General features: G+C 40.9%; 1 protein-coding gene across 1 annotated transcript; it reads left to right on the top strand.

Moving 5' to 3' along the window:
- Positions 46206-227671, top strand: MTA3 (metastasis associated 1 family member 3). Its single transcript, XM_021087577.1, is given in 18 exon segments — positions 46206-46279; positions 47913-47980; positions 57144-57237; positions 104621-104747; positions 132246-132309; positions 135274-135391; positions 149583-149685; positions 153757-153856; positions 172311-172499; positions 187176-187250; positions 189318-189376; positions 195118-195212; positions 195215-195241; positions 198719-198870; positions 199849-200071; positions 207945-208031; positions 211070-211216; positions 224327-227671. Coding segments are annotated over 18 exon segments (1782 nt in total). The 5' UTR covers positions 46206-46251; the 3' UTR covers positions 224353-227671.

The following is a 228129-nucleotide window of genomic DNA, read 5'->3' as shown; positions in this document are numbered from 1 at the left end:
TCTCACAAAGTAAAATCACTCTAGGTGGCTTTGCATGTATGTATTTATTGAAGTGTAATTGATTTACAATATTTCAAGTGTACAGCAAAGTGATTCATATATGAATTCATATATATATATTCACATATATATTCTTTTCCATTATTGGTTATTACAAGATACTGAATATAGTTCCCTGTGCTGTACAGTAGGTCCTTGTTGGATGACTTCTAAAAGAATGAAAATCTCTCTAAGTTGTTTATCCTTAGACTTGAATAATTTCTCTTAAAAGCACTTAATGTGATTAAAAACTCAAAATTTAAAAAAAAAAGGAGTTATTTACTTGCAAAATAGCTACTATACCAGGATAACATCCTAAAGTAAATGAGTTTCAAGACAGAATCCAAGAAGGTAATGGTCATAAACTGACAGAAAGAGCAGAGCAGTCCAAGTAGCAAAATCTCAGGTGTGAAGGATTGGTCTATAAAGAAAGCTAATGCATTTGCTTGGCTGCAAGGATGGGGATCTCCACACAGAATTTAGATTTCATCCAATAAGCCTGTGGGATCCCTGAAGGTTTTAATAATAGAACTGACTTTATTTCAGGAAGATCCTCTTGCCCTGTGGGTTATTCTAAGGAGAAGACCATGTCTGCAACCCGGGAATGAGAACCCCACTCCCAAATCTTTGTAGATGAGGGGGTCAATTCTGAAAAACACTGAGACAAAGGACGCAGCAGGGCTTGGAAATGGATTTGTTATAGCATGTGAGGATGCAGAAAAGTTTGCAGCTGCTAGCAGAGTGAAGAGCCTGGCTTCACACCAGCAAGAGCCAATTCCTCCAGGAATTGTTAAAAATACTTTCTAGAAGCATCACGGGCAAAAGAACACAGAACAACTCTTTCATCGATTATTTGTTTCAACATTACTATATTTCCTGTCTTCTCTAGCTGAACTCTCTTTAAAGTCTGTTGAGTGAACCAGTTGAGGAAATATCATATTTTAAATTAAATTTGAGCTTAGGAAACAAATTAATTTGATGACAATACAATTTGTGTCTCCTAGGTATATTTTCATAAAATATCTTAGATAGGTTTAAATAATTTCATTTGTTTCAAGAGTAATATTCTTATTTGATTTTAATATCATCAACCACTACTGCAGCAACAATACCCAAAGCTTTTTCTTAAAAAAAAGAAGACAATAAGATGCAGAAATGAGTGGCTTGTCTCAATATAATCTGGTTTAGAAAGTATTCTTAAAAACAATTTTATTCCTTTGTACTTTGAAAAGAAGATTATGTAGAGAATTATTACATCGAAATTCTTTTCTGGATTCTAGATGTATTTAGGGTCTTTGTATATAAATCTTTAGACTGCATTAAAATTTAAAGGCATCAGGCAGAATTTTAGAGTTTGAAAGCGATTTTCTAGTCTCAGTTGATAAGCTTGTTATTTGGGGAGGAGTAACAAGGCTTCAAAGATGTGGCTGTAACTTGCTTAAGGTTCTGCATCCAGCAGCATCACGGTAGAGGCAAGGCTGGAACCCGATTTTCTGATTCCAAACTAGTCACTCCATCTCCAGGGCCTGCACGGCTGGCAAAACCTTCTATCTGATCTCTGCCCTCCAGTTCTTTCTTCGATCTGTGAAACCTGTGCTATGCCACTAGACAGCTCTTGCTTCTCTTTATTTTCATCGTCATTTTCCAGTTTAAGAACCTAAAAGGACTAAGGGTCTACAATTATAAATTGTCCTTATTAATACAGTCTTCACTGGTTCTTAGGGCCCTCTCAAGATCAAATCCTGACTGCACAACTTATTTGCTAAGTGACCTGAAACATGTTCCTTAATCTCTTTGCGCCTCAGTTTTCTCATCCCTAGAATAGAGAGAGCCATGGCTCCATCAGAGGGGTGATGTGAGCATTAAATGAGATGATGCAAGGGTGGTATACACCTCAATGCATGACACTGGGAAAAAAATCTTGCCTCGGATATGCCACCAGCCCAAGCAAGCCATGCGCATTCTCACTCTTGGGTTGTAAATAAATACAAATTGGATAAATGAATTGATTCATCTAAAAATGTGACCAATCACAGATAAATAACCCAAAACATCAAAAATTCAGTGAAAAGTTGTGACCTGTATATTGCTCATCTGCGTTGAACGTGGATTCCTTCATCACTTTGTACTGTACAAGTAGATGTATTCAAAATCCTTGAGCAAGTCGAACCTCTTGAAACCTCATTTCCTCATCTGGAAAATGAGAGTAACAGAGGGGTTTGTGGAAAGCTGAGCTTGTGGGTGCCCCGTAGGAAGGGCTTCCAACACTTGACCCCAAAATTTTATAAATTGAAATGCCCTGTGGCCACTACTGGTCCTTGCAGTTTACTTATCGACTCTGCCTTGAAAAGCTCTTGCTCTGCTGTTCATTGCTATTTCCAGGTCTTTGTGTTTACACCAATTTATTTCTCAACATCTGCAGCATCAGTGGATGCTTTAAAGAATCTGCTTTTTGAATGGAAATGTAGTCTTCCAGTGTCGCTAATTTTATGTGAAGGAAAAATTCTAATGACTTTGCCTATTATACCCAATTACCTCTGGAGAAGGGAAAGCCACAGCTTTCAATAAACTGCCCTCAGAACCGCCCCACCACACCGAGCCCATTCTTAAAGGTGAGTAACCAGTGAGGGACATGTCACCCCCCTCCCAAACCAAAGCCCTGGCCTTTTTATCTGCTCCACAACAATTTATGCTGTCCTGCAAGCAAAAGGAACACTGTCTTTAAAGCTTCAGCCTTGAGAGAGTCACTATGTAGTCTTTACAGAGAAGGCAAAATTTTACCTCTACCCTCTTAGGGTTCTTGACTGAGTTTGAGAATTAGATTGATGCAAGACAGATAAACAAGAGAAAAACATGCAGGAAGTTCCCTTGTGATGCAGTGAGTTAAGAATCCCCAAGCTGTCACTGCAAGTGGCTCAGGTCATTGTTTCCATACCTGCCCTGGGAACTTCCACATACCATGGCTACAGCCAAAAAAAAAAAAAGAGTAGCACTTTCCTCCTTTTTTTTTTAATTTTTAAAATTTTTTTTTTACTTTCCTCCTTTTTAAGGAGGAAACTTTCATATGAGAGTTTTAGCTCCTTTTTTAGAAAGAAATAGGGGAGGGTTAGTGGAGGGGGGGTTGGCCACAGTGTACATCGGCTTGATAAAGGATCTCAGGTCCCAGACCAGAGACTGAACTCAGGTCACAGTGGTCAAAGCGCCACATCCTGACCACTAGACCACTAGGGAAGTTCCTAGAGCACCTTTCTTTCTTTTTTTCTTTTTCCTTTTTTTTTCTTTTTAAAAGTTTTGCTGAAGTGGAGTTCCCCATCGTGGTGCAGTGAAAACGAATCCGACTAGGAACCACAAGGTTGCAGATTCGATCCCTGGCCTTCTTCAGTGGGTTAAGGATCTGGCATTGCCGTGAGCTGCGTGTAGTGTAGGTCGCAGGCGCAGCTCGGATCTGATGTTGCTCTGGCTGTGGTGTAGGCCGGCAGCTGTAGCTCTGATTCCACCCCTAGCCTGGGAGCCTCCATATGCTGCAGGTGTGGGCGGCCCTAAAAAGCAAAAATAAAATAAAAATCCAAGTTTTACTGAAGTAAAGTTTGTACAACAGTGATTCGGTCCTACATGTACACACATTCATTCTTCTTCAGATTCTTTTCCCATATAGACCATCACAGAATATTGGGTAGAGTTCCCTGTGCTATACAGCAGATCCTCGCTGACCAGTCATTCCATATACCATATACCACTGTGTGCATAAGCCAGTCACAAACCGCCAGTCCATCCCTCCCCCCACCCCCTGTCCCCTTTGGTAATCATGCTTGCTTTCCAAGTCTGTGAGTCTGTTTCTGTTCTGTAACTAAGTTCATCTGTATCCTTTTTTTAAGATTCCACATATAAGAGATATCATGATGTTTGTCTTTCACCATCTACACTTAGTATGATAACCTCTAGGTCCGTCCATGTTGCCGCAAATGGCATTATTTCATTCTTCTTTATGGCTGAGTCATATTCCACTGTATATATATATACCACATCTTCTTTATCTGTTCCTCTGTCAGTGGACACTTAGAAGACTTCCATGTCTTGTCTATTGTACATAGCAGAGCAACTTATGTTTTTATAAGTGCCTTTAGCTCAAAATAATCCTTATGCCAAAGTAATGTATTTTGGGGTAGCATATTCTGCTACTCTTCTTCATTAACAGCAAAAACGTTTTTGGTGCCATCACAATGGCCCCTCTCCAGTTTCATCCTCACTCCCATCCTGCTGCTATGTTGCATTATGATGTGATGACCCTTCCCATCACCATTCAGGGTCCCTTGCTCCTTACAGTGACTAAGAGCCCTTTCTGTATGGCACCACAAGCTCAGCTTTCTATGAAAATGCTCTTATGATAATCCTCATTTTCCAGATGAGGAAATGAGGCTTCAAGAGGTTCAACTTGGGGAGTTCCCGTCGTGGTGCAGTGGTTAACGAATCCGACTAGGAACCATGAGGTTGCAAGTTCGGTCCCTGCCCTTGCTCAGTGGGTTAATGATCCGGCGTTGCCGTGAGCTGTGATGTATGTTGCAGACGCGGCTCGGATCCCGTGTTGCTGTGGCTCTGGCGTAGGCCGGTGGCTACAGCTCCGATTGGACCCCTAGCCTGGGAACCTCCATATGCCGTGGGAGCGGCCCAAGAGATAGCGATAGAAACAACAACAACAACAACATAAAGACAAAAGACAAAAAAAAAAAAAAAAAAAAAAAAAGAGGTTCAACTTGCTCAAAACCCACAGTTCCTAATGAGTACCAGACCCACTACTGAAACCAAGGTCTCTGCAGGCTCTCTTGCCTCCCAAGCTGGCCCCCCACCAACTGTACTCTCTACCCAGTATCAAAAACCTCCAGGAAGGAAGGGAAGAGTCAGGTGAGACCAGAGGAAGCAATCTGACAAATCCTGAATGTGGGTCATTCTACAAGATAACTAATCATCAATGTCACTTTCATGTCCTGAAATATTTTATCAGGAGATGATAAGATGTCTGATATTTGATTTAAAATGATCAAGGGCAGGAGTTCCCATCGTGGCTCAGTGGTTAACGAATCTGACTAGGAACCATGAGGTTACGGGTTTGATCCCTGGCCTCGTTCAGTGGGTTAGGGATCCGGCGTTGCCGTGAGCTGTGGTATAGGTCGCAGACGTGCCTCGGATCCTGTGTTGCTGTGGCTGTGGTGCAGGCTGGCAGCTGCAGCTCTGATTCGACTCCTAGCCTGGGAACTTCCATATACTGTGGGTGCTGCCCTAAAAAGACAAAAGAAAAAAAAAAGATATATGAATATGTATTTGGATGTAGATGTAGATACATGATAAGATTTGTGAAAGGATGTGTAAGATACGGTTATGGGTGGTGATTTCTTGGTGAGGGAGTGGAAAGGTCAGTGTAGAAAAGAGACCTACTTGTTATTGGTTATCATAAACACTTTGTCTTTTTTTTTTTTTTAACCCAATGCACAAATTATGTTTTCAGTGTTTTAAAAAATAGTATTTTTAAAAAGAAAGAAAAATCTCAGCACATGTCCTCCTACCAAATTCTCTTGGGCCCATTCTAGCTGTGTCCTGCTTCCACCTCTGCTCAGTTCATCTGGGGCCATGCACCCTACCACTCCTGCTGCCCAGAACATTCTCGTCCAGAGCATTACATGGCCTATGTCTTCTTGTCAGTCAGGTCTCAGTTCAAATGTCACTTCCTCACAGAAGCCTTCCCTGACCACCATTCTAGCATAGCATTTTTATTTCCTTATCACCATAAAAAAAAAATTCCTCTTGGAATTCTCTGGTGGCCTAATGGGTTGGGGATCCAACATTGTCACTGCTGTGGCTTGAGTTTGATCCCTGGCCCAGGAACTTCCATGTGCCACAGACACAGCCAAACAAACAAACAAATAAAACGTGCTCATCCTCCTGTTCCTTAGCTATCATCTGTCTCCCCACCAGACTCTGCTCACTCCTTTTTTTGCTTTTGTTTTTTTGGGTTTTTTGGCCACACCTGAAGCATGCAGAAGTTCCCAGACCAGGGATCGAACTTGTGCCACAGCAGCGACCCAAGCTACTGTGGGGACAATGCTGGATCCTTAACCCGCTACATCGCAAGAGAATTCCTGCTTATTCCTTTTGAGAGCAGAGATCCTGGGTCTAATTCACAATGTTGTCCACAACTCCTGGAATAGTGGACACCATTCTAGGTGTCCAGGCTTCTTCTAGCTCCAGTCTTCTTGTTTGAGCTCAGTAACTATTTGTTGAGTGAAGGAATAAATGACCATTACTGTTAATTAAAATGCATGTTCTCTGAGCGCTGAACTGGCAGTATCAGTGTATGCATATAGTAAGGCTGAAATTGACCAACTTGAGAAATCCAGGCTCTTTTTGAAAAAAACCACTTCAATTTTGCTAAATGGTTGGCATGCTGGCAGAGATTTTGGCACTATTTTCTGCCTTGTACTGCAGTGTATGCCAGCTTCCTGCAGAAGCCCTACTCATTTAGCCAGTCCCATCCCTGGGTCAGTGGATGACCCTATACTCCTTACCCAGCAGGTGCTTTAGTTAGAAAAATTCTTGGAATCAGTTCTAGTCGTGTCCAGTGATTCATCCATACCTATCCCTGACGGAAGGGAAGAGTGTGAAAGGAGCAGAGGGGCTGCAAGGAAAAAAGAACTGTCTGCCATTGAACTGAAAACTTCAAATGGACTAATTGAGAATTTGATCTCAATAAAATTGTTACCAAAAAATAAACTGTCCAGAAAGGACTGGATGTGGATCCAGGCAGTTCTGTGTGTCTTGGCTTACAAATTATAGGAAACAAAGAAATTTAAAAGACTGTTGCCCTGGGTGTTCCCTGGGTGGCTCAGCAGGTTAAGGGTCCAGCATTGTTTCTGCTGTAGCCTAAGTTCAATCTCTGCTTTTGTTTTTTTGGGTTTTTTGGCCACACCTGAAGCATGCAGAAGTTCCCAGACCAGGGATCAAACTTGTGCCACAGCAGCGACCCAAGCTACTGCGGGGACAATGCTGGATCCTTAACCCGCTACATCGCAAGAGAATTCCTGCTTATTCCTTTTGAGAGGAACTTCATGGTTCCTAGTCGGATTCATTAACCACTGTGCCATGACGGGAACTCTCCCAGGAAATTCTATATGCCATGGGCGCAGCCAAAAGAATAAAAAAATAAAATAAATAAAAGGATGTTGCCCTGGTAGTCAATGGACATCTCAGAGACCCAGCTGCCTGAACAGGTGCTCAAGATCGGGAGTGAAGCTTCCCAGCAAAGCAGGTCTTGAGCCCAGATGGCCAGGAAGTGGGAGCGCTAAGCAGAGAGGGATTCCCCGACTCTGCCCCTTATCACATCACAGGGCACCTTCAATCAGCCTGAGAGGAGTCTACTCACAAGAAAAATCAAAGACATTTTCAAAATGAATAGAAAGTTTCCTGCTGTGTTCTATCCATTCTGCAAAGAGAACTGCCTTTATCAACATTAGTGAACCAAAATTAACTGGTTTAGGAGTCAGCCTTCAAAAACACCTGCTGTTCTTATCCTTCTGTCCCCATAACAATCTGTTTCCCTGCCTCACAATCCCAGCCCTCCAACCCCCCATGCCCAGCGCTATTATTTCTGCCTCAGAGGAAATATTGGGGCTGGGGTTGACTGAAGCGAAGAGTACGACATTCCTGGAAATGATCTTCTCATTGTAAATGCAACCAAAATAGCATTGGCTCCACACTTAATAATTGATATACTCTTCAACTGCAATTGCATTTTTCTCCAAGGTACAGGATTTAAAATACAGACTATTTTCCTCCGCTTCTTAAATGGAGATAAAATAATCCAATTCTGGTGAGAGTGATCCCATTACCCTTCTATGGCAAAAAAAAAAAAAACTCCAGGCATTTGCCTCGGTTTTCCCTAAGATACATGTTCTCACACGTTAGCAAAAAAAAAAAAAAAAAGAGAGAGAGAGAGAAAGAAAAGGCTCTTAGTGGAAAGCTAAGAGGTACAGCAATCTGGAAGATTTGCAGTTTCAAAAGAAGGTTTGGAGCTGATGCAATTAGGTTGGTATAAGCCTGTCTCCGGCCTGGGTCAGAGAATAGAGCCAATGGCTCAGCAGAAAATGCAGAAATAAGTGTCGGCTTTACCTCCATGTGCCTGTTGCAGATGTGCAACCTCAGATCCTGTCCCCATAGGACCTTCCTCTGCCTGCAAGGAACCTTGCCCTCTGCTTAAGATTTGTTAGTACCTTAGGTCTTCCAAGTAGGATTTGTCCTTTTTAGAGGAAAGTAATCACAAATAAAAATCTTTGTGACAAAAGACACTGAGAAGCTTTTTATACTCTTTCACTAGCTTCTATTGTGATGGATGAAACTGCAAGAACAATGGCAGTAGAGCAAACTGTCCACGTAAATCTACAAAGAAAGAAGAAAATAGACTTACTAGGTTTCCTTTGATGATGACAAGGCATTCTTTTCTCTAGATACAGTGTGCCTTTAACTTAGAGGATGTGGAAGGTTTAGCAAACACGCAACGACTGTAGCAGTGGTCTATGGCAATAGTGACAGGTACTTAAGGAAAAGGGATAAATTGTGAAGACAACTTCCACTGAATCAAATTAATCAAGCCTTTTTTGTTGTGTTTTGTTTTGTCTTTTTGCCTTTTCTAGGGCCGCTCCCGCGGCATATGGAGGTTCCCAGGCTAGGGGTCGAGTCGGAGCTGTAGCCACCGGCCTACGCCAGAGCCACAACAACGCAGGATCCGAGCTGCATCTGCAACCTACACCACAGCTCACGACAAGGCCGGATCGTTAACCCACTGAGCAAGGCCAGGGATCGAACCTGCAACCTCATGGTTCCTAGTCGGATTCGTTAACCATTGCGCCACAACGGGAGCTCCAAGACTTTCAATTTATATAGCTCATTGTGATTTCACCCTAGTAACCAACTCAAGAGTGATAGTTATATTCTGTATAGATTAAATATTACTGAGCCATCCCCTTACTCCGAGGACCCTTAAGAAAACTCTAGTTTTGGAGTTCCTGACGTGGCTCGGTGGAAACAAATCTGACTAGCATCCATGAGGACTCAGGTTCCTTAACCACTTAACTCAGTGGGTTAAGGATCAATGCTCCCGGATTGAGAAAATGTTAAGCCTGCAAATAATTGTGCCACTTTACTTGATTCAGTCACCGTAAGATCCCCTAGGAGAATGTTTACTCTGGGAGTTCCAGTCATGACTCAGCTGTAACAAACCCAACTAGTATCCATGAGAACTTGGGTTCAATTCCTGGTCTCACTCAGTGGGTTAAGGATCCAGCGTTGCCGTGAGCTGTGGTATAGGTCATAGATGCCATTCGGATCCCAAGTTGCTGTGGCTGTGCTGCAGGCCAGCAGCTGTAGCTCTTATTCGGCACCTAGCCTGGGAACTTCCTATGCTGCTGGTGCAGCTCTAAAAAGACAAAAAAAAAAAAAAAAAAAAAAAAAAAAATTATTCTGCACTCACTTCTAACCTGCTAAATAATCAACTTGGCACACAGGAAAGGCTAGCACTTCCAGCTACACCTTCAGTGGACACCTCATTTCATCTCTACCTTAGCAAGCACCTTGTTAGACGTTTAAGGTATTTTTTGGATGTTAAACTGTAGTGATGTATATTTTAAAAGCTAACTGGGAAAAAAAAAAAAGCTAACTGGGATTGGCGAGATTATAAGGGATAAAGTAAGAACTGCTTTGAAGACTGGTCCCTATTCAGAATTTGACTGGGAGTTCCCTGGTGGCTCAGTGTGTTGAGGATCCAATGGGTTTGATCCCTGGCCCAGGAACTTCCATTTGCCTCATGAAGTCAAAAAAAAAAAAAAAAAAAAAAAAAAAAAAAGAATTTGGTGTCTCATTGTGGCACAGTATAACAATCCCTGAGGATGAGGGTTTGATCCCTGGCCTAGCTAAGTGGGTTGAGGATCTGGCGTTGCCTTGAGCTGTAGTGTGGGTCACAGATGCACTCAGATCCTCTGTTGCTGTGGTTGTGGTGTAGGCTGGCACCTACAGCTCCAATTCAACTCCTAGTCTACGAACTATGCCGTGGATACAGCCCTAAAAAGCAAAAAAAAAATTGACTGAGAAAGGATTTATAATCATTGAACTTGAGTAGGTCAATATTCTTGGTAAAACAATGATCATTAGAACTGAGCATTTCAGAGGCTAAAAGATGAACCTTCCTGAGAGGGCCACTAGGAGGCATAGGAAGGAAAGAGCAGTGACAGCATCCTGGAAAGGGGGTCGACTCCAAGTTAAGAAGGGAGTGGCCTCAGAGGTCACCCAGCCAATGATGACACTGAACCTAAAGATAGCCAGAGCCTTGGCTCCATGGAAGAGTCTAACCAGGCTTATGAGGACGCTGAGAAGCAGTCTATAGATAGCCATATAGGACAGAGAAAAGCAGAACCTCCAGGGCAGAGAAAGAGGGCTACCAGGAGGAACATCAGGAATATTAGACTATTAGGCCCTGCCGACTTGAAGCGCTGGAGTCAGTGGGCTGGGCACTAGGAGAAGCTGAGAGGGCCAGAGGAGTACCAAGAGAGCCAGGCAGCCCAGGCTGGTCCGAGGGGCAAATGGGGACTCATGCCCCGGAAGGCCCTGGAAGGATCTGACTGCCATCAGACCCAGCAGCGCTGCCCTCTTCCTCCACCTCAGGTTGAAAGGCAGAGTGAGAGCTTATGAAATCCCTGGTCGGCAATAATGACAATTGGGCATATCATAGTTATTTTAGAATAAGAAAGCTGCATTCCGTTAGCTCACTATTTCTTTTCTTTCTTTTTTTTTTTTTTTTTTTTGCTATTTTCAGGGCCACACCCTTGGCATATGGAGGTTCCCAGGCTAGGGGTTGCATCCGAGCTGTAGTCGCCAGCCTACACCACAACCACTAGCTCGCTATTTCTATATTATTTGTAAAAAAAATCTACACTTTTACATTTTCGTGTGTGTGCGCACATGTGTTTTAAAAACTCTTTCTGGAGTTCCCATCATGGCACAGCAGAAACGAATCCAACTAGGAACCATGAGGTTACGTGTTCGATCCCCGGCCTTGTTCAGTGGGCTAAGGATCTGGCATTGCTGTGAGCTGTGGTGTAGTCCGGTAGCTACAGCTCCAATTGGACCCCTAGCCTGGGAACCTCAACCTCCATATGCAGCAGGTGCAGCCCTAAAAATAAAAAAATAATTTTTTTAATTAAAAAAAATAAGAGCTCTCTCTGTAAAATCCGTCTGTGTTTGTTAAATTGAAGGGTGAGGGATACTTTGGCTATGCTTGGTTTTCAGGGTGGCAGCAGCAAAGATAAATTATTAAAAACGCCATAAATACTGCTCCCCTTTCCTTCAGTCCAGGTGTTTTATTATTATTATTACTACTATTAAGCACAGAAAATACACATATCTTCATGAAACTCAATCCTTTTCTGGTGTAGGGTCCCCACCCAACCCAGTGCTCTAGGTATACAGATGACTTCTTCTCTCCTTCCCCAACAAAGATTTTATACAATCCTAATTTTTACAGGCTTACAAACTCAAGGCAAATGTAATAGTTTTATTTTACAAATGACAATGCCCTTTTCTTAGGAAGGAAGAAAATGGCTGCAGGAGCTTATGTCTAGACTTGAAACAGTAAATGTGACTGAAAAATCTAGTGGGCATCAGTCCAGCCAAAGCCCATTTAAGCGGCTTTAAAATATAGAGAGGAAGGAAATGAGAGAATGGAGAGCAAAGTAGACAAAGAAATTAGAAGTCAAATGGAAACAAAATTCGGCCTACGCACATGTGTCGTACACTTTACCTTAGGTCAGGAAATAGTAAAGGAGGAAAATATTGTTGAACCCACCTGGTGCCCAGAACTTGGTTTCTAATATGATTCTCCAGTAAAAGGAACCAGGACTCCATGGAAAAATGACTGATTCTAGGGCTGGGACAGAAAATATACGCAATAAACCTAAAGTATCATATACTGCTACAAAGTAAGGAAGGACTAAAAAAAAACCAGAAACTATCACAATGATGGTGGTATCTCAAAGCAACAGAAAAGTCAACTGAAAGAGCTTTCAATGGCCCAAGCTGGAGTCAAAAAAATAAAGTAGTATTAGATTATAACCTCAAGAGTGAAATAAACATCCATGAGTCCATACTAATGTAAATAAATGATGGATTAAATAAATAAATAAGGAGAAAAGACAAATCTCCCGATAATTTGTGTAGGTGCCCCATTCCCAAAGGAGGTAGAACATAACTCCTCACTCCTTAACTGCAAGTTGTTCATGGTGACATCCTTGCAAAGGGTGTGGTATAGAAAGGTGGGAAAAAAGAGTAACTTTTGGAGTTCCCCTCATGGCTCAGTGGTAAACGAACCCGACTAGTAACCATGAGGTTGCAGGTTTGATCCCTGGCCTCTCTTGTGGGTTAAGGATCCGGCATTGCTGTAAGCTGTGGTGTAGGTCACAGACAAGGTTCAGATCCCAGGTTGCTGCGCCTGTGGCGTAGGCCGGTGGCTACAGCTCCGGTTAGACCCCTAGCCTGGGAACCTCCATGTGCCACGGGTGCGGCCCTAGAAAAGACAAAATAAATAAATAAAAAATTTGAAAAAGAAAAAGAAAAATAACTTTAGGTAGAAAAAACTGGCAAACTGCTCCAGCCAGATGATCAAGGTCAACATCACCAATGATACAAGGTACTGAGAATAGCGCTTCACCTCCCAAAACCCACAACCCCAATCTAATCATGAGAAAAATATCAGACAAATTCCAATAGAGGGACATTCTAAGAAGACCCTACAAGTATCCCTCAAAACTGTCAAGGTCACCAAAAACCAGGAAAGTCTGAGACATTGTCACAGCCAAGAGAGATTAAGGAGACATGACAACGAAATGCAATATGGTATCCTGGATGGGATCCAGGGACAGAAAAAAGGACATTAGGCTAAAAAACTAAGGAAATCTGAATAAGCTATGAACTTATAGTCAATAATAATGTATCATATTGGTTCATTAATTGTAACAAATGTACCAGGCAAGGCGTTAATAACAGGAGAAACTGATTGTGCAGTGTATGGGAAACTCTCTGTTCTTTCTCAAATTTTTCATAAGCCTAAAACTGTTCTAAAAATAAAGTTTATTCTTTAATCAGGGCACTGGAGGGAATTCCCTGGTGGTCTAGGAGGATAAAAATCCACCGTCATCACTGCTGTGGCTCAGGTCACTATGGTGGCATGGGTTCAGTCCCTGGCCCCGGATGTTTTGTGTGCTGTGGGTGCAGCAGCCAATAAATAAATAAATATGGTAGAGCTTCAAGAAAAATGCAAACACCGGTCAGGGTAGCGAGCTCATGACAGGTCTCAAAAAGGGAAGGTAAGGGTATTAGAGACACTTTTAGTAGCAGTTCCCTCCTGGGAATGTTGCAAAGCATAAAATGGCAAGCTGGAACTCTGCCAAGATTACCACTGTCTAGGCGTGTTCCAAACGTGTACACAATCTCAAAACTACTTCCAAGGCTCAGCTACTTTGAATAGCCCTGTCCTATTCTTTGGTTTTTGCACCTCCCCTGCTGGGCATCAGCACTTAAACGTAAGCTTGTAAAGCTTCCTGAACCAGGGTATGACCAGGTATTTGGATAGTAATTCCTGTGACAGTTTTCCCTTCTCTGGAAACAGGTTCAATATATGGGTGGCACCGAGGGGTCATTTCTGTGTCTCCTCCCTGCTCCTGGCTGGGGCGTGCTGATGAGGGTTGACAGCTGGTCCAGCCTGGGACAGTCACGTTCTCCTGCCTGTGAATCTGGAGCATTCAATGAATCAATATTAAGCCCGAGGGCTTGGGGAGCTGAATCCAGAGTACTGCCCTAGAGAAAGTGTCCGTGACCTCTGGCTGCCAAGGTCCCTGTAGCTATGCCAGAGCCTATTCTTTCTGAGATCTGATTACTTAGCTCCTTCATATCTAGAGAAGCTTTCCACTAAATTCTCAATTTTTTTCTTGCAATCAAAAGAACTTTAATTAACACAAACTTCAACATATATTTATCAGGTACTCTATGTAGTTACTGCGCTAGCCTCTGGGAATTTGGGGATGCAAAGATGAGTTTTTAATTACTCCTTACCCTAAAGGGATTCATAGTTGAATCTGTATTCCTTGAACCTGACTTCAAAATGCTAAATGTGCGCTGACCCAGGGTCTCCTCTTCCTCCTTGCTGCTGGAATCTAGACAAGACAAAGACCCCCATTTCAACCAGGGAGATAAGCCATAGGGGATGGAGGAACCACAAGAAGAAAGAACCTGACCCCTAAAAGACCATAACAAGCTGAGTTAGCTGCTGACCTAAACACTCATCTTTGATGTTATACAAGAGGGAAATCAGCTTCCTTGTTCTTTTAATTTTGTTTTGTTTTTTGGGTTTTATTGTTCTGGCCATGCCCACAGCATGTGGGATGGTGCTATGGTCTCTCTCTAAGAATCAGCAAGCACTAAAACCCTAAAGCTTTATATTTTGGTAATGGTGGAAGAGAAAAACAAATGAATAACTATATGGTCATTATTATTAAAAATAAAAAAGAAGAAGAAGAAGAAGTTCCCATTGTGGCTCAGCAGAAATGAATCTGACTAGTATCCAAGAGGATGCAAGTTTGATCCCTGGCCCCACTCAGTTGGTTCTGGCATTGCCATGAGCTGAGGCGTAGGTCGCAGACATGTCTTGACCTGGCATTGCTGTGGCTGTGGTGTAGACCAGCGGCTACAACTCTGACTCAACCCCTATCCTTAGAACCTCCAGCGGCTACAACTCTGATTTGACCCCTAGCCAAAGAACCTCCATATGCCACAGGTGTGCGCCTAAAAAGCAAAAAAACAAGAAAAGAAAAAAGAAAAAAAAAGAGGCAGCACCTGCACTAAGGCCACCTTCCAGGTCTAAAGGCTAACTTTCAACCTGAAGGCCCCTAACTCTATGACATACAATTGAATTACCAAAGCCTGAACCCTCTTGGGTCTCTTGAGAGTAAGGCATGGCAGCATGGCAGGTGCATGAAGTCCTATTAGTTCTACATTTCAATGTCAATCCCTCCTTTACCACAGAGAAAGAACTGCCATATCAATCCAGGTTTTCCCAGCCCGCCTGAGTTCCAGGACTCCAAATATCATCTAAAGAAGTCCACAACCAGATAAACCTACCCAGACCTAGAAACCATTGCCCAGAACCAATGATAACACGAATGTGATACCCAGGCGTTCTATCACCCAGAGAAAGACAGGTGCAAAGGTGACTGCCAACCTCCATAGTTGGTTGTTTGTCCTTTTGGGTGAGGCCAGGATTCGTGGCTCTGCCTGTGACCCACAATTCTCTGAAGGCCTCCAGGGTCCTGCCAAGGTGACTAACTCATTCCTTGGAATGTCTCTTGGCTCTGCCAACACTCAGCGTGCTCTGCCATGTGAACCCAGACAAAGGACAGGCACCCTGAGGACAGGCACATTCACCCTCATCTCTGGGTACACTGAAGGTTGGCCTGGGGAGTTCCCTGGTGACACAGCAGGTTAAGTATGCGGGTTTTGTCACTGCAGTGGCTCGAGTTGCTGCTGTGGCACAAGTTGGATCCTTGGTCTGGGAACTTCTGCATGCCACGAGTGTGGCCCCCAAAAAAGGAAGAAAGGAAAGAAAGATGGCCTGTGCAAGAATTTTTTTCCAAACCCACACTGTGTCTGGATCATGATTCATTTTATTCACTCCTTCATGTAACATTTATTGAGAAATTACTATGTGCTGGGCACTGTTCTGTTATCTGAAAGTACAATAAACAAAATGAAGTATATGTAGCTTGGGAGCTTTTGTTCTAGGGGAGAAAAGGAAATGATGTGTTCTTGCTGTGGCTTCAATCTTGTCTCCATGAAGATTTGGGTTAGATCCCTGGCCTTGCTCTTTGTTGCCACAAGCTGCAGTGTAAGTCACAGATATGGTTCAGCTTGGATCCCATGTTGCTGTGGCTGTGGCATAGGCCCCAGCTGTAGCTTCAATTTGGCCCCTAGCCCGGGAACCACAGTATGCTCTAGGTCTAGCCATATTTTTTAAAAAAAGTAATTATATAAAATCCTGCCAGTAGTCAAAACTGTGGAGTTTGCCTCTGGTGCAGTGGGTTAAGGATCTGGCACTGCTAGTGCAGAGGCTTGATTTGCTGCTGTGGCATGGGTTCGGTCCCTGACCTGGGAACTTCTGCATGCTGCCAGCATGGCCAAAAAAAAAAAAAATGTGAAATAAAATGTAATAATACTTTTCTTAAAATAAGTATATAGCATGTTAGACACTGATGAGGGCTATGAAGAAAAAGCAGGGTCAGTGTGCTGGCTTGCTCTTTTAGATAGAGTGGTCAAGGAAGGCTTCTGCATTCAGCAAAAACTTCAGTCAGAGTTCCCATTGTGGTGCGGTGGAAACGAATCCAACTAGGAACCATGAGGTTGAGGGTTCGATCCCTGACCCTGCTCCGTGGGTTAAGGATCCAGCGTTGCTTTGGCTGTAGTGTAGGCCAGCAGTTGTAGCTCCGATTAAACCCATAGCCTGGGAACCTCCATATGCTGCAGATGCAGCCCTAAAAAGCAAAACAAACAAAAAACTTCAGTGAAGGAGGGGTGCAAAGGCCCTGAGGCAGCGACATGCTTAGCGTGTCAGAGGAACGCAGAGAAGCCCTGCCTAATTTTGTCTCCTGTGAGTCATTCCATCTACTCCCTCCCTTCCTGCCTGCCTCCCTTCTTCTCTCTGTCCTTCCTTTTCTTCCTTCCTTCTCTTTACTGAAAACACATGTTTGAGTGTTTGGATTGGAAGGAGAACAGTTGGATGTGGTCCTGAGACTATGTTCACCTGCAGCTGTGAACGCTTTAAGGCGTAAGTCCTCTTGGCCTCCCAGGAGTTGTAGGTAGGCAGACAGATAATAGAGGCTTAAAGAGCCCAGAGAATGTATGTTAACTCAAAGTTCAGTCTTATCACATATTACAAACAATTTTTCTTTTTCATAAAAAAGTGCTGGGTTTTGGGGTTTTTTTTTCTTTTTATGGCCAAACCTGTGGCATATGGAAGTTCCCAGGCTAGGGGTTGAATCGGAGCTGTAGCTACAGGCCTACACCACAGCCACAACAGATCCCAGCCACATCTAACGCCAGATCCTCAACCCACTGAGCGAAGCCATGGATGGAACTTGCCTCTTCATGGACACTATGTCGAGTTCTTTTAACCCACTGAGCCACAAAGGAAGTCCAAAAGTGCCATTTCTTGATAAATAAAATATCAGAATTCTCTTGTGAAGTCCCAAGTCTTCCTCTCCTCTTTTTTTTTTTTTTTTTCTTTTTAAGCCCACACCCTTGGCATATGGAAGTTTCCAAGCTAAGGGTTAAATCAGAGCTGCAGTTGCCGGCCTACGCCACAGCTACAGCAATGTGGGATCCAAGCTGTCTATAACCTATACCACAGATTATAGCAACACTGGATCCTTAGCCCACTGAGTGAGGCCAGGGATCAAACCCACATCCCCATGGACACTAATTGGGTTCATAACCTCCTGAGCCACAATGGGAACTCCTGCTGTTTTTCATTTGTTTTTGTGTTGTTTTGTTTGGGGGTTATGCTCACGGCATACAGAAGTTTGTAGGCCAGGGATTGAACTGAACCCTTGCTACAGCAGCGACCAGGTGACCAGAGCTACTACAGTGACAATGTCTGATCCTTAACCTGCTAAGCCATCAGGGCACTCCTCCTCTACTAGTTAGTGAGTGCTTCATTCTCAGCAGGAGTGCATAACGCCTGAATACTATCACCATATGTTAAAAGATCCATCCTTCTGGAGTTCCCATCATGGCACAGTGGTTAACGAATCCGACTAGAAACCATGAGGTTGCGGGTTCGATCCCTGCCCTTGCTCAGTGGGTTAACGATCTGGCGTTGCCCTGAGCTGTGGTGTAGGCTGCAGACGTGGCTCGGATCCCGCGTTGCTGTGGCTCTGGTGTAGGCCGGCGGCTACAGCTCCGATTTGACCCCTAGCCTGGGAACCTCCATATGCCGCGGGAAGCGGCCCTAGAAAAAGCAAAAAGACAAAAAAAAAAAAAAAAAAAATCCATCCTTCCTTGAAATAGCATGAGCTTTCATTACTCTCTAGGCAGCAAATGTCTTTACAGCCAGCCAAAGAAATTGCCTATTTCTCTTGTAGAAGGATTAGCTTTAGGATATAGATCTGGCCATTTGAATCCTAGCTTTATCAATCATTAGCTATATGATCTTAGGAAAATCACCTACCTTCTCCGAGCATGTTTTTTCCATCTATTTTAGCTATTTTCAATCATTTTGTGTTTTTGGTTTGCTTTTTTTTTTTTTTCGCCACACCCATGCCATGGGGAAGTTCCTTGGCTAGAGCTCAAACCCGTGCCTCAGCAGTGACGACTCCAGATACTTGACCCACTGCGTCACCAGGCAACTCACTAGGTAGTGGAGCCATTTAAAAAATGAAAGGCTCAGGAGTTCCCGTCGTGGCGCAGTGGTTAACGAATCCGACTAGGAACCATGAGGTTGCGGGTTCGGTCCCTGCCCTTGCTCAGTGGGTTAAGGATCCGGCGTTGCCGTGAGCTGTGGTGTAGGTTGCAGACGCGGCTCGGATCCCACGTTGCTGTGGCCCTGGCGTAGGCCGGTGGCTACAGCCTGGGAACCTCCATATGCCGCAGGAGCGGCCCAAGAAATAGCAACAACAACAACAACAACAACAAAAGGAGTTCCCTTGTGGCATAGTAAGATAAGGCTCTGGCATTGTCATTGCAGCAGTTCAGGTCGCTGCTGTAGTGTGGGTTGGATCCCTGGCCTGGAGAATTTTACATGCTGAGGTATGGCCAAAAAAGAAGAAAAAGAAAGACAATATAAAACTTTAATGTTTAAATAGATAAAAGATGCCCTGTTCAGGTTGAAAAGAAGCTTGGAGTACTACCCTTTGCTCCCCCTGTATATTACTCCAGGCAGCCCTCAGAGGAGCTCCACAAACTGGAAACTTAATAGGACAGTTTGAAGGTTACTGCTCTACCCACAGGAATTATCACAACTTCATCAGCCTCATGCTTCAGGGCCTCATCTATCTTTAGGTGCCAAGGGCTGTGTAATAACCTCCTGCCCTTGGCCACTGCAGGCCAAGAGAGAAAAGGCCCTTCTGCCTTTACCTTGCCTGTAGCCCAGTTTTTATTTCTAATTTGAGGACTTGCCAGTTTCCCAAGTGATTGACATCAAGAATAAACTCACTCCTTGGGTGTTTCTACCTCCCACTCTGTTTCTTGTTCAAGATTTTAACTCTTATGGAGTTCTTTTGTAGTGCCGTAGGTTAAGGATCCAGCATTGTCACTGCAGTGGCTTGGGTTGCTGCTGTCGCATGGATTCAGTCCCTGGCCCAGGAACTTTCACATGCTGAGGGCTCGGCCAAAAGAAAAAAAAGATCTTAACTTTATCAATCATTAGCTATATGATCTTAGGAAAATCACCTAAGGGAAACCAGGGATCAAACCTGAGTCCTCATGTATATTAATCAGTTTCGTTACCGCTGAGCAACGACAGGAACTCCAAAAGATCTTAACTCTTAGCACCAGGTAACAGTCGTGAGAAACTGGCCATGTGAAGGATTGGCCAGGTATTTGGGAAGCATCTAGGGAACTTCACTCCTCTGAACTTCTCTTTCAAACAACTGGGCTCATTGAAACCAGGCAAAGAATGGATATGGGTTGGTCCATAACTACATGGACCATGAGGCAAAGGTCTAAAAGCTTTTAAAGCACTCCAAAAAATGCATCAATCCAAAGGATTCAGGCAAAGAGACAATAACCTCACAATGAGATTACAACCAGAGACAAGAATATGGAACTGGCTGGCTTAGGAGAGAATAGGCAGAGTTTGGACTTGTTCTATGCAATATGGCACTTACATAGCCATATGGGACTGCCGAATACTTAAAATGTGGCTAGCTCATACTGAGATGCACTGTAACTATAAAATACACACTGGATTTCAAAGACTTGGAACAAAAAAGGGAATGTAAACTATCTCAATTATTTTTACCTAGATTACATTTGGTACAGTATAATATTTAATAATTCTGTTTATGTCGATTGCATTGAAAATGATATACTTTGTATATCTGGGTTAAGTAAACCATATTATTAAAATTGACCTTAGGGAGTTCCCGTTGTGGCAGAGGGGAAACAAATCTGACTAGTATCCATTAAAAAGGCAGGTTCGATCCCTGGCCTCGCTCAGTAGTTAAGGATCTGGCATTGCCGTGAGCTGTGATGTACATCATGGATGGGGCTCGGATCTGGCATTGCTGTGGCTATGGTGTAGGCCAGCAGCTGTAGCTCCGATTTGACCCCTAGCCTGGGAACTTCCATAAGCTGCAGGTATGACCCTCAAAAGCAAAACAAAACAGAACAAAAAAATTGATTTTAACCTCTTTCTATTTTTGTTTATGCAGCTCCTAGAATTTTTTTTAATTTTTTCTTTTTTTCTTTTTTGGCCATGCTGGCACCATGTAGAAGATCCTGGGCCAAGGACTGAACTCACACCACAGCAGCTGCCCAAGCCGCTGCAGGGACAAGTAACAATGCTAGAATCTTAACCCACTGTGTCACAAGAGAACTCCTAGAAAAATTTTAATTGCATATGTGGCTCACATTATCGGGGAATGGTAGTCTAGACTAGACTCTAGGTGATCTCCTGAGATGGGGAAACAGAAGCAAGAGCCTTTTTTTTTTTTTTTTCTAAGGCAGGCAAAATTTCCTGGATCAAACTGGCACCACAGCTGTAACCAGAGCCACAGAAGTGACACCACCAGATCTTTAACCCACTAAGCCATGAGGGAACTCCAAAGCACGGGCCTTTTTATAGGAAACCTGAAGCCTTGCCCTCAATGAAATGTCAAAAGTTAAGAGGAACACCTCTTTCAGAGACAGCTCAGATGAAGTCTCTCTACTCAATTTGCTTGGTGGAAGGTCCTAGCAAGTTTGGGAGAATTCTGAAGGTGAGGAGCCAATTCCCATTTCCCAATTCCCATTCCCAATTTACTCCAGTCAGCCTAGAAATGGACCCATCACAGACTCTAACTAATACACTCCAGTGTCCCCAAGTTCTTTTTTTTGGTGGGGGCGGTGGCGGGGGGGAGTAGTACAGGCCAGAGGCATGTGGAAGTTCCCCAGCCAGGGATTGAACCTTGCACCATAGCAGCAACCAGAGCCACAGCAATGACAATACCAGATCCTTAACCCGCTGAGCCACCAGGGATTTCCCACCTTAGGTTACTTGATGAAGGATTAGGTCCAGTTGCATATAACACACAAAGTTCAAAATATCAGTAGCCCGGGGAGTTCCTTTGTGGTGCAGTGGGAAAAACCCAGTGTTGTCACTGTAGCAGCTCAGGCCACTGCTGTGGTGCAGGTTGGATCCCTGGCCCAAGCCGCGGGAGGGCAGCTAAATATATAATGTATACATATACTATTATATATATAATGTATACATATACTATATACAATGTATACATATACTATTTATATAATGTGTACATATACTATTATATATAATGTATACATATACTACATAATGTATACATATACTATCATATATAATGTATACATATACTATCATATATAATGTATACATATACTATCATATAATGTGTACATATACTATCATATATAATGTATACATACACTATCACATATAATGTATACATACACTATCACATATAATGTATACATACACTATCACATATAATATATACATATACTATTATATATATAATGTGTATAAAACAGTAACATAAACAGAACAGATTTATATCTATATGTGTGTGTGTGTATATATATAAATATAAAACAGTAGCACAAACAATCCTGCCTCAGTGGCAACCGAATGATTAGGAATATAGTGGGGAGTTCCCGTCGTGGCGCAGTGGTTAACGAATCCGACTAGGAACCATGAGGTTGCAGGTTCGGTCCCTGCCCTTGCTCAGTGGGTTAACGATCCGGCCTTGTCGTGAGCTGTGGTGTAGGTTGCGGCTCGGATCCCGCGTGCTGTGGCTCTGGCGTAGGCTGGTGGCTGCAGCTCCGACTCGACCCCTAGCCTGGGAACCTCCATATGCCGCGGGAGCAGCCCAAGAAATGGCAAAAAGACAAAAAAAAAAAAAAAGGAGTATATAGTGGTTCTTTAAGCCCCATGTTCGAGCACAGCACAAGTGTCCCAACCAGAGGCTTTATTAGCTCATGTAACCAAACTGAGAGAAGTACAAGGGCAGCTGGCCTCAGAGGTAACTCAGATGCCACTTTTTCTCTGCATTATCTGCATCTTTGCTACCTGCTGAAGTGTGGCGTCTTCTGCTCAGCTGAATTTTTGTCTGCCAAGTCAGATTCCAAGCCTCACATCTACCCCCAGAAAAGAGCTGTACCTTCCTCCCTCTCTCTAGCTAAAAATGTTTAAATTCCATGAGAGGAATATGATTGGTCTGGAGTGCCTCGCATGCCCTGTCCAGTCATCAGGGGGTGAGTCCAGAGAAGGAGGAAGGGGGCTCCAGATGTGGATGGACAAAACAATGCCCATGACAGCCAATATTAGGTGTTAGCTTTGTAGACCTTAGCTCAAATGAGAGGTAAAGATGTAGAAAAAGTTATGGTATATGTAGAAAAAGTTTTTACCCTTTGTTGTGAATTTTTGGCCCCAATTTGATGGTTGTCTTTTAGTTTTAGTTGTTCAATAAACACTGCAAACACTCATTTTGTACTAGACTCCTGTGTCCTTCAGTATCCTTTCTTTAGTCATGGTAACAGTTGATTAGGTTACAGCTTTCACTAAATCCATTTCAGTCCTAAGGATATATACTTCAGCCTTTTGATCGGATTTAAGTATTTCCCAAGTCTTCTCAGTAATAGCTATTCTAGCCACTTTTCCCATCGAGGCCCTTACCAGATGGCTACTGTCAATTAATGAGGGCTCCCTGCTTGTAAACAACAGAAGCCTGCTCAGGTCGGCTTAGCAAAAAGGAAGACAGAACTTAGGCATTTATAAAACTGGCCTTGGAGTTCCCACTGTGGTGCAGCAGGCTAAGGTCCTGGCATCTCTGTGGCAACTTGGGTTTAAAACCCAGGACAGCACAGTGGGTTAAGAATAATATAGTGTTGCTGCAGCTATATTTGGATTTGATCCCTGGCCCGGGAACTTCTATGCCGATGTTGTGGCCAAAAAACAACAACAAAGTAAACTATCCTTAGGAGTTCCCTGGTGCTCAGCTGGTTAAGGACCTGGTGTTGTCACTGCTGTGATATGAGTTCCATCCCTAGCTCTGGAACTTCCACAAAAAAATAAAAACCTGGCCTTAGGAGGGAATGAAAGTGGGGGGCTGTGAGGTACCAAGCCAGACACTTGGGGGGGGTTTTCAGTGTGTGTATCACTCTCTCTTTCTCTCGATGAGGCTACACTGATAGTTCCTGTTTTATTTTACTTTCTCTGCAGATGGAACTTTCTCTGCGTCCATGAGGAAGTTAGCTGCCCCGCACCCCGTCATTCCAAAATGTGTGTGTGCTTCTAGGTAAATTACACAGACTCCCAAGCACCCGTCCCACCCACAGATTCTTGAGTAACTGGCCCACTTGAATCAGGGACCTTCCCTTACTCCAGTCAACTATGGTCAGGGGAACAGAGTCCCAGATGATAAACATGGCCTTGGTCCCAGCTCTGTGTGGGGGCTGGGATTGTGGGTGGGTCCTCAGAGAATACAGATCTTGGGCTGACATCCTTAGAATCTTCCTGAAAACTTCCTGTTCCAGACCCAAGTGTGAAGAGAGTGGCACTCAACACCAAGACCTCTCTGTCCATTTCTTGCTTGACTACCTGTCAACAGCTGGGTTTTTGCTTTTGTTTTCTTTGGCTGTAATTGCCGCATGCAGAAATTCTTGGGCCAGAGATCAAACCCTCAGCAGTGACTTGAGCAGCTGCCAGTGATAACACCAAGTCCTTAACCTGTTGCACCACAAGGGAACTCCTGGCAACAGCTGGTATCTGACAACAGATATCTGACCTGGAAAGCCTCATTCTTTGAGCAGCAGAATGGTTTGTTTAGGTCTCACAAAGATTTGAAGTCTCTAGTATTCCAGGTCCAATGAGGACAGCAAAAGAAAACAGCCTGGTCATTTGACCAACAAGAATCAAGATTTTAATCCTAGGAGTTCTTGCTGTGGCACAACAGGATCAGCCACATTTCAGGAGCCCTGGGACGCAGGTTCGATCCCTGGCCCAGCACAGTGGATTGCAACCATGGCTCAGATCTGATCCCTGGCCTGGGAACTCCATATGCACAGGACAGCCAAAAAAAAAAAAAAAAAGACAGAAATTAAAATCCTAAAGAGCACCGTCTTGGGAGTTCCTATGTGGTACTGTGTGTAAAGAACTTGACTAGTATCCTTGAGGATCTGGGTTCGATCCCTGGCCTCGCTCAGTGGGTTAAGGATCCAGCACCAATGCAAGCTGCAGTACAGGTCACAGGTGCAGTTTGGACCTGGCGTTGCTGTGGCTGTGGCATAGGCAACAGCTGCATCTCCACTTCAACCCCTAGCCCAGGAACTTCCATATGCTTTAGGTGTGGCCATAAAAAGAAAAAACAAAAAACTAAAGAGCACTGTTATTAAAGTGAATTCTCATTTGTATTAACTAACATTACTTGATTTATGATATAACAAGAAGAGACATATGTGGGGAGTTCCCTAGTAGCCTAGTGGTTAAGGACTCAGCATTGTCACTGCTGCGACTTGGGTTCGATCCCTGGCCCAGGAACTTCCACAAGCTGTGGGCAGGACAAAAGAAAGAAAGAGAAGTATTCCATTGTGTATATATACCACATCTTCTGAATCTGTCGATGGACATTTGGGTTGTTTCCATGTCCTGGCTATTGTGAATAGTGCTGCAATGAACATGCGGGTGCATGTGTCTCTTTTAAGTAGAGTTTTGTCCAGATAGATGCCCAAGAGTGGGATTGCGGGGTCATGTGGTAGTTCTATGTATAGATTTCTAAGGTATCTCCAAACTGTTCTCCATGGAATACTACTCAGCCATAAAAAAGAATGACATAATGCCTTTTGCAGCAACATGGTTGGAACTAGAGAATCTCATCCTGAGTGAAATGAGCCAGAAAGACAAAGACAAATACCATATGGTATCACTTATAACTGGAATCTAATATCCAGCACAAATGAACATCTCCTCAGAAAAGAAAATCATGGACTTGGAGAAGAAACTTGTGGCTGCCTGATGGGAGGGGGAGGGAGTGGGAGGGATCGGGAGCTTGGGCTTATCAGACACAACTTAGAATAGATTTAGGGAGTTCCCGTCGTGGCGCAGTGGTTAACGAATCCGACTAGGAACCATGAGGTTGCGGGTTCGGTCCCTGCCCTTGCTCAGTGGGTTAACGATCCGGCGTTGCCGTGAGCTGTGGTGTAGGTTGCAGACGGGGCTCGGATCCCGCGTTGCTGTGGCTCTGGCGTAGGCCAGTGGCTACAGCTCCGATTCAACCCCTGGCCTGGGAACCTCCATATGCCGCGGGAGCGGCCCAAGAAATAGCAACAACAACAACAAAAGAGACAAAAAAAAAAAAAAAGAATAGATTTACAAGGAGATCCTGCTGAATAGCATTGAGAACTTTGTCTAGATACTCATGTTGCAACAGAAGAAAGGGTGGGGGGAAAAATGTAATTGTAATGTATACATGTATCCCCCTTGCTGTACAGTGGGAAAATAAAATAAAGAAAGAAAGAGAGAGAAGAAAGAAAGGAAGGAAGGAAGAAAGAGAAAGAAAGAAAAGAAAGAAGAGACATGTGAAAAAATGCTAGATTTTTATCTCACTCTACAATTTCCCCCTCAGTGAGCCTCTCCATTTGTGTGTGGTTTTAACTGTCATCTCCATAGAATCTATACCACTGCCCTCCCTTTTACATTCAGCTCTGGACATAATTTCTACTTGCACTGGATATTGCTATAAATATTCCAAATTTGTTATGACCAAAACAAAACTCTCTTTTTCCAGAAATTTGCTCTTACCACATTACCAAGCAAGCACTCAATGACATTTCCTTGTAACTACTGCCAAGCTGGGGCCTGGCTGTATCCTTTCCATCTGTCCTCTTTCTCCAAACCCAAAACTATCCCCTTTGGTTAAGTCCTCTTGTGTCTTATCTGGACAATTCCAATGGCCTCTTCACTCACTTCCCTACTTTCTCTCTCCATTCTCCAGTCCATTTTCCTTGCTAGAATCAGATTATTTCATTAAAAACCTAAAACCCAATGTTGGAGTTGCTGCTGTGGCTCAGTGAGTTAAGAACCCGACTAGTATCCATGAGGATGCAGGTTTGATCCCTGGCCTCGCTCACTGGGTTAAGGATCTGACATTGCCACAAGCTGCTATGTAGGTCGAAGATGCAGCTGGGATACTGAGTTGCTGTGGCTGTGGTGTAAGCTGGCAGCCGCCGCTCTGATTCGACCCCTAGCCTGGGAACTTCCATATGCCTCAAGTGTAGCTCTAAAAAAGGAAAGAAAAAAACAAAAACAAAAACTAAACCCAATGTTGTACCCTGCATAAAATACTGATCACCTACTGAGTGAAACCCAAAGCTTCTTAGCAATCAAGACTTTTTAGCTTTTGCTCATCCAGCCTCATCTCCCATCAGGTGCCAGGCATCATACCTCACCTCCTCCTTACACCCTATTAATGTCAATTTCTTATCTTTCCTGAAACAAGCATTCTCCAACCTAGATGTCAGATGTAGATTCCAGGGGAGTTAACAGAAATTACATTCTGTTCATGTGCCATAATGGAGCTTTGCATGAACTAAGGGACCCAGAATAGGAGCAACCACCAGCCTGCATGCTTGGGGAAGAGGAACTTCTAATCAGGTGAGGTCAAGAGGGAGAAGATCAGCAGAAGATATTAAGATGGAAGGAAGATATTAAGATATTAAGATGGAAGCAAGATATTAAGAAGCAAGGGGTTTGCTGAGCATCTCTGCAGAGTAGCAGAGGTTGGGGTGAGGAGGGGAGAGGGAAGCAAGGGAATGGATTGTTCCAGCCCAGCTAAACTGGGGAGAGGGCAGTGGAGCATATTAGGGGAGTGGCTTCAGACAATCTGCAGGACAAAGAGATCCCTCTGGGGAGCAGAAAAAAACCTAAGAAAATGCAAGGCTTTGTCTGTAATTCTGGAGAGAAATACTCTGGGTGAGATGAGAGCTAGGGCACTGAATGCCAAGCTCCTGGGATAGAGTGGGGAGCAGGGGTTCCCAGATAAAATTAATGCATTGGAGTTAATTAAAAAAAAATGGGGGGTATGAAGAAGGAGTTTGGCTTCCTGGATGCAAGATAAGAGTATAATAAAAAGCCTACCTCATTAGATAAAATGTGTCCAGCTTCCAGTTTTGTGCCTGGTGCTTGGCAGGTTTTCAAAAGGGTATAAAGTTGATAAATCATTTCCCAAAGACTGCATGATATGATTCTCAGAAGCGTAGGGTACAAGAGCAGTGAGCTTGCAGATGTGAAAATGGAGTCCCAGAGCTTCCAGTCCCCTCAAGTCAGTTCTGGGTGGGGTTGAGACTCCAGATCCAGATCCGGCCTTTGGCCTGAGGCCTCTATGCCTAGGGAAGTACTTTCAACTAGAAATTCTGGTTTTTGAAATTCTTTGAAGCAGGGAAATCTTGAACTTGCCTTCCCAGAAGGATTCCAAGATAGGAAAGGAAGGCTCGGGATGATGCTAATCACAATGACAATAGCACTACTTAAAGGAAGCCACCCCTGAAAGGGTGATTGGATGTTTGGGGAATTCATTCCGTCGATACCCTGTTGGGGGAGAGGGGGAGAGCTGGAGGGCGCCTTAGAGTCTTAATAAAAAACTCTTAACTTCAGCTAATAGCAATGACAATAGAGGCAAGTGGTGATAGCTTTGGGCACTTAAATGGAAATAGCAATGGGAAGGCCTCTTGGCCGTCTCCATTGTTATATGCTAATGAAGTGGCTTCACACAAACAAAGGCCACTGGGAGATTAGCAAAGGGTGTGGCCTGGTCCCTCACTGAGTCAGAAGTCTGAAGCAGTCCTTTGCTCAGATTTAGAAAGGCTTCCCCTTCCTCGTACAGCTTTGGGACCAGCAGCAAGGCCCTGAGCTTCCTGGACCACAGTGGGTTTGGTTTTTTTTTTTTTAGAAAATGTATATAATCAACTCTAGGGGAGGGGCAGCTGCCGCCTACAGTCCAGCCTGGCAACCAGATTGTTGATTATATATTTTTTCCCTAGTCAAACCAAAAAGACTTGAAAATAATTATTTGTAGTTTCTCACATGCATTGCACTCCAGAAGTTTTCCCTGCTTTTGTTCCTTATGCCTAAGTCTTCCTCAAGCACCCTCAAGCGTGGACTCTGTGGTCCCTGATGGGTTCCCTGCCATCGAAGGCTCGAGTTTGGATGGGAGGTAGGACATGTAGGAAGACAGGAGGCAGAATGTGATCAGGGAGGAACACATAGACAAGTTAAGTACACATTATGGCAGAATAGGACACATGTCACGTGGACCCCACAGCAAGAGCTGCACAGAAGTGGGAGTGAAGGGCTCCTGGAACCAGTGGGGTTCATCTGGGGAGGCTTTACAATGATGTCTCCTGTCACCAGAGAGTCTGTGTCATGGGCTTAAAGTCCTCAGTTTTGTCTGGCCAAATAAAACATAATTCTTATCTTTTGGGCTGTGCATTTTTTTTCAGTTGACAGTTTGTGGGTTTTTTTAATTATTTATTTTCTTTTTATTGCTGCACCTGAGGCATAAGGAAGTTCCCAGGCTAGGTGTCGAATCAGAACTGGAGCTGCCGGTCTACTCCACAGTCACAGCAACATGGGATCTGAGCCACATCTGTGAGCTACCTGCAGCAACACTGAACCCCCATCCTCACGGACACTGTGTTGGGTTCTTAACCCACTGAGCCACAATGGGAACTCATCAGTTGACAGTTTAATGAGCCACAGAGATCTCATCCCTTCTGGGTGATGACTACAGTCACTGGAGGACTTTAAAAAATACAGATTCTCGGAGTTCCTGTCGTGGCTCAGCAGAAACCAATCTGACTAGTATCCATGAGGACGCAGGTTCCATCCCTGTCCTTGCACAGTGGGTAAAGGATCCGACGTTGCCCTGAGCTGTGATGTAGGCTACAGATGTGACGCGGATCCCGAGTTGCTGTGACTGTGGTGTAGGCCAGAGGCTACAGCTCCAATTCGACCTCTAGCCTGGGAATTTCCATATGCTGTGGGTGCAGCCCTAAAAAAATTAAAAAAATAAAAATACAGATTCTCTGACCCCTCCCCCAGAGAATCAGATTTTGTAGTTCCAGGGTGGGTTCTGGAAGTCTAGTAAAAAACAGCAACACAACTATAATAAACCAAACTGCCTTGTGCTTTTTTTTTTTTTTTTTTTTTGGTCTTTTTGCTGTTTCTTGGGCCGCTCCCGCGGCATATGGAGGTTCCCAGGCTATGGGTCCAATCGGAGCTGTAGCCGCCAGCCTACGCCAGAGCCACGGCAACGCAGGATCCGAGCCGTGTCTGCAACCTACACCACAGCTCACGACAAGGCCGGATCCTTAACCCACTGAGCAAGGGCAGGGACCGAACCCGCAACCTCATGGTTCCTAGTCGGATTCGTTAACCACTGCACCACGACGGGAACTCCTGCCTTGTGCTTTGATGATCAGCCAGGGTTGGAGCCCATGGTGTGGTGGAAGGACGGGCCCAAATGTTGTAACAGAATGGTGTGATAGGGCTCTAAGGGGGTCTAGGGAGGAGCTTATGTTTAAACGAAGAAGTTCACGAGTTCCCGTTGTGGCTCAGTGGTTAACAAATCCGACTAGGAACCATGAGGTTGTGGGTTCAATCCCTGGCCTTGCTCAGTGGGTTAAGGATCCGGCGTTGCCATGAGCTGTGGTGTAGGTTGCAGATGCAGCTCAGATCCCGAGTTGCTGTGGCTCTGGCGCAGGCCGGTGACTACAGCTCCGATTAAACCCCTAGCCTGGGAACCTCCATATGCCGTGGGAGCGGCCTTAGAAAAGACAAAAAGACCAAAAAATAGTAATAATAATAATAATAATAAACTAAGAAGTTCACCTAGTGGAGCAGAAAGAAGGGAAGGCCAGGTCTTGGAAACATGAGGCCAAGGCAAGCTCCTGCCGTGTTTCAGGAGCGGAGGGTGGTCCAAGCTGGTGGAGTACATGGGGAGAAGCGAAGTTGGGGCCAGATTGTAAAGGGTTAGCCTCAAATATTGTGCTAAGGAATCTGGACTTGATTGTGGAGAGACTGGAAAAGTGGAGAAGGTTGCTTTTGTGCACACTTACATTTTGATAGGATAGTGTAAGTTCTGTAGCCATTGTAAAAATTCAATTATTCTTTCCTTCTCTCTTGGATAAATGAATGAATGATTCAGAATGCAAGTGAATCTAAGTCAATCAGTATGTTTAGGGCAGAAATATAAAGCTGGTCTTACAACCATCTCTCACTTGTTCTACTGAAAAAGCTTTTTGTAACTGGACTCCTTGCTTCAGTCTTGCCCATCTCAGATTGGTCCTCCTCTCTTGCTTCTAAGAGGTATCTCTCTAAAGTGCTTGTCTCATCCTGCTTAAAACTGTGGCCTCTACATTATAATAAAGTTTCATCTTAGCTCAGGGTACATAGGCACTCATGGACTGGTATCTTCTTACTTATAATAGTTAGGGTTTTTTGTTTGTTTGTTCTGGTTTATGTAAACTAATTTATGTTAATTTAAAAAAAAAAAAAGTTGACTTGGTGCAAGGAATACGGGTGCAGGCGGGACACCCAAGAGAAGTGACTGATCAACTTGACTTCAGAAAGTTGTGTTCCAGGGAGTTCGCTTCGTGACTCAGCAGTTAACAAATCTGACTAGGATCCATGAGGATGGGGGTTCAATCCCTGGCCTCGCTCAGTGGGTTAAGGATCTGGCATTGCCGTGAGCTGTGGTGTAGGTCGCAGACTTGGCTTGGATCCTGCGTTGCTATGGCTCTAGTGTAGCCGGCTCCTACAGCTCTGATTAGACCCCTAGCCTGGGAACCTCCATATGCTGAGGGAGCAGCCCTAGAAAAGGCAAAAAGACCCCCCCCCCAAAAAAAAGAAGAAAGTTCTATTCTATAACTTTGTGCCCATGTCTTTGGTTTTTAAGTTCTTCCTTAATTAAAAAATGTATTTAGGAATTCCCACTGTGGTGCAGTGGGTTAAGGATTCGGTGTTGCTACAGCTGTGCCACAGCTACTGCTCTGATTCAGTCCCTGACCTGGGAACTTCCATATGCCATGGGTGTGGCCCAAAAAAATGTATTGGATAAAATAGTAATACATTCGTATTGTGGAAAACTTCAAACAACATGTAAGTCCAGAGAAGAAAGTTGAGTTAATTTTCACATGCCCCCCACTTCCAGTCCCTAGAGGTAACTACAGTTGAGTGCAGCTCTTTCCTGCCTATCTTCTATACATCTATATATGTCTATATATTTACACTACAAATACCTAATTTTTGGTTTTTCCAAAATACAATTTTACCATATGTACTTTAATCCAGCTTGCTTTTATGTCACTTAATATTACATTTCTTAGGGGGTTTTTTTTGTAGGGGGATTGGGCATTTTTCTAAATTTCTTAGACATTTAAATTATTTTGGAAATGTCCAACTTCATCTCTGTGAGCAAATACATTTTTCTTTCTCTTTTTGGCTGCTCCTGAGCCACGTGGAAGTATCCCGGCCAGGAGTTGAACCAGAGCCAAAGCATCAACCCAAGCTGCTATAGTGATAGCACCAGATCCCAAACCCACTGCACCAACTAAAAAACTCCAAATAAATTTTAAAATGTATGTTTCCATACTTGATTTAGGAAAGATGATCAGGGCCCCTCTACCTGGAGGTATAGACTAATCTGTCTTTAGTGCCCAGAGAGAGATGGCAGAGAGAGCACAGGGCAATATCCTTGGGACTGTTATAAATTTTGGTCAATCCTTAGCTAGTATTTCTTAAGTTGCTTAATAGTTACCCTTTTTTTTTTTTTTAGAACCACACCTATAGCATATGGAGGTTCCCAGGCTAGGGGTCCAATTGGAGCTACAGCTGCCAGCCTACACCGCAGCCACAGCAACACAGGATCTGAGCGCCGTCTGCGACCTACAGCTCATGGCAACACCGGATCCTTAACCCACTGAGCAAGGCCAGGGATTGAACCCTCATCATCATGGATCCTAGTCGGGTTCCTTAACCACTGAACACGAATGGAACTCCATTAAGTTGCTTAATATTTACCTTTTAAAAAACTAGTTATCATCTGCCATCTGTTATCTCTTCAGTTAATTTTCCAAAGGCCTGGGCAAACTCAGTCCTCAGATTTTTCAAATTTGAATGATTTCTGGTGCCTAAACATATCCAAATTCTGGGACAAGCTGGATCATTAACCCACTGCGCCACAGCAGGAACTCCAGATCTCCACGTTCCTATCATCTGAAGTCTCACAGGCCTGAACCTCCCTCAAGTTCTTAAACATCAATAATCGCTTCTCGGGAGTTCCCGTCATGGCTCAGCAGAAACGAATCTGACTAGCATCCATGAGGACGTAGGTTCGATTGGCGGCTACAGCTCCGATTAGACCCCTGGGCTGGGAATCTCCATATACCTTGGGTGTGGCCCTAAAACGACAAAATAATGACAATAATAATAATCTTCTCTCTTAGGAGCCCCCAAACCTTTATCTGCTTCTCCCTGACAAGAATTCTCTAGGGCATGTGTGACCTCATCTTCCAGGACTCCTCAGACCTCAGACCTCTGGGATTTCTAACGTGGGAGCCAATACACACGAAGGGTCCTCAGGCATTCATGCCGATTCTCCTCCCATTTGGGTCATTTCTGCCTTTCCAAAGCTTCTTAAACAGGTTGTATTGCTCAAACTGAATACTATAGACTAGAAACTTATAAACAACTGAAATTTATTCTTCACAGGTCTGGAAGCTGGAAGCCCAAGATCAGGGTGCCAGTAGGATTAGGTCCTGGTAAGGACCCTCTTCTGGCCTGCAGATTTTTTTCCTTTTTTAGGGCTACACCTTCAACATTTGTAAGTTCCCAGGCTAGGGGTGGAATCAGAGCTGCAGCTCCCAGCCTACAACACAGCCACAGCAACGCCCGATCTTAGCTGCGTCTGCTACCTACGCCACAGCTCATGGCAGTGCCAGATCTTTAACCCAGTGAGTGAGGCCAGGAACTGAACCTGCATCCTCATGAATACTAGTCGGGTTTGTAACCCACTGAGCCATATCGGAAACTCGGGTTGCAGACTTCCTGGTGCAACTTCACATGGCACGAAGAGGGCTAGAGAGCTCTCTGTGGTCTTTTTATAATCCCATCATGAATGTTCCACTCTTGTGACCTAATTAACTGTCAAAGACCCCCAGCTTCTATCACCATCACATTGTGAGTTAGGATTACAACATATGAATTTTGTGGGAACAAAAACATTCAGTCTATAACACCAAGATAAAAGAGAATGGAACTTAATACAACGAATTCTAATTTACCCTTTGTCTTTTCATATATGTCTCTGTTGAATTTAAAGAGAAATCTTGTAGGCAGCATGGCTGCCCATGGTCTATTGTCAGCTCTACAGGTCCAGAAACTTCATATATTTATGCCAACCTAGCTTATAGGAGACTGCTACAAAAATTAAGACGCCAGTATATTTAATTATTTTTTATGGCCACACCTGTAGCATATGTAAGTTCCTGGGCCAGAGACTATCTGAACTACAGCTGTGACTTATGTAGCACCTGTGGCAACACTGGACCCTTTGTGCTGGGCTGAGGATCAAACCCATGCCTCCACTGCAACCTGAGCCACCACAGCGGGAACTCGTATCCTTCTTACTTAATACAAATATAGCCGCGTCAGTGCCCCATTGCCTCTATGCCCTATAGCTTTAGGTCAAACTCCTTAGCCTGGCATTTAAGGCCTTTACAATCTGGCTTTGAACCAAGTTTCCAGTTGGTTCTCATGTATCACGCATGTACCTCCTATATGCTGCTCTCGCTGTGTGAAATGTCCTTTTTGACTCTACCAGGCCAAGATTTTTTTCTTTCTTAATTGATAGTCCAGATCAAATATCACTTTCTCTCAAAGCCTTCTCTTACCAGCCCTGCTCCTACAGCAGATCATATTAATTGCTACCAATTCAGGGTGATTATGGCTTTTATCTTATTAGATTATAACTCATCATATACAAATTGCCTGCCTCTTCCATTGGATAGTGAAGTCCTTGAGGATCAGAAATCTATTTCATCTATCAAGGTAACCCAGAGTATAGCACGAGTTTAATTGATACTAAACTCAATAAATGTTGAACTGAATTGAACTTCTGCAGTTGTATTTTCTGCAGTTATTTCCTTTCCTAAGTTCTCATAAAAGTTAATTTTGAAAATGTCAGCCTGTCTCAGCTGTCTTTAGAGGAAAGGAGGAGAAGGGCGTTTGTTCAAGCAGAGTCTAGGGAAAAGCACATCCCTGGGGACCAGGAAATACTGCTGTGGAAATACAAGTGAGGGACCCCACCGAGAGGAAAAAAAGCAGCGAGAGAGGGGGCAGGCCAAATGACAACTCTGTCTTTTCACCAGGAAATTGCCTTTTGAGATGTCTTCTTTCCGCAAATCTGGAGATTTCTGGATGTTGTAAAGGGAGGGCCCTGCTCCTCTGTGTCCTCTCTGGGTAGAGTCACCTCTGTGTTTGTGTGCAGCAGGTGGAGGACGGTTTCCTAATTGGGACCTGTCTCAGGTGGGATAAGAAGATGCAATAGGGAGTTCCCGTCATGACTCAGAGGAAAGGAAACTGACTGGCATCCATGAGGACGCAGGTTCATTCCCCACCCTCACTCAGTGAGTTAGGGATCCGGCGTTTCCATGAGCTGTGGTGTAGGTCGCAGACACAGCTCAGATCCCGTGTTGCTGTGGCTGTGGCATAGGCTGGCAGCTGTAGCTCTGATTTGACCCCCTAGCCTGGGAAGCTCCATATGCCTGAAGGTGCGGCCCTAAAAAGACAAAAGACAAAAAAAAAAAAAAAAAATGCAATACAAGAGAGCTGGTTCATGATTGTCCAACATCCCAGCATCCCCCTTCCAGCTAATTAGAAGGTAAGTGAGATATTGTGGGCAGATGCGATGCAACAGATCCCGTAAAACAGGGAAGAACAGATCTTGTGAGACAGAGAAGTGACAAACGGCCACCAGAAGCATTCATCCAGCCGGAATTTGTTCTGGTGTTTCCTAATTTCATTCCCATGTGACTCTTAAACCTTTTCTTTGCTTGTCCAACACTCCTCTCCCCTCCTCCGAGTCTAAAGTCCCTGCAAACCCTTCAGATCTTCCCTGGAGAGGGAACTGGGAGCTGATGGTGGAGAAAAGCCGGGGGGCCCCCAGCTTTCCCTTAGAATCTGCGTGGTGTTTACCAAGGCCTCAGCCTTGAAGTTATTTGTGGCGCTCTCTGCTTTACTGAAGAAAAATGGATTTTGCGTCAATTCCTGATTCCTGTTTAAATATTTAGTTTAATCAGCACAGGCCCAAGTGCCTTTTCCATTTCCCCTGGTGCCTGGGAGCCATGCTGACACCAGCATCATAAATAATGCATCAGATCCCAGCAACATGCCAGTGGCTGAGAGTCACTCCATCCTTCCACTCTCAGGGCTTGCCCTCTGCTGTAGCTGCTTTGGAAGAAGCTGGGCTACAGTGGAGATGTGAACTCTGAGCCTCGAAGGCTTCACCTTAAAGCTCCTCCTGGAGGCACTGATTGTGACAAGCAAGCTGTCTTCACTCCAGCCCAGGTCTGAGAGACCTCGTAGGGGTGTGAATGTGTGTATGTTGGTGGGGAGAGTGGGAGGAATAGGAAGAGATGGGAACAGCAACCCCATGAGAGTCTTCAAACTCAGCCTTGGAGGTTGTTCTGACCTGATGGGAGACTTCAGACCACCTCTAGAAAGGGTCTAACCTAGGTTCTGTGTGAGTGTGGAGCAGAGGCAAGGGATATCAGGTAAAAGGAGGCAGCTGAATTCAAGGGCACAGGAAGAAAGTCTGTGAAATGCTGGAACCTTCTTTCCTGCTTCCATCTCTAGAATTCTGGCTTCTAATATGGGCTCCACCCTCTATTCCAAGAATACTAAACCAGAAGCCAGTGGGGGTGGGTGGGTACAGGGGTGGTTGGAGGGGAGTCAGTGTTTCCAGGGGACGGACACTTAGTCTCCCCTTATAGAAAAGCAACCCATTGGTTGCAATCCTGTAAGACAGGTCCTGGGTGTCCTTTTCCAAAACCTCAAAAAGGTTAAACTACCTCCAGGTGCCCTCTCTTTGGAGCCAGGTCCTCCGTGCTCTGATCTGCATAATTAAATGGGAAACACTGCGTTAGTTGCCACTAATAACACGGTCCAGGCCTGGCATCATAAAAGAAGCTCCTTGGGGCAGCTCTATGCTACTTGTGCTTTTTTCCTCCAAAACTTTGCAGAGATAAAAGGAAACATAAACAACTATTTATTTACCCAGGAGTTCAAAGTTTCGCTTTGAGCCCTCCAACACTTTCTGTCCTTTTTGAAATCAAGAGTGCAAATAAAATTCCCTTAGTCTCTTTTAGAAAGGGCAGCAGCAACAAACCTATGGATAAAGATAAAAGGAGCTGAAGAAAAGAGCAAACTCTAGTCTCCATCCCTCAGTCAGGTGAAGGGGGAGAGGTTGGGGCATTTCATGAGCCCCCCCCCTCTGCTGTTGGAGTCATTTACACCTTAGAACATCTAAGGCAAGAACCCTACCAATTTGTTTCGAGTTGCCTAGGGTTTGGACAGTCAGGGTCCACCAAAAGAAAAGACAGCAGGGGAGTTCCCACTGTGACTTGGCAGGTTAAGAATCCTATTGAAGATGCAGTTTAGATCCCTGGCCTTGCTGTGGGTTAAGGATCCTGCATTGCTGCAAGCTGTGGTGTAGGTCACAGATACAGCTCAGATCTGGTGTTGCTGTGGCTGTGGTGTAGGCCTGCAGCTGCAGGTCCAATTCTACCCCTAGCCTGGGAACTTCCTTATGCTGCAGGTGCAGCTATTAAAAAAAATAGAAGGAGTTCCCGTCATGGCGCAGTGGTTAACGAATCCGACTAGGAACCATGAGGTTGCGGGTTCGATCCCCGACCTTGCTCAGTGGGTTAATGATCCGGCGTTGCCGTGAGCTGTGGTGTAGGTTGCAGACGTGGCTCAGACGTTGCTGTGGCTCTGGCGTAGGCCGGTGGCTAAGGCTCCAATTGGACCCCTAGCCTGGGAACCTCCATATGCTGTGGGAGTGGCCCAAGAAATGGCAAAAAAAAAAAAAAAAAGAAGAGGAAAGAAAGAAAAAAGAAAGGAAGAAAGGAAGGAAGGGAAAGAAAAGGCGGCGGGGGAGTTGAACTCTAAAGACCACCATCTTGGAATTCCTGTCCCTTGTGGTGAAGCTGAAACAAATCTGACTAGGAACAATGAGGTTTCGGGCCTTGCTCAGTGGGTTAAGGAATTGGCATTGCAGTGAACTGTGGTGTAGGTCACAGACTCGGCTCAGATCTTGCATTGCTGTGGCTGTGGTGTAGGCCAGCAACTGTAGCTCCAATTCAACCTTACCCTGGGAACCTCCATATGCAGTGGGTGCGGCCCTAAAAAGAAAAATAAATAAAGGCCACCATCTTGCCAAATCCAGGGGTTGATTGGTAGCTCTGATTTGTCACACTTGGACCTCTCCCTTTTTCACTTGGCTTTTGGGAGCTCTACCCCTCAGGTTTTTTTCCCTAGCTTCTTCATCACTTCCTCAGTCCCATTAAAATCACCTCAGGATTTTTTTTTTTCAACTGAAAATCAGGATCTCTGAAGGTGGGGCCTGGGTATTATTACAGCAGTTTCCTTGGTGCAGCCAGGTGCAGAAATGACCTCTGCCCTCAATGCTGGCTTGGCCCAGGGCTTGGGCTTCTACCCACTTTTCCATATGCTCTCCCTATGATCTGACCAGTCCCCAGCTTCGTGGACTATCTATAGAGTGGGAACTCCCAGATTTGCATTTTTAGCCTGGGCCTCTCAGCTGAGCTCCAGAGCTCAGATCCAGTTATCTATTTCACACCTCCAAACAAATACCTACAAGCATCTGGAAGCACTAATGTCCATTGATTTTTGTCCTCTCATCTCCTACATCCAATCCTTCAGAGCTATGGGCTCTATCTTAGAAGTATATCTCCATGGAGTTCCCATTGTGGCTTAGTGTGTTAAAAACCTGACTACGGAGTTCCCGTCATGGCGTGGTGGTTAATGAATCCAACTAGGAACCATGAGATCGTGGGTTCGGTCCCTGCCCTTGCTCAGTGGGTTAAGGATCCGGCATTGCCGTGAGCTGTGGTGTAGGTAGCAGACGCGGCCCGGATCCTTTGTTGCTGTGGCTCTGGTGTAGGCTGGCAGCTACAGCTCCGATAGCCTGGGAATCTCCATGTGCCGCAGAAGCAGCCCTAGAAATGGCAAAAAGACAAAAAAAAAAAGACAAAAAAAAAAAACCTGACTAGTATCCATGAGGATGCAGGTTAGATCCCTGGCCTCGATCAGTTGGTTAAGGTTCTCATGTTGCCACAAGCTGCAGCACAGGTCACAGACAAGGCTCAGATTTGTGTTGCCGTGGCTGGGCTGTAGGCTGGCTGCTACAGCTCTGATTCAACCTAGCCTGGGAACTTCCATATGCCGTAGGTACGGCCCTAAAAAGACCCCCCAAAAATTTTTGCACTGTCATTTTAGTCCAAGCCTTTGTTATCTCTCTATTTTTGAGGAACGTTAGCTTCCTAATAAGTCTCTGAGTTTACATTCCCCACAAACCCATCCTCTGTGCAGCAGCCCAAGTGATTTTTGGTGTTTTTCTTTTTTAAACTTTTAAGAGGCTTTATTTCAGACCCTGATATTATACACAGCATCACGTATAACCAGGAAACTTTGAGATGAAAAAATGCAGTAAGTGGCTCATATTCATGGAATTCACTCGTTTTACCCTATGACCGAGAGGTGGGTCACATGAAAGAAAGGTGAATGGCCTGTGGAAAACCAAGTTACAGTATTAGGAGTGAGGGGGAACTATGGCTTACAAGGATGTTGTCTAGCATGTTTTAGTACAGGATTTAAAAAGGTAGCCAGGGAGTTCCTGTCTTGGTGCAGCGGAAACAAACCCGACTAGGAATCATGAGGTTGTGGGTTCAATCCCTGGCCTTGCTCAGTGGGTTAAGGATCCGGTGTTGCCCTGAGCTGTGGTGTAGGCTGCAGATGCGGCTTGGTTCTGGCATTGCTGTGGTTGTCGCGTAGGCCAGTGGCTACAGCTCCGATTAGGCCCCTAGTCTGGGATCCTCCATATGCCGTGGGTTCCTAAAAAGACAAAAAATAAATAAATAAAAATAAAAAGGTAGCCAGTCTATGCTGCCATTTTTCTCACAGACATTGCACACAGGTCTCAGAACCACAGTTTGAGTTGGAAAGGGTCTTTTCCACTATGACATCAAAAGAAACACAGGAGTTTTTTTTTTCTATCACAATAAACTTTGGATTGATGAGTTTTGAATTCCTTGTGCCCAGAGAACAGTCTTTTTTTTTTTTGTCTTTTTGTCTTTTCTAGGGCCCCACCCTGAGCATATGGAGGTTCCCAGGCTAGGGGTTGAATCAGAGCTGCAGCCGCCAGCATCTGCCAGAGCCACAGCAACTCCAGATCCAAGCCATGTCTGTGACCTATACCACAGCTCACGGCAATGCCAGATCCTTAACCCACTGAGCGAGGCCAGGGGTCGAACCCGAAACACTGTTCTTAGTTGGAATCCTTTAGCTGTGACACGATGGGAACTCTCTAGGTGAATTTTTTTTTTTTTTTTTGGCTGCATCCTCTGCATGTGGAAGTTCCTGGACCAGGGATTGAACCTGTGTCACAGCTGTGATTTGAGCCACAGCAATGACAATACTGGACCCTTAACCCACTGTACCACCAGGGAACTCCAGGCTTATCTCCATTTGGGGAGTTTGTGCCTGCTGTTCTCTTGTCCTATATGTTGCTCCCCACGTGTCCCAGGGTTCACTCCATCCTATCATTAGGTCTCTTTTTTCATTCTTTACTATGTCCAAGAGGCCTTCCCTGACCACCATCATCACTTTTTGTTTCCTTATTCTGATTTACTTTCTGTAGAACACTTATCCTTGTGTACTAGCATATCTATCGATTGATTTACTTGCTCATTGTCTGTCTTCTCCACTGGAATACAAGCTCCAGGGGGACAGGTTCTTTGTCAATCTCCTTCACTGCTGTGTCCTCAATGCCTTTAACAGTGCTCATTACATATTTGTTGAATGGAAAGGGCATTTTTGTAAACAAGCCTTATACCCTTCGTAGCCACCATTCCCCCGCTTGCCCCCCTACCTCTCAAGAAGCATTGATTGGGATTTGAGGAGCCAGAGCCCTTCCTGACAAAGAAACCCAATTAAGGGGTTAATTGGTACATTACTTTATGGGCAATCTGCTGTTGCTCATGGGAATGTGTGATATCCCACAGGTGTGCTGGGGAAGCAAAAACTGGGGGATGCTTCCACTGGCCCTTAGCGGAGGGGCATAGCGTCTGGGTGTTCTTTTCACTTAGTGCTAAGTTAACTATGTCGGCAAGAAGGAGAGACAAACTGAGACGAGATAAACTGAGCTCTGCCTAAAGGGTTTGAGCAGGTCTTCCAAGGAGTGGTGTTGGGCCCCTTTTTCTCTGTGCTTCTCTCTTTAATCTTTTATGTTGCTTCCATGTCCCTTGTTCTCAGCCTATAGTGCTCATTGTTTTCTGGCTGAATCTATGTTTACGTGAAATCAAGGGGTGGTTACCATCTGTATTAGTTTCCTAGGGCTGCTGTAACAAATGACCGCAACTTGGGTGGCTTCAAACAACAGAAGCTGCCCACAGTTCTGAAGGCCAGAAGCCAGAAACAAAGGTGCCAGTGAAGTTGATTGTTTCTGGGGCCATGCTTCCCCCCAGTGTCTGGTAGTTGCTGGCGATCTTCGGCATTGCTTGGACTATAGCTCCTGACAGCAATCTCTGTCTCTACCTCCACACGCCTTCTCCTCTGCACTCTGTGCCCTTTCTTCTGTCTCACACAAGGACAGTTGGAGGATGTAGGACCAACCCTAACTCAGGATGATCTTATCTCCATATCCTTAATTTCATCTGCAAATCCCCTTTTACTAAATAAGGTCACATTCACAGGTTCAAGGTGGACATATGTTTTGGGGGACCACCATTCAACCCACTCTACCACCTTAGAGACAAGAGGGTGAGGTAGGAAATAGGCAGATGTGCTTTTTTTCGGCTGTGTTCCTTCCCTTCTCTTGTTCTTTTCATCCCCCACTCCTTCCCCCCCACCCCGCGCCCCAGCTGCTTTTTCCATGCTGGGAGCAGAACTCTCTATCTTTAGCTGAGAATTTTGCCTGTGGGATGGTCAGCGCTGGGCATTCCCCCCTTTGTCGTCACCATCTGTCTTGGTCAGTGACTTACGTGGCTCTCTGCCCATGCCCTGCCTGTTTGCATATTTGGACCTGGACTCTGATCTCCTGAACCCAGACCGGCTAAACCTGTTTTCTTCCAGGTTGAAGGACTCAGGGAACCTGCTTCTTCCCCTGAGGCCAGGGTTTGGTTTACTTCGCAGACAAGACAGACCAGACTCTGCACTGATGGTGACACAGAAGTGGGTCTTTCTAGCCTAGGTCTTCCAACTCCAGGCCTATTTCCCACCTCTTTCCCAAAGAGAATACATATACCTGCATGTTTTCAAAGGCACCATGAATACAACCTGTCTACAACTGAACCAGTCAACCACCCCTCTCCCCCAACTTGCCTCCCCTCCTGTACTTTCTACTTATTGAATCACACCTCTCTCCACCCAGCTGCTCAGAACTGGATGCTACCTTTTTACTCCAAGCTTCCCCAAAGGCACCCAATCCTGTGGCTCCCCCTCCCTAAGTCTCTCTCAAGCCCATCTACATCACTCAGAGCCCACTGCCTCTACCCTAGGTCACATGATTCCTTTTTATCCACCTGCCAACTGATCTCGTGGCCTGGACTCTCCACCCTCTCCAATCCACTCTCTTTGCTGCTGCCTGAGTTATTCCTTCAAACACTTCCTCTTATATCCTTTCAACACTTCCCAATTGCCTCTTATGATTCTTTTTCCTGACCCCACATCCTAAACTGTTCAGCTACCTTCCATTCAAATCCACAGCGCTCTAGCACTCCATCCGCCAAAAAAGGGAAGGATTTAGATGAATTAGGTCACCCTTCCAGGGGCTGATCTCTGACCACATTGTGACTTCCTGTCCCTTTTCCGGTACCTGAAGGCAAAGTAGTCACTAGAGAAGGAACCTCTTTATGGATGCAACAAAATGGCTGGGTTAGCGCCCCTTCGAGGGCATGAGAGACCCGTGGAATCCTAAAACACACACTTCCAAAAATCAAGACCTTCCAGGACTGGTCCTGGGTTACATGTTTTTAGCACAAGGCATCAATGGGAGGAGAAGCACCATGGCTGGAGAAGCTGAGAAACTCTGACTTGGGTTTCCTTTCCCTTAGGGGCTCCATTGCTTTGATTTTTGCAGTCACATGCTAATCTTCTCCTGGGATATAGTCACCTGCTTGTAAAACCCAGGACCACCTTGGAAGAGCTGAGACAGGTCTTTTTCCAGAAGAGCTTTGCTAAATAACCACATAAGGTAATGAAAGAAAAGGGGCAGAGAGCGCGCGCGCGTGCGAGAGAGAACAAATCAAAGAAAATACAAAGGACAAGACACCATACTTTATCCAAAGACCGTCTGGTTTCAGATTAATTACATTCTAGACCCCCAGGCTTCTTTCTTGAGTTCAATATCACAAAGCTCTCAGACAGGCCAGGCTTATTCTTTTTTTTTTTGGCACGATAAAAACTCTATTCCGATGTTGAGACAAAACCTAACTCTGTCTCATCTATAGCTTTCTTGTAGCATCTCCTTTTTTTCAGCTATGCTGTGGGAAGCTGGGGATGACATAGCGAACATTCTGGGCCCTTTGGCAATCCCTTATCATGGTTCTTTAATCACAACAGCCATGCCAGGAAATTTTACACATGGGAAGGCTGGATTTTCTCTGGGATTTCTGGTATGATCTGAGGACACTTCCTCCTTAAGAAGGAGGATGGCGACAATAGAGAGACAGGACCTAGTAAGTAAAGCTTAACACGTGCCCAACACTCTGTATAGTTCAGTTTCGCACAAGCCTTTGCCATAGGTGTTAATTACTAGTTATAATTTGTAGAGCTTGAGGATCAGAGGCGTTAAGCAACTTGCTTAAGGTCTTAAAGCTGAACAGACAAACTAGGAGTGAAGTTTGGGCTGGTTGATAACAAGGTTGTGATCTGAACCATGCAGCCTGAGGAGGTAGAAGTACTTTCATTTTATTTGGAAGTACAGACTTTTCCACTTTTCTATTTGGTTGCTGTTGTTGTTTTTCAATCTGCATATATTTGCAGAACCTCCTTACATGCATACTTCTTTGATATTAGGAGGTCTAAACATTTCACAAAGTCCCTGCTTTCAACTCTGCAACTGGTTCTCTATTGGAGCCCATCATTCATGGGCACTTATGCTTTCAGATATTGAACACCTATTATGCAGCTGCTGGCGGTGAAAGAGGTTAAGTACACAGAATCTAGAAAAAGGAAAGAGTCTGGGTTCTGCCACCATTGTCGTTGTTACTTCCTGCTACTTACTCCTCCCCCTACACTCTCAAGTCTCTAGGCCTTTCACGGAGAATCGTGCTTCTAGACAAGGCTGTTTCTAATGGGAGCAGGTAAGTATGGATGGAGGGGGTTTTCTTGGCACTTTTTGCCCACTTATTATGGTTAATACCTAGTAGGGCACTCCAAACTGGGGGAATGAGACAGGCAGACACGGAACTAAGAGAAATACAGTAATATTTTGAAGAGGAAAAAATTGCTCATTTACTTAAAAAATTGGAGTTCCCTCATGGCTCAGTGGGTTAAGGATTCAGCATTGTCACTGCTGAGGTTCAGGTCGTTGCTGTGGCATGGGCTTTAATTGCTGGCCCTGGGAATTTCTGCATGGTGCAGCCAAAAAAAAAAAAAAAAAAGGGAAAACCCCTTATTAGAGGTTGCACTCTATTATTCCTTTGCAGCTAATGGGTTCCAGGTGGCCTTTTCACGTGGCGAAATTCTTCCTGGTTTAGGAATTCTAGACCCAAGGAAAGGGCTGAATTATCCCAATACTGCTGCCAGTTTTATGGTTTGACTCCAGCTAAATTTTTCAACCTACTTATGTGTCAGCTCAGAGAGTGATTTCAGATAAGTCACAATATGTTTTCTGTGGCATCTCCAGTAAAAGGATTATGATAAATAACAGCTATGCAGTGTGCACTACAAAACACTTTTGCTTTTTTTCTCTAGGTCAAAAGAGCTGACAGAGGATCACAATTTGACTCATGGTATACAACTTTTAGAAATCTGAAACTTCCTGGAGTTAAAAAAAAAAAAAAAAAAGCAGCGGACACCTGTTATGTGCATAGTGTTCTATGCTGAATGGTTTACAAAGCATTTTAAGGTATTATCACAGCTGATCTTTACCCCACATGTGAAATGGAATTAGGGTCCTCATTTTTGAAAAAACTTGGGTCACAGTCAATTAAGGTAATTCAGGCAAAGGTGCTTTATTTTTTATTCTATTTTTTACTTTCCCTCAGCTATTTAGAAAATTTTTTCACCTCAATAATTTGTGATAATGGACCATCACAACTCCCATCACCAGACAAACAAAACACAATCTTCTTTTCTGGGGATACTCCCCATCCCTGCCCAGACCCCAAATGGAGTTAACAACACACAGCTGTAAATCACCAGAAACTCCAAACAACCCACAACAGTAAGGGATCATCTTCATGTTTATTATACAACAATGTCTGGGAGTAGTTTGGAACCGATTGGCTTCTCTAAGGAAAGTTGTTTGTGTTCATTTGGGGGAGAGCCAGCTCAGAGTCAACTCTATTTGGTTCTTTGTTTCTGTGAAGGTATGAAGGCTGAGAAAACAAGCGGTTGTCTAGAGAATTCACATGGGAAAATAATAACTTAAAAAGCTTTAGGCACTAACTAGTTAATGATCCATCAACAGCAAACTGATAGGCCTACCTCTTCCTTTAGGGGGTCGTGGTGATGGTGAACTGTAGGACCCTGTTCCCTTAAGGGCAAAGGAAGCCCCCCTCATCTAATGGTCTCTTCTCTCAGCCGGGCAGCTCTGCTTATAGGGCCTGTCTAGAGGCAAGGCCTCCAAGTATGGGGGAATGGGTTCTTTTCAGCCTGGTTTTGGGGTCAGACCTGCCAGTGCAGTTAGGGTGGTCTTGGAAGGTGGACAATTTTTCTAGCCTTGTCCCCAGCTAGGTCTCTGCCCCAGAAGGTGCAGGTCCTGGCTCCAGGGCCTGAAGGATCCAGGCCTGCCTTACTAACACCACCACGAGGAAGGCGCCCTGCTGCGAGCACTTATTTGCATCCAAGTGTTTGCCCCGAGACTGGGGCTCACGTGCTCGAGGTCACACAGTCTGGGGCTCTGCAGGGACCCAAGCGGGGAGGAAGCCCCGTCTCGGGTGGGCAGGTGCCTGGGTACGCTGGCTGAGGCGGTAGGCGCTCTGGAGAGGCTGAGCCCTTGCCGCCACCACAACTCTCTCATAGCCCCTGGACCTCATTTGCGGGTGCAGGCCTCGGCTTGGGCCAGGACCCCTTCCCTAGGGTCCGTCTCTTGCAGCAAGGTTCCCAAGCCGCCCCCTCCCCAATTCCCTGCTGGCCCCACAGCGCTCCGGCCTCCCCGGGCCCAGCCATCCGGCCTTGCTAGCCCGGCGCTGGGGGCGGGCACCTGCCCCCACCCCTCAGCGTCCCCTCCCCTTCACTTCCCCCTCCCCTTGTTCCCTCCCTCCCCTCCCCCCGCGGTGAGGCGGCGGCGGCGGCGGCGGCGGCGGCCGAGGCTGAGGCGGCGGCGGCGGCAGCGGCGGGCGGGGCTCGACTCGGGCTCCGCGGGCGGGCGGGCGGACATGGCGGCCAACATGTACCGGGTCGGAGGTAGGAAGGCTCGGCCCGACCCGGCCCGTCTGGGAGCGGGCTCCGGGAGTGGGGGGGTCGGGGCGAGGTCATCCTCATCACTGGGAGTCACGGGCGCCCGGACGGAGGGTGCAGGGGGCGGGGGTCCGTAGAGGGGGCCGGGCTGCCCACCCCCGCCACCCTCCTCTCCCCCTCCCCCGCTTCGTGGCCCGCGAGGGACCAGGCCCACCCACACCCTCGCACCCCGCCCAGGGTTTTAGGGCCAGGCCTGTACTTGGGGGTATGAATTATCAGACGTCCCCCCCACCCCATGAAACCCCCTTGGGGGTAGGGGCCGTCGAGCCCCCTAAGAGGGTGGTCTTTCCCCGCGTGGCTTTTAGGCAGTGGGAGTTTGGAGAGGGTGGGGGGACATCCCCCCTCCTCCAGCCCTCCCCTTCATTGGGGGTGTGGGTGGGGGCAATGGGGGCCCAGCCAGGGGCACAGCTGGATAGGCCTGTTTGCGGGGACAGGGCCCCGCACCTCCCTTCGTCATTCTCCCTTCCGTTTCTCATCCCCCAAGAAAGGGGCTTAGAGAGGCCAGGGCACCGCAGGCAGGGGTGGGGAGTTGAGCTCTGCCTGGACGTTTGCTCTGCTGTCTGCCTCCTTCCCAGCCTTCTGCAGGAGAGAGAAATAAGGTCAAACAAACTTTCTCCCTACTCACGACGCCCTCCTCCCTCCTTCCTGGTAAAATAATAATTCAGATAAGTGGCGTGTTTGTGTGTGAGCCTTGCTCTTCTCTGCTCATTAGCCGAGCTCCTTGATGGATGGTGGAATGGTGGTGGGAATGGCCTGGCTAAATGAGGCCACTTTGCAGAATAGAGAAGGGAAAGAGGCACTAAGATAGATAATAGCAATGCAGCCCAGCCTCTCAAATAAACACACAGTGGGAAGTTTCCAGTGAGCCTATTAGATGAGAGGAAAAGCCCATTGGGAAATTTTTATCCTTTTTGTTGAAAGGCTGCAGCAATTTCTTTATAAGACCCTAATTGGATCAGAATTAAATATGGTAGTATGGTATTAAAAAGACTGATATCACCTCCGGAGATCTCTGCCTCTCAAAAAGTGACCCCTCTCCTTTTTCCTCCCTCATTTTCCTAGGTAGAGTTGTAAAAAAGTTTGTCAGTGTGCTTCTCTGCTCTGCTCACCTGTTTTCTTCTTTTTTTTTTAAGTTGGTGATTGAAATGTACTTTGGGCTGCTAAGCCTTTCAAGACGCTCTGAATTTGTCTTAGGTCAATAGTTTTATGTGAGAAGCATACTCCAGGGCAGATTGGATTGGAGTGAAAAAAATGTGGAAGCAGTTATAGTATGAAAGACACATGTTTAGTTATCGCTAACTACTCAATGATAAGAGGTGTCTTTTTGCTTATTATTAAAGAAATGACACGTGTAGGACAAAAGTCTAGGAGAACTTGAATAAAACGTTAATTTAAATGAAAATACCAGGAAAATAAGGGCCTTTGAATGGTAGGCACATGAGAGAATATTTTAAGTCTGCTTTTAGAATTACAGGAGTGCTTCATTTTGAATGTGAATTATCTAATATAAAAAGTCATAGATTGACAAATGTGAACTTTCTGTTGAAAACATTAAGCTCTTTACTTCTTTTAATTACAGATTATGTCTACTTTGAGAATTCCTCCAGCAATCCATACCTCATCAGAAGGATAGAAGAACTCAACAAGGTATATACTGAGTGTTCTTGATTCTAATATTAAGAAATATTTTTTTTCATTGAAGATAGTTGCGTAAAGGGCATAAGAGGTGATTTTACTTTCAATCCCAGACTCTTTGAAAATAGAGATTTCAAATTAGAGAGTTATGCAGGATTCTGAATATTCTTTGCTTTTTATAATTACGTCCGCTATCAAACGTCGGTACTGAATATGTAATATCTGCAGATTTCTTCAAATTGCTTGGAGCTTTTCAGAGCAGGTCACTGCTGTAACTCAGTCCCTTTTTATACTGGACTCATAATTTGTGTTTCTCCCTTTTTAGTGAATTAAGTTTTTCCTCTTTCAGCTTTAGAGGAAGGAGTTAGGCAATATAATACTGAAAGAAATTTATAAAATTCTAAACTGGGCTAACTAATAAGAACACAGTTTTGGTATAATGTAAAGTGGCTTTTTGCACCTTACGCCCAAGTAAATAAAACTTTTACATTAAGGTTTGTCCCTGATCATAGGTGTCCAGGACATCAGAAGCATTATGACTGTTGGCAGTAGCTGAACTTTTACAATGGAGACACTCAAACAGTCATAAACAACATGGACCATAGAATTCTGATGGTTCAGAGTGTTTGTGCAGCTAGTGAGAATTCATATTGTTAAAATGTTTGGGACTGTCTAGTTAATACTTTTCCCCCAAAAACACCATCTGGAGGAGTTCCCTGGTGATGTAGCAGATTGGGGATCCTGCATTGTCATTGCTGTGGCTAAGATCACTGGTGCAGCTTGGGTTCTACCCCTGGTCTGGGAAATTTTGTATGCTGCAGGTGCAGCCAGAAAAAAAAAAAGCCAACCCCTAAACAAACAAAAATCACCATCTGGAGACTGAGTCCCAGGAAGCCAGTTCTGGCCAAAGGCATGCCTGGCTTATGAGCCTCCAGATCTTGATTTGCTTTTGGGGATACCCTGGGGACCTTGCATTTGAAAAACTTCCGTGGTGTTTGAGACCACTACGAGTGAAGAGAATGGTTTTAGGATTAGATTGATCTGAGGCTGGGAACTGTTGAGGTGTTCTGATGTGCTTCTCTTTTATGTTATTGATGTAAAGTATAAGAATTTAGGCAGCTCCTAACAGATAACAGTATCATTTTAGAGTTTAAAGGGAAATATTGGCCTATGAGACTTGTATTTTGTGTGTGTGTGTGTGTGTGTGTGTGTGTGTGTTTTTAGGGCCGCACTTGTGGCTTATGGAGGTTCCCAGGCTAGGGGTCTAATCGGAGCTGTTGCCGCCAGCCTATGCCAGAGCCACAGCTATGCCAGATACAAGCCGTGTCTTCGACCTACAACAGAGCTCACGGCAATGACAGATCCTTAACCCACTGAGCGAGGCCAGGGATCAAACCCTCAATCTCATGATTCCTAGTCAGATTCGTTTCCACTGTGCCGGGATGGGAACTTCTATTCTCTGGCGGCTCTCTGCTTTGTTCATTGGGCTCTAAGTGCAGTAAAGTCTTTCTTGGCTCTTTATCACAGGTACCCACCGTAGGACTGTGTAATTGTTTCCAATCACCCATACCTTGCTTTTTTTTCCATATCATTTATCACCTTCAAATATACATAATGTATTTACAGGCATACTTCAGAGATATGGGTTCAGTTCAGACCATTGCAATAAAGCACATATTCCAGTAAAGCTGGTCACATGAATTTCTTAGTTTCGCAGTGCATATGAAAGTTATATTTGTTCCCATACTGTAGTCGATTAAGCATTATGTCTAAAAAAAGATATACATGCCTAATTAAAAATACTTTATTGCTAAAAAAATGCTAACCATCATCTGAACCTTCAGCGAGTTGTAACACAGCATCGTATATCACTGATCACAGGTCACCATAACAAATACTTGTTTTTTGTTTTTTTTGGCTTTTGGTTTTTTTTTTTGGCTGCACCCACTGCATGCGGATATTCCTGGACCAGGGGTCGAAGCCATGCCACAGCAGTAACAACAGTGGATCCTTAACTGCTAGGCTATCAGGGAACTCCCAGGAAATAAAATAATAATGAAAAAGTTTGAAATATTGTGAAATTTACCAAAATGTAGTAGACACAAAGTGAGCAAATGCTGTTGGAATAATGGCACCCATAGACTTGCTTGACCCAGGGTTGTCATAAACCTTCATTTTCTAAAAAAAACTGCAGTATCTGTGAAGTGCAGTGAACCAAAGTGCAATATAATGAAGTGTGTCTGTATTTTCATTGCCTCTTTTCCCAAACTAGAGTGTAAGCTATGTGTGTAGTGATCTTTTCTGTTCACTAATGCATCTCAAGTGCCTTAGAATAGTGACTGCCACACAGTGAAGGCATTCAGTAAATATTTGTTGAATTAATGAATTTCTCAGGTACCTGATGTTAAAACTTGTACATGGCTTTACTCTTTACAAAGTACTTTGGTTCAGTCATCTTACAAATATTTCTAAGGATCTGCTTGCCATCTGCCAGGTAATTTTAGATATGCACTTTTAGGAATTGAAGGATGAACAAAATTAGATCTAGTAGTGGGGGAGACGCATATCAACCAAATAATCGTACGAGCAAAAGGTAAATTGTTTCTTTGGAGTTCCTGTCATGGCTCAGTGGTTAATGAACCCAACTAGCATCTGTGAGGACAGGGGTTGGATCCCTGGCCTTGCTCAGTGGGTGAAGAATCTGGTGGTGCCAGGAGCTGTGGTGTAGGTTGCAGACGTGGCTCGGATCTTATGTTGCTGTGGCTGTGGCATAGACCAGAGGCCACAGTTCTCATTGGACCCCTAGCCTGGGAACCTCCATATGCCGCAAGCGCAGCCCTAGAAAGACCAATAAGTAAATAAAAAAAGAAAAGAAAATTGCATATGTGCTAAGTTTATAAATGTCAGAGCATGGTATTCTGGAAGGGTATAACCTGGGGATTCCCATTTGTTATCTCTTTTTTTTTTTTTTTTTTGTCTTTTTGCTATTTCTTGGGCCACTCTCGCGGCATATGGAGGTCCTCAGGCTAGGGGTCGAATCGGAGCTGTAGTCTCTGGCCTACGCCAGAGCCACAGCAACGTGGGATCCGAGCCGAGTCTGCAACCTACACCACAGCTCACGGCAACGCCGGATCATTAACCCACTGAGCAAGCGCAGGGACCGAACCCGCAACCTCATGGTTCCTAGTCAGATTCGTTAACCACTGCGCCACACACTGCGCCACGATGGGAACTCCTGACACTCTTTTATCATTGTATTACCATTCACTTCAAAAGTTCCTCACCTTCCCTAGATCCTCCCCTTCTCCCTGCCCCTCTGCTTTCAGCAAAGAGTCATTAATAAACAGTCCTTAAGTGACTAGGGATGACTGAACTGTGAGAGAGGAGATTCTCTGTAATTTCAGGGAATGGCAGTTTGAATGGATGGAGTATTGGTAAAAAGGAACTGTGATTGACTAATCAGTACTATGTATTTTCATGGGACCTTTCTTTCTGAAGGGATGTGAAAGACATTTTATTTTTGTTTTTTTGGCCACACCTGCAGATATGGAAGTTCCCAGGCCAGGGATAGAACCTGCACCACAGCAGGGTCCCGAGTCATTGCAGTGATAATGCCAAATCCTTAACTCATTATGCCACAGGGGAACTTTAAGAGATCTCTCTCTCTCTCTCTTTTTTTTTTAATGGTCAGCCATGGGGGATATAAAGTTCTTGGGCCAGGGATTGAATCCAGGCCATAGCTGTGGCAATCCTGGATCCTTTAACCCACTGCACTGGGCCAGGGATTGAATCCGTGCTTCCACAGTGACCCAAGCCACTGCAGTTGATTCTTAACCCACTGTGCCATGGCAGGAATGACGAGAGATCTCATTGTATTTATTTATTTATGGCCACACCTGCGGCATGTGGAAGTTTACATGTGGGATTGAATCAGAGCTGAAGCTGAGGCCTAATCCACAGCCACAGCAACATCAGATCCAAGCCGCATCTGCGACCTGTGCTGCAGCTTGTGGCAGGCAATGTTGGATCCTTAACCCACTGAGTGAGGCTTGGGATTGGAAGTGCATCCTCAGAGACACTGTGTTGGGTCTTTAACTCACTGAGGCACAACGGGAACTCATTCTAAATAATTCATGAAACAAATATTTCTTGAGCACTTCCTGTATAACAGGCACTATGCTAGGCTCAGAGATACAGCAGTGACAAAATGGACATAGTCTCTGCCCACACGGAGTCTACATTCTCATGAGGGAGACACATGGAAGGTTAAGTTAACTGGTATAAAGAAAACAGTGATAGTGTTAACTTCTTGAAAGGAAATAAGCAAGAGCCTTGACATACAGAAAGAGTTCCCTTCGCTTGGATAGGGAGTGAGGGACTTTAAGGACATTGAAATTAAAGTTTGAAGGATGAAAAGGAGGGAGCCGGGGAAGAGGGGCCATGGAAGTTCCAGAAAGGCTCTGAGTGGGTCAGAGGTCAAGTTGGCTAAGTGGGGAAAGTTAACATGATTGGAAAATCTGAAGATTGAATTTAAGAGCCCTTCATATATTCGAATTGATAAGCCAAGAAAAGGGATATTAATCTATTTTATAAGTTTATGATTAGAAAATTGACTTTTACAGAATGATGGTGCCTTTTTTTTTTTTTTTTTTTTTAAAGATCCTATTTGAACTGTTACTTGCTCAGTTGGAAAGCAAGACTACTGTATTTCTTTTCCTTTATGTTTGCTTATTTTTTTTGCTTGTTGCTTTTAGGGCCATATGTGCAGCATGTGGAAGTTCTCAGGCTAGGGGTCAAATTGGAGCTGCAGCCACTGGCCTATGCTACAGCCACAACAACACAGGATCTGAGCTGCGTCTGTAACCTACACCACAGTTCCCGGCAGGACAGACCCTTAACCCACTAAGCGAGGCCAGGGATTGAACCTGCGTCCTCATGAATGCTAGTTGGGTTAATTATCACTGAGCCACAATGAGAACTCCTTCTTTTTTTTTAAGTGAAAAAATTTTTGCTCCTACTGTACGGCACAGGGAATTATGTCCAATCTCTTGGGGTAGAACATGATGGAAGATAGTATGACCCATCATATATGTAAGATTGGGTCACTGCTGTACAGCAAAAATTGACACACTGTAAATCAACTATAATTAAACGAATATGGAGCAAAAAAAATAAAGATAAATAAAGTTGCTTGAGCTAAAAATTTTTTTTCTATTAGTTTTTTCTCTTGAACTTTCTGCAAAACTAAATATATCGATGAACACAGTTCAACACTGTTTATCTTACATTCTCTCTTTTCCTCTCCCTAATTTGTGCTCTGACATAGTGAAGATGATCTTTTGGAGGAAGGATCTCTTGCTTGGGAACTTCTGCATGCTGAGAGTGTGGCAAAAAAAAAAAAAAAAAAAAGAAAACATTTTGCTAAGTTTTAGTCACTAAAATCGGTTGGGTGTTGCTCTTCTAAAGATTTAGCCTGCATGCATGTTGAAGGAAAGCTTTGTGTACATGATAATGAGGATAGAGTCTCAGGAAGTTTAGGAAAAAAATGTGGATAAATTTAATATTATTCTCTCTTTTTTTTTGGCCTGTTATGTTGAGCACTTACTATGTCTTACATATCTGTATGTCTTATTAGCCATCCAGTGTGCTCTGAGATTCATTGTAATGTTTTGGGTCTTTTTTATTTTTATTTTTTTTATTTGCTGGGGAGAGGGGAGCCACTAACTTTTTGAGCACCTAATCCTGTCCTCTACCTGCAAACTCTATTTCCACACATAATTTTGCACATAATTTGAGGAGACTCTTCAAAGCCCTTTTATGGATCCCAAATTAAGACCCCTCCTGACCTGAAGATCTGTTGGGAATAAGGACAGAAATTGGGATGATTCCTTTCTATTCTTTTGTTTGAGCAAACCATGGACTTTGCAAATGTAAAGTGGTTTGTTTTGTTTTTTGATAGTATACTTTCTAAGTCTGGGATGGAAATGAACGTGAGTATGAGGTTGACTAAACGCCCCTTATTGTTGGAGGATGTTTTACTAAACGTGTTTGACAGAATAGAGATTTAAGAGGCTGAAAGCTAAACGGAGAAAAGAACACAGGAAAGAACTTGCTGTTCATTGTAGGTTCTTCTCTACACCTCTCTCCACTTTCTCTACCTGTGGGTTTTGTTCAGGTCTTTCCTTTTTTCAGGCTACTTAGTCCTCCAGGCTTCATCTGTTGGACTCCTTCTTTACTAGCCAACTAGGGACCCTGCGTCCCCTTTCCTCCTTGAAGCTTTTTCTGCCCTTCCCCCAGCAGGTGGTACTTACTGCCTTCATGAGTGAGAAGGGAAAGGAAGGAGTAAAGGAAAATACTGCTGGGGATTTGTCAGGAATGTTTTACCTTTATGCTTCAGTTGCGGGGAATTGGTGAAGGTTTCCGGATGAGGGGTACGATTACAACTGGGCTTTGGAAGGTTGGAGAGTTGATGACACGTGAACATGCATCCTTGTTGGAGTGGGGGCTCCAGGAGGGCAGTGCTTTGCAGGTGCTGGAGCAAATAGAAAGAGTGCAAAAGAAATTTGGTGAGTTGAAAGAATACCCAGACTTTATATATATATACAAAACGTTTAACCTAGGTTTTAGAGCTGTGCTTCTTAAACTGTTCGTGGTGGAGAATTTTTAAGAATTTTCACTTAGACTGCTTTTGTAAAATTAAAAAGATAGTAGGAAAATGAAATTTAAAGCAGGATTAAGAGTTCTCCTGTGGCTCAGTGGGTTAAGGATCTGGTATTGTCACTGCTGTGGTGTGAATTGTATCCTTGGCGTGGGAACTTCTGCATGCCCCGGGTGTGGCCAAAAAAAAAAAAAAAGGAAAAAGTAGGATTATAAAAATACAAGCTCCGTTTTTCATTATTGGTTCAATAGACATAAAATTAACTCTCAAATACAATGACACTCGTTCTTTATTTCTGTACTCATTTCATTACACAGTAACAGGGTCCCAATTTCAGTAGCTCAGCTTTAGAGGAATGGTCTAGAGTGTGTGTGTGTGTGTGTGTGTAGTGAAAGAGGAATACTGTAGTTATAAGATACCTATTGGCTAAGTGTGTACGTGGTTCAGAAAAGAATATTTATTTTAGGGCCACACTCACTGCATATGGAGGTTCCCAGGCTAGGGGTCTAATCAGAGCTACAGCTGCCAGCCTACGCCACAGCCACAGATCCAAGCTGCGTCTGCAACCTACATCACAGCTCACGGCTCCTTAACCCACTGAGTGAGGCCAGGAATCAAACCCACAACCTCATGATTCCTAGTTGGATTTGTTTTTGCTGTGCCACGATGGGAACTCCTTGCTGTTTGTTTTTAACATGCTTCTGTCTCAAGAAGGCAAAAATGATAAAGCACCAAGAGTTCCCTCATGGTGCAGTGGGTTAATGATACATTGTTGTCACTGCTGTGGCATGGGTTCCTTCCCTGGTCCAGGAACTCCCACATGCCCAGGATGTGACCCCCCCAAAAAGGTAAAGCACTGACAATTGAAGTCATTGACAGATTTTATTTACATGGAAATATTGGCCTATTCATATAGCAGAATGCTAGGTCATTACTGTAGGAGGATGTATTTGGTCACGATATTGTGAAATACAGAAGCACTTTGGTTAGGATTTAATATCATTTCATTTTTAAGGGGCAATATTTCTACAAGATTATTTCTCACTTTCAAATACTGCCGCTGAACTTCATGAAATTGACACGTTCATTGCAGCACATATATATTCTTATTTTTGTCTGAATATATCTGTAAGCCCAGAGAAATTATAAAATTTTTTTCTCAAATTTGTTTGAAATTGGAAATTACAATAGCATTTTATTGTAATCTGTGTATTTTTACAATGAATTTTGTAGTGAATGATTGATCTTGAAAGCTCTCAGAATTCATAAAGAATAGAGAGCAGGAGTTTGGGCCCCAGCTGCAGTAAATTACAACCTAACTGAATATTGATTGTATTCTAGACTGTAGTCAAAAAGAAATAAGAGCCTCAATGTTCACAACAACTCAAGATTTTAATACTTTCATATGTGAAGGTGAGCTAAGTACTACCAAGAATATTGACCATTATGGACTCATACTCCCTTGGGCTGAGAATGTCTTTCCAAGTTGTTTGGTCCACCCTGCGTGATGGCTGCGCTACACCTGCAGAGCTTTGCCACCAGTCAAATGTGGGGTGTTTAGGAGAGGGCTGGGTGATTTTGCACTTAGCCTGTGCTTCTGGGAGTGGGTTTGGAGGACATTTGTTTAACCATCTTATTTCATTTTATTTTATTTTTTTGTCTTTTTAGGTCTGAACCTATGGCATATGTTCCCATGCTAGGGATCAAATCAGAGCTACAGCTTCTGGCTACACCTGCACAGTCTCAGCAACGCTGGATCTGAGCTGTGTCTGTGATTTACACTGCAGCTCACAGTAATGCTAGATCCTTAGCCCATTGAGTGGGACCAGGGATCGAGCCCACATCCTCATGGATACTAGTCGGGTTCATTACCACTGAGCCACAATGGGAACTCCATTGTTTAACTATTTTACTTTGTGGCTTTTTAAAATTTGGGAATTGGTTTCTTAAGGTTAATCAGATTTAACTATGTCTGGCATTAGTCATTAAAGCTGTCTGATCACTTTAGTTTAATTGGTACTAGTGAGTTATTTTATGTTTGACATTTCAGTTTCCCTTGGAACCTTTACAAATGTTGCTTGTCCTTATTTTATTTTATTTTTTGTCTTTTTGCCTTTTCTAGGGCCGCTCCTACGGCAAATGGAAATTCTCAGGCTAGGAGTCTAATCAGAGCTGTAGCCGCTGGCCTCTACCAGGGCCATAGCAACGCGGGGTCCGAGCTGCATCTGCAACCTACACCACAGCTCACGGCAACGCCAGATCCTTAACCCACCGAGCAAGGCCAGTGGTCGAACCCACAACCTCATGGTTCCTAGTCGGATTCGTTAACCACTGCGCCACGATGGGAACTCTGCTTGTCCTTATTTGAATGTTTTAGCTCTCTGATTATCTTGGAGTTGTGGTTGGCACAGTGTAAATGAGAATGATCTTGTAATTGTGCTGTCTCTAGTTTTGTTTTTATAAACTATTTGAATCTAATGTTCAGTACAGATGACTTTTATTTTTCTTATTTCTTAGACTGCAACTGGCAACGTGGAAGCAAAAGTAGTGTGCTTTTATAGACGACGAGATATTTCCAACACGCTTATAATGCTTGCAGACAAGCATGCTAGTAAGTTAATTGTCTTTTTCTTGGAGAATTAAAACGTGTATTAAGTCTTTCATTTTCCATGATATGAGGAAAAGTATGTTTTGTTATCTCTAGCTTTTCGGTTTCCCATTTTCTTCTTAGTTTAGATGGGAGTAGGTTTTTGGGTGGTGCTTGGATTTAGTCTATGTATTTTTAGGATGCATCGTATACGTATTAATTAGTCAAAATGTTGAAATAGAAATCTTTGCAGATAGGCTTTAGCAGACAGACAGGGCAGTGTTTTGCCATCTGTCATTTTCCATGGTGGTTTGGAGGTTCGAATGTGAGGAATTTAGACTTCACTGGCTTTTCGGAGGAGTTTTTTTTTTTTTTTCCTCCTCTCTAAAACAACTGGGTTATATTTATAGTTTCAAAATCCTGAGTATTTATTATATGTTTATAGTATATGGTATGTATGGAAAAAAATAAGTTTACCAGAGAAAGAAGTGGAAAGTGGTAGATATGGAAAATATCCTGTAGGTAGCAATTCTGAGTGTTTCTTTGTAGTTTAACCTTTAATATGTGCTCCCCCCCACCCCCAGCAATAGTTTTGACATATTTTAGCCCTTTAGATTTTTTGTAAACAACAATCATAAAAGTGATTTAAATTTTAAGAAGGAGTATAAGTATTTTATTTTGAAAGCCATTTTCATCCTACAAAATAGGTAATGAGACTAGGACCATACATACGTATGTGTATTTTTCAGTTTAACATTGTGATGTGTCAAACTTTGCTCTTGGGGATCCTGAAGCTTTTGAAGTATTTTGATTATTGGGGAAGGGAGATTGTGGTGTGCACAGGAATGACTTTCTTGCTGTGTCACCAGTTTAACCAAGCAGATTGGTTGTCTCATAAGTTAAATTCCTGCTATATTTTCTGCTGTATTTCAGTGTTTTTCCATTTCTTGCTATTTTTTAGAGAAGATGTTAGTTATGATATGGGTTCTGTAATATTTACAAATTATATATTGACAGATTCAGGGCTATTGTATTTGTTCCTCATGTATGAGACGAAAATACTGCTTTTTAAAAAGACACTAGGAGTTCCCTTGTGGTGCAGGGGGTTAAGGATCCGGTGGTATCACTGCTGTGACTTGGCTCACTACTGTGGCTCAGGTTCAGTCCCGGGCCTGGGAACTTCCACATGCTGTGGGCATGGCCAAAAAATAAAAAATAAAATGGCTCACTAATCAGTTGTTTTAGCTAAAGCCAAAATCTATAAATTAAATGTGTTTTTAATGTATCAATGCAAAATTATTTGGGTTTTATTCACCATTTACAATGTAAACTGAAAAAGATAAAATGTCTCATTTATATTCATGTACTTTTGGATTTTATTTAGCTTCTAAAGTTGTTTTTGGAAAGATAGTAGGGTGTGAAGATTGTTAGGGGTTCTGCTGACTGTTCATGAGGGTCTCTTGGTGCTGGGTCTTTTAGGCTTGGAGATGTAGAAAATAAGTTTTTTTTTTTTTTTCCATCTTTTGTCCTTCTTTTTTGTCTTTTGTCTTTTTGTCTTTTGTCATACGGGGGTTCCCAGGCTAGGGGTCAATTTGGAGCTGTAGCTGCGGGCCTACACCACAGCCACAGCAACTCGGATCTGAGCCGTGTCTGTGACCTACACCACAGCTCATAGCAATGCCAGATCCTTAACCCATTGAACAAAGCCAGGGATTGAACCTGCATCCTCATGGACCCTTGTCGGGTTTGTTAACCACTGAGCCATGATGGGAACTCTCAAAAATTAGTTTTTTCAGAAATAATTAGGCTCTCAGGATTGACTCATAAAAATGAAATTTTAAGAAACTTAAGAATCAATCAAATTCTATAATGACAGTCATGTACTTTAAAGAAGGACCTGGGGTCAAGTTCTGGTTGGTTACTTGCTGTTTGCCTTGGGAAAATTTCTTAACTTTTCATTCTTCTGCTTTCTCCTCATTTCTAAAATGAAGTTGAAAACAATTACCTTGTTTTGTTTTATATATATATTTTACCACAAACAAACAAAAAAAAAATTGAGGGAAAAATTATGCCAGTATTGATGTGAGGATTAAATGACCTAAGGAATGGCTCATAATGGGTGCTTAATAAATGTCAGTTTTTCTGCCTCCTTATCCATTTGTAGATCATTGCTTTGGGTGGATTATTTCTGTCTACATTTACTGTTTTTCTTCCCCTAATTACTGATTTTTACTCTTAAAGGTAACTCTTTATCTGTGTATGATGGAGTTAGAGGTATCATCTGTGTTTCTGTTGGTATTGACTAAAATTTCAGGTGGGGAGAATAAAATTGCCTCAGTGATTCATGCTTTATAAAGAGGTTTTGGGAATTCTCTTGTGGCGTAGTGGTTTAAAGATCTGGCGTTGTCACCACAGCAGCTTTGGTCACTGCTGCAGTGGCACGAGTTTGATCTCTGGCCCAGGAAAGGACAAAAAAAGAAAAAAAAAAAAAGAAAAAGAGGTATTAAGGGAGGATTAATGGAGAGATACATATTACAGAGATTTCAAAAGTATAGTCCTGAATATAAGTGCCACTTAATTTCCCTGAGCCTTAGTTTTTCCATCTGAAGAACTTTCATCTTTCCATTGTGGACTTCTTTAAAACTTCTTATTTCAGGAAATTTCATATGTACAAAAGTACAGGACTTCCCTGACAGTGCAGTGGATTAAGGATCCACAGTTGTCACTGCTACGACCCAAGGAACTGACTGGCCTGGGAACTTCCACAACCAAAAACCAGAAGCTTCTAAAAGAGACTAGTGTAAGATACTTGATGTTCCCATTATTCTGCTTTAAGAGTTATTAATACATTAATACATGACCTTTTACTTCACCTAGGCCTCTACTTATCCCATTATTTTGAAGCTCATTAGAGAAATCTTAATATTCCATCTGTAAACATTTCAGTATGTATTTCTAAAAGATAGTGGCCTCATTCAAACTTAAGGAGCATGCCAAAAATACACAAGAAACTCCAGTATACCCCTTTACCCAGATTTAGCAATTAACATTTTATCATTCTTGATATACTTCTTTTTTTCCTCCTGAACCATTTGAAAGTTGGAGATGACTGTGTGTTTTTCCTAAATGTAAGGAAATTCTTTTACCTAGCCGTAATAGAGTTTTTTTTTTTTTTTTTTTTTTCTTTTGGCTGCCCCGTGGCCATATGGAATTCCTGGGCCAGGGATCATATCCGGACACAGTTGCAACCTGTGTTGCAGGTGCAGCAACATCAGATCCTTTATAACCCACTGTGCTGGGCTAGGGACGGAACCTGTGTCCTGGCACTGCAAAGACACTGCTGATTCCCTTGCGCCACAGTGGGAACTCCATAACCACAATACAGTAAACATCTCAGGAAACCTAATATTTACACAAAACTGTTATCTCATTTACAGTTGTTATTCAAATTTTGTGTCTCAACAATGTTCTGCATAGCTGTATATTTTTTCTTAAGGGTAAAACTTAGGCACACACATTGTAAGTTATTGTCACGGTTCCTTCATAAGGAATCAGTTCCTCAGTCTTGTGTGTGTGTGTTTTTTTTTTTTTTTTTTCTTTTGTCTTTTTGCCTTTTCTAGGGCTGCTCCCATGGCAAATGGAGGTTCCCAGGCTAGGGGTCTAATCAGAGCTGCAGCCGCTGGCCTACGCCAGAGCCACAGCAACACGGGATCCGAGCCATGTCTGTGACCTACACCACCGCTCATGGCAATGCAGGATCCTTAACCCACTGAGCAAGGCCAGGCATCAAACCTGCAACCTCATGGTTCCTAGTTGGATTCATTAATCACTGTGCCACGATGGGAACTCCCAGTCTTTGTGCTTTTTGAACTTAACATTTTTGAAGAAAACAGGCCAGTTATTTTGTTGAATATGACTTAACTTGTATTCATCTGATGTTTCCTCATAATTAGATTCAGGTTGTGTATTTTTTATAGGGGTGTCATATAGGTGATGATGTTTTCTTCTCAGTATTAGGACAAACCCACGTAATTGGATTTGTCCTGATAATGGTAATGTTAGATTTGATGACTTGGTTAAGGTGGTGGTCCTTTGTATTTGGGGGCAGATACTTGGCAATCGTGTAAATAACATCTTCTTGGTCAAACTTTAACCTACTTGTTTTAGCATCCATTGATCACTTAGGATTCTGTAAACATTAGCGTTATCAAGCAGTTTACACATTTTTTCTTTTCCTGTCTTTTTAGGGCCACACCCTTGGCATATGGAGGTTCCCAGGCTAGGGGTTGAATCTGAACTGTAGCTGTTGGCCTACGCCATAGCCGTAGCAACAAGGGATCTGAGCTGTGTCTGTGACACAGCTCATAGCCATGCCGGATCTTTAATTCACTGAGTGAGGCCAGGAATTGAACCTGCATCCTCATGGATATTTAGTTAGATTTGTTTCTGCTGAGCCACAATGGGAATTCCTCTCTCCTTTTTTTTTTTTTTTTGTTAGGACATTCTCTTATCTAATGCCAGCCATGATGATAATTTATGTACCTATTCATATTTTGCAAAATTTTCTATTAATGCCTTGTATAGCCAAAAAAAAAAAAAAAGAATATAAGCTGTCTTTTTGTGGTATTAACAATCATTGATTGATGAATACCTTAATCTGTTTATTCATTAAAGTCATAAAATTGTGCTTTTAAAACTGTCATTCCCTCATTTGTTGGATGAAATATTTCTATGAAGAGAATATTCCCTCTGTCAACTATTAGGTTATTCTTGAGTTTCTTATCTTGTAGGAAAGGTAGGTTAAGTACTTGATATGGTTTATCCTCTTTTTAGTTACCAGTTTTCAAAAATGATGAAGTGGTTCCTGGAATCCTCAAAGAACCTCAGTTTATTCCTTTTTTAGTTTAATCATGGACTCGAGGATTTGGGCATATTTGATATTTATTATAGATTATTATCATTATTGATATTTTAATGGTCTCATCTTTAGCCAATGGGGTTTACGTAGGTTTGTTCTTGAATTATATGAAAGTTCTCAGGCTAGGGGTTGAAACAGAGCTACGGTTGCCCACCTACACCACAGCCACAGCTGTGGCATCTGGGACTTATACCATTGAGCAAGGCCAGGGATCGAACCCGTATCCTCATGGTTCCTATTTGGATTCTTTTCTGCTGCACCACGACGGGAACTCCCCGCATCCTTTTAGATATAGTCAGGCTCATTACCCCGAGCCACGATGGGAACTCCTCTTGAATCATTTTGAAATGATCCTGTGGTCCTACTTGATTTCTGATTTGATAAGATGTTCCATGCTCTTTTATGCTTCTTGCTCCAGACCTGTGTTTCCATGGAGTCTTGTTTACTGGTAAGTAATCTTGGAGACTACAATGTGAGTGTTAGGGATAGACTCTCTTTTCAGAGAGAGTGATGCCTAGGTTGTCTGTACTTAACAAATTGGGTTATTTTGTAGTGTGTTCTTCAGAATCAAAAGAAATCTGACTCGAGAACTTGTTACCCTTCTTCTTTTCTAAGGTAGTTTAGCTAAAAGCTGATATACATACTTTGTGTTTTAAAAAGCAATCTTGGAGTTCCTATTGTGGCTTAGTGGTAATGAACCCAAAGAACCTGAGTAGTATCCAGGAGGATGTGGGTTTGAGCCCTGGCCTTGCTCAGTGGGTTAAGGATCTGGCAGTGCCCTGAGTGGCAGGCGTGGCTTAGATCCTGCGTTGCTGTGGCTGTGGTGTAGGCTGGTAGCTGTGGCTCTGATTCAGCTGCTAGCTCGGAATTTACATATGCCGTTGGTGCAGCCCTAAAAAGCAATACATAAATACATGAATGCATGCATGCATGCATGCATGCATGCTATCTTGATTTCCTTAATCCATTGGAAATGGAATTTCACAGTAAAGGAGTAGTGCCAGTTTGGGATGGACATGGTTCTTTGGACTCATGGACTCTGAAAATGAAGAATTTCATTAGTACTTTTTATGGCCTTTCACATACTGTTGTTTTTGTTTTTGTCTTATCTTTTTGTCTTTTTAGGGCTGCACCCACGGCATATTCCCAGGCTAAGGGTCAAATTGGAGCTGCAGCTGCCAGCCTATGCCATAGCCACAGCAGCTTGGGTTCCAAGCCGTGCCTGCAACCTACACCACAGCTCATAGCAACACTGGATCCTTAACCCACTGGTGCCAGGGATTGAACCTGTGTCCTCATGGATACTAGTTGGGTTTGTTAACTGCTGAGCCATGACGGGAACTCCCTGGATGTTTTTGATATCTTTAGTACTTTAATATTGTGGTTCTTAAAATGTAGAGCTTTAGAAAATTAAATTTTGTGTCACCTTCATTTTTAACCTGGTAGACAAAAGGGAAAATATTTCCTATACTTACAGCTGTCTTCCTTAGAATTCTTTTCCCAATTTTTCAGTTGTGTCACTTACTCTGGTCTAAGGTTGGGACATCGGGAAAAATGGCACACATGAGAATAGTTCTTTTACTTACTGAAGCTCATTCTGCTTCCCTCTGCTTTTCCATTCCAACATGCACACTCTTGGAACTCTGAGGAAGAAGAAGAGAAAGACGATAGGAAGATTAATTAATTTATTTATTTTCAGAAACACACCCGCGGCACATGGAGGTTTCCAGGCTAGGAGTCAAATTGGAGCTTTAGCTGCCGGCCTACACCTCAGCCACAGCAACATCAGATCTGAGCCGTGTCTGCAGCCTACACCATAGCTCTTGGCAATGCAGATCCTTAACCCACTGACCGAGGCCAGGGATCGAACCTCTTGGTTCCTAGTTGGATTTGTTTCTGCTGTGCCATGACAGGAACTCCTGTTTTCACTCAGAATTATAAAAGCATAATTAGCTATTGTAGCAAACTGGGGAGAAGCTAATCCTGCCTATATCAAGACCTAGTCATGTAGTTTACCAATTTGTTGATGGTTCTGATGTTTTTGTATTATTATTTTAAGTAGAATCAGAAAGCACTGTTGACACTATTCTTAAAATTTGAAATCATAAGGGTTCCCTGGTGGCTCAGCAGGTTAAAGATCCAGCAGTGTCACTGCTCTGGCTCTGGTTGCTGCTGTGGCACAGGTTCAATTCCTGGCCAGGAACTTCGTATGCTGTGGGTGCGGCTAAAAAGCATTTTTTAAAAATAATGATGTAAACCAGCTATAATGGAAAAAATAAAAATCATTTAAAAGAAAATAATGAGTTATTTCCGGATGTGGTATTATTAGACAATAGGTTATGATTTGTTTTAGTTAAAAGGTGAGGTGATTTCTTATCATATCCTGGTCTGAGTCATTATGTTCTTACAAAATGGTTTGGTGTCAAAGGGCATATTGGGAGCTTTATATTTTTTTCTCTCTCTCTCTCTTTTTTTTTTTTGCTTTTTAGGGCTGCACCCACAGCATATGGAGGTTCCCAGGCTAGGGGTCAAATCAGAGCTGTAGCTGCCAGCCTAAAACACGGCCATGGCAACACAGGATCTGAGCTGTATCTGCAACCTACACCACAGCTTGAACCTGCATCCTCATGGATGCTAGTCAGATTCATTAACCACTGAGCCATGAGGGGAACTCTGGGAGCTTTATATTTTAAGATTCATGCAGTAAACAATTCAGTATTTTATTTTATTTTTTAAATTTTTTAATTTTTTTTGTCTTTTTGCCTTTTCTAGGGCTGCTTCTGCGGCATATGGAGGTTCCTAGGCTGGGGGTCCAATCAGAGCTGTAGCCGCTGGCCTACGCCAGAGCCACAGCAGTGTGGATCCAAGCCATGTCTGCGACCTACACCACAGCTCATGGCAACACCAGATCCTTAACCCACTGAGCAAGGCCAGGGATTGAACCCACAACCTCATGGTTCCTAGTCAGATTCGTTAACCACTGAGCCACAATGGGAACTCCACAATTCAGCATTTTAAAAAGATATAGATGTTTAATTATTATAGGCTTTTTGGACTAAAAGATTTTATAAGAGTTGGCATCTTTCTTAAAAGATTTAGAACCAGTAATCACAATTGACTGTTGCTTCCAAGTACTGAAATTGGATGTTTTGATCATATGTGTTATATCCTTTTCAGCTTCTTTTCCTGGCCTTAGCACATAGTTTGTACATTCTGAGTGCTCAGTGTTAAGTTATTTAATGTTGGGGACATAGTTTTGATCATCTTTTCAGCCTTAATGTGTCTTGTTCATTATAATGTCTCTGCAAATATTTGTAGCTTTAAATTTACCAGGGGAACACATTTGAGAAACAACTAGGCTACCAGTTGTTCTATTTCAGCATTTTTTTTTTTTTTTTTTTTCCTTTTACAGCTGTGCTCATCGCCTATGGAATTTCTCAGGCTAGGGGTCAAATTGGAGCCGTAGCCGCTGGCCTACGCCACAGCCCCAGCAATGCCAGATTCGAGCCTCATCTGCAGCCTACACTGCAGCTCACGGCAATGCTGGATCCTTAACCTACTGAGTGAGGCCAGGGATGGAACCCGAGTCTTCATAGATACTAGTTGGGTTGAACCACGACAGGGAACTCTGTTTCAGCATTTTGGTTGACTGAAAAAAATCTGTGGTGATTTTATTTTATTTTTTGTGTTAGTGGTTTTAAAACATGGTCCCCAAATTCATTGACATTCTTTCCATTGATAGGTGGAGTCCACGTCTTCTCCCCTTTCATATGGGTGGGGTTGTGACCAGTACAGTATGGTGGAAGTAATGCTGTGTGATTCACAAGGCTAAGTCATAAAAGGCCATGTAGCTTCTACCTGGTTTGCTTTGAGTGTTTACTCTCAGGATATTTCTGCTTGGAACTCATATGTGATATGTGAGAAAACCAAGCTACATGGAGAGGCCATTAGTAGGTACTGTGGTTGACAGTCCTAGCTGAGCCCGGGTGACAGACATGTACCTGAAGGAGCCACCAGCTTCAGCCATTTGAGTTCCTCTTGAGGCCCCAATTATTGTCAAGCAAAGATAAGACTTGTGTGTTGTGCCTGTCAGAATTCCTTACCCACTGAACCTGTGAGCAAAATAAAATGTTTGTTTTGTGCTACTAAATTTTGGGGTGATTTATTAACTCAACAATAGATGTTGTAACTGGAACAGGACCATAATAGATTTTTTTGTTTTGGAGTATTTTCAGTGATAATTTAAAATCAATGTCTAGGATTTTGACTCCTTACTAAAAGTATTTAATGAACTATTTGTTGTTGTTGTTGTTGTTGGGGGGTGGGGACACACACTTGGCTAGGGAAGGTGGAAGTTCCTGGGCTAGGGAATGAACCTTGAGCCATAGCAGCGACCCAAGCTGCTGCAGTGATAACACCAGATCCTTATTTAACCCATTGTGCCACAAGGGAACTCCCTTATTTTTCTTTAAGTAACCTTCATTTTCTTTTGACAGACTGACTAAATGAAGAGATTTTGCCCTGATACCTTACACTGAATGTTTTCCTTATAAATGATTTTTTGGCCATATCGAGCACAAGTCAGGAAAAAATGCCACTTTATTATTCTGAAGTGAAATTCATTGATAGTATAACTTATACGTGTAAAAACCCCCTAAAACTCAATAGTATGTTCTAACTGAAATATAAGGCAAAATTGATGAGGTTAATAGACTGATAGAATATATGTTAGAATCACATGTACCGTATTTCAGTACGTGTAAATTCTGAGGCATAACAATACTACAAGGAAGGTATAATGAAATTGTGAAATGTTTGCCTGTATGCATAGAATCACTAGCAGTACAGTAGTTATAAATTAGACTGATATGTTATATTAAGAACTCTAATATTTGCTGAGATTTTTTTAAATGATACTGTTGGTAAGTTCTCAACAAAACACAATACAGTCTTTTCTATTTTTATATGATGGCTGCATTGCTCAAAAAGTCAGTTGTATAAATTTACACCCTAAATATTTTGTGTTCTCATACATAAAATGGAATTACCGCTAGTCCAGATAAAAGAATCATGTTTTTTATTGACATTAATATCCAGAGCGACATTTAGAAGTCATGCGGGAGTTTCCTTGTGGTGCAGTGGGTTAGGAATCTGGCATGGTCAGTGCAGTGGCTTGAGTCACTGCTTTAGTGTGGGTTTGATGCCTGGCCCAGGAACTTCCATATGCTATGAGTGACCACCCACCAACCAAAAAAAAATTATCAGTTCTTTGGTACTGGACTGTCTTTTGCTATATACCTATATATCTATGGGATATCTAACATCTTTGTACATCTATGAAATGTTTATACTCTTTCCATTGTGGTAGTACTGCCCTCCACTTTACCCTTTCCAAAAGACCCCTTGGGGTGTGGACTAGTACCCATTCAAGAACCATGGTCCTAAACTTATAGTATCATAAAAACTATGTCTCTATTGTTGACTATTAAATTTACTAATATTGGGAGTTCCTGTAGTGGTGCAGCAGAAACGAATCTGACTAGGAACCAGGAGGTTGTGGGTTCGATCCCTGGCCTCGCTCAGTGGGTTAAGGATCTGACATTGCCGTGAACTGTGGTGTCGGTTTCAGACGCGGCTTGCATCTGATGTAGCTGTGGCCCCTAGCTGTAGCTCCAATTAGACCTGAGAACCTCCGTATGCCGTGGGTGTGGCCCTAAAAAGCAAAAAAAAAACAAAAAACAAAAAACTAATATTCATTGTAATACTAGGAATATGGAAGTAATGCAGTGTGTACAAATTTTTAAAAACTCTAGGAGTTACCTAGTCACTCAGGAGGTTAAGGAGCTGGCATTGTCACTGCTATGGCTCAGGTTGTTGCTGTGGTACAGGTTTGATCTCTGGCCCGGGAACTTGTGTGTGATGCTGGTGCAGCCAATAAGAACCTCTTGAGAGTTCCCGTCGTGGCGCAGTGGTTAACGAATCTGACTAGGAACCATGAGGTTGCGGGTTCGGTCCCTGGCCTTGCTCAGTGGGTTAACGATCCGGCGTTGCCGTGAGCTGTGGTGTAGGTTGCAGACGTGGCTCGGATCCCTCGTTGCTGTGGCTCTGGCGTAGGCCGGTGGCTACAGCTCCGATTGGACCCCTAGCCTGGGAACCTCCATATGCCGTGGGAGCGGCCCAAGAAATAGCAAAAAGACAACAAAAAAAAAACAAAAAAAAAAAACCTTGAATTTTCCCTCATTCCTCCAAATTAGAGATTAAAGTTCCAAGTAATAAAAAATTTAAAATTATTTATATTCAGCTAGGATTCATACTGTCTTGATCTGGAATGTAAAAGAGAATTTGGAAGTACCTAGCAAATTAAAACTCAGTTTTTTGTTTATTTTGGCTGTACCTGTGGCATGCAAAAGTTCCCAGGCCAGGGATCAAACCTGTGCCTCAATAGCCACCCAAGCTACGGCAGTGACACGTACAAAACTCCAAAACTCAGTTTTTTGTTTTTTATTTTTTGCTTATCAGGGCTGCATCTGCCACATATGGAGGTTCCCAGGCTAGTGTTAGAATTAGAGCTGCAGCTGCTATCCTACGCCACAGCCACAGCAACGCCAGATCCGAGCCACATCTGTGACCTACACACAGCTCATGGCAAGGATGGATCCTTAATCCACTGAGCAGGGCCAGGGATCGAACCCACGTCCTCATGGATACTAGTTGGGATACTGGTTTGCTGAGCCAAAGGGAACTCCAAAACTCAGTATTTTTGTTACTGAATACTAATTGTAGACAAGTGCCCTAGGAAAAGTGCATGTGTGATAACAATGAAACTCAGAGAAACCTAAGTGTCCAGTAATATGAGTTCCCACTGAGGTTAAGAACCCCACATAGTGTCTGTGAGAATGCCCATTCAATCCCTGACCTCACTCAGTGGGTTAAGGATCTGGCGTTGCCACAGCCTACAGCCTAGGTAGCAGATGCAGCTGGGATCTGGTGTGGCTGTGACGTAGGTCTGCAGCTCTGTTTTGACCCCTAGCATGGGAATATCCATATGCCACAGTTAAGGCTCTAAAAAAGGGGAAGAAAAAAAAAAAAGGAAGGAAGAAACTAAGTGTCCAGCAATATGCTATTGAACTGAACAAACTTTATGTTCTGGAATGCCTTATAGCCATTTAAATGAAAAGAGATTTATGTATATCATCAAGACAGATGGCACAATATTTAATTGAATTAAATAATTAGATAGGAATTGTCTTGTGGTTCAGTGGGTCAAGGATGCAGCATTGTCACTTCAGTGGCTTGGGCTGCTGCTGTTTCATCCCTGGCCTGGGAACTAGTGCACACTTAGGGTATGGCCAAAGAAGAAAGAAAAAAATTAGAAAAGTGCAAGATATGACTGCAACTGTGAAACAAATATATTTAAAGTAAAATTTTATAGACATTTATGTGTGAATTTATGTGTATATGTGTATGTGGCAAGCATACACGTATCAGTTCTATAGAACAACAACAGTTATAAAGAACAATCAGAATAAGGCAATGTTTTGAACAGTTAAAATGCTTATTGAAGTAAAATAATGAATTAAAGAGCTAAATGATAAAGACATTGATGGATTTAAGTTATAAAAATGAATGAGAGTAGTTCCCACTGTGCCACAGTGGATTAAGGATCTGGCAGTTCCTGGCCTGGCACAGTGGGTTAAGGATCAGCCATTGCTGCAGCTGTGGCTCAGATTGGATCCCTGGCCTGGGAACTTCCATATGCCATGGGCGCGGCCAAAAAAAAGGAGAGAGAAAGGGAGGAATTATTAAAAAGAAGAAAATTTCCTCATAGATGAAGGATAAGAATCTTTAGATTAATTGGTAAAAAGATATACTCGATTTCAGAACACAAAGAAAAAACTGAAGATTTTAACATTTTTAAGAGAGGTTATCAAGAAATGAGGATCAGATTTCTTAGACACATACTAGAAGAGCAGATTCTTTAAAGTTGAGAATTCAGGAGTTCCCGTCGTGGCGCAGTGGTTAACGAATCCAACTAGGAACCATGAGGTTGCGGGTTCGATCCCTGCCCTTGCTCAGTGGGTTAACGATCTGGCGTTGCCGTGAGCTGTGGTGTAGGTCGCAGATGCGGCTCAGATCCCGAGTTGCTGTGGCTCTGGTGTAGGCCGGTGGCTACAGCTCCGATTGGACCCCTAGCATGGGAACCTCCATATGCCGCAGGAGTGGCCCAAGAAATGGCAAAAAGACAAAAAAAAAAAAAGTTGAGAATTCAGGAACGATATGATCACATAAAGGCATTTTTCAACATACAAGAAGTTTGGCACTCCTTCAATTGGTACTGTTCAATTTACTATGTTTATAGAAAGTTCATGTTACTTGTATTTCTCAGTTTAAGGATAACCAATGGAAAGATAAAGATAAATCATTTGATTTTACCTGATCTATATCACTAGACTAATAGATGATTTTAAAATTGTCTCAAAGAGACTCTAACTCATTAGAAAAGGGAAAAAATAACAATAAGGTGAATATAAAATGACCAAAATAAGTCCAAACATATCAATGACAAAAAATGTGAATGGAATAAATTCTTCTGTTAAGAGGGAGAGTGTTAATTTATAACGTTCATCTATAAATGAGGCCTAAAGAAAATCTTAATAACCACAAGCAGGAATAACACAAATAATATTCTGTCCACATGGCAATGCAGTAAACAATAAAAGGAAAACCAGCAGTGTTGCTATCCAATTTGGAAATTAAAAAAACATGCTTCCAAGTAGTTTTTGTGGTGAAGGAGAAATAAAATCTGCGATTGTGAATCATTCCAGAAAGAGTGGTGGTAGAAGTGTTAATGTCAACCTGTGGGAGGAGGCCACAGTGATACTCATGAGAAAATTAAAAGCCTCAGAGCAACCCTTGAAAAAAAATGACTACAAATAATTATTAAAAGTAGAAGAGCTAAATAAATTCAAAAGAAGGAATTAAATACAAAGGAAAAATCAATAAAATAGGGGAAAAATGTAGAAGTTACAGAATCAGAAGCTGGTTCTTTAAAATAGTATTTAATATAGTAAAGGAGTTTGCTGCCAAATTAATCTGTAAATTTAATAAAATCCCAATCAAAATCCCAATTGGACTTACATATGGAACTTGGCAAGATGATTCTATCATATACTGGGAGTGAAAAATCAAATTCATTTGTCTTCTCTCTTGTTTTCTAATAAATGCTTTTTAAAAATATGTATATTTTTTTACTTCGGCTTCACCTATGGAAGTTCCCTGGGCAGATGAAATCTTCATCACAGCAGTAACCAGAGCCACAACAGTGACAATGCCCAATCCTTAACCCACTGAGCTGTGAGGGAACTCCTCCAATAAATGCTTTTAGATTACATATTTTTCTTTGAGAACCTATGGTTCTTTCCCATAGATTTTCTGGTATTACAGAGCTTGGTTCACTTCTGAGTAGTCCACGTTTTCCAACAGAAATGCAGAAGAGCACAGTGAACCCCCATTTAACCATCACTTAGCTTCAACAGTTAGTTAACATAGTCTTATTTTATTGACACACTGCTTTATCCTCCTCAGGCCATAAGTAAAATCTCAGATCATTGTAAATACATCTTTTACAAACTTAGTATTTGGAGTTCCCATTGTGGCGCGGCAGAAACAAATCCAACTAGGAACTCTGAGGTTTCAGGTTGTATCCCTGGCCTTGCTCAGTGGGTTTAGGATCTGGCATTACCATGACCTGTGGTGTAGGTCGCAGATGCCGCTTGGATCTGGCGATGCTGTGGCTGTGGCATAGGCCAGAGGCACAGCTCTGATTATATCCCTAGCCTGGAAACCTCTGCATGCCGCAGGTGTAGCCCTAAAAAAGACAAAAAAACAAAAAAAAAAACAAAACCAAAAAAACCCGCAAAAAACCTAATATTTATTTACAGATAGGCTTAGTTTGTCTGAACTGTTTACTAACCTTAATTACTTTATTGGTCTGTTTCTCCTTGCATTTCTAGCATATTATGGTCTTCAGGATGTCAGGTGCATAAAGGTTGTTCTTCCTATAAATTCTTTTTAAAAACAGTAGAAAGTATCTGTAATGATTTTCACTTTGAATTCTTTCTCTGATATTTTCTGATATTATTGCTGTTACCTTATTTATTAGCATTTGGCTAGTTTACATCCTTTTCATCCTTTAATATTTTAGGTTATTTATTTTCTTTCTTGACCACACCTGTGGCAGATGGACGTTCCTTGGACAGGGATTGAACATGAGCTGCAGCTGCTATAACACTGGATTCTTAACCTGCTGTACCATAGCAGAAACTTCTAGGTTGTTTGTTAGAATGTTATGTCTATTTAAACCACATATAGCTGGGTTTTTTTTTGTTTGTTTGTTTTCTGGTCTGTCTCTTTAGTTATTTATCTTTTTTGGCTGCCCTGCAGCATATGGAGTTTCCAGGCCAGGGATCAGATTCAAGCTGCAGTTGTGCCTGCAGGTAGGGCAATGCCAGATCCTTTAACCCACTGTGTGGGCCAGGGATTGAACCTATACCTGGCCTGCAGAGATGCTACCAATCCCATTGTGCCATAGTGGGAACTCCTCCTGTCTTTTTAAAACCTGTTCTGAAGTCTTTAACTTCAGTGATGATATTTAATTCTTTTATATTTGAGTATATTTTAATTTGTGTGTGTCTGTGTGTGTTTGTGTTTTCTCTTTCCTTTCTTTGATTTTCACCAAGTTTTCTATTTGAGAGGAAAATATTCATCCTATTTGTAGTCTTATAATGATTACCTTCACATTTTTATTTATTTTACTTAATTATTATTATTTTTTGGTTGTGTGCCCATGGCATGTGGAAGTTCCCAGGCCTTGGATAGAACCTGTGTGACAGCAGTGACTGAGCTGCTGCGGTGACAGTGCCAGACCTTTAACCTGCTTCGCCACAAGGGAACTCTGGTTTTACTTATATTTTAATTTTGTTTTTAGAAAGGTAGTATTTGAAGATGAGTCAACATTTAAAAGTACAAAAGTATATTCAGTGTAAAAACTCCCCAATATTGGTCTCCAAAGATCCAGTTCTCCCTGAGAAGTCACCATTGTTACTGCTTTCTAGTGTCTTTTCCAGAGAAAATCAGTGTACATAGAAGAAAATCATACATATGTATATAAACATTTTCTCCAATTTTTTTATAAAAATGATGGCACAGTATAGTGGTTTTCATATTTTTTACTTTAGAATTCCCCTAATAATTTTTAAACCTTTCACTTCTTTATACATTTGAAAGTTGACATCTGAAGTTTTAAATAATTTCAAAAGATATCATATCTAGTGTATTGCAATTAGTGACGTTTAAAAATAAATTGCTGGGAGTTCCTGTCGTGGCACATCGGAAACAAATCTGACTAGGAACCATGAGGTTGCAGGTTCAATTCCTGGCCTCGCTCAGTGAGTTAAGGATCCGGCAGGCTGTGAGCTGTGGTGTAGGTCACAGATGCAGCTTGGACCTGATGTTGCTGTGGCTGTGGTGGAGGCCAGCAGCTGTAGCTCTGATGGACTCCTAGCCTGGGAACGTCCGTATGCCTCGAGTGTGGCCCTATAAAGCAAAAAAATAAAAAAGTAAAAAATTGCTGGAGTTCCTGTTGTGGCTCAGTGGGTTACAAACCTGACTAGTATCCATGAGAACTTGGGTTCCATCCCTGGTCTTGCTCAGTGGGTTAAGGATCCAGCATTGCCATGCCATGAGCTGTGGTGTAGGTCGCAGATGCTGCTTGGATCTGGCATTGTTGGGGCTGTGGTGTAGACCCGCAGCTATAGCTCTGATTCAATCCCTACCCTGGGAGCTTCCATATGCCTTCCATGTGGCCCTAAAAAGGTAGGTAGGTAGGTAAATAAATAAATAAATAAACAAACAAATAAATAAATGGCTATATACAGTTTTTTTTTTTTTTTTTTTTTTTAAAGGGCTGCACCTGCAGCATATGGAGGTTCCCAGGCTAAGGGTCAAATTGGAGCCACATCTGTGACCTACACCGAAGCTCACAGCAACACCAGCTCCTTAACCCACTGAGCAAGGCCAGGGATTGAACCTGCATTCTCATGGATACTAGTCACATTCGTTTCTGCTGAGCCACAACAGGAACTCTGCTATATACATTTTTAAGTATTCTGGTAGGAAAGAAATATTGTAACAATTTGGCCACCATCACAGTTTAAAGAAAAAAAATATGTATAACAAGCTCTTCTTTAACAGTTTGAAATTTTACATGATCTTTTTTTCTTCTTGAGCATATTTCCAACAAAAATTATATGCAAATTAAAATTAAACAAAAATTTTAAAGTTGTGGTTGATTTACAATGTCCTGTCAATTTCTGCTCTACAGCAAAGTGACCTAGTCATACTGTACATTAAAATTTAAAAACACTTTGTATTTCTTTTTTTTTCTCTTTTTCTTTTTTTTTTTTTTTTTTTTGCTTTTCAGGACCACACCCACAGCCTATGGAGATTCCTAGGCTAGGAGTTGAATTGGAGCCAGCCTATACACCACAGCAACAGCAATGCAGGATCTGAGCCACATCTGCTACCTACACCATAGCTCACAGCAACACCAGATCTTTAACCCACTGAGCGGGCCAGGTGTCGAACCTGTATCCTTATGGTTACTAGTCGGATTCGTTGTTGCTGAACCACAACGGTTACTCCTTTTTTCTTTTTGGCTGCACCCACAGCGAATGAAAGTTCTTAGGCCAGGGATTGAAGCTATGGTACAGCATACAGTGGAGCTGCTGTGGTGACAATACCAGATCCTTAACCCATTGCACCATAAGAGAACTCCCACTTTGTATATCTTTCTTTCCTTTTTTTGTTTTGTCTTTTTAGGGCTGCACCTCAGCATGTGGAGGTTCCCAGGCTAGGGGTGGAATTGAAGTTATAGCTGCTGGCCCACGCCACAGCCACAGCAACGCCAGATCTGTGTTTCGTCTGTGACCTACGCAATAGCTCACAGCAATGCCAGATCCTTAACCCACTGAGCAAGGCTAGGGATCGAACCTGTGTCCTCATGGATACTAGTTACCCACTGAGCCATAATGGGAACTCCCGACTTTGTATTTTTTGAGTTCATAAGGCTCAGAGTATTAATTTCTTTTGATTTGTTGTTGTTATAGTTCAAACACTGTAAAAATTTTCATAATTACAATCCATAGTACATTTTTACTGAAAAATCATCTCAACAATATGGGTAGGACTTCTTACCCCATTTAATGGATTCTTGCATTAATGTGACTCATTGCTAGAATAAGACAGGGTTTGGTATTGATTCTGTTCCTGATTTTTGTGTTTATAGATGTACTGACAAAATCTTTTTGTCTAAATAGTGAAGTTTGCCCATTCATTTTTCAAATGTGTTTTGAGCTGTTACTATGTTGTAAACACTATTCTAAGCTCTGGTGATAAGCACTGAACAAAACAGCAGAAATCCCTGCCCTCAGAGTTTATAAGTATCTCTTTGTTCTTCTGAATTGTATGTGAAAAATCATATAGCAGTTTTTCATCAAAAATGGGGGAGCTCCCATTGTGGCACAGTGGAAAAGAATCTGACTAGTTCCCATGAGGATGCAGGTTTGATCCCTGGCCTTGATCAGTGAGTTGATCAGCGTTGCCATGAGCTGTGGTGTACCTCACAGATGTAGCTTGGATTCCTAGTTGCTGTGGCTGTGGTATAGGCTGGCAGCTATAGCTCTAATTAGACCCCTAGCCTGGGAACTTCATATGCCGTGAGTGTGACCCTAAAAAGACCAAAAAAAAAAAAAAAAAAAAAAAGTGATTTTTGGATTTCCTTTGTGGTGCAGCAGGTTAAGGTTAAGGTTCTGACATTTTCATTGCAGTGGCTCAGATTGCTGCTCTGGTGCACATTAGATCCCTGGCCCAGGGACTTCCACTTGCCACAGGGGTGGCCCCCCAAAAAAGTGATTTTTAATGATGTAGCAGCTGGCAATTCAATTGTGTCTTCCTTCAGTCCGCTGAAAGGAGAGAATTTGAAACCAACAGATTTGGGAAAGGTTTGTTAACCAGGCATTAGTCATTCACAGTCTAGTTTTCAGAGAAGCACAGTAAAAAGACTTTGTCAAGACCCAACAAATAACTGTTACTTACATTCACCTATATAGATTGTATCACTTAGGGTCTTCCGGATAAACAACTAGTTGGAGATTTTTTGCATCTATAAACCCATAATCTCCTATATGCATATATAATCTCCATTTGTTTTATATAAATATATGAAAAGAGTTATTGCAAGTAATTGGCTCGAACGATTGCGGGGCTGACCACATGGAATTTCTTCCTCACAGAAATTCCAGCTTTGCTCATGAGGCCTTTCCGTTGATTGGAGGGGCCCACCCAGATTATTGAGGATAATTCTTTTGTTTACAGTTAATTTTAATCTTATCTAAAAAATACTTTCATAGCAACACTTAGATTAGAATTTCTGTAACTAGGGATTTAGCCTAGACAATTTGACACACAAAATGAACGTCACAGTTATTTAAACCTATATACTCAGAATGGTTTGGAAAAGTTGAAATAATATTCATTTAATATACTTTTGCAGGCGTTGTCTTGTGGTGCAGCCAGTTAAGGATTTGGTGTTGTCACTGTAGTGGCTCTGGTTGCTGCTGTGGCATGAATTTGATCCCTGGCCCGGGAATTTAGACATGAAGTGGGCATGGCAAAAAAAAAAAAAATATATATATCTATATCATACCTTTGCATTTTAAATTTAGGTCTGGTAAAATGTTTGGCTCTTATACTGTGTATGTACTTAAGTATTTAAATATGTATGACATGTAAATGGAAATATTTAAATAATACAAACTATTTCAATATTTTTATTAGATTGTTGGAACTGTGGATTTCATTTATTCAATGGGAAATGACTACTAGTAAAACTTTACTAGTGAAGGCAGTCCTTATTGACAAACCAGGCAGCTAATCACACTTTCTGTCAGAAAGTCTCTTTGGAGTTCCCGTCGTGGCGCAGTGGTTAATGAATCCGACTAGGAACCATGAGGTTGCGGGTTCGATCCCTGGCCTTGCTCAGTGGGTTAACGATCTGGCGTTGCCGTGAGCTGTGGTGTAGGTTGCAGATGCGGCTCGGATCCCTCGTTGCTGTGGCTCTGGCGTAGGCCGGTGGCTACAGCTCCGATTGGACCCCTAGCATGGGAACCTCCATATGCCGCGGGAGCGGCCCAAGAAATAGCAACAATAACAACAACAACAACAAAAAAGACAAAAGACAAAAAAAAAAAAATAAAAGTCTCTTTTTCCAATTTTTAAAAAAATTTTATTTATTTATTTATTTATTTGTCTTTTTGCCATTTCTTGGGCCGCTCCCGCAGCATATGGAGGTTCCCATGCTAGGGGTCCAATCGGAGCTGTAGCCACCGGCCTATGCCAGAGCCACAGCAACGAGGGATCCGAGCCGCATCTGCAACCTACACCACAGCTCACGGCAACGCCGGATCGTTAACCCACTGAGCAAGGGCAGGGACCGAACCCGCAACCTCATGGTTCCTAGTCGGATTCATTACCCACTGCTCCACAACGGGAACTCCCTCTTTTTCCAATTTTAATAAGTAATGTGCATTAACCATCTCCTTCTGCATTCTAAGGTAGATTCCTGGATAATACCCAGAGACTTGGTGTGATGGACTGAGGCCTTCAGCATATTTTACAGACTATTGTTTGTTTTCTTGGGACTGTTTTCTCAGGAGTGGTAATTTGTTTTTTCTTTTTCTTTTTTGGCTGCCCCATGGCAAAGATCTTGTGTCAGGGATCAACCCTGAGACATAGCAGTGATAAGGCTGAATCCTTAACCTGATGAGCCACTGGGAACTCCAGGAGTAGTATATATTTTTTAAACTCATCATTCAGGGGTTAGAAAAAGTGAAGTCTTTGAATGAAAATTGTTCATATGTCTACCGTTCAATCAACTGGTAGATATCTAATGCCTTAGTCTCAAATACTTCCAAATTCATAACATGCACAACATCCTAGTTCTGATACCCCATTCTCTGGAATTGAAGTACGCATAGGATATATACAACCCTATTCTGTGAATTTCTGCTATCTTGGCTAAAGAGGATCTACATTGTGTCCCCATTTTGTCATCAATGGTCTCTTTGTTGGTGCCCTGGAGGTTTTTATTCCCTTGGGCTGTGCTGCACTTTAAGATTTCAGAATGGTGGAGGAGTTCCCACTGTGACAGAATGGGAGCTGTGGCACAGTGGGTTAAGGATCCAGTGTTGCCGTGGCTGCTGCTTAGGTCACAACTGCGGCTTGGATCTAATCCCTGGTCTGGGAATTTGATATGACAGGCAGTGGCCAAAAAAGAAAAGAAAAAAAGAAAAAGAGAGGGAGTGGTAGAGATGAGAAAAGAGGGATCCAGAGTTAGTTGTCAGGTTAATACATGTGGATTTAGATCTAAAAGTTGATCTTCCAGAGTTAGGAGATGGTGCAATGGGCTAAGGATCCAGTGTTGCTACTGTGCCATAGGTTCGATTCCTGTCCCAGGAACTTTCACATGTTGCTAGCTTAGCAGAAAAAAAAGTTGATCTCCAAAAACCTGTTTCATTGTTCCCCTTAGGTTGTCTTCTGTACCCCTAGAGGGTTTTGTGCTCGCCTTTCAAAGACTTCTATGCCATTTTAACTGGGCCTTGTTTTTCTCTTGCAGATCCTTCCATATTAGTGCACTTTTTTTTTATGTCTGCACCCACACATTTATGAACATGTGGCTTTCTTATAAAAGCCACTTTTCTTCTCTTTTCTGTGAACTCTTTATGTTATTTACCTTTTTTTTTTTTTTTTTCCTTTGGCTGAGCTTGTGGCATATGGAAGTTCCTGGACCGAGGTTTGCATCTGAGCTGCAGCTGCAACCTACGCCACATGTCCTAAATCCACTGTGCCAGGCTGGGGAACAAACCTTCGCTGCTGCAGAGACAATCCAGATCATTAATCCACAGTGGGAACTCCCAAGTGTTCACACTTCATGCTAGTTTGGCTATTCATAGAATTCTAGGTTCAAAACAGTTTTCTCTCAACTTTGGAGCAATTGCTCCATTTTTTTCTGGAATCCAATGTTGTTGGTAATATGATTCTCATTATTTGTAGGTAACATGTTTTTCTCTCTGGACACTTTTCTCCTTTTCTCCTTTGTGAAATCTTGCCTGAATATGTCTACATGTTGGACTTACTTTAGTAAACCATTCTATGTGTTTTTGGTGAGTATGTTGGAGTGAGGGAGGATCTGTAATTTATTTTCAGCTAGGGATGTTTTCTTCTAAGATTTCTATTTCTTTGTTGTCTCTATTTCTTTTTATGGAATTCCTCGTAACAAAAGTTTGTGACTTCTGTTAACTGATGTCATTTGTTTCATTTCTTAGGCCTTTTGTTGTGTGGCTTACTGGGAGATTTCTTGGATGTAATATAATACTCCAACTCACTTATTTGATCAACAGCTGTATCTATTCTGAATTCATTCAGCCCAGTTGTTGAAATTGTAATACTTCCAAGAGGAATACTGAAGAGAGAAGGGAAAATACAACAACAGAAAGTCACCCTGGTATTTGAGGAACTTTTTTTGTTTCCAATTTTTGTGCTTTGACCACAGATTTTATTAGCAGGGATAAAGCTAAACATTTGATTTCTAGATGTCTGTTGTATTTTCTTGTGAAGTTTGGCATTATGAGAACATAACCCATAGTTCTGTTGTTTCTTAGTGTATAAAATATATACGTGCATAGACCTCAGTCTGATACTCTACTTTTTTGAATTGAGGTCCAAATGTGGCTAATCTGAGACACTGAATCCTAATTTTGCCCCTGGGGAGCCTTCTCAGTCTTTTCCAGTCAGCTACTACCAGTTGATTGGAGTTGGCACAAAGATATATTTTCTGTCACTGCATTAAAAGTAGTAAACATTCATTTATGAGGACATTTTTCTCTTGCTATTTTATAATGTTTTTATTTTTATAAATGACATTTTATAATGAGCAGTTATGGCAAGTTTTTGTCTCATTAACTAGATTATTATCAACTGTAAATATTACAGAGGTTTATTATTTGACAAGTTAATTACATTTTATGATACATATTTCTTATTGATCTGTTATTTTGAATGTTAATGGTTGTTATTATCTTTTTAAACAAAGCAGGTACTATAATAATACTTTAAAATTGATGTTACAAAAAACCTGATGTTACATAGCTTATTGATTTGTGGGGGAGCGGGGGTTGGGGACTCGTCTGTGGCATGTGAGAGTTCCCTACCCATGGATCTAACCCATACCACAGCAGCATCCCAAGCTGCAGCAGTGACAATGCTGGATACTTAACCTGCTGCACCACTAAGAAAAACTCCTCTTAAGCTTTAAAGGCCTGATGTTAGCTTTACTTAATTTGTGGGCTTCAAGGTTATGACTTCAGGTTTTATATTTTCATGAATAGTTGAATGAGTATCATTTTTTTTTTTTTTCCGCTGTACAGCATGGGGACCAAGTTACACATACGTGTATACATACTTTTTCCTCCCATTGTTCTGTTGCAATGTAAGTATCTAGACATAGTTCTCAATGCTGCACAGCAGGATCTCATTGTAAATCCATTCCAAGAGCAATAGTTTGCATCTGTTAACCCCGAGCTCCAGCTCCCAATCGCTCCCACTCCCTCCCTCTCCCCCTGGCAGCCACAAGTCTATTCTCTAAGTCCATGATTTTCTTTTCTGTGGACAGGTTCATTTGTGCTGTATATTAGATTCCAGTTATATGTGATATCATATGGTATTTGTCTTTCTCTTTCTGACTTATTTCACTCAGTATGAGAGTCTCTAGTTCCATCCATGTTGCTGCAAATGGCATTATTTTATTCTTTTTTATGGCTGAGTAGTATTCCGTTGCGTATATATATCACATCTTCCGAATCCAATCATCTGTCGATGGACATTTGGGTTGTTTCCATGTCTTGGCTATTGTGAATAGTGCTGCAATGAAGTTGTGGGTGCATGTGTCTTTTTTAAGGAAAGTTTTGTCTGCATATATGCCCAAGAGTGGGATTGCTGGGTCATATGGTAGTTCTATGTATACATTTCTAAGGTATCTCCATACTGTTTTCCATAGTGGTTGTACCAGTTTACATTCCCACCAACAGTGCAGGAGGGTTCCCTTTTCCTCCACACCCCCTCCAGTATTTGTTATTTGTGGACTTATTAATGATGGCCATTCTGACTGGTGTGAGGTGGTATCTCATGGCAGTTTTAATGGGCATTTCTCTAATAATCAGGGATGTTGAGCATTTTTTCATGTGCTTATTGGCCATCTATGTATCTTCCTTGGAGAATGGTCTATTCAGGTCTTTTGCCCATTTTTCACTTGGGTGGTTCGCTTTTTTGCTGTTGCAATGTATAAGTTGCTTGTATAGCCTAGAGATTAAGTCCTTGTCCGTTGCATCGTTTGAAACTATTTTCTCCCATTCTGTAAGTTGTCTTTTTGTTTTCTTTCGGGTTTCCTTTGCTGTGCAAAAGCTTGTCAGTTTGATTAGGTCCCATTGGTTTATTTTTGCTCTTACTTCTGTTACCTTGGGAGACTGACCTGAGAAAACATTTGTAAGGTTGATGTCATGAATGTTTGGTCTATGTTCTCTTCCAGGAGTTTGATGGTGTCTTGTCTTATATTTAAGTCTTTCAGCCATTTTGAGTTTATTTTGTGTATGGTGTGAGGGTATGTTCTAGTTTCATTGCTTTGCATGCACTGTCCAGGTTTCCCAGCAATGCTTACTGAATAGACTTTGTTTTTTCCATTTTATGCTCTTGCCTCCTTTCTCAAAGATTAATTGAGCATAGGTGTCAGGGTTTATTTCTGGGTTCTCTATTCTGTTCCATTGGTCTGTATGTCTGTTTTGGTACCAGTACCACACTGTTTTGATGACTGTGGCTTTGTAATATTGCTTGAAGTCTGGGAGAGCCATGCCTCCTGCTTGGTTTTTGTTTCTCAGGATTGCTTTGGCAAGAGTATCTTTTTTTTTTTTTTTTTTTTTTTTTTTTTTTTTGTCTTTTTGGCATTTCTTGGGCCGTTGCCAGCGCATTTGGAGATTCCCAGGCTAGGGGTCTAATCGGAGCTGTAGCCGCCAGCCTGTACCAGAGCCATAGCAACGTGGGATCCGAGCTGCCTCTGCAACCTACACCACAGCTCACGGCAACGCTGGATCCTCAACCCACTGAGCAAGGCCAGGGATCGAACCCACAACCTCATGGTTCCTAGTCAGATTCATTAACCACTGCGCCATGACAGGAACTGCAAGAGTATCATTTTTGTAGTCAGAGTAGTTAATCTGAAATTTTCCATAGGTTATCTTTAAAAAAAAATATTGCCATTGAAGTATAGTATACATATTCACTTCCGTAGATTCCTACTGCTACCTCTACTTCTATTAGTGCTTTTATCTTTATAATGTATTGCTTTATTTAGAATAGCCCGAAGTATGTTTTCATCTAATTTAGCATTTTAAGTTCTAGAATTTTAGACCTGAAAGAGGCTTATACATAATCTGTCTAAACTGTGTTTAAAAACTGAGTTCTTTCTTTCTTTTTTTTTTTTCTTTTTTATGGCCATACCTGTGGCATGTGGAAGTTCCTGGCCAGGGGTCAAATTGGAGCTGCAGCAATGCTGGATCCGAGCCGCGTCTGCAACCTACACCACAGCTCGCGACAACGCTGGATCGTTAACCCACTGAGCAAGGTCAGGGACCGATCCCGCAACCTCATGGTTCCTAGTCGGATTCGTTAACCACTGCGCCACGACGGGAACGCCTGATTGCTGTTTTTATATGCTTTGTTTTATTTATCTCTAAAATTTATTTTGGAGGAGATAAATATAGCTGTACCCCGTTTTATGTTTGTCCAGTTGGGCACTGTGGAAAAAATGAGTGTTTTAGTCAGATGTGCTTATTTTATTTTGTTTTATTTATTTATTTTTTTGCCTTTTAGGGCCACACCCAAGGCATATGGAGGTTCTCAGGCTAGGGATCTGATCAGCGCTACAGCTGCTGGCCTACACCACAGCAGCACCAGATCTGAGCCGAGTCTGCAACCTATACCACAGCTCATGGCAATGCCGTATCCTTAACCCACTGAGTGAGGCCAGGTGTCGAACCCACAAACTCATGGCTCCTAGTCAGATTCTTTTCCTCTGAGCCATGATGGGAACCTCTGGATGTGTTTATTAATGCCAGTTCCACCATTTAGTAACCATGTGGCATTGGGAGGATTCATTAACCTTGCTGAGCCTTAGCTTTTTTACCTTGCCAAGGCTCTTGTTAATAACTTTTTACCCTCCCCCTTCTCTCACATTGAGAGTTGTTGTAGGCATTAAACGAATGAAGTATTTTGGTGTTTTATCTGATCTTTTGTTAATAGGCCTTGCATTTCAGCAAATGTGATGATAACTTATATAGTATATCAAAAGAGATTTTAGGCGTTCCTGTTGTGGCTCAGAGGTTAACAAACCTGACTAGTATCCATGAGGACGTGGGTTTGATCCCTGGCCTTTTTTTTTTTTTTTTTTTTTTGGTCTTTTGTCGTTTTTAGGGCTGTACCCATGGCATATGGAGGTTCCCAGGCTAGGGGTCTAATCAGAGCTGTATAGCTCCTGGCCTACTCCAGAGCTATAGCAATGCATGATCCGAGCCACGTCTGTGACCTACACCACAGCTCCTGGCAACGCTGGATCTTAACCCACCTACAAGGCCAGGGATCAAACCCACAACCTCATGGTTCCTAGTTGGATCTGTTTCTGCTGTGCCACAACAGGAGCTCTGGACTCCTGGCCTTGCTCAGTGGGTTATTTAGGTTATTATTAGCTCTATTTCTATTTTCATTATTAGCTCCATTTCTGCAGTGGCACAAAGAGAAGTCAGTAACTTAGCAAAACTCATAGCAACTTTAAGTTGAATTAGAGCTCTTCTTTTTTTTGGTAACACAAATAACATTTTTTTTAAATTTTTTTTTTTGCCTTTTCTAGGGCCGCTTCCCGTGGCATATGGGGGTTCCCAAGCTAGGGGTCTAATCAGAGCTGTAGCCGCCGGCCTATGCCAGAACCACAGCTACGCTAGATCCAAGCCGTGTCTGTGACCTACACCACAGCTCACGGCAATGCCGGATCCTTAACCCACTGAGCAAGGGTAGGGATCGAACCCGAAACCTCATGGTTCCTAGTCGGATTCGTTGACTACTGCACCACGACTGGAACTCCATTGGTAACACAAATAACATTTGGAAGTTCCCAGGCCAGGGGTCCAACCTATGCCACAGCATAGACCTGAGCCGTAGCAGTGACAACGCCAAATCTTTAACCTGCTGAGCCACCAGGGAACTCCTGAATATGAGCTCCTGATGGTAGTGACCCTGGTCTTTTATTCCTCTGTTGCCATTGTCTCCACTTACTGGGCCCTCAAATAATTGGTGAGAAATGTCTCAAAAGCCTCTGCCTTTCTAGTGCAGGAGGCTTTCACAGTCAGTTCAGCTTTTGGTAATAACTTGGCAAAGAAATAAGATGCATAGCTTTGAATATGTTTATACCTCTTCCATCAGTTCATGTAAATGGCTGTTGGGCTTAAAACCTTCCTTTTCATACTTACGTTCCCCTTTTCAGAGTCGTAGTATGTGGGTCCCATTATATCAGAAAATGCGCAAGACAAAGTGGTGTTGAGGAGTGTGTACTATGAAGGTCAGCGTGTCTTTGGGAAGTGACTCCATGAGACTGGTTGTTGGCACTGCCAGGTGCATCTCCCCTACACAGAACATTGCGTCCTCACCATGGTTCCTGGAGGATGTTTCTATTCCTCCATCATTACCTCCACCACCAGTACCCTCCTCCACCACCATCTCCAATCTGGCAAGGGTAAAGAGCTATGGGTGAGCTGGAAGAGATATTTTGCTCCATGTGAATAGCAGTTACTTGTAGAGATTAACAAATAGCAATTATGTGTTACACATTCCTAGTGAAGATGCTTCTGCTTAAGTGGAAGTTACGGTGTTTCAGAAGCCCTCCTATTGCCTTGTTTCCTCCAGGTGGCTCCTTCCTTTCTGGAAAACCTTCTAACTGATGCTCATAATGATTGTTCTGAGCTTTGTGCTGCACCTTTTTTAAAGGCCCGTTGTAAATGTTCTTTGGCATAACATTATTAATAGTATTTTTTAACTTTCAACATTTCTTAGATGTAAACTTGTTTTGTAGTTTGAATCGTTTGGAAGGAGAAAAAGGCTGAAGTACTTAAACTGTAAAAATGCGTATTCCCAAGTTGTTTTTAGTGAGAGGAATTTATCCTGTCCTATCTCCTTTTGTCTTTTAATTGGTAAAAGAATGGAGAATAAAACCATTCCTGGACTCATTCTACTTAGGTAATAGAGGAATGTAATGAGCATCCAAATTCTGTAGAAATAGATTGATTAAAGTGAGCATGCCATGTAATATTTTTTCAGTGTTTTTTGAATCCACATTAGAATTTGCATTAATTTATGGCATTAATTTTTGAAACTTCCAAAAATGTAAAATGTAAAATGTAAATGTAAAATGTAAAATATGTACTATGTGTGTGTGTGTATATATATATATAAGTGTATATATATATATTTTTTTAAGATCTGCACCCATGGCCTATGGAGGTTCCCAGGCTAGGGTCTAATCGGAGCTACAGCTACCGACCCTATGCCACAGCTCATGGCAATGCCAGATCCTTAACCCAGTGATTGAGGCCAGGGAATGAACCCGCAACCTCATGGTTCCTAGTTGGATTCGTTTCCACTGTGTCACAATGGGAACTCCTGTACCATATTTTTACTGGTGGAAGATCTTGAACTTTTAGGGCTGGATTGGTATATGATTTGAAGGAAAATAATAGGCTTAGTTTGGACTGTTTACTTTTATTTTGTGTTTTCTTTGTCCTACATTTTATGCAGAACATTAGATCAATTCTTGATTTTTTTTTTTTTTTTTTTTTTTGCACCCACTGCATGTTGAAGTTCCTGGGCTAGGGATCGAACCTGTGCCACACAGTGACAATGCCAGATCCTTATCCCACTGCAAACTCCTTGAACAGGAGAATTCCTTGGTTTTTAATTTTTTTAATTCCCTTTAGTGAAAGAGAAGAAATTGCATCTTACCTGTAGGTCAAATAATAATAGTTATAGGAGTTCCCATCGTCGCTCAATGGTAAACCTGATTAGTATTCATGAAGATATGGGTTCGATCCTTGGCCCCAATCAGTGGGTTAAGGATCTGGTGTTGCCGTGAGCTGTGGTGTAGGTTGCTGATGTGGCTCGTATTTGGCATTGCTGTGGCAATGGCATAGGCTGGCAGCTGCAGCTCCGATTTGATCCCTAGCCTGGGAACTTCCATTTGTCAAGGGCGTGGGCCTAAAAAGACAAAAAAAAAAAAGAAAAAAAAAAGAATAGTTGTAATAGAGTTCTTACCTGGATTAAACGGTTACTTTCTTTCTTTTTTACACCTGGGGCATATGCAAGTTCCCAGGTTGCTGGCCTACACCACAGCCACAGCAATGCGGGATCTGAACCATGTCTGCCACTTACACCACAGCCCACAGCAATGCTGAGTCCCCTGACCCATAGGGTGAGGCCAGGGATCAAACCCACATCCCCATGGGTACTAGTCGGATTCGTTTCCGCTGTGCCACAATGGGAACTCCTAAAGGGTTTACTTCCCATAGATTGTGCTTTATGAGCATGATAGCTTCCCTTCCCCCACCCCCAAAGTTTACTGGAATAATTCATTTTCTTGGAGTTCCCGTCGTGGCGCAGTGGTTAACGAATCCGACTAGGAACCATGAGGTTGCGGGTTTGATCCCTGCCCTTGCTCAGTGGGTTAAGGATCTGGCGTTGCCGTGAGCTGTGGTGTAGGTTGCAGACGCGGCCCGGATCCTGCGTTGCTGTGGCTCTGGCGTAGGCCGGTGGCTACAGCTCCGATTCAACCCCTAGCCTGGGAACCTCCATATGCCGCGGGAGCGGCCCAAGAAATAGCAACAATAACAACAACAACAACAACAACAACAATAAGACAAAAGACAAAAAAAACAAAAACAAAAACAAAAAAAAAATTCATTTTCTTCACAGCTAAACTAAACCTTTCTGTTGGCCAGTGTTTATAGATATTGGAATAAAGTATAGTTTCAGATACCATCTGATACAATATCTTGGTTCTAACAGCTTCGTTGCATAAAAAAATTATTTTTATAATTTCATCCTTCTTAATAGTTTTTTTTCCTCCTCCAGACCCAGTGTATAATACTTACAGTAGTTTTTAAAACCGCATGAATATTTTTACATTGTGGGGAATTGTGAGTCTTTGTGTGGCAAGGTTATAAAAATAGCTGGTTAGCGAAACTTGTTTCACATTTAAGAGTATTGGTATAATTCATGTGAGTGAAATTGCTGTTCCTGAGAGGAATGAATTTCAACCTGGTAGAAAATCATTGAAGATTAGGGCACTAAACACATCTCTTGAGATAACAAGTAAAATATTTTATTTCCTGTTTTTTTTGGGAGGGGGGTGTCTTTTTAGGGCCCAACTATTGGCGAATGGAAGTTCCCAGGCCAGGGGTTGAATCAGGTGCATCTGCTGGCCCACACCACAGCCACAGCAACACCAGATCTGAGCCGCGTCTGCTATATACACCTCAGCTCATGGTAATGCTGGTTCTATAACCTACTATGTGAGGCCATGGATGGAACTCATGTCCTCATGGATACTAGTCAGGTTTGTTACCGCTGAGCCACAATGGGAACTCTGATTTCCTGTTTTGTCTTGCTTTTTTTTTTTTTTTAAGGGCCACACCTGTGGTATATGGAGGTTTCCAGGCTAAGGGTCAAATTGGAGCTGTAGCCACTGGCCTACGCCACAGCCACAGCAATGCCAGACCTGAGTGTTATCTTCAGCTTACACCAAAGCTCACAGCAATGCCAGATCCTGAATCCACTGAGCGAGGCCAGGGATTGAACCTACCTCCTCATGGATACTAGTCAGATTAGTTTTTGCTGAGCCACAAGAGTAGCTCTTGATTTCCTGTTTTTTTTTTTAAATCTTTTTGCTTTTAAATTGTAATATGGTTGACTCCTTTGTTGGGTTTTCATAGTTCAAGCAGCAAATCCATTTCTTCTTTTGTTGAGGTTGTTTTCAGATTACTCAGTACTCTATTCTTTTTTTTTTTTTTTTTGGGGGGGGGTCTTTTTGCCTTTTCTAGGACCGCTCACGCGGCATATGGAGGTTCCCAGGCTAGGGGTCTAATTGGAGCAGTAGCACCGGCCTATACCGGAGCCATAGCAACTCGGGATCTGAGCCTCGTCTGCGACCCACACCACAGCTCACGGCAATGCCAGATCCTTAACCCACTGAGCAAGGCCAGGGATAGAACCCACAACCTCATGGTTCCTAGTCAGATTCGTTAACCACTGCGCCACGACGGAAACTCCCAGATTACTCAGTACTCTATACAGTTGGAGAAATATTTTCCATATTCTTCCCTATTTGAAAAGACTTTTATTTCTTTATTTTAAAATGATTTTTGAAAAGAGTTTTAAAACACTTGTTTAGGATTATCTATCTTTTCATATTAATTGCTATAAATAGGACAGGAAAGGATGACAGAATTGTATGAAATTTTTAGAAATTATGAAGCTCATTAGTGAAAGGCCCCTAGAAGGAAATATTCTGCAGAAAATGTTTGTAAGAAATGTAGTTGTAATCCTGTATTCTATGATTGATTCTTCTTTCTATTTTGTCATGGCAAACTATAAATTTTCTGACCTTTGGTTTCCAGACTGTTTAAAGCTTTGAATAAGATTATATCCTATAGTATGAAGTGGCTCATATTTCTTATATTGGTGATTTGTATATCACATAATTCACAACTTTAAATAGTGTGTAACATTGTAGAATTATTGCAGATTATTTAGCAGTCTACAGGGAAAAGGATTAGAAAAATGCTTCAGTGATGATTCTAGTAGATATATTCTCATGAATTTATCTTTTTTGGTGGAATGATTAGATCGGAACACATGTATAATTTTTAGGGTCTTTTGTTTTTGGTCTTTTTAGGCTGTACCTGTGGCATATGGAAGTTTCCAGGCTAGGGGTTGAAATGGAGCTGTAGCTGCTGGCCTACACCACAGTCACGGCAGTGCCAGATCCGAGCCACATCTGCAACCTATACCACAGCTCATGGCAACGTTGGATCCTTAACCCACTGAGCGAGGCTGGGAATTGAACCTGTGTCCTCACAGATACTAGTCAGATTAGTATCTGCTGAGCCACAACGGGAACTCCAGTTTGTAGTTTGTTAAAAGTCTAGAAATATCCATATCATATGATAAAGCCACTCCACCACAAAGCAAGAGAAAATACATGTCTGTGTAAAGACATGTATGCAAATCTTCACAGCAGCTTTATCTGACATAGCCAAAAACTGTAAACAACTGAAATGTCTGTCAACAAACGAGCAGACAGGGAGTCCTGTCGGTAATGAACCCAACTAGTATCCATGAGGACTCGGGTTTGATCCCTGGCCTTGCTTAGAGGGTTAAGGATCCGGCGTTGCCGTGAGCCGTGGTGTAGGTTGCAGATGTGGCTTGGATCTGGTGTTGCTGTGGCTCTGTTGTAGGCCGGCAGCTGTAGCTCTGATTAGACCCCTAGCCTGGGAACCTCATGTGCCTCAGGACTGGCCCCTAAAAAGACCAAAGAAAAAAAAAAAAAAAAAGAAAGAAACTATGAACGCTTTGCCAAGTGATTGTAGCATTTTACATTCCCACCTGCAGTGTAGGGGAGTTCTGGTTCCCTCACATCATTGCCAGTACTGCATGTGATCAGTCGTTAAGTTTAGGCCTCCTGATAGATATGTAGCAGTCACTGTAAATTTTACTTTTTTATGTCCTGGATATTTTTATATTTCTATAAATTTTCTTGAGCCTTTTTCTGGGATGCACTTAAGTTACTTGGAAACAAAAGTGGTTGTTGCGTTGATAGCTTAATGTATATTTGTTAAGTGGGTTACGGAGTAGTCAGTGCTCAGTCTAGGGCTTAATTGTTCCCCATTACTTCGGCACGACCTTTTTGTGTACTCTACCCAATACACCGTGAATTATGAGTTTTACCAGTGTGGTTGTTTGGGAACAAGCACTGTTCATGGCCCCGCGTGAGCCCTGGGCCCTGTTCCTGCTGATGCTTTCCCTGGTTTATGGCAGTTTCCTTACGTGCTCACGGGTGGATGCTGTGTTCAAGGATTATCAGGTTTTCTCTGTGCTCTGGTCCTCTGTCTTCTCAACTCTGGTTGCTTTGGTCTCCCTAGACTCTCGCCGTTTTCTCCTCGACTCCGGGCATCTGCCAGACTCTGCCTCAGTCTCCCCACCTTCATTGTTGCCTGGGAACTGTCACAGCAGTGAGGAGGACCAGTACTTAGGACTCACCTCGCTTGTGTCCCGTTTCTCAGGGATCACCGTGCTTCATTGCCTGATGTGCCAGTGACCCCATGTTTTATGGGTTTTTTTCTGCTTTTAAAATAATTTATTAATTTTTGATTTTGGGGAATAAATTTGTAAGAACCCCAAGTTTGTAAATTTTGGTTGTTTCAGATAGGAGGGTGGATCTGGTCCTTGGTATATCCTTTGTCTGATAGGAGAAATCCCAGTTCTTTTAAAAAATAGGTTAAAATCAAGATACGAAGATCTATAATAGGTAAGTGGGCTGTTCAGTAAATTTTCACACATGTATTCGTTTCTATTACTACCACTCAGATCAAGGTACATAACCTTTCTAATACCTCAGGAGGTTCTTTGTACCCATTCCTGGTCATTAGTACCCTCTTCCTCCCCAGGTAACCACTGTGATGTCTACTACCACCTGTTAGCTTGGCCTGGTCTCTGACTTCATCTCAGTGAAGCATTTATCCTTTTTGCTTGACTTTTTTTGCTCAGCACAGTGTCTGTGGGATCCATCTATATTATTGCTTGCATCAGTTTTTGTTGTTGTTTTTTTTGTTTTTTTTTCCTGGCCCAGCAGTTTATCTGGTGGCTTGAGTGGTTTCCAGTTTTGGCTCCTGTTATATAGCTGCTGTGACATTCTTTTGATGTACCCAAACTCTCATCCCTTTTGGGTAGATACTGAGGATTGGAATTGTTGGATCATGGGGTGGGTATATAAATATAGCTTAGTAGATATTGCTGAACAGATTTCCACGGTGGTTGAACCAATTTTCACTTCCTCTGTCAATGTGTGTGAATTCTAGTCAGGCCACATTCTTGATGAGACTTGGCATTTTCCATTTTTTCAAGTTTAGCCATTATAGGACCAGAACTTTTCTTTTAGTAGGCCCAAACGTAATACTTAGGTTTAGTAATATGAGGGCTAGGGTGACCAGCCGTCCTGGTTTGCCTAGGACTAAGGGGTTCTCTGAACATAGGACTTTGGATTTTAAAACCAGAACAGTTCCAGTCACCTTAAGTGAGGCTCTCAGCTGATTTAGTTAGCAGGATGTGAAGGTAAAAGCAGGAAATTCACAAGGTTCAAGCCAAGCCCAAGTACAGATAAGGACCTGGGCCAGCCTTATCTGGTGGTTGTGAGCTCTAGTCAAAAGAGTGAGGGCCCCCTCACTTCTCCCTCTTTTATCCTTCAGGTCTCATCTTAAACTATGTTTCTTCAGAGAAAGCTCAGCTGGCCTCTCAGGCTGCATTAGTTTCCTCTGTAATATTTCTAGAGTACCCTATATACTCTTATAATTCTTACCACACTTGAAAGTATATATTCTTATCTATAATTCTGGATCATCTGTAATCTTTATCAGGGCAGGACTTTTATGTCTTCCTCACAGATATCTCTAGAACACGTTGGCAGGCACATCAGTACATTTTCTTCCCCCCCCACCGCCCCCCACCGGAGTGGAGTGTGGTTGTTGGGGGAAGTAGGTGAAACATATGGCAGGGCAGAACATTAGAAGATCTATAAACCATGAGGCTTTTTTTTTCTTTTATTTTTTATTTTTTTTCTTTTAATCAAAGCAAGGGAGAAATAAGTTGTGTTGTAGGAGAATGCTGGCTGCTTTGTCTGTAATGAATGGGAGAGAATGGTAGTTTTGTGGTGCTGGAAAATTCGGTTACTTCTAAATTCTTTTATTTTGTTTTTTAAGTTTTAAAATTGATAGCAAGTGGAAAAATGCATGGTGGCATGTTAAGGCTGCATAAAATTCCAGATGGACTTTGAATATATTATAAGATTGGGCAGCCTTTGCCAGATGCAGTGTTCTTGGAATAAATAAATGTAAAGCAGAAATAGCTTAAATTTCTGATGGGATCCTAACTTGCTGTAGAACAACTTATGAGTCATTGTATCTCACAATGTGAAGATAAAATTTCTGTGACAGGTTTCTGAAACTCAGTAAAGTTCAGCCAGTTCTTGTGTTTCTTTTCAGGTTGGACTTTAATATTTCTTTTGTGTAAGTCAGTTTTTCTTGTGGTGGAAACAGTTTTCATGATAACGCTAAGCTGTCATTTGATTGTCCTTCTGATTCTCTCATGAGTATATAGTGGTTTTTCTAGCCTGTATGACATGTGATGACATCATCACTCATGATAATGCATTGTGTTTCTGATTTCCTGTGTTTTAAACATTTCTTGGAGTTCCCATCGTGGTGCAGCAGAAACAAATCCAACTAGTAACCGTGAGGTTGCGGGTTCGATCCCTGGCCTTGCTCAGCGGGTAAAGGATCCGGCATTGCTGTGAACTGTGGTGTAAGTCAAAGACAAGGCTTGGGTCTGTCGTTGCTGTGACTGTGGTGCAGGCCAGTGGCTACAGCTCCAATTAGACCTTTAGCCTGGGAACCTCCATGTGCTGGGGGTGTGGCTCTAACGAGACTAAATAAATTAAAATTTCTTCATTTTAATTGGTAGATGTAACCCATGTAAAACTAAACTTGTGTAATGTCCTTGATGGGATTGAAGAGTATAAAGTGCTCCTGAGATTAAAATGCTTGAGAACAGGAGTTCCTGTCGTGGTGCAGTGGTTAACGAATCCGACTAGGAACCATGAGGTTGTGGGTTCGGTCCCTGCCCTTGCTCAGTGGGTTGAGGATCCGGCGTTGCCATGAGCTGTGGTGTAGGTCGCAGACACGGCTCGGATCCCTCGTTGCTGTGGCTCTGGTGTAGGCCAGTGGCTGCAGCTCCAATTGGACCCCTAGCCTGGGAACCTCCATATGCCGCGGGAGCGGCCCAAGAAATAGCAAAAAGACAAAAAAAAAAAAAAAAAAAAAATGCTTGAGAACAGCTGGCACAAGTATTCTGCCAGAAAAAATTTTTTGTTGTTGTTTTTGTTTTGCTTTTTTTGTTTTGTTTTGCTTCCATACACCTGTGGCATATGGAAGTTCCCAGGCTAGAGGTCGAATTGGAGCTGGAGCTGCCAGCCTATGCTACAGCCACATCTAAGCCATGTATGCAATCTTCACTGCAGCTTTAGGCAACGCTGGATCCTTAAGCCACTAAGCAAGGCCAGGGATGGAACCTTCATCCTCACTGACTCTATGCCGGGTTCTTAACCTGCTGAGCCACAATGGGAAACTCCTACGGTACTTTTGGTGGTTACTAGGTGGAGTGTTTGTCATCACTTTGTGAGTCTATCCTCACAGCAGCTGATTTGGGTGTTACTGATAAATTCTCGGCTGATTTACTGTGAGCATTTCTTGAGGGTCCACCACTTTTACCCCATGAGGAAAACAGCATTGATAGAAGAGAAATGACCATTCTTTGTTTTCTTTTCTTTTCAGGGCCACACCAGCTGCATATGGAGATTCTCAGGCTAGGGGTCCAATCAGAGCTGTACCCACCAGCCTACACCACAGCTCGCGGCAATGCTGGATCCTTAACCCACTGAGCAAGGCCAGGGATCGAACCGTGTCCTCATGGATGCTAGTCAAGTTCGATAACCACTGAGCCATGAGGGGAACTCCCTGACCCTTCTTTGTTTTCAAAGAATTCTGTGAGTCACATGATTGTAGTGCAGAGCATACTGTGACAAGTACCTTAAACTTATGTGAGTGCTGCTTTGTAGCAAAGAGTAGGGGACTCCTTCACCTGGAGGTTGGTGAGAATCTCATGGATTAGTATCAAAATCTCAGAGACTCTTCAAATTTACATGTGATCATCTTTCTTCTAGTAACTTTTCATCCACTCCAGTATTCTCCCTATTTATCTCATGTATTCCCTTATAGAAACATTGACTTTTAGTTCTTTCCTGTTTTGGATCTCCCAAGATGGGCCACTTTTCTCTTTTGTTTCCCTCCTTTTTTAAATCTTCAAACTCAAACTTTATTTGTATATTTATAATAATGTGTATTTATTTGTATATATTTCAGAAATTTTTTATTTTGGCAATGTGATACAAAGATATGGAGAGAAGGAAGATATAGGTAAAAAAATGATTATCAACTCTGGTAGCTGTCTCATTAAGGAAAAATACAGTTTAACATGGATTAGAGTTTAGTTACAGGCAAAAGAAGTATTTTTCAGGAGTTCCCGTTGTGGTACAACAGAAACGAGTCCGACTAGGAACCATGAGGTTTCAGGTTCGATCCCTATCCTCTCTCAGTAGTTTAAGGATCTGGAGTTGCCTTGAGCTGTGGTGTAGGTCGAAGATGCGGCTTGGATCTGGTGTTACTGTGGCTGTGGTGTAGGCTGGCAGCTGTAGCTCAATTTGACCTCTAGCCTGGGAACTTTCATATGCTGTGGGCGCAGCCCTATAAAAGAAAAAAAAAAGAAAAAAAATGTTTTTTTTCCATTGAGTCCTATTCTTTTTTTTTTTTTTTTTTTTGGTCTTTTTGCCATTTCTTGGGCCGCTCCCCACGGCATATGGAGGTTCCCAGGCTAGGGGTCGAATCGGAGCTGTAGCCAGCGGCCTACGTCAGAGCCACAGCAATGTGGGATCCGAGCCGCGTCTGCAACCTACACCACAGCTTATGGCAACGCCGGATCGTTAACCTACTGAGCAAGGGCAGGGACTGAACCCGCAACCTCATGGTTCCTAGTCGGATTGGTCAACCACTGCGCCACGACGGGAACTCCTAATTCCAGGACATTTTTATCACTCTAAAAAGAAACCCTGTACCCATTAACAGTCACTCCTTTACTCCCCTTTCACTCATATGTCAGCCACCAGTTTACTTCCTGTCTGTGGATTTGCCTATTCTGGGTTTTTCTTATAAATGGAATCATAAAATATTTGGCTTTGTGTCTTTCACTTTTGTAATGTTTCATTTAGTATAATATCTCCAGGTTCATCCATGTCGCAGCATGAATCAGCCCTTCATTCCTCTTTATGGCCAAATGATAAATATCCCATTATATGGATATACTACATTTGTTTATCCATTCGTCAGACATTTGGGTTGTTTCCACTTTTTGGCAGTTATAAATAATGCTACTATAAACATTTATTTATATGTTTCATGTTGATATGTTTTCAGTTCTCTTGGGTATATACCTAAGAATGGACTGGCTTTTAGCAATTTGAGGAGCTGTTGAACTGTTTTACAATGCAGCTGTACAGTTTGACATTCCCAACAGTAATGCACAAAGATTACAATTTCTCAACATTTTTGCTTATTATCTTTTTGATTATAGTCATTCTAGTCAATGTAAAAAACCTTAGTAGAGTTTTTTACATTTTATATTTTATTCATTTATTTTATTGATGTAGAATTGATTTACAATGTTGTGTTAGTTTCAGGAGCACAGCAAATATATTCATATATATATGAATATATATTCATATTATTTTTCATATTTATCAGATTTTTTCCATTATAGGTTATTACAAGATGATGAGTATAGTTCCCTGTTCCGTACAGTAGGTCCTTACTATTTATTATATATAGCAGTATTTGTCTATTTTATATACTGCAGTATGTATCTGTTCATCCCAAACTCCTAATTTACCCTCCCCTGCTTTCCCCTTTGGTAAACACAAATTTGTTTTCTGTGTGTGTGAGTCTGTTTCTCTTTTGCCAATAAGTTCATTTGAATCATAGTTTAGATTCCACATATAAGTGATGTCATAGGATATTTGTCTTTCTCTTCATTGTAGTTTTGATTTGCATTTTCCTAGTGACTAATAATGTTGAACAGCTTTTCATGTACTTATTGCTTCTTTGTATGTCTTCTTGGAGAAATGTCTTTTTATATCTTTTGCTCATTATTTAATTGGGTTGTCTTTTTGTTGAGTTTTAAGAGTTTTTTATGTATTCTAGATACTAGACCCTCATGAGATACATGATTTGCAAATATGTTCTCCCTTTCTATGGGTTGTCTCTGCTTTCTTAAGAGTATCCTTTTAAGCACAAAAATTTTAATATTCTTAAAAAATTTTAATATAGTTGATTTATAATGTTCTATCGATTTCTGCTGTATGGCAAAGTGACCCAGATATGTATAAATACATATGTGTATTCTTTTTTCACGTTATCCTCCATCCTGTTCCATCACAAGTGATTGGATATAGTTCCCTGTGCTATGCAGTAGGATCTCATTGCTTATCCACTCCAGATGCACTAGTTTGCACCTACTAACCCAGTCTCCCAATACATCCCACTTTCTCTCCCTACCTGGGAAACACAAGTCTGTCCTCCATGTCCATAATCTGTTTGTTTTGTAAATAGATTATTTGTGCCGTATTTTAGACTCCACATATAAGCGGTATCATATGGTATTTGTCTTTCTCTTTCTGACTCACTTCACTCAGTATGAGAGTCTCTAGTTCCATCCATGTTGTTGCAAATGGCATTATTTTGTCCTTTTTTATGGCTGAGTAGTTAATATTAATTCTAATTTATCTATTTTTTTTCTTTGGTTGCTTCTGATTTCATTAGGAATGCCATAGTTGAAGAAACTGTTGCCCAGCCTAAGTCTCACGAAGAGTTACACCTGTGTTTTATTTATTTCTTTAAAATTTTTTATTTTTTATTACAGCATGCAGAAGTACTTAGGGCAGGGATCGTACCTGAGCCATAGCGGTCACCTGAGCCACAGTAGTGACAACAGTGGGTCCTTAGCTACTAGACCACCAGGGAACTGCTACACCTATATTTTATTCTAATCATTTTATTTAAGTTTTAGATCTGTGATCCATTTTGAATTGATTTTTGTACGTGTTGTGAGGGTCCAGCTTTATTCATCGCATGTGGATATCCAGTTCTTAGCAGCGTTTGTAGAAAAGTCTATTCATTCCCTGAGTGAATTGTCTTAGCACCCTTATCCAGAATCATTTAATCATAAATGTATGGGCGTACTTCTCGACCCCCAGTTATATTCAATTAATCTATGCCTATCCTTAAGCCAGTGTCACATAGTCTTGCTTGTTGTAGGTTGTTTTTTTTTTTTTTTTTTTTTTTTTTTTATGGCCGCACCTGAGGCATATGGATGCTCCCCAGGCAAGGGATTAAATCTGAGCTGCAACTGCAGCAGTGCTGGATCCTTTAACTCACTGTGCCAGGCCAGGGATCAAACCTTTGCCTCCAGATTGATGCCAGCCACTACAGTTAGATTCTTAACCCACTGCACCACAGTGGGAACTCCTTGGTTTCTGTAGCTTTGATGTGAGCTTTGAAATCTGGAAATGTGAATCCTGTCACATTAGTACTTTTTCAAAATTATTCTGGCTATTCTGGTCGCTTACATGTCCATATGAATTTTAGGATTAATTTGCCAATTTTTGTGAAAAAGGCAGTTGGAAATTTGGTAGGGGTTGTATTAAATTCATAGATAAATTTAGGAAGCATTTCCATCTTAATGGTATTAAATCTTCTAATCCGTGAACATAGTTTTCCCTTTAAGTCTTTAATTTTTTTGCTAAAAATGTCTTGTAGGTTTTAGTATACAAGTTTTATCATTTGTTAAATATATTCATTAGTATTTTTTCCTTTGGTGCTATTGTAAATGAAATTTTCTTAGAGTTGAATTTTTCATTGCATTCACATTGTTCATTGCTATCATTGATGTTCATTTATCGATCATTTGGCTCTAGACTGACAAACTTTTTCTTTCTTTTCATTCAGATAGTTCCCTAAAATCACAATTGTCATTAAAATCCTTCTAATTTTTACTCAAATTACTTGTTCCTTTTCTGAGGATTTTTTTTTTCTTACCAGACAGACTTGTGTTGCATCAATGCTGAGCTATTTTCACTCCAGTAATATGCCTTCAAACATTTGGGTGCTAGTTAAATGCATCTATAGACAACTGTTTAACCACTTGCTTTTCTGTACGGTCTCTACCGGCTTACATCTTATCAGTGTTGGTTGATAGTTGATTAAAACAGAGACCTAAGTTTGTTTGAGAATAGCCTGTGGAGAACCCTCCTTCTGCCTGCTCTCCCCCCTCTATTCTACCTACCATGTAGAGATTATAATTTTGACTTCTTCTGAGAAATATCCAATTCAGGTCAAGTACCTACAATCAATAATGACTACCTTCCCTGGATTCTGTCTCTTGTTGCTCAGCTTCCTAAACCATCAGTTGCCTATTCTGGTCCAATTATATGTCACATGCCCAATCTCTAAAGCTTTGCCTGAGTTCCTGATTGTAACCTGCTGCTGAAACTGATCTTTATCCTATACCTGGATGCTCTAGTGTTTCGGATTACTCAGCTACTTTGAGTTCTTCTCTCAGCCCTGCTTCTTGGACAGCCTTACCCCATCCCCTCAGCCTGCATGGTAGTTAGCCTTTGCTGAGCTCTTGGGCCATGGATTCTTTCATCCTGTAGCCTAAAACTGAAATTTGTGAGAGTCTTGTTGGGTCACGCATTGAATGCCACATATTGCCGAAGCACATCTCAGTTAAGTATAGTGATGTTTATATTGCTCCTTAAAACTTCATGCAATCCCTTTGTAGAGCGTCCTTCTGTATTCTTTCTCCTGTTCATACCCCTAGTGCCCTATTGTTAAAAAACTCAATCTCAAAGAAAGTGCAGTAAATAATTCTTCTGTCACTGCACTATTTGTATGGGACTTCTGCTTCAATAACTTCTAGAAGGCAGCAAATTTGATGTTTCACCAAGTTTGGTAAAATGGTTAAAAAAAATCGTAATGTAAATATATTACCATAATTTTTCCAATTATATATAAAATGCAAAAGTATTAAATTCATAATATAAATATATTACCATGATTTTTGATGATGATAGTTATATTTGGTCTTTTTAAATTTTTCATTGTCTAAATGCCCGTTTTTGTCATTGTGGTTGTTTAACGTTTTCAGGATGTTAATGGCATGGGAATCACTCTTGTTCAGAAGCCAGTAAGGTTTATACAAATATTTAAATGAAATTTAACTTACAAACTTGAAAAAAAGAGTTTCAGGAGTTCCCGTCGTGGTTCAGTGGTTAATGAATCCAACTAGGAACCATGAGGTTGCGGGTTCCATCCCTGGTCTTGCCCAGTGGGTTAAGGATCTTGCATTGCCGTGAGCTGTGGTGTAGTCGCAGACGCAGCTTAGATCTGTGTTGCTGTGGCTCTGGCGTAGGCTGGCAGCTACAGCTCCGATTAGACCCCTAGCCTAGGAACCTCCATATGCCACAAGTGCGGCCCTAGAAAAGACAGAAAAAAAAAAGACAAAAAAGAAAAAAGTTTCAGACACTATTATGATTTCTGTGTTTGATTGGGTTGAAATTCAGAGATTTTATTCCTTTTCACCTGTATCAAGAGGTTGTACAAGAAAATAAGATTTGCTGTTGTTACCATTATTTGTAGAGCTTGTTGCTGTTAGCTCTATAGGGTACACATTAGAATTCAGCTAGCTGTGTTTTATGGAACAACAGTTTGTCAAATCCTAATTAGGTAAAGAGTATAATTTTGTATGTGATATTTGCTGGTGCTAATAGTGCCAATGCAGCAATAACTTCATTGATCTCCACTGGTGAAATGTTATTAGACTTCTAAGTAAATGGTTCTTTTAGTGCTGTATTTCACTTTGAGTATTTCATTATAAAGAACATTCAAGGAATTTTAAGTCATGTTCTGTTTTTGAGCTAGATGGGCTGTTTTCTAAATCAGTTTCTAATTTTTATGTTTTATTTATTTATTTCTTTTTCTTTTTAGGGCTGTACCCGCGGCATATGGAGGTTCTCAGGCTAGGGGTTGAATCGGAGCTGCAGCTGCTGGCCTATACCACAGCCACAGCAACACAGGATCCAAGCCACATCTTCAACCTATACCACACACAACTCATGGCAACACCGGATCCTTAACCCACTGAGCAGGGTCAGGGATAGAACCCGCATCCTCATGGATATTATTTGGGTTCGTTACCGCTGAAGCACAATGGGAATTCCTCAGTTTCTAATTTTTATAGATTCATTTTCAATTCAGAATTTTAAAAAGTTTGAAGGTAGAAAAGATCTGACATTTAGCCCATTCATTGCCTTCATACAGTTCAAAAGAACTACAACTAGGATGTCACATATGATAAAAGCTCTTTTGTGGTTTTGGTTCCATATGTAAGAAATTTGTAAGAATTATGAAGAGCAGAAATGTGTTGCTCTGTGTGCCTGTGTTGCCAGTCAATGTCCAAAAATTAAGACCTCTAAGGCCTAACCTTGGGCTTCATTTTCTGAGTGAGAAGCCAGCCACCTCCTCCTTGACTCTGAGTTCTCAGTGCTCCTGCTGTTCCCATAGCTTCACAGTCTGATCTGGTCCAGGTAAGGCTGCAGAGGATCTGTGAGCCTCTATAGGTATATTTATAAAAATTTTTTATCTAAAATGATTTGGAACTAGATCTGTAAGTGACATCTAGTCGTTTTTTTTTCCCTTTAAAAAGAATACTAAGTATAGTGTTTCGAAAAATTCTCAGGTAAAAGCTTTGTCTCTTTTTTCTGGCCTTTCCTTCCAGTCCTGCTTCCCAAAGGCAGTTGCTTTGAATTGTTTCTTCTTAGTAGAAACTTCTTTTTTTTGTTTATTTGTTTTTTTGCTTTCTTTGGGCCGCTCCTGCAGCATATGGAGGTTCCCAGGCTAGGGGTCCAATCGGAGCTGCAGCCACCGGCCTACGCCAGAGCCACAGCAACGCAGGATCCGGGCCGCGTCTGCAACCTACACCACAGCTCACGGCAACGCCGGATCGTTAACCCACTGAGCAGGGGCAGGGACCGAACCCGCAACCTCATGGTTCCTAGTCGGATTCGTTAACCACTGCACCATGACGGGAACTCCAGTAGAAACTTCTTTGCTTACTGATTGCCTCCAGCACCTTGAGTAGTGCCTCTTTTGGGTGCCTAATACAGTTGTCCCTTGAGTAATCCAGGGGTTGGCGCCCTGACTTCCTGAACAGTTGGAAATCTGCATGTCCCCCAAAACTTAACTGATTGCCTACTATTGACTGGAAGCCTTTATCCATAGCATAGACAGTTGATTAACACATATTTTGTATGTTATATAGATTAGTAAGTAAGTTAGAGAAAAGAAAATATTGAAATCATAAGAGAAAATACATTTACAGTTTATTGATACCATAATTTTGTTATCTGATTATAAGTGAGTCATCTGTCACTACGTACATCAATATTGCCTTATACAATACAAAACACTGTGGATGTTATCTGTATTACTAACATTAGACATTAAAAATGAAAAAAAATGTAGAAGTTCCCGTCATGGCTCAGTGGTTAACCAACCCTACTAGTATCCATGAGGATGCGGGTTCAATCCCTGGCCTCACGCAGTGGGTTAAGGATCTGGCGCTGTGGTGTAGGTCACAGACACAGCTCGGATCCCAAGTTGCTGTGGTTGTGACCGGCAGCTGCAGCTCTGATTTGACCCCTAGCTTGGGAACCTCCATATGCCACAGGTTTGGCCCTGAAAAGCAAAAAAAAGAAAGAAAAGAAATGTGAAAAAAGAAATTCATCTTTATTTGCAGGTATAATGATCCATTCATTGATAATGAGGAAGTAGCTATGATCCTTTCTGATAGCCTAGTATAGCTGATGTGATTATTGTCACACTAGCCTATGTGATAATGAATGAATCCTTTCAAAAATTTGTATTGCATGCAGTTTTACAGTCATATTCATAATATACTATTGGAAACATTGTTACACTTTTAAAAAACCGCTTATCTCTGATTATAGGCTGATAAGCAGTTTTTTCATTTACAAGAGAGAGGCACTATAACATAACGAATGATAATGATAATGTAATTCTTGAACGAAAAGTTATAAAACAGTAAGCAAATTAGCACAGTATTAATTTTTTTTTATCAAAAATTACCCGGAGTTCCCGTCGTGGCGCAGTGGTTAACAAATCCGACTAGAAACCGTGAGGTTGCGGGTTCGATCCCTGCCCTTGCTCAGTGGGTTGAGGATCCGGCGTTGCCGTGAGCTGTGGTGTAGGTCGCAGATGTGGCTCGAATCCCGCGTTGCTGTGGCTCTGGCGTAGGCCGATGGCTGCAGCTCCGATTGGACCCCTAGCCTGGGAACCTCCATATGCCGCGGGAGCGGCCCAAGAAATAGCAAAAAAAGACAAAAAAAAAAAAAAAATTACCCATGTAAGGATAGGCTAGTATCTTCATATATTTTATTAATTCACGGCATACCTTTTTTAGTTTCTCGGATATTTCTAAGCTACATGGTTCATCTGCAAATTTTTTCAAATTGTTTTAAACCTCCAAAAAATTTTTCCAATATACTACATTTATTGAAAAAAAGTCCACGTATAAGTGGACCTGTGAAGTTCAAACTCACATTGTTCAGGGAAGAACTATAAATCTTAACTCTACTTTCAGGCTTGACAGTTTATGCACTTCTAGGTCGAATATGATTTTTCCTCTTGAATAGCATTGCTCGACCGTCTTTGCACACAGTGTTGCTGTTCTTCTGTGATTCCACTCTGACTGTAGTTTCTTGGCCTGTGCCTAAACTTCCTGTAAACATTTATGATCTTCTCTTGCTATCACTTAAAAAGAATAAAGTGTGCTGGGAATTCTGTCTGGATGCTCAGTCTCACTGGATACTTAGTAAAGGGAAATTTTCTTGAATCATTTTTTGATAGGTCTTCCCTCATCCCCCCTGCCCCCCCCAAAAGAGGTAAAAGAATCTGTTTTCTTCCTGGAACTTTTTTTAGAGGGATATTGGACCATGTTCATTGTTTAATTATTTAATTTTTTCGATTTTAGTTATCTTTTATTTCTGGGAGATTTCATTAGCATTATCTTCTAAGCCTTCTATTAATTTTTTATTTGTGTTATCAAGTTTAAAATGTGTTATACTATTTCTTGTTTTCTGATTATATACTCTTTATATGGAGTATTCTGGGATTCTGTTACTATCTTATAGATAGACTTTCAACCCCTTCCTCCTTTTTTGCTCTCACCCCACTCTTCATTCTCACAATACTTGGTATCTTCAAGGACTAATTCAGTACATGCTTTGTCTGAGTCTGCCTTCTCCAGGGCATCCCTCTGTATGCATAGAGATTGTCATATCCTTCTCTTGGATAGGTGCGCCATTTTTTTTTTTTTTTTAATTGTACATGTCTGCTAAAATTTTTGTTGTTATTGAAGATCTTTTTTCCATTGTTGCTTCATTGTCATTGAAATGTTAATATATTTAATTGCTATTTTGGTGTGGTTTCATGGGGGAAGAGGAGATATTTGCATATGTTCAGCCATTTTTTTTTTTTTTTTTTTTGTCTTTTTTTTTTTGTCTTTTTGTCCTTTGTTGTTGTTGTTGTTGCTATTTCTTGGGCCGCTCCCGCGGCATATGGAGGTTCCCAGGCTAGGGGTCAAATCGGAGCTGTAGCCACTGGCCTACGCCAGAGCCACAGCAACGCAGGATCCGAGCCGCGTCTGCAACCTACACCACAGCTCACGGCAACGCCGGATCGTTAACCCACTGAGCAAGGGCAGGGACCGAACCCGCAACCTCATGGTTCCTAGTCGGATTCGTTAACCACTGCGCCACGACGGGAACTCCTGTTCAGCCATTTAAAAATTGAATTTCTTTTTTTGTTTGTTTGTTTTGGTTTTTAGGGCATATGGAGGTTCCTAGGCTAAGGGTTGAATTGGAGCTGCAGCTGCTGGCCTACACCACAGCCACAGCAACACCACATCTGACCCACATCTGTGACTTAAACCATAACCCATAGCAATGATGGATCCTTAACCCACTGAGCGAGGATAGGGATTGAACCTGCGTCCTTGTGGATACTAGTCAGATTCATTTCTGCTGTTTCACGATGGGAGCTCCCTTCTTCTTTTGAGGCCTGGGTAGCTTTATGGTTGTAATTCAAATTAAATATGTAAATTTAAAATTAGTTGGAAGAAAATATTGAATGAAAGGGTGATTTAATCTACTTTAATAACCAAATAGAAAATGAACTTTGTAATAATGAATTTTTTGAATTTTATTTGTAGAAGAAGTTGAGGAAGAATCTGAAACAACGATTGAGGCTGACTTGACCGATAAACAGAAACATCAGTTGAAACATAGGGAACTCTTTTTGTCACGCCAATATGAATCTCTGCCTGCAACACATATCAGGTAAGAATCTTTTAGAAGTTGATCTGAAGTACTAAGTAATATTGTGCCTATTGGAAAAAAAGCAAACAAACTAGCAGTTCCCATTGTGGTTCCAGCAGGTTAAGGACTTGTCTCTCTGTGAGGACGCAGGTTTGATCCCTGGCCTCGCTCAGTGGGTTCAGGATCCCATGTTGTCCCAAGCTGTGGTGTAGGTTGCAGGTAGTGTGGCTTGGATCCAGTACTGGTGCGGCTGTGACGTAGGCCTCAGCCGCAGCTCTGATTCGACCTCTAGCCCAAGAACTTCCATGTGCTGTAGGTGCATGCTTGAAAAAACCGAAGCAGAGCTAAACTGGAACAATCCTCCCCACAGTCTTGCTCTTCATTATGTAAGCTTATCTTAGAAATGTATAGTTTGTATTAACATTTTAAAGCCCTGCAAATGTTCTGCAGTAAAGTAACCATGTTAGCTTTGGTTTAATCCAGATACTTAATTTGTTTAAGTATCTGTTAACATCCCACAGAAACAGTGCCTAGTAGACACCATTTGGGGAAATGCTGGTCTTCTCTAGATTCCTAGAAAATTATCTCGTCATTAGAATCCAAAAACTAGAGCTCAAGATCTGGTTCCCAGGCAGGTCTCTCAACCTTGTAGGATATAAAGCTTGTTATTTGTCTTGTTTTGTTTTATCTTTTTGGGGCTGCACCCTCGGCATATGGAGGTTCCCAGGCTAGGCATCCAACTGGAGCTACAGCTGCCGGCCTACACCACAGACACAGCAACGCCAGATCTAAGGCACGTCTGCGACCTACACCGTAGCTCACAACAACGCCGGATCCTTAACCCACTCAGTGAGGCCAGGGATTGGACTTGCAACCTCATGGTTCCAAGTCAGATTTGTTTCCGCTGAGTCACGATAGCAACTCCTAAAGCTTGTATTTGTTGTTGTTGTTGTTGTTGTTGTTGTTGTTGTTGTTGCTATTTCTTGGGCCACTCCCTCGGCATATGGAGGTTCCCAGGCTAGGGGTCCAATCGGAGCTGTAGCCGCCGGCCTACGCCAGAGCCACAGCAACGAGGGATCCGAGCCGCGTCTGCAACCTACACCACAGCTCACGGCAACGCCGGATCGTTAACCCACTGAGCAAGGGCAGGGACCGAACCCGCAACCTCATGGTTCCTAGTCGGATTCGTTAACCACTGCGCCACAACGGGAACTCCTAAAGGTTGTATTTTTTAATTTTTCGGTCGTGCCCATGGCATGTGCAAATTCCTAGACCAGGGATCGAACCCATGCCACAGTAGCAATCTGAGCTGCTGCCATGACAACACCAGATTCTTAACCTGCTGCACCACAAGGGAACTCTATAAGGCTTTGTATATTTGGAGGACCTCTGGATTGAAAACTGTATTTTTTGTAACTCACTCACTTGTATCTCATGTGTTAATAGATGTAAAAGAGGAATCTAGTCCCTGGTTGGTAGTTTTGGGAGCATGGTGGAGGTCTTTTATGATCTGGAAGGAGTAAGATTTAAGCATAGATATATTTGAGCTCTTTCTCAGTGCTGTCTGTAATAGGTATAACAAAATGTTTGAACTCAAAGGGAAAACTGCAGAAGGAATTGGCATTTACTCAGCCTTCAAGAGACTGGGGGGTATGTTTCAGGTAAAGGGAACAGGTGAGCATAGATGTGTGTAGAGAGTAGCATGTGTCCAGGGTGGTGGGTATCGGGGATTCAGTGTTTTTGTCCCCTCACAAGAAAAATTACCCTTCAGGGAGATCTTGCTGTGGCGCAGGGGATTAATGATCTGGTTCGTCTCTGTGGCGGCACTGGTTCCATCCCTGGCCTGGTGCAGTGGTTTAAGGATCTGGCGTTGCTGCGGTTGTGGCTCTGGCTCTGGCTCAGACTCGATCCCTGGCCTGGGAATTTACGCATGCCTCAGTTGCAGCTGAAAAAACAAAACAAGAAATTCCTTCAGCTTTTGCTCACCATCTTTTTATAGTGTTTGTTTTTGCTTTTTAGGGCCACACCTGTGGCATATGGAGATTCCCAGTCTAGGGGTTGAATCAGAGCTGCAGCTGCTGGCCTACACCACAGCCACAGCAACTCAGGATCTGAGCTGCATCTGTGACCTACACCACAGCTCATGGCAATACCAGATCCTTAACCCCCTTAGCGAGGCTAGACTCAAACCCCAGTCCTCATGGATACTAGTCGATTTTGTTACCACTCAGTCACAACAGGAACTCTAAGACTTTTTTTTTATTTTTGGCTGCCCCGTGGCATATGGAGCTCCTGGGCCAGGGATCAGATCCGAGCTGCAGTTGTGACGTAAGCTGCAGTTGTGGCAGCACCACATCCACTGTGCCATGATGGGGATTGAACCTGCCTCTCAGTGCTCCCAAGACGATCCTGTTGTACCACAGTGGGAGCTCCTGTTCACAATCTTTACTTCTTTTATTTGGCTATTTACTAGTCATGATTATCTTAAAAGCTATTTGTATATGGAAGTAAAACATACTAATTGTTTATTTGCAAAAATTGGCCCCTCTTCTTTAGCTCTGAATGTCGGTATTTAAGTCTGTCTTTTTTGGGCTCAGAAAGGTTTGGAGACTTCATAAAGCTCTGGTTTGGTCCTTATAACACACAAACACTCCAACTCCTGGGACCTTTGTGCATACTTCTCTTTTCTGAAATGGACACAGAGGAGTTCCTGTCGTAGCTAATTGGTTAACAAACCTGACTAGTATCCACAAGGACACAGGTTTGATCCCTGGTCTTGCTCAGTGGGTTAAGGATCCGGTGTTATGGAGAACTGTGGTGCAGGTCACAGACTCAGCTTGGATCCTGCCTGGCTGTGGCATAGGCCGGCAGCTACAGCTCCTCTTGGACCCCTAGCCTGCGAGTCTCCATGTGCCGTGGGTGCGCCCTAAAAAAGACCAAAAAAAAAAAGCAGAGAAGAAATGGAGACAGAGATCTTTGAAGGCAGGAAATGTATGACAGAGATACCATAATTCCTTTTTCTCCAAATATTTTCAGAGATAACTTGATCCTCCTCAATAGTTAACATCATGTCATTGCTTGATTTAGTTTTTTTAGGGGACACTGTTTGAATTGGCTCGAGTTAGTATGTTCTCTGTGACTTAGGTCCTTTGCTAGAAAAGATAATCAGGCCAGTAATGTGGGAACAGTCATTTTAACAACAAATAAGGATATTTCAAGAAATATCATTGAGGAGGCTCAAGTTATCCCTGAAAAAATAGGGAAAAAAGAAATTCTGGTATCTTTTTGCTCAAAGAGATGAAACATGAAAACATATTTTGTAATTTTCTTAAAGATGTATGTAACTAATAAATGCTAAAGAGCCACATGCATTTATTATTTAATTGGAAGAGGCTAGAATATAAAGATTCATTTTAAGCTCAAGAAGTTATGTGGCCAGTCATAAGACTCTTGCCAGAACAAGAATCTGACAAATGGTTTTAAAAATGTATCCAGAATACGCAAGTATATTTTTAATTTACCCTTCTGATAGCTTGGAATCTGTTTATAAGTAATGTTGGTTTCCTTTAACAGATTGCTTGGAATGGAAAAACTAGCAATGTATTTTTCATCTTCCATAAGGACTGAGAGAGTATATTGAAATGTAATTATCAAGACATCCCTTTGTTGAACATAGAAATCACATAGAATACATGATCATTCAATCATGTTGAACACATTTCTCAAGTATATTCTCAATTAGGGAGTTTACTAACTGCTTGTTAAATTCAGCAAGGCCCCCAGCTTGTAAACTTAAGAAGTTTGCCAGGTTGCAGTTCTTTTGAATTATGAGGAAGAGATATAGACTGTTGAGGTTTTTATTTTTTGGGTTTTTGTTTTTTTTGTTGTTGTTGTTCTCCAAGTTGAGGGGGAGTAGTGCAGAGCCATATTTTCTCATCTGTGGCTCTCATTTTGAAACAGCTGAACGGAATTAGGGGCAAAATTCTTTGGCCAAAGCACGAAGCCGTGCTAACCAGCCCTCATGCTGCTGAGAACAAGTGCATGTTGGAGCGATCTTGACATTTTGCTAATGTTGAAGTTGTGCCCTATCTATTTGTGCTTTAACGGGAGAAAATTACTGAAGCCCCATTGTTCTTTGGCAGCAAAGAGGGGTAATTTGATAAATGCTGGCTTTTTATTCTCAGGGACTTTATCAAGTGCCCAGAATTTCACTGGTGATGTATGGAATAGAGGAGAAAACCTGACTGAGGCATCCCTGAGGTCCTTTGTAGTTTGTGAGCTATAATCCTTACTGGATGCTACAAACTTCTCAAAGTGGCAGGGAGGCAGCTCTTCCTTGTGATTCCACTGGGAAAGAACAAATATGACTGGTACAGTTCTGAGTAGAATCAGTGATTCACCTCTTATTTGTGAGATAGGTAGGATTTGAACATGAGAATTCCTTTGGAACATTTTTTTAGGGGGAAGAGGAGAAGAGTATGCCTCATGCATTGTGCTTTAGGCCATTAATAACAGATCATATGCTGCATGCACTGTAAAATTTATTATTATGCCAGCTGCTAGACCTGTCAGTGTGTGTGTGTATATTGTATATGTAAAATACTGTATTCAGTTATATAGAGCCAATGTTTATTGAACTTGGCTTTTAAAAGTTGTGACATTTATTAAACCTCTGTGATAGGTGTTATTCCAATTTGCTCTACATGTAATTTATTAAATCTTTGTGATGTAGGTCCTGTTATTATCCCCATTTAACAGATGAGGAGACTGAAGCACAAACAGGTTAAATAATGTGTCAGTCTCACAGCTTTTAAATGGCAGGATTCAGAAATTGAATCCAGGGCGTTCCTGTCGTGGCTCAGCAAAAAGGAATCTGACTAGAATCCATGAAGATGTGGGTTTGATCCACATCTGGCCTCGCTCAGTGGGTTAAGGATCTGGCATTGTTGTAGGTTGCAGACTCGGCTTGGATCTGGTGTTGCTGTGGCTGTGGTGTAGGCCAGCAGCTGTACCTCTGATTAGACCCCTAGCCTGGGAACCTCCACATGCTTCAGGTGCAGCCCTAAAAAAAAGAAAAAATTTGTATCCAAATTATGTGCCTGCAAATATACAAATTATGATATATACATGATTAAGTGTTAAAAGCCTCAGAGACAGGAAGCAAACTGTTCAGTAGCTTGTTGAATAGGTAGGTTCTTTGATTTTCTATTTTTTCTCCATCATTTTTCTATTTACTCAAGTCAAATGGGCAGAATGAAATTAATACTGATTTAAGCAGAGTTCCCGTTGCGATGCAGTGGAAACAAATCTGACTAGTGTATGTGAGGATTGAGATTTGATCCCTGGCCTCACTCAGTGGGTTGTGGATCCAGTGTTGCCCTGAGCTGTGGTGTAGGTTGCGGACGATGCTCAGATCCCAAGCTCCTGTGACTGTGGCTTAGGCCGGCAGCTGTAGCTCCGATTTGACCCCTAGTCTGGGAACTTCCATAAGCCACAGGTATGGCCCTAAAAAGTGAAAACAACAACAAAAATGCCTGATTTAGGCATATAAACTATACTAATTATTACACAGTGTTGGAGATATAGGGAACTACCTACTTGATTGGGTGCCTAAGTTTATGGATGTGTTTTATATGTGGTCTAGTGTCATTTTTTCTCTCGTCTTGAACACAAAGAGCCTAGCTTTTTAAAAGCTGCTAATTACAGCCCTGTATGTGTAGTTGATTAATGCCTCTTCACAGCCTCTGGTGCAGCTAGTTAGTCATATTTAAACAGAGCCAATCTTTTCCTGCTTGCCAACCTTAGGATCTGGATCACAGCCTTTGAAGTTATGCTTCATTGTGTCTTAAAAGCATTTCCTCAGGTACCTGTTGATTGTTGGCCTCACTTTGTCCTACGGCAGTGGCATTTGGACTGGGTGGTTTGTTCTCCAAGTCTGGTTATGAGGAGTGAGTGGTTGTTGTTAGATCTCGCACTTGCTAAGGGCATCACCAGTTAGGATCCTGGTTCCTCATTGCTTACCCTTGACCATGCTTTTTAAAAAAGTCTGTTGAAATTCTTCTAGAACCAAAAAAGTTTTGTTTGTTTGTTTGTTTGTTTGTTTTTAATTCTATGGCCACGCCCATGGCACATGGAAGTTCTTGGGCCAGGGATTGAACCTGAGCCACAGGTACAGCAATGCTGGATCCTTAACCCACTGTGCTAGGTCAGATAACTCCCTCCTCTGCAGAGACCCAAGCAGCTGCAGTTGGAGTCTTAACCCACTGTGCCATAGTGGGAACTCCTCCCAGAACCTAAATTTAATGTCAGTAGTAGAATAGGTCTTAAGGACATAGGTGGACATAGTGTTCAAGCAGTCTCTTAATGGCAGAGGGCTTCAGGTTGGTGTTCCAGATTGTAATCATCATCACCGTAGTCACCATTACTGCTCCATGGAATGCTGCTTGCAGCTCTAGCTCACAGTGAACTTTTCTTGGTTTAAGCGATGCAGTGTTGCTTCTACATTGTCTCCTCACCTCCAAAATGAGGAGCTTTCTTCACTCAGAAGAGTTGAGCAGCTTATAAACATCTTGGGTTTTATGTATAACTTATCTAGATTCTTCAGGTCAAACATCTAGAGTATAAGATTCTAGAAATTCAGTATCTTTTTTTCCTTTTTCCTGCCTGGTCTGGAACACAGTACCCAAGGTAGTCAGAATTTGAAACTTTTGTAGTTTTTGTATTATTTTTGTTCTTTAAGGAAACAAAAGTCAGCAATAGATAGTAGAATAATCTCCTCTCAATTATTGCTGACCTTAAATGAAGTTTGAGATTGAGAATTAAAGATTAATATATTGAGTTACAGGTTGCTTAGGACTCCGAGGGAGAAAGACTTAGAGTCAACATCAAGGTTTTCCATGGAGGTCTATAGGCTGCACAAAGGAAGTCTCTCTCTCTCTCTTTTTTTTTTTTTTTTTTTTTTGTCTTTTTGCCATTTCCAGGGCCGATCCTGCGGCATATGGAGGTTCCCAGGCTAGGGGTCGAATCAGAGCTGTAGCAGCCAGCCTACACCACAGCCACAGCAACTCGGGATCTGAGCCGCGTCTGCAAACTACACCACAGCTCACGGCAACGCCGGATCCTTAACCCACTGAGCAAGGGCAGGGAACGAACCCGCAACCTCATGGTTCCTAGTCGGATTCGTTAACCACTGTGCCACGACGGGAACTCCTTAACACCCATTGTGGATAAGGGTGGGGAAATAGAGAACTCATCAAAGATTCGAGTATTAGTATAATCAGAAAAATCAAATTTTAATGTGTGTGTATCCTTTGACCCAGCAATTCCACATTTTTTATTTTATCTAGTAGAGGTTCTCATACAAGTATGTAGAAATATGTATACTGATACGTTTATCGCAGAATTGTTTTATTTTTAGTTAATGATTTTTTTGAGAGTAAATGAGATCATTTTCTTTCTTTTTTTTTTTTTTTTTCTTTTTTCTTTTGTTGTTGTTGTTGTTGTTGTTATTGTTGCTATTTCTTGGGCCGCTCCCGCGGCATATGGAGGTTCCCAGGCTAGGGGTTGAATCGGAGCTGTAGCCACCGGCCTACGCCAGAGCCACAGCAACGTGGTATCCAAGCCGCGTCTGCAACCTACACCACAGCTCACGGCAACGCCGGATCGTTCACCCACTGAGCAAGGGCAGGGACCGAACCCGCAACCTCATGGTTCCTAGTCGGATTCGTTAACCACTGCGCCACGACGGGAACTCCGAGATCATTTTCATTCATAAGGATTAATCTGCATCACAAAAGTTTTAATATCAGAATGTAAGCTTTCACTTTTCATTTTCATGGCTTTTCTATATTTCCATTTTTTTCTGAAATGAAAACATTAGATATATTGTAGAAAAATATTATTTAAAAATTTGCACATTTGGACATTAGAGAGGGGAAATGCTATTTTTCGTTCATTTTAATTTCCCTGCCTTGCCTGACAACCTGGCTGGTTTTGATGAAGACAGAATAAATGGAAGTCTACTAAAAAGGGAACTCTTCTTTGTTCTTCCTTCACCAGTAGTAGTTAAGTAGTAACATTAGCTACTATTACCATTTGACAGCAGACCTGTTTCCAATTTAGGGGTACATTTTCCAGATGTGTTTATTGCAAAAATGCCAGATTTCCTTCAAGAATTATTTTGTCAATTTCTATTCCCACCGCAATATATTATGAATATCTCCGTTTTGCTGTTTTGTTAACATCACTGCATATTAAAATTTAAAAATAAGGAGTTCCCGTTGTGGCGCAGTGGTTAACGAATCCGACTAGGAACCATGAGGTTGCGGGTTCGATCCCTGCCCTTGCTCAGTGGGTTAACGATCCGGCGTTGCCGTGAGCTGTGGTGTAGGTTGCAGACGCGGCTCGGATCCTGCTTTGCTGTGGCTCTGGTGTAGGCCAGTGGCTACAGCTCCGATTCGACCCCTGGCCTGGGAACCTCCATATGCCGCGGGAGCGGCCCAAGAAATAGCAACAACAACAACAACAACAACAAAAAGACAAAAAAAAATTAAAAATAAACCTTTTGTTTATTTTGATGGTGAAATAATAGTATTTTATTGTTGAAATGAGGAAATTACAAAAAAAGACACAGACACATACTCTTCGTCACACACACACACTCACTCCACCCAGCAGCACTGACATCTTGCTATGTGTTCAATGTGTTTTTCTTTTCTAACCTTATATGCATTCATTGCATTGGGCCACGCATTGTTGGCATTTACTTGGAATGGCAGAGGAGCTATACTGCTATGTGCAGCTTCCTGTCTTATTAAGTAGTGCTTACTCTTCAGTGCCTCTGTTGTCATCTTTGCTCTTTCTAGGTTCATTGGCTTGTTTTTAAATATGTGAGAGTATGGTTGCAAAATGAATGATGGAACAGCAGGAGGAGGGGAGGAGGACAGTTCAAATAAAGTCTGGAAAAATTCCATTATTGAGACATTAACAGACATGCCCGATAGGTTGATATATATACGAAGGAGCAGGATGAATCTAGAGGAAGAACACTTTGTTACTCAGACAGAGTGCTCATTCAGAAACCAGTCCCAGTGTCACTGTCTTGGAATGGGCAAAGATTCCAAGATCATGAAGATAGTCTGTGTTTTCTTGAAGTTTTAGTGTTTCACCTTTTGTATTGAAATCTGCATTATGTAAATGGTGTCAAGAGGGGTCAATTAGAAAACTAAAAAGATAGCATTTATACTATCATTAAAAAATATCAGACATCTAGGAATAAATCTAAAAAAAGATATCTACAAAAGGGGGAGAGATGTGAAAAACTCTACACAAAAACTACCAGTATTGCTAGAGGAATTAAACACATAAACATGTAAATGCCTGACAATATGTCAGTTTTTCCCAAATTGATCCAAAGAGTCAGTGTAATTACAAAGAAGAGCTTAGCAGGGTTCTCTCTCTCTCTAGTAAATAGAAAAGCTGATTCCAAAATTTATGGGAATGGAAAGGACTAAGATCAGTGAAAACAAGTTTTCAAAGCCTATTTTGTATACTCCTGAGTGTATCCCTAGACCCACTTAGGAGAAATCAAAACTATTTTCATAACAATGGTAAGTTCGTTCTTATTTGCCTTTTCCCTGTGTTGATTTTGCAAATGAAAAATCATGTGCAAAATCAAGGTAGGTAAATGGCTGGCACCTTAGCAGGAGAAAAGTCAGTATCACTAACTTTTTAAAAATTAGTCGTATGCATTTGCACTTAAAAAGAGAAGGGGAAAGAGAGAAAAGGGGGGGAAAGAGACAAATTCCACATAAGAATATTCTTGGCAAAACTGTACAATTTATTACTTTTAATAAATCTCAACTGCCTTTCTTTTTAAATGGAGGAATAACTCATACAATATCAAATTAACCATTGTATACAGGGTATAATTCAGTGGCATTCAGTATACTGAACATTGTGCAGCCCTCTCCTCTCCCTTGTGTCAGGAGGTTACACATCTTCATTTTATGATGTACTTAAGTCACATTGTTATGTCGTACCCCTTAAACTTATATAGCACTGTATGTCAATTATATCTCAATAAAACTGGAAGAAAAAAAATCACACATCTTTTTAATGTTTCTGTGTGCTGAAATGGGAAGTATGTATAAATCTTTACTGTATATGGAATTGGGATGGTCATCTTGAGAAAAAGCTCATGGGCTCATTTGAAATGTGAACTGAACTGGCTACCTTTTTCATGGAACACCATTTTTACCTGAACTAACCACTGAGAGATGAACTGTGGTTATTTATTTATTGTCTTTTTAGGGCCACACCCATGGCATACGGAAGTTCCCAGGCTGGGGGTCAAATTAGAGCTGTAGCCGATGGCCTACACCACAGCCACAGCAACTTGAGATCTGAGCCATGTCTGTGACCTACACCATAGCTCACGGCAATACCGGATCCATAACCCACTGAGTGAGGCCAAGGATCAAACCCACATCCTCATGGGTTCTGGTTGGGTTCCTTACTGCTAGGCTGTGAAGGGAACTCCGAACTATAGTTATTTATCTTAGAGAATGTTCCATGTGCACTTGAGAAGAATGTGTATTCTGTTGACTATAGTTATTTAGATGTATTTGATGGATGTTATTTGAAAATGAAGTAAACTGCTCCTGTGAAAACCTAGTTGTCTACTAAGCCAGGCATTGAAGAGATTTGCAAAAATGTAAAACAATGCCACATTCTCATTTTTTGGTGGAAAATATAGTAATTATTCATAACAAATATTTGCTAATATAAAATGTTTATTTTTATTTAAATTAATGTTAAATTTTTATTACTTTTAAAAATTAAAGTATAGTTGATTTATAGTGTTGTGCCAGTTTCTGCTGTACAGCAGTGATCTAGTCATACACTCATATGCGTTCCTTTTCTTATATTATCTTCCATCACGGTCTATCCCAAGAGATAAGTTTTTAAATCATCTTTCATTTCTAACATGGTAAAATTTTTTTTTTTTGTCTTTTTGCCTTTTCAAGGGCCACTTCCCGCGGCATATGGAGGTTCCCGGGCTAGGGGTCGAATAGGAGCTGTAGCCTCCGGCCTACACCACAGCCACAGTAACATGATATCCAAGCCACGTCTGCAACCTACACTACAGCTCCCGGCAATGCCGGATCCTTAACCCACTGAGCAAGGCCAGGGACCGAACCCGCAACCTCATGGTTCCTAGTCGGATTCGTTAACCACTGTGCCACGACGGGAACTCCCTAACATGGTAAATATTGATAGATATAATCAAAATCAGGGGATCTTGAAACCAAAAAGTTTGAAAACCATTGATAATATCAGTTTTGATATGATATTATAAAATTGTTATAATTGTTTGATATTATAAAAATGTTATAGGCATATATATATATATATATATAAAATTCGATATTAAGACACTTGTTCAGTTGTAATAATTAATGTAGGCAGTACTGGTGGGTGGATTGAGAAATAAACCAGTGGGACAGAGTAGAAAAGCCTGAACAGGCTCACATATATGGTACAGCTTGATAATTGATGAAGGCACTGTTGCGATGTAGTGGAGAAAGGGTGATCTTTTCAGTATGCGGTGCCAGATCAATTGGATGGCCCTAGGGGAAAATAAATGAAGGCTTTCCTTTGTGTGTCTCTCTCCTTCCCCCTCCCTTGCTATTTTTTGTTGCTGAATCAGGAGTTTCATTTCTCACAGTTTGGATTTTGCTGATTGTACCCCTGTGGTGTTCGTGTTCAACCATGTTCCCCTGTCCCTCATATTTCCTGTGAACTGGTGATAGAGGATGTGGTTTCCTTCTTCTCTTTCTCTCTTCTTCCCTTTGTGGGGAAGAGGGAAGTAGAAGAGAGGAAAACTTCACAGGTGGTGGTGTATATTAGGAAGTATATAATCTCTTGGATGTTACTGGCATTTGATGGAGTTCCATTAATCATGGTTGTTAGAGAGTGGTGATATTCTAAGTATAATGTTCCCTTTTCATATAGTAGTTGGAAGGCTCCATGCTTTTGGGTCTGATTCTTAGTTTTAGGGGTTTTTTTTGGTCCTTTTTTTTTTAAGGACCGCACTTGCGACACATGGAAATTCCCAGGCTAGGGGTTGAATTGGAGCTGCAGCTTCGGGCCTATGCCACAGCCATAGCAACGCCAAATGCAAGCTGCATCTTTGACATATGCTGTAGTTTGCAGCAGTGCTGGATCCTTAACCCACTGAGCAAGGCTAGGGATCTAACCTGTATCCTCATGAATACTAGTCAGATTCTTAACCTGCTGAGCCGCAGTGGAAACTTCTAATTTTAGTTTTATGTTTTTATGTATAACAACTTACAGCAGAGGTCCTCAGCTTTATCAGACTCAACCTATCTTTTACATATTTAAAAAATACTTTTCTATGCTATTCTGGAATGAATTTAATAGATAATTTATTATTACACATGTAATACATAATTTCACTTACTAAACCCGTTGTCCTCAAACATCTGTTGTCATGGAAAGTAGTCTTATACATATAGATTCTCCATACAGTGCATATTAACCTGTTTCTTCCTTCTTTTAAATCTTAGAATTCTGTTACCCATTGTATCTTGAAATATTAGTAATGCTTTGTTAGACCATTTCAATTGGAAGATATCCATCTTCTAAAAGATGGATGGCCATTTTTTTTTTTCTAATATTTCTTTCATTTTTTCTCTTTCTGAGTATTTTTGGTCTTTTTTTTAATGTAGTGTAGTGTTTTGGTTTGTTTTTGTTTTTTGGTCTTTTTGCCTTTTCTAGGGCCAGTTCCCGCAGCACATGGAGGTTCCCAGGCTAGGGGTCCAGTGGGAGCTGTAGACACCGGCCTACACCAGAGCCACAGCAATGTGGGATCCGAGCTGCATCTGCAACCTACACCACAGCTCACGGCAATGCTGGATCCTTAACCCACTGAGCAAGTCCAGGGATCGAACCCACAGCCTCATGGCTCCTAGTCGGATTCGTTAACCACTGCACCACAACGGGAACTCCTAGTGCAGTTTTTAAAAAAATTTTTTTGAGGTAACGCTGTTGTCTAATATCATATAATGTTCATGTATACAATGTTATATTTCACCTTCAATATACACTACTGTGTGCTCACCCCAGGAAATTTAGTTTCCATCTGTCACCATATAGTTGGTTTCCTTTACCCATTTCACCCTCCTCTGGCCCTTTCCTCTCTGGTAACCACTATTTTGTTCTCTGTATCTGTGTGTTTGGTTTGTTCATTTATTTTGGTTTTTGTTTGTTTGTTTGATTCCACACATGACTGAAATTATACTGTATTTGTATTTCTCTAACTTACTCATTTAGCATAATACCTTTAAGGTCTATCCATGTTGTTGTAAATGGCAAGATTACATCATTTTTTATGACTAATTAATATTTTATTGCCTATATATCCTACATCTTTATCCATTCATCCATCAGTGGATACTTTGAGTATTGCTATGTCTTGACTATTGTCAGTAATGTTGCAGTGAACAAAGCAGGGTACATATATTTTTTTTGAATTAGTGTTTTCATATTCTGTGGACAGCCACCCAGAAATGGAATAACTGGATTGTATGGTAATTCTATTCTTAACTTTTGGGGAATCCCCATACTATTTTACATAGTGGCTGCACCAATTTAAATTCCCTTAAACTGTATATGAAGTTTCCCTTTTCTCCGCATCCTCACTGACAGTTTTTTTTTTTTGCCATTTCTTAAGCTGCTCCCGTGGCATATGGAGGTTCCCAGGCTAGGGGTCCAGTCGGAGCTGTAGCCGCCAGCCTACGCCACAGCCACAGCAACGCCGGATCCTTAACCCACTGAGCTAGGCCAGGGATAGAACCCACAACTTCATGGTTCCTAGTTGGATTCATTAACCACTGCGCCATAACGGGAACTCCTCTTCTCCGTTTTGAAAATGGCCATTCTAATACATCTGAGGTGATAATCTCATTGTGGCTTTGATTTGCATTTGCCTATTAATTAGTGATATTGAACATCTTTTCATGTGTCTGTTGGCCATCTATATGTCTTCTTTGGAAAAATGTCTCTTTATCCCCTCTGCCCAGTTTTTATTTGTTTATTTTTATATTTGATTTATGTTTTATTAATTTCTGCTATACAGCAAAGTGATTCAGTTGCACATGTATATTCCTTTTCATGTTATTTTCCATTATGGTTTATCACAGGATATTGAATAGAGTTCCCTGTGCTATACAGTAGGACCTTGTTTCCATCCTACATATAATAATTTGTATCTGCTAATCCCAAACGCCCACTCCATCCCTCCCCCATCTCTGCCCAGTTTTTAATCAAGATTTTTTTTAAATTGCCTGTATCTTAGCTCTTTTGGATTATCTGTCTGCTGTTTTTTTTTTTTTTTTTTTTTTTTTTTTGGTTTGGTTTGGTTTGGTTTGGTTTGTTTGTTTTTGGTTTTGAGCTAAATCTTTGACTTTTATCTTCCAGTCCCTCTAGTGATTTAATTGTGCCAACCATATTTTAAAATTTCAGAGCCTCTTTTTTTGTCTTGAGTGTTCTTTTTCAATGCATTCTATTTTTGTTTTATGAATGCACTGTTTTCACAAATCTTTTAGAAATTCTGATTGTATCTTCAAAGTTCTCTTTATTGCTTAAACCACCTGTGTTTCCTCTAGGTTCAGTTTTTTATTTTTTTTTTAATCTATCTTTTGTGCTCTAATCTTTCCACAAATGTTAGATGATTCATAGCTGTCTGTAGTTTTTTAAAACTAAGGGAATAGAAAAGCTGACCAGGAAGTTACATTTATATGGACAGACTGCTGGTAAACTTCTTCCTATTAGAATGTGGAGCAGGCTTTTCTTTGCTTTGCTTTTTAGGGCAGCATCCGTAGCACATGGAGATTCCCGCACTAGGGGTCATTATGGAGCTGCAGCTACCAGCCTACACCACAGCCACAGCAATGCTGGATTCAAGTCACGTCTGCAACCTACACCACAGCTCTTGGCAATGCTGGATCCTTAACCCACTGAGTGAGGCCAGGGATCGGACCTGCATCTTCATGGATACTAGTCCAGTTCGTAACCCACTGAACCACAATGGGAACTCCAGGAGCAGACTTTTCTAGGTTCTGTTCTTAAAACTGGATTTTTTTTTTTCCATCTCTCTGTCTCTGTTTCTCTTTTTAAAAAGCATATAGCACAGGGTATTCCCAAGGCAATCTCCCATCTAAATACTAACTAGGTCCAATCCTGCTTAGCTTTTGAGATCAGATGAGATTGGGTATGTTCTGGATGGTATGGTCATAGACAAGACTGGAATTTTATTAGGCCTCTGCTAGGTAGATCAGTTTCATGTTCTCTAGCATCAGCTCTCTTGATGCATGGTTTGGACTTTGTCTTAGAATTGTTTTCTCTTGTCTGATTGTATAAAGTAAAATCACCAGTACCATGTTTAATAGTGATGTGTAAAGCGGACATTTGTGCCTTATCCCTGATCTTAGTGGAAATGTCTCTAGTGTTTCCCTGTTAAGTGAACTGTTTGTTCATCCTAGAATTTGGTCTGCTCTGCTCAGCCTCTCTTATTTGTCTCTGTCTTCCAGAATTTTCTGAAATTTTATTTAATTCTGAATTCTTTCATGGTTGCTTTATTTTAGTGATTTTAGGTTCTTTTGTTTCTAATGCTCTTGCTGTTAAGGCATCTTGGAAAAGAGGCGATAAACACCTGGGCCTTTGCCTGTCACTAATTCATTATTATTGCGTTGGAACTCTAAAAATCTTCCCCTACCCCACCACTGAAATGCTGTTAAATGTCTTTAAGGTCACTGAATAAAAAAATACTTTACAATATTGGGATTTATCTCGCTGTGTCTCTTTGTAAAACTAAGTTATCAAATTATTTTGAAAATGTGTTATGACTCTAAGTTATTCAGCATTGAAAAAAACGTTTCCATGCATTTCAGAAGGTATAATCTGGAAATTTTTTGGTTCGTGCTTTACCTAGAGTTATTAATTTTTGAAGGTAGAATTTTTCTTTAGGTGGTCATATGTATCAGAAACTAATAAATGAACAGAACATGCCTAGCTTTATGTAGACTTTTTTTAAAACAAAAATATGTTCCAGTCACTATGCTGTGCAGCAGAAATTGACACAACACTGTAAATCAGCTATACTCTTTAAAGAAAGAAAATGTTCCAAACGCTATCAAACTATAGTTAGTAGATAGGAGTTGATGGGAATAATTGCCATTGTGAGTTGATGAGTTAACTCTGATTGGGAATGCTCTCCCTGGTTTGGATTAATGCTTGGAGTAACCTGGGATCCAAAAGCAGTGAATGATGGAGCAGTCCTTTTACTTGTCAGGATTATAGAAAACCTCTTAAAAATTTGAACATTTTGGGTGGCAGGGGGGAATATAAAATATTGACATAGTTCAGAAATCAAAATATGGAATAAACAATAAAATGTCTTGCTCTTGTACAGTCCCATAGCCCATCAATGTTTCTAGAATCGTATATTTATTTCTAGAAACATTTTATCCATATAGAAGCAATGAGGTGTGTGTGTTTGGGTCTTTAAGTAAATTGTAGAGTAAATTATGATACTGTTATGTTCTTTTTAAAAGAAATATCTTGGGTATAGCTCCATATCATATAAAGATCTGCATCATTCATTCCTATGGCTGTTTCATTTTTCTGTTTTATTTAATCCTAGTTGATGGATATTTGCTTCATTTTACTCTTTTACTGTTAGAAATAAATACTACAAAGAACAAACTTGTGCATAGGTCATTTCATACATGCATAATTGTGAGAATGTGTATAGAATAAATTGTAACAGGCAGAATAGTTGAAATATCTTAGTATGCTTCCTGTAGTTTGCATTTCCTTCTTTGTATTTCTGTACTGATCAAAGCAGGGAGATTGAACTGAAAGGATTCGTAACTTGTAACTTTAATTTATGGTGTCTCTCTTAAGGCCTTTTTTAAATCTTCAGAGAAAACAAATTTTTACGGTCTTATGTTTACTGATAAGTAAGTAGTAATTCTAACTTTTAAGTATATAAGTAATAAAATGGAATTCCATGGAGTTCCCTGGTGGCCTAGTGGTTAAGGATCTGATGTTGTCAGTGCTGTGGCTTGGGTCACTGCTGTGGGAAGTTCATTCCCTAGCCTGAGAAATTCTACATGCCACAGGAGTGGCCAAAAAAAAAAAAAAAAAGTTCTCCACCATGGATTAGCAGTCTGTCTCCAGTTTGGGTACTGATGTTAAAGAAACTTATTTCAAATCTTTAAAATGAAATTCAAATAAAGGCAATTTTCTTGCTATACATTTTATTGTGTTGATATTTTTATTTTAAGATGTTAGGTTTTTGCAATTTTCTTGATATCTGTAAACAAAATTTGAATTAGCCAAAAGAGTGCTATTGAGACTATGAACAGTGCTCCTTAAGAAGTGAATGTAATATAACGAAGTTATTTATTTAGTGTATTTAGGCTCTTAGAATTGCTAGGAGAAGGAAAACTAGGGGAAAAATACAGTAACTAGAGAAAAGTCATACCACAATTTAACATTTTAACATCTGCATGTTTAGCACACTTTTTCTTGAATGTTTTGTTTCTTCTATATAATTTTTCCTTTGAAATGATCAGCTTATCCCCTGTGTGTTGAAGTGTTTTCTTTTCTCTTCTAGCCCAGATCATAATGCAGAAAAGCATTGGGCTATATCCACGGTATAGCCTACATATTGTCCCAGGTACTGTTGTGAGATTTCCCTGGTGATCAAAACAATATGTTTGTCATCCTATCTTAGAGAAGAGGGTCTTCCTAATCCTGGTGGTTTCTTTCGAACATTCTACTTTTCTCCTAGCTATCAAAGGGAAAAGTGACATCAAGAGAGGATTTTTTCCCCTTGAATTCCTCTTTAACGGTGTCTTTCATGTTTGTAATCAAATCTCCAGAATCATAGATTAATACCTTGTTGCTTTGGTTCTCTCCACATGCTGGAAACGGAAGGGGCTTTCCAGAAATTGCTTGTCATGTCTCTTTACGAAATCCATTGATGTAGCACATTAAGCTCAGACTTCTCTTGGCTCTTCATTCCTCTGTCTTACTTACTCACACACATGTTCCAGTTTTTGTTTTGTTTTGTTTTCTTGGGAGTCTCCTTTAAACTTTTATTTGTTAACATCTGTTAAAGTAGTATTAACAACAGAAAATCTATCTTTGTTTTTCACACCTGCACGGCATGTGGAAATTCTCTGGCCAGGGATATTACCCTGCTATAGCAGCAACCTGAGCCACAGCAGTGACAGTGCTGGATCGTTAAGCTGCTAGGCCACCAGGGAACTCCAGAAAATGTATCTTTGTATAGAAATATTTGAAAATTTCCGGATTTCTTTCTGCTTTTGACCTCCTCCTCTTTGTGTTATAAAGATGCATAAAGTTGAACTCTTTTGCTTATAGAAGCAGCCCTTAAATGTTTGTTGCTGAGATATAGTGAAGAAAACCATGGTTCATCAACTCTGTGGTATAGAGTACTGGTTCTCAATCAGTAGCAGTTTTGTCTCCCAGGGGACATTTGGCAAAGTCTAGAGAGTTTTGGTTGTTACAGCTGAGTATGGGACTACTACTGTTATCCAGTAGGTATAAGCCAGGAGTACTGATAAACATCCTGTGTGCACAGGACAGCCCCCACAACAAAGGGTTGGTTACCTGGCTCTAACAGTCAGAAATGCCATGGTTGAGAAAAGCTGATGTAGTGTTATCATTAATAATTCTTGCTCTCTTGGTATATATAGTATTCATACAAGTTGATGCACTTTTATCTAATTAGGATCCCCCTTCACTTTAAATTTTAATTAAAAAAACCTTTTTTTTTGGCTCCACCCACCGCAGCATATGGAAGTTCCCCAGGGACCTGTGCCACAGCTGCAGCAACACTGGATACCTAACCCATTGTGTTGAACCCGTGCTATTGCACAGACAACACTAGATCCTTTTTTTTTTTTCTTCCAGTTTCATTGAGATCTAAGTGACATGCAGTTCTGCGTAAGTTTAAGGTGTGCAGCAACGTAATGATTTGAATTACATACATGCATCCTCATATAAAAACAAAATTAGGAGTTCCCGTCGTGGCGCAGTGGTTAACGAATCCGACTAGGAACCATGAGGTTGCGGGTTCGGTCCCTGCCCTTGCTCAGTGGGTTAAAGATCCGGCGTTGCTGTGAGCTGTGGTGTAGGTTGCAGACGCGGCTCGGATCCCGAGTTGCTGTGGCTCTGGCGTAGGCCGGTGGCTACAGCTCCGATTGGACCCCTAGCCTGGGAACCCCCATATGCCGCGGGAGCGGCCCAAGAAATAGCAACAACAACAACAAAAAAAAGACAAAAAAAAACCAAAAAAAAACAAAATTAAATAAGAAAAAATTTAGTTTTCCTTGTGATGAGAACTCAGGGTTTACTCTCAACTTTCGTATGTAACCTTATAGTTAACATTAATAGCATTGTTGATTACATTTATCATATTGTACATTATATCCCTAGTACTTATTTATTTTATAACTGGAAGTTCATATGTTTTGACTGCTTTCATTTGATTCCCCCTTCCCGTCCACCACCCACCTCTGGTAACGACATATCTGATCTCTTTTTCTATGATTTTGATGGACAATGCTAGGCTAGATTCTTTTTTTTTTTAATTTTTATTTTTGTTTTATTTTCCCACTGTACAGCAAGGGGATCAAGTTATCCTTACATGTATACATTACATTTTTTCCCCCCATCCTTTGTTCTGTTGCAACATGAGTATCTAGACATAGTTCTTTTTTTTTTTTTTTTTTTTTTTTTTTCTTTTGGTCTTTTGTTGTTGTTGTTGCTGTTGCTATTTCTTGGGCCACACCCATGGCATATGGAGGTTCCCAGGCTAGGGGTTGAATCGGAGCTGTAGCCACCGGCCTACGCCAGAGCCACAGCAACGCGGGATCCGAGCCACGTCTGCAACCTACACCACAGCTCACGGCAACGCCGGATCTTTAACCCACTGAGCAAGGGCAGGGACCGAACCCGCAACCTCATGGTTCCTAGTCGGATTCGTTAACCACTGCGCCACGACGGGAACTCCTAGACATAGTTCTTAATGCTTCTCAGCAGGATCTCCTTGTAAATCTATTCTAAATTGTGTCTGATAAACCCAAGCTCCCGATCCCTCCCACTCCCTCCCTCTCCTATCAGGCAGCCACAAGTCTATTTTCCAAGTCCATGATTTTCTCTTCTGTGGAGATGTTCACTTGTGCTGGATATTAGATTCCAGTTATAAGTGATATCATATGGTATTTGTCTTTGTCTTTCTGGCTCATTTCACTCAGGATGAGATACTCTAGCTCCATCCATGTTGCTGCAAATGGCATTATGTCATTCTTTTTTTATGGCTGAGTAGTATTCCATTGTGTATATATATACCACCTCTTCCAAATCCAATCATCTGTCGATGGACATTTGGGTTGTTTCCATGTCCTGGCTATTGTGAATAGTGCTGCAATGAACATGTGGGTGCATGCGTCTCTTTTAAGTATAGTTTTGTCTGGATATATTAGGCTAGATTCTTAACCCACTATGTTACAGTGGGAATTCCTACATTTTAATATTTTTAAAAGTCATATACATGCGTATAACTGTCTAATAATATTCAAGGCAGTCATGTGCCTGCTTCCCACTTTGCAATCATTTTCAACTTGTCTGATAGTGACTTTGGCATTTATACTACTTTTATAGTGCTACGATTAATCTTCATTATTAGAAGTGTCTCCTTACTTTCTCTTCTCTGTTCTGTTTCCTTTGTGTTTCCAGTGTATCATAATTTTATTAACTCAATAATCAGTCTTTATATTTTATGAATATGTAAATATTCCTCACATAATTCTTTCTTATGCAACCTTTTGTTTCCTTGGAGTTAATAATTGTTTTGCCCTTTCCTTTTGATTAGTCTTCTAAAATGTAAAAATTTTAGTCCTTGCTTATCTGAAAATGTTTTTCACACTTGGCTAATGATATGTTTAGGTATATAATCCTGGTTTGGAAATAATTTCTGTCAGTTTTTTTTTTTTGTTTTTGGTCTTTTTGCCATTTCTTGGGCCGCTCTCTCGGCATATGAAGGTTCCCAGGCTAGGGGTCTAATCGGAGCTCTAGCTGCCAGCGTATGCCAGAGCCACAGAAACGCCACATCCGAGCTGTGTATGCAACCTACACCACCGCTCACGGCAACGTTGGATTGTTAACCCATTGAGCAAGGGCAGGGATCGAACCCTCAACCTCATGGTTCCTAGTCGGATTCGTTAACCACTGAGCCACGACGGGAACTCCCCCCGTCAGAATTTTGAATCTTCCCTTTTGTCCTATCTTACAGTGATGCTGTTGAGAAATGTAATCTTCTGAAAGCATTTTGGATTTTTGAGCTTCATTACTTTTAAAGAATTTGTTTATTGTATTCAACAGGTTAAATGCTATAGAAACCTGTTAGCTGAATTTCCAGTCACGATTCTTTATATTTTAAAACTAAAGAAGTTAAGAGCAGTTCTGTGATGCAGTGGATTAAGTATCTGGCATTGTCACTGCAGCAGCTTGGGTCAGTGCTATAGTTTGGGTTCAATCTCTGGCCCAGGAACTTCCACATGCTACAGGTGTGGCCAAAAAAAAAAATGTTGAGAATTCAGTTTGTGGCTGATAAAAGATTAATCAGACCAATGACACCAAGCCCCCCCCTTTTTGGGGGGGTGTTAAAAAACCAACATTTTATTAGGGGATGTTCTTAGATTTACAAAGCTGCAAATATAGTACAGAGAGTTCCCACCTACTCTGCACTGTTTCCGCTAATGTTAACAGTTTGTATAGCCATAACATCCTGATAAAAACTAAGAAATTAACATAGCTAAATTGCTATTAACTAAACTCCAACCTTTATTCAGATTTTACCAGTCTTTCTCTGATGTCCTTTTTATATTTTAGAATGCAACCTGACATGGCCTTTGATGGTTATCGCAGTCTTTTCCTTGTTGCTAGTTTTGAAGGATAGTATGTACATGTAATAATTTTGTTGAGATGTTTTGATGGTTAATTTTTTTTTTCTTTTTTAAGGCTGCACCCGTGTCATTTGGAAGTTCCCAGGCTAGGGGTCGAATCAGAGCTACAGCCACTGACCTACGCCGCAGCCACAGCAACGAGGGATCCAAGCTGCATCATCGACCTACACCACAGCTCACGGCAACGCCTGATGGTTGATGTATTGAGTTAGGCCAGGGATGGAACCATTGTCCTCATGGATACTAGTTGGGTTCATTTCCACTGCGCTGCAACAGGAACTACGTGATGGTTAATTTTATGTGTGGACATGACTGGGCTACGTGATGCTCAGATATCTGCTTAAACATTATTCGGATGTGACCCTGAGGGTGTTTCTGTGAGAGATTATTTGAATCAGTAAACTGAGTAAAGCAGATTATTTTCCCCAGTGTGAGGGGACCCTCATCCAATCACTTGAAGGGCTGAAAAGAAGCAAAAAAGGAAGAGGAAGGGAGAATTTTCACACTCTGCCTGATTAAGCTGGGTCATCAGTACTCCTGGACTCAAACCACACATTTTGTTTACCCATTCATCCTTTGATGGAAATTTGAATTGTTTCCACTTCTGGCTCTTACGAATTGTGCTTCGGTGAACATATGTGTATGAGTTTTGTATAGATGTATGTTTTCTTTTCCCATGGTATTGCTTTTAGGAGTGGAATTGACTGGGTCAGATGCCAACTCTGTTTAACATTTTGAGGAACTGCCAAACTGTTTTCCAAAGTGGCTGTAGTATTTTACGTCCTCACTAGCAAAGTATTGTTGTTCCAATTTCTCCATTCACTCATCCACACTTGTTATTGTCTGTGTTTTTCTTTTTAGCCATCCTTGTGGTTTTATGTGAAGTGTATCTTGCTGTGGTTTTGATTTTTGCCTTTTCCTGTTGACTAAGAATGTTGAGAGCCTCCCTCACCCTGACAAATAGATTTTTTGCATATTTAAAAAATTGAAATATTGTTGACATACAACATTATGTTAGTTTCAGGTGTACTACATAGTGATTTGACATTTGCATATGTCGTGGAATGATTGCAGTGAGTCTAGTAACCATCCGTCACCATACAAATTGTTACTGTATTATTGACCATATTCCTTTTTTTTTTGGCCATGCCTAGGGCATGTTGGAGTTCCTGGTCTGGGAATGAACCCATGCCACTACTGTAACCAGAGCCACAGCAGTGATAACACAAGATCCTTAATCTACTGGGCCACAAGGGAACTCCTTGACCATCTTCCTAATGCTGTATATTATTACATCTCCGTGGCTTATTTATTTTCTAACTAGACGTTTGTACCTCTTACTCCCCTCCACTCTCCACATGTCCTCTGACAGTCACATCTTTGTTCTGTTTTCCTTTTGTTTGTTTTGGTTTTTAGATCCCATATATAAGTGAGATAATACGGTATTTGTCTTTATTTGTCTGACTTCCTTCACTTAGCATAATACCCTCTAGAGCCATCCATATTGTCCCAAATGGCAAGATTTCCTTCTTTCTTTCCTTTTCTTTTCTTTCTTTCTGTCTTTCTTTCTTTCTCTCCTTCTTTCTTTCCTCCTTCCCTATTCTTTTCTTTCTTTCTAAATGGAAAAATGCCTTTCTTTAGTGAAGAAATAATGGCTTTTATTGAACAAGGAAAATTTAGAATTTAGGTTCAGTGTGCTTAAGGAGCATGCTTGTTAACCACGTAGATTCCTGGATCCCTTCCCAAAATACTTGGATTCAGTAAGTCTAATGTGGCACCAAGAAATTTTCGTGTTTCCAAGCAGAGATGGTGGTCCTGAACTATTGCACAAGCTTCATTTGTATCAGAGTGAAGGAAAGTCTTCAGGTAGTGGGGAAATGGATGCAAATTTAAACTTTCTTTTGCTTCATTTGTACAAATAGGTAACATCTTTAGATAAAAGAAGAAATAACTTGTGTGCACATTTATGGTTTTTGAGTCTGTGGGGATTAAACTGAATGTCTTTTTAAGCAAATAGCAGATTCTTGGCTGATCAGCACCTGCCATTAAACATGAGACTGTGTTGTGTTGTAATTATTCTTATTTCTCTCTGTAACAGAACTCTGCACAGCCTTTGAAATAGAGTATACTTTTAAAAACTTTTTGGATGATCTATGGGAAATCATGTTATCTCTAAAAATTCTGTGCTCCTGTGCCTGTTGAAAAGCAATATGAATGATTATGTGGGCCTGGAGTGGTCTTTCTGAAATGTTGGAGTCTTTGATATGTTTTTATACCCATTACATTTGGGAAAGGTTGTTCCTTTTTTTTTTTTTTTTTTTGTCTTTTGTCTTTTTGTTGTTGTTGTTATTGTTGCTATTTCTTGGGCCGCTCCCGCGGCATATGGAGGTTCCCAGGCTAGGGGTTGAATCGGAGCTGTAGCCACCGACCTACGCCAGAGCCACAGCAACGTGGGGTCCGAGCCGCGTCTGCAACCTACACCACAGCTCACGGCAACGCCGGATCGTTAACCCACTGAGCAAGGGCAGGGATCGAACCCGCAACCTCATGGTTCCTAGTCGGATTCGTTAACCACTGCGCCACGACGGGAACTCCGGTTTTTCTTTTTTTTTTTTGGTCTTTTGTCTGTGACCTACACCACAGCCGATCCTTAACCCACTGAGCAAGGCCAGGAATCAAACCTGTGTGCTCATGGATGCTAGTACTATGGAAGAGTCACAGGTTTATTGCTTGGGGTTCAAAATAAAACAATTGGGTTATCCATATTTAGAATTTGATAACTTGATAATAGTTTCTTTAGTGTGCAGTTAGCTGAAAATTTATCATGTTTTTTTCTCTATGAGCCAGGATTTGTCAAGCATAAAGGAAGCCAACACTTTAAATCTCTTTTTAAACTACTTTCATCAACAACTCTTGGCGTGTTGGTACATGTGTTAATTACATATTCATATTTAATTCATAAAATAATTCTGACTCAACCTCTTACTTTGTTAGCTGTTAATATATGTACATGAAAATTTAAGTGTCAGATTTTCATTTTTAATTTAGGAAAAAGTACAATATAGCTACATTAAAGAAAAATTAAAAACTGAAATCACCTATTAACCCTTTCATCTTTGCATACAATCTATAGTTCCAAAAATAATTTATATTTAATTTGATTGGAATATTCTTTTATTGGTTTTTGATCATATTGTGTCTCTCAAACAGTATAACCAATGTTTTCTTATCTCATGATATAATTATTAAAATAATGGTGTAGTGATTCAGTTTAAATTCTTTTGTCATTTGAGAGTCTGATGACAACTTTATGCTGTATTGTTTGTATGAATTCTCAGCGTCTGTTATCCCACGAAATTCGAATGGTGTTTCTTAAAATAACACAGCTTCTGCTCCTCCCCGTTAAAAGAAAAACTGACTTCAGCAAACTTAATTTTTTTTTCTAGGTGATTAAGTATTAAATGTTAGAAATAACTGCTTTGTTGGCTGTTATTTAGGCAAGGAAAGTAAATGAAACTATTTTTGGAAATCCTATTTGTTACTTAAGCACTCGTGCATGTGTGAACATATATTCACTGGTCACAGAAGCTCTTCTCTGGCAGCTGTATATGTGCGAACAGCAATATAGCAGTTTCCCTGCTCGTAATTCTGTCCTTTTTAAGAGCGTGTCAGGTAATTACTGACGCTGAGTGTTGTTATGTTCAATGAAGTAATAATGTTAATTTTTCGGCTTCAGTAATGTGTATGAATAAAATATATTAGAAAAACAGAAAACGTTTATAACTTTGGGTAACAAAATTAGAGATTTGACAGGCTAATATGGAAATACCACATGCTTTCAGACAAGTCTTTTGAAGTAATAGCAACCTAGATGATTAATAGAAAGATATTTTTGGTTTTTTTGTTTTGTTTTGTTTTATATCTGTGTCTGTGGCATGCAAGAATTCCTGGGCCAGGGAGTTCCCATCGTGGCTCAGTGGTTAATGAATCCGACTAGGAACCATGAGGTTTCGGGTTCGATCCCTGGCCTAGCTCAGTGGGTTAAGGATCTGGCGTTGCCGAGAGCTGTGGTGTAGGTCGCAGATGTGGCTCGGATCCCACATTGCTGTGGCTCTGGCGTAAGCTGGTGGCCGTAGCTCTCATTCAATCCCTAGCCTGGGAACCTCCATATGCCATGGGGGCGGCCCAAGTAATGGCAAAAAGACAAAAAGAAAAAAAGAATTCCTGGGCCAGGCTTCAAACCCATACCACAGTTATAACCAGAGCCACAGCAGTGATACTGGATCCTTAATCTGCTGAGCCATGAAGAAACTTGAACAGAAAGATGTTTTGATGAGGAGAATTTTTTTTTTTGATTTAATGAGTATATAGTTGGAAAGTATTTAGTAAAATGTAATTTTTGACCTACATGTTAATATTTTACTTTTGCTGTTGGTAATTTTTTTCCTTTGAATCATATTTCACTCTGAACCAACATCAAGTCTGTTTAGCTTCCTATGTAATGTATGTCATTTATTTGTTTTTCATGTTATTTAGTGGGGAGGAATTAGTGATTTTTGTTTAGAAGCTCAAATGACATTTTGACATTTAAAACATTTTTTTGTGAGCCCTGACCAATATCTATAACCTGAATAGTTTATTAAAATTCTCTTGTCAAATTTGTAGCTATACTGAATTTTTTAAGCTGGTGGACTTTTAAAAAGTCCTTGTAATAAATACCACTACCTGGATAACCTTAATTTTTCTCAGTTCCAGACAAGCCTTTTTAAATAGACATTTCATTTCCAAACTCATACCCAGCTATGAGCAAAGGTAAATGCCATCAGACTTCAAGGTCCATGAATCTGTAGGTCTTTATTTGTCCCTTGCTCTATGGAAGTTACTTGTGTTTAAATTTTAACTAGTCTTTAGAGTAATTTCAATAAAGGTAAGTTAGTTAATCCTGCTCTGAATGTGTATTATTTTTAGGTTCTCATATGCAGTGGCTGCTTAAATTTGAAGATTATTTTAGGTACTGGTTTGCACGGTGATATCTTTGAAGATCCCTGGTATATATAACATTACCTCATATTAATTCTTTACAGGTTCAGAAACTGATTCTTAGTTGAAGGTTGCATTGTACTCTTCTCTTTTTCTTGAAAATTTAGGAAATCGCTATAAAGTCTTTTATGTTATAAAGATTTACTGGCTAACACTGCTACTTCTCTGGGTTAGCCTCACAGTCAATGTCCTCAAAGGCAGTCTTATTTTTAAGGTTACACAACACCAAGATTGTAGAGAGAGTCCAAGTATATATACATAGATAGATGTTTCTAACTGCCATCTAGTTTCTTAATACTAGCTTTACATTTTGAATATTCCTTATTTTATAAATCATTACTGTGAAGATGAGATGGCCTTTCTTATATTTATTCACTTTTTCCTCTTTCAACAGGGGGAAATGCAGTGTTGCCCTTCTGAATGAGACAGAGTCAGTATTGTCGTATCTTGATAAAGAGGTAATTCACAATTAACACTTGTTTGTGTTTTCCCCTCTTTTTTTTCACATGAAGCCCATACTTTTGTATTATTTCCTCTTCTAACAAATTATTGCACTGTAATAGCAGTATTATTGTAAAAGACTAAAATGTATTTAGGTAACTTAATTTTTCTGGTTAACTGAGATAAAAGTTGGCAAAAACTCCTGTCTGTCTCTCTCGTTTTGTTTGGTCAAGAAAAGCTTATGTTGGAGTTGCCATCGTGGAGCAGCAGAAACAAATCCAAGTAAGAACCAAGAGGTTTCGGTTTCCATCCCTGGCCTTGCTCAGTGGGTTAAGGATCCAGCGTTGCTGTGTGAGCTGTGGTGTAGGTTGCAGATGAGGCTCGGATCTGGTGATGCTGTGGTTGTGGTGTAGGCCGGTGGCAACAACTCTGATGAGACCCCTAGCCTGGTAACCTCCATAAGCTGCGGGTGCGGCCCTAAAAAGACAAAAAAAAAAAAAAAAAGCTTATAAAGTGTAGCACACGATTTAATTGGTAGCAGGAGAAATATTTTTGCCCTAATGAAATAAATGACTTAGGTGTACTTGGTCCTCCTCCCTGTTGTTTTTTGGGGGTTTTTTGTTTTTTGTTTTAAATAAATAGCTTTTCTTTTAGACTCTTTCCAGATGAGATTTTACCATTGGTGTCAGCTTTCTTTCCTAGAATCCTAATAAACTTTGTCAACTAGGAATATTTTTTCTGTAAACTTCAAGGAGAAACATTTTTTAACAAGTTGAATTAGAGCATGTGTTTCTTTGAAGAGAGGAAAGTCTTTAAGATTATTCCACATTTTGTAGTTTTATCATTTGTATTGAGGGGAAAATATTTCACTATTGATAATGTTTCAGTATTTAATCTTTATGGTTTCATAGTGTTTGTTTTCTCAAAATCTTTATCATATATATGTGTTTTTTAAGAGGAATTAAAGGGGCATAGTTTCTTTTTCTTTTTCTTTTTTTTTTTTTTTTTAGGACTGCACCCGTGGCACATAGAGTTTCCCAGGCTAGGGGTCAAATCAGAGCTACAGCTGTTGGCCTACACAACAGCCACAGCAACGTAGCATCTGAGCCACATCTGTGACCTACACCACAGCGCACAGAACACTGGATCCTTAAGACCTACTGACTACTGAGCGAGGCCAAGGATCGGACCCGCAACCTCATGGTTACTAGTCAGATTCATTTCTGCTGCACCACAATGGGAACTCCGCATATTTTCTTTTTAAAAAATATTTTAGTTTCAGGTGTATAGCAAATGAGCTTTTAATATGTTAAGATTAGCCCTTTGTATATAATCTCCAAATGTTAAAAAAAAATTTACTGTGCACAAAAGTATCCTTCCCTTATCTCCATCATTGTAGCAAAAGATTAGTGCAAACATGTAGAACTACTGAACACTAGAAACCTGATAAAGAAACTAAAAGGAAAATAAATATTCAAGACAGAGAAAAAGGTTTATAGTTTTCATACTCATGAAATTTAGAAAAAGAAGCTGGGGTTTATTGTCTCTCCAACAGGATGATGAATAATCACATGGATAATGATGATGCTCAGAATTTAGCTTTTGTTCACAGATAAAATTAAAGAGGAAATATTCAGTATGTTTCAGTGAATTTTTTTGTATTTTTCTCTCTGTTAAGAGAGTGGAATCTTTTTTTTCCTTTTTACACCCACACCTGTGGCATATGGAAGTTCCCAGGCTAGGGGTAGAATCAGAACTGCAGCTGTGGCCTATGCCACAGCCACAGCCACAGCCACACCAGATGCTAGCCGCCTCTGTGACCTATGCTGCGGCTGTGGCAACGCCGGATCCTTAACCCACTGAGCGAGGCCAGGAATCAAACCCACAACCTCATGGTTCCTAGTGTGATTTGTTTTCTTTGTGCAAGAATGAGAACTCCAAGGCTCTTAACCTGCTCAGCCAACAATGAAAACTCCAAGAGAGTCGAATTTTTTTTTTAAAGGAGATGTTTTTTGACTTCTAATTGGTTAGCAATTTGCATATGCTAAGGACTATAATAGAGAAAATTTGCAAAGCTCTTTAGTATTTTTTTTCCTATACACTTGCTTTTTAATACTTTATCAGTTTGTGTTGTTAGGGATAGGCCCTTCCAGGATATAATACAGAAAGTCATGCAGTTGGTGACCTCAGAACCATAGTGGGAGTCAGGGATAAGACTCCTGGCTCACATTACCTCCAGTGGTTATGCAGCCTTCAGCCAAGGACTGGTGGCCTTGGGACCTTTGATCCATGAGGCCCGGTAACTAGGATATTTGCTCTTTAATGGACCATGGAAAGTTAGGTGGGTGTGTTGGTGGTAGTAGCATGTGTAGTTCTGATTATATGCCTATCTATATAAAGGTATGAGTGTTTCAGGATTTAAAGGAGAACTGCAGAATTATAGTGAATAGATAGTTCATTAAATGTGCACAATATGACGTATTAATAATCTACATATAAACTAAGTTCTTCTAGTTTGTTTAATGTGAGATATGTGGGCATTTTAATATTTTTGATAAAATGTGGGATGGACACTCTAAAAGTAAGGAGTGCCAAGTGTTTGTGAAGGCATCCTTACTGTTTGGTGTGGGTTTTACAGCTTTAATTGATTACTTGATTTCAGATGTCTTCCTTTGACTTATATTTAATTTTGCTAGCTTTTAGCTTTAGAGCAGTTAATGGTTTTCTGTTAGACTAAAGCAAATAATAACAACACTTTATTATCCGTCTTTATTGTAAGCTATTTATTTTGGTTTCATTTAATTTTACATTATTTACCTGATGATAGTAACATCATGCTCTTCTTAAAGATTTATGAATTTACTCACCAAAATGAAATTTTATACTTTGAAGTATTATGGTTTGACATTGGGTTTTATTGTTTTATAAAAAGTAGAAGGAATTACATTTACCTAGATATTTTTTGTTACTTTTTTTCCCAGGATACCTTTTTCTACTCATTGGTGTATGATCCCTCAGTGAAAACACTATTAGCTGACAAAGGTGAAATCAGAGTGGGACCTAGATATCAAGCAGACATTCCAGAAATGCTCTTAGAAGGTATGTTTTTCTCTGTGTTCCAAGTCCTGTGAAAACAACCTTGAAACTCAAGATATTTTTTTCCTATGGAAGAAACAACTTTAAAGGGCAGTTTCAAAATTACAAGGTCTTCCAATTTTAGAAATACAACAAGCAGCAGCTAAAAGTGATGTGTTTGATCAGTTATTGATTGATGGATTGATTGATTGATTGCTTTTTAGGGCTGCACCTGCGGCACATGGAAGATCCCAGCCTAGGGGTCAAATCGGAGCTGCAGCTGCCAGCCTACGCCAGAGCCACAGCAATGCCAGGTCTAAGAATCGTCTGCGACCTACACAACAGCTCATGGCAGCACTGGATCCTTAACCCACTGAGCAAGGCCAGGGATTGAACCCGCAGCCTCATGGATTCTGGTCGGGTTCATTACCACTAAGCCACAACTGTTAACTCCTGATCAGTTATTTTTTAATTCATATTTTTGTAAGTTTTCTGCCTATGTTTTTCTTTTAAATACAACTTTAAGAATGTTTGTATTGTGACATGCTCACTCCTTGAGATCCTGAATGCCTTCATGTCATCTATCTAAGGTAGCTATGGAATTTAGTGAACAGTTAGATTTTGGTGGTAATATTGGCTGATCTGAGTAGTGTGTATAGTAGAGAGATTCAAAACTGCATTTTATTTTATTTTTTTTTTGTCTTTTTGTCTTTTGTTGTTGTTGCTATTTCTTGGGCCGCTCCCGCGGCATATGGAGGTTCCCAGGCTAGGGGTTGAATCGGAGCTGGAGCCACTGGTCTACGCCAGAGCCACAGCAACGTGGTATCCAAGCCGCGTCTGCAACCTACACCACAGCTCACAGCAACGCCGGATTGTTAACCCACTGAACAAGGGCAGGGACCGAACCCGAAACCTCATGGTTCCTAGTCGGATTCGTTAACCACTGCGCCACGACGGGAACTCCCAAAACTGCATTTTAAAAACGTATCTTCCTGGAGTTCCCGTCGTGGCTCAGTGATTAACGAACCCCACTAGCATCCATGAGGACATGGGTTTGATCCCTGGCCTTGCTCAGCAGGTTGCCATGAGCTATGGTGTAGGTTGCAGATGTGGCTTGGATCCCTCGTTGCTGTGGCTGTGGCGTATATCTCCGATTGGACCCCTAGCATAGGAACCTCCATATGCAGTGGGTGCTGCCCTAAAAAAAAAAAAAAAAAAAGACAAAAAAATAAATGAATAAAAACAGATCTTCCTAGAAAGGCTTACTTTTTCTTTTTCCTGTCATTACTTTATGTTTATTTATGTTTAAAACCTTTATTTTCTGAATTTCCACCATGGTGCAGTGGGTGAAGAAACTGATTGGAGTGGCTTGGGTTGCTGCAGAGACGCAAGTTTTATCTCCAGCCTGGTACAGTGGGTTAAAGTGTCCGGTGTGGCTAGCTAGCTACAGTGTAGGTCACAGTTGCAGCTTGGGTTCAACTCTTTGCCTGGGAACTTCCATATGCCCTGGATGTGGCCATAAAATTAAAAAACCAAAGCATGGAGTTCCCGTCGTGGCGCAGTGGTTAACAAATCCGACTAGGAACCATGAGGTTGTGGGCTTGGTTCCTGCCCTTGTTCAGTGGGTTAACGATCCGGCGTTGCCGTGAGCTGTGGTGTAGGTTGCAGACGGGGCTCGGATCCCGCGTTGCTGTGGCTCTGGCGTAGGCCGGTGGCTACAGCTCCGATTCGACCCCTAGCCTGGGAACCTCCATATGCCGCGGGAGCGGCACAAAGAAATAGCAAAAAGACAAAAAATTAAAAAAAAAATAAAAAAAATAAAAAACCAAAGCAAACTAAAAAAAACACCCTTTATTTTTCTGATTTCAAAGTAAAACATTCTTACCATTAAACAGTAACTCACAAAGTAAGGATACGTATAATGTAGAAAATGAACACTATCCCCTTGCCTTCATTCCAAAGCCATATTTAATTACTATTACTGTTTAGGGTTGGGTTTTTTGGTACATGTTCTGGCTCAGAATCTCCATTCAGGAATTCTCTTTGTGCCATGGCCAGTTGCGTATTACTCTGCAATTGCTTCTTTTAGTTAATAGTGTATTTCTAGCATCTTTCCCCATGAGTTAGAGTGATTTTATTCTTCTTGGTGACTATAGAGTTCTTAAGTCTACATGAATGTGCCATAATTTATCCCCTTTACTAGTACCATATTGATAAACTTTTAGGTGTTTACATTTTTTGATATTACAAATGATGCTGGTAGAAAAATCTGTTCATATATTTATGCTGCATAATTTTTAAGCACAGCTTCTTGCAAGATAGTGAAAATGCTTCTTTGCCCTTCAAAAAGGCTGCATATCATTTTTTCTTTTTTTTTTTTTTTTGTCTTTTTGTCTCTTTAGGGCCGCAGCTGCTGCATATGGGAGGTTCCCAGGCTAAGGGTTGAATCTGAGCTGTAGCCGCTGGCCTATGCCACAGCCACAGCAACGCACGATCCGAGCTGGGTCTGACACCTACACACATCACAGCTCACGGCAACACTGGATTCTTAACCCACTAAGCAAGGCCAGGGATCCAACCCGCATTCTCATGGATGCTAGTTGGGTTCGATAACCGCTGAGCCACGACAGGAACTCCCTTCCAGTCATTTTTGAATGAAAGAACCAGATGCCTCCACCAATAGATTATTAGGGATCCCCCCCCCATGTTGGTATAGTATTGTCTTTGTTTTTGGTTTTTTCATTGTTTTCACTGTTGTTTAATTTTCAAAAGTTGAGGGGTTTTTTTCTTTGGTTTGGTTTTTCTTTTTTTGGCCATACTCAGGGCATGCAGAAGCACCTGGGCCGGGGATCAAACCTGAGCCACTGCAGTGACATTGCCAGTTCCTTAACCCACTGTGCCACAAGAGAACTCCAAGATTATGCTTCCTTTAGTTATCTTTAGTCCTTCTGTAAATTTCTTGTGTATATTCTATATGTATTGCCAAGAGTACTTTGCCTAGTAAAGATAAACCAATATAAAAGCATTTGGCCTTTGTCTATGAGCATTACACATATTAAAAAGTGCTAATAATGATTTTAAATTTAAATGTTTTATTTTTGTTATATAAAAATTTAGAATTTGTCATACACAAGTTTAGGATTTATTAATATTTTCTCTTAGGGTTTTTGTTATTCGCATTCTTTACCTTGCCTTACTTATAGGTGGTTATGTATGCACAAAAATTAAATCAACTCAGGATAGAGTTTGTGAACCACAATATTTTCAGTGGTGTGTAGATAGGGTGGCTGTGAATAAAACCAGACTGCAGACTTCTGCATTTTCATGAACCTAATACCAGGAAAGGTCACTCAGTAATGACTAGGCTTTGAGAACAGAATGCCATGTCTGTACTCAACTGTTTGGAAGTTTTTTTGGAAAGGATTGTAAGTAGTGGATCAGTTTATTATAGGCTGAGAGATGGCATTTATTGATATTCTGCTCTGTGCAAATCAGCTTGTCTTCCAGAAATAATTTTGGATGTTTATATAGTCCTTAACGTTTGATTTTAGACCTGAATCACTGTACCTAAGTGTTCACTAAATGTTTTATTTTTAGAAACACTTGATTTTTAAATTTTACAAATAGTACTGCATTGAGTATCCCTTAAATAATAGATAATGTCGTACTCTGGATATAATTGGAAATATGTTCCCAGAAGTGGAATTTCTAAGTCATAAGTCATGTGTGTTTGAAATTTTGTGTAAAATTCCACTTGTCTTCCAAGTAATCATTTACAAGGTATTTTTCCTCCCTTGTTTTAATTAAAGTATAATTTATATGTAGCACATTTCACCCTCTTTTGTGTACAGTTCTATGAGTTTTTGACAAATGTACTTGTTCCTGGTGAGATAGTGCAGCCTGTCCATGTGTGCATAGGCCAGGAGCCAGGAGTGACCCTAGTGCTTGTGTGTGCACGGCACCCAGCCCAAGTTCTGCATCCCCAAGCAGCCCACTGTTACTCCTCCCTGAACTCTGATCTCTCCCTTTTTCACACTGTCTAGACTGTGTCATTCATGTAATCTTTCATGCTATTTTTGTTATTTGACTTTTAAAATTTTGGACTCCCTGAGCCCTGAGCTACTGATTGTGTTCTCTCTTGAGAACATAAAGCCTAGGTGTATAGAAGGCCTAGAAAAATTTTGTTTATTGCTCACGTAAATTTAAATGCTGAATCATGTAATAAAGGTGGGATGTTTCAAGTAACAAAGGGCAGAAAAATCACATCATGGACTCTCATGTGTTCCCTCATATCTGAAGAACTATTAACTATGATAGTGCTCCTGAAAATCATAGAGCTGGTAAGAGTTATGTAATTATGAAAGCAAATCTACCTAGCTTAGAATTAAAAAAAATTTTTTAGGATACAAAATCACACATAAAATGCAATAATTTATTCTACAGTGCTTCTCCATAAGGATTTGAAGGCCTCTGTTTTTTTTTTTTTTCTTTTTTGTTTACAGCTGCACCTGTAGCATATGGAAGTTTATGGTCTGTGGGTTGAATCAGAGCTACAGCTCCCGGCCACAGCCACAGCCACAGCCACACTGGATCCAAGCTACATCTGTAGCCTACACTGCAGCTTGTAGCAATGCTGGATCCTTAACCCTCTGAGCAAGGGCAGCAGTCAAAGCCACATTTTCATGGATGGTATGTCAGGTCCTTAACCCACAGAGCCACAATGGGAACTCTGAATTTGAAGTCCTTGAGGGAAGATCCTTGAGGTTCTTCTTCCAGGTAAAAGGAATGATTCTTAATAGCTTGGGGAGTAATACCAATTATCTGACAAAGACATTCTTTGTATTTAAAATATGTAACTAAATATTTATTAATGTAATAGATTTCATTATTAAGTATTAATTTCCTTTAACATTCTGTTTCTCTTGGTTATCTTCTGGGTGAGTGATTTACAGATTTATTTAGGCAATAGAACTCTTTCTTTCTTTCTTTTTTTTTTTTGTCTTTTGTCCTTTTTTTTAGGGTGGCACCCATGGCATATGGAGGTTTCCAGGCTAGGGGTCTAATCGGAGCTGCAGCCACCGGCCTACGCCAGAACCACAGCAACACCAGATCCAAGCCGCGTCTGCAACCTACGCCACAGCTCACGGCAATACCAGATCCTTAACCCACTGAGCAAGGCCAGGGATCGAACCCACAACCTCATAGTTCCTAGTCAGATTTCATTTCTGCTGTGCCACAACGGGAACGCCCTCTTTCTTTCTTCCTCTTTTTTTTTAAAATGACTTTTATCTTTTCCATTATAGCTCGTTTACAGTGTTCTGTCAATTTTCTACTGTAAAGCAAGGTGACCCTGTCACACATGCATATATACATTCCTTTTCTTACATTATCATGCTCCATTGTAAGTGACTAGATATAGTTCCCAGTGCTATACAGCAGAATGTCATTGCTTATCCATTCCAAAGGCAATAGTTTGCATCTATTAACCTCCAATTCCCAGTTTATCCCCCCCCCACCCCGGGGCAACCACAAGTCTATTCTCCAAGTCCATGATTTTCTTTTCTATGGAAAGGTTCATTTTGTGCTGTGTATCAGATTCCAGATATAAGTAATATCATATAGTATTTGTCTTTCTGACTTATTTCACTCAGTATGCAAGTCTCTAGTTATATCTATGGTTGCTGCAAATGGCATTATTTTGCTCTTTTTTTATGGCTGAGTAGTATTCCATTTGTGTGTGTGTGTGTGTGTGTGTGTGTGTGTGTGTGTGTGTATAAATGTATTCTTAATCCATTCATCTGTCCATCTGTTGATGGACATTTAGGTTGTTTCCATGTCTTGGCTATTGTGAATAGTACTGCAGTGAACATGTGGGTGCATGTGTCTTTTTCAAGGAAAGTTTTGTCTGGATATATGCCCAAGAGTGGGATTGCTGGGTCATATGGTAGTTCTGTACTTAGTTTTCTAAGCTTCCTCCATACTATTTTCCATAGTGGTTGTACCAATTTACATTCCCACCAACAGTGTAGGAGGGTTCCCTTTTCTCTACACCCCCTCCAGCATTTGTTATTTGTGGACTTATTAATGATGGCCATTCTGACAGGTGTGAAGTGGTACCTCCTAGTGGTTTTGATTTGCATTTCTCTAATAATCAGTAATGTTGAGCATTTTTTCATGTGCTTGTTGGCCTTCTGTATACCTTCTTTGGAGAAATATCTAGTCAGGTCTTTTGCCTATTTTTCCATTAGGTTGTTGTTTTTTTTGCTGTTGAGTTGTATAAGTTGCTTGTATGTTTTAGAGATTAATCCCTTGCCAGTTGCTTCGTTTGGAACTATTTTCTTCCATTCCGTAGGTTGTCTTTTTTTTTTTTTTTTTTCCTCCTGTGTTTTCCTTTGCTGTACAAAAGCTTGTCAGTTTCATTAGGTCCCACTGGCTTATTTTTGTTTTTATTTCTGTTACCTTGGGAGACTGACCTGAGAAAACATGTGTAAGGTTGATGTCAGAGAATGTTTTGCCTATGTAGAACCCTTTCTTATTATAGAACATGACCTTAAATAAGAGAAGTCATATTGTGGGTGAGGTGGAGGAGAAGGCCCCATTGAGTCTTTTGAGGTACCCTATGGAACCTGAGGATTCAGAAAAGGCTACTGGTCAGTACTCCACATCTCTTATAATCTCATCTCTTCATTGCACAGTCAGAATTCCCAAACAGTCTTTGCAGTTAGAAGTTGCTTATGATGAAGTTCCTTTGTAACATGGTATAACTCAGGCGCATATGGAAGTTTCCAGGCCAGGGAACAAACCTATAGCAACCCCAGCTGCTGCAGAGACAACACCGGATTTGTAAGCCACTGCTCCACAGCAGGAACTCCTTGTGAAATTTATTTTTAAGTTTATATCTTGGTAGCTTTATCTGTAGGTATTCATCTTTACCAATGAAAAACACTATTTTTCATTATAAATGAAAGTAACTTTGGACTGTTATTTCAACTTAAAGCATTTGGTATATGCAAACTGTTTCTTTTCACTTGTGATCAGCAACCAACTAATAAACACAAGATTTAAAGACTCCTTTTTTTCTGATTAGAGTATTTTCTGAGGAGAAGGTGTAGGGTGGCAGAGAAATACACCAGAAGTTAAACCACACTTGTAAACCACAGACATTACCGTCACGGAAACTTTCATACACGGCCAGGACGTGTTTGCAGGGAAATTACAGAGTAGAAAACCCCGTATTCAAGAACAGATATTTACGACTTGATGCAGTCTGTGCTTACTACCCCTCTTGATACTCTTGAGTGGGTACGTGTAGACCAGTGGACAGATTCCAATTTGCATTGGCATGGGATTTAGAACTTGAATTAATATCCTAAGTAGGTGGAAGCATCAGCTCCATGCCAGAATATATTCCAGGCTTGCCTTCTTTGTGAATATGTCCTGATGAATCCTAAGACATTGTTGTAGCATTTGTCTTGCTGGTGAATATTTCTTTTTTGTGGATTTACAATTTTAAAATTCATCTGTGGTCACCCACCATCTAAAAAACTCTTGAGCTCTAGAAAGATGAGTGTGTAGCTTGCAAAGGAAGGTAAAGGTTTCTTTTGAGATTTCAAATCTTTATTGAGTTAGAATAAATTAACTAGAGAATTTTCCATAGAAAAAAATGTCATATGTAGTTGGTTTTGAATTATTTACCTGTGATGTAATACTGGAATTTTAAGAAAATTATTTATATAGTAAATTAAACTTTGTAGCTGTTGTAAAAGTATTATATAATTTAAGTATGTATTATATATATTATAATTATATTATAATTTAAATTATTGAACTAAAGTGACTTTGGATTCACAGTTTTGGATGAAATCTGTCTGTGCTATGTTTAGCTGAGTAAAGGAATAATAATGTATGTTCATACGTCATAGTGTTTTGAGATCAAGTGACACAAGTCTTGTAAAGCATTTAGCACAGCACCCTGGTGCTCAGTGTCAGCCATTGCAGTCACTTCTCCCCTGTCCACCACTGTCTACTGCTACTGATTAAGTAACTCTTGTCTGTATTGGGGAATTTAAGATGTATCTCTCTTTGAATGTTGAATAATTAAGTTAGTACACAGTCTCAAGCTACAGTACCTGCTTTTATTAAAACTTGAATTAGCTCATATGTAGTCATTACATTGAAAAATGTCAGTGTAGTGTGGAAATTATGTCAGTTCATCTGAGGCTTTTCTAAGCAGTTATTCTCACAGATGAAGAGCCTTTAAGAGAAAATAAAGATGGAAATTCTATAGTAGTGCCTTCATCCAGTGCCAGTAGTGGCCTCAAAATCCGTGGCACTTTTCACTGTGTTGAAACTATATGGGGCATTTTAGAGTTACAGGGGAATGGCTAAAAAAATATTTTCTCTAGTGTTTAAAAAAAAAAAACAACCCTGCACTCTAGATTTTATTTTTAATTTTGTTGAAACTGTACACAGTGAGTGACCCACATCTCAGTGGAAGAAGTATGAGTCCAGGGTTTAAGGAGATAAAGGATTGACTGACCTTTGTGCTTGGTGCAAATGTCAGTGGAGATTTAACTGTGTTGGTGTTTTTATGATGATTGCCACTTTTTTTTTTTAAAGTGCTATCTATGGTTACCAAATTCATAGGTTTTAAAAGTCTTGTCCTATTTTTCCATAAATGTTACTATTTTAGGTATGTAGTTTTGCAGATTCTGTTTTCTATAGTGTGGTGGATGTTAACTTAAAAATAGTAGACTATAACAAGTAAGTCTAAGCAGGTATTGATTGCAACCATGTAAGAATATTCTTAACTCAGGGCAGTTTTGTCTTCCATGGGACATTAGACCATGTCTGTAGACATTTTTGGTTGTCACAGCTGGGGAAGGGGCAATGCTCCTGGCATCTAGTGAGTAGACACCATGGTTGCTGCTGGACATCCTGTAATGCACAGGACAGCTCCCACAACAAAGAACTTGATTCAAAATGTCAACAGTGTGAACTATTTACAGAGAAATCTTACTATAAAGGGGTTTTGGGACATAAGGAAACACTAAATGAATGGTAGTTACTATTTTACATAATTATAATATTTAAATTTTCAAATGTGAATTATATGATCTGGTCTGTTACTCTGTTTTTGATACTATTTATTTTGTACAATGATGGTTTTTCTTTTCTTTTGTTTTCTTTTTAATTAGGGCCACATGTGTGGGAAATGCAAGTTCCCAGGCTAGGGGTTGAATCGAAGTTGCAGCTGCTGGCCTATGCCACAGCCATAGCTGCACCAGATCCAAGCTGCATCTGTGACCTACACCACAGCTCACGGCAACACCAGATCCTTAACCCCCTGAGCAAGGCCAGGGATTGAACCCGCATCCTCATGGATAGTTGGGTTTGATAACCACTGAGCACAACAGGAATTCCTGGGTTTCTTTTTCATATGTATAATTTTTATTGGACTATAGTTGACTTATAAAATTGTGGTAGTTTCATGTGTACATCATAGTAAATCAGTTATACATATATCCATTCCTTTTCAGATTATTTTCCCATATAGGTTATTACACAGTTTTGAGTAGATTTCCTTTTGCTATACAGTAGGTCCTTGTTACATATAGTATTGTGTATATGTTAATTCCAACCCCCTAATTTTCCCTCCCTATTGTCCCCACATTTCTCTTTCGGTAACCATAAGTTTGGTTGTGAAATCCATTGGGTCTGTTTCTGTTTTGTAAGTTCTTTTGTATAATTTATTAGATTCCACATAGTAGTGATCTCATATGATATTTATCTTTGTCTGACTTACTTCATTTAGTATGATAATTTCTAGGTCCATCCATGTTTCTGAAAATGACATTATTTCTTTCTTTTTATTTGGCTTTTTAGGGCTGTACCTGCGGCATATGGAGGCTCCCATGCTAGGAGTCTAATCGGAGCTATGGCTGCTGCAGCCATAGCCACAGCAACTCAGGATCCAAGCTGTACCACAGCTCAGAGCAGCGCCAGATCCTTAACCCACTGAGCAAGGCCAGAGATCGAACCTGCAACCTCATGGTTCCTAGTCAGATTTGTTTCCACAGTGCCACAACGGGAACTCCCCCCCCCCTTTTTTTTTTTAATGGTTGACTACTAGTCCATTTTATATATGTACCACATCTTTATCCAATCCTCTGTTAATGGACATTTAGGTTGCTTAATACAACATTGCTTACTATTAGTTACTATTAATTAGTTAATTGTTTATTGACTCTTCTTAATTAGTTAATTAATTACTATTAATTAGTTACTATTGCTGTGTATTGTAATCCAACCAGGTAATCCTTGCTTTTATTATTCCTTTAATAATATCTTTTGGAGTTCCCATCGTGGCGCAGTGGTTAAAGAATCCGACTAGGAACCATGAGGTTGCAGGTTCGATCCCTGCCCTTGCTCAGTGGGTTAATGATCCGGCATTGCCATGAGCTGTGGTGTAGGTCGCAGACGCGGCTTGGATCCTGCGTTGCTGTGGCTCTGGTGTAGGCTGGCAGCTACAGCTCTGATTCGACCCCTAGCCTGGGAACCTCCATATGCCGCCGGAGCAGCCCAAGAAATGGCAAAAAGACCAAAATAAATAAATTAATTAATTAAAAAAAATCTTTTGATTTGTGGAGATTAATATTTGAATTTTTCATTGGCTTTCAAAACTAAATTTTGTTATATTCAACTTATTTAAAGTACTCCTGGAGTTCTCTTGTAGTGCAGTGTGTTAAGGATCCAGCATTGTCACTATAGCAGCTTGGATTGCTGCTGTGGTGTGAGTTCAGTTGCTGACACGGCGCAGGTTTGGCTAAAAATAAATACATATACACATACAGAAAGAAAGAAACTTGTTCAAAAATAATATCCTTAATATTTTAAAATCTTCTTTACTCTTCATTTACTCAAGTCATTTTATAGTCTCTGAAAAATTTATAATTTTATATAAAAATACTTCATTTCATTTCTTAGTATTTTATATTTTTGTTTCCACAATGCATGTGTTTGTTTTTTTTTGTTTGTTTTACATTTTCTGTTTACATCCTGTTTGCTTGGAATGTCATGAGTTTTATCCTTTTTTTTTTCCTTTTTCTTTTTTGCCATGCCCATGGCATGCAGAAGTTCCCAGGCTAGGGATACAACCCAAGCCACAGCATTGACAACGCCTCTTTGCCTCCAAGGAACTCCTATATTTTCTTTTTTTGTTGTGCCTTTCTTGAAATTTCTTTTCTTTTCTTTTTTTTGTCTTTTTGCTATTTCTTGGGCCGCTCCCGTGGCATATGGAGATTCCCAGGCTAGGGGTCTGACCGGAGCCGTAGCCACCAGCCTACACCAGAGCCACAGCAATGCGGGATCCGAGCCACGTCTGCAACCTGCACCACAGCTCACGGCAATGCCGAATCGTCAACCCACTGAGCAAGGGCAGGGACCGAACCCGCAACCTCATGGTTCCTAGTCGGATTCGTTAACCACTGCGCCATGACGGGAACTCCTTGAAATTTCTTAAAATCTGTTTTTATTGAGATGTAATTGTCATATAACACTGTGTAAGTTTAATTTCTTGATTTGATACATTTATAGATTCCAATTTGATTACCACCATAGCAGTAGCTAATACCTCTATCATGTCATGTAAGTGTCATTTCTTTTTTGTGATGGGAACGATTAAGATCTGATCTCTTATCAACTTTGAAGTTTATAGTAACATTGTGGTCTGTAATCACTATGCTGTACATTAGATCTCCAGAACTTAACTATTGCAAGTACGTATCCTTATAACATCTCCCCATTTTCCCCACCCTCCAGTCCCTGGTAACCACCATTCTACTTTGTTTTTATGAGTTTGGCATTTTAAGATTCTGTATGTAAGTGATATCATACAGTATTTGTGTCTAGTAACTTATTATTCTTTTGATGCATGACTTAAAACATTGCCCAGAACTTTCAGAACATTAATAAAAATGGTGATAAATGGCATCCTTATGTGTTTCTGAATTAAATATAATCTAAAAAGCATAGTACTCAGTTGGTTGTTGCAAAGAAAATGAATTGTGTTTAGAACAAAGAATGTTTCTTGTTGGCCACAAAAGGGTCTGTAGTATGACAGCTTCCTACAGCCTTAGTTCTTTAGTCTTTGGATGAAGAAGTATTTTGTCAATATTTTCTAGAGATCTTAAAATGTAGCTGAAGGGTTAAGGGTAACACATTTAAAATCATTACTGAATCTACATTTATTCAAAATTATGAAGAGAAACATATGAAGCAATTAATAGGATGCTGTATATAATCATATAATTAGTGGTTAAATACATTTTGTAGGAATTCACAGACTAGAAAGATCTTCATGGGCTAGTGTGGGACTAGAGGTGATTGGAATTGCCCGGATTATCATACACAGAGGAGGGAAGTGACATTTTGGCAATGGTTGGAATGAGCATGAGCAGAGCACAGAATTCATCTTGGTCCAGTCTCTGGCTCATACCACATTTCCCAAGACCATCCTACAGATTGCTGATAGCTTACTTGAGAATTTAGTTATAAAGACTCTAAATAAGTTTATTCAAGAGCTTCTTAACACTTTCCCCCTGTGAAGAAGTGATCAAACTGTGTCGTAAATGTAATTGTATGATGAATACAAAATGAGGAATTCTCTAGAGTGACTTTGAATAGAACATTTCTCTATTTATTCTTTTTTTGTTCTTGTTATTTTTGTTCTCATCCCATGGTATTGTCAGTTTTAAGCATTAGTGAAAATGTATTCAGGAGTGTTTTATTATTGTTGATAGCAAATTTATTTAGAATTCTTATACCGAGTTCTTTTTTTTTTTTTTTTTTTTTTTTTTGTCTTTTGCCATTTCTCGAGCCATTCCCGCAGCATATGGAGGTTCCCAGGCTAGGGGTCGAATTGGAGCTGTAGCCACTGGCCTTTGCCACAGCAATGCAGGATCCAAGCCGCGTCTGAGACCCACACCACAGCTCACAGCAATGCCGGATCCTTAACCCACTGAGCAAGGCCGGGGAACGAACCCGCAACCTCACGGTTCCTAGTCGGATTCGTTAACCACTGCCCCACGACGGGAACTCCTTATACTGAGTTCTTAGTTTGAAAAGTGAGTATCAGTTTTACTCTTATGTTCTGGAGTAGGAGCTTAGTACTGAATAGCACCATCATTTTATCTTTTTTATTTAAAAATATAGATTTCAAATATAGATTTATTTTTACTCTACTATTATTTATTTCTTTTTTAAACCATTACTATTTATCTTACTTAAAATGTATTTCTTGAAGATATAGGGCTGTATAATTGTGTTATTTTCCTTTTAAAAATTTCATGAAGTTACAAGCTTTTGGGTTCGTAACTGATTTTTAAAAATGAACTAGTTGAATGTTGACTATCTTGGCTCAGCATGCATTGTAAGAAGAAACAGTGAAAAATGAAATCCTTTCAAACATTTTAGATGTGTTTGGACTAGTCTTTGCTCTGGTCTACTTCTACTTCTTTATGTTGGGACATAGCAGTTAACTTTTTGGTTTCCTACCTGCCTTTAAACAAAGAGCAGAAGCAGTCACTGACAGCAGTGACTGAGGAAACTGAAGGTAGAATGGTAGATTCTGCTCTCCCCGTCTGCTTTTGAGCCTTGATACCTGCTTGCTCCCATCCTAGGACTGACTACGTTAGAAGCCCATAGCCTGGGTTCATCAGTCCCTGGAGGACATTCATGCCTTTTGGTTCTTAGCAGAAATGCCACCTCCTGCATCACATTGTTCCCTAGCTAGACTGAAGTGATTTCTCGAATCTTAAGACTCTCACAATCATATCTATATGTCTCTATGACATCTGTTTCTTTCCATTCGTATCATGATTTTTTATGTGTAAGTTCTATCTTAGTTTGAGCATCTTGCAGCAGGAGTGCTTTTTTGTCTTTATATTCCTTAGCGTGAGACTTAGTGTGTCGCATGTACAGATATTCAGGAAATACATGTTAGTGACTAAATGAAGACATCATGTGGCCGACTTGGTTGTGTTATCATCAGTGTTCCCTTACAGAATGTTCTACGTCTGCTCTCTGAAAGAATGTACTCAAACCATGAACATTTACCTTATATTTTTAATGCTGTGGTGACCACAGTCATCAATTATATATGACAATGTATGTTCCTTGTGAGTAACAAGACTCCATTTCCTTTGTTTTCAAACAGGAGAATCAGATGAGAGAGAACAGTCCAAATTGGAAGTGAAAGTCTGGGACCCAAATAGCCCACTTACAGATCGACAGATTGACCAGTTTTTAGTTGTAGCACGGTGAGTATGGTGCTGTTGGGTCAGTAGATGTCTTTGCGTTTTATAGAAGAATTTATAGAACATTTATGCATTTTCCTTTCTTTATGTTCTACCTTTTTTCATTGGTTCTATTTTTCTAATTGTGTGAGAAAGCCTAATATATATTATATTAATTCCTAAATAATATGCTTTATTATCATTAGTTTCTGTTTTAAAAATGAAAACAGATTTATTAATTTTTACTCATTAAGAAATTAAAAATTGTCCTTGTAAAAATTTAAGCACAATGGAAAAGTATAAAGAAATTCAGGAGTTCTCTTGTGGCACAGCATGTTAAGGATCTGGCATTGTCACCGTAGCACCTTGGGTCATTGCTGGGGTGTGGTTTTGCTCCCTGGCCTGGGAACTTCCACATGCCATAGGTGTTCCCCTTCCCAAAAAAAAGAAGAAGAAGAAATTCAACGCCTAAACATCCATATCTTTAATTATAGCAGTAAGCTCCTTTGCTCTAGATAGGGAGCATTCAAGTGTCAATAATAACGTGTCCCTCTTATTGCAGCCACATGTGAGTAAGGTCTATTCCTAGGCAAAGGGCTGTCCTTCGAGAGTTCTAAGCCTGACTGTCTTGCTTACTTCCTGCAACACCCACTCCCCCTTTCCTTGAGAAAATGAATGAGACAGAAGTTTATTTTTATTTTTTCAATTATAAAAGTATATGATGATTATGGGGGAATTGCCGAACAGCAGAAAGTAAACGAGATCATGATAGTATTGTAAGAGCAGAAAAATTGGAAAAATGCTAAAAGTACAGTAGCAAGCCATTGATGAATGGATTGAGGTATACTTAGTAATGGAATATTAGTTTAAAACAATTTAATGAATTAGGGCTATATGTAACAAAGAGATAAATCTCAAAACCAATGTTGAGTGAGGATACATAAACATAAAAAAATTTACAATGGGAGTTCCCATTGTGGCTCAGTGGGTTAAGAACCCAACTGGTATCTATGAGGATGCGAGTTCAATCCCTAACCTCATTTGGTGGGTTAAGGATCCAGTGTTGCCACAAACTTTGGCATAGGTCACAGATGTGGCTTGGATTTGGCATGGCTACGGTGTGGCGTGGCTGGCAGCTGCAGCTCTGATTCAACTCCTGGCCTGGGAACTTCCATATGCTGCAGGTGTGGCCCTAAAAAACAAAAATTTACAATGTACAGGTATTATCTTATTTCATTAATGGGCTTATGTATGCATATGCATTTTATATATGTATGAGTTCTGTAATATGTATGAGGTCTCTAACATTTATATTTCTTAAAAGTACCAAACATGGCAAAATATTATTACTTATTTAATCAAGATATAATTGATTTTATAACATATTAGTTTTAGATGTATAACAGTGATTCAGTATTTTTGTAGCTTATACTCCATTTAAAGTTATTACAAAATAATAACTATATTTCCTTGTTTCAAACACGGCAAAATATTAGAATGATTACAAGGGTCTTTGTTAAATTCTCTAATTTTCTTTTTTTTTGTCTTTTTTACCTTTTCTAGGGCCACTTCCATGGCGTATGGAGGTTCCCAGGCTAGGAGTCTAATCGGAGCTGCAGCCACCGGCCTACGCCAGAGCCACAGCACCACGGGATCTCAGCCGCGTCTGCAACCTACACCACAGCTCACGGCAATGCCAGATCCTTAACCCACTGAGCAAGGCCAGGGATCGAACCCGCAACCTCATGGTTCCTAGTTGGATTCACTAACCACTGCGCCACGACGGGAATGCCTAAATTTCTCTAATTTTCTGTTGAAAGTAATATAAAGGGCAGAGGGGTCTTAGCCCCTCCTTGGATAACACTCTTCACAGTGCCAGTCACCATGGAAAGTCACACATCATACTGCCTAGCATTCAGACTCAGAGTCAATATACCTAGCCATTGAGTGATTAGATGAAGAGACTTGATGTACATTGTTGGAGAGGAGCCAGTCAGTGGAATAGATGAGACTTAAGATGTGGGAGTAGAAGTGAACCATTGGTAGATATTCTGGCCTAAGGATTCTAGACATGTTACCTGGATTTTGGATTTTTTTAGTAAACCTTGCAGCTTTAGATTTGATTTTCAAGTTTTTTCATTTTCCTGGTTGCCAAGGGCCCTATGTTTTCTTTTTCCTTCAAGCCAGCATATGAGGCAACAAGGAGATGCACCTTGAGTCTTTTTAAATTTTTATTTAAAGAAAAAAACCTAAATACAAATTAAGACCACAGTCAAGTACCACTGCACATCCCACCAGATTGGATAAAATAAGAAAACTTGAAGAAACATTGTAAATCAGGTGTACTTTATTTAAAAAACGAATAAATAAAAAATAGAAACTGACATGCCAAGTGTTGGTGAAGACATGGAACAACCAGCACTCTAATATCCTGCTGGTTGTAGTGCAGATGATACAGCTGTTTTGGAAGACTGTTTACTGCCATCTAACGCACACATCCCTTAAGTTTCACTTCTAAATATGTGTGCAGCAGAAATGTACACATCTGTGTGCCAAAAGATATGTATACAGATGACTACCCATGGTTGCCCCCAAATGGAAACAAATATCCATCAACATTAGAGTGGGGGTGGGAGTGAGACATCATACAGAATAATTCTCCATAGGAAGAAAGTGAACAGACGCAGCTATAGCAGTTAGCATGAGTGAATCCACAAACATAAGTTTGAACAACAGAAACCAGACATGAAAAGAGTACATGGTGTGTGATTCTATGTAAGTTCTCAATTGACCAAAACTAATCTTTGGTGTTAGAATCTGGGATGGTGGTTCCCTTTGGGGGAAAGGGGGAAAACAGTGATAAGAAGGAACATAAGGAGTCTTCTGGTTGCTGTTTCTTGACCTGGATGCTGGTGACATGGATGCATTGACTTTGTGAGAACTAAGTAGCTGTACGATGCGTACTTTTTGCATGTGTGTTATATTTTAATTAAAACATTTAAAAAAACCCTCTTCCTTAGCTAACGTGTTTAAAATATAGACACCAGGGAGTTCCTGCTATGGTGTAGTGGTTTAAGAACCTGATTGCAGTGGTTCCAGTCAATGCAGAGGCACGGGTTTGTATCCTGGCCCAGCTTAGTGGGTTAAAGGATCTGGCATTGCCTCAGCTATGGCATAGGTCATAGTTGCAGCTCGAATTCAGTCCCTGGTCCAGGAACGTCCATATGCCAAGAGTATAGCCATAAAAAAAATAAAAAATAAAATATAATATAGACTGTGAGCAGCAAGTCTTTATTTCATGTTTTCTTTCTTTCTTTTTTTAAAATTTCTTTTTAGGGCTGCACCTGCAGCATATCAAAGTTCCCAGGCTAGGGGTGGAATCAGAGCTGCAGCTGCCGGCCTGTACAACAGCCACTCATGCTTTATTTCTTGAAGTTAGGGTCCTGTGTGTGTGGGAAGGCCTTCTAAACCATCAAACGAAAATCTTTGTTGTTGTAATATTTTTTAAATGGAAGTCTATTATATATTGACTCCTCAAAGGAAGAGGTTGCTCTAGTTGATTATATTTCAAGGGAAAAAAAAATACTACTGGAATGAAACAATTTGAGCTAAAACAGTGGTCAGAAATTGCTCTGCATTTATAATCAAACCCTGCATCTAATTGACTTCTTATTTTTTGAGTACCTTTGGATACCAAATTGTTTACTTCATGGCATTTCATTATAGATCTTTCCCTTCTTTATGCCACACAAGCCACTTTTTCTTTATAGTTAACCCATATGTATAGTAAAGTGGTTTGTCAGTTCTTAAATTATATAGAAAATATTTTTTATCTGATTATTTGTTTCTTAAACATCCAAGAATTTGACTTTTCCTTTATAATTGTTCATTTACTACCCATTTTTTTTGTCCACATATGGAAGTTCCTGGGCCAGGGATCAAATCCCAGCTGCAGCTGAAACCTATGCCGCAGCTGAGGCAATACTGGATTCTTATCCCACTGTATCACATTGGGAACTCCTTTTTTTGTTTGTTTTTAAAAGATTTTTTTAAAAGTGCCTTTATCTTTCCTCTCTGTTTTTATGATTTATCCAGTGCTGTTGGGACATTCGCTCGAGCCCTTGACTGCAGCAGTTCTGTAAGGCAGCCTAGCTTGCATATGAGTGCAGCTGCAGCTTCTCGAGACATCACCCTGGTAAGATACCTTTTGAAATCTGGGGGATATTTTTTCTTCTGCTACTTGTTTAATTTAAAAGCCAGTATAGCAATGTTGAAGACACGAGAGCTTTCTAGCTCTAAGCCCTGCTGACTGCTAGGTTGATTTGGCTTGGCTGATTGGTTTACTGGGGTGTCTCATTCCTAAGTTACCCACTCTGTTTGTGATCTGGGACAAGTAAGAATGACTGTTCATGGAGTGGGTACAAAATGGTAAAAAAATACTTGGGGGAAACAATTCATTCTGAGTGATCTGTTTTCACTTTTGTGCTTTTTTGGTATATTCCACCTATGTACTACTACTAGTTGTAGCTCACACATAATGCTTTACAGCTTTTTTAAGTGAAAATGACCATCTCTTGAAACCATTGTTATAGGAGTTATTCTCTTGTCATGTCATTATTCAATATCAATATTTAAACTTTTTGTATCTGTTCATTAGAAAAAGGTTCTGTTTTTTAAAATTATTTCCTGATGGTTGCTGTATTCTAAGAATATTTCCTTTTCCCCTTGGTGATCAAACGAGGCCTCCCATGTTCAGTGAAATTATACCGTTGATGCCTCCTGTGGCCGGGCATCAGGCTTGCCCCTTGCTTCTTTCTTTGCACTCTCCAGCAAAGTAGACCTGTAGGCTTTTGCCTGTTGAAATTTCTTATTGTATTTAATTGCCAGTCCCTTTGAGATGGGCATGGTAGGATGCTCATTTCAGAAGAAAACTGAGGTTTGGCAAGGCTTAAGTTGTTTGACTGACATTCTTTACATATAATAAAAGTTCCCATTTTATTTTCTGATGGAATGGAATACAATGATAGGTTTTATTGCTCTCTCATTATATTCCAGTTTGAAATGTTTTGTCACGATAATGTAAAACTTTCTATTGGAATGGCACAACAGATTTATTTCTTATAATGCTTTCTTGTATTTTTGTACAATTATACATAGTAGTGAAAGCATTAATAGTCTGTAGCTATTAAAGAACCCCTTTCTCTGTCCTTTCTCCAAGACTAGAATGTTGTTTATAGGAGCAAGTTTTGTTCTCTCCGTTGGTTGATTAATATTTTATGTGGAAGTTTTGAGATTTCAAAATAGGTTTGTGTTTTGGTTGTTTGGGACTTTTAGAGTGCTTTTCTAACAGTGCAAGAATACATAATCAATTTATAACAACCTTAAATCCCATCAACAGATATTTACAAGGAGTCTAATCACTACCTGTGTATTTTTTCCTATTCAAAATATTTTTCCCAGTTCTAAAATTAATGTATGCTTACTCGGAAGAAATTAAAAAATAAAGTATAGCATTAGCCAAAAAAATTTTTGTCTTCATTATCCAGAATAGAATATTTTTACTATTTTGTTATGTTTCCTTTCAGCCATTTTTTATGCATTGTAAACAATAATAATAGCAAATTACATAATAGTACAGAGGATAGTATAATTAAACTCCATGTAATGCCACCTAAAGCAAATGTTAATATTTTAATTCTTTGGGTTAAACAAGTATTCAACCGTTAATGTTGAGGTCTCTACTTTTCTCCCTTTAGTCCTATTCTCCATCCTCCATCTGTACCTCTGACCCCTTTGTCCCTGCCTTGAGGCAAGAAGCAGCGACTGTGACAATTTGCTGTATATCTAGTCTGTGTTTTTCTAGTTTTACTATGTTTTTAAATATCCAAAACAGCATAAACATTGTTTTGCATATGTTTCAATTTACTCTGTAACATTTTGCCATTTGTTTATTAGTGAGATGTAGCCATGAAAATAAATATGCACCTAGTTAACTTTTTTTTTTTTGCTTTTTAGGGCTGTACCCATGGCATATGGAGACTCCCAGGCTAGGGGTCAAATCAAACTATAGCTGCCAGCCACAGCCACAGTCACAGCCATGCAGGATGCGAGCCACATTTGTGAACTACACCATAGCTCACAGCAACACCGGATCCTTAACCTGCTGAGAGAGGCCAGGGATTGAACCCACAACCTCATGGTTATTAGTCAGATTCATTTCCACTGCGCCACAGCAGGAACTCCCTTAGTTAATTCATTTTAACTACTTAGAGGTATTTATAGTGTTCTTTTATAGAATACTACACTACATTATTTACATGTTCTCTTATTGCGAGTGAACATCTGGAGTACTTTAAAAACATTTTCTTTTGCTGTTACCCATAATGCTGCATTGAAAATTCTAATGCATGTTCTTTGTAAGCATGTGTGTGAGCTTTCTAGGCTATATATAACTAGAAGTGGAATAATTACTCATAGTGATTCATAGGGCAGTGCTCATTTTCAGTTTGACCACATGCAGCCACATTATTCTGCACATCATGCTAGACATTTATAATCCTATAAGCAGTTAATGACTGTTCTCCTTTCTTCACCCATTTCCTTACATTGTCTTCAACACTCGGTATTTTCAGACTAATATTTTTTACTATCCTGATGCTACCTCATTTTAATTTGTATTGCATTGATTACTTAATGAGGCTAAGCATGTTTTCATATTGACTCTTCAGTCTTTTTCTCTTTGTTTTTTAATTTAATTTAATTTAATTTTTTGGCTGAACCTGTGTCATGCAGAAGTTCCCGGGCTAGGGATCAAACTTGTGCCACAGCAGAGACCCGAGTCACTGCATTGACAATGCCAAATTCTTAACCTGTTGTGCCACAAGAAAACTATATTTCTCTTTGTATTTTAGATTCATGTATCCTTTGCCCATTTTTCACTTGTACTATTATTCAGTTTTTTCTTTTTTTTTTTTTTTCTTTTCTCACTGTACAGCAAGGGGGTCAGGTTATTCTTACATGTATACATTACAATTACATTTTTCCCCCACCCTTTCTTCTGTTGCAATATGAGTATCTAGACAAAGTTCTCAATGCTATTCAGCAGGATCTCCTTGTAAATCTATTCTAAGTTGTGTCTGATAAGCCCAAGCTCCCGATCCCTCCCACTCCCTCCCCCTCCCCCTCCCATCAGGCAGCCACAAGTCTCTTCTCCAAGTCCATGATTTTCTTTTCTAAGGAGATGTTCATTTGTGCTGGATATTAGATTACAGTTATAAGTGATATCATATGGTATTTGTCTTTGTCTTTCTGGCTCATTTCACTCAGGATGAGATTCTCTAGTTCCATCCATGTTGCTGCAAATGGCATTATGTCATCCTTCTTTATGGCTGAGTAGTATTCCATTGTGTATATATACCACACCTTCCGAATCCAATCATCTGTCGATGGACATTTGGGTTGTTTCCATGTCTTGGCTATTGTGTATAGTGCTGCAATGAACATGCGGGTGCACGTGTCTCTTTTACGTAGAGTTTTGTCCGGATAGATGCCCAAGAGTGGGATTGCAGGGTCATATGGAAGTTCTATGGATAGATTTCTCAGGTATCTCCAAACTGTTCTCCATAGTGGCTGTACCAGTTGACATTCCCACCAACAGTGCAGGAGGGTTCCCTTTTCTCCACAGCCCCTCCAGCACTTGTTATTTGTGGATTTATTAATGATGGCCATTCTGACTGGTGTGAGGTGATATCTCATGGTAGTTTTGATTTGCATTTCTCTTATAACCAGCAATGTTGAGCATTTTTTCATGTGTTTGTTGGCCATCTGTATATCTTCTTTGGAGAAATGTCTATTCAGGTCTTTTGCCCATTTTTCCATTGATTGATTGGTTTTTTTGCTGTTGGGTTGTATAAGTTGTTTATATATTCTAGAGATTAAGCCCTTGTCAGTTGCATCATTTGAAACTATTTTCTCCCATTCTGTAAGTTGTCTTTTTGTTTTCTTTTGGGTTTCCTTTGCTGTGCAAAAGCTTTTCAGTTTGATGAGGTCCCATGGTTTATTTTTGCTCTAATTTCGATTGCTTTGGGAGAGTGACCTGAGAAAATATTCATGATGTTGATGTCAGAGAGTGTTTTGCCTCTGTTTTCTTCTAGGAGTTTGATGGTGTCCTGTCGTATATTTAAGTCTTTCAGCCATTTTGAGTTTATTTTTGCGCATGGTGTGAGGGTGTGTTCTAGTTTCATTGCTTTGCATGCAGCTGCCCAGGTTTCCCAGCAATGCTTGCTGAATAGACTTTCTTTTTCCCATTTTATGTTCTTGCCTCCCTTGTCAAAGATTAATTGACCATAGGTGTCAGGGTTATTCAGTTTTTTCTAATATTTTTAAAGCTTTATTCACATTTAGGACTATAAATATACCTGGATTTTATTTTTCAGGGTAGAGTAAGGTGGAGATCTAATTTTGATTTTTCTCCATATGGAAAATTAATTATCCCAACTCCTTTTATTGAATATGTTGTTTCCTTATTTTGTAATTCCCCTTCTACTTTATTTCACAGTCTTAGATATGCTTAGGGTTCTTTACTTTCTCTTTTTCCACATTAGCAGACATTTGGAAGTTCTTAGGCCAGGGATCTAACCCGTGCCAGTGCCAGACCCTTAACCCACTGAGCTGCAGGGAATTCCTGCTTAGGATTCTTAATCTGTACTCTTCTGTTTCTTTGATCTATTTGTCCGTGGGAAACACCACCTTGTAATAAATTATGATAGCCGGTAAGACAATTCCTACATGTACTTTATTTTTATCACATTGTTGAAGTCATTTAAAACAGAGTTTTGTATTTTGCCTCCCCTCTACCCCATGTTTTCCTTAATAATATAAACTTTCTCATATCATTGTAAGAGTCTACAGGTTTTTCTAATGTTTCTTGATCTTGTCTTGTATAGATACACTGTTCCTTATGCAGCCAGTCTCTGTTGTGATTTAACACTGTTCTTATGAGATAATGCTTCCCAGGTCATAAAGGGGGATGTTATCCTGTAGTAGTGCAGCAAATTTCCTCTATACTGAGGAGCAAGAGCGGAAATCCTGAGTAATTTGCACAGCATTGTAAATCAACTATACTTGAATTTTAAAAAATTAAATACAAAAAAGAAAAAAAAAAAAAAAGAGTGGAAATCCTGTTCCGGAGATGGGACAGAGCTTTTGTGACAGTTGGGGCTGATTTGCCTGAAAATGGGTCTAACAGGTGAAGAGCAGATATGTGTGGGCTCTAGGTCGCAGCTAGAGTGACTCTCTGGTTCCCACTGCTGGTAACTGGAGGGACAGTGGAGGCATTTCTTTTGGGAAAAGGGCAGAGTTTAAAGATTCAATATTTGTTTCTGTTAGTGAAGGCCATCATAAAAGAGAGCATACAACCTATATACCTTAATTAGTTTAAATATCCTTTCGTGTGTGTCTTTGGTAATACTTGGCTATTATGCTCCTTCTAGGCAGATACTTTCATACCCTCCAGTGTTTTCATCTCTTGTTTTATTTCCTTTAGTATTAGCAATCTGTAGGTCACTTTTTTTTTTTCATACATGTACAAATTCTATTTTCTCACATTATCATGCTCCATCATAAGTGACTAGACACAGTTCCCAGTGCAGTCACTTTTTAATTATGTTAGTATCTTAAATAATTTATTATATTTATTATAGTTCTTTAAAGCAAAAGTATACTCAGACACTAGGAAATTATGTTCGTCTTGTTTATACAGCTGGTTTCAGAGACAGGATTTGGATCTTGACTCCTTCTGAAGAGTTCTTTCCATCAGGTTTCCTCTTCTGTTTTATTCGTGCTCCAATGGCTTGGGTTTAAATATCATTGTTGGCTGTCTTGGATCAGGCAGCACTGAAGAGCTTTTTCTTTTGTCTGCAGGATTTGTGTGCCTTGGTTTCCTGCTCTGTCTCGTCGCAACTTTACTTGGACTCTTTCTATATGTTCTTGAGTTAAGATTATATTATTTTTGGTTGCATAAAATTGACATCTTTTAGAAGTCTTGAAAGCAGGAAGTCGTTGCCTTTTGTTGCTTAAGATGCCATGACCTACATGTTTATTTATTTACTTAATGCCTTTTTTTTTTTTTTTTTTTTTAATGGCTGCATTTGTGGCATATGGATGTTTTCAGTCCAGGGATTGAATCCAGGCTGCGGCTGTGGCAACACCAGATCCTTTAACCCACTCTACTGGGCTGGGGATTGAAGCCATGCCTCAACAGCAACCCAGGCCACTGCATTCAGATTCTTAGTGCCATAGCGGAAACTCCAGTGACCTACACCTATAAATCCTGTTTGCCCGGGGATATCATGCCTTCTTCTTTGATGTTAAAATATAAGATTTCAAGGCACTTCTATAAAAGCCTGGAGTGGTTAAAAATTAATAGTATGTCGATAATGAGTTTTGCAGATTGTCTTCAGAACATATGAAAGGCTAAGTTGTTTTGTGCCATTAAATGAAAATGGATTCATTCATCATTCAGTTGAATTTGGAGAGCCAGGTTCTTCTTTTTCTTTCAGTGTTTACAGGCCTATAAAGATGAGTTAGTACCTTTCTCTATCAGGTGAGCAGACCATGGATCTGGAGACCACAGAGAGGGCTGGGTTGTGGAACTGCTGGAGCCTGGGTAGCCTGTTCTAGGTGATTCTCCTTGTGGCTTGCCCTGTGAAGACTGCATTTAGCTTTCAGCATTCCTGCTCTGACACATCTGTTTAAGGCAATGTATGCCACTTGTCAAATCACCAGTAATATTTTGGGAGCAGGTAATTAAGCTGCCTGCAGGATCGCTGGATCTAACTTCCTCATTTTGAGATCTGTTACAAACATACACTGGGCTATGAATTCAAAATGTTGCTAGTCTAAGACATGTAGTAAGATTTATAATTGTTAAAACATTGAAGCCAAGGTGGCTTCATAGATTTAACCCTTTTTTCACTAAAATGTAAAGTGTACTCTGTACGATACACATACACAACACAAAAAACCCAAAAAAACCAAAATCAGTTTACAGCAATCCTTACACCTACCCACCCCACCCCTGTCCCTTGTGGAAACAAAATTCCTTAGAACAAAATAAACCCTGAGGTGCTTAAGTTGTTATTGGTGGATGTTGTAGCCTGTTACTTCCTGTTTGTGATTGGAGGGGTGGAGTGCATTGTTAGGGAGCTATTGCTGGAACAAAGCCTCCTTCTCAGAGGACAGGTGATTGTATAGGTACTGGATTTCACGTTTGCCTGGACTTTGAGGACCAAAACAAGTTGGAGGTTAGGATTTGAGGAAAAGCTTTTGGAGTTATTTGGGGCCTTGTATTAGAGATAATGTTTAAGTAACTCATGTAAGATTAGAAACTTAGGTTTCCTGATGCCAAGTGTAGTTCTGAGAGAGGTTAGTCTGTGTTGATTTAGTAGGGAGGAAACTGCATGCTGGAACATCTATAGTTTGTGTATTTTAGTTGATCTTTTAAAAATGTTTCTCTTATTTTTTCTGTCTCCTATCTTATATATATTTTAGTGGCTTTTAATTGCATTTAGGATAAAAACCCAGATCCTTAAAACAGCCCTTGGCAATAACCATTCTACTTTGCAGCTCTATGAATTTGACTACTCTAGGTGCATTATGTAAGTGGAGCCATATAAAATTTGCCCTTGACTGGCCACTTAGCTTAATGTCTTCAGGGTTCATCCATGTTGTAGCATATTAGTCAGCATTTCCTTCTTTTTTCTTTTTTTCCCTTTTCACGGCTGCACCTGTGGTATATGGAAGTTCCCAGGCTAGGGGTTGAATTGGAGCTGCAGCTGCCGGCCTATACCAGCCACAGCAGTGCCAGATCTGAGCCATATCTGTGACCTACACTGCAGTTTGGGGCAGTGCTGGATCTGTAACCCACTGAGCGAAGCCAGGGGTCAAATCCGCGTCGTCACTGATACTAGTTGGGTTCCTAACCAACTGAGCTACAACAGTAATTCCAGCATTTCCTTCCTTTTAAAGGCTGAATAATAATCCTTTATATGCGCATATCAGATTTTGTTTATCCATTCATTTGTTTATCCATTTCTATAGAAATTTGAGTTGCTTCTGCCTTTTCCTCTTGGTGAATAATCCTGCTTTGAACAGGTTTTACAAATGAATATACTTTTATGATTCTGTGATTTTTTTTTTTTTCTCCCTAGATTTATCGCTTAGGAGCTATATAGCCTTATATAAGTTATTGAATCTAGCTATGTCCAAGTTTCTTCATCTGTAAGGGAAAGTTATCTGCCCCGTTTCTGGAGGTTACGTATTGACAAGAAGAGGGTGTGCAGATATATCCCTTTAAGTTGGCTGGTGTATGTAGCCAACCACGTAGGGCTTGATGGAAATGCAGAGGCTCTCCAGAGCATGCCTTGGGGCTGTTTTCTGTGGGCTCCTGGGTTCTCTGAGGGGCATAGAGCTCACTGTGCCATTGGGTGTCTGGGTTGAGTGGATGGCAGCTAGTTTATTGCTATGTCACAAGTCTTTTTAAAATCCATCAATATCCCCAAAGAAATTTCATTCAGCAGTTGATGCACCTTCATTTAAAGTAATGCTCACAAATATTGGGCTCTTCTGATGCTGAGGTGTCATCCTCACTAGGAGAGAAAGCAAGTGTGCTTCAGTGTCCTTTTCCAGCCTCCAGAAAAATCTGTCTCTGAGTTACTCTGTGGTATCAGCTTGAAGATTAAACGAGATAATACTTGCAAATCATTTAGAACAGTGTCTGAGACAATCTAAGAGCTCAATAAATATTAGTTGTCATTGTTGAGCTGATGATAACAATGATGCATCATTGTTGAGTTTCATTTACTTTCCCCTGATTTTCTTCTAGTATTATTGATCCTCTAAAAGGGGTTTTAGCATGCCATATTTACTGTCATTGTAGTAGTTTATCAGGTTTGAATATGGTCATTATGCTGTGATTAACCATACATTTCAGTATATTGTTACAAGGAAATCACTATACAGTTTAAAATCTTCTCCTTAAAACAAGCTGTAATTTTTACAATAAAGTTTTTCACATCAGGATACTTACAAAAAATAATGAACTTGTTTTCCTGATAAGAGAAAGTTGATTTAAACCATTAATAGTTTTATTCTTCAGATAGTTTTTGTGACAGTGCTAGTTGTTAAATAACCATATACTTCATTCTCTTTATTTGTGAGTCCGGTTCAAATCATATGCTTCATTTAAGGCTTTGAGGGTACTGGGAATTGAGTATGGATTGGAAATAATAGTCATTACATCATTTAAAGAAATTATAATCAACAGAATATATAAATCTTTTGATTAATATTTTAGGCATCAACAGATATCAAAAATCTGGTCTTTAAAATGAATATACAATGATAATTCAATTGATAATACAATTGAGAATACAATTGAGCATTCATGTGATTTTTTTTTTTTTTTTTTTTTTTTAAGAAAACTCAGTTTGCTAAAACTTTTGAGTACTATCCCTGTTTCTAAGACTGTAAAATTAGAATTTGAACTAGTGGACTGCCACTGCAATAAAAAATAATGAAACATGAAAATTTTCCTTCCTTCTAAAATACAACTTTAAGGCAAAAATATTCCACATTAGGCATACTTCCTTTTTGTGTATCTATTGCAGATAAGAATTTTTTTTTTTTCAGAGCCACACCCACAGCATATGGAAGTTCCCAGGCTAGGGGTCCAATCGGATCCAAGCCGCGTCTGTGACCTACACCATAGCTCAAGGCAACGCTGGATCCTTAACCCATTGAGTGAGGCCAGGGATTGAACCTGCAACCTCATGGTTCCCAGTCGGATTCGTTCCTGCTGCACCACGAGGGGAACTTCTATTGCAGATAAGAATTTCAAAATGATGTTAACTTAACCGTAGAGATAGTGCGAACTGTCCTAGGAGAATTGTTTGTATGTGTTAACGTCTGTTTATCCATGGTTTCCTTTAAATTTGAGCTTAAATTTGTTTTTGTTTTTTTGTTGGGGCTATACATCGCCTTTTACTTAACTTTTTATCCCATGCTTGTGACACTAATAGAAGAACTAGAAAATCACTGTAGAATTGAACTATGGGGAAATATAATGAAATTTGTTTTAACTTCTTAATCTAGGGTTAATAGTGAAGAGATTTGGATTTACAAGTGTAAGTTAATGAAGGCTTGTGGTTATAATTTCTTAAAACTTGTAATTTTTGTATTTTGAAATGATACAAAAATAGCATTAAGACTTCTTATATTCTCTTCACCCAGATTCCTCAAATATTAGCATTTACTACATTTCCTTTATCATTCCTTCTCGATACACATTATTTCTAAACAGTTTGAGAGTAAGTTACAGAATGGAAGTCTCTCTCTCTCTCTCTCTTTTTTTTTTTTTCGTTTTTCTTTTTAGGCTGCAACTGCAGCATGTTCAAGTTCCCAGGCTAGGGGTTGAATTGGAGCTGCAGCTGCTGGCCTTTGCCACAGCCACAGCAACGCCAGATCCAGGCTGCACTTGCAATTTGCAAAGCAGCTTGTGGCAATGCCAGATCCTTAACCCACTGAGCGAGACCAGGAATCGAACCTGCATGCTCCCGGATGTATTTGAGGAGGAGGAGAAGGTATTCCTAAAAGAACAGGAAATTTTCTTATGTACCCACCAGACAGTTGTCACATTCCGGAAATGAACATAGCTGTAGTACTATTATCTAATCTAGAGGCTTTAGTCAAGTTTGTCAGTTGTCTCAGCAGTGTCCTTTATAAGAAGGGAAAAACAGAACCTCCATATGCCACGGGTGCAGCCCTAAAAGGTCAAAAGACAAAAAATAATAATAATAATAATAGAAAAACATTTTTTTCCTCATCAAAGATCTGCTAGAGAGTCACTTACTGCATCTAGTTGTTATTTCTCTTTAATTTCCTTCAGTCCCGAACAGTTCTTTGTTGTTTCTATCTTTTGTGATCATGGCATTTTGAAGAGTATAGGCCATTTCTTTATAGAATGTCCCTCCACTGGGTTATGGTTATAATTTGATTAATAATTAGAACAAGTTTTTATTAATACTTAAGTCTTTTTTAGTAATGTCAGGAGAGTTTCCATTTTTCCTTAGTTTAAAATTTTTTTCTTTTTCTTCTTTGTTTTAAATTGAAATAAGTTGATTTACAATGCTGTGTTAATTTCTGCTATACAGTAAAGTGATTCAGTTTTTTATACACACACACACACACACACACACACCCATTCTTTTTTTTTTTTTTTTTGGCCGCACTTGTGGCATATGGAAATTTCAGGCCAGGGATTTAAACTGAGCTGCAGCTGTGGCAACACTGGATCCTCAAGCTGCTGTGTCACAGCAGGAACTCTCTATACATTTCTTTTTTTAATTCCTTTCCATCATGATTTATCATAGGACCTGTGCTATATAGAAAGACCTTGTTGCATATCCAGGTTTTCAAATTTAGCAGCATAGTCTTTCATAGTATTTTGGGTGGGGGACTCCCACAGCATGTGGAAGTTCCCAGGCCAGGGATCAAACCAAACCTGTGTCACAGCAGTAAGTAACCCAAGCCACTGCAGTGACAACACCGGATCCTTAACCCTGTGGAAAACTCCTCATAGTTATTTTTAATTAAAAAAATGTTCTATGTCTGTAAGACAAAAGCTTTTTATTTCTGTTTTTATGCGTCATTTCTCTCTCTCTCTCTCTTTTTTTTTTTTTTTTTTTTTGGTAGTTTTGCCAGAAATTTCTCTTGTAGTATCTAAAAAGAATGAGATTTTAGTTTAGTTGATTTTCCTTATTGTATGTTTGTTTTCTTTTTTTTTTTTTTCTTTTCTTTTTTTGTCTTTTTGCCTATTCTTGGGCCGCTCCCTGGGCATATGGAGGTTCCCAGGCTAGGGGTCTAATTGGAGCTGTAGCCGCCAGCCTACGCCACAGCCACAGCAACGCAGGATCCGAGCCGCGTCTGCAACCTACACCACAGTTCATGGCAACGCTGGATCGTTTACCCACTGAGCAAGGGCAGGGATCGAACCCACCACCTCATGATTCCTAGTCGGATTTCTTAACCACTGCGCCACGACGGGAACTCCTGTATGTTTGTTTTCTATTTAATTTATTTATGCTCTTTATTATTTTCTTCCTTCTAATTTCTTTGGCTTTACTCTGATATTCCTTTCCCAGCTTTGTAAGACCAGTTTTTGGCCCATTAATTTCATTTATCTACTTCTCTATTATTAGTAATTACAATTATAAATGTCCTGAAAAATAATTGTATGTGTGTACATATATGTATGTAAGACTGGATCACTTTGTTATACAGCAGAAATTGACAGAACATTGTAAATCAACTATAATTTTAAAAATGTTTTTAAAAGGTTTTAAATGTCCCTCTATATCTTATATATTTTATTTTATTTTTTCACTTTATTTTTGAATTACTTGTTTTTATGGCCACACCCATGGTCTCATAGATTTTAATGTACAGTATTTTCATTATTATTTGGTTCTTGTTATTTCCTAATTTGCTTTAAAATTTTGCATTTATCTGGGAGTTAGTTTCCAAGGAAATGAGTTCATGTTTGGAGGTTGTGGTCAGAGACCATCTATAATACCAGTTATTTTAATACGTTGTGATTTCCTTTAAAAGGGCCTGGAATATAATCCTCCCAAGGATTTTGCGCACAGGTCTTAGCCACTTTCACCTCAGCTTAATAGGAAGCAAACTTTGCTTTTGGTCTGTTCTCTCTTGTAGCATAGAAAATAACCTCAGAGTAAAAGCTGGGTGTGCAGGCTCACCTCTCATACTTCTTCTTCCTGAAGTATCTTAGCCTCTCCTTGCCTGCATTACCTGTTCTCCAGTGTCCTTGCAGAGGTGTATTCTATATATGTCTGGTTTGTGTCTAGAATTGCAGCCGGGGGGAGGAACCCACAGTTATATTCATGATAAGATATATAATATTATTATATCATAATTATATATAATATATAACATAAATATGCAAAATTATAATAATTATATAATATATATAATAGAATATATATTATATTCATGATAAGAGGGCCATGGGGTTACCTGATATTAGGGCTGCCTCCCCTGTAGCTTGCTGGTGGTAATAATCAGACGCTATGAGTACACATAAGAACACGGGTCTGGGTATTTTATAGGTTGATTTGAGTGAAGGACCAGTAAATCTTAACAAATTTGATTAGGAATGTGGGATTTTGCTTGGGGTACTATGCATTGAAGCAAAAATCGACAGTGGATGGCATACTTATTTTATATAAACTTTTTTTTGCCTTGATCATGGTTTGAGATTTACTTATGAGAATTTAAATTTCTGCTTGAGAAAACATACACTCATTAATTTAATTTTTTTGTCTTTTTGCTATTTCTTTAGGCCACTCCCACGGCATATGGAGGTTCCCAGGCTAGGGGTCCAATCGGAGCTGTAGCCACTGGCCTACGCCAGGGCCACAGCAGCCAGAGCCACAGCAACGCAGGATCTGAGCCGTGTCTGCAACCTACACCACAGCTCACGGCAACACCAGATCGTTAACCCACTGAGCAAGGGCAGAGACCAAACCCGCAACCTCATGGTTCCTAGTCGGATTCGTTAACCACCGCGCCACCACGGGAACTCCACACTCATTAATTTTAAAATAGATTTGTTGTTCCGAATGCTATAATTTGTGCTGGAGTTATACATATAAAGTTTTTATAGAATTCTGAGCAGGTCAGTAGTAGTGAGTATTTGTGCATATCAGTTAGCCATTGCCAAAATAATGTTACATCTTAAAGGTCGGGTCCAAGGAAACAGATTCTGAGGTGGAGATTTACATGCTGGAAATTTACTAGAGAGTATCCTTGGGATCAACACCAGTGGAAGGGAAGGGAAGGAGGCAGGATTGAACAGAGGGAGAAGGGGGCTGTGACACTGTGTGAACAAAGGCCTCAGCCTTTACATTCATGCATCGTCGGATGCAAGCTGCCCCCAAAAGAGGGTGTGACCTTGGGGGATGAATCTTTCTTAAATTGAGGACAGTCTAGAGAGGAGCAACAGCTGAAGGCTGTTCTAGCACTGGGTGAATAAGCTTGTAATTCTCAAAAAGGAAAACATAGTATCTGTTATACTGCCCAGAATTTCATTGGCTTATAACAACAAGCATTAATTTCTATAGATTGTCTAGGGTTCTGTTGAACTATACTGGCCTGATTTAGGGGTGAAGCTGCAGGTTGGGTCCAAATCTCGTCTGTTTCTCTCTTGTCTTCTGTTGACAAAAGTCAATAGCACAAGTCCAGATGCACAAAATAATGTCCAGGCTCTGTAATGTCACACATCCAGTTGGCCACCCGAGTCACATGGCCAGTCACAATCTCTATGGAGCAGAAGAATACTCTCCCTCAGAAGTCCCGGGGAGGGAGTGAACACTTGCCGAACAATAGTCTAGTTCACCATAGTGTAATTCTGCTTAATGAACAAAAGATGAGAAGTCCACTGCCAAGATTTCATTGTCAGTCTTTCTCCTAAAATATTTCTGTTTGTCATCTCCATCTGTTTTGATGAGATGAAATGTGACAACACCTTCACCACTATTTGGCAGAAGGAACAGTTTGTGCTGAGTTCTTATGATTTTAAAAATTTAGATTTGAATGGATCTTGTGTGTATCTGTATTTCTATTGAAAAGATGATATCTTTGCAAAGTATCTGGAGACTTTCATTTTCAAGTTCTTTATCTTATTTTAAATTGAGGTATACCTATAGTAGGTGCACAGCTTTAAAATTTTTACGTTCATATAAACCACTGCTCAGACCTAGATGACAAACAAGATTCCCTCATCTTCCTTCCCAGTCAATGATACCCCCTTCTGAGGCAGTCATTATTTCTGACTTCTCTTATCATAAATTGTTACTTTTCTCAAAATTCATATAAAAATTCATGTTATATGTCTAGCTCTTTGAGGCTTTAATCTTAACTGATAAATAGTAAGTTGTTGGTTATAGGTCAGACTCCTATGTCTTTTCTTAGCCTATTTCTGTGAATTTCCACTGGAGTCTTTCTGTTTTAGAAAGTATATTTTGTGTTTTACTTATGTAGCTTTTTGCAGTAGGATTGGACTGTACAAAAGTTTCTTCAGAAGAATCTTCTATGTGTATTAGAGAGATGGAGTTAATACAGACTCCTTGCAAATAATGTGATCCTCTTTTGTGAAGGTGGTCATTGATTTTTAACAGAATTATTCCTTAGGCATTCCACAATGCCTGTGTCTAATGGGATTTTTATTTTCTACACATACTAATCATTACTGCACTCTCCTCTAGGCTGTGGTAGTAAATGTGGGCTTTGGAGGTTTCATAGCCTGCACTCAGCCTAAGTCTGACCCATTCTTTCCATCTGATTTGTGACAGGACGCAGGAGTTAGTCTTCCAAAAGCAAATGCTTATTATTTCAGTGTTCAGCAACACAAACATACTCTGTAAAGAACAGAACTTTGAGGGAGTTCCCTGGTGGCTCAGCAGGTTAAAGTTCCAGCATTTTCACTGCTGTGGCTCAGATTGGATCCCTGGCCCCAGAATGTCTGCATGCCGCAGGTGCAGCCAGAAACAAACAAACAAACAACCACAACAGAACCTTTATTTATTTTTTTCCATTTTTGTCTACACCCACAGCGTATGGAAGTTCCTGGACCAGGGGTCACATCCAAGCCACAACTGCAACTACATCACTATTGAAGCAACACCTGATCCTTAACCCACTGTGCCAGGCCAGGGATCAAACCGGCGCCACCACATCAACGCCATATCATTAATCCATTGCACCACAACAGAACTCCAATAACAGAACCTTTAAAACAACCTGATCACTTTGGATTTTGGTCACAGTCACTTAATGAAGCCTGGGATACTACTTTGGTACTTTGAAGCCTTGTTAGTTAAAGCCCATCATCATTTTAAAAAGTGCCTGTAAGACATTTTTATTCATATAACATGAACAAAAGACTGAAAATCCATTCACACGTTGAGTGGTTGGTATAATATCCGCTGAGAGAAAGCTCATTTAAACTTGTGATTTTTGATTTCAGAGCACATCTGCTAATTATAAAAATTACTTGTACCTCCTGAACAATCTCAGCAGCACAGTAAATTTGTATAATTGTTGATTTAGAATATCATTTAATTTTTTTAAGTTATCCACTATAATTTTAGGAGTTTTAAAAATAGTCATTTATGGAAATATATTTATTAATTGAAGGGATCCCTAAGTGCTGTTGATCTTTACATTTTCATAGATCAGTTATCTAAATAGTTATTTAGTTTCAGGGATGATGGCGTAAGAGTGTATGACAGTGTACATACAGCTTAAACCGCTGAACCTGTGAAGTGAGAGGTTAGCTAGAAAAGCGAAATTTAGTTGATTCTGAAGTTTGTAGAGCACAAGGGAAGAATAAAGATCAATTCTAACATTTTTGTGACCTTTGCTGCAGAAGAGTAAGAAGAAATTCACTTGAAAGTTGAAGTTATTCGTCCATGATTGTGACACATACAGCAAGAGACTACATGTGATCAGTGTAGTCCTAGCTGTGATTGTAATTAAGAAATTGATTATGAAATTAGTTTGCTTTTGTTTTATGGAATCCAGTGATTTATTTTAGGTGAGGTGTCAACCCTTGTTAAAGCCGTTAGTGAGTTACTGTTAATAAACTTGTCCCAAACCCTGCTTTTAGCTCTGTCAACAAATTCATATTCTGTACCCTTATTCAGCATCTTAATGTATCACAGTGTAAATATTTTAATATGTATTTTAGCTAATAAATTTTTCTCTCTAATAGAGTTTAGCTGATATCAGAGCTTATTTTATGCTTTTGTACCTGTAGGGAACTGTCCTCTGTCCCTATCAGATATTTAGGGATAGCTTTTAAGCTAAATTTTTAAGCAACATTCTGTCACATAGATGGGACTCTAACCTCATTTATGAAATTTTAATAATTGTTAAAAGATACTTTGTGTAAAAGGTGTAAGACTTCACATGTTAGGAAATTTAAACAGAACTAATTCTCACTTGGCAAAATTTTCCCATCAACCAAAGTTGCCTCACACCAGATACTTACCCCAACACAGAGCTGGCCATCCTGTTTTGCAGGTTTCCTGCTACACATGCAAATGTGCATGCATATTATGAATGGATTTTTTAAAAAATAAGCTAGATCCAAGGTACTTTGTAAAAAGCCAGTTATATTATCCTAATCTATCTTTCCCCCTTTCAAATTACTCTTCGTATCACTCGCCCTTAAAATATTTATGTACCCCCACTGGCCTAGCCTATTCCAAGCAAGCCTAGTCATCTATTCTTGGTCTTAGAAAATTTAAGCCAAGTTACTATTTTTATGTGAATATGTAGTTTTGTTTCTTTTGTTATGTTTAGCATGGATGTGTAATTTTGTCTTAATCATCATTCTCAGTTTCATTGTTTTCTCATCTCTCCTTAGTGTATAATTCTCTTAATCCAACATAAGAATATTTTTTTTCTTACTCTTTGATATGTACTCATATTTTCCCCTTGTTAAGGAAGGCTATGCCAACCTTGTACAATAGCTGAAGTGAAGTAACTCTGGCTTTTTTTTTTTTTTTTTTTTTTTTGGTCTTTTTAGGGCCGCACCCATGGCATATGGAAGTTCCTAGATTAAGGGTTGAATCAGAACCATAGCCACTAGCCTATGCCACAGCCATAGCAACTCGGGATCCAAGCTGCATCCTCAACCTGTGCCACAACTTGTGGCAATGCTGAATCTTTAACCCACTGAGCAGGGCCAGGGATCAAACCCCACATCCTCATGGATACTAGTTGGGTTCTTAAAATGCCGAGCCACAACGGGAACTCTGAATCTGATATTTTTAATCAAAAGGATAGTAAAACTTACTGGATTCTAATTTTAATAGCTGGAGGTCTTAGGTCTTCATGGCTGGGTTGCTATAACAAATAAATGCATTTTAAAAAATGGACACCTTGTTTCCTGGTGGCTCATTGTGTTAAGGACCCGGCATTGTCACTGCTGTGCCTCAGGTTGCTGCTGTAACATGGGTTGGATCCTTCGCCTGGGAAGTTTTGCATGCTGCAGGCATGGCAAAAACAAACAAAAAACACCCAAAAGACCTTAAAAGGTACAGATCAACATATTCCTAAAAGCAATAAATGGTATTTTAAGTAATTAAGTAATTTGTTTAATTTTTTTCTTTTTTGTCTTTTGTCCTTTTTAGGGCCGCACCCAAGGCATATGGAAGTTCCCAGGCTAGGGGTCCAGTCGGAGCTGTTGCTGCCGGCCTAGGCCACAGCCACAGCAACACCAGATCCAAGCCGCATCTGCAACCTACACCACAACTCACGGCAATGCTGGATCCTTAACCCACGGAGCAAGGCCAGGGATCGAACCCACAATCTCATGGTTCCTAGTTGGATTCATTTTCTCTATGCCATGATGGGAACTCCCTAATTTTTTTCTTAATTGTGTTACCTAAAATCAAATACTAAGTATATCGCTAATTTAGTGCATTATGCATTTTAGTATTTCTGTTCTTAAATAATTTAGCAAGTTTGCATTTCTGGCTGATCTTTTCTCTCCTCTTTTTTTGTAGTTTCATGCTATGGATACGTTGTATAGGCACAGCTATGATTTAAGCAGTGCAATTAGTGTCTTAGTACCACTTGGGGGACCTGTTTTATGCAGAGATGAAATGGAAGAATGGTCAGCCTCTGAAGCTAGTTTATTTGAAGAGGCACTGGAAAAATATGGCAAAGACTTCAATGACATACGTCAAGATTTTGTAAGTAGAAAATTGTGAATTAAATAAAGTGTTGGGGTGGGAATATTTTGTCTGTTTTAAAAATTTAGTAAAGCTTACACTATTCGTCTAGCAAGCCTGTGACTTAGTAATTTTTATCTGCTCAACATAGAATGAAGGCCAGTCTTGTGGAGGGAGACATTGACATTTGTCCTGAGAAGTAATTGTGAGTAAGACCCAGGGTCAGGAGGCCCTGAGTTCTTGCCGTAAACCCTGGCAGTATGAGTTGCCTCTCTCTGAGTTCCAAGTTTAAAATATGCTCAGCTTTTCTAACCACTTGCACTAAATATTTCTGATCTCTGCTTTTTAAGCTTATTATTCTCCTTTAGACCTTCAGGATTTTTCTAGTTATCTTACTAATCTTTGAGCCTGAATTGATGCAGACCTCTAATATAGAAACGACCTGTACCAAGCAGAGTAGGAGAATTTGCTTTATGGGTTTTCAGTCTTTGACTCTTCTTGATGATATGCAGGACCTTACTTGCATTTTTTTTTTTTGTCTTTTTGCCTTTTCTTGGGCCGCTCCCTGGGCATATGGAGGTTCCCAGGCTAGGGGTCTAATCAGAGCTGTAGCCGCCGGCCTACACCAGAGCCACAGCAATGTGGGATCCGAGCCGCGTCTGCAACCTACACCACAGCTCACGGCAACGCCGGATCATTAACCCACTGAGCAAGGGCGGGGACCGAACCCAAAACCTCCTGGTTCCTAGTCGGATTCGTTAACCACTGCGCCACGACGGGAACTCCCCTTACTTGCATTTTAAATACTAGGTCATCATGTCTACTATTATATGCTTCCTTTGTATATATGGAGTCACTCTCCGTAATTAAGCTTACAATCTCTTTGAAATGAGAAAAAATTTCTATTTGAGAAGTAGCTTTCTAGAGCTGCCATTGCTATAAGAAATTATGAAAATAGACTCTTTACAGACTATGAAGTATTTAATGTGAGCTAATACCCTGCCTTTTATGTTGTTGCATCTTTTTTGAATTTTTTTCTGAAGGAAAATTTTACTTTTTTTTTTTTTTTTTTTTGGTCTTTTTGCCTTTTCTAAGGTCTCTCCCATGGCATATGGAAGTTCCCAGGCTAAGGGTCTAATAGGACCTATAGCCACCGGCCTACGCCACAGCCATTGCTATGCCAGATCTGAGCTGCGTCTTCTATCTACACCACAGCTCATGGCAATGCTGCATCCCCAACTCACTGAGTGAGGCCGGGGATCAAACCCGCAACCTCATGGTTCCTGGTTGGATTTGTTAACCACTGAGCCACGACGGGAACTCTGAAAATTTTACTTATTAATACGTGTTGATATATTAAATCCCAAACATGATAATTAAAGCTATTAGTGTCACTGGCATTTGTTCTGGCAAAACGTCACTCATATCCAGATTGTTATATTTCATGGTGTCAATTTATAAGACATGCAGTTGAGAATTTAAAATGCATTGGTAGCATTTAGCTTCAGGTGGTCAGAATAACAAGCAGCAGCACAGTGTTATTAATATAGTGTAGCTGCACCACTAAATAGAAACTGCAAAAACACAACCCTCTAAAAATCAAAGTCTGTAGGTCTGATAAACCAGTAGAAGGTGAGAAATACTAAGGTGATACTACTTTTCCCTGCACTGAGTGTGACATGCTCATTTTATGTTCCAGTAATCATTTCGACTTGGTTCAATTCAACAAATGTTTATTAAGCACCTGCAACATACCAGGCCCTTAGGTTTGCACTCGGCATGCAACAGAAGTTTAATGTGTCCTTATTTCAGGGAATGAATTCATAATCAAGATCAAGAGATTGAAAGATATTCTCTCAAGTAAAATATAATGTAATTATTTCTGTCAGTAATAAGAACAAGTTTTATGGAGGCGGTGGGAAGGGAACTATTAGTTGTGCTGATTAAACCAGGATTGTCTTCACAGAGTTAACTGGCATTGCAGCTGGACCTTTGATGGCAAAGGGAGAGAGCAGCAAATTGACCGGTATACACTGAGGTGTGGATCTTGTACACAGCACTCTGGGCACCTAATAAAGGACTAGGAAAAGCTGCACAGTAGCTTGGTAGTAGCTGGCATTCATAGGAGGTAAAATAACTGCAGATATTGGTATACCAGCAGTAATGCTGTAGGATTATGATCTAACAAAATTCTTAGTAATTTGTAGCACAACGTATACTAGTTTTTTCTGAAGTTGTTTAGAGGGCTTGTCGATGAGCCAATCCACATTAGGTTTTTTGTGCTTTGAAGATTGGAATTCGTCATTAGTGTCAAAAAGCTTAAAGAAGATAGAACATCAAGAGCCTAACTATTCCAAGGGTTTGTGTTTTTAAACTTTGGGTTTGGGGTGTTTTTAAACTTACATTTCCCCTCCTCCACCCATTGGTGAAAAGCAAGTACACAAAAAAGTGTTCAGCATCACTAATCATCAGGGAAATCCAAATCAAAATTCAGTGAGACATTGCCTGATACCTGTTAGGATGGCTATTATTTTTTTAAAATGTTGGTAAGAGTTAGCGTTAATTCTTCTTTAAATCTTTGGTGAAGCCATCTGGTCCTGGGCTTTTCTTTGTTAGAAGGTTTTTGATTACTGATTCAGTATTCTACTCATATTTTCTGTTTCTTCATGATTCAGTCTGGATAGGTTGTTTATTGGAATTTATCCATTTATTTCTAGATTATCCAATTTGTTGGTGTTTAATTGTTCATAGTAATCTCCTATGATTCTTTGTGTTTCTGTGGTATCATTTGTAATGTCTCTTCTTTCAGTTCTGATTTTATTTATTTCAGTCTTCTCTTTTTTTTTCCCTTAGTTTAGCTAATGACTTAATTTCGTTTGTCTTTTCAAAAAAAAACCAGCACTCAGTCCATAGATCTTTTCTGTTGATTTCCTTGTTTCCACTTCATTTATTTCTGTTCTGGTCTTTGTTGTTTCCTTTCTTCTGCTAAGTGGGATCACTGTCTTTTCATTACTTATTTATTTTTTTGGCTGCATCTGCCTCATGCCAATGTTCCCAGGCTGGAGATTAAACCCATGCCACAGCAGTAACCCAAGCCACAGCAGTGACAACGCCAGACCCTTAACCTACTAGGCCACCAAGGAGCCCCTCTTTTCATTCTTTTTTTATTTTTTCCTCTGACTGGGTAATTGCTAATGACTTTTTTTTTTTTTTTTTTTTTTTTGGTCTTTTGCTTTTTAGGGCTGAACCTGCAGCATGTGGAGGGCCCCAGGCTAGGGATGGAATCAGTGCTATAGCTGCCAGCCACAGCCACAGCCACAGCAATGCAGGATCCATGCCACGTCTGCAACCTGTACCACAGCTAACAGCACCGCCAGATCCTTAACCTGATGATCAAGACCAGGGATCGAACCTGAGTCTTCATGGATGTTAGTTGGGTTTGTTAACCACTAAGCCATGACAGGAACTCTTGACCTATCTTTTTTGTTGTTTTTCTTTTTTTTTCTTTTTTGGCTGCCTCACAGTATATGGACTTCCTGGTCCAGGGATCAGTTGCGACCCACACTGCAGTGTGGCAGTGCCAGATCCCTTAATCTACTGTGCCTGGCTGGGGATTGAACCTGTGTCCTGGTGCTACAGAAGCCACCAATTCTGTTGCATCACAGCGGGAACTCCTCTAATGACCTGTTGTTGAGTTCACAGATTTTTCTGCTTGATCAAGTCTGTTGCTGATGTTCTGTATTCTGTATTTCATTTAATTCATTGTATTCTTTAGCTTTAGAATTTGGGTTTTCTAAGTGATTTTTTTTCCTCTCTCTGTTGAACTTGTTTTGTTTGTATATTGTTTTCCTGATTTCATTGTCTATCTGCATTTTCTTGTAGCTTACTCAACTTCTTTAAAACAATTCTTCTAAATTCTTTACCAGGCAAATCCTAGATCTCTATTTCTTTGGGGTCAGTTCCTGGAAAATTACTGTGTTCCTTTGAGGGTGTTATGTTTCTTAGTTTTTCATGTTTCTCATAGCCTTGTGTTGGTGTCTGTGCATTTGATTGAGCGGTCACTTCTATCAGACTTTACAGACTGCTTTTAGCGGAGAAAGACCTTTACCTGCAAGTGGGTACAAGGGTGCCAGCTAAGTGGGGTGTGATGGTTGCAGCTCCTGGGAAGGTCCATTGGCTTTACATGTTCAGCTGTATCAGCCAAAGCCAGTGTTGGTAAAGATTGCAGGGGTCTCCATGACCAGGGCTGCAGGGGTCTGCAGCAGCAGAGAGGACTTCTGGGATCTTCAGTGGCAAAGGCTGCTGGGGAACCTTCTGGATTCTTTTTCTCCCACAGCATTTGTCATGGGTGAAGGGTCTCTTTTGTTGCTGGGTCTTGCTTTGACCTGCTCAGTTGGTGGCAGTGATGCCTGAGGTGTGGGTATGTGTGGATCAACCTTAAAGCCAGGAGGGAAGTGTGTGCGCTCAGAGGGTGACTGCAGCCTGTGATCTGGTGTCTGGGATGTGAGCGCTGTGGAACAGCTAGGACTCTGGGGTCCAGGTGTGCATGTCTTTTGGGAGCAGTGCAGCAGTATCTCCCTCCCTGGGAGGCCAGCAATAGCGATGGCTCTTGGTTACCTTGGTGGCAGAAGCTGCGGATTTCTTCTGCGGAGGAGGCTGCTGAGGTCCATGTCAACAAACACGACACAGTCCTCTACTGTGCAAGATGAAGGGATTCCACACTGTCTTGGGGGCTGCTGAAGTCCTCAGTGACCAGAACTGCCAGGTTTCTCTGCAGAGCAGGCCACCGATGACCACACTGGTGTCCACCATGTGGCTTCTCTGTTCTTAGTCATTCTCAGATGTCTCAGCTAATGCTCATCTCCTCAGTGATCGTTTCTGTACAGTTATCCTCCAGTTTTTTCTGCACTGTGTTGCTGTAAGTTCCTATTTGACTCTTGCAGTCCTCCCAGGGGAACTTTCATCTATTGATAGCTGTCTAATTATTGTTTCTTGTGGGGTTACAAAATCTGGCTCGTCCTCCTTTATCTTGCTGGTGACACTGTCCATTTTATCTAGGTTGTTGTCGTAAAGTTTTTTATAATCTCATTATCCTTTTAAATTCTATGGGATGGAGCTATAGTGATGTCCCCTCTCACATTCCTAATACTGCTAATGTAGCTCTTCTTTTTGTCCTCATTAGTCTGACTTGGGATTTATCAATTTTATTGATCTTTGCAAAGAACCAATTTTTGATTTAATTGATTTTTTTGTTTTGTTTTGTTTTCTGATTCATTGATTTCTGCTTTTATGTTTATTATTTATTTCCTTCAGCTTGTTTTGGGCTTATGTGCTCTGTCTTTTCCTAGTATTTTTTTAAGGTTGGAGTTCAGATCATTAATTTGAAACTTTACTTCAGATGTAATCATTTATCGGTAATATACATTTGGCTGACAATGAATTCAGCTTTCGGCTGAGAATGACTTCTGTTTTTTGTCTGAAAAACTTTACTGCCCTCTTTGGAGAGATATTTCATTCTTATAGAATTGACGTAACAGTTTTTCCCCTTTCAGTATTCTACCAAGATGTCACTCTGTCTGGCTTATGTAGTGTCTGATGAGAAGTTTCTGTGTATGTAAATGTTTCTCTTTCTTTGTGCTCAAGATTTCCTCTTTACTTTTGGTTATTAGCGCTTATACTACTATAGTGTACTTCAGTAGGCTTTTCTTATCTTTCTTTTTTTTTTTTTTTTTTTCTGCACCCTGGGCACGTGGAGGTTCTCTGGCCAGGCCGCTGTAGTGACAGCATCAGATTCTTAACCTGCTGTGCCACAAGGAAACGTCCCATAGGATTTTCTTTGTAATTATCTACTTGTAGTTCACTGAGTTTTCTAGGACTGTGATTTGTTGTTTGTGTGTTAATTTGTACAATTTGTATTTATCTTCTAGTGTACTAATTCTTTTCTGGGCTATGTTCAGTAAACTGATAAACTTGTTAAAGGAATTCTTCAAATATGATAGCATTTTTTTCTAACATTCATCTTTTATTTTTACGCTTTTTGAAAATGTACCACGTCTCCTTTTTTTTTTTTTTTTTTGGTCTTTCTAGGGCCATACCTATGGCATATGGAGGTTCCCAGACTAGGGGTCAAATTGGAGCTGTAGCTGCCGAGCACAGCTACAGCCACAGCAACGTGGGATCTGAACCATGTCTGTGACCTACACCACAGCTCATGGGAACACTGGATCCGTAACCCACTGAGCGAGGCCAGGGATTGAACCCACGTCCTCATGAATACTACTCGGGTTCGTTAACCACTGAGCCACGGCAGGAACTCCTATTTTTATGCTTTTACTTCTATTTAAGTTCCCTGTCTATTTGTGCGTGTCATCTGCCTGTTCAACTAGATCTTTTAGTATATTAATATGGTCTCTAGTTGGTCAGGTTTGGATTTCATTGTTCTGGCTACCTTCAGTGTACCACTGTATTGGAAGGCCTAATATTTCATGTATTGCCTTCAAAACTTTGAGCCTCACAGGACTGCAAAGGCTTAACTGAGTTTCCCTTTTTTTGCCAGATAAAAATCCTTCACCCATCAGGAAAGGCTCCCCACTTGGCTAATTCGCCAAGCACCCCACCCAGTCTTCAACCTAACGAATTGCACTTCCCTGCCAGCACACAGTTTATTCACACAAGCCAATCACATCCTCCCATGGGAACCTTCTTCCAGAACCAGGGCACACCTTATCCTCTTGTTACACCAAGCTGCACTTCCACAGCGCCTACTGGGCTCACAGTTCCCATGCACCACAGAGCCTCTCTCCACATTTTGCCCTTCCCCCTGTGATAGAATAGTGTGGCACGCCCATGGTGAGGGCACATGGGGGTTCTTATTTGTCCTGCTCCAGTCCAGTCTTAGGTAGGCTTTATGTGCCTGAGCCTAAGCATTGCAGCTCCCACAGCAGTTCTGCTCTGGGAAGAACTCTCTTGTCACAACCAGTCTCTGTCTTGTGTAGCCTTTGATCAGCAGGTTTCTTGAGTGTGAAAAATTTCCAGTCAGTCTCCACTGCCCTTTGCCCCTCCCCTCTCCTCCCCTCCTCTCCCTTTTTTTTTCCTTGTCAGCCACACCCATGGCATATGGAAGTTCCCAGGCTGAGGATCAAGCCTGCACCACAGCAGCAACCCAAGCCGCTGTAGTGACAGCACCAAATCCTTAACCCACTGTGCCACAAGGAAACTCTCCATATATTTTTCTCTTGTGAATTTCACTTTAATTCTGTTGTGTTCAGAAAACATACTTTGTTTTAAAAAAAAAATGACACAAATTTTACATTTTGAAGATCTGATTGGCGCTGACCCCAGTATGTGGTTTGTTATGGCGAATGGGCCATGTACTCTTTAAAAGAACAGATTTTGCTGTTAGGTATAATGTTCTATAAATCCTGCTTGGGTCAAGTTTATTGATAGTGTTGTCTTCTGGGGCCTTACTGATTTTCTGTCCAGTTCTATTACTTGTTGAGAGAGTGGTATTAAAAGTCTCTAGCTAGGACTTCCCTGGTGGCACAGCAGGTTAACGATCTGGCATTGTCACTGTGTTGTGAATTCAGTCCCTGGCCCAGGAATTTCCACGTGCTACAGGCATGGCTGAAAGAAAAAAGAACTTTAACTATAATTGTAGATTTTTCTGTTTTTCTTCTCAATTATATTAGGTTTTTGCTTTAAATACATTGACTGTTATGAGGTACATACACATTTAGGATTAGTCATGTTCTCATGATAAACCAACCGTTTTAATCTTTGTGTCACACTTATTTATGCAGCTTCCTTGTGGCAGAATCTAATTTTTCTCCTATTAATATAACTCCAACCCAGATTTATTTTATTGTTTACATGATATATCTTGTTTCCTTTTATTATGTTCCTTTTATTATGTTCAGAATGGTCTTTTTATAGGCGGAATACAGTTGGATCTTTGTGTGCGTTTGTGTGTGCACGTGTGCACGTGCTTTTTAGGGCCATACCTGTGGCATATGGAAGTTCCCAGGCTAGAGTCGAATTAGAGCTGTAGCTGCTAGTGTACTCCACAGCCACAGCACTGCCAGGTTGAGCCGAGTCTGTTATCTACATCACATTTCATGGCAACGCTGGATCCTTAACTCATTGAGAGAGGCTAGGGATCAAACCTGTGTCCTCATGGATACTAGTCATGTTCTTTACTGCTGAGCCACAACAGGAACTTTGGATCTTTTTTTTTTTTTAAGCCAGTCTGACAATCTCTGCCTTGTACTTGGTGTATTTAGACCACTTATCTTTAATTATTTAACCGTATATTTCTCAGTTTAAATCCATTATCATCATGAATTTTCCATTTATCCCATTGTTCTTTGCCCTCCCTTTCTTTTTCCTTTTTCTTTTTTTTTTTTTTTTTTTTTTTTTGGTCTTTTTGTCTTTTTGTTGTTGTTGTTGTTGTTGTTGCTATTTCTTGGGCCGCTCCTGCGGCATATGGAGGTTCCCAGGCTAGGGGTTGAATTGGAGCTATAGCCACCGGCCTACGCCAGAGCCACAGCAACGCGGGATCCAAGCCCCGTCTGCAACCTACACCACAGCTCACGGCAACGCCGGATCGTTAACCCACTGAGCAAGGGCAGGGACCAAACCCGCAACCTCATGGTTCCTAGTCGGATTCGTTAACCACTGCGCCACGACGGGAACTCCTCTTTTTCCTTTTTCTTTTTGGAACCGTACTCGCTACATATGGAAGTTCCCAGGCTTGGGGTTGAATTGGAGCTACAGTTGCCGGCCTGGACCACAGCCACAGCAACGTGGGATCTGAGCCAAGCCTGCGACCTATACCACAGCTCACTGCAACACCAGATCCTTAACCCACTGAGCGAGGCCAGGGATCAAACCCTTGTCCTCATGGGTACTAGTCAGGTTCATTAACCACTGAGCCACAATGGAAACTCTTGTTCTTTGCCCCTTTTGATCAATTTTTTTATCTCTAGTAGTGGCTGACTAATTAAACTTGTTTTGTTTCGTGATTTATGCTTTAACGTACCACAGTTTACCTTCAAATCTGATACCACTTAGATCACAAAGATTTTAAGAACCATGAAACAATATACTTGTAGTTCTCCCTATTCTTGTACTTGCTTTTGTTGTCATACGTTTTATTTCTGTCCATGTTCGAAATCCCACAGTGCAGTATTTTTACTTCTTGCTTTAGGCAATCAATGATCTTTTAAAGATTGCGGGCCCCCCCATATTTATTATTGTTAGTTTATTTATTTAAATTTTTTTCATTTCTGCCCCTCTTCATCTCTTTGTGTAAATTCAAGTTTTCATCACCAGTGGGGGATTTCTCAGGTTTCCTGCTCTGGCTCAGTTCTTTCTGATGGAAACTTGTGGCAAATGTATTTGGATTCCCCTTATGTCTAGAACTTCCAGGGATCCTAAACAGTTTTCCCAGCCCACTGTTGGCCATTAATGATTTGGTAAATTTTTTGTTGTTACTGCCTTTATTTTACCTGTTTCTTCTGTGCCCTGCCAAAGTAAAAGTAGTTAATGAGTCTTGTCTTTGCTTAGCAACTTAGGTATTTAGTTCAGCTGGTTGTCTTGTAATCTTAGCTCTCTGATGTACTAAATAGTGGGTGTGGTTTTGTAAATTATCTGTTGTTGTGTCCCCCCCCCCCATTTTTAGAATGGGGATGACTTCTCTTGTGAATTTCTTCTTCCTAAGCAGGACCTGAAATATGCAGAGGAACCTGAAAAATCCAAAGTGTAAAATAGCAGTCTTTCTTCTCCCTTCATGCAATGGAGTCCTTTGCCATAGAAACTCCTTTCAGCAATGGTTATTTCCTGGCTGTTGTATCATTTAGACTTCAGTTGCAGGTAACAAAATTGTAGGAGCTATTTTAAACAGAATAGGGTTGAATTTTAGAAATTAGATGCTTAAAATCATTAATAGGGTTGGAGAAGTAGGCTCAAGCTGGACCTCAGAACAGTTCCACAGAAATGGTTCCACAATTGAACTCTTATCTCTGCACCATATGGAAACTGAGAAGGTGCTGGGTTAACTTATGAGCCAGGATCATACTATTTTAGCCATGATTTTTAGATCAGGAAAACTCTAGCAGAGCCTTTGGCTCTAGGACAGTTTTGCACCTCCTACTTCTACTGCAGCAAAATGGATCCCTGGTGCACCATCAGCTCTACGCCTGCTTAATTCGCTTCTGAATTTAGGTCTTATACCCATACATCTGGTTGGCAGAAATAAATCACAAGAGAGTCTTAGAAATAACAATGTTTGGATTTCTAGCCTTTGCAGTATAAGAAAGTAAACTAGGAGGAAGTTGGAAAGAATACTGAGCAAGGCATAATTAGAGACAACAGAATCCATTTTTGTGAACTAGGGGGAGGGTTTTTTTTTTGTTTTTGGCTGTGCCTACAGCATGTGGAAGTTCCTGGGTGGGGGAATCAGACCCAAGCCTCTGGAGTGACAACGCCAGATCCTTAACCCGGTGGAGTTGCCACAAGAGAACTCCCAGAGTGAGCTAGTTTGAAGAGGAAGAGAGTTCTAAAGTGTATCAGAAGACTCCAGACCTCCAGGAGGGCTGGGGATCCAAGTTTTGATGCTTCACAGCCAGGACTTGGGAAGCTGAGAACAGCAACTGACCCCAAAATGGCAGTACTCTGGCATACAAGTTCTGCTGTCTCTACCACAAATCTTGCTTGATTCTGTTCTACCCTGACTCTATCAGTAAGTGTCGTGTATTTAGGGTCTATTCGTAGAACACTCCACTTGTTACCAATTTTTGTCTTAGAGTACATTGGATTATAAGTGAAAGAAACTTCACCTACTTTAGAATAAAGAATATTTGTTTTGGTTATATGTGTTAGGGTTCTTATTTGCTAAGTATGGAATTTACTATATCTAATTTAAGCCGAAGGCATGTAGGCTATTAGGTTCTCATAAAATCTGTGGGAAGACTAGAGAACCAGGCCTTTGGATGCCATAGAAACAGGGCAAACACCCATTCCCTCTGGTGCTTGGAATCCATGTCAAACGTGGGTGCCAGAACAGTCAGTGCATGGGCCCTCAGAACATGATATCTCTACCAGAGTTCTTGCCACACTGTCCAGACTCCCGTCTTGCAGCTTTATCCTGATGTTGCCCATTGTTTCTCCCTCTCTCTCCGACTTTCTTTCTTGATAATCAGAGTATAGTTGATTTATAATTATTAGTTTCTGGTGCACAGCAAAGTGATTCAGATATATGTATTTTATATATACATATAAAAAATCCGAATATACTTTTTCATGTTCTTTTCCATTATTATAGGGTATTGAATCTAGTTCCTTGTGCTATACGGTAGCACCTTGTTGTTCTGTTTTATGTATGATGATTTGTATCTGCTAATCCCAAACTCCTAATTTATCCCTCCTCCACTCCTTTTCCTCTTTGGTAACCGTAAGTTTTTTTTTTTTTTTTTTTTTTTTTCAAAGTTAGTGAGTCTCTGTTTTGTAAATATGTTCGCTTGTATCATATGTTAGATTCCACATATCAGTGATGTCATATGGTATTTGTCTTTCTCTTTCTGACTTCCTTCACTTAGTATGATAATCTCTAGGTCTATCCATGTGCTGCAAATGGCATTGTTGCATTCTTTTTTGTGACTAATAGTCCATTGTAGATATACACCACATTTTGTTTATCCATTCACCTGTCAGTGGACATTTAGGTTTCATCTATGTCTTGCCTATTGTAAATAGTGCTGCTGTGAACATTGGAGTGCATGTATCTTTTCAAATTAGAGTTTTCTTCGGATATATGCCTAGGAGTACGATTGCTGGATCATATGGCACTGATGTTGCTCACTTCTGTATCTAAATGTCATTCATGTTTGTCAGCCTGGATAAACCTGGCCCATATGTCTGTGTCTTGTTTAAAAGGGTGTTTTGTTTTGTTTTTTGGAGGGGGCGGGGCGGGGAATGTGGTTAAAGCTTCAAGGAAGATAAGCTAGAAGTGGATTCAAAATGGGTGTATAGTTTCTGCCATCACCTGCTTCTTTGACTACTTAACATCTATCCTTGTTTTCTATACATGCTTCCTTTCCATATGTCAACCTTTAAACAGTAGTAACTACCCTGAATCATGAGAAAATATGGTACTCTTTCCTCAAATGGGGAGGCTTCAATTTAATATCACAGCATTTATTTCTAGTTGATATTTCTTCCTCTTTTGGTTTTAGTCGAAACCCTGCCTTTATAGCTTGTAACTTCTACATTAAGTTGTAAAGGTAAAAAAAAAAAACCCACCACCAACAGACCTTGTATAAAAATAGAAAGTGAATTGGGTGCAGAAGAAAAATAATTACACAGAGCAAGGAAGGAAGTATAGCTTCTTTAGTCTTCCTTTCTCCATTTGTGAAACTCCTCCTGAGGCCTTCCTTGTCATTCAAAACAGACCCCACCCTCACCCCCTTGGTATCTTAGATGATCAGAGTTTGTAGTCTGGTGTAGTGACCCAAACTTTTATTCCTTCTGAGCCCTGGGTTGGGTAGAAGCAGTGTTCTGTGGAAATAAGTCATTCGTAAGTCTGTGTGTGGTATTGCTAGCCAATGCATTTCAGGAAGAAAAGACAAATCATATTTAGAATAATTGTCTGTTCAATGAGAATAGATAGCTGCTATTCTGGGATGCTGAGAGTTTAGTCTAACTGACATGTTCCCAGGAAAGGTGCCATGATGGAGGCCCAGTGTACACTGTTCCTTGCAGATGAGACACTTGGGGTGATCAGACAAGATTTGTGAGGGGACATCCCTGTGGTGGCATCCACTTTATGTGTCCTTTGAGCAATCTTTGGGCTGCCAGGGGAAGAGGGTGGCTGATAGCCGTAAAGGAGATCATCTTAGGCAACTGATAAGTGAGAATCTCCTTTGCAGAGGCGCCTTTGTGGGCATGGGGGCACAGAAATTCTCACACCCAGGCCTACATTCAGGTGTTTGTCCCGCAGCTGCTTTTCTAAGACTCATTGTTACCAGTCCTTTCAAGTCCCTGGTAACTGTAACAAGTAAATAGCCATTGTCACTGCATGGGTATGGTCAGTACCTCTGGCCATCTCTTCTGCAACTCAAACCCTAGTAGAAAACCACATGTCCGTTCTGATGTTCTGCCCTCTGAAAGGATCTCCCTTCGCTGTGTTTCAGAGTCACTCCTGCTTGGGGCTAAAATGCTGCAGCAGGATAATTTTGGTTGGTGCCAGTACAGCATGCAGAGCCATCTGCCACATTCAGATATTTTCCTTCTCAATTGATGTGTCATAGGGAACTCCCATAAGGTCAGAATGAGGATTGAGGGAGAAATGATACTGCATCAGGAGTGGGCACACTGAGACCTGACCTACACTTCTTGATGAGAGGCCAGGGGTATAGCTGATGAGGACTTTAGGGCTTAGATAAAATCTGGCTTATGAGGAAGCTTGGGTTACACGGTCACTTGGTTTTCTTTCTCAGGCTTCTAGGTAAATTGCATGCTAGGGGCTCTTTCCCAAAGGAATAATAGTCAGGCAATAAAGAGATCTTGGCCTGCTTAAAACTCTAAGAGACTGTGCCCCAGATGTCCTGTGAGGTCTTGCTGATTTCCTCACACTATCCCTCTGACACTTTCAGCTCCATTAGATTGCTTGTTAAATTGGAGAAAATTGTATTTACTTTAATTGCAGTCCAAATGCCAGCTGTGCCAATCTGTTCCTGTAAGGAGACTACATTTGTTGAAGTTGCCACCCAATTAAGCTTAAAATAATTTCTTTTTTCTAAACTCCATTTATTTTCTCTTTAAACCAAACAGGTGAGTTAAATGTGGAGGTGATGGGAATGGCATAGATTTTGTACATATGGGTCATAAACAGACCCCTAGCTGCCCTGGGGTCTGGGAAGTACTGTTTTAACTGCAGCCCCACTGGTGCATTAGGGCAGACCAGGTAGGAGTCAAAGAGTGCTGCTGAGTCACCTATCTGTAAAATTTGCCTCAATAGCTAAAAATCGTGAATATTATCAGTCACTATTTTGATCTGCCCTGATTTGCATCTTAGATGTCCAGCAGATCTCTTTCACAGAGGGAATGAATATATACTGTGGTTGTAGGTCTCGTAGCTCTTTTGGTCATTTTTTGAATAATTACGAAATATAGCAGGCAAGCTTCCTATTTTTCTAATAGGTACCACACTTATGTTCTTTTTCAGATATTTAGGTTTTCATTTTATTTACAACAGAAAGATCAAAATAGTGCAGTTTTGAAAAGAATGAGAAATATTATGGCAGAGACCATATGACACTCAGTTGTAGGTGGCAACTTTGAAAGTTAAAGAACTCAGGCCAGATTGATTTAAATATCATTTCTAAAAATTATACTTCAATTCTACCTATAGCCCAAGAAAAACTTCTCTAAGTCATAAATTATAAGTCATAAGGTTTATAATTTTTAATGGGATGGCAGTTGAGAGATGGACTGTGTTGTATCAGCATCTCTAGCTGAATAGAACATGTTTGGGGACCCTTTGCTAAGAGTTAATGTCATTAATTTCAGTTTTCTCAAACATTTCTTCTAGAATGCAGCTTCCATGTAGATATTTGCCTTGATATTTTAGAGAACTGGTTTTAAAGGAAAGCAGTTTCTCTCAGTAGCTTGTTTTCATTATCATATTAAATATTTTTTCAGCTCCCTTGGAAATCATTGACTAGCATCATTGAATATTATTACATGTGGAAAACTACTGACAGATACGTGCAGCAGGTAATTTTTTCATATTGCTGTCAATACAGTTTCATCAAAATGAACTTTCTATTTCTACATTAATGTTTCTTAGAATATACTTAATGTAAATTTTTTGTTTGCTTTATCTTTTCTAGACCATTTTAAACTACATGATTTCATATCTTTAACGTATAAAGATTTTAGTCTTAATATTTTCTTTACTTTAGAACCCATTAGGATAAATATTTTGGAAAGACAGCAGGGAAAGATGCCACTAGAGAGGTATTATTTTCTTTGCAGGTGCCTGGTGATTCATCTCTTTGTGAGTATGGTTGATGGGAATGACTTAGGATGTGTAAAGATCTTCCGAAACCTCCTGTGACATTTGTGGGGTTGTACCTCCTAAATCTTTGACTTTAACTGTAGTAGTTAATTAATTAATTTTTAAACTGAAGTATAGTTGATTTACAATGCTGTGTTAGTTTCTGGTGTACAGCAGAATGATTCAGTTTTATATTTTTTTCCTTCTTTCATATTCTTTTCCGTTAAGGTTTATTACACGATGTTGACTAGAGTTCCCTGGGCTGTACAGTAGGACCTTGTCGTTTATCCCTTCTATATATAATAGTTTACATGTGCTTGTAGTAGTTAGTCTTTACTAGTTTGATGCTTTGTACGTAGATGCATAACCTTTTTCCCAAAATTATCTCTAAAAATAAGAAACCACTTATTTTTAAAAATCCTTCCCAAATGCCCCAAACTGAGGTAATCTCTCAATTAATCTATTTTGAGTAATATTACTTTTGGGGGGAAAGTGCATTTTTCTCAAGTGACCTCAGTCAGTACTTGTTTTTGTATTTTTCTAGTCACATGTTAGAACTGGTAAAGAAAGTAAATATACAAGTATATTTAACACAGACATTATTTTTCCTAAGTATGTGATCACCCAGTGGCAAGTGTTGGATGCTATAAAAATACAGTTTAAGGATCACTTTAAATATTAGCACATTGAGTTATTGAGATGGTGAATAGATATGAATAGATAGCCCATGGCTTGTTGAAAAATTTCCAGTGTCAACGTCATATATAATTCAGAAAGTGCTTGTTTCAAACCCTGGGCAAGGCGGTTCTTTAGGACGTTAGTGCACCATCTCTCTTTTGATGGCTTTCAGAATAAAATTGCTATTCCTGCCCACCCCCATCCCCCCCCAAAGTGTTTATTTCAAACAACTTAGGTAGATGTGAAGACCATGTGTTCTTGGAAAGCTGTATTACTCGAAGTAAAAAGAGTCTCTGAAGAGAGTGGCGATGATGGCATCAATGATGGTTGAAAACATGTTTGGATAAAATTATTTCCAAACTTTCAGCTCCTCCTTTAAAAATTTTGTTTCCTTAAATGTTTTTGTTTCCTTCTCATTTAAGAAGGTGGGGGATTGCCTTACATTCTCATGTCTTCATTTTGAGTATCTACCACTCATTATTTTCCCTCCCTATTGCATCATTGTGTTGATCAAACTCTGTTTTTGATTATATAATCTTTTTCCCATTCCTTGCCCTGTATTTGGCTCCTCTTTGGTTCCTAAAAATGAGACATGAGTTCAGCCAAGTTTTAAAGTTCACTGGATATTTCCCAACATTTAAGGGTAAATGCTTATTTAGTTGGACTTAGAGTAATTACTGTCTTTTTTTGCATGGACTGTGGAAACAAATCATCTCTGAATCAATTTTCTAAAAGCAAAGATTATATGTGTTTTCTCCCAGAAAGGCAGAAAAGAAATAAAATAGAAACTAAATTTGAAAAGTAAAAATGATTATAAGTTCTGTCTCTCATCTCATGGAGAAATGGGAAATGTTGTTCAGCTTTATTTTTTTAAATTTACGTATAAAATGTTATTAATACTTGTGCTATACCTCACAATCTAGTGACTTTTTCTTACAAATTACTGGAGTTTAAGAATATGCGCGTGAAATAAAAGCTCATCTTAAAAAGGCAGTTATTGAATTATGCTTTAATATTTTTGTTTTCTTGTGAATTTTTAAGATAAATGAAGTGGTAATAATTAGTGAACATTGTGTGTAAAATATCTTATCTGTCTTTTGAATTAGAAACGTCTAAAAGCAGCAGAAGCTGAGAGTAAACTGAAACAAGTGTATATCCCAACTTAGTAAGTAATGGAAATCTTTTCAGTTTTTGCCATGGTATTAATTCTGTCAAAAATAAAATATGTATATTTTGGTCAGTTTCAGTCAAATTTGAATTTCTTTGTACATCTTATTTCTTCCACTACATAGCACAGTTTGCTTTCCATTATAAGGCTACTACAATGATTTTTTTTTTTTTTTTTTTTTTGGCCTCCAGGGCTAGGGAGGCATATGGAGTTCCAGGGCTAGGGACCAAATCCAAGGCGTAGTTACATCTAAGCCACAGCTACAGCAATGCTGGTTCGTTAACCCATTGTGCCCGGCCAGGGATCGAGCCTGTGTCCCAGGGCTCCAGAGACGCCACCGACCCCATTGCACAACAGTGAGAACTCCACAAGGATTTTTTAAGAAAGAAAAATAGTTGGTGGGAGAAAACCCCAAGTAACCGTAGGACCAGATGAAAAATGCCATGTACCATAATTTCTATCAAAGCTGAAGGAAAACTGTTAGAAAGCTAACCTATGAAAATGTTACTTGAAGCACATGTATTTCAGAAGGCTGACAAATTTTGAAACTTCTGTATTGTATAATTTTTGTTTGGGTAATGTACATTGCCGTTTGGAGGTGTGTTGTTTATTTGTTGAGGATTTTACACTGGTTGCTTGGGGAAGGGGTTAGGAAAAGTAATTAAAGCCAAACTTTGAGATGTTGGATAAGAAATGAATAGGTTTTGATTGTTTCATATGCCTAGCATTCTAGCATTATTATCCTTTGGGTTTCGATATCATTGTCATATCAAAATGAATGCCAGTTTTCTTTTCATTTGTTACATTTTAAATGAATTATCTTTTTTTACAGTCTTGAGTTTGACAGTTCATTTGTTTAGGAAAATTTAGTTTATTGAGCCCCATGTATATAGAGCTATCCTAGTTTCTTTGGGGATAAAAATGAAATCTGCTACAAAATTCTGTGTACTAATTCAAGATTTTTCACTCTTTGGTCTCAGTACAGTTGTTTTATACCTAGCCTTTTTGTTTACTGAATTTTGATATATTCATACATACTCTTATATATAGCAGGCCTTATTGACAATGAATTGTGATATTCTTATTAATCTTGTATCTCAAGTGAGAGAGCATGTAATTTATAGGGTCCATAATTTTTATTCAGAGCTGAATTGTCCCTTCTGCAGAGTGATTTCTAGTATTTTAGGAAATTATATATTTTATTTGACTAAATTTATAAAAGAGCAACTCCCCAAAGAAAACAGTGTTGTGATTCATGTGTCTTAGATTTTCAAAAGCAAGCAAAACAGCTTTCTTATACTTTGCATTGCTGTCACATCAAAGGGAAAACACATTTAACCAGTTTTCACCAAGTAACCCAGACAATTGTTTCTATTCTGTTTTGTATTGACTTTGGAGTCTTGATCTAAGTCAAAGACTAAATCAAAGACCAATCTGTGGGCTAGATCTGACCTGCCACCTGTTTTTATAAATAAAGCATAACTGGAATACAGGCATGTTCATTCATTTATATGTTGTGTACATCTGCTTTTGTGCTGCAGTGGCAGCGTTCGGTGGTTGTGACAGAAATTATAATACCCATGAAGCTTAAAATATTTACTCTGCCAACCCTTGATCCAAGTGAATGATTTTTGGAGATTAGGACAGAGTTTCTAATCATACTTTTACAAAAGTTATATGAATCATATATGTAAATAGACGTTTGAATCAGTATTGTTGAGTTGGGTAAGAATATGAGTTCTTTGAAGAATTTCCCAATTAACTCTGAAATGCTATTTTAAAATAATAGATTAAGAATTATTATATGCTGCTATCTTTTTGAGCCTGGCAGTCTCCTATATGCAAAGCACTCTGTTCACTACTAGAGGTAGATCAGTTAAGACATTCTAGAAAACAGAGTTCCCGTCGTGGCGCAGTGGTTAACGAATCCAACTAGGAACCATGAGGTTGCGGGTTCGGTCCCTGCCTTGCTCGGTGGGTTAACGATCCGGCGTTGCTGAGAGCTGTGGTGTAGGTTGCAGACGCGGCTCGGATTCCGTGTTGCTGTGGCTCTGGCGTAGGCTGGTGGCTATAGCTCCGATTCAACCCCTAGCCTGGGAACCTCCATATGCCGTGGGAGCGGCCCAAGAAATAGCAACAACAACAAAAAAAGACAAAAGACAAAACAAACAAACAAACAAACAAACAAACAAAAAAAAGACATTCTAGAAAACTTCCTCCTAGACTCAAGCCTTTCATTAAAAAAAAGAAAAACACTCTGGGAATTCCTGTTGTGGCTCAGTGGTAACAAACCCAACTAGTATCCATGAAGATGCAGGTTTGATTCCTGGCCTCACCCAGTGGGTTAAGGATCTGGTGTTGCTATGAGCTGTGGTGTAGGTCACAGATGCAGTTCAGACTTCATGTGGCTGTGGCTGTGATGTAGGCTTGCAGATGTCACTCCGACTCCGATTTGACCCCTAGCCTGGGAACTTAGATATGCTATGGATGCAGCCCTAAAAAGACATTCTGGAGCCCACCTTATATTGTGTGGGAGAGAGGTGCCAAACAGCTAATCACCCAGTGAGTACTCTGATGGAGGAGAGTTTTCGTGAGAGTTTATACTGGGGGAGAGTTATCACACTCAGTTGATGCTGACAGGAAAGATACATTGTGGCGGTGTGAGTATGAGTGAACTCTAGAGGAAGGGTTAACCGGGTGATGGAGGCTTTCCAGGCTAATGGGATCCTGAGATGGGAAGGGGCAGAACATGGTTGAGGAGCATAGTTAGGAGAGGCAGGCAGTGTGGCTGCTGTGAGGAGAGAGTGGTGAGCTGTGGGAGGCCAGCATGGTGGGCGAGGGCCAAGAGTTACCCATCTGATGAACAGTGGAAATGGATTTTAAACCAGGAAGTATCATGATCAAGTTTGTGTGTACTTTCAGATTCCTGACTATATTTTGGAAAACGGTATCAGGAATTGGGGAATGGATGTAAGGGGACCAATTACGAAGTTCCTAGAGAAGAAAGATGATAGTAACTTGACCTAGAGTTGTGGCCTGGAAATGGTACACTACTTGGAGGCGGTTGACTTGTATGGAGGGGCAGAGGGAAGGTTTAGATTGAGTCCCAGGTTTCTGGCTAGCACAGCTAACTAGGTGGATTGCTGGCTATTCACCATGGTGAGAAGCTGTGGCAGAGACCCAGGTTGGGTTATTTTGAGTTTGCTTTCTCCAAAAAGAAGTGTTAAATATACTGTCAAATATATTGGTCTTAAGCTCAGGGGAAAGTTCTGGGCTAGATGTACAAATTTGAGCTTCATCAGAATAGAGTGTTGTGTTTGAAACTATGAATGAGATTTCTTTTTTCTTTTTCTTTTTTTTTTTTTTTTTGTCTTTTTGCCTTTTCTAGGGCCAGAATTTTTTTTTTAATTGAAGAATAGTTGATTTACATTGTTGTGTTAAATTGTACAGCAAACTGATCCAATACACACACACACACACACATTGTTTTTCTTAAAATATTCTCTCCCATTTTGGTTTATCATAAGATACTGAATATAGTTCCCTGTGCTATACAGTAAGATCTTGATGTTTATCATATAATGCAGCTTTGAAAACTTTAAAAAAATGTTTGTCTTAACAGTAAAATTTATTCAAATGGTCACTTTGACACCAACCATTTGTTTCCTGAGGATTAATCTGTAGGTATTTGGTTTTGCAAAACATATTTTAAGTGGTTCACTTGTCTGCATTCAGTCTCTGCACTCATTTTCCCACTCATTTTCCTTTTGTGATTATTATAATTAAGGCCAGTGGTTTATTCAGTCAAATAACATTCTAGATTAAGTTGAACAACTAAAGTTGTTTTTACTCTCTTTCTTTTTTTAGGCAGCTCAACTATAAATTTGTATTAGCTCTCTTTTAACACATATATTTGGCCCCTAGGTTAATTGTTAGAAATTTTTATATTTGGACAAGGCCTTCTGACATTGTCATCCATTTGACTTTAAGGGGCCATCATTTCTGTTAGTAGATTTTTAAAAATCAAAAATATTTTTTACATACCCTTGGAAATCGTAGTCTTTCTGAATCACCACTTTTAATTTTGTGTGTTTCCAAATGAAAACTGTAAGAGGACCAGTACATTATCTCTGTTTTAAAATGTGCTTTTGAAGCCAATTTGGGAGTTCCCTTCATGGCTCAGCAGTTGACAAACCTGACTAGGATCCATGAGGACAAAGGTTCGATCCCTGGCCTTGCTCAGTGGGTTAAGGATCTGGGATTGCTGTGAGCTGTGGTGTAGGTCGAAGATGTGGCTCAGATCCTGTGTTGCTGTGGCTGTGGTGTAGGCTGGCAGCAGCTGTAGCTCCGATTAGACCCCTAGCTTGGGATCCATATGCCATGGGTGCGGCCATTAAAAAAAAAAAAAAAAAGCCTATTTGTCTTCAGAAAACATTGCTGGCACAGATTAGAAGTCTAAACAATAGTCCTGTTTATACAATAGGACCCTCAGTGCACACAAGGTTAAGTAATTTCTTCTGGTGTGGTGATAAGTATCACCTTAGAATTACATTAACAGCACCAGAAAGAAATCTTATTTTGCAGTCAGGTCAAGTTTACGTATTAGACTTCACTGGTAAGTGTAAGTGTGAGAATGAGAAACAGCAAAAATCAAACCCACGAGCCTACTCCATGCTGAAACTGCAAGTGTCCTGATAGTTCTGAATTCTTGTTATTTCACTGGCCATGGGAAGATAGAATATGGTCTGCATTTAGTCATTTAGCATTCATTTCTAACAAATGCTTTACTAATTTACTTTGCTTAATCGTCTGCTCAAGAAATACACATGAAAGCTCCTCTAGGATGAAGACTGTTTAATGCTGGCACTTGTGTTTGCTAGGCACTGTATAAATATATGTTAAATGAATTAGTGTATTGAGGACATACTGTGTACACCTGTGCAGTATTCTTGGACATGGCTGATAAGCAGGAGGGTTAGCCTACCCTAGAGGGGAAGAAGTTAGCCATATTTGCACAGTAAATACCAAGATAATCTGGGCTGCATGTTAGTGAGGAATTATGGCCTCTGGAAATCTGATGGATGTTACCTTTTTCCTCTTAAAAAGGAATACCTCAAAATGCATGTATTAATTTTTCTAATTTCAAGTGCTGTGTAATCTTCCTCATAAAAATTCATACGTAGTAGGAATTATGAGTGGTCAGTCTCCTGAAGTGCTGACTGAGAGACCTGCCCTGTTGATATGCATGGTGTCACTGTTAAACATGTGGCTTTTGTGCAGTCCCCTTGAGAGTCAGTGCGTGGAGTCAACAGCTGTCACACCAGCAGCAAGAATGGTACCGTGGTTTTCTCTAAACAAATACAACCACATAGCCTTTGGCTTAATTTATCTGCTCTGAAAATTACTTTATTTTCTCAGGAGAATTTTATGATAAGTGGTAAAGCTTAATAACTTGTATCTTTCAAAAGCATTAGAGGGTGTCCTAAGGAAATTTTGCTTGGGTGGAGAAGAGCTAGGGCTGTATTTATTTTGTAAGTGTCATGCTTAAGAGATTGGTTTTTACATAGATTTGGTTTGTAAAGATAAATTGTTTGGGTTCATTTTAACCCTTACTTTGACCAGTGTATTTCTTCTTCACCGAACATTCAAATGTTTATGTGTAGTTAAGATAAATCAGTAATGAAATGTAGAGGCTTTTGCTTTGTTAAACGAATCTTCACTTTATATTTCATTGAAAGCAGCAAACCAAATCCCAACCAAATATCCACCAGCAATGGCAAACCTGGCGCTGTGAATGGAGCCGTGGGAACCACGTTCCAGCCGCAGAATCCTCTCCTGGGCGAGCCTGTGAGAGCTGCTATGGTAAGTTTTCTCCAGCAGGATGGCCTATCGTTGGCGAAGGTGGGGATCTGTGCTGTCTCTGTGGGGTGGGAGGTATGGAGGTGAAGCAGGTTAGTAACCACGCAGAATTCACAATAACGCAGTTTCAGAGTGAAAAGGTGCCCATCCTTCCCTTCTGCCTGGACAAAATTTAAGTAGTGGGTTTCTTTTGATTGGCTTCTATGGCGTCCTCTGTTGATTATTCCTCAGTAGTATGTGCCAGGCTGTGTGCAGAGCTATTACTAGCTTTGTGCAAACCAAGGTCCCATGGAAATAAACAACCCCCTTTTGGGAGTTCCTCAGTATATTTTGATACATTAAAGGCTAGAAATAATTCTTTAGGAGGAATCTATGTGTGGATAAACTGCTGTTTATAATCCTCATACCTGGTTCCCTTAGAGTACTGGTTTGGAAGGTAGTGTTTTATGATACTTTTGGCCTCAGGGGCCCAGTATGTTTACCAGCATTTATCCATATAAAAAATGTTTCCAAAGCCAGCAGTATTATATTTGCCCTGGATGTTAAACTGGGTTGCTGAGACGAGCTGTTAGGTAGTCAATACATTTTTTTGTGTTTATTTAAAACCTGAAACAACAATGTAATCTCTTAAGTGGGGCATTGGTGACACACTCATCTGTTTCTTTCCAAGCAAAGTGGCCCCGGGTGGAAGAGGGAGGGACACTAATATTTATTAATAGTCTACTTGGTGCCCAGTTTTTCCCTCTTGGCAGCTCTTTGGGAGGTGGGGTAGGTAGCCTGCTGTACTTAGGACATTTGTGACTCTGCTCCATACCCCACACCAGGCTTTGGCTTTAGAAAAGGCTTTAAAACCAAATCATGTAATTATCTTTCCTGCAACCAAGGAAGATGTGAGCTAGACAGATTGCTATTTTCATAAAAATAGCACATGTCTAACCATTTTCTACCCTATGAGGAACAAAAGGAAACACTTTATGGAAAATTAGATTCTTTTGGTCGAAATTTTACATAGATTGTATAACTGTTTCTGAATTGGGAATTCTTAGATTTTGAATTTCATTTATATTTAAATGAAAATAAAAAGAATCCTGCAGACAGGTGGTGGTGGTTTAAATGTGTCTTATTTTTGCCTTACAAACCCCTTCACATTATATGTAGTCTCATAGGTCCTTTTAAATAGTTATTCCATCATTTTTACATGTGCATGACAAGTGATTTTAATTTTATAGTATTTATTTTAGGTCCATATATTAAATAATCTATCATAAACTGTATCTTAATATACATAGAAAATTTATCTTTATAGAATGATTGAATTTGTTGTTTTCTATTTATCACTCTTTAATTGAATTTGAGTTAATTATATATAAGAGAAAGTTGTTTGGGAGTTCTCCTATGGCACAGCAGGTTAAGGATCCAGTTTTGTCCCTGTAGTGGCTCGAGTTTGCTGCTGTAGTGTGGGTTTGTCCCTGGTCCAGGAACTTAACTTCCACATGGAGGGTGTGGCCAAAAACAAACAAACAAAAAAAACTAAACTTTGAAAGAAAGAGAAAACTTAAAAAAAAAAAAAGAGAGGGAGAGAGAGGAGTTCCTATTGTGGCTCAGCAGGTTAAGGACCTGATGTTGTCTCTCTGAGGACGGAGTTCGATCCCTGGCCTTGCTCAGTGGGTTCAGGATCCGATGTTGCCATGAGCTATGGCATAGACTTCAGATGCGGCTGAGATACAGTGTTCTATGGCTGTATCATAGGCCCCAGCTGCAGCTCCAATTCGATCCCTGACCCGGCAACTTCCACATGCCCTAAGTGTGGCTGTAAAAAGAAAAAATAAAAGAGGTATTTGTTGACAAATTATTAAAATGATGTGTCATGACTAATTTGGGTAAAAATGTATATTTAAATATGAGTGAAATTTTATATTCAGAATCCAAAATATGTCCATGCCTAATATTTAGGATTCTTAAAATTGATGTTTAAAAATGAAATCATCTTGACTCATCATCTTTACTATATGTTTTAAATTACAAGAGGAAAGCTGTGATTTGCAAAGAGTTGTGTCTGTCCCATCTCCCCCCACCCCATAAGACATGATCGGTTCACAGTATTATTTTCAATAAACTAAGAAACAGTTTTATTATAATGATCGCTATATTGCCTCTTGACACTTGACAACTGGTTTGTGAAGTGTGTGTTGACACCTTGATGTGCTATTTGAACATCTTGACTTGAAGGTAATTTACAGATGGAGAGAAGAATATTCATTCCTAGGTATGCTCACAGATTCCAGTAATTTTTATGTACCTCATCAACTTAATGTTCATTGTCTGTGTTTTCCGTCTTAAACTTCAGATCAATTGTGGGAATACTTTAAATGTTACATAGCAGTAATTTAAACTGCAGAGTAAAATAACACAGGTTTTAGTGTTTAAGGAATAAATCAACCAAGTTATCAGGTCGTAAGCATGCTGTCATCTCACTGTACATGCTAGAGACTTACAGTCTGGAACAGGATTCTGTTTTTAAAAGGAAAAATAGTAACATCATTATTTTATGAGTTCCTGCTGGGCATAGTGGGTTGATAAGGTCCTGGCATTGCCACAGCTGTGGTGTAGATCTAGGTTGCAGCTGGGGCTCAGATTCAGTCCCTGGCTTGGGAACTTCCATAGGCCGTGGGTACAGCTGAAAAAGGGGAAAAAATTATTTTATCTATTGATTAAAATAAAGGAATGGAAAACAGGTACTATTTCTTTCAGACTTCTACTTTTATCAGTGAGATCCCATCTAAGCACTTTAAACCCTGAAGGAGTTTCTGAACCATAAGTTTGGAAACCTGGAAATAGTTTTTTTTTTTTTTTTTTTTTTTTTGGTCTTTTTGCCATTTCTTGGGCCGCTCCCGCAGCATATGGAGATTTCCAGGCTAGGGATCTAATCAGAGCTGTAGCCGCCAGCCTACGCCAGAGCCACAGCAACGCAGGATCCGAGCCGTGTCTGCGACCTACACCACAGCTCATGGCAATGCCGGATCGTTAACCCACTGAGCAAGGGCAGGGATCGAACCTGCAACCTCATGGTTCCTAGTCAGATTCGTTAACCACTGCACCATGACGGGAACTCCCCTGGAAATAGTTTAATAATACTGTTCTGATAACTTATTTCCACAAATATACACTATAGAGGATATTTTTAGTTAACAAAAACTTCTTCAGCAGCAGGACACATAATATAGGGCACTTCACCTAATAGCCCCTCTTAATAAGGGCCATTGGTACTTGATACATGAATAATTGGTTTAATGAATTCTGACTTGAAAAATCCATGTGTATATTAGACTTTCATGTGTGCTGGGTAAATCAGGATAAGAAAAATACCATTGTAAACTAAAGATGGTTTTGGAATGTTTTTGAAATACTCGATTGTATGTATAATGATGTTATAATTGTATTGCATTTTTTGTTTTTTTCTTATTTTTCCTCCACCTTTAGCTACACAGTCTCATCAGTGGTATTCTTGGGGCCCACCCAATATGCAGTGTAGATTATGTGCAACCTGTTGGCTCTATTGGAAGAAGTATGGAGGCCTGAAAATGCCCACCCAATCAGAAGAGGAGAAGTTATCTCCCAGCCCAACTACAGAGGTACACAAGCAGTAATCTTTATAGTGCTGAGAAATGTCATGGTTTTCAGCGGCTGGATTACTCCTTGGAAACAGAAGTATAGTATAGGATAACTTAAAAACAAATAAAACTAATAGTACTGAAATGTCTAGGGTGGGCATGGAGAGGGGTAGGGACAAATCCAATTTTTTCAGGTATTCAAAATATTGGTCAGGAGTCCCGGGCATGGCTCAGTGGTTAACAAACCCAACGAGTATCCATGAGGATGCAGGTTCCATCCCTGGCCTTGCTCAGTGGGTTAAGAATCCAGCTTTGGCCATGAGCTGGTAGGTCACAGACGCAGCCTGGATCCTGCATTGCTGTGGCTGTGGTGTAGGCTGGCAGCTGCAGCTCCAATTTGACCCCTGGCCTGGGAACCTCCTTCAAGTGCAGCCCTGAAAAGCCAAAATATATATATTGGCTTGTGAGATTACTCAGAAAAAAGAAGAACAATGTGGGGGGGGGGCGCGTGTCAGCATGAGTGGAGAGTTTACCAATAAAATGTTTAAATGGCTTTTGTGGAAACAGTTTGCAATAGTTAAGGTATAATTTTGGTGACATTCTCACAGATGGCAGATATCAAGCACCTTTGTCTATGGGGGAGAGAACATTCTTTTGGAGAGCTAATAAGATTTAAGGACCCCCTTCAGAATTTTTTAAAAGTAATCTAATTAACCCCTGGCCTTTTTTTTTTTTTTTTTTTTTTTAACTATTGTGAATGTGATTTTGGATTGTTAAGGTCAATTTAGAAGAAAAAAGTAAAGGACCACAGGCAACCCCCACTTCCACCCCATTTCCTTCTCTACTTCTCAAAAGTATTTACTTTTAAATTCTCTCCCACTGTATTAAGTTATAGACATTCCAGTGAAAGACATAAAAACTGCACTTTGACAGAAAGCAAGTTGTACTGTATTTGACAAGTTCTATTCTTCACATGTTTGCTGGTGTCTGATTTTGCAGGATCCTCGAGTTAGAAGTCACATGTCTCGCCAGGCCATGCAGGGGATGCCAGTCCGAAACACTGGGAGTCCAAAGTCTGCAGTGAAGACCCGCCAAGCTTTCTTCCTTCACACTACATATTTCACAAAATTTGCTCGTCAGGTCTGCAAAAATACCCTTCGGCTGCGGCAGGCAGCAAGACGGCCGTTTGTTCCTATTAATTATGCTGCCATTAGGGCAGAATGTAAGATGCTTTTAAATTCTTAACCTTATATGTTGTGCTTCTGACCATTTTTTTTTTCTCTCTCTCTCTCTCTGTTTTTGTTTGCAATAAACATAAGTTCTTGTGTACAGCCTTTTATTTGGTTTATTTTTTTTTTAACATTGTTTTGTCTGCTGCCATTTGTATCATACCAACTTGAAAACATTGAAACTTCTGCAGCCTTTATGAGAAAGCAGTGCTCAGCAAAAGATTGGTGGGAGGTGATTCTATACAGTGGGGTTTCGTGATGGAATTGGCCTAGAAGCCCTTATTGTGGAGCCACTTTTACCTATAAGGTAGAATAAAATTTGCCAGTTTACACTAATGAGAAATTGTATGTTGTTATAAACCTCTCAATTTCCCACAAATCTTTGACAATTATCATACCATAGTCTGGAAATTCACATGTTTCATAACAAATTAGAAGATTTAGCAAATTACAAATGAACTTTTAAAGTCTTTTGGGTGAATTTTCTGAAAACACACATTTAATTTTTTCAAACTAAATGTCTGAATTTGTGGTTGAGCATCTTTCTATTTGTCCAATTTGGTTTCCATTTCATAATCATATACCATATATAATACCACACCATTTACATGACTTTATTACTCTCATTTTCAACACATTCAGTCTTGCTTATGTTTTGTTGTTATTGTTAGAACAAAGGTCACATGTACCAGTGAATTTCAGGCTGTTCTGTTATGAACAACCTAAATGTGTTTATAATTTGTGTGTGAGCTCTGATTCTAATCTTGCTTCTTTTAGTTACATTCCTGGTTAGCGTGTTAGAGCCGGGCAATCCTTTCCTTAGCCTAAAGGATAAGAGAATTTGCTGTCTGGTCTAACAGATAGGAAATCTTAAAGATACTCAGTAGACACTTTTCTGTGAGATAAGGAGTTTCTTATTATGCCATGTTTTGATTTAAAGAGGGTATCTATAGAAGAAGTAATTGAAAGGTGTTTTTTGTTCTAAAGATAATTTACCAACAGAACAGTTGAAAGCCTTTAAAACCTACAGGTAAATGCTTTATAAGAAAAAAAGTGTTTTGTCAAGGGAGTTGAAATTGGAAGTAATCTCTGTGTCCCGTGGAGGGGAAATTTAGCGACACTAGGCTCATGTATATTTGAGAATTTAGGAATAGATTGAGGTTTTCTGCTAGCATTTCTGAGTTGATGGGTTTATGTGGTTGTCACTTTCTTACAATTTTAAGGAACTGGAAAATATTTATATCCATCTAAACTGCCTAGCTGATTTAAGACACTTAAATTTCTTAAATATTAGAGAAGAATAAAATTAAGAAAATGAATGAAATTCTTCCGTTAAAATTGGCCAGGATCCAGGATCATCTTTGTTCCTGTGAATGGAAAAGAAACCATCACTAACTAAATTGGCTTCTAAGGAAGCATCTGTTTCCATTAAGCATCTGTTAATTTCTTAATTTGCAGATTGTCTTTATTTTGATTATCTTTCAATGATGTATATTTTTGTAACCTCGTTTTAATTTTTCTCAATTGAAAGGCTGTGCTACTAAAAAAATGGGTCAAGATTAAATTACCTGTATTTTATTTCTATAAACATACAGCTGTAATGATGATGATGATAGAAGAACAGAGTAATTTTTTGTGGTGAGATTAAAGGAGGATATTTTATATTTAACTTCATTCATCAAGCTAAATATATAATCAGATTTTCAGAATAATTTTACCTTGAGATTTAAAATTATACAGTTTCAGCACCCTACCCAGTCCCCCCCGCCCGACCGCCAGACAAAAAGACAAACAAACAACTCTTTCCCTAGCATCTAATTGCTTCTTACATTATCTTCTCCCTTCTTATATACTTACCTTGTTACAGCCTCTTTAGCAAATTCCTTTATCTTGGCTTTTTAGCAAGAAGTTAGGTGTTAATAATCTGATGTCCATATGCAACTATGTTTGGTCCACTGGGAGGGTAAAGCTATATTTTCTTTCTTTCTTTTTTAAGTAAGCTTTCCTTGGTTTTTCAAAGGCATTGGTGGCCCCGTACCTCCCCTGAAAAGTTAAGAATCACTATGATGCAGAATGAATGCACTTTCAGATCAGGTGAAAATTCCTAATTCTAAAGACATTGGTGGATCAAGAGCTCCAATGAATGCATTTAGAGTAGTTCTTCATAGTATTGGAAGAGGAAATAGTTTTTCCCTGTGAACTTGAGACTCATCCTCTTGTAAGAACGGTAGAAGTTGACCCCTTCCATGGCTTCTGGCCTTGGCAGCACCATCACGTCCAATATCATAGCCAAAGTTTGTGAGGTGCATGAGAGTGAAGGAGTGGGGAGCTGAGGAGGTAAATTCTTAGTTACACGGGGGGAGCATAGTCAAAACTTTGAGTTCTTGCAAATTCTTGTTTAGAGGTTTTAATTTGTTATGGCAGCAGTCTGGTCTTTATTTTCATTAAGAAACTAGTGTTAAGGAATACAGTTTAGTGAGAAAGGGAGTCTTTGTTTGCATATTTATAAAGTATTCCAAGGGAAGTATAAGAAGTAGAATCTCTGGAAAGAGAAGCTGAGAGGCTGAGGGAAAGGAGTGGGGAAGATTTCACAATCTTCATCCTTTTAAACTTTTTCAATTTTGAGTCATGGGAATATGTTTCCTATTAAAAAGTAACTTAAGAAGTTCTCTGGTGGCTCAGCAGGTTAAGGATCCAGTGTTGTCTCTGCTGTGGCTAGGGTTGCTGCTGTGGTGTGGGTTTGATCCCCAGCCCCAAAATATGGGCATGCTGTGAGTGTGGCCAAAAAAAAAAAAGTGATTTAAAAACTAAGATAAGTATGTAGTATGACCAACCTGTGTTAAAAACTATAATTATATATATATATATAATATATATATACACACACACACTTATATGTCTACTTAGTTTTACCCCACTATATATGTACCAAATCTCAAAATACCTATTTATTTTAAAAATATATGTGAATATATACGTCCATGCTAAAAATTGCTAACGGTACAGTGCCTGAGCCGGTTCTACCATGTAGATAGTGATTATTAAAAATGGGTTGCTAAACCAAAAAACCAAAACATTGCATAAAGAAAAGTCCTTGATAAGATTCGCAGACCAGTAGAATGGCTGTAACACAGCATCAAGTTTCAGACAGCCCATCTCTTCTCCCCCTTGACGCCCCTCCCCTCAGTAAAACAAACAAACAAAAAACCATGATGCACTTGTTCTTGTCATTAGACATTACCACTGAGTTACCGGATGACTCGTCAAAGATCTGTAAAATCCCCCATCTTTTCATGAGCACAGGGTTTCTGTGCTTAGGGACCAGAGACTGAGGTTAAATAGAAGTAGGTATACATTAACAGCATTGCATAGATGAAGGAAATGTGCTTGGAGAAGTGGCCAAGCTACTTCTGTTGCTTTCACGCAAAATTAAGCAGATTCTGAGTTGACAACACTCCAGACTTGAATCGCAGCACCCTTTCCCAGTATGAACTTCGAGAGGAACTTGGAGCCCCTTTTTCTGCTTTTTGTTTGTTTGTTTGTTTTGGCCTGGCAGCATGCTGGAATTCCCAGGTCAGGAATCAAACCTGCACCAGAGCAGTGACAACGTTTTAACCTGCTGAGGCACCAGGAACTCCCCTTTCTTCTGTTTGAAGATGCTAATTCAACTTCAGAAGCATCCCAAGGGCTCATATTCAAAGGAAACTTGTTATATATTTTATGAGTTTTTTCCAAAAGTTTCTCCGCAGAAGTTACTTCTAATAATTGTATAAAATTTTGCAAACGTTTAAGTTCTAACATTAGGAGAGAAGTCTTAGCTTATTTTGGTAGTTTATTATTTTAATAATAAGTTGTCTTTGGATACTTTAAATTTTCCTAAAGGTACAAAAATGTTTACAGATCTTAACGCCATTCCTATTGTGTGCAACAAATATCTTTGTACAGATATCATTTAAGACTAATGTGTGAGATGTGCATGTAGCTTACAGGATAGATTCCCTAAAAGTCAAACATCTGGGTCAAGTAACGTGCATTTTGAATTCTCATAGTCACTACCCAGTTGCCCTCAGAAAAACTATGATTTATACTCCTCCCCAGTGTCTAGAGAGTGCCTATTTTTCTAGAACCTCACCGGCAATGCTATTCATCTCTGAAACCCTTAACTAGTTGACAGGTGACGTGTGAGTTATATCAGCTTTCATTTCGCATTTGAATGAAGTAGGAATTTTTGCATATGTTTGAAAAACGTTTGTATTGCCTTTTTTGTCTAATGTTTTTGCCCCTGGCATGTTTTCTATTAAAAGTCTTGCTGACTGGAGTTCCCATCGTGGCTCAGCATTTAGCAAACCCAACTAGCATCCATGAGGACATGAGTTCAATCCCTGGCCTCGCACTCAGTGGGTTAAGAATCCGGTGTTGCCATGCGCTGTGGTGTAGGTCGCAGATGCTGCTGGCATTGATGTTGCTGTGGCTGTGGTGTAGGCCAGAGCTACAGCTCCGATTGGACCCCTAGCTTGGGAACCTTCATATGCCATGGGTGTGGCCGTAAAAAAAAAGACCAAAAAAAAAAAAAAAAAAAGTCTTACTGACTTGTTTAAACTTTTTAATTTTAAGGAAGTTAGGTTTGATTTCTAATGCAGATATTTCCCCCATTTTGTTTTAAATTCTGTTCATGTTGTATTTACCAAGCAGATTTTTTAAGGATTGAATTTATCCTTTTTTTTTTTTTTTTTTAATGGCACGTGAGTTTTGTGTCTTGTTTAGAAATGACTTTGTAATTCCCATAAGAAAATTCTATGGGAAGTTCCTTTGTGGCACAGCAGGTTAAGGATCCACATTGCCGCAGCAATGGTGCAGGCTGCAACTGTGGCACAGGTTCAATCACTGGCCTGGGAACATCCACAAGCCATGGGTGCAGCCAAAAAAAGAAAAAAAAAATTCTATGGATGGTTCTCCTTTAATAGCAATTTTGAAGGCCCATGTGAGGTATTTTTGTGAATTTTAATGTAGTGTGTACATTTTGCAAGTTTTCTGTTTTATTCCCCTAATATTTCCAAACTACTTTAGAAAGCTGGCCGATGAGTTGCAAAATAAATAAATAAATAAGTTTTTCCAGATTTACCTCAAAGAGATACAGATCAATCATCCTCTAGGAAGTCAGGGAAATGTGTCTCATGCTCAATCAGGTGACTGGAGTGAGATGAAGATGCTCTCCCTCTGGGTGGATTTTGATTTCTTATGGTTTCTTTGGGCATTTCTCAGGTTGCTTTCTTTACCTGTGTGCTTTTAAATGCATGCTAATTAATTATCTCTTTAAATAGAGTTAGTTGAATAATTTGAAAACAAGGTACCACTGGCCTGGTCTTGAGTGCAGACCAAGATTCTTTTTTTTTTTTTTGTCTTTTGTTGTTGTTGTTGTTGCTATTTCTTGGGCCGCTCCCGCGGCATATGGAGATTCCCAGGCTAGGGGTTGAATCGGAGCTGTAGCCACCGGCCTACGCCAGAGCCACAGCAACGCGGGATCCGAGCCGCGTCTGCAACCTACACCACAGCTCACAGCAACGCCGGATCGTTAACCCACTGAGTAAGGGCAGGGACCGAACCCGCAACCTCATGGTCCCTAGTCGGATTCATTAACCACTGCGCCATGACGGGAACTCCTCAAGATTTTTTTTAACCAACTGAAGTACAGACCTGCTCATCCTATGTTGATGACCATCCCCTAGGAACAGAAGCTATTTTTTTCTGTTTGTATTCAGTATAATCACTGAATGGATGCAGTTTTTATGTTAAACAGTGACGAGGTAGTCTTAACACCCACCTTTCATCCTAATTTATTCATAGTTGAGACTGATAATTCTTGCCACCAACTACTTCCTTTAAAATATAATGAGGATTGATGAAACATGGATCCTTCTAAAGAGCTTTGATCTCCCACTCAAGTGCTCTGTAAATTGTCACTTGGAACATTGCATAATTAATCCTACTAATTTAGTGAGAAATTAAAAGCAGATTAGTATGGTAAAGTGAAATGTCTTTGGGTATTGTGTTGGTGACTCCTTTGATGGGTTTGTTGGTTATTGTCAAGGTGACAGTCACGTGGGAGTTCATCACTCGAAGTCACATTGGCACTTTTTCTTTGGGACTTATAGACTGGAACAAAGAACAGTTAAACTTACTACTAGTAATGTAGTAATGGATTTTGTCCAAAATATTGAGGAAACACTAAGATGGTTCATTCAAGCTTTATTTTATCGATAGGAAAGAAATTTTTTTCTCTTGTCTTCTTCCCAAATAGAACTTGAATTTTAGGTGAATTAGAAATATAAGGAATTATTTAGTGTTAACTCACAGTGATGTGACAGGTGTTCGATCCTTGCAGGGTTTGGGCTGCTTTTTAATGTTTGTTTAGATTACCCCTCTAAAATATGCTTATTCTATTTCTGCCAGTATCTTCACTATTATTCAACAACAGGTGAAAAGCTTCGTAGCTTAGTAATTTTTTTTTCCCCCGCAGAGGAAATAAGCTGAATAGGAAGAAAAGAAATTGGCCACTTATAGTTGCCAGTGGTTGCATTGTAATTAGCCAGTGCTTGGGATACATGTTCAGATTCCAGGCTCTCTACTGTATGTGCTTTTGTCAATTTCAATATCTTAAAATGCTACTTTCCCATGTTTTTCTGTTTAATAGTTAATAGATGAGAATTTCCTTGATGAAAGGGCTAGAGCTTATGAAAAAGTTAATTTTTAATTTTAAATTATTTGAGGTTCCAGATTGAATTATACATTTTGACACTAAGAGCGCAGAGAATCCCTACGCATGTCAAAGGAAATTTCCTCTATGTAGCCTAGAAAAATGGTTTGAGCCACAGAAAATCTGTAGGACATTTTTGTCAAAAATTTGAAGGTGAAGAAAACGCATCAACTTAGCAGAATCATTTCTGCTAAAGCTATTCTGTTAAGCTTTATGACAATATCTGCAAATTTAAAAAAACATTTCAATACACATGTTTTTGTTGTTGTTGCTTCAAACTCTATAACTTAACTCTTTGGTAAGAGAGGTAGCCGTGTTGCACATCTATTCTTCCATCCTAATGACAGCTAATTAAAATGTGGATTGTGTTTGTGCTGTGTGCTTTATTTTTCTCTGTGTGAAATGTATATGGTAGGCTATGAGGAACACGATGTGAACTTTTAGGAACTAATACCCATCACAGTACTTTACTGTTCTGACTGTTGGATGAAGTACTCTTGTCTGCATACAGGTAACTAACCTCTTAAATCTCAGCACTAATGACATCATAACAGGATGCGAAGGGATACAAAACTAGTGATAAAACCAAACGGCCCATTTTCACCCTTGGGAAACTAATGGAATTGAGTTCAGTTAAGATAGATGAAGACTCCTCAGTAGAGACCCACTCCTAGTTCGGGGATGGTCAGCTGTGCTGCCTTTGTTGGCTGTCATTTTCATCTTCCATGCCAGATTTATCTTACATTGGGACTGCTTCCACCTCGTACTTTAAGGAAGTTTTTCTACTCTCATATAGAAATACCTTGGCTAGTAAAGAAGCATATTTCCAGTCTTACAGATGGGCACACACAGAGAGAAAGCACATGTGTGTGAGATGTGTGTTAGCTCCATTCATGAGGGACTTTAAAATGAGACTTCTCCAGGTAAAACCCCATTCGGTAATTTGGAACCAGAACTGAAAACGTTTTTCTCAAGCTCCACAGGAAGTTATGGAGGCGTCTGGCAGATATTTTGCATTGTTTTCCACTTGCATATTTTATTTCTGCAGTGTGTGTGTGGCATAGGCAGAGAAATCAGCCTCACTGGATGTCTCCATGTTTCTCTCTCCTCAGATGCAGACAGACATGCGGAACTTTCTGGAAGTCCACTGAAAAGCAAAAGCACTAGGAAACCTTTGGCATGTATCATTGGGTATTTAGGTGGGTATTTTCTTAATTTAGGAAAGACAACAATTTCTGTATCTTATAATTGGAATTGACATACCTGAGTTAACTGCAAGCCTTTCAAGTAGGTAAACTTGGGTAACTTCATATGTATAGTCAATTTTTTTATTTCAGAAACTTTTTATTATAAAAACGCATACACGCAAAACATGCAGAGTTGGAGATATATTTACTTTTTTTCCAAAATATTGAATAAAAAGGTATATTAATGGATATAAATGCAAGTTAAGCAGAAAGAGGAAAATAAGAGTCACTACATTATTAGCGGATGAATATTCTTTTTTTTTAATCGAAGTATAATTGACTCACAATGTTACATTAATTTCAGGTGTACTGTGTAGTGATTCAACATTTATAGACATTATGGGACGATCACCATGATAATTACCATCTCTCACCACTCTAAGTAATTATAGAATTAAGGATGAATATTCTTAATATTTTCACTTAGATCCTTCCACTAATTCAAACCTATCTTACCCCTTCCCTTAGAGAAAAACTGATTTACTTTTTTTGAGTAAAAGAGATAAAACTCTTTAAAAAATACTTATAGTTTTGATGTGCCAATTAAGGTTACTTTGAAAGGGGAGCTTTAGTATTGCTTTCTGGTTTTTATCATGTTATTTAACTTGGAAGTCACCAAAAAATGGATAGTTCCATTTACATTTTGAACTATCATAATTAAAAAGTATAAAATTACTAGGCAATCACCTCTTTTTTTTTTTTTGCAATGTTTTAGGATAAATAATTCACAAAATAATGCTTTCTAAAATGGTTCTTACTATACCTTGAAGCTATAATGGCATGTTTTTGTGCTTCTGATATTCTTGCCTTTTCATCTTCTCAGTAGAAGTGAAATATGTTCTCAGAGTTGCCTTGAACCTTATTACTCTGTCAGAAAGATATGTACTTATGAAGCATTCAGACTTTAGACATCCAATCTTTTAAAAATCAAAGTATAGTCTTAAACGTGGTATATTATCTGCTCCTCATCAGAGCATCCTCAGAGTCAGAATCTCTTAGCTCCCTCTTTGATGTTACTTTGCCACCTTATTTCCTCTTTCAGTCCCAAGGGCCTCAAGAGTTGCTTTGATATCTCTGAAAATGGCACATGGTTAACACAGGCGTGACCTAGGTCACGGTGATCGTGTCCTTGAAGTTCGCTCTCTGTTATTTCCTAGCAGAGGCTAATCCTTAAAGCCCCTCCACCTTGCAAAGGATAGTTTCCGATCGTAAAAGATAGACTGTAACACTGCACATTAGTCAGCATTTCCATAGGCAGTTATGTGCTCCTCCTGTGGGCAAATGGGTCCCTACCAGATAAGCCCAAAGCTGTGCGGTCCTTACTAACTGAACCACTTCCCTGTAGAGCGTATTTCTGAGTATTTTCTATGTACAGGACACGACACTAAGTGATTTGGGGAACACCAAGATAAATATGACCTTGCCCTCAAAAATCTTAGTCTAGTGGGGAGGGTACACAGGTAAGATCAGTTGAGCAAAGGATTAGATTTTTATGAAAAAATTACAGGTAATAAGCCTTGGATACTTGGAGGAAGGGTAATTCTTTTTTTAACTTCTTATTTTAATTATTATTTATTATCGCTAGAGTTGAATGTCATCTTAAGCATCCATTATCCGTTTTTTGTTTGTTTGTTTTTTTGACTGCGCCCATGGCATGCAAAAGTTCCCAGGCCAGGGGCTGAACCTTTGCCACAGCAATAACAACACTGGATCCCTAATTCCTAGGCCACCAAGGAACTCCCAAGGTGTAGTTATTTCTGATGGCAGGGCAATTAATATTTGATCTCAATACTGAAATACATGTAGTGTTCAAATAGATAGAAATATAGGAAAAGAATCTTTTTCCCTCTACAAGGCCAAGAGAACTAGATGAACAAAGACTCCATGAGTCCAAGGACCTGAAAACAGGATTAGGGAAGGCAGTTTGTCTGGTCCTGATGGAGCATGGAGTGTGGAGGTTGTAATGAAATGTAAGGTTGGCAAACCTTCGATACCATGTTGAAAAAAACAAAACAAAACCAGCACTATATTTTGGTTAGCACCTGATCCATTCCTAAATTCTGGCAAGTGTGAGGATGTTGATCAGACCAAGATGTAGTCACACTCCTAATTGCTCTTCTTAAATTTCAGTAAATAAGACTGCTCTCCTGGCCCTCATCAGGGAAGAGAGCGGCTTGTGCATGGTCGACATCCTAGCTGCTGAATCAGAATCAGGGAACAGGTTTAGCTGTAGAGAGAGATTGACTAGTATTAGCAATAGACTGAGATTCTTAAATCCAGTTTCTACAGTGCTGCAATTTCTGTCTGTCTACCCCATCCAAAAAGCACAAATAGTTCTGGGCTTTGTGACTGACCACCACATACTTCACACAAACACACACACCACACTCACATTACAGTTTTGTGATATGTCCTTGGTCAAAGCTTTTCTTCTGCCACCTCTTAATTCTAGTATTTGGGGTTTGGTGTCAGACTCCATCTGTATCAAACTGTTCTGGGCTGGGAGTGACTGACCCTGGTCCTATATCCTGGTTGCAGAGCCAGAGAAGGAATCCTGCTTCTTCAGAAAGCTGTCATATACCAGGTATCTGGCATGCTATATCTGTTTTGAGAGAGCAGAGTGGTAGTTTTCTCTGGGGCTACCTCTCCAGATTTCTAATTCCCTGAAGAGTCAGATATCTTATTCCCTTAGTAAATCTCATCTTAAGCGACCTTCGGAAGTGACTCCCCCCGGCCCCTTGTTCTCACAATATGAAGCTCAGAGCTCCAGCTAGCAGGGGGAAGAACCAGCTCCCTTTTGATAAATAAAGCCATGGTAACAGCACTTGAAGTTGATTCATTATGCAAGTCCTTGGGAAAACAGGCTGGTTCATAAGGAACTGGCCCTCAGCTCATTAAGAAATAAGATGTGTGCCTATTAGCCAATGTAAGTGCACACAGATTTTTTAATAGCATGTTCTGAGTTGAGAAACCTTTTTTCCCCCCGTCAGAGATCCATCCTTCGAAGAAACCTAATGTAATTCGATCTACGCCAAGCATGCAAACCCCAGCTACCAAGCGGATGCTAACCACCCCGAATCACACGTCTCTGAGCATTTTGGGGAAAAGAAACTACAGTCATCACAATGGCCTGGATGGTATGTAAGCCCAGGAATTCTGGGGGCTGATCCCATAGGCCAGGGCCTCTCTGCCCTTGGCTGCTCCAGAGTGTCACCTGCCATGTCCAGGAGTATAACAAAGGTTCTCTACCCCCTGACTGAACTCACTGTGTGGAAAGGGGGATGCGAGGGAAGACTGCCATGTGCCACAGTGAAGACATTTTGCCAAGTGATTATCTCTGCATCTCCTCAGAAGGGACCTTTGTGCTGACATATCCCGTTAGGAGGCTTGTTTGGAAATGAAGTCTGTATTTAGCAGGTTGCCTCTGCTGGGTAATAATGCTCTTGCTGTGACGCGCACTCACTGCTCACTTATGTTTTCCTGAGCAAAGGCCTTACTTTGCCTTATGGCTGAGACAGCAGTGCTCTCTGGGGGTTCTTCAGTGTTCTGTGGATCATTTTGAATTTGGCATTTGTCCCTTACCGCTTTTACCTTATAAATTTTCTTAATTGCTCAAGAGTACTACAAGTCATGAAAAGAATTGCCTGGGTGATGTCCTAAATACAGAAACGATAATTTGTTTGAAATGGAAAAACTGAGAAATATCACCTCTTATCCAAAGTACTTCTCTTGGGCTTGGCCATGTAATGACTCTTCAGGTTGAACTGAATCATCCTCCCACTCGGACTATAAACACAAGCATAATAAATCATCCAGGCAGTATATATTGTTCATTTCAATCGTCCTGGAGTTTGAAGCTGTCTTGATTGTTTAAATGTTGACATTTATTTATGAATAAAACTCTCTCCAGGCTTTTCATGTCTTATGGGACTCTAAGTTCCTTCAGTGACAGTAAATTATTTATAATGAGGCCCTAGAGCAAGGATGTGGAATAAACCTTCTAGTAATAATTTCCCATGGTTGTTTTCCTTCAGTGTGAATTTGATGGTCATAGTGATGTCAAAATTAATAAAAAATTGAGGGTGAAGAGTTTAGTTTGCATTTTTAGTATATCAGTGTTTTGTAGACATGGCTTTCAAGAATTTAGCTACACAATAGTCTTGCAGAAATGCTTCCTTGCTAATGAGAATATCGGCCATCCTTGCTGCAATATGCCTGATGTTTAGTCAGCAGAAGTGCAAGGAAGGATTGTGTCAAAATGTGGAGTTTGGATTTCTTGCCTATAACTTGGGGCCTTTAAATTTAGGCTTAAATGGAATCGGGAATCTCTTTTTCTTCGTATCACCTCCCTAGACTGTTTAGGTGGATAGTCCTAATGCAAAAGTAGAAAGTAGTTCCTATTCATTTGATATTTATATATTCTTTATGGTAAAAAGACTCTCATTGTCACCGATGTTGGACTAGCAGCTTTCTAGTATCTTTCTCTAGGCACACCCGATGGTCACGGTCATTCTGGGCCCCAGTCCTGCTCCCGCATTGAAGCTCCTGGTATTCTTTCCTTGCATTGCAGGTCCCTGTCTCTCTGGAATTCCTAAAACGTGCCACTATGTAGGGTTCCCTCCCAAGGGCTGTCTGTCCCATTTCCCTCTAAACAAATGCTGCGTCAAGGTCATTACTTCTCTGCTCTGAACAGGAGGAATGGACAGAGCACACAGAGTCGCTGGTGTTATGTTGAGTGAAAGCTTCGGCCTTGTTGAGGAAAAGATACTTGTTTCATTTTCTGAAGAGATTTAGCTGTTACTCTCTTTTCTTCAAGACCCATTTGTCTCTGCTCTCCTGTCGTGGTAGGGAGAGGAAGGCTGATGACATGTCCTTTCCCTGCATTATCTCATCTGATTCAGGTGATCAAAAGTTCCAGGTCAGGAGATTTAACTATTTTGTGTAACAGTGTATCTCTGCCTGGTACAGTGCCAGGGGCTTGGTAGGTTCTCAGTAAATGTTAGCTGAATAAATGAAAGGGATTGAGAAAGAGACCTAGACAGGTGAGTTAAATGTTCCAAAGTTACTAGGTACTGTATAAGTGGTTTCCATTCGGGTGTGACTGATTTCAGAGTCTGCTCTTTTAACTACTGTTATAAATGAAGTTGTGGCTCTCAAATACACTGTATTAGTTGGCAAAGTAGATACTACATAAGTTATTTTAATAGCTCATTTAATATAAGAAAACAATATGACAGATGTTGGAGGACAGAATAGGTAAAGGGGTGGGTGGGAGACAGGAAACAGCCACATCACTAGAGCTGGGAGAGCAAAGGGAAGAAGTTGGGATAATCACAGCTAGAAGCCCAAGGAGCTAGACCTCAGACCCTTGAGGAAAAGGCGCTGCTCTTTTGGTGCTGGCATTTCTAGGGCAGTGTGATGAAGCTGGTTCTGGTAGTGAGAAGTAAAGCTAGGAACTGAAAAAACCTGCTGCTGCTTCTTGGGGCGCCGCTGACAGGAACTGGAAGGAGCAAGTCTCTTGCCATCTTCCAGTCTTGCAGACGCCCTCTAGCACCCCCTGCTGGTGTAACAGGGAGCGAGATGGCAAAGGAGAAATGCGTTTGTAGAGTCCCAGCCCCACCCAGTGTCACAAAACTGATTTAGGTGGATAGATGTGGAGCTGAGAGACAAGAGTATAACAGAAACATATTGTAGAAAGTGGCCCCATTTTTGTATTCCCAGTGGACCTTTCCTTGGGATAATGGTCTGTTTCTTATTTCCTCGGGATATGAAATCTTGAAGTAAACGGAGTTTCCAAGGTGAACCTAAAGTACAAGAAAAAATGTTAGGCTAATAGTGAGTTTTCACGGGAGAATTAATGCCATTATACACTGGAATTGATAGATACAAATTCATGGAAAAGCCTTGCCATTTGTGATCCAATAATAAAGTTAATTAGCATTGCTACATAATTATCAGCATGTCAGGCAGATGAGCACACCAAACAGGATGTTGATGGACAGAACTAATTTAACTGGAAACAAAACCTGATTGTCCTGAAATATCCAGGCCTCTCAGCTTTAAGGCTTCTTGTCCCCTGCTCAGGGCCACCCCCCGCCCCAACCCTGCTTCCGCCTCCACCTTCAGTTAGAAGTTCTTCATGATGGGAAAAGAGTCTCTGAATTTCTCCTGGAAGGAAGGATTTTATGTGACATTTAAAAAAGAAAAAAACAAAAAAATGAACAGTGTTTTCTTACCTTCTGAAAGTCACTGTCTTTCACCTGGCCCTGGCCCTTTAAAGGCCCTGGTGTGACTGGTTGGGAATCAATACTCTGTTTCTCTTAGTCCTGTGGCACCAGGCCATACGCAGGCCTCTGTGACTGTCCTAATGGAGCTTAAATTCCAAGGGTGAAAACAATCTGCTTATTACACAAGAAGCCTTACTTTTTGGAGTCTGCATCCAGCCCTCTGCACTTCAGTCTTGCCCGTCAGGCAGTTGGTCCGGTGGTGCATGTGCCCTTGTGGTGCTTTCCAAAGCCTGGCTCCTTTTCTGACTTACAGGTACTGGGATGACATTCTTATTGCCAGCAAACCACATTTGGCTGACTTGGTTAACCCCAAGTGGCTGTGAAGAGAGAAGGCCTGGAGATCAGTGGGGATAGAAGAGGCATTACTTTCTCTGTCCGTGAGCCCCAAAGGGAGGGCAGCAGGGAGGTGGAATTTGTCGGTGCCATGGAAAAAAGCACATCTGACTGTTTGGAGTCAGCTTGGATTAATTGCTGACTTTTCTAGTTTTGGGTGAATCACTTGGTTTCTTTAACCTCCACCCCAGCCCCAGCGCCCCCCCCACCGCCCGAAAATTATAGATTTCATTTGCCATAACAGAGTTGTTACAGTGATTAAAATCTTTCACCTACTTTATAACACTTGGTTTTCCACTTTATGAGGTAGGTGTTATAACCTACATTTTAATAATGAAAAAATCGAAGCTCAAAGAAGTGAAGGGATATGCCTAAAGTCACACTTGCTAGCAAGTGGCAGAAATGAAATTTAAACTCCAAATACAGGGTTGTTTCTACTGGGTGAATAAGGACCCCAGATCTGTGTGCTGAGTGCCGCATGTACCTAAGAGATATTTCTGTTTTCTGTGTATTAGACACAGCTTTGTGTTTGTAAACATAGAGAGGAATGTAGAGGGTATTTTTCTTTGCTCAGACGATGAAGTATAAGCCATTTTGTCTAATGAAAGCCATCATCTCCATCTCCTGCCTCTGGGAAGCCCCTTGACCCATATCATATCCCCTCCGTTTTCTGGAACTTAGTGCATGAGCTATGTTAGTGTCTGAGAAAGGGGAGAAGAGAGAGAGAAAAACCACAATCACCTAAAGGTGAGATATGTTTAACTAATATGATGTTTCCAGCTTTGACTCTTACCCATTGTAGGTGTTCTTTAAGTGTTAAAATTCCATCCTCTCCTTTAAAGCATAGCTATTATTAAAGTTTTATTTTGAAAATTATTGATATCAACCAAAGTTTTTGTAGCCCTGCATGAATTGTATGTAAATAAAATGTCAATATTTTCCTCATAACTACGTTTATTTCTTACCCAAAGGTATGGTTCTCAAAAAAAAAAAAAAAAAAAAAAAAAAAAGACTCATGGATTTGCTTGAAGGTAAATGAGTATGTTCCAGCATATATTTGCACATTAGAAGGGCCAAGTATCTATAAAGAAAAATTGCCCTTGTTTCAGTTATTTATAAGAGTGTTAAAGACAAAATTAGATTTGTAAAGAGGCCTCATTTAGCTTCCTGTAGGCCTGTGATTAGAGACCTTACAGCAAAGGGACGGAACATCATCATCCTGGGACAGCAAAATCTTTTTCAAAGTGAAGGCTGAATCAGAAAGACTCCAGGGAGGGGAGGAGCAGATGGGCTGTACAGGCCTCTCTCATCCTCTCCTGACCCCCTAAGAAGATGTCCTGGGATCCTCCCCCACCTCCCACCAAGTGTCAAATGCTTGAGTTTAGGTCAAGCAGCAGATCTTGCATTGCACTGCACAGGGACGAGGGGACTTCCTGCTATGTCTCCATCTTTATCCAGTGGGGACCCTTGAGAACAGCTGCTGCTGTATGTTGATACATCCACTGGAGGTGCTCTTAACCTTTCTCTGAGATGACATGGCTTTTGTCCCAGGGGTACTCCTGAAGGTAGGACTCATTGTGTCGGGAAAACCAAAGCAGCAGGCTCAGAAGAGAGGTGAGTTTTCAGTGGGACGGAGTCATCTGAGCTGAGGAAATTGATGAATTGTACAATAAACTTCTGTTTAATCTGCTCTCCTCTGGCTTATTTCCCCTGGGTTATGTGAGTATACTGCAGATCTAGATATTTTTCTTATTTGTTTTCTGCATGGAGTAATATCATTTCTCAGTGTCTTGATTCCAGGCAGAGGCTATCTAAAGTGGATCCCTCTAAGTATAATATTATGATCTGGAGTGTGAAGACTCTTCTTTTGATGACTTTTTTTTTTCTGAATCAGTGATTCAACAGCTCCAACTGTTTGCATCCAACCCCGGGAAATGGGTGGTGGTGAGGGCCATTATACCAGTGGGAGAGCTCTGGGAATGCATCTGCTGTCTTCACAAATCCCAGTAAAAATAGACTGCCAAGAGCAGCTGATGGCAGTTCTAGGCATGCTTAGGCCCAGGCTGCCTTCTGTCAAAATTTTTATGTTATTTCAAAAGCCTATGGTTTTTGGTTTTGGTTTTTGTTTTTTTTTTTTTTAATCTCCCAGAACATTTTTTTTTTTGGAAGAACATTGAGTGTCCTGAGACTCACCTCTTGTCTCCTTGTCTCAAAGTGTAATGTTATAACCTGGTTAAATATATCAAGTGCCTTCCAGGATTATTTTTTTTTTCTTTTTCTTTTTTTTTCAGTTTTTAGAATGGATCGTGATGGCCCCAGAGATTGTTGAATGTGAAGCAGACCAAATGTGTCTGCAGAGCTTAAGGACTGTTGAAGCATTGGCTGAGGGTGGTGGAGGTTCTCTCACACTGAAGCCATAGGAGTGGGGGCTGAAGAGGAATCAGGCCCAAGTACATTAGGCATGAATAATCAACCCCTTGGCGTTGTGGCATATTCTGGAAGGATGCCAAATTAGTCACCCCTGAGACCATGGCTAGGTGTACTAATAAATCTCACAGGTTCTCCCAGAGGGTACTTATATCCTGTCCCTGAGGAAAATACTAGGGCGCGAGCCTGTAAGAGGCCTAGTTTGAGACCCTCTTAGCAGTATGATGGTCTTAGAAGAGTGACTGAGGTCCAGGGTCCTCACTGTGAGAGCCTGTTCCGGCCTCCTCAGTAAGTGTCTCTGTTTACTCGCAAGAGTCATTACAGGAAACCTTATTTACTAACCTATCCTCATGTACCTCCGTTCACAGTGACACAGAGAAGGTGAACCTCTGAGAAAGGAAGGGAACCTCTGACTTGAGAACTGGGCCCCAAGTTTTTTGGGGTGAAGGGTAGATGCTTGAGAAGGGAAAGGCAAGAAGACTGCAGAGGGAGGGAATTGGGTCTCTGAGGAACAACTCTTCCTCAGCAGAGATTTGACTCTTTCTTCCCAAGAGCAGGCACAGATACCTGAGAAAGCCCAGGGGACATCACTATTAGATCTGGATGCCCCAGGGAAGTCAAGACCCACTCTAGAAACCAACTGATTTAGGCTCCCCCTCCCCACATTCTCTGTGGATCCCAGTGAGGAAATGAGGTGATGTCTTCTGAATCTGCAGAGCCCCCTGGGCCATCGAAATGGAAGGATTTGTCACAGCCTAGTTGATCTGGGGACTCCCATTGGGTTCATTTTAAGCTTCCTAACCCTGCTCATTATTTTCATTCAGTGTTTCCTGTTTTCCCTTCCAGATGACTGAGTACTCTTTAAGCTCAGAAAACGAGGGAGTTATATTCTATGCATTCTTTTCCCTCAACCAAATATTTATCAGCGAGTTTTTACATATACCTGAATTATTAGACATATAAAACTGATGGAGTTCCCGCTGTGGCTCAGTGGTTAGGTATCGGATTTGATCCCTGGCCTTGCTCAGTGGGTTAAGGATCTGTGGTGTGGGTCACAGACGCGGCTTGGATCCCGCCTTGCTGTGGCTGTGGTGTAGGCTGGCGGCTATAGCTCTGATTCGACCCCTAGCCTGGGAACCTCCATATGCTACGGAAAGCGGCCCCAGAAAAGGCAAAAAAAACCCCAAAAAACAAAAAACAAAACAAAACCCAAAAACTGAGGAGCAAGCTTGAAGGCAAAATTGCTAGATGGAGCTTCTAAGAAAGATATCTGGGCAGACTCTTTCCAGGGTGGTCTGATGGAGCTTCACCTGGTGCTGCAGTTAGTGAGCTAGGCCAAGAGTGAGTCCTGGGGAAAAAGGGCTGATTACATGTAAGCATTTGGGACCAGACAATCCACAGAAAAAGGGATCCAGATGTTGAATAATGGATCTCCTGCACAGTTCCTCTATAATTTCCTTCTTATTTCTCTCCAGTTTTCTTTCCCTATATCTCTTTACTTTCTGGCAGACTTTTCTCAACTTTATGTTCCAACTAGATTTGTCTAATTTCTCCCTTTTGGTCTTACAACTTTTACTCCATGTAATTTTGAAATTCTGTCATTGGGTATATACGTAGTTTGAATTTTTAGGTCTTTTTGACCTTCTTATCACTATGAAACGATCCTTTTTATTTCTGCAATATTCAGCTATTTTGTCTGATGTTAATATGACCACACCACTTTTCCTTTTCTCTTGTTTTTAGGTTTTGTTTGTTTGTTTGTTTTGTATTTTTGTCTTTTTTTTTCTGGGGCCACTCCTGTGGCATATGGAGATTCCCAGGCTAGGGGTCTAATTGGAGGTATAGCTGCTGGCCTACACCAGAGCCACAGCAACGCCAGATCCAAGCTGGGCCTGTGACCTACACCACAACTCATGGCAACACCAGATCCTTAACCCACTGAGCAAGGCCAGGGATCGAACCTGCAACCTCATAGTTCCTAGTTGGATTCGTTAATCACTGAGCTGTGATGGGAACTCTGTTTTTAGTTTTTTAAATGAATTTTTCCTAGTTTTATAAAACTCAAAACAGAATGACTCTTATAGCATCTCCAAAGCCAGCATGTGGTGTTCCAGCACAGATTTCAAAAATCTTGTGAAGCTATTTTCCATTATCGTTTCTTTTAAAAACAGCTTTATTGAGGCATAATTGACATTCTGGAAACTATACATATTTAAAATATGCAATTCGATAAGTTTAACATAGGTGTACACCAGGAAACCATACCATAACCAAAATAATGCACTTATCTTTCACCCTCAAAAATTTTCTTGCACCCCTCTATAATCCACCATCTTGTCACCCCTACCTCATCCCAAGTGACCACTGACCTGCTTTAGAGCACCATAAATTGTTACATTTTGGAGTTCCCATTGTGGCTCAGTGGAAACGAATCTGACTAGTATACATGAGGATGCTGGTTCAATCCCTGCCCTCACTCGGTGGGTTAAGGATCCAGCATTGCCATGAGCGCTGGTGTAGGTGGCAGACAATGGCCTGGATCTAGCATTGCCGTGGCTGTGGCGTAGGCCGGCAGCTACAGCTCCGATTAGGCCCCTAGCCTGGGAACCTCCATATGCTGTGGGTGCAGCCCTAAAAAAGACAAAACAAAACAAAAAAGGTTACATTTTCTAGAATTTTATATAAATGGAGTCATGCAGTATGTACTCTTTGTCAATTTGATAATCTTTAGATTTCTACAAGTCCACTGATTCTTTCTTCTGCAGTATTGAATCTGCTATTAATCCCATCCAATAAAGTTTTCATTTAAGATATTGTATTTTTCAGTTTTAAAATCCTCATTTGGTTCTTTTATATTTCTCCTAAAATATACCACATAGTCCCCATTATGCACACTTTTTTCTCTAGATTCTTTAATATACTTAGCAGTAAATATTTAAGCCCATATCTGCTAATTCTACTATCTGAATCATTTGCTAATCATCTTCTACTGACTATTTTTTCTGTTGATTGTAGATTGTATATTCCTGTTTTCCAGGTCTCATAATTTTTAATGAATCCTGATCAGTGTGGATGATAAGTTGTAGAGACACTCTGGATTCTGTTATTTTTCTCTGTACAGTGTTGAGTTTTGCTCTTGCAAGCAGTTAAATTGGTAGATCACGTGAGTTCTGTGGATATACTTTAAATCTCCGTTAGGGCTGGTCTTTTTCAATTTTGCTCCTAGTTCCATGAGCTTTCAATGGAAAGGCTAAGTTGTTTGTCCATCCTTCTAACTTTGCAGAACTTGAATTCCAAACTCTTATCTTCCCAGCACTGGACAGCTGCTGAGGTTGCCACTTAGCCTTTTTTAATCTTTTAGTTGATGAGCTCCTTGGTTGGAGCTCATCACGGTTCCAAAATCAGCCAGTGATTTGAGGGGAGTATGTACGTAGATTTGGGAGCTCCCCCTTCCCAGGATCTCCTCCTCACTTTCCAGCTGCATGGGCAACCCTGAACTCTGACTGCTCTCTAATTCTTTAGCCCAGACTGCAGCTTTCTGCTTGAACTGTATTTCTCTTGTACTGCATGGAAGGGCATTCAGGGATACCAATTAAGAGAGGATCTCATCTAGTCTCACCTTTTTTTAAAGAGTCGTATCTCTTCCAGTTTTTGCCTAATTTTGGTTGGTCTCCAGTACCATCAAAAACTTGCTTTTTATATTTTATACAGAGTTGAATACTGTTTTTGGCTGGGGTGGGGGGGTTAGTCCGTGACAAATTATCCCACCATTATAGGAAGCAGAACTCTTCAATCCTTCTATGGGCTTTCTGCCAACTCCCTTGGTTATCTCAGTTTATTTTTTAATAGCATACTGTTTGTGTTTCATGGATACTGTATCTTTCTTTACTTCTCTGAAGATATTAATGAGTACTTTTTGTTTCTTGAGGTTTCTTCTCCATGAATAATCTCTTTCTTCCAGTTTGCATTCTTATTTGTTTTGGTCTCCAACATTTGTGTTAGAGGTTTTCTTTTCCTGATGACCTTCGGTTGTGTAATAATATTTAAGAGTAGGAGACTAAAATCAGATGAAAGCTCTGTGCTGGAGCCTGTGGAGCACTTCACAGTGTGGTGATCACCTGGGATGTTTGTTGGGGGCACCAAATGCCAATATCTTCAAGTCTTTTCCCTTGGGATGGTCGGATATCCCAGAAAAAATTCTTCCCATCTAAGTCCATTAGGCTGCTGTAACAAAATACTATGGATGGGTAGCTTATAAGCAACAGAAATTTGTCACAGTTCTAGAGGCAGGGAAGTCCAAGATTGGGGTGCTGGCATGATTGGGTCCCAATGAAGGCCATGTTTGCTGGAGAAGGTTGCAGACTGCTGTCTTCCTGCTGTGTCACCACATGGTGGAAGGGGCTAGGGAGCATGTGGGGTCTCTTTTATAAAAGCATTAATCCCATTCATGAGGGTTATAGCATATCTGGCATTAGGATTTCAGCATATGAATTTTGTGGGGACATAGACATTTAGACCGCAGTGTAATTGCTTTTCCGGAGGATAAAGTTTTGGCTACCTGCTTTCTGGGAGCTCCAGGGGAAGAAGGCTGGAGGTGTCACCATTCAATAGGCATATATTCACTCGGTCTCTCAGTTTGGGGACTGGTGTAGCCCTGTTTTCAACCGTGCTTGGTGACCGTGTACCCTAGGCCTGAGACCCTCTGTTTAGTCCTCTTCAGAGAACAAACATCCAGACTTGTGGGAGGTGGGCAGTTGCCTAGGGGTATGGAGTCAGGAGGGCTTCTAGGAGAGCAGTAGCTTCTCGAACAGCTTTCAACTAATCTTTGCTTCAGTCTCCTTCCTCCACTTCCAGAAGTGTCTAGTGTCAATTCCTGAGCCATCTGAGGATCCTTTGTACAAATTGGATTCTCAGCTTTCACACTGCCAGCTTCAGGTTTGGCTTTCTTGAGCATATGGTCTATTATCACTCGTTTATCTGCTTTCCCGGCTCCCAAATCCTAACAGTGGTTTCTCCTCTGGGTTTCAGAAGGGAGGGAAATTAACTCAGACACCAGTAGCTGGAAACCATAAAAAAATTAGACTTCAGGGTCTCCAAGTCCAAGTACTTCTGAGTAGTCAAACCAAAAAACCAAACCAAAACAAAAAAACAACCCCAAATCCCCAAAAAACCAAAACAAGTGCTTATGAATCAGGGTTAGTATAGACAAAAGTAGCGAATGTAGACTGATGCATTTGAGAATTTATTTATAACCATAACGGAAAATGACTGGTACATTATCCAGGAAGGAGACCTGAGAATAGGAGTAGGCCTTTTCCTGGGGTCCTCTGCCATGCTGGGGGCCTCTGTGTCTGGGACCCTGCATGTGGCTCTGGTCCTCTGCTTCAAGGAGATACAGCAGAGCTGAGAAAGCTTTGAGCCAGGAAACAGGAAGGTGGTGCAAGGGCAGGGGGTGAGCACTGGGCTTCTTCAGGCTGGAATGCGGAAAGGAAATTCAAATGCAACTTAAAGCCATGGCCGGTGTGGGGAAGGCAGGTATGAACCTGGATGCCAGATTCCATGCTTCTGGGAGGAGAAGGTTGCTTTTGAATCTGGAGCAGGTAAGTTTAGTGCAAATAGAAGGAAGCAAAACTTACTATGGCAGGTCTGAAACTTGGGAAACTATTTAGGATTCTGGCAGGTGGCGTAATTCCATGATGGGTTAGACAAATGAATGGTAGAGTGGTCCCTCCTAACCCCCAAAAGAGAGGCTTCTGAGAGATATTGGAGGTGCTGACATGCACACATAAGCCTCAACCTAGACACCGAAGAGGACGGTATGCTCTTACTGGGATGGATGGAGAAGGGGGCAGCTTGGCATAGTAGGAACTTTACCTGAATTAAGATCTGGGTTCAGATCCTGATTCCTCAGCTTACCCGCCCTGAGCCGTTGAGCACGTTCCTAACCTTTCTGACTCTCACAAGGTTCTGGTGAAAGTTAACTAAGACAGTCACATGACCTGCCAATAAAGCAAGTTACTAACCCAGCCCTCAACCGAATTGTCTGGGTTTTAATTTAACACGTATCTGCTGAGCCCTGTCAAACACCAGACTGTATGCATATATCTCCCCGATTCTAGAAAGGCTCATGAAGTGAAGGCGCAGCTCTGCTCTATCCCGCAGACCTTCCTCAGGATGGCGGGCGGCTGTCAAGGTGAGCGTGCCTGATCCTCTCCCAGGGGCAGAGCGGCATGTGTGACGGGGGGAGTATCTGAGCACAGCCTCGGCCGGCCGAGCCCCTGATCCCAGCTCGGCAGGCACCCCCCGCGTCCCTCCTAGCCACTGTCCTCATAACCGAGTGAAGTTTTCACAACCTACTGTGCAACACCAGTACTTTGCCAGCTACTTCTGCTTTTCATTTACTTGTTTCTCTCAGGAGTCTCTAGATGCCCAGCTCTGGGTCAGGGGAGTGGAAGTTTTGGGGGGGGCAGTCAAGGGGGTGGAAATGAGGGACCCTGTGACCCCGTGGGTGTTTGAGGTCCTGCAGAAAAGCGTGTCCCGGAGTTCCCGTCGTGGCTCAGTGGTTAATGAATCGACTAGGAACCATGAGGTTTCAGGTTTGATCCCTGGCTTTGCTTGGTGGGTTAAGGATCCAGCATTGCCCTGAGCTGTGGTGTAGGTGACAGAAGTGGCTTGGATCTCCCGTTGCTGTGACTCTGGCATAGGCTGGTGGCTACAGCTCTGATTAGACCCCTAGCCTGGGAACCTCCATATGCTGAGGGTGCAGCCGCAAAAAGACAAAAAAAAAAAAAAAAGAAAAGTGTGTCCCTAGCCTCAGAGTGCCCACGTCTTTATGATGAGTTATAGTCCCCTCAGATCAAGCTGTGCCTCCTCCCAGCCAGTGGTGTTCCCCATGCCTCAGCATCTGGTCAGAGATGCTGGGTGATGTTGCTCTGATAAGGGTCAGCATTTGCCAGTGACCACAAAACCTGCCAGCTTTTAAGATACTTTGGTGTCATTCGCCCGTTTTCTTGGCCTCAATTAAACTTTCCTTTGTTCCAACCTTAAACTATATTGCAAGCCTTTTTTTGAATTAACTCCCGACCTCCTTTCCTTGAAGGTCGTGACGGTGGTGGTGGGAGGTCTGATCCATCCTTCCTCTCACTTTGCCTCCACCATGGGAACTCCTTTAACTTCGATCCTGTTTCTTTCCTTTTCCAGAACTCACATGCTGCGTGTCAGACTGAGCTCTCTCTGTTTAATCCTATAATCCAAGACTTGCTACACTGTCCTGCTGATGTTCACAGCCGTGCCTGGGAAGGAGGCAGCCCCGTTCCCAGTGCTTTTCAGTGGGAGACCTCCGCGTGCGCCCCACGGAGACTCGATGGGGCGGGGGAAGAAACTGTAGGAGTGCACGTCCCCAAAGCTGCGTCTCCACGTGTGAATCAGTGTAACCTCGCTTTCCTCTCAGAGACCTCGCTGTCCCAGGGTGGGACCTGCCTGGGGAACCGAGGGGGTGGGGGAGCCACTCCGCATCGCCCCCTCTCCAACGCTCTGCACCCCAGGCACCACGGCTGCTGTGGGCTCAGAGCCACTGCTGCCCTGCATGTGTCAGCTCCGCTCTGTTGTCAGCTGTATGAGTGTGTACACGAGGGACATGGCATCTTTCTGAATGGATTTTTCTTAAGCAATGTGGCAGTGTTTATGCAGTTCATGCTATTATCCCCCACCCCCCGCCTCGTGCTGTCACTGTTACTCAGTTTTTTCTCAGTAGGCTCCATACTTATTTTTTTTAACGTGTAAATTTTGTCCTTCACCCCCTGCATCCTGTATTTGACCCCCCACCTCCACCCCTCCAAGGGACAGAATTACCCATGGTTCTGGCAAAAGATAAGAAAGTTGTCTTTGGGAAACCTGTAAACTCTTCATAGCATCTGTATTTTGTCATTGGAGAGAGGCTGGCATTCTGCCTAGCTCTGCTTGGTCCCCTAGAGCTCCAGCAAGAGCAGGGCGTGTGTGTCACTGTGACCAGCATCGTGTACCTGTTCCTTCACAGCCCCGCCAGCCGACAAGGAGCTGCAGCCAGGTTGGTCCTTCTGCGAGTCTCATTCACACAGGTTGATTTTAAGCAGATGGAGTCTGTTTGGCCTAGAAGGGTGAGGTGAGAGCATTGTGTTTGCAGGTGAGTTTGTGTACGACACCATGAGCCCTGCCACCCCTCCAGCCCACATTTCTGTGAGCACATGTGCCTCAGGGAACCTGCCTGTGACACGGTTTCCACTGGCCTGGGCTCTTCCTGTCCGCCCTCAACCCTTGCTGGCATCACAGGCAGGCTGCTCTGCCACTCTGTGGACACAGCTGCAGGGACAGGAATAACTTATCCCCCCACCGGCTGCCCAAGCAGATGTGACTGGCCACTCCCCTGCCTCTGTTGGCAGGGCCAGGCTGCAGGGCACAGGGTCACGGCAGTGTGAAAGACAGAGTCTGGCCTCCCAGCCATCCCTGGAGCCTGTAGCCAGGAGGCAGCTGGGTGGCTGAGAGTAGGTGCCCCAAATGGCCAGGTGGTTGTGGGGCAGAGTGGCTGCAATTGAGTCGAACCCCCTCAACCCAGCAGAATGAGGTATCCCTAGAATGACGATGGCACCCTTCTTGTCTACATCCTTGGAGACTCTGCAGAGAGCATGTGATGTGTGACGGCTGAAGGTGACGCTTGGGGCTTGAGCTGCCTTTTCCCTTTCCAGTTTGGCATCATCATAGCTTCTCTTCCCAGGAGGGATTGGTTCTCATCTTAGGCTCTTACGGGGTGACCCCAGGGACCTTCTCACCACTGCCAACTCTTGGAGCTCTTTCGGGTCTTGGCTTGGGGCCCCATGGGAGGGCCTGTGTCAGAGGTCCTGAGACAGGCAGGGTGGCAGGCATTGCCCTCAGGGTCCTGCAGAGAAGCTCCTGAAAAGACCCAAGGAGAGAAGGGAACTGGCTCTCATATCACACTCCACGTGCCACATTCTTCTCTAAAGAAAAAGACCCAGCAAAGCCGTCTCCCTGCGCCCTGCCCTGGATTTGCTGTGCACATGGGCCCAGAAGGTGGATTGGTGCCCTCGCCCTCTCTTCCCTCTCCTGACCCTCATGGTTATGGAAACAGCCACCTGCAACTCCGATGCCAGGAGACTTGGTGACCAGGGCCAGGCTGGCATGAAGGGAGAACGGGGAGACGCAGCCCAGTTCCTGTGCACATCCAGCAGTGGGACAGGTGCAGCTTGTTTTGAGCCACGTGCACCCAGACAGCATTTGCTTCACTGGGTAGTAAAAGCTCCCGGGTCTGCAGGCCCATCCTCCTCCGGAGAGGATGCTGACAAAGATCTTATGCTCTCGCTTCACCTCTGCAAAGTCCCCAGCATCGAGGCTCCAGGGAAGGATGCCAAAGAGCTTCTTATGTTGGCCTTTACCGTCTAAGCAGTTGGTGCCGAGAGGGCTTGCCAGTCACCCCCTTTCTTGGGGCCACTGTGTCACCATTGTGGGTGTCAGTGGTGTGTCACCACTGGGAGCAGGGAGCTTGTGGGGTGACACCCAGAGCCTGCATGCACAGCTCCCAAATCAGTGTCCAACCAGGAAAACAGATCCCGTCTGTGTATTTAAAACAGAGGGGTTTTAGTCTAGGGAATCATTTCACACAGAAAAAAGAAGAGCTGAAATGCCAAACAGGGGAGCAAGGGGCAGTCTGGAGGTGGGGAACTGCAGCTGGTGGGACACAGGGGAGAGGCTGTGTTACCAGATCCTGGGGGTCAGGGCCACTGGGCAGGGCCTGGGACCACAAAGGGCCTCTGTGGTGGGAGCTGGAGCCATAAGGGGGCAAGGGCCTTGCCAGAAACATCTCCCAACGCTGGGGCAGAGAGGGGGCAGAACTAGCCAGGCTTCTCCCTTCCTCGTGCCCGCCAGATTCCTGCAGGTGCCTCTGGTTAGCTAAACCCAGCTGGAAGCCAGCCCACTTAGGAGCCTGAGACAGGCAGCCTGCAGCGATCAGCCCCCCCCTATTCAGAGAAGAGCAGAGGAGGGCGAGGGGTGGGTCAGAAAGCAAGCAGCTGAGGAAATGGGCGGCCTTCATCCTCTGTGTCATGTCCAGTCCTGGCATTTTGGCCCCATGCTGGCCTAAGCCCCTGGTGAGGGTAGATGGAGGAGTTGCGCTCTTGGGTTTTTGAGGATTCCCTTTGGCTCTGCCTAGAGGAAAGTGCTTTGGGGAGGTGATGGTGAGTGGGTGGGGGTGGGGGGGTTATTCTGAACAGTTGTCCCAGTCTTCCTTTGGGGGATTTTACCCATTTAGCAGCCCCACCTTAGCGTTCCCCTCAGGAAAGCTGTGTCCCCATTTTCTGACCCCCCCTCCCCATACCTCTTCCTCCAGTCTCTGGTTTTCCCTGCCAGAGAGCACCAGCCTAGACCATGCATCCGTGCTCATGAGTGTTTCCCCAGGATAACTCATTCAGAGCGTGATATTACAGTGTGGACCGTCTGTAAGTAGATGCCCTCTACTAATCCATTTGTATCGTGTTCCCAATAAATTTCTGCAAATTCTGCCTGGTTTTATGCTGCCCTTGGCTGGGACCGTGGCTCAGCTGTAAGGTCGCGAGCGGGGGCATGCCCCCAACCTCAGCCTCGGGGGCTTCCCCCCCCACTCACCTGCCCCACAGTTCTGAGGCCAGGCCGGTTCGTCTGATGTCCCTGCCAGCCACACAGAGATGCTCAGAGGGCTTTTCCTAGGGTCTGTACTTTCTTCTGAGGACATGAAGCCACACTGCTCCACTTTGTGGGTTTTGTTGTTGTTGTTGTCGTTTGTCTTTTTTAGGGCCTCACAAAGCGTATGGAAGTTCCCAGGATAGGGGTCAAATCGAAGCTCTCACTGCTGGCCTACACCACAGCCACAGCAAATGCCAGATCTTTAACCCATTGATCGAGGCCAGGGATCGAGGCCAGGGATCTAACCCGCGTCCTCATGGATACTAGTCAGGTTTGTTAACCACTGAGCCACGGGA

The sequence above is a fragment of the Sus scrofa genome, chromosome 3 (assembly GCF_000003025.6).
Source record: "Sus scrofa isolate TJ Tabasco breed Duroc chromosome 3, Sscrofa11.1, whole genome shotgun sequence".
Classification (NCBI taxonomy): Eukaryota; Metazoa; Chordata; class Mammalia; order Artiodactyla; family Suidae; genus Sus; species Sus scrofa.
The sequence above is the reverse complement of the archived record's forward strand: the minus strand, read 5'-3'. Positions and strand labels throughout refer to the sequence as shown.